The sequence below is a fragment of the Zonotrichia leucophrys genome, chromosome 1 (assembly GCF_028769735.1).
Source record: "Zonotrichia leucophrys gambelii isolate GWCS_2022_RI chromosome 1, RI_Zleu_2.0, whole genome shotgun sequence".
NCBI lineage: Eukaryota > Metazoa > Chordata > Aves > Passeriformes > Passerellidae > Zonotrichia > Zonotrichia leucophrys.
This window is the reverse complement of record NC_088169.1, coordinates 60,450,200-60,738,557: the sequence shown is the minus strand read 5'-3', so window position 1 is coordinate 60,738,557 and position 288,358 is coordinate 60,450,200. Positions and strand designations below refer to the sequence as shown.

The following is a 288,358-nucleotide window of genomic DNA, read 5'->3' as shown; positions in this document are numbered from 1 at the left end:
GAGGATATTGAACAAAGGAGACCTGGAAACATGAAGTACTGGATGATGACCCATGAGAAAAGACCAAGATGAAACACTTGGAGGTCAGCACAAAAAAACCCTCTTTCTTAAAATTTCACTAAATTATAGAAAGGCTTGGGTTGAAAAGGCCCTTTAAGATCATCTAGTACTAAGCACAAAGTGATATTGGAAAGGAAATTGATTGAGATAAATTAAGTAGCCACTTGATGTAGACAAAAGGGATATGCCATTCCAGGCCACATGGGAGGACGAAAGAGGATCTCCTTTTGGAAGAGGAAGGGCAATGCCTTTAGCCATCCCATTAAAGTTTTGACAGTGCTCTCATCAAATCCCATCAAATTTCACAAAGTGCTTTATTCCCACTCATCTCATTGGGGGTGGTCATGCCTGTAGGTGCTCTCTGGGCTTGGCACAGAACAGCCATTGAGGAGGAGATGCTGGGCGCTCCCACAGTCACTCCACAGGATGTGGGAGACTTGTCTTTACATTTCTTTTTTTCCAGTGGGATTCAAGCCCACAAATATTCCAGGATCCCTAGGAGGAAATCCTAACCACATATCTGTGTGCTGGCTGAAGGATTTGCTCTCCCAATTTGCACAGTTTTAGGGATTTCAAAGAGGAAGGAAATGGGAAAAAGAATAACATTGGGGAGGGAGGTGGTGTATAGGTGTGTTCCCACAGAAAGCAATGTTTGCCTTAAAGATAATATCTGTCTATCTGGAACATCTGTCTTTATCTCACACTTCCTTTTTTCTCCATGTATTTCAGTAGTTAAAGCATGGGCAAGAGCATCTGGTTTCAATTCTGTCTCCATGAGGGCACAGAAGCATATCCCACATCCCCAAAAAGAGGTACAATCATCTGCTCTTCTGACGTGGGAGCAAATGTATTTGCATAAGCCCACCTGCCAGAACTGTTCCACATTGCTTGGAATGATTAGAAGGAAAACAAATAGGGATTTTCCAACTTTGTAGGATGCTCAATGCAGAAAGGAGATGGCATGAACTGGAGAAAGATCGCATGTAAATTATGATGTTATGTTGAACATATATCCTGAAAGCAGGGACGCAGGTCTGAGGAGTTTGACACTCAGCACTGGGCCTTATGAGCTTCATTCCAAGTACTTGATGTGGAGAAACTGACTGCAGACCCAGCTCAGGACAGTGTCCCAGTGCTTTGTTAAGGACAACATGAAGTCTGGTGTCACAGTGCCCAAGATTCCAGCCCCAGTGCACTGCACATGATCAAAGCCTGCCCAGTAGCTGAAGTAACCTGCTGAAACACGCATTCACTAACTTTTTCCTCCTTTATCATCTTGTTTGATCCTGCAGCCAGTACCATTTAACAGTTCAAATAAAGAATGTGGTAAAAGCTGCCCAGGAGTATTATAAAGCAGAGGCAGATTTCACAGTCTGAGGCCACCTAACATAGCATAGCCACTGTAGCATAGTCAATAGCAACGAAATGCACTTGTACTTGCTGTCTTTTTTTGTATTGATCAGTTATCAGTAGGGCTGTAGTGCTAAAACTTGTATAAACCCTTCAATAAATGCATCAGAACTGCACAGAAACAGCAATGGTTTCAGGAAGTATTCAAGTAGAAAGCAGAATCTCCCTCAGCATCGCTTGGAGCCTGAAGAAATAGGATAGTTTCTTCATGAATAACTACTTGCAGACAATAACACCATATTCTGCTTCATCATACAAAAGCACAATAAAAGAATGAACTGAAACAGGGAACAATGCTGTTTATTCTGCCACATTTTTGAAGATCTCAGTCCTAATTACATATCATAAAATACTTTGATGCCTCATATAAAAGCAAAGTGGGAATATAATACTTTGCTTGTTGAGAACTTCCTGCTAATTATAGTTTGAAATGTTTGCATTTGCTTTATCTCCTCAAAGGCAATTACCAGCAAGCTGGTGAATTTAGGTGAGACTCCAGTGCTCTTGTTCCAAATCTATTTACACAGAAGGATAGGGTTAAAGCCCTGGTGAAAGCTCACTATCTGTCCCAATCTGGTACCCACACTGAAGAAAAATTTCAAACAGGAAGCAGAAAAAAGAAGTGCTATCAGAATATCAGAGGAGTGAAAAGCTTTCAGTCAAGGCTAACGCGGTATAATTACTTGTCACAAATACATTAGGTATATGAAAGTGGAAAAGGATCTTATTTAAAGTAAAGGTCTACAGACAAACAAATCAATATAAATTGTCAATGATTATTTAAGTAGGAAATTAGAGGAAGGCTTTCACAGAATCATAGAACACTTCTGGTTTAAAAAGACCACTAAGGTAATTGAGTCCAAGCATTAACCTAACACTGCCAATTCCACCTCTAAGCCTTATCCCTAAGCACTTACATGTAGTTGTCTTTTAATACCTATAGGAATGATGACTGAAGCACTCTCCTGGGCAGCCCATTCCAACACTTGACAATCCTTTTGCTGAAGAAATTTTTCCCAATAGCTAATCTAAACCTCTCCTCTTAATCTGAGGCCATTTCCTCTTGTCCTGTCGCTAGTTGCTTGAGAGAAGAGCCTGTCCCCCACCTCACTACACTCTCAGGGAGCTGTAGGGAGTCATGAGGTCCCCCTGAGGCCCCTCTTCTCTGGGTAAACCCCAGCTCCCTCAGCTGCTCCTCATAAAACACTGCTCCAGATCCTTCACCAGCTTCATAGCTCCTTTTTTACCCATTTAAGGAGTAATGTTAATGGAATAACCTGTCAGTTAGAATAAATGGAGCAAGGAGTTTCTCCAGAAACTTCACTAGATAGACTAGTAAAGGAAGGAGTAAAGAGTTTTATAGGTTTTGCAATGGCAGGTATTTGTCTTGAAAAGTCTTTTCCAGTCCTCCTCCTGTATGATTTCTGCTTCTGCATATCGAGAACTTTTAAATATAAAGCAGAAGATGATCCTATGCTTGTGCAAAGTCCATGTACTTTGAAGCACAGAGGAATTTAGTGGTTTCTACCTTAGATTAATAAAATAAGGCTGTTTCTCATGCAGTTTTAAAATTATATTAGTGAATATTTTATGGGATCAAGGCTTAATATCTAGATACTGTTATCAACATGAACAGAGAGGTTTAGAGAATGAAACTGCAATACAAGATTCAGTTTTAAGTGCAGCTTTCTCCTTTTGGAGACCAATACCTATTGTGCCTGTAATTAGTAGAAAACTGAATCCCATAAAGAAAAGGGAAAGTTTCAAACTCTTGCAATAAAATAGATGCCACTGGTAGAAAGACCTCCATGATAACAATTTTGCAAATTGGGAAGTGAATCTGGAAAGGAGATTCTGCTCCATATAAATGCTCTAGCATTGCAGCCAACATGTGCTACAATTCCTTGAACTGTTTATGCAGGTGATGATTTTACCTTCCTGTTTTATGGAGCAATGCCTCTCTCTGGCAACAAGTCAACAGATTTTACTTATTTTTGCTCTCCAAACATCTTGTAATTAAAAAAAAACAAAAAACAAACAACCAAATAAAACCCAAAAAACAACAACAGCCAAAAAAACAAACTAAAAAACAAACCAAAAAAGACCCCCACAACACTTGCCACAAGGTTCATTTCTACCTACAAGACTCTCGATTAATTACATGGCAGCTTTTCTATCCCATCACCTCACTTATGGACAGCAGAGTTCAAGAAGTTCATGAACTGGTTCCCCACAGTTATCTTGAACATGAACTCACTGTTTAGTCAATGGCTTAGAAAAACAAGGCTGGACAGCTGGTCTCTGTGCTACTTACCACAGTCTCAGGGCAGGGACAGAGGAAATTTAGAGAATATTTCCAAAGACAGACTGCCAGATTATTCAAATCTACAATGCATCCTCATAGATGTTAAGTATTATTTGCTCTGGAATTTAATGTGCACTGTAATATGCTCCCTGTTTTATGGAGTGTGAAGGCTGACATTTGAAATTGGTGCTGTTTCATAGCCTGGTATCTGGTTGCTACATCTGGCTGTGTCATGTAGTCTGGGGAAGTGCTCTACCACAAGGACTTGAGCCGCAGAGGATGGTGAGACAGATGAAGCTAGATAATCTTTTTTATGTCCATGAGGGTCAGTGTTTCAACACCAAGAAGAACTAAGACAAATAAACAGAAACAGGACTCACTGTAATTAATGGCTCCAGAACACAATACATCCAAACAGCTTCTTATTTTCTATCCGTGGCTTGCTTCAGACTAATAGGAAAATTTAAAGGGTAAAAAAAATCTTTCCTCTTAAGTGTTGAACTGGAACTTTCTTACAGAACCACTTTCAAACCAAATGTGCACACAGACAGAGCACTGCCCCCACCTAAGGTCTCTGTCTGTATGTATGCTTGTCAGTGCCAGTATGTCATTTGAGAGGGTTCTTCCTTTCCCAGTGTTTCCTAATCCTAAGAAAACACTATGTCCTCACGTTTTAACTGTGCAAGAGCATTTCAAAAATGTTGCCACGTGGACTTAGATATCAAATACAATTTTTTCCTTCTCATTTTTTCATGTATTCTCTGGTGATCCAAACCAATTTTCACTTTGAAGTCCTTAAATATTAGACTTGAAGCAGAGATGGCTGCAAAGATTGTTTTAAGCATAGATTACCAGGTTCACACACACTTCACTGTTGCTCTGTAATATGACAAGCTTTGCCTTATGAAAAGTAAAAGATTCATCCAATGGGTTGATAAACATGATTTATGAGTACTATCCTCAGCCCCAAACACACACACACACATATGAAAACTGCAGTCTGGACTCAGCAATCACTTTCATCTTCACACTGAAGCCAATGAAATATTTCCATTCACAGTCAGAGACTGCCTCCTTCTCTTTTACACCTCACCTCCAGCACCCCAAGGCATCATCTCTCCTCTTTGGCTTTGCCACTAGAGAAAGGAAGGAGGAAAAGCAGGGAAGGGGTAGGAGGGACAAAGGGAAATTCCTGAGAAAGGCTGTGTTTCTTGTGCAAGCTTCATGTTCTAATGCCTGTTCAATTCAAGCCTGCAATCCTGCACATTGTCTACTAAACACATACTGCATGATTTGAAGAAAAACCTCTGGTTAAAAATCATTCCTTGAGGCTGGTTCTTTGATTGTGCCTTATTTAAAACTGATTTTGAAGCAGTTTATCTCCTTTTATTATGGAAATTCAGGCAGTATCTCTTTATGAGATGTGTTAAATCCCCACACACACAAGTTTTGGGGTTTTTAAAATTTATTTTGAATAGCTGCACTCATGTGGATTGTCAGTGTGCCAGCCCTTGTTGCAAATAGCATGCTGTCCTTCTGTGCCCTGGGCCTCCTGGTTGGTCTGGGAAATGCAGTGTGCTAGGAGTTTCTGGCCTCCTTTGGGGTTAGGTATGATGGTCTCCGTTGTGCGTAAGCAAGTGGTTTCAATCCTTAATTGCAATGGGGAAGTGGTCAGACAACATACAGTCCTGGCAGGATAATGGCAAAATGTCTTGGAAGAAGACCAGAAAATAGCAAATACGTTACATATGAAGTGAATATGTGTTTCTAATGTAACCTGGAAAATGTGTAGCATATATAAAAGCAAAATGCAAATATGTTTTTCAAGGTTTTTCTTTGAAACTGGTGCATTATCTCATGCTATTCCCTTATTCCTCTTTACAGAAATTAAAGAAGTGGTCTAAACATTTTCTTCTTACATCACAATTACACAAATCCAAACACTTATTATGAAGAAATGGATGTGGGTTTTGACTATAATTATGAATTGAAAGTGAGCTGTCAGTCATCAGTAGTGAAGCACCAAATTACAGGATTTTGCCTTGTTTTATCTTGGAGAGAGATTGCTTCATCACAGATGAACACTAATACCTCGCACTAGACAGCTCACCTCTTCCAAAGAGACAGGAAATCTTTCACAATATCATTTTGGTAACTTACTGCATCCTTCTGAGATATGTTTTACTTTGCTCACTTTACAGGGGATTAAACAGAGACATAGAAAACTTAGCAGCTCTAAGTCTCTCTATAATTCAACATGACAGCTGGGAATTACTTCCACGAATTGTATTTCCAGTGCCTTCTTACAATCACTTTAGAGATTCTCTCAAATAATGCTCTAGCCAGGATGAAAATCCAGCTTATGCTCCCAATCTTGTCTGTGAAGCTGATTATCTGAATGAATACCAATTATCATGTACATCCTTGAAGGAAAAAAAAAAGGGCAAAAAAAACCCCCGCCAACCCAACCAAAATCAAAACAAAACCAAAAACCAAACCCAAACAGCAAATAAGGGACAACCTCTCATCTGAGAGATTGAAAGTGAGCTATTTGGCCTTCCAGCTCTCACTGCTGCTTTCAGACAAGGCTGAACATCACTTCCATTTGTGCTTTACCTATTTTTATTTACAGGTGTCGATGCAATCTCCTACCTGCCAACCTTACTTTGTATCCATGGTCTGTTTACACTACAGACATGAAGGTGGCAGGATATTATGTAGATAAAGTAGCAATAGTAATGAAGATGCTGGTGCCCGTTTCTCAGCTTCACCCTCTGAAGTGATATATAGAAGCTTTGTCCTCTTCCCTCTCCTTTGCAGCTGCTTTTTTGCTCTTTACAGAGTGAAGCTCTAACATATATGTGAAAAACCGTGCATCCATGAACAGCACCTCTGGTCCTAGGTCATAGACTTTCCTCTCTCTCTGTGTAATATCTTCCCTTTTGTTTGTTAGAGGTGGAAGCCTATCTCTGATTTTATGAGAGAAATACAGAAATAAGTAACTCCTACTTGGTCCCAGTTCAAAATAAAATATCACTTGGAAAATATTAATTTACCACTCTTTTTAACTGTAGAAATTACTCCTTTATTTACTTATTATACATGCACAAAAGCAAGCATAAGGGATATAGCTTAACTCAGCAGGAAATGTTTTAGCCTACAATACCTCAGAGGTAGAGAGAGCAGGTCATGGTCTCATCTTAAATCATTTCTATCTTCAAAGGTAGCAGAGTTGGCACCAGATGCTCATGGGACTGTGGAGCTATCTTGCTCTACCAGAAGAGGAGCATGTAAGCATTCAGCTTTTCCAGGGCGTGTTTTGCTCTAAATCCATCTTGATTCTAGGGGATGTGTGTGGATCTTTATAGCTAAAAATATTTATAGCACCCTGTGTTGCTAAAAATACTATACAGCACTACCTGTTGCCTGCTCAGCTGAGACAACGTGAGCAGCATACCTTGGTACAGCATTATTCCAGGTACTCCAAAGAAACTAAAACATGAAAATGACCTTTCCTTAGTCAGACTGGTGCTGGGTGAAACATTCTTCCACACAAGGCAGCACACAATAAAACCTGGCATGTGTGTAAATGATCCAGGGCTGGTTTGGATCTATTTCCCTGTTTCTATGTGCACCTTAAGGTTATAGTTCATCTGAAGTTCACTGGCTTGTTTGAAGCTCAGTCACCATCATGTGGAGAGAAAGGAAACATCCATTTAATTAGGCCTTTTGTCTCCTGGTCCAAATGCCTTTACTGATATGGAGGAGGTTGTACTCAGAGGCTCTGTTCATCTGACCAGAGAATGGCAAGTGAATGAATTGTAACTGCAATTGTTTTGTTTCCATAAAGGAGAAAAAAAAAAGAAATTAGGAGAGAAGGGTGCTGATTACTTCAGTTATATTTCTGAATTAAAAATGCAATACTTTTAGTACAGTATTTTTAATATTTTAAAATTATTCTTCTAGAAAAAAACCTGAAACAACATCTATATATTGTGGGGGAATAAAAGCTGTTCTGCTGCTGGACACTGTTTCTGTTGTTTATAACACTTCTCACTTAGGATTGACCAAGTACTGCACATAAAAATATCTTGGGGAAATGTCACTGCTGTTTTTCAATATATTAGAATGGTTTCAGATGGCTAGAGAAAACTGCTAAGACATTTTCAACCCAAGATGACATTCAGAGCTCTGAAGCATAAGTGAAACGTGCAAATTGGTTTATGCAGTTTCCATTTGCTCCTTTCATTTGCCTGCAATACACCATTTTCAGTATTAGACCTCAATACCTGGGGAGTTAGTTATCACAAAACAAGCATATCTCTCAATTCTGGTAAGAGTTTCCCAAAGGTTGAGAGTAGTTCACTCTAAAAATGTGTCCAAATTAAGGTTCATGTACAGTTTTTAGAAGTTGAATGATATGGTCTGTACGGGAGTCACCATTGGTTGAATTTGGGGGGGATAAGAGGTGGATTAAACTTGAAATTAACCTGAAAATAGTTCTGCAAGTACAGTCAATATACTAAAAAAAAAAAAAAAAAAAAAAACAAAACAACCAAAAAACCAGCAAACAAGATGTAATGGTGTAATGGGCAATTAATTTTCTCTGATATATTTAAAACTAGTGGCATTTGTTAAAGAAATTAACTAGATCTGTTTTTTACTAGCATAGAATATTTCCCTGGCAATATGAAGAATATCCATCTGCCAAAATGAGGAAATACTACTTTCCCAAGTAGTAACCAAATTCAAAATGCTCAGAAGGAACCAAGTAGAGACAGCAGTACCGCTGCTTTATTTTTGTAGTTCTTTGTAACTCAGTTTCCTGTTCTGCAATAAATTGCTTAACCTCTTACAAGGTTGAGCTTATTTTCATCATTAACCTTGTCCAGTAAAAGCGAAAGCGAATTGGCAGAGGCAGGTTAGTCAGTTCCCACAGTGGCAGGTAATCCACTTGCGGGCTGCATTTGCATAGTATCGATGAGCCTGCAGGCCAGCACGTACAGCTGCAGCACTCAGCTCACAGACAGCTCACAGCAGGGAGGAATTGCATGGAGAGCAGTTCCCATTCTCCAAGCACAAGCCAGGAGGCAAGGAAGGGGAGGTGGGAAGACAGCTGATAACCTAAAAGGCCCAAACATACCTTTCTTTCTAGATGTCACTCTGAGCTTGCTGGTTCAAAAAGCTGCAAGTAATCAGTTTTGTCTACAGCACCACAAAGATACAAATATTTGAAGTCTAGGCTGCAATTTTCTGGCTCTTAGTGTGAAGTCAGTGCCAAGTCAGGTATGTGCAGTAGGGGTCTGTTCATCCTTTACACCTTTCTGTTTCTTGAATGTGAAGTTGTATTTTGGCCATCTTAGGTAACAGCCTAAGTTGTACCTCTTGAGCTCATAAACCATCCTACACCAAAATAAGGCAGCTATAACAAGAAATCTGAATGTGAGCCAGACCCCCCAACACCAGCTTTGTAATCCTGTTTTAGATATGTTGCAATGATTATCAAAGAATTCAAGAGAGCAGAAGTGAGAGAGGTCAAGAGAGAAAAGGTAAACAGGATCATTGAGATTCTTGCACAAAACAGCATCCTTGTGACTTTACACCAAATTTAGAAGTGTGTTTGGGCTTGTTTCCTCATCCAGGTAGATGCCAAAGGTGCCAAAGCTGCCTCTGTCTAGTCTCACTCAATGCTCTAACATTCAGATCTAATTTAACTTTTTATCAGTCAGTAGATCTTGCATTGTCCAAGTTGAAATTGTTGATGCTGGATATCATCAGAGTAAGAGTAAGTTTAAAAAAAAAAAAAGTCAAAACCATTTATTTGGGATATGGTTAGTGAGATATCAGCTGGCAGACAGCAAGTAATTTTGCACTACTGATGTTTCAGTATCTGGCTTGAAAAGGTTTTTCCCTGCAATTATGTTACACTACCCACAAACACAGTTTTTTCCTTAGTTCAAATGGCAGAAGACCATGTACTAGATTGAAATGTTCCAGTCCTTCAAATGCACATTGCACAATGCTGCTGAGCACTGGGACTTGTATCCTTTCATTTTCTGTCTTTAAAGATCTAGGAGGGAGACACACAGATCTGTTAAGAGCACAAAAAAGAAAGCAAAGGAAGTCAGGAAACATGGTGGGCATATATTCACTATAGTATGTTTTGTGTATATCAGAATCATACACAGATTTCATCTCTAGTGTATTTTGGTTTTGTTTATTTTCTGGCAAGCCTTATTTGGAGATATTTTGGGCAAGGCATCAAAAGACAGAGTGTTGTACAGAACTGGCCAAACTCTCTCTCTAGAGTCCCAAGCAATTCCAGACCAGCTCCCACAATTAAAATGTGTTGTGTGACCCCAAGGAAGTGGGCAGAAATGTACCTCCACAATTTTTTCAGTCCTCTAGGCCTCAGCTGTGCACCCAGACTATTTCAGCCTGAGAGGGGAGACCTCTGAATATCTCCTAGCTATGGCTCCTAGAGGTCCTTTCCCTTTCCTTTTCCTTGTCTCCTCTTGCCTCCTCTTGCCACCAGACTCTCATTCTTTTAATGTTTTTCTACTACTTTTTACTTGAAACTAAATAGAAAGATAGGCTGTTTTCCTAATGTGAAATTTTTGTCTCAGTATATATTGTCCCCAAATGTTTTAAGATCTCAGGAAAAGGGATTAATGGCAAAAAAGAATATGTATCCCTGTGGCTAGAGGGATAGGGATAAAAGATGGAGCAGGGAAAGGAAGACAAGGTTGAGAATGAGAAACAGCGATGACATTTGTTTTCTCAGATGAAAAGCCGTTGTCCTTTGAGAATACTTCACATATTTATCTTTTAAGGGGGGGAAAAGAATTCCCACTAGATAGACTGAAAATTTGAGAAAGGTCTGAGAAATAGGATCTTCTCAGAAGATCTTTGTCTGTAGGTGGGTAAAGTCATCATAGCTCTGTTTTTCTTGGTTTTCTTTACATGAGAAAAACTGAGCAAGAATGCCTTACTATGCATAATTGTAAGGATATTCATTTCTTGGAGTTCTTTTTACACTGCATCTCTGTCAATTGAAAGGTCAATTTAGTTATTTTTCCCTCCCTCACATCCTATACTGAGGGGAAAAAACCAACACCAAAACATGTAGACAGGTCTTTCAGATTTCAATGAAAATAACAGCTGTTACCCATAAAAGCAGCTTCCACCCAGAGTGGAAGGATGACATTGCCACAGTGACTGAGATTTTCCTCCCAACAGGCAGAGCTTTATCTCAGGCAGAGCCCAGCACTGCTTTGGTTAGCAGAAGCAACTGTCCTGATTTCACTGTCAAACATCCTCTGCTTTTTCTGAAAGGAAACCTTTGGTCTGACTGCATCTCCCAAGTTATCCTGCAGATGATGGAGCATATTGACTGCAAAAATTGCTAGCTTCAGCATTTGTTTGTTTGGCGTGGTGCAAACAGAAACTTTGGTTTCATATTGTTTTGGTCAGATGTAGGTTTTACATTCCCTTCTTATTGCCTGATCAGTGCACTGGGAAGACCACCAATCTTTTGGGTGGGCTCTACAACAGTCTCTTATTTCCCAATTTATTTAAATTCAGGGTATGAAATCATTGCAACAAAACCACAAAAGCCATGGAGTTTACAGACAAACTAAAGCCTCTTCTCCAGTGATTTAGATGCAATTATAGTACAATACTAAGCAAGCAAATATTGTTTAGCAAGGAGTTAGTTTCTCCCCTAAACCAGTGAATAGCTAGGAGGGCAGCCACTTCACGTGTGTGCCTAATGGCAGGCCAAGCATGGATGCAGTACAACAGTGATTCAAATTCAGTAGATAAGCTGGAAACCATCATGAACTTCCATTCTGACATTAGTCCATCAATGTGTGTCCCATGGGCCAGATGTGAAGACCATAAAATGCTGTAGGGCAGAGAAGCAGACAACGTGCTCATCAGTAGTGTGGGACTGTGAGATAGGTGAGACTCAGGTGAGTATGCATGGAGCCTGGGGTACTTCTGACAGCTCTAGCACCCCTGCACTAAGCCACCCATGCTGGAAAATATATTTGATAAGAACATTTCAGCTAGAGGTTGGAAAGGACACATGCTGTGTTTCCCAATGACACATAGTAAAGGAGTCTGTAGGTTGAGAGTAATGAATTGTGTAAGAGCCACAAGAGATACAGAGTTTTAATAACTAACTGGGGTAGACCTCTCCATAAAAGAAATCTAGATCTAGTTGGAGGTGCATGACATACTTGAAACTGCATTCAGGATTGTTAGAACCAAAGTGTTGCTACATCAGGTGTGGTGGGTGGCAATAGAAAACCCAAGTAAGGACATGAGTAACATGAGTAGGACATGAGTATGTCCTTACTCATGTCATGACTAAGGACATTTGTGTAAAAAGGCAGCAGCACCATTATTTTTTTCTCCAGCTGCTGGCTTTCAGACAGCCCTCAGCAGTGTCCCAGCCTGGCAGTGCACATTTGGGTCCTGGGATGCAGAGTGCTGTTACTTTTGTTTGCAGGCAGGGCATCTCCCAGCAGAACTAACATTTCAGTTCCTGAACAGCTTTCACTAATTGAGCTCTGCACATTAAGTGTGTGGTATTAAGGGATAATGTTGTGGCTTTTTACATTGTCTGCAAGGATGCAGAGCTGCTGTGCATTACCAGGGCTTCTCAAGAGACCTGTTAACTGCTTTTTAATATTTCAACCTCTGACATGGGTGTTAATGTGGTGTTATAATTGGAAAAGTCTCTTTCCCTTACTCAGCAGTTTCACTCCATGTGTGTGTTCCAAGACCTACTTGCTGGCTTTATTGACACACATAATAAGTTTATTGCTTCTCCTCTTGCTCTATACTGTTATTGCCAAGTCCCAGGCATGCAATCTTCAGTCTTGATGGAAATACATAAGCTAGAAAAGCATAAAGTCTGACTTCTTTTATCCAGGCCTGGGGTTGCAAAGTTATTAGGTAACAAGAGGAGAGGGGGTGAATGCATCGTTTCAATACCAAAAAGAGTTGATCCAGCCCAGAAGTCCTGTCAATGCAGTTTGACAGAGTATTGTTTCTTGGGTTTTTTTCCCATCAGTATAATGTTGGGTAATTCTTTACTTATTTAAAACTAGATTTGTCTGGTATTTTATACTTTCCAGGTTTGTCCACAAAAGCCTGGAGCAGAGTTCATAGAAACAGAATCACAGAATATCTTGGCTTAGAAGGCACCCCTAAGGATCGTCAAGCCCAGCTCTCTGCTGGTAGTTAGGGCTACTTAAAACAAAACCATACAACTCAGAGCATCATCCAGACACACTTTGACAAGCTCAGTGTTGTGACCACTTCCCTGGAGAGCCTGTTCCAGGGACTGACCCCCTCCTTAGTGAAGAGTTATTCCTTGCCCCACAATTTGATTTCTGCGGAATCATGGTCAAAAGTAGCAAACTGGGAATTTGGCGGTGATGCTCTGAACATTTAGGTTTAGGAGGAACAGTGTTTTCTTGAATAAAATTACTTTTTAAGAAGGAAAAGAATAGAAGAGGGGTTGTGAATAGTTAGGATCAATGAGAGAAGTGGAGATTTCCTAGTACTATACAGAGAACAGTAATTTGAAAAGAATTGGTTCAGTAAAAAGAAACTCATTTGATATAAAATGTTAGCACATCCCTAGACAAGTAACTTACAACTGAATCACATTTCCCTGCATTCATTGAGATCTTCTTTATTTTCTTCCTTTTATGCTCCTTTTAGGGTTTCCACAGATTGGCTTCAATAGCAGCTTAGATCTTTCAGCAGAGGGAAAAATTATTTTGGGGATTTGGAAGCTGACAGTAAGGCTAAATCTGGGATCTGGGCTGTGTCATGACAGTTCAGCCACCCCAAGATAAAGAAGGACTGGTACAGAAGGGACAGAGGAGGGGGAAGCCTTGCAAAGCCATGTTTGTGGCTTGTGCTACTGCTTAAGAGAAACAAGCCATAAAATAATGACTTGTAGGGGGTTTCTTGCCACCAGAAATTTCCAACAACCATGTCAGGTCAGATTTTGGTTATATCAGCTTCCTGCACCAACTTGCCTGTTCTTGCTCAGTGGTAGCAGCACTGGAAATGAGTGGGAAAGGTTATTCAAGGGCAGGGGAAGGGGAGCTGAACTGCATCATCTTCACCTTACATGAGCTTCAGCTATTACACAAGCACAGTGTAAGAGCTGTGGCTGTGGGAGAGGGCTTATATCAAGGCACACACCTGAACCACCATCTCCAAGTACATAATCTGGCCATGGATCTAGTGAAGAAAGTCATCCCTGAATAACCACTCTTAGGGCAAGGTGCAGTTTTTAAACAATTAATTTTATGCCACAGCTGCCTACAATGGTAAGAACCACAAATTACTCTCTAGATTTCATCTCCTCTGTGTGGTCATGGATTTTCCAGACAAGCTCAGTACCTTTCTGTGCAGCCCAATCAAGCAGTACTGAAACCCCACAACAGAGATTGACATTGTGTCCTCCCCCTAATTCAGCTTCCATTTATCCCAGCAGTGATTTGCTTTGTTGTTTCTAAGCAGTGGGTGGTCCTCAGGTTCACTTTGTCCATGCAAAAAGGAGCCTCCTAATCACACCCTATGAGCAGAGCAGTCCTGCAGCACAAGCCACCATGCACAGCCTCTCATGTAAAACACTGCCAGCATCTCTGAGCAGCCTGTGGGACACAGCCTCATTCCCTTCCTGCTGCACAGTATTGACAAGGATAAAAGGAAATACTCAGATGTCCTGTGGCAATGTGGGTGATCTCAGATGTGAAGGAGTGAAGAGTTAATCAGTCATTGCATTTTCTTAATGAGGAACTGCATTATCGGTGTCATTTGGTATTATTGCTTGGAGGGCTGGGGAACTGTTACATTCATTCAGCTCTGATCCTGCACATGGTGAACATTCTGTGCAACTGCACACTTTGCCATAAGGAATAAATCTGCTGGAAAAATGCTGTGATTGATTAAGAGTGGTCTTGTTAACTAGAGACCTTCCCAAATGGCAACATCTGCTTCGACAAACCATGATAAATAGAAGTATCAGCAAAAACAATAATACCAAACTCACAGCAGCAGGTGCTGACTTTGGAACAGTTGTCTTTTCATTTTTAGAATCTGTTTTGCCAATGTTCTGTAGGTATGCCAGGTGACTCAATTTCCCCCTTTTTATGATTTCTTTTTGGCAAACTTAAATAACATGATAATTTTGAATAAATCCGAATGAAACAATAAATATGTTGTGAGAAAAATGTGTTTAATAGAACTTAAGAAAAAGTTGAAGGTCTGGTAGGAGTTTTAAACAATGTATTTTTATTTCAGAGTATTATTTCAATGTATTTTATTTTGACCATTTTTGTTAGCCCAGCACAAATAGAAAGGACAAATAAATATTTTCGTGTTATTCCAGATGCACCATTTGTCTACTCCAGCATAAAAAAGAATTATTTTAATCACTCAAAGATGCAAGGTTTTGGATCTTGATGCAGCTCTCATGGCATCTGTCTACTCCTGGTTCCAAACCATTGTGCAGCAATGGGGAGCAGCACATTCCTGGCCTCTTTCTGCACCTGTGAAGAGCTGGGATTTACTGCAAAGCCAGGTAGCACAGAAGTTAAATAATTTGGAGAAATCCTCTGCCAGGATGCTGGCTCAACATCTGCCCAAAGTCTGTTCTGGCACTGAGAAGAGGCTGCTACAGTCAGAGGGACCATTTGCACCCTGCAAGGATGGGGCTGAGGGCAGCAGACTCTGCCTGCAAGAAGGCCTGGCTACCACATCTGCCCGAAGATTGAAGGTGGTGGCTTGCTGCCAGGAGGAAAAGGCTGGGAAGAGCTGATAACTTTGGGAAGAGTAGCTCACTGTCCTGACAGCTGCAGCCCATTGCCAGGTGGGGACTGCAGTGAGGGGAGCAACTGAGCAAGGGCATTTTCTTGCTTCCCAGGACTGTGTTCCCAGTTAAGGGGCATCATCATTTGGTAGCTAGATGTTTCATGTCTCTGGAAGTATCTTGGAGGCTCAGGAATACCTTACCCTCTGTCCTTCCAGAAGGCAAGGATGCCCACACACACTTGGGCATGTTCCCTCAGGGAAATCCCATCCCTCTTGGGACTTTATCTTACCGTTTTGCCCCCTCTTTTCCCCTGTCACCAGGCATAAATCTCGGAGTACCTGTAGCCATTCTGTACTGGGTTTGTGGTTTGGGTTAGTTTTTTTCCCCAAAACCACAGTCCCGTTCTTTTCAGGAGACCCTGCTGCCGTCCCTTGATGGCTTCACACTGATGCTGATGAAAGTATCAGATGTGCCAGCTGCCTGACTCAGCTTGTGGCTGTGCCTACAAGAAAGGGACTGGCCTACCCTTCTTGGTCCTGGGCACACCACAGGCAGGGGATGGGGCACGGTGGCACAGTTTTATTGGGCAGCATTGTTTCAGCCAGGCAGGGTTGAACCTGTGTCCTTTCAGCACAGAGACAGGCAGGGGGTTTGCTGGCCCCTCTGTTCCTTTTCCTGCCTCTGAGTATAACCCAAAAAGTGGGAAACTAAACCTGAGCATTGATCTTTGGGTAGAAGCCTGGGTATCCAGGAGCCTGGACTGAGTTCTGTTTTCTCAGCAGTTGATTAGCTGCATCTATGAAATGATGCTCTGAACAAGGAGAAGTCATACTCTCTATTTTTAGATATGTAACTTGGCACGCTCTGAACGGCTCTCAAGCTAAATAATGAAGATGTTTTCAAGTAGAGATGTTGTTCACTCACTGGGAAAATTCATTAAGAAAAAAACAGCCTCTTTAAAAATGCCATAATACAATACTGCACTGCAATGATGCAGGAAATCCTTGCATTTGCTGTATTACCAAACAAGCAGAAATAGAACCTTAGAGGAGGCTAAGCCATCTATTTGTTATCTTACACACTGTTTGGAAACACTAAAAAAAAATCCTGCAGTTAGAGTATGTGTAATCTTGGAAGATCTGAGCCTCAGGCACAGATAGGAAATATATAGATATGTAAAATATATATTAAAAATTGGGATGAATTCAGGTGTCATTTTCATTTTCTCTCGCTGTATGGAAGATTAGCTTGCTAAGCAAAACACTTCTGTCTATCTGGGTAACAAAGCAAGATTTGGCTGTTCTTCAGGGTTGTGGATATTCGCTGTGGATTTTACGTGCACATTCTCGTGCTCTTTACAGGGAAACTGTCTTAGTGTGGGATGGGCAGAAAGGGTTAAGAGGCCACTGATCTTGTGTGTGATATTTTTTTCTATATTTCATTTTCGCTGTACAGCAGTTATTTTGCTTTCGCTTGTTAACGAACTGAGCACTGCCATCTTGTGGGAATTTTTAGCAAGTGAAAATATTCTTAAAAGCCTGCTAAGGGCAGGAATAAAAGTTATCCATTAAGATCTTGCCAATGGATTACTTTCCACCTCTATTATGACACCTCTGTTTACATCTGTAGACTTTGGCTGTATAAACCTAAAACTGCAATTAATAAATCTATATTAAAAGTGTATCATAATTTAAAAAACTGATCTGGATCTCTCCCTACATTTTGGGTCTTTTTTTTTTTGAATGGAGATTGGCCAGTATCACATGAACTTTGCAATCAGGAGCCTTGGTATTTCTCTGCACATTTCTGACACCACTTTCACAGACCATGAGCTCAAAATCCAGTAATTGTATTCAAAGTTTATTGACTCACAGACTCATGGTGGAGGGCTGATTCTGTGAAGATATCCTGGATCCAAGCCTATCAGCTCTTTCTGAGAGGTAATAATTGAAGGGCCATTCCTTGAATTCTCTTTTAGGCAGCAGCTGTAAGACAGTGTCATTTGAAACATGCTAAGGTGAAACAGGAGCCTGAGATATTTCAGTCTCAAGACTGCTTGGCATGGTTCTCCAGCACATGGAGAGATGCTAATGCAGCCTCCCTTTATGAAAATCATTGAATAGAGCATACATTTTAAGAGAGAATTTCTCCTGGTGTCTAATGAATTGTTTTTTATGCAGGCAGACAGTGATGGGACAAGGGAGAACCATTTTAAAAGAAGGGAGAAGTGATTTATATTATGTATTAGGAACAAAAAAATTATCCAGAGGGTGGTGAGGCACTGGCACAGGTTGCCCAGAGAAGCTGTGGATGCTGCATCCCTGGAAGTGTTCCAAGGGAGGTTGGATGGGACTCTGAGTAACCTGGTCTTGTGGAAGGTGTTCCTGCCTATGGCAGGGAAGTTGGAACCAGGTGATCTTTAAGGTCCCCTCCAACCCAAACCATTCTGTGATTCTATGAGTTTAGAGAAACACTTTAGGGAGAATTGTCAGTGTAAGAGGATCAAAGCATACCTAGACAGTGATGTTTGAGAAGTCAAAATACCTTACAGAGGGTCAAGAGAATGAACCATACACACTCATTAGAGTTTATTTTCTCCAAAAGGCATTGACAATCTATGTCAATGTAGGCAAAAGTATGGCAAGAATGGGTATTGGTGAGAACCTGCTTCTGCATATCTAATTTAGAAAAATATTGATAATTCAGTTACATATCACAGAGATTGCTGAGAGCAGTTCAAAATGGGAGGCAATGCCATCTTTGACTGTGCTTCAGGTGCTGTCTAGCCCACAACAGGGCACCAAAGACATTGGTTGAAAAACCTGGTCATTGCCAACAGCCTAGAATAACAATGATGTTGTTCAAGACAACAATATGTCTTGCCTCCTGCCAGGAATAAAGTCTGTGTCATTTGATGGTGAGGGACTTTTCCTCTGACTCAATGCCTGAGGTAAAATCTTCAGTGACCAAAGTCCCCTGCTTACAATCCCTCAGTCCAAGAACAGTGCCCCCACACCTGTCTTCTGTGGGATTTTTGGGCTGTGCTTGGGCTTGTGGTGAATGCTACAGATCCCAGACCAGCTCTATAGACCATCCCCAAAGGGAAGGCCCTCCAACTACAGCCAAAAGATGGAAAGTTGGAGGGAGCTTCCCATGTCCACCAAGCAATCCTACTTCCAAAGCCTTTGGAGAAAGAAGTACATGCATATATTCTTTCTCTAAGTATATATATATATATATGTGTGTGTGTGTGTGTGCATGCGTGTGTGTGTGTGTCTGTGCATGCGTGTGTGTGTGCGTGTACATACAGATATATATACAGATATATATATATATATACATATGTAGGTATATTTTGGAAGCAAATCAGCCCTGAAGAAATTGGTCCAAGGCTTTGTCAGTGCCAAAGGCCCTGTGGCACAAATGTGCAATGCACATGGGCTTTTGCTGCCATGAGAATGTGTGCAACAGCCCACCATGAGGACATACATTGGACTGGCTACTGTCTACTTTGGGATGTGCTCGCTGAACAAGCAGTGAAAGCAGCCTGAAAAAACTGCACTGATATAACCACAGGAGGGCTGCTTCTCCTCCACTGGCCCTCCAGTTCTTCCCAGTACCCCAGAAATCATCCCCCATGACCAGTGAAAACAATTTGCATGATGAACATGCTGCATGTACAAGGCATATATATCATTTATCATTGGTTATACATCCATCAGTCAGTCCTGGTTCTTTTGAAGCCTTATATCTTCATCTGTAAAACAGGCTTAATAAAAACAAGCTCTGGGGTTTGTTTGTTTTTTATTTTTCAGAGAACATGGAAAGCCACAGCTCAGAAGTCTTTCATGTAACAGATAAATGCTATTAGCGGTGTCTTCATAGCTCCGGCCAATAAAGCGGAAATAAATTGCTTAGCTAGAAAGGATTATGAATAGTTGTATTAACATTTGCAAAGTGCTTTGAGGCTCTAACATGGACAGTGGAAACAAATATTGTATAAACATGCTGTTATTAAATGACCGCTCATCTCTGGGAAATGGCATGGGAGCGGTTTTTCCATATTTGTCGTGACTCAGTAATTCCAGGTAAAAGACACGTGTTTCACAAGTTAAAAAAAGAGAGAAGTCTTAAGTGTCAGCTCTGTCAACACATCTGAGGAGTCAAAAACCAAGCCATGTTTTTCCTGGCTTGCTGATTAACACCACTAGCAGCAGTGTTACAGGGGAAATGCTCCTTGCTCCCATTCCACAGGATTTCACCTGAGGATGTGAATATTCTGCCTGTAGGTGAAGGGCTGAGACGCTGTCAGTCATTGCTTATCTAACAGTGCAAAAGCCTTCAGCTCTCCCTCCTCGTTCAGTTCTGGCTCAGCAGAGTTTCTACATGTAAAACTGTCAAACATTTATTTTGATTAATATAGGCAACAATGACTAAATTCACATCGCGGATAAATACATTGGATGAGGAACACCATTTTCACACAGTCACTCTGAAGAATGCAATTTGAGGTACTAAATCACACAATTATTTTTTGTCAAAATGCTGAAAATTATTCATCTTCTCCCTGCCTTAACAACCCATCAGAATGCCAGCTCTTTTTCAATGCAGCTTCTAACCAGTGATATTTAACACAGGTAATTATGCCTCTTGAAATGCAAAGCAGTCGAGTTCTGTAAAGCATCATGCATGAAGCTGTTTTACCAGCTGTTTTCCCAAGCCTGAACTCCTGAGCTAGGCTGATACATTGTGCTCCTGGTGCAGGACTTCTGGTGGTTTCATGAAAAGCGTCGGGAGGCGAAAACATTGTTGTATTGTATTTCTCCTGTGTTTGGATGCTGGCCCATGTGGGCTCCAACACCCCCAGAAGCAAGCTGAAGCTGGCCTTGTGGCCATTGACACTGCTCTGAATATGGCTTATGGAAAAGTTCCATTTAGTTTTACACTTGCAATAACATTGTGCCTTGTGTGTTGTTTTTGTGTTAGCTGAAAAGCATATGTTTTGGCTTTTCCCATCAACGTAGGAGAGAAGGCTTGTATTTTAAGTCATGGGACAGAAAAGGAATAACAAAGTCAAGGCTTTCTTTCCAAGCTGCTGCACCTACGCAACATTTTGACAAGCTCTTTTGCTAATTTGCATAATTGCTTTTTGCTATTTTTTACTCACTTCTGCTAATTATCATCACTCAATTTTTGCACAGAATTAACAGCTTGTGAGGACATTTTCACAGCGCAGAAGCAAATTTTCTCTATGAGAGTATGTAATTATTCAATTCTATCCAAAAAGTGCTGACATGCTTAAAATGCATCAAACATATTACCCTCTTCACTGGTCCATAGAAAATCTAATAAAATCAAGGGTCACAGAAAAATTTTTGCAAGGTGTTCTGACACTGGAAGACTGAGTTTCATAGTTTATATGGTTTTATTAAAGCAGTTGATTATCTATGAATTGATTACAACTAACTCATGTCTGATTTTACATTAGTATCATATAACAGCCATCACTCTTCAGACCTTGCCAGCTAATGCACAAAAAAGCAGAAATTTGTCTTGATGAGATCAGCTGTGAAGCAAAAACCTACTCAAAAACGTAAAGATACAAAGACCTGGCAGTGGGTGTAAATGGCATCTTGTTTCACGCTGGACTTAAGGTAATGTCCATTCAATAAACATTAAAAATATCAAAAATGTACCCTTTTTTTTCTAATACCAGCATCACAGTTTTTGAAAAAATAATCACTCTAAAATTGAATAGCTGTAGATTTTATTAGCAGACCCATCAGCTAATCATCTCCATTACACTGATTTATCCTACAATTGTAAAAGCAATCTCCTCCATGATGCTGAAAAATAAATAATTCTTGGCAAAATGATAACAAAACCCACAAGATGTCTAATAGATCTAGTTCTGGAAGTATATTCTTTGACAGTCAAGTAAACTGTTGATGTGAAAGGAAGGACTTTTAAGCATGAACTGACTAGCATGATTCCATGTTATTTAGTTAATGAGAATCAAAATTTTAAAAAAATTCCCAGTGCTGATGTATTAATACATGCTATGACCCAGCCTGCCTTTTTGAAATCCCTTTGGGTCATAGCTCAATCTTCTGAATGTCTCCAGAGCTACTTTCCTCTTCTTTGTGACTGTAGAGAGAATTTTAAAACTCTGTTAGGAAAGAATGTTTCATCAGTCAGGCCAAATTTAGGTTCCCTGCTAAGCTGGGCTGCATAGATCCAATGTAAATATACAAACTGAACATAAAAAAAGCGCTCATGTAAGTTTACTCTGAATGCTGTGCTGAGTGAACATGCCCACCCAAAAGCTGGCTCTGATGACTTTTGTAGCTTTGTGTGAGATCCTTGGTATTTCTTAGAGATTGAAGTCCCTGCCAGATGACACCCCAAGCTGGGGGACTGTCCCCATCTCAAGGCTGACAGTTTCAGCACATCCATTTTCATAGTGTGGATTTACACCTGAGGAGAAGAAGGTTGTATTTCAGAGTGGGAACACTGCATTGGTGAACTTTGCCTTTTGTTTTATAGGACGGGAGATTCACCCATGCCAGTTACTGCTGGCTCGTACAATTAAATAAGCCATGGGGACAGTCCAGCTCCCTGCAGGGCCCCTGGCTGGATCTGGCTGCCCCTGAGAGCACAGGAGCAAGGCTCACCATGCTCAGCCTCACAAGGGGGCTTGCTGCCCACTCTGCAGGCATATCAGCTCAGAAATCATGAGCTGGCCCTCTCCTAAGCTACCACTGAATTTGATTGATTGAAGGTGTTGATGGTTTCATCACATTCAACAGAGCAGGCACTGGAATACTAAAACTGGAGAAGATAGAGTGCTTGTTTTACAAGCAGCAAGGAACTCTTTTTGGAGAAACCATCCATTTGCAGAACAATTTGCACCTAAATTTTATCCCCAGTGAGTATTCTTGATTTTTGTTCACAGGCTGGATGTAGATAATACCTCTCTCTTAGTGACACACCATACTACATGCAGAGAAGTCAGACACATCGGTGATTATCTTGTGGACAATCCCTTGTTTCTCTTGGAAGCATTTCAGGGATGAAGTAACAGTAACCACATTGAAAAAAAGTCAAACAAACAGTACAGTATTATGGCAACTGATTACATCTTGTTCAAAAAAACATTAAGGGTCCTGCTCTATCTTCTTTTTTTTTTTTTTAATTTGAACATATATTTTTCCCCAATCCCTGTCCTTCCTCCAGCACCACTTCTCCCAAATCTTCCTGCTGGGATTCATGTACAAAGGAAAATAGCTAAATTAGCTGTTCAATACTGTTCCCAGAGGAGATCCAAAATGTAGGATGCACACTGGTTTCAAGGCTGCCAGTCAAGTAGAGCATTTGACTGTGAAATTAAAGATGGCCCTGGGGATTCCTTTTGTGGTCACACAGATGAGTAGGGTAAATTTCAGTATACAATACATAACATTCAGAGCAGGATAATCACAAAGGTGGTAGTTAAGGCAAATTAATGGTCAGCCAAGTAATAAAAAGATTGTCATGATCATGCAATGATCACTTATCACTCCTATAACTTCAAAGATTGTTCCAGTTCCTAAAAAAAAGCACTTTAGGGTATCCCAAAACTTAAATTGCATCAATAATGAAATCATTCTTGGACATAGCCACACAAATATTAAGTTCAAGCCTAGCTACCATGTTCTACCACAAATTATCTGACCTTAAGTACACATTTGCTTCTAAACTCCTGGAACTTATACGCAAATGTATAAATAAGCATTTGTCCTAAAACTATTTGGTCTGGGAAAGGAAAAGCTCCACTTTAGAATACAACATGAAGGATGCACTTCTGGAAGCTACATTTCTTTAAAGTCAGGATAGTCCTGGTTAAATGCTTCCTCTGGTTGCAAGGCAGTATGGCATGAATCAAGAATCCATTTTTAACAGAGCAAATCAAACCAGAATGGAAGTAGAGTTAGCTATGCTGGAAACCATAAACTCTGGGATGACTGACTGTGAAATGCCAGTGTCACGAGCTGGCACTAAATTACACCATGTGCTGACTGTGCTTTGCTTCGTTTTCTGGAAAGAGAGAAGGTACAGTTTTATGGCAGGGGTGCTGCCTAAACTCCAGCTGGTGTGTACACAGTTCTTGGTGTCTGAGTCTAGACTCACAAGCAGACACAGCCTCCTACCCAGACTGGCTGAAAAAAAGTCATTTATTTGAGCCACTGCCACAGGGATGAGCAGCCACCACCCACTTCTCCCCTTTTGGTAGTGCTCAGGCACCACCTGATCAAGCCACAGCTTGTGTTCTTGTTCCTATCATGAAGCACAATGAAAAGGAAGGGGAAGGGGAAAGGGAAAGGGAAAGGGAAAGGGAAAAAAGAAGAGGCAAGATAGAACAAGAAAGAGAAGATAAAAACTAGAAATAGCTGTACTTCTAGTTAACCCCTTTTGAATGTAGCCAACATTAAAAAAATTTATTTGAATACTTTCTGTCATCTATGTTTAAATCAAATTTCACTTAGAGCAGCAGATTTCTGTACTACTAATATTTTGCTACAGGGCTGCCCACTAAACCAAGGCTGCTTTCCAGTAGGCCCCTCACTCTGCCACAAATTGCACAACAACACAGGCAAACATAAATAATGCATCTGGCAATACATGACATATTTAAAACCTGCAATCAAAGAGAGCCCAATGGGGAGCAAAGAACACTGGTACAGGCTCTAAGGCACTCATATAGCATGGACCCTTTGCCCCTGAATACAATCTGCCTGATACATGCTGGAAAACCTCACCAGGCCAGCCCTTCATTCCTGATTGCCCTCGGCACAGAGCCAGGTTTAACCACGCTAGCTTCAGCCAGATAGATTGCTGAGGGAATGAGGGAAGATGGATAAATTCACCCACTGGTCTGAAGGCCAAAAACATCTGCTGGAGTCATGGAGTTGTTGGTTGGCTGAGTTCACATAAAGGAAGCCCTGCTGGGAGTCAGTACCTAGCTCTTTTGAGTTTTCAGGGTTGTCCTCAGAGACCACAGCGTTTCGCTACCTGGGGGCACCAGAATGTCAAACTGACCAAGAAACTTTGCAGCCTATTAGCACAGCATGACACAGCCAAAATGCTCTTTGTCAATATCAAATAGATATTAAAATCAGGAGGGATTTTTAAAAGAAATCCTTGAGTCTGCACACAGCCCAAAGGCTGAGCTCACTCCACTAAATTAAAGGTTTTAGATGTGCAAAGACTTGTAGTGCATCCATCTGGGGCGATGTGAATGTGGCACCAAGTGATGGGCAGCTGCACAAGAGCTGAAGACAGTTAAAATGTAGCGGCTTTTGGTTTTGAATAACAGAATTATTATCGTGATTAAACAGGAGGATTGTTTCTCTGTTGGGAAATTTTCAGAGGAAGTTTCTTATCCCTGATGCTCAGTAGGTATTTCATGTCTCTGGCAACAGTATTTGTCAGATTCATTCATGGGATTTGTTTCCCCTGCTTTTGGAATCAATGGGTGTTACTGAAATAACCTACTAATCCACAGCACTCTGGATTAAATAAATCTTAGAAACATCTTAATCTTCAATTCCTAGATAAGATTAATCTTAAAAATCCATATGCTAAATAAGTAAATCAATAATCCAAAAGCTGCATACTGTGACCCTGTACCAGACTTTACAACTGAATTTTGCCACTCTCTGATGACTAAGGAGTTGCAATAAGTGTTGTCCTTGTGGTATAAATACAATTTCCTAGCAGTCTGCTGTGTGTGAGTCATACCAAACACTAAAGGAATAAAAAGTCTCTCCCTCCAGTTTTTGCTTCTCATATCTGAGCAGGAGGCACAAAACATTTTAAAGACCATTCCCTGGTTCAAAGCCCATTGAAATCAGTAGGAGCCTTTCTGCTGAATTTGGATCAGAGCCACCACCCTTTAATACATTAAACAGTGAGGTTTAAAAGTCACCTGCCTTCATTACTCATCTCAAAGTATGGAGATGTTTTATAACAGTTATCTTTATAATTGGAGATTGCAAATCCCATTAACCAGGTCACTATGGGAAATCCATATATAGCAACAAGGTAAGGGCCTGATCCTCTACAAATACTAACCCATTTTCAGCTGAATGTTATGCCTTTGGCACTCATGGTGTTGCAGGTGGGAGTTTAGGCAGGAGTTAAATGTGCATTTTAGATGTGCATGCTAGAATCTTTTGAAGAGTAACACCACTGTAGCATGACAAATCTGCTCTATGCATTAAGACTGCTATTGCCTGCCAGTTACATCCTTTCCCAGTCAGTTTATTAGTTATAGATCACAAGCCCTAGAAATGCCAAACCTGTTTTTTCTGGGGTTTGTTCTTCACTGACTGTGAAGCACTGGGAAATCTGCAGCATATCTTGTGATTCAAACTCGATCCCCTTAGCAAAGAGACTGAAAAGTGGGAGCTCAGAGGTTTGGACTATCATCAAACTCACACTGTCTCTCTGCACCTGAATTTCTACTTCTGTAGAAATGTAACCTGAGTATGACAGAAATAAAAGTTGTGTTAAATATTCTGTGAGGTCCCTCAGTTCTTTACCAAAAAATAATTTCTGATTAAAAGATAGACCTTAATTTCTAAAGGTCAGACTGGATTAGAAGGGGGGCCTTTGTTCACAGACATGTTCTTATCAAAACTTCACTCTTATGCTGACATAGGCAGCAAGACTGATTTGCCCAGACTTTTAGAAGAATGGGAATGAATTCTTATTACACTTTCATTTAATGGGGAGGGAGATGATAAGAAATATGATCAGTCTTTCGTAAATTTACTGTGTGGTGAACAAATATGTGGAGAAACAATCCTATTTAAGTGAAGTGCTGGCTAAATATTTAAACACTGAAATACCAATTCCACAGCATTTTTTAAGTTACTATCCATCCTATTTCTGTAAAATGTCTCCTAAGAATTATAGTGTTGAATCCTGAAATATTTATTGAAGCAACACAATGTTTTCCCTGGGTAACAACTCAGTAATGACTTCAGCATATAATTCGTATTATTTAAGTCATATGCAGCATCCATATTTTAAGCAGTATGTCAGCTCCTTTAAATTGTATCAACACTGTGTTGTATAAGCTTGTGGCAGGAATAGAAGCAGCTTTTGTTTGAAGCTACTATTTAAATTTTCACCAGAGAAAGAGAAGGTAGTAATTTATCCATGGAAATAAGATGTTTCTGAATATTACAAAATAACCATTATTTATGGTTAACTGCATCCAGAACCTTTTCTAAACTTGATGTGAACTTCTACAGTCCTTCCAAAGAATGTTTTTAGTCAATCCTGCATGACATCTATAGCCATAATCTGAGGAAAGTAGAGTAACTGGATACCAGTATTTAGTACCAGTAGGATCTACTCTGTCTCTTGCTATTTATCTGTTATGTTTATATTGCCCAAGTAGCCAATGAGTACAATAAGGACACTGATTACCTTCTTGAGAAATGAGCCTTTTAAATTGTAATGCCGAACTGCTGAGCTTACAGGCAGACAGATAAAAAATCAAATTAATATTAAAGAAGAGCTTTATTATGTTGTGATTACAATGTAATGTAAGAAACTCTATGCAAGTCAAAAATGTGAAAAAGTTACTATCAATATTGCTTTTTCATTTATTGAAAGAAAATTGACTGGATTTTTTTATCAAAAGCAAAGTAAAAATCTTATTTTGTTCAGGATGAGTATCTGAGCACGAATTAACTGATTTTTAGGTCTGTGAAGATTTGTGGTGGCACTACTCATGACATTCCCATCTGTCAGTAGGAATGGACACTATTTTCACCGTGTGCATGTGTTTCATTTTCCTGGGCCTAGTTTAAAAAAAGTAAATAAATCAAGATGCTTTTGAGAGTTAAAAGTCAAAGATATGAAGAAAGATAATGTTCCTGAAAAAAAAAACCCAAACAACCCAGGGTGGTTACATCAGGCTTTCATTTTTAACATGACCATGATTTCATCACTCTGTGGTTGCCTAAACAGATCAGTAACATTTTTGGTAATTAACACCTTTTTTTGTCACTTTGTGGAATTGTTTGCAAATCTATATTTACATAATTGCTTCTCCACACTGCAACAGAATCTGGCACAGGCATGCGTCACAGAACGAGCTGGATTTAGACCCACTCATTGTCTGACCTCTCTGATTGTAACACATACAAGGTTTTTATCTTCATCATCCTAATTAGCTGGCCCATGTTTTGTTGAGGTCTTTCACAAGCTTGAAAAGAAGTAGCCTCTGTTTCCTGGTAACCAATCTTTAACTTTAGAACTGTCACAGACATTGCAAAAGAGATTTCATTTTGAGCTGCAAAATAACATTCAGACACATATTTATCTTATTTATCTGTTTTCTGTAGTCACTCATAAGAGTAAACCTGTGTGTAAACTATGTAATGTCAATGGACCAAGCCAGCATCTCCAGTACTGGTCCTACTGCAATCTGCCTGTGTGGCATTAAATCAAGGATCAAGGCATTACTGGGGTGCTCAGTTTCACTCTTATGCAAACAATGACTGCATTTTTATTCAAAGAGATACCCTCAGCAGTGAGGCACCACATATTTATGGCATTGAGCTTCAGCCCTCTCATGGCCTGGAGACAAGTGCTGTAAAGCTCTGGGCCCCATGGTGAGAGCACCAACACAGAAAATACATCCTCTGGAAAATCAGAGTTATCTTGTCTCAGAAATTGCCTGCAGAGTCTCCTATTATGGGCGTGAGCTTTTCATGTTTCCTTTCTAAAGTCTATTGTGAATGTCGAAATCCTGTCCTTCTTTCAGTCCTAATGCTTTCTGTAAGGCAGCTACAGAAAGGAAATTTCAGGTTGTGCCTACTCCTTTGTATGTGAACAGAATATTAAACTGTGAGAGAAAAAGAACAATGGGGAATAAAGGAATAAAAAAAAAAACACTGTAAGAAGGAAAAAAATAAACATGCTTTTATTCTTTCTGTTGGTAACAGTCATACAGCAGCAAATTTAACCCATCTTTTTGAGCTCTCATTGATGAGTCTGTTATGCTTCTTATCATGCCTCAGTCTGGCACTCTGTCCACTACACAAACAGAAGATGCATTAACCCCAATAGCAGACTGTTAAATTTTGGGTTCTGCTTCTTTCTATGGCTGCTTGCCATGGAACTACCTATACTTAAGGCACTTTCTAAAGCTTGGAAAGAAAAACTCCAAATTCTCAGGGCAAAGCAAGATGTTTACAGGTGTTCCTGTGCCTTAACACCTCATCACCCCTTCGACACCACTCTAGCACAACTCTTTATGGCACTTCTGGCACATCTGAAATGACCACAAATTATCAGACTGTTTGCTCTGCTCCCATCATGTGAAAAATCATATAGGATGCAACTGGCCATATGGCAGATCAGGAAGCATAGGAGTCGTTGCCACATCAACATTCAACATTTCCTCCATCCCCAGCTGCAGGGTCCTGGATGAAAGGCTGTTGAGGGGTGAAATTCCACATCTGTTTATTTGTTCAGTGTGTTCACTTATGTCAGATGTTCTGGGAGGTTTCTCAAACCACTTAAGCAAGGTTTATCCTGTTTCTCAATATCCGACCGGTATTGATGCGGATGTATCAGGAAAGTACTTTAAAACAACAAACTTAGTAAAGAGTTACAGTTCAGTGTATATTAAAGAGCAGCCTCTCTTTGGAGCCATATCATTCCTCTGCTGTGTTTTGCTCTCCTAATTTATCTGGGAGGGAAAGACAGTAAAGGTCAGGGAAAGAGACTTCTATTTTGAGGGACATGAATCAGCCATTCAAGGAGGCTCTAATAAATGTGCATCAGGTAAAATAAAGCTTTCTAAAATTCTAGCTTCCTCTTTGTAGTTGGTCACACTAAATTCCTGGCTTTACTGATGAATACATTGCCACTTCACATGGAAAACTGGGAATTAAAAAAAAAAAAGCCAGTGGAAGAATGGAAGACTAAACAGAAGAAACAGGATTAGAAGGTATCTGTAAATGTGAATTATCACTAAAGGCTCAGGTCTGTTGCCCACACACAGATATTTAGAGGCACTTGATCTTTGCTGTAGAGGCCTGCCTGGACTCCATCTCCTGGCCCACAGCTCCCTCAGAGTCTTTGTGTCCTACCCCTAAGTACACCTTGGATGTTTCAGACACCACGTAACATCTATGTTTAGGCAGCCTAATCCCTCAGCCACAAATGTTTGATATTCAGGTCCAGACTGTAGACACATAAATATACTTTCTAAATGTGGGTGTCTTCGTGTGATCCAGCTCCTATTATAGCAGGTGGAGACCAGTCCATAGGGGCAGAGGAGTCTGGAGAGCTGTTCTGCTCTCCCTAAAGCAGACACCTCTGTCTGGCTGGTTGAGCAGCCCCCTGGCTCTGAGGATGGGGCTGACTGGCTCACTGTACACAGCCAGCAGCTTGTGCATGGCTGGAAGATCAGTGCTTAGACCTAGGAAGTGTTCACAGCCAAGAACTAAACCCTGCCCTGAAAACCCAATCTGTGAGAAGCTCTTGGTGAGAAGGAAGGTTCCAGGCTGAAACCTTTGTTCCACACAGTCTCAGACTTCTCTGAATTTCAGTGACATCGGTGGGATGCGTTGAGCCCCTGAAGAGGTCTCTCCAAGTATTGCCTGACAGATTATACCTGGTGGGCTTTGCAAGATGCCACAGAAACAGAGGCAGAGGGGCTCTGAAGACACGAGGTGCCCATTAATACATCCTCCAGGGAATGACCCTCAAGTCAAACATGGCAAGGCCAGCAGAGAGGAGGCACCCTGGACAACCCCATGGCACAACAGCTCCAGGGTTGGCTTCAGCTGCTATTGACAGAGGATTGCAGGGGCTATTAAAAGTATTCTTTTAATCCACAACAGAGAGAAAAGCTGCTGAAACCTGTTTTCCACTCAATGAATCTGTTCTCCAGGGCTCTTCAAAGGCATCACTGCTTTTCTCAGCATTCCACTGATCTAGAGCAATGCACCACGCCTGCAGGGACCCTGTGAAAAAGTGCATTAGCTCTAGTAACACCACCAAGAAAACCCTTGGGCAAGATGCAATAAGTTACAAAAGCAAGTGATTACTGTGTTCTGCATATAACAGCCCTTCCACAGAACCAGATAATGAAGATTTCTCTTCATTAATCTCCTACTGCTCTATGCCTAAGAGAGTCATTTTTTAAAATTTGAGATACATTTAAAAACACCAGAAAATTAAGGGCTAACCCATGACCCAGAGTAAAAAATGTTTACCACTAACTGAAAGCTAATTCAAAACCATCACCCATGCTCCCATTTTCAGAATAAGGAGCAGCAAGAGACTTTGACAGCAGCACATCGGGACAAAAAATGGGGAAAGAGAAAGAAAACTCTTCTTGTTTCCATCTCTTGCTGTACAGAGCAAAGACTTGCAGTACTGGGTGTTAAAAGAGACAGTGCCTACCATTAAATGTGCAAAGAGAAAAAACATGGTAAGTACCTGGGGAAAATGGGGCTTTTTTCCTTCTTTTACTTACTAGTTCACATAATTTATATGTCTCTATAGCTACTTGAAACTAGTGTGAATACCAACATTCAACACCAGCACAGCAACAATAAAATAAACCATTTACGAAAAGCTTCTGAAAGTTCTCTGAAATTCAGCATGAAAATATCCAGGAAACAAACAAACAAGCAAACAAAAAATAGGGAGGAAATTGTTTCATTTTCTTCCTATCTACATATTTTATTGATTTCTTAGCTATTGTGGACTCTTTACTAAGACTTTTGTTTTGTGAATATCTTCCTCTATTTTGATAAATTCAATACAATTTTCACCTAGTCTGGCAATATTCCTAACATATATTTACTTAATCGTGTTTTCTTTCCTCTTTTAAATATTTTTTAATAAGGTAGGTTTAAATGGAAGGTTTATGAACATTTTTCAATGGGGAAAGGAAATTTTTGGTAGCTTCAACTGCATCTGAAAATGCCTTCAAAATATACCTCACATTGGAGAATACAGCACCCAAAGGAGAAAAAAGTGCAATTCTGGTCTTGCTCAGAGCCCAGGGGAGTGGCTCATATGCTTTAAGCTGATCAATATTCTGTGTTTGTCTGATTACTGAAGCATCCAATTTTCAGAATGAAGCCCCTACTGAAAATAAGTGGATGACAGTACATGATATTGAAACCATATTTATTAATTATTCTGATACTACATTTCTTTTAAAATAATGTTTCCAGAACTGGCTGTTTCAGTATTTATTCTGAATGCCACATGCAGTTTTCAGCCAGGCAGACAGTGAGGCATCAGTGTTAGACTGAAAGGATGAATGTCAGCTCCATATATTTCCTTTCCTCTCTTTCTCAACTCAGACACAGGCACATGCTTACTCAATGTTCACTGTGGATTTCTGACATATCTTTCAAAAAGTCCCAAAAAACTGCTTGGTGTGACTATGCTGTTGAGCACTGGCTTCCTTCCTATCAATAGAGGGGCCTCTAACTCTTCCCTGGAAATACCAGTAATTAAGCCAATTAAATAATTATTTTAGTAATGCTTAATTCTATGACAGAAAAGAGAGAGCATTCAGAGAAAACTTTTTAAGGATAGAGGATTTGAGTAGTTCCAGCAAAGTTTGCACATCGTTTAAATGTATATATTTTTATATTAAAAAAGTCATTCAAAGCACCTCAGCTAAGAGTTTGCTGCCTGGTTTGAGGCAGTTTAACCTTAAGGTGTGGCAAGCTCTGGAAACTTAGTGACTCACTGAGTAATAACCAGCTACAACATAAAACATCAGCCTACACACAATTTTCCAACCTCATTCTGTAAATCTTTTACTTGAAAAGAAAAATAAAACAATTATCTCATTTAGTCTGTTTTTAATCTTTATGGCAAAAAGTAATACACTCAAGAAATATTATTCTTTCTTGAAAACATACTAAGATACTAAAGAAAATAATAAACAAGGCCTTGTAACTTTTTGGAGGTTTTACTCTCCACTTCTTCATTTTAATTTTATTTTAAAGTGATATAATATGCAAGTATCTACAGCACAGAAAAATAAACTTGTAATATCTATGGCATTCTTATTATTGGCAAAAAAGCAAGAATGGGGGACACAGATTCTTATAATAATAATAAAACAAAAACCCAGAGAAAATACATATTTTCTTTATTCTTCCAGACAGGATAAGTGTTATGTTACCCCCCCAACCCCCATGTGAATGATATTTGTTTGCAGAAATATTCCAGATTACTCCAGACACAGGACCAAATTAAGAATGCTGTTAGCTCTCAAAGGCTTCACCTCACTAAATTTCCTTTTTCCAATGGGAAACCAACATTTCTGAGGAGTGAGAAGGAGGAAGAGACACAGGCAAGGCAGAAAATCTCACCCAAAACTGTAGTCAGGATGTGGCTGGATGCACATCTGGATCTGAGAACTGCACAGTGCTCCCAGGGTCTTGGTTGAGGATTTAGTGTTTACGTACATAGACACATAAATCCATAGAGCCTGGAGTGAGTATGGAGTAAGCCACCCCAGACACAAATACTCTCCATTTACTAGAATGCAGTCAGGCACCAGTGACATTAAGGACACGATCTTCTCTCCTGGAGCTGCTCCAAATGCCTTTGCCAAGAAAAATAAGGTTGTTCTGAGGTAAGAGGAGATGGATCTGGTGGGAAATATCTCCACAGCTGATGGACTGTGGTGGGTTGACCCTGGCTGGATGCCAGGTGCCCACTAAAAAGATGGTGCTCCCTTCTTCAGCTGGACAGGGGAGAGAAAACCTAACAAATATAACATTCATGGGTCATGGTAAGGGCAGGGAGAGATCAGTCACCAGTTACCATCATGGGCAAAACAGACTCAACTTGGGAAAATTGATTGAATTTATTACCAATCAAATCAGAGGAGGATAATGAGAAACAAAAACAAATAATAGAATACCTCTCTCCCACTCCTCCCTCCTTCCCAGGCTAACTTCACATGCAAATACTCTCCCTCCTCTTGCCCCACAGCACAGGGATATGGGGAATGGGAGTTATGGTCATTTCATCATGTTTTCTCTGCTACTCTTTCTTCCTCAAAGGGGTGGACTCCTCTGCCTCTCCTCCAGCATGGCTCCCTCCCACAGAAGACAGCACTCCAGAAACTTCTCCAATGTACATCCTTCTCCTGGGCCGTAGTTCTGCATGAACTGTTTCAGCACAGGCCCCTCCCATGGGTACAGAGAGGGTGCCCCATAGGATCACAAGTCCTCCCAGCAAACCTGCCCCAGTGTGGGGTCCTCTCTCCATAGGGCCATAGGGCCTTCCAGATTTCTCTTCCAGCATGGACTTCCCATGAGTTCACAGATTCCCTCTTGCATCCACCTGCAGGTGGATCTGTGCTCCCCCTGGAACCCCCATGGGCTGCAGGGGCACCGCTGCCTTCACCATGGGCTGCACCTGGGGCTGCAGGGGAATCTCTGCTCCAGTGCCCGGGGCACCTCCTCCTTCTGCTTCTTCACTGACCTGGGTGTATCTGCAGGGCTGTTTCTCTCACATACTCTCATTCCAGCTCCCAGGAATTTGTTCTTCTTTATAACTCTGCTGTCCCAGAGCCACTGCCACCATCACTGCTGGGCTGAGACTGGGCCAGGGGTAGGTCTGTCTGGGATCCCCTTGGCACAGACTCTGTTGGACACTGCAGGGGCTTCTGGCAGCTGCTCACAGAAGCCACCTCTGCAGCCCCCCACTACCGAAACCGTGTTATGCAAACCAAATACAGGCACATGCTTTGCAAACAGACTAGAGAAATGATTGAAGGGATGCCTTCCAAACAAGAAGCCTTTTATCAGTACTGAAGCAGCTCATCCTACTCAGAACTAAACTTAGAAACAAAACCGTGAAGCATCAGTTTTGCTTTTCTCTACAACCTTGGATACCACAAAATTTACTTATTTTGAAAGACTGGGATATAATTCACCATTGTATTCTGCATCCCCTTTCCAGATGCCAGGATGAATGCAGCCATTTCCAGTTTCTATTCCAGGATTTAGATGAACAGATTTGGGGAGGCAATTTCCTTTCAGGTAAGAGCCTCACCTCTCTTGGCTTGACTTCCTTTACTGACAAGCCTTTGGTTCCTGTCTTGGACAGCTTCTTCTACCAGATTATACCAAATGAAGGGATTAATCAGTGGCAGAAAAATAAATAAATGCAGAGCTGTCCACAGAGTTTAAATTCTTTTTAAAAAGGAGATTTTTGAGTCCAACATCAACTGCCTAATTTTGGTAGGAAGCATGAGGTTACTCCAGAGAGGGGAGGCAGCAAACCATGTATTTGTGGCATTCAGATTGGTGATACAATCATGTAGTTCCAAAACAGGAATAATCCACACTGCCAAAAACTACAGAATTAAGTGTGATGCAGATGATGGTCAGAGGTGCAGGAACACAGCAGACTGATCATTTCTAGTGTTCCTCCATTATGTCCCAAGTGTACAGGTGAGGTAATATTGGAACCCAGCACTTTCTAAAAAGAAACATAAAGGCAAAGTTTGCTAGTTTGCAGACAGGGAAGTATTAAATACATCAAATTGCCATGCTGATCCTTTTAGAGTCAATGTTTTTCTCACAAATCACCACAGCTTTTCCAGCCCTGTGTTTAAATACCAAGCGAAATTGCATGGCTAATTTAACGAAATTGCCTTGGCATGTGTGAACCAGGTGACTGCATGTGCAGAACCCCTAAAACAGCCAAAAGGCCACCAAGGCAGTCAGCCTATGCCTGTAATTACTTTAGCAGCACAGACACAGTCTGCACAAGCTGTATTTTGTCCTTTGGTATTTACTATGTGAATGTTATATGTTAAAAGAAGTGGAAAAAAAAAAAAGGCAGAAACCAGAAGTTTTCCAAGCCTATGGAATGACTTACATAAGGGTTTGGGGGATTTGGCCCCAAATGCAGGAAACAATGTTCTGTTCTGGTTTTGAATTCAAAAACTAAAACAAAAAAAAAAAAAAAAAAAAAAAGCAGTTCTAAATTTATAGATGGCACAGGGTATTACATGCTGCACCATCTCACACGAATTTTGCTTGTGGCCATCTTGAACGCCTACAGCTCCAGATAGGCTGTAATTACCCCAACCCATGTGATCAGCATGTGCTCCCCTCTGCCAAAGGACAGATGTCTTTTCCATAGAGCACTATCCTAGCAGTATAATCCACATGCCATAAAGCTCATTCTGAATAGAGCAGGAGCATGACAGGTCAATGCAAAAGGAAAGCAATTAATCTGGATAGTTTGCAGCCTTTGAATTTCCTGGACATGTTTAATAAGAAGCTTACATAAACACTGTTAGAAGAGCTAAGCCATTCCTACACGCTCATATAAAATCACTCATTTATGTGTGCTCAATGCAAGATCACCACAAAACCCACACATTCCATTAGAAAGGCATTAAAAAACAGATGTATCAATGCATTAAAAAGGAATTAAAATATAGTCCCCCAAGACTATAGGTAAATGCTTAAAAGAATCAAATCTGTAGTCGAAATTGAAATGAAAATTGCTTTGACAAAGCATGATAAGCTTCAAGGATTTAATGGTAATGATCATAAGAAATGAAAAGAAGTGCTCAATACTCCACTTTTCCTCAGCCAAAGAAAATACAGACAAAGGCAACAAGCTACAGCTACAACATGAAGTCAAGAGATGTAAAGAAGCCCATGCAAATATTTACTGCTGAGCTTGAAAGAAAGCCACTGAAAATTGCCATCAAATGCGGGAAAGTCTGCCCCAAAAATCCCTAGAGTCTGAATTCTCTAACTAAACAAGCAAGATTTCCATTTCCAAACCTGTAAATATTTTTAAGTGCTGTGAAAATACTGTAGAATGATAATATGTTTATTTTTTATAAATGCCAGGTCACTATGGTTTTCAAAATTAATAAATGTATGCCTAAAAAAAATGTCCATCATGCTTAAATTGAGCAGCATGGAATAGGTCTGTTGGCATGTACTATCTGTAATTAAATATGCACTCCTAGTGGGGCTTTGTTGCCTAAATGGATAAATTCCATTCAAGCATTTCTAGCTATTCATTGTCCAAATTTTAGCTTAATGAAATATTAAGGAGCAAGGCAGTGAGTAATTTTTTAGGTACATGTTTGCTTTACAAGCAATGGACAGTGGGACTAAAGTTTTATCATGGATGTTAAATACATCTATGCTATTCCAGTGAAGCTCTTTTTTGATTAACTATTTAAATCTCTGAGGTTTAAGCTGTAAGACTGCAAGCTTTACCATAACAACAGAACAATAGGAGCAAAAGAAAAATGCCTAAAGAAGATTTGCAAAATCTGAAAATAGTTACATCCCCTTCGTAAGTGCACACACAAATATGTAAGGACACAGAAAATGATCAGTTGAGGTACATGCATATTTAAACCTCTGCTTTTTTCAAATATGCAATTGCAGAGACATCAAATCTCTTCATTACTTAGAGCTGCAGTTGAAAAATCAGTGACCCTTGGGATACGTGACAAAAGAGCTGGCAGAAACTCCACCACTTTCAAAACATATTGGATATTTTTCCTTATTTTTAAATGGCATCTTTCTTTCAAAAGGTACAGAGACCCTTGTGGAGTTTTTAAGTAACTGAAAAGGGTGTATACATTATGAAACATTAACAGTGTATTGTATGAAACATTTAAATTGATGCCTAATTATTCATTTATTTAAAAGCTCAACTTTTCACCAGTAAACAAAAAGAAAGAAGAAAACCTAAGCCATCTTTGCCCAAGCTTCCTTTGGACGCACATTCATGTTTCGCCTGCTTGTTTTGAAAAGCTGTCCATAAATCCTGTCCAAGTGGCATTGTGGCTCCAGGGTTCCTAGAAGTAAGAGATAACAAAACACTCCTAGATCACTCAGTTCATCTCACTGCTAATGTCAGACAAAATAACAACAAAATAACAGCTCTTACTGCCAGGAAGGTTCTCTTACCAGCTACCAATGGCATTTTCTCTTGCTGTTTCACCCCCTTGTGTATGCCTTCTGGACAAGCTTGAGTTATTCCCTCATTTTCTGATATTCCACCCACCCAGGGACATGTGGCTGTAGTGTAAAGCTACCCTCCACTAGGCATCCATAGCATGTTAATCCCAGATATCTGAGAATCGTAAGAGGTGACCCTAAAATTACAGCAGCTTTAGAAGAAACCCAAAATTTTTAAAAGCAATCCAGTCGAATTCTCTTTATTCAACATTTCAGGCTCTTGGGGTTCACAGTTTAAAATAGCTTTTCATGCGGCTCTAAGGGCTTGGATTTCTCATTATGTTTTTAAGTGAAAGCTTTAATTTTACTCAATAGAAAGATTAGAGTTATAAAGCTAAAAAAGGGTATGAATTCTTGAGATTTGCAAAATATTTACAAGTTCTGGACAGATCTTACCCTTTTTTCTGCATTTTCCCCAATATTTCTGGATTTATCTAGAAATACTGCCCAGCCGTTCTGGCAGATACAACGACTGAGCTTATGATTGCTGCCATATAAACTTGGCACTTTACTCTGCATTTCCAAAACTCACGTTTACTGCAGAAACAATTTCCTGGGAGTTCCCTGCGTCTGTGGAGGGAGAGAGGAGGTGACAGCCAACGTCTTGTGGGAGGCACAGTCTAGTAGTTCCTTCTCCATACAGTTCTGATTTTACTAAAACAGATTAATCTCTTGAGCTTGTGCTCACCTTTTCCCAAGCTGTCTATCAGCTGCCAGTCTCTAGACCATATCCCACCACCTCCCATTTTTAATGAAGACTTGCATTTTCCTGTGAGCGCAGAATGGAAACAACAACTGAAACCTCAGGGGTTGCCACACAGCAAATTTTTCTGGCAGCTCTGTTCACATGGGAATTTTCAAAGAGCCTTTAATAGTCTTAAATCCAGAAATATTCCCATGAATTTGTGATTTTCATCCGCAATGGTCAACAGTTTCCATGAATTGCAGTGTAGGAGTAAGTCTGTCCAGAGGAAGATCACTGCCTGCTTTCCCAAAACTTTGAAGGAATAAATGAAAGAGCTGACTCTGAGGAGGGTTTCTGTCTCTGCTTGTTTCCAACGAGAAGAAATCCTATCCCACTGTCTTGGTTAGGACGACGCTTCCCCCTTTTCTATGTCCATTCCCGCCAAGGATGAAAAAGTCAGCAGAAAACCACAGCTGGATGCTGGCTTGATCCAGAAGTGTTGACTGGGTGGAAGGAAGGAGGAACCAAGAGGGGACAAGGAGACAGCTGGGGCAGGATTTAGGGACACGGGGATGTGTGGAGCAAGCGAACAGATTGCACAAGGGAAAGCGGATGGAGCTCAGCAAGAAGTGAGTAGAATGACTTGCTGGGGGCAGGACCAAGCTGCAAGAGCAGCTGAGAAGTGACAGCTGAGTGAAAGAGCAATGCGGGAAGAAATTACAGATTTACAGTCTTAATTACAAGCCCTGAACAGGATCTTCTTTCCTAGAGAGCGGGCGAAATGGCTGGACCTGCATGGACACATTTGCCTTGCAATCCCCGAGAGGCAGAACAGCAGGATGCGTTTTCTCATTTCCTTCTCACATCCTGGATTTTAAGGCTGAGCTCCAAGTATCTCAAGGCGGTAACAGCGTAATGACAAGACTGAGGACGCCCAAATGACAATTTCAGTTTATATTATTAAAACACCTGTGTGCCAGCTGCTGTTCAGACGAACCCTCAAGTGTTCCAGCTGGAAATGTTTCTGATCTAGAAAAGACTGAGGTGCTTGGAGAAAAAGGAATTTCTCTTAATAGGCAAAAAAACGTATTTCAAAGTTTTAGAACCATAAGCTGTCATTTTGGCCAGAATTTTATTGGATCCCGGGGTCCAGAAAAGATCCATTATAAAAGAAAAATTGGGGACATTTGATACAATGAAGTGGAAAGGGTCATATTTTTGTTGAATAAAAAAAAACTTACCTTCCTAAGCAAACATTGAGTTTTGATAAAATTTTGATGTGTACAGGAAAAGTCTACTGTATTCCACATGGGAATGTCCTTAAGTTGAGAGAGTGAACACTGAGACTTCTGAATGACTTTTTTACTATTCCCCGCTTTCTGTTAAAGCAGATTAACATCAAGCCAGGGAATTGCACTTACTTGCATCAGAAAACCTCTTTCACATACCAAGATGTCAGAGCACATCAGGAAACCCTGAATTGCGCAAAGCCACAAGTAGCCTACTGTGCATTATATTTTTACTATGATGAATTAATACACAGTGGTTTTCTCTATTTGTTTCCTGTTTGGTATTGTCTTCAAAAAAATTACTCACTTGTTTGCTTACATTAGTGACTACAGAATCTGAAGGGCAATAATAACACAGAGCATGAAGTCAGGCAGCATTGCCATTCCCTAGCAGCTCTACTTTTTCATTTGGCTGCACTTAGTAAGGAGGTCCTCAATGGGGAATTGTACCACTGTTTCTATGGTGATATGTCACAGACATTTCAGCTCTTTGTAGCATTTGCAACCTTCTGAGGATTCAGTTTAACCTAAGTTGGTAGGGGGAGATGACTGGAAATGCTCTTGGCAAAGGTGACTGGCTGTGACTGGCTGTGGTTAGATGCTGGTGTGCACAAAGCTTTTGCAAACAATGAAATGTGACTCATCACTAGATGTTGTGGGACTTTTCCTCCATTACTATATCAGCATTTGGTTTTATATTGCAATTTGATTTATGCTTTGCTATTTCTAACGTTAGAAATTACTTGAGCAAGGTGTTTCAAGGGAAGATGTCACTTCCACCACTGTCTTGTTCTAGAAGATAGTTACAGTAAGAAGAGGTGGCAAAATTTTCTGAGAAGAAGAATTCTGCTTATAGTGTCTCTAAGAATGACTTTGTGAGAGTGCATGCTTGTCCTTTCCTGTATTACATATAAAAGTGTTTGTCAAGGAGTGTGAATGACATTGAGTCAGAAAGACACTTTTAGCAAGGGACTGCACATCACTGGTTTTATAGCATCATTTGTCAAAGCCAAAGAACAATTTAAGCACAATGACTTCACATTAATTTGAGAATTCCGAGTCCCTTGAAATCTCTTTTTATCTCAGAATATTGAATAAAAAAATAGAAGTAGGAAAATAAGTAAAAGTATCCCCTAGTCATAGTAGTGTGAGGAGTACACTTTCACCTTCACATGCTGTAAAAAGTATTCCTAACATCTTTAGGTAGCCTGAGCTCATTTCCCAGCAACCAAGTTCATATTTATCAGGAAAGCCAATGGATTGTCTGGTTATGGCAGGGGGAGATGTGACATTTCTGAGAAATGTGGAAGAATTGTGATGTTTCCTAGTTGAGTGACAGATTCCCTGCCTCAGTGTCAGAAGTACAGGCTTGGAAAATAGAGTCGAGTCCCACAGCTCTTGATACCCTCTGATCAGCAAGGATACTTATGGAGACACCGCCAAAAGACACCAACCCAATCCTAAAATCCCTTCAATAAATTGTTTCCCCTTTAACACCAGGAGTTCAAAGGTCACTTCAAGCCAGTCCTCCATAGATGCAGGATAATAGAGCGCATCAGGCAAGGTTTTCAAAGCGTGGTGGAGTTTCCTGCCAGCCATGGCCAAATCACCCAGCCATGCAGGTGTTCTCCAACCAATGTCCACTCTGGCACCACCAGACCACTTAGCTGTTGGAAAGTGGATAAACAGCTGGACAACTGCTTTACACACGCAGTCAATATCCATAACAATACTTTCCTTGCTATTATTTCTGCTACATCTAATCCACAACAAAATATTTGGTCCATCCACTTACTGCATTTCACTTTTAGCAAAGGTTCTAGGCTAAGGGGAGCTTTTGTTTCTCATGTGTTCAATCCACACAGCAAAATGAGGTTCCTGTTTTGATAGCAGCTACTGATGGTTGCAAATAATAGCAAAAATAAACTGCTGCTACTATTTGACATGACCTATTTCCAGATAGGAAATGGTCTATCATAGCATAACTGAGAAGATAACCCATTATTAACTCCTGTCTCCAAAACTTCCAAGAAGACTGATTATATGGTTCACCCTGAAACACTGCAATTTCACTAACATATTTGTTGAAAGCAATTATAATCTATACAGTACTTCATAGATCTTGGAATACAATAACTTTAAATGGAGTAAATGGCTTACATGTTCTGATCTCAATTGAAATAGGACACTATTATATCTTCAGAGGTTACCAACAAATCTCTTTCTCCTGGGTAAACAAAGAAAATCATGAGGAGGAGAGAAAAAGAAAATATTTTGAAAACTTGTGAGTCCAATTGTTCTCTGCCAACAGCAATGCAGACACTGGGGCTGACTTGTTGCCAGAGTCAGCACACTAGTTAGAGCTCTCACATTCTGCAGGCAGCAGCTTGACGATAAAAAAGGAAAAATCTTTCCCTTTTTGCCGCCTTCAGCAGATGACTCCAGCCTAGAAGGGAGTCAGCCCAAGTGTTTGCAATGGCAATTTGTTGAGTTTTTGCTCATTATAACCTTGGCCAGAGCTTTACTCCATGACCCAAGTGGCTGGCTGACTGAATGCCTCTTCCCGGACTGAGGAGGCTGAGCCAGCGAGGCACTGCTCTCTCAGCCTCGTGTCCCACGTGGGCAAAAGGAGGAGTTTCCAGCTCTCAGCCAGGCAAGGCTGTGGCAGAGATCTGCTGCTGAGTGGCTCACTAGGGGCCACCTGGGGCACAACAAGAGGTGCTGTTTCACCAGCACGGCACGCAGGTCATCCCTTGGGCACAGGCAGCAAGAGTCCCAGTGCAGCACCCTGGTCTGTGTTCAGAGCACGCTGAAGGCAAAGCAATACCTTAGGGAGCTACAGAGGTAGATTTTTGCCCTCTGCTCTCTCCTGCACTAGGGCACTGCTGGCAGGGATCACAGAACCATGGAGTCAGAATGGTTTGAGTCGGTAGGGACTTTTAAAAACCATCTAATTCCAACACTCCCACGTGGGCAGGGACACCTTCCACTCAGTCTGGTTTGAAGTCCCATCTAACCTGACCTTGAACACTTACCTGGGGAGCAGCCCTGCAGAAAGGAATCTGGGGATGCTGGTTGGCAGCGGGTGCAGTGTGGGCCAGCTGTGTCCTGGCAGCCAAGAGGGCAAAACACATCCTGGAGTTCATCAAACGCAGCATCACCAGCCAGGCAAGAGAGGTGATTATCCCACTGCAGCCAGTGTTGGTGCAGCCCCGCCCTGGGGCACTGCACACAGTTCTGGGCCCCACAACTTAAGAAGTACATGAAGGTACTCAAATGCACCAAGAGAAGGGCAACAAAACTGATGAAAAGGATAGAAGGAATGTCCTGTGAGGAGCAGCTACAGAGTTTGGGCTTGTCTGGTTTGGAGAGAAGGATGCTGAGCTGCGACCTCACTGCTCTCTACAGCTTCCTGACCAGAGGAAAGGGAGAGGGAGGTCTGAGCTTTTCTGCCTGGGATCCAGTAATAGAATGTGTGGAAATGGTTGAAAGCTGCATCAGGGGAGGTTTAGACTGGACATTAGGAAGCATTTCTTTACCAAAAGAGTAATCAAACGCTGGAACAGGCTTCCTAAGGAGGTGGTCAATACCCCAAGCCTGTCTTAGTTTAAGAAGCATTTTGACAATGCCCTTAATTGTATGCTTTAACTTCTGGTCAGCCTTGAACTGGTCAGGCGGTTGACTAGATGATCGTTGTAGGTTTCTTCCAACTGAATAATCTATTTTATTCCTTTCTTTTCTATTTAATTCCTATCATTTCCAGTGATGGGGCATTCACAACTTCCCTGGGCAACATGTTCCAACATTTCTCCATCTTCATCATAAAACATTTCTTCCTTATATGCAGCCTAAATTGACCCTCTTTTTGATTAAAACCATTAACCCTTATCCCATCTCAACAGGCCTTGCTAAAAATTTATCTCTGTCTTTCTTATTAGTCCCCTTTAGGGACTAAAACACTACTGTAAGGTCTCCCTGGAGTCTTTTCTTCTCCTGGTTGAAGAAACACAATTGTCTCAGCCCTTCCTCATAAGCGAAGTGTTCTATCCCACAGATCATCTTAGTGACCCTCCTCTGCACTCACTCAAACAGGTCCATGTCCTTCCTGTGCCTGGAACACCAGAGCTGGACACAGTACTCAACACAGGACTCATGAGAGCAAAGCAGAGGGTCAGAATTGCCTCCCTCACCCTGCTGGCCTCTCTGCTTTTGATGCAGCCCATGACACTGTTGCTTTGCAGGCTGCAATCACATGCTGCTGGCTTATGTTCAGTTTTTCATTCAGCAATATCCCCAAGTCCCTCTCTCCAGGGCCCCTCCTAATCTCTTCATTCCACAGCCTGTATTATACTGGTACTGATGATTTCTCCAACCCACTGTTCAAAGATCATTATCTAGGTAGCTCCCTGCCACACCTGACTGAAGATCTGCTGCCTTAGCTATTGATCCCACAACTCTCTGGCTGTGTTATAGAAATAACATAGATTTGGAAAAAAAAAACTAGATTAAGATTACTATGAGAGGAGATTCTAACACACCCCTGCATCCCTAGTCCCTCTTCCTCACAGGGTGGAAGTAGCTTCCCAAGAGCATGTTTGATCCTTGATGAAAAGAGCAGGCCTGTAACTCCATAATAGAGAATGTCCAGAATGATCACTTTAGATTTTGGGCCCCTCTCCTAAGCACCAAAAGCTTACACCTGTATCCCTTTCCACTTCTGTTTTTTAATACCTCCCCAACATGGATGTCTCCTTTTTTGTCCAAGGCTCAATCTCCAGATAAGGTGAAATCAGGGGTTTCTGATGGTGAACCATGGATGTGAAGGAGGAACCTAAAGAGGCAATGGCTTGGTGAAATAGATGAGAAAAGATGAGGTTCTTCTTTGTTCATATGAAATGATTTTGTAGCCCATTTCCCAAAAGCATCAAGCAGAAGCTAAAGAAAGTAATTTTGTCATGCCTCTTCCTGCCTGCACACTGTGTGTGCATCATGGGGCAGACTTGCTAAGAGGAAACTTAGGGAGGATGTGATGTTCCAAAAAGAGTCTGGGGAATTTTTGGTGGTTAAAATCCACACCTCTCTCATCAGTTCTTAGCAGAAAATGACAGTCAAAAGACCAAAGTATCTGTGAGGTAATTTAGAGAAACTAAAAGATCCTCAAAATAACAGAGGTTTTGTCTCTGTAATCATACTGCACTGAGGAAGCCCATTATCTTATTTATGGTTTGTTTTTCAGGGTCAGAGCGGACATGGTGCTGCATATTGAGAAACACAGGTTCTAATGCTGTAACAGGTTGGGCCACCTCTGTGGGTCTGTCATACAGTCCTGTACAGTTTAACTAGGGTGTACTCACCGAGTATACAAAATCAGTTAGAACTTTACTGAAAGCCAGGCCAGGATCAGCTAACTTGCAGTGTTTTAATTCTGTAAGACAGTCCAAAAGAGGCTTTGCAAACCTATTCCAAGAAACAAGAACTCAAATTTAAGAGAGCAGCAGATAAAAATGTCAGGACACTTAGTGTGTTTCATTTGGCCAGGAGAAGAGCCAACCAATTTAACTGAAAACATCTGCAAGGGATCGGTAGTATCTGCAGGGCTCTTGAAACAACATCCAAGAATTCCATCAACAGCTATCAACCAGATATTGCCACTCAGAAGCTAAGTGGCATTTTGCAAGCAGACCACGTCTGCACAAGAGAAATGAACCCAAGAAACAATTCAGTGCTTATAACACCTCACAAAGTACCCTGTGCTTCCTCACCTGCTCTCAGTAATGGAAACACCAGCCCTGGCTGTGTCTTGCATCTCACGTAGCTTTACATCTCTTTCATGCAGTAGCCAGCTTTTGAGTAAGGCTCCAATGACTATCATCCACCCTCTTCTTCTGACCTATTTTAAGTGTCATGGAGTTTAACATCTCCATAGAAGTACTTCTTCGTTGAGCAGTCGGAGTGATGAAGATGACTGAGACCGGCTAACACAAAATCTACACAAAGAGATTAAAGTCTCTGTTCAAAAGTGCAATCGCATCAGTTCTTGGTTATCCAACTTGAGGATGGTGGAATCAGAGAAAGTTCAGGTATGTCTCACCCCAGACTTTCCTAATGGCTTTTCATGGCAACTTCTGAGGAGTCATTTGGACAGTGTTCTTTCCCAGAGGGCTTCAAGATCACTTTCTGACAACATGGAAACGAAAACCCAAACTCCTAAATTACTCTTGAAGTGTTGCCAGTATTTGTGGTTTAATGGTTGGGACTGAGCATGCCTGGGTGTTTTCTTAACGCCCTAGACCCTAGAATCAGGTTATTTATTACCTGAGAATTCCACCTCCTTTCATCTGAAAGCCCTTTAATCACAGGGAGATCACAGGAGAAAAGCCACAAGGGAACAGAGGGGAAACAATGTGAGTATAAAGGAAAAAAATAAGTACTTCAGTAGTAATGATACTGGGGGCTTGATGATTCTTAAGTAAGTGTCTTGATTTGCTGGAGTCTGACCCAGGTTTTGAGAAAATTGGGCTATTGCTTGTCACTATTAATTTGACTGGTTCTTCAAGTCCTGAGGACTTTTGTAATCTTCAGCTTTCAATCAGGCTTCAGATGATGAAGGCATGCACCTAAGAAACATGTTCTTCCATATTAGCCAACATTTCTTTAAAATCAATATCCACAGATAGTCTAAATTATTCATTTCATTGAGACCCGTTTGGAAGTTGTTTAACAAAAATGATTCTTGTGCTGACCCATCATCTCTTCTTGCGTGTCAATGTGTATCGCTACAAGCAAACCTCGTGCTGTCAAGGGGGTGACACAACAAGGACAGAAAGTTGCCAAGTTTCTTGCCATGAGAGATCCCACATTGCTATTGCCTTCAGGTGGTGGGCATATGCCATTTTTGGCATTTAGACACCCCCCTACTGCTTGCTTTCAATCTGAGTAAATCTGACCCATACTGTGACTAGGCTGGTTTCAAGCGAAGGAAGAGTGTGATGGGGTGGGCGGATAGGGTAGGAATTAAGATAGCTAGAAACTGAGCATGAGATGGTTGGTGTTTGTTCTTATCAAAAAAACCTTGTCCATCCCAGCTTCCAGATACAGCATCTTGATCCCCTGAACTGCTAGAGACTGCCTACAGTTGTTTTCACACCAAAATATCCTGGCACTGTCGGGACATGTCATAACATAAGAAGAGTGTGTCTTCCATCCATCTAGTTTACTGATAGCTGCCTCCAAGTGCTTTGAAAAGTGCTGACTGAAGATACAGAACAATAAATCCACAGCTTGCCATTCAAAGCCTCAAGAAAAATAATAACCTTGAATCCTGTCCTGAAATTTTATCACTTCATGCTCCAAAAGGACCTCAGTGTCTCAAATGGACTATCCATCTTGAGAGCCATGTTTTATTGGCAGCTCACTGTGACACAAAAGGGCTAAGAGTGCATGCCTGGCCTTAAAAACACCCACTTGAAAGTTTTCTGAAAAAAAGCTTTAAAGTTTGCCTGGCTGGTGGCTTGGTTTCTTGCTGCACTACCAGTAACTTTGCATTTGCTGTGTCACTCGACAAATCGATGGGTCAAAAAGTTTCTCTTTGGAAACTTCGTTTCCTCCCCAGCAGCTGATAGCCTTCCACCCTCCTGGTAGCACCCCCTGGCCAGCTCTGTGAGGGCACCAGGCCAGCATGAAAGAGTGCTCTGCCACAGCAAATCGGGTTCTTTCAAACTATGTTTGCTGAATTCATTTTCAAGCAGTGGAAGAGAGCGGCCACAGGGCAGCAAGGCCCAATGCCAGCATGACAAAGGGTGCAGGGAGGCCAAAGTGGGCCTGGCAGGGGGGCAGTGGTGGGCCTGGAGCAAACACTGGCATGTAATCCCAACTTTACAGCTTCCCTGGTCCAGCCAGCACATCCCACCTGAATGCACCCACTGTGCAAGCCCTTGAAGGCTCTCATTGCTTCTCATGCACGCTGTCACAGCCAACATTACTGCTGGCTTTGCCAAGGCTTGTGAACTAATTTTCTACTTACAGAAGACCAATACAGGACAAAACAAAGGCCACCTCATTCTTTTTTTTTTTTCTCTCAGGGTTCCCATGACTCATTGCAATCCCTTCTAGTGTCCTCACAGCTTTCTGTGCATGAGGGTCTGACCAAGTATCTCATTGTCTTACCTCTGAGGCATACAACTAGCTTTGCTTCTGCATTTGTTGCATTTGATATCAGCTGCTCCCATAGCCACACACCAACAATCATTCCTGGAGCTGAGAACATCTTTCTCTGTTTTTCTCTCTCCTCTGCTCCAGCCAGTTTTTCATTCCAGTTTCCACCTGAGAACTGCTCTCAAGGGCTCTCAACTGCTCTCAGCCCTCTCTTCCTATTGTACTTCTTGTCCTGGTAGCTTAGCCTTGTTTTGTGACCCACATCCCTTCAGTTCGGCCATCAGGCCATGCCCAGTGTGCTGATGGTGTCTATAGGTAAGTAAATGGCCTTTTCTCCATCTCATCCAAGCACTTTTTAATTCTCTTCTGTGGCACTAAACTCTGTGAAAGACTGCAGTTTAAGAAAACAATCATTTGTGTGCATGATTCATTTTGCTTGTGTTGAGAGTTTACTTCTTTCATCTTTGCAGATGAGTAAATGTGCTTTCTTTGAAATCTGGCACTTTAGGCTCATCTTTTGTCACAATATTTATCAGCAAGCAAATGGGATGGCTGGCCCCCACCAGGAACCAGCAATGCTAGTGTCAGGGAAGAGTATAAGGGTTTTCAGGGATGAACCAAGTTAACTGTTGTTACTGAAACACAGTCATAAGAGCAAGGCATGCAAGTATGCAATTCCCACAAAAGCACTTAGACAATCTGCAGGTCAGAACTGTGTCACTTCTCTAAACACTATCCTTAGAATAGGCTGCCTAAAACATTCCGGAATATTTTCTTTTTTCTTACAGGCAAGAGTACTTCCAGCATACCATCTGATTGGAGAAGTCTCTAAAATGTTCTGATGAAGGTAAAGCTGAAAGGCAAAATCTGAATGATGTGTAAGGGCTGTGATGGGAAACATTTGTTGTGCAGGATACTAAATATTTCTCTAAATTACTGTATGCCCAGGTACATCTCTACTACTTCTGTCAGCCTGAAGACAGGAAGAGCAGCACAATTAATCTCTGCACATGTGAACTTTTCCATCCCACAATGGCAATGCTTCCTTAATATCCTCCATTTGGGGGGTCCCTTGGCCACATCACCCTCCAGTGCCTGCACAGAATGTGCTGATAACTGGTACCAGCGTTGCTAGTTGGTAGAGCCCAGGTGGCATTTTTTAACCTTTCTCTTTTGATTTCTAAATTGCCAACAGCTAGTGATGAAAACAAGGCTCAACAAGGCTCAACAGAGTCCCATCCAAAAGAAATGCATCTTTCCCTATGGGTTTAACTCAAGTTACTAACTGCATGTGGGAATCACGGGCAATATACTGTGTAACACCACTACTCTTCTGTTCAGTAAAAGTACGAGACTCAAGGACAAAACCATTTGGTTGGCAATGGGAAAGAAGAGCAAATGTATCAAGGCTCAACTAAGTGCACAAACTCAGCCACAGTCTGTGAAATCAAAGCTTGAGGCAGAAGCAGGGTTTTCCATTCCTGGTGAGGGAGCCAGGTGCCCAGCTTTTTGATGACATAAAGTGTGCTCAGCTGCATAAAGGCTCCAGCTATCCGTGCCAGGTCAACAAGAGATGAGATAGGGCAAGATATGTTCTGACATCTGCTCACAGGAGGGAAGGTTTGGGACCCAAATGCTAGGGATCAGACAGTGAGCCTGTCATCATCACAATTTAGTGATACAACACACATTTGCAAATTTTGCCTTGGATTTCCTTAGTGAAAAACCCATATTTATGAATCTTCCTTGGATTGTCTGAGTGAAAAACAAACAAAAAAAAGAAATATGTATATAAAGGCTTTAACCTGATTTTCAGCTGCTGCTCTATGTGCCATATACATATGTCAGTGTGAGACCCAAAGGTGAATAGCAGACCCTAGTCAGGGCATTACTGTAATTATTTGGAGCATTTAAAGTCTATGGAGCAGTTTGTGGACCCCCATGATACACTGAGTAACTTGCTATAAAATGAATCTTGAAAGAAGCTGACTATCATTAAAACCTAGGAAATTATTAGAAAAGCTTTTGTTTTAATTTGTCTTAGCTAACTGAGGTCAATGTGTCCATCTCTTCCTGTATATACAAAGTCTAAAATGCCTCCTACCAATGGAATATGGAAGTATGGGAATGCATATGCACCAAGTCTTCCATAGCCAGCATCTTCTATCCAGGAAGCTGAGCAACCTCTTCATTATCTCCTTGTTTAGAAATCTTAAAAATCATACTTAATTTAGCCCTGGAATTAACAGGTGCCTGGTTGCATGGGAGGTTAAATTTGTCAGTCAAATACACTAATAGGTAACAGTGATTCCTCATGCCTCAAGGCAACGGGGTTTGCTCTTGTTTACAGAGCCCCCTTATGTAGCTGAAGCAGCCTGCCAGAGCAGAGAGGAGGCGATGTGCTGGTGACTGCCTGTCCCCCTGACAGAGAGCCGAGAGGGAATGTGCAGCGCAGGGCAGGAAGGCAGCAGGAGACATGGGGAGGATGTCCTGCACCGCAGACGGGGCACAGGGCTCTTAGTGGTTAAGATGACAACAAATGTGCACCTCTGTCATCAATCCCCAGCAGCAAGCCATATCCATAGAGAAACTTAGACAAACCAAAAGGTCCTCAAAAACAAGTGAGGTTTTGTTTTTTGAATAATGATAATGTACAGAGGAAAGCCATTATCCTATTTATGGTTTGTTGTTCAGACTCCCAGCCAACAGCACACCATACTCCGTGAATATATACATTCTAATGATATGATGGGGCAGGACAGATGTTATGGGTTTGTCACACAGTCCTGCCTGGTTTGGCTTAACCAGCATGAAATTGCCAAGCATAAAAAGCACTTGCAATTGATAACAACTGCCAGGCCAGTGTATTCTAATTGCTATACCATGATTGCACATGAACACATGAGAGAAGGGGGAATAAGAAGGAAGTGATAAACGCAAAGATTCAGGGGACCAGTCCAAAGAACAAAAAATTCAAAACAATTCAAGTTGAAACCATGTAGCAATTTTGTTATGTTGAAGCAGAATTGTGACTAATTTAATTGACTAAAGAATGAAAAGAGAGTCTGGTCTCAAATACTGTCAAAGACCACTTGCTGCTCTTCTCCAGGGATGGCCAGGCAATAGAAAACCTAGCAGATTAGGATTATGTATCACTTTGCCTCTTCCCACTAAGGTGGAAATGTGTTTCTGGATCATCATTCTCATCCTTCTTTGCTTGCGTGCTTTTGTAGCCAAAGTCTTACAAGATTTTAAAAATCTGGGTATTTTTGACACGCATGCCTTCCCCATCAGGCTCATCTAACATGCTACTTCCAAAGCAAAGTTTTAAAGGTAAGAACTATTTGCAATTCCCCTTGACTTTGATTATAGATTCCTTTAAATTCTTGGTCTCTAGTCAATCCTCTGAATAGCTGAGGCAATGAAAATGAGAGGCCATTGTTGTCAGATGAGTTTTTCATGAATAATCTATCCATCATGACAAATTCGACAAATGTGCAGAAAAGTTTGATTAGAAGAAAAGTGACTTGTTGATACAACACAAATAGGGGTTTACTTGTATGTGGGGCTGGATTTACAAAGAGCATTGATTTTTGCAACATTTCTGTGTTTTTATCTCTTCTGTACAATTCGGTGTTTTAAGATATAAATGAAAGAAGGTGAATGCCTGAACTGGGATCCAGATGGGCCTTTGTCCTCACTGCACAAATCTAACCTCCTCTTTATAGAAGGCTTACCCTGGAGACAACCTCCGTGGGAATTCTGAAACCATGATGGAGAGCAAACCAGCCCTTCAGCACTGTGGATAACTGGGGCTCGCTTCCCAGCCCTCTTTTATCTGGCAATGTAGACATACCCTTTGAATCCTTCCACTGTCTCTGCAATAGGACAAGTACATCCAGAAGCCAATTCAAACTTTGGGAGAGCTGCCTTATCTTCCTTAGGATATGCCTCTATCACTCCATTGCATATAGTGAAAGCCAAGGCAATTCAGTAACTAAATCTTCTTGTAAATCCTGCCACTTGAAAAAAAGAGAAACAAACTGAGGTTCTTGTGGGATATTTTTTTTTCTTTCCAAAATATTTGAAGATTGTTGAGGAACACATTTGGTCCAGGTAGCTCAGTGTGAAGATACAATGGGAGCTGCAGGTGGAGTTCTGGGTGTTGGGAGCCCGAGGCAAGAGGCCATGGACTGCAGGCCCCTTGCACAACAAAGGGCACAGGGACCTGTGGCACCAGCCAGGTGACCAATCACTCAGACACATGGCAGGAGCCCAGGATTCAATTGGAAGGATCCAGATTTTTGTGCACATCGAAGCTATGGGTGTAAAAACCTGGGATTTCTTTTGTTCAGGATCCCTCCTCGAAGGCACCAGCTCGAGTTATTGCTGCATCATGATAAATTTTTCTAAAGGAACCAGAGGATTGAGACTCTGCTCTGGGAAACCTGGGGTCAAACAGGTGAGGAAACCTGGTCTGACTGTGGAGTGGGTGTGTGGAGAGCCAAGGGGGACACATCAGTCACTGAAACCACCCCATTTTGTATAACAAAACTACATTGTGAAGAGACAGAATGAACCTTTTCTCAACAATCTATATGCAGAAGTGCTTTTTTTGCAAACAGATTCAATAATACCTATGAACACAGCTAATGAAAAAGAGGAATTGCTCTCTAATGAGAAATGGAGTAGATAGAAATCTTATCACACTTCCTAATACAGGAAGTGCGAATTCTGTATTTTAGGGAAGTTATAGCTCAGGCAGCTATCTAGGCTATCAGGTCAGACCATACCTCCATGCTGTATGACAGCCACAGACATCTGTGATGCATCTCAGAGAAAAGATGTATGTCAAAAGCCTGGAATTGCAACTGGAGAGCTCTATTCTTTGAATAAAAATGAGGCTCTAGAACCAAAGAATCCTCTAGAATTTCAGAGGATATGGGTTAATATTAATACTAAATTAATCTCTTTTTTTCATTTGGATTCCGTCAAGTGATTCACCAAGCACCCTGGGTCCTCCCAACCTGAGGCAACTAATGTTATGTGTTGATGGAAACATGTCAGAAAAAAAAAAATTAAACCATCTTCCTGTGGTAAATTTTGATTTTTATGAGAACCACATTTTCCATTTTTAAGATAAAATTTCCAAGCAACTCTTAAGTATGGCTAAAAAACATATCCACAACCGTCAGGAATCATTGGTTAGCAAATGGAAAGAAAGCTCAGGTTCAAAACAAACAATGTGGGTTTGCAACCTTTTGAGGTTTCACTGTAGGTATCACGATAACCAGCTCTTTTACCCCTAACACCCAACAGCAAGAATTTGTTCACTGTCTCAAATCTCACAAAGAAAACAAAAATTTGAGCCCTGAATGCTCAACCACCAGCAAGAAAATAAAAACAACACAGAACACATTCTTTGCACATCTTTCAGTTTTGACTGGTTGGGGTCCTGACTCATGAGTGTTGAAGGTTTGGGGTTGCCGAAACTGCTTTTGTTTGTCACTAATAATCACTCATCCCAGGGAACATGTGGTTTACTGTCTCCTGCCAGGCCTCCAATGCTAGGGGCTGAGGTTCCTTGGTGAGACAGCCTCTCCCAGCTCCAAGACATGTTCTTCCGCATTATCAGAATATTTTATTTTTTTAAGCATCAACTGTAAAACAAATGGGTCTTATCCCTTGATAGACGTTACGATTTTTATTTTTTTAAGATTAACTTTGTTAGCCACAGAACTTTTGCAATGCTTCAAGACCACTGATAACTGACCAGGATGGAAAAGAACACAAGCACATGCAGCCTGCTGTTTGTTTAGTTTTAATTACTTTCTCTGCCATGGCTAGAGACTTCTGGAATTATCCTCTTTGTGGAAATACAGTTAGGCAGTTGGGCTTTTCTATCAAAATACTTAGCTGAGTCATAAGGCTTGGGGGAAAAGTAACACAGGGTGAGTTTAGAGTTGTATTGAGTTGTCTGGTAAGCAAAGGAACCTTCTTCAGAAGTGCCCAGGTAAATTGCATTTTCTAATGTGTTTTCATTTGCTACACTCTCTCTCATAGAACAGTCTCAGGATTAGTCATTTGGTTTTCTATATTGCCTCTTACAGGCAGATTCAGGCAGCCCACAAATACCACCTGCCCCAGAGAAGGCAATGCAGAGTTCTTTTATAGCACCCATTCTAAGAAGAAACTCCCATAAGAAAATATTCCAGTCAATTTTCTGCCTGGCAGTATCTCTGCACAAACAAGCAATTCCACTTCAAGCACTGACTACAACTGACGTCTGTTTCCTGCTTCCAGTTTCTTCCAGGAACATGGTAATCTCATAACTACTCCAAAAAAAGTCCTTCAAGCACATCATTTACACAGAAGTTTAATGCAAATATCTTATGGGACTGAGCACTTTATCCAAAGGGTCAGATGCCCAGAGTGGAACTAGGCTCTGCTAACATCAAACAACTACTATATAATCGTTCCAGTACAAGAAATAAAAATTTTACAGTGAGTATCATCATTCATTGGAACAACATGCACAGGGGCATGCTGGTCTTCCCATCACTGGAGTTTTTCCAGTTATAACCAGACAGGGTGCTAGATAATTTCATTTAGGCTCCCTTTCCCCCAGAATATTGGACTAGATGATCTTTCAAGTTCTCTTTCAACCTGGACTATTCCATGATTCTGTGATATACATCAACACATTAACTAGGAATCCAGACTCTATGGTTTTAAGCTGGGAAAGGACTGAAAAACAAGTGGGGAGTGACCAAGGGAGTTGGGGCTGTTTAACTTGGAGAAGAGGAGGCTCAAGGAAGACCTTATCACTCTCTAAAACCACCTTAAAGGAGGATGTATGAAGGTGGGAGTTAGACTCTTCTCCCAGATAACAAGTGACAGGACAAGAGTAGATGGCCTGAGGTTGTGCCTGGAAAGGTTTAGATTGGATAATTCTCTTCACTGGAAGGATGGTCAAGCATTGGAAGAGGCTGCACAAGGGAAGTGGTGGAATCTCCATCCTTGGAAGCACTCAAAAATATGTGAATCTGGCACTTAGGGACTGGTTTAGTGCTGGACTTGACAGTACTGGATTAATGTTTGGACTCTGTGATGTTAGAGGTCTTTTTCAACCTTAACGATTTTATGATTCTCTGTTTCTGTGACTGTTAAAAGAAATATAGACATTTACTCTGTTTTCTTATGACTCCATGAAATGAGACAAATCATGTTCCAGAAGGAGGTTTTGTTTTCCCTGGGTCCTGCAGGGAACTTAGGGCAGCTGATACCAACATAAGTGCAAGGGGAATCACTTATGTGCATATATTTCTCATTAATGATATTTCAGCTCCGATAGAGACTTGGCTTGTGGAGCAGGAGTTTTTTATTACATGGCAGATTGTATAGTTGGAGTTTCAGCTAGACCCCAAATTTCTGCTGTAATTCCAGACTGGAATTACAACGAAGGGATTCAGAACCTTATTAAATTCACTGGGGAGGCTAGTACCATTCTGCTCAAGCAACATCTAAAGGATGTCTCACAGGAGATATGTACACAACAAGACTGTCTGATCTGTAGACAACACTTCTTGCTGTTCCCATACTCACTTCTTGGTAGGAACATTGTTCCCAGAAAGAATGCACTTTATTCTAAGCCTGTCTCTTCTAAGAGGGGTTTAAACCACCAAGGCACTTGCACTACCACAGCAAAATTTGACTTTACAGTTCTAACCAAGCCTTGCTGCAAAATACCTTGTGAATGTCAGAATAAGCAGCAGAAATAAGAGGAGTGTTCTGACTGTATCACTATAAATTACATTCTTCCCTGAAGGCAGAGAATGTCTTGGCCTCCCTTCTAGGCCTGCTTATGTATTTTACGCATCTCATTTAAGCTGCTTTGGAGAAAATGCATAAACAGTTGTGCTAGAGCTGCCAAAAGGGGGTCCCAGGCCCATTCCTGAAATGAAGCATTAAATGCTTTGGAAAATGTCTTTCCAGGACCACCTTAGCATATAGATCTTGGCCTGACTATTCATCGGCTGGAGCTTTATGCTGTCAGCCATGCTGAAAGGAGTGGAGGGGAGATGTTGTTAGCAAATAAAGATATCCAGCAGCAGATGAGGTATTCATCCTCGCAGCCATTCAGAAGGTTTGCACACAACAGGACTCGGGGCAGGTCCTCAGCCTGTCTATCAATGTCTCAGGCTGCCTGCATACCTGAGGACAGCCAAACCAAGAGAGGTAGTCAGCAGTGGGCTTTGGGCTGGGAGATGTCTGCATTCCTCTAATGGGCTGATAAGACCATTTTCAGCATGAAGCAGTACATGCTACTATATTGTCAAATACTGTTTTTTATACACAGGCCAAGGACATTGTCCTGCATGTTTCTGGGAAGTTAAAGTTAAGTGCTGTAAAATTAGCCCCTAACAGAAGAAATAGATTTTGTCTACATAAACACACTGATTTTAAATTCTGGTAGTAATTTTTTGGCCTCATAATAAACACACCACTGTGTGTTTATTTCTGATTCTGAAACCTAAAAGAAGCCAATAACCCAGTAAGGAGTCTTAGCTATTTATTTTCCTCTTGATTCATACCCATTAGTGTATGAAAGTGGCAATTTTCCAAACAGGCACTCATTTTGACAAATGCATTTTACTGACCCCTTTTACAGAGGGCAGACCTTGGAGGATATGTAGAAGTTTCTGTAGAAAATGACCTCACTGTTAAGTAGTAAGGATGCCAGATATCTCCATCTCAGCCATCCATAAGTCATCTTGATTTGTCAGATGCATTGGCTTTTAAAAAGCTCAAGGTAAGAACATCCATGGGAATAACAAGCCTTGTCAGCTTCATTTTATGTTTCTAGCAGCAGTCAATAGCAAAGTTGTCATCCTCCCACATGATTCTTCCAGAAATTTTCCTGTATTTACATAATGCCATCAGTCTTAAAAGGCTTTCCAATAACTATAAATTCCACTTTTAATAATTGCCTAATTGGAAATTAGGACCAGGATTTTCATCATTAAAATCCTTAGATCGCAGCCATCTGTGATGCCTACACAAATGCATCTCTCCAAAAGCTTTGTGAAACTGCAAACTTGAGAACACTGTTTATCTTCCTTCTCTCTCCACCTAAAAAATCCTGACAAAAGCTGGGATTGGTGACACTGCACACTTCCTCTAAAGAGCTAGCAACTGTGGACTGACAAGCTTCCAGTGTCAGAGTTCATATTCTAGAGCTAGATATGCAGAACACTGTTTATACCCTGTACACATCTTCAGCTGGGCTTAAACCTGTGTGTTTGTACATTCATAGCAGTTCAGGTGTTCAGCTAAATGTGAGCTCATGCTTACAGCCAATCTGAGGAACAAGCAGACAGGCACAAAGCAGACAATGCCAAATTTGATGACGTAAGTAGTCAGCACATCCATCTTTGAAAATCTGTTGCTGCTATTGGGCTTCACCAGGCCTGTAGTTTTACCTCTATCTAGACTTTTATTTGTGGTTGCAAAGTGTGAGGTTCTCTTCTTTGATTCAGGTGGAGAAAAGGAGACTCAGGGGTGACCTTATCACTCTCTTCAACTTCCTGAAGGGTGGCTGTGGTGAGCTGGGGGTTGGTCTCTTTCTCCAGGCAACAGCAGACAGAACAAGAGGACACAGTCTCAAGCTGCGCCAAGGGAGATACAGGCTAGAATTAAGGAGGAAGTATTTTACAGAAAGAGTGGTCAAATACTGCAATCATCTACCCAGGGAGGTGGTAGAGTCACCATCCCTCGAAGAGTTTAAAAAAAGACTGGACGTGGCACTTGGTGCCATGATCTAGTTGAGGTGTTAGAACATGGGTTGGACTCGATGATCTTAAAGGTCTCTTCCAACCTAGAATTTCTGTGATTCTGTGATTCTGTGATTGCACACTGGCTGGAGGTGCATGTGCACAAGCTAAGAGATCCATGCCTTTCTCCGAAGGGTTGTTACTGAGCACTCAAAGCAAAGTTGTCTGGTTTCATTTTTTGCATTAAAACTCTGACACATTATGTTGCCTATTTTTGCTGGTACTTAGAATTCCCCAGCTCCAACACCTCTTTGTTTTTCCAGTAATCTCTTCCTCTTCACTGACCCATATACCCACAGTTCAGCAGCTGAGCCATACTGGGTGCACCACTGGTGCCTGTGGGTAACCTCATTCACCTCTTGGCCAATGGCTCTTCTCACTCTCTTGCAACACTTATCAAATGGGAAAATTCCCTTTGCAGAAACCCACCTCTGTCATCTTCACAGCTGGGTAAAACTGCATTTTTTATAATTCTAACACTGAAATAAAAAAACCATTAAAAATTCCTACAATCTGGAATCGCCACTCCTACTGTGAGGAAGAGAAAGAAGACAGGGTTTTAAAGCAAAGCAAAGATTTTTCAAAGTAAATTCAGTTATGAGCCAGGTTTTACTGCAATTTCCGGAGCAAAGTTATTAAAAGAAGATGCAGAAAAATGTAAAGAACTAAAAATGGGCCAATATCCTCTAAATGGTCCCAGGACATTACTTATGGGACATTGCAGATCCTGAGTCTCCCTGACCGTGTTTTTGGTCAAGTGAAGGTGGGAGGCAGGAAGATGTGGGAGATCACTTCAGGCTGCTGAAAATGAAGACATATCTATCTTACAGATACAGTTCACAATAAGCATCTGATAGGAAAGATTTACTTCAGAAAATGTGAAAACTGACAAATTTACTTTCTGCATCCAGTGTTCTACGTTCATCCTTAATGTAAAAGACATGAATAATTAAAACTTCTTACCTAGTAGGAGAATATATCTCCAAAGAAAAAAGTAGATCTGAGTATAGACAATTTTCTTAGCATTTACAAGCCTTATTTTTGTGTCATTCTTTTCCTTAAAAGGCTGTTGAAATTTTTGGTGATTAGTACAAAGATTAAAGCTGAGCAGAAGAACTGGTGTAAAAGCTTTGTGTAAGCTAGAGAGATACAGAAAAAGGGAGTAAAATAAAACAGCAATAAAAACAGGACCGGATGTACTCACTCATCACTAGACATGTTACATGATTAATCGCTTGTCCTCATTGTAACAACGAAGCCAGGAAATCCACAAAACCTCAGCATGTATGTAATAGTGCATTTCTAGCTAACAAATTACAGCTATCAAGCTACAGAGAGAAGCATGCACTACATTTAGTATAATTTAACATACTGGCCTTGCCTGAAAACCTGGCAAAGTCTGCTACCATGCCAGCCTGTAGCATCATAGCTCTGTATTTCTATGAGGGTGAAAATTCAAGTATTTAGCATTTACATGAGATTCAGCCAGAAGGACGACGACCGGGGCTTTGTTCGCAAAGTAGTTCATTGTGAAGGTACTTGTGATGCTCCAGTCCGGCCAAAACATCCATCGCTGACCATAAACACAGCAAACATTCTAAACAGGTTGTGGTGGCATTACCTGGAGCCAAAGCACAAGCCTGGTTGCATTTTATGTCAAACCACTGACCAGCCCTGCTGCTGCTTGGAAAGTATGGCCGACATCCGATTGTGGGTCACCCCGTGAGGTTCACCAAACCACCAGCAGGAGAGTGGTTATGCTGCTTTCTTCAAAACATTTTTGTGGCTTTCTTGAGAGCACGGTACTTGTCAGGTGAGTAGTGCAGTCAGGATGGTTTTATCTCCTTGTTGCCATTATATGTGCTCCAGTACCATCCCAGAGGCCTCTCCTCTGCTCAGCTGTAAATAGAGCGCACGAAGAACCATTCTCTGGAGGGGCTGCAAGCATCAGAACACATTTTAAGGCTAACAAGGAGAATTTTCAGTCTGAACTCCCATACGCCAAGAAGAAATACCCAGTTATTTATGTAACTCTACCTAAAGTATTTTTCATATCTTTCAAACATAACAAAAAGAACATTTTTACCTTTTATGCTGCAATTTTTAATGTCAATCTCTGACCAATACATTCTCAGTGGGAGAGGACTGCAATTCTGAAATGGTTATTTCAGGTCTTCTCAAGGGGTGGTTAATTAGCTGTTAAATTATCTCTCTGCACCTAAATTAACACATGACCACCTAACATGCCTGTTAACATCCATCTGCCACACACCATCCTTTGCCAATGACCTCTTTCCCTGGAGCCTCATCAATCAAATTCAGCTTGGCAGGAGACTTCTTGTTCACGTAGAGGAGAGTGTGAGATAATTCCCACCACCTCCCTGAGCAAAGGGCAGAAGGCATCAGTCAGCTTCACAAAATGAGAAGCAAAGAAGAGTAAGACAGTAGACCTACTCAAAAGATCTTCCAGAAGCCCCATGTCAGCGCTGAGCAGAGAATTCCCTTATTCCAGGCAATCACGGTGTTATGAACCTCATACATCTTAATGCAGTCTTTGTGCAGACTGTTGTTGTTTTTATTAAAAAGTCATGCCCTTGGGAAAACAAAACCAAGAGAGATAATATCATGTGAAATGTTAGATTCTTTTATTTCTAGTGTTATCTTTGGGAATTCCTAGACTTTCATGTAAGCAGGGGTTTGCTATTGCCTTGAAGGTGAGTCATCATTTAGAACAGGGTGAGAATTTTTATCCTTTTGACTCCCCACAGAAAGGTAAAAAAACTCAGTCAGGTACTTAGGATAGGATGGTTTGGGTAGGGATGGTAGTGACCTTTAAACTCATCCAGTTTTGACCTCTCTGCTGCAGGTAGGAACACCTTCCACTAGACCATGTTGCTCAGCCTGGTCCTGAACAATTCCAGGGATAGGACATCCACAAATTCTCTGGGCAAGGTGTTCCAGCACCTCGCCACCCTCAGAGTGAAAAATTTCTTCCACATATCTGATTAAATCTCTCCTCTCTCAGTTTAAAGCCATTCCCTTTTTCTTCTCACTTCATGCCCTTGCAAAAAGCCCCCCGCACAGCTCTCTGGCAGACCCCTTTAAGTACTGGAAGATGCTGTAAAGGCCTCCCCAGAGCCTTCTCTTCTCTAGGCTGAACAGCCACGGGTCCCTGTCCTCACAGGAGAGGTGCTCCAGCCATCTGATCATGTTAGCAGCCTCTTCTGCACCTACTCCAGCAGGTCCATGTCCTTATGTTGGGGAGCCCAGAGCAGAACTTAAAAAGTTATTACCTTCCAAATCATGAGGATTTTTCTACACACAACCAGTTTGGGACAGTCCCTGAGTGATTTTCAGATTTGCCTGAAAAGGCCCACAGTTTGCAAGTGTTATTACAGAAAAGTATCTGAAATTATAAAATATTAGTTTGATCATATTTGGGAGAGCAATAAAAATGCTAACTATTGTGGGATTTGGTAAATACAAGAAGTCATTGTGAATGTCCAAAACTCTTCAGAAGAGCCCAGGATCATTGTTCCATTTTACAGACTGACTCCTTCCAACATATTTCACCTTCTTTGAGGGTATCAAACCTTCTTTGGGGTCAATGAAGTGTCTGCAGCATAGGACTTGAGATTGGAAGGAACAGAGAGCAGTATAAAAATCAAGTTAGGGAAGCAAAATGCAGAAATTTCATGGAATAGGTGCCAAGGCTGCTATGTGGGGTCAATGCAATCCACAACCCCCTGCTGAAAGGTACTAGTTAGACTGAGAAGGTGGAGTAGTTAAAAAGCCCCATCCAGCAAGAACACTATAACCAAAAAGAAAGAAAACCTTTGCAGCCTTTACTTTTCTCAACAACCCAAGACTGTAGAAACTGCACATTTAAAAACAGACTTGAATATAGAACACAACTGCGTTTGAACTTTTGACTTGCAAACAAACTTGCAAGCTGTCTTTTGACAGTTGATAGGAAATGAATTTAAGTTCAAATTAAGTGAGGTCCAGGGTCAAGATTGTGTTGTGACCACAGTTCATTCTCTTTCATTTTCTCCTTGTTAATTAGAGACAATTTCATGAGCTTTAGCTTTACTGCACTTACAATCTAATTACTGGAAAATGTTTACATTTTAAGAAAGAAAATTGAAAATTAAGGATGGAAACAACGAACCTTCTCATTGCTGCCATGTATTCAGATTAATGGTTATTTCCCAAATTAATCTAAATCATTCATCCAGTGTAATTTGGATGGCAGCAGGAAAGATGACTTTTTGTGTACCTAATTTTTTTCTTAACAGTTGTGGTAAGCTAATACATGAAGAAAAATAAATTAAGAGATATTTTTAAGACACAGACTACAAGACGGGCATATATCATAAGCAGTGCCATTCGAACAGTTGCAGAAGACAAAAAAAATCTCACAAGATAATTTTAAACAAAAATTACCAAATTCTCTAAAACCATGTCTCTAGCAGTCTCTCACAAGCACTTTGATCATTCTGATGAGGACTCCTTGGGGAATTTCCAACACTCACCTCCTTATTTTCTCAGGCAGGCACAAGAAAAGAGGTTTTGTTGAAGATGCCAGCATGTACTAAGCTTGTCAGGACGTTTCAGGCTTAACCCTTTGAAGACTCTGATTACCCTGAAGATAAAATATTCACAGAGTGGTTTACAGCAATAAATTAGGACACAAGCAAAGTTCTGAACCTTCTAAGCTAAAAGAATGAAAAATGTGTTGATCTGTTGCCACAGAAATATTAATTAAGCATCTCACAGTCCTGTAACAGCTTGGATGCTCTTCTCTTCCCAGTGCCTTTTAACTCCAATGGATTTAGCTGTGAACTCCAACTCTCTCATACATATTGCATAACATACTGTGAAGAGTTCAACAGGACACCCGAGTATTGCCTTTTCTCTTGACACAATTTCTCTGCTTTTACAACTTGGTTTCCATCGAGCCATTTTATAATTTCCCACAGAAACATCACGCGTCTCCTCTGAACTAAAACTTCCAGCAGAAGCAGATGGCTCTTTGTTATATTTCTGTCCATATTGATAGCACTTTCACAGCATCGTGTCTGATTTTGTGTGGTTATCAATCCAGTTGCAGCATCTGTTCACGGCACAATACTGTGGGGCAATAACCTGAAAATACGACCTTCTAAAGGTCTTGACTACTTGCTATTAAAGGTTACTGTTTATCTAAATTGAGACCTGATGCAGCTGGGTGAGACAACTGGGATTTTGCCAGCTTTCCAAAGGACTGAGTTTTGCCCTGTGTCTGGAAGCCAACCAGCAGCACACTGCACATACAGCAGCACGAATTATGGAGTATGTTTGAGTTACATTATACTTCAGTATCAACTTAAAAGTTGCTTTTAGATCAGCATAAAATCCAAGGGTTTTGCAAGCAGTAAATTGTGTTCCAAACCAAAGCAACCACAGATTACTTTCCTACAGGAGTTAAAAACTCAGCCAAAAGCAAGTTTAGCTCTTCTTCACTGCTTGATGATTTCTGGTAGGCAAGCCTTGTTCCATAGCCTCACAGCTAAGACTCCCCTTGCTGGTTTTTAACCACTTCCACCAGACAAGAATAAGAAGGCCAGAAGTCACATCAGGACAGCAGAAAAGGGTCAGAAGAGAAACTGAAGATGACATCTGCACTGCAAGACTTGACAAGGGACAGAAAAAAGGTAGAAACCAGCAATAGCCACAAGGAAAGTGTAGGAAGAGCCTCTGATTTAACTCAGAATGAGCTGAAGGTGGAGGCTGTAAAAAATAGGAGATTGGAATTGAGTGGGCTACAGGGGCAAATAGCAGAAAGAAGTACCACATTATCACACACTTTCTTTTCTCAATATTCATCTGATTTCTGGTTGAAGCACCAGAATTCCAAAAACCCAAGTCAAATGAGTTGCACAAGTGTTCTCTTTTGCCCTTTCTTAATTAAAAACAAACAAACCAACCCAAGTAAATGCACACAAAGCTCCCTCACGGTCCTACAAGCAGCAGCAATTTTCAGAGGGACAAAGACAATGCAGACTATATGTTCTGACTACATAAAGGTCCTAAGTTCAGTTTTTGCCATTTCTTTGGAAAGGTGCTGTGTGGTCACGGAATCGATAGCCAGTACCCTGACCACAGACATAGCCTCATGCTTGTCACTGTTGGTTCCCTTGCCCCTAGCAGTCACACGTTTCTTCATGGTTCGCCTCAACAGCAGGGGAAAGAGACAGGGTTTGATTAATATGGTGCTCAATAACCAGTAAGGTCAGTGATCTGGGTACATTTCTGCAGCCTTGGCATGACTCACTTTCCGTAGCCACCTTCCAATCGGAGCTCGGAGCAATCGCCAGCATGGAATTCAGTCACACCAGAAGCTCAGGCTAGGGACTGAGAGGAAGGTCTGACCAACAGCAGCAAGAGATGGAGTAGCACACATGTTGGGCGAAGACTATGGACTAGCTGGAGACTTAACTCTCAATTTAATACACCAAGGTTAAACAAAGTGCATGGATACTGTTCTGTGGTTGAATGAAACCAGCCAGAACCAGACTGCTGAATGAAAGAAAAATAAAGTCCAGGGCAGGAAGAAAAAAGCTCAGATTTATCTTCCACATGAATATCTTCTTTCCCTTTATGAAAATCTTTTCCTTGTTTCCAACTCACTACTTGCCTTTTTTTGAACATACAGTATTTGAAGACTAAGTTATTTACTTGCTTCAGTTAACATTTATTTTCCATGTGATTGACCATGAGGCATTACCCAAACAAAAAATCTTTGAAACAGATATGGCAATGAAACACAAGAATGCTCCTTTTGGAAGCAATCTCAAAATACTAAAGAAACCTCCTTTAAACAACCATTGCAAAAATAATCAAGGAGAGTTACTCACGCTTACTGGTTTTAATGTAACTTCAGCAAAAATATCCTAATTCTTGAAATGAAACCCAGCTGAGAATAGCAGACTCACAACTTATACATCAAAAGACAGCTACCTGCAACAGCCATACTTCTAAATCTTAGAAATGGCCCTATGCACATCACCTCTGCTCAGCATTACTATTTTAGGGTACTTGGCAACATGCTGTTTGGGGGATTTCACAAGATTCCAAAACACTTGAGGATAGTGAAGAAACTTGCAAAATGTCCTGCTTCATACATTTTCACTAGCAGAGTATTCTTGGATTTGTCCAGAAGACTAAAGCTGAGTTCTAAGCTAGTTTCCCAAATACTGGACAAAGCAACCTCAGTCCACACAGAAATACCAAGGCCACCTTACTAACCCAGCTTCCAGGCAAGATGGAGCTGACTGGTTCTTGCAGGCCCCTTGTGCTGCAAGTAGAGTCCATGTGACGCTTTACTGCATGCCAGTGGAACTGTGGGCTCACCTTTCAACACAAAGACAGTAAAGCAGGGTCCTCACCCCTTGCAGGACTCCAATTTAACTCTGTAAGAAGTATGCCATCTACTGATGCGCTTCTCACTACACCCTTCCTCACACAGCCACCGACCAAGACCGCTCTTAGCTGTGTTTGCTGAAAAGAAAAATAATATTCCATGAATTGACAAGAAACGACAGCACTCTCGAAGCCAGTGAAATGTGTTTTATTTTAAGCCACTGCTAAAACAAGGACAAATTTAGTGCAACCTGGAGTTCATAATCTGAAAACTGAATATAGTTAAGTTACTAAAGTGGTAAAACTTGTCACCATTATACAGTACAAGACCTTCATATTCATTGAGTACAGTTACATAAACATTTAGTTATTCAAACTGCTTTTGGTATACAATTGCATTACTAACTGGGCTGTGAATTACTGTAACACTGCACAAATAAGCAGCAGTTCCAGCAAATTATAATAAATTTTATTATTAAATACTGTTCAGACATTAGAACAAAGGCCCTCTAAAACTACAACACCAGCTATACAACAGGAATGTACAAAGATGATAGAAAATAAAGTGACTACAGTGGCTGGGCTCTGTACCTGCCTCTTCAGACTCAAGTACAGTAAATGCTTGACAGTAGTGGCTCTTGCTGAAAAGCCAAATGTCTTACAATAAAAATCATTCCTGAATCTTGTATTTTTCTTTGCAAATTGACTGTCTAGAACTACAGGGGTTTGCGCTGGTGTTTACTACTCACTGTGTTCCCATCTCCAACAATTTGTCTCTCTTCATAGAAAAGGTCCCAGACAAAGTTACATTAGAAAATGTAACACTAAAATCTGATACCATTTTTGAGAGACCTAATTAGTCTCGGAATGTGGGTTTCTGGGTTTTGGTTCGCTTTTTTCTAAAAAGCTTACACAATCTTCTAAAACTCAAGAACAAAGATACTACAGAAATTGCATTCACACACATTATCTGAGCTGCCTTTTCACATCCTTGTTTTGAGACAGCAAATCCTCTTTAATTTTCAAATATGGGCTTGAGTTTTGTTCAGTTTTTATTTTAAGGCTTTATGCATTCTTTGTATTATTTATGCACCCTGTTATGAATGCTTAAACTAGTTTTAAATATGGCCACTGCTAACTTGCTTTACAGAGGGACTGTTTCTCAAAGTGCTTTTTCTACAGAATCTTACAAAACATCAAAACACTTCCATTTTTTAAAACACCAAATGTATTTATGAAGTGTCTGGGTGATTTCTGAAACAGTAACATCCAAGGATATACTTTCCTCAACATAAAAATTAAATTACAAGGGTTACCATACAGCAAAAATGCAAGATGAATCAAACTCTACCTTATTATGTTTGTTTATAAAGCAGAGTTGTATGTTTTAAAGGGACCAGAATGTGGCCCTTCATGTTTTTAGAGTTTTCACTTACATTTCTGTATTTGTGGTCAGGAGTTTTAAACAAACTCAGTGAAAATGTAATTTAAGACTTGCATTAGCAAGGAACAACTTTCTCACTAATATGGCAGAGATCACCAGTTAGATACAGTCACAGTATGATTTTCAAGGATTATTAAAATTATTCCATTGTAATAATTTTGCCAGGCTAGAGTAATGCTTTTTAACTTTACACAGAAGGAGGAAAGTCAAGTCATTCTGAAGAAATTTAAAACAATTTGTGTAGAAAACTGGTTTGGGCTTTTTTGGCTTGTTTTCAGTAAAAATGAAGTATTTTATACTATTTTTCCCATGAAAATTTGGAAACTACGCTACTTTCCTCAGAGGATAATAAAACCATTTTTTCCTTAATGTAACACCAATCAATAGTTACACAACATATTTGATCCAGTCTGGAAACAGGATTCCATTTAAAAAAATATTTTTCAGTGCAACTGTTGTCCACTTAACTTTGTGAATAGTTGTAAGCTTTGTGAATGGCATGATCTTCTGCCTTTCTACAAGAAAGTAAATGAAATGAAAAAGCACTTCACTAAGTTTACAAAATCCACCATTTTGAATAAACGAGTTTAAGAAATGGCTGTTCCTGCAGCGTTTTTTGTTTGCTGTGTTTTGTGTTGTAGGTTTTTTAAATGTATGGTTTTGTATATTTGGAATACTTTCAATATCTTCCTCACTGTACAGAAACGCTTTACTATACTCTACTGTATCCTCATGTCCTGAAATTCCACTTGGTGAGAAAAATCTAGTCATGAGGCACTGCTTTTAACATTTTATTTCCTTGACATTTCAATTTTATAGGTAAATTTGTACAAGTATATTACTGCTGAGTTAAGGGGAAGGTGTTATAGCCAAGGAATTATTTCAAATTTTTGTCTAAAACAACATTGAAAATCAAACTTAAAAAAAGGGGGGGAAGGAATACAGGGGATTTGGGAGAGGAAGAAAAAATCCAGACAACCTTTGTACAATTCTTTAAAAATATTTGCTACTAGAACTACCTTCCAAATATAGGAATTAAATAACTTCCTCTGCCATGCTTTTGGCTCCAGAGAAAAGGAATTCCTGATGCCCGGATTGTATTACCTATAACAATACAAAAGACCTTGAAGTGGCTTTTGGTCTTTTTGCCACATACATTGACTTTACAATCAGTGAAATGATATATGAAGTGAGGAAATAAACTGAGCATAACAGAATTTTAATTTAGTGGTAGAAGTTTGCACCAGGAGTTCACAGCAGTGAGATCTCAAACACACACAGATAAACAAACCTGTGTCCATTCACATGCGTGAACACATGTATGTGCACATACAAAAACACGAAGAATCTTTGGCTCTGTGAGAAAGGTGAACTTCGTGAGATCCAAGGCAGAAACCCAGATGACAAAAGAGGACTAAAACCAACCATGCCTCTGCAAAGGGGCCAGTGGAATGCTCTCCTGAAACACCACGACACTGCAAGAACAGTGCTCTTGAATTTACCAGTGCAACACTTCGTAGCAATTCATGGGGTAGGGGTAATCAGAATTGTACATATGCCACTAAAAATCTGGAATAGATTTGGAGACCGTATCTCTCCTTGTTTGGGATCACAAAACTGTGTACTATAACAACAGTATATTTTTCTGCGAAAAAGCTATTAAGATTTTTTTGTTAATCCAAAATCAGTAATGCTCTATGATTATTTACCAAGTTTTAGGTGGCAACCTTGTAATCACCAGCATGTGCCTTTTTCTCTCAAAGGATATATAAAAAAACAAATCCCAAAAAACATTTTCAAACCACAGGATAAGTGAAGGTTCAGATTTCCCTTCGGACAGAAAGGCAGATCAGCAGCATTGGTGAGAAACCTGACAAGACTGCTAAAAATACTCAATTAAAAGTGCCTTTAAAAAAATTCAGTGAAGGTAGTTAACAAAAATGAAAAATCAATTTGCAAGAAATTTCCCCTTTACATTTTTACTAGCTTTCTTTGCTAAACACTTCCATGCTCACTGAGTAACAACATTGTCTTTATTCATAAAAAGGAAATTCATATGTGGCTCTTGGAAAGGAATTAAAACTATTCGAAAAGATGGCCAAAATCCTCAGAAATTTCTATCTTCTACTTTTAACACATCTGTGTGAGAGACTAATATACAAATTCTTTGACACAGAACTAGTGTCACAGAAGTATCTGCATACAAAAAGCCTCAGTAAAAAATTTAGCAATTTAAATCTGACTGGCAAGCTTCAGTAAACCTTGTTAAAGAATTACATATGAAATTATGCTCAACTTCAAACTCTGCCCTTCTACCAGAAGTTACCAGCTCTACAGCAGTCAACAAATTCATGCATCTGCACCTCAGCAATTTCAGAGCAGACTATCCCATCTTCACATAAATTTAAAACTGATAAGGGTGGCTATGAAGCCAGACTGTATTACAGGGCTGCTTGGGCAGGTCACAATTTTCTTCCTGGCAATGCTGGTCTTGGGCATGTAACACCTGGCCAAAATGAATATTACTTCCACTCTCTGCAGCAAGGTATTCCAGAGCAGCTTGTTGCTGAAATCAGTGCTCTTAGTCCTGCTGTGAATATAAAACACAAAGGAGTGGGAGAAAGCTATCCTGGCACAAGGGAATCCTGAATATCATGTCTGAGACTGTCTCCTGTGGACTATGATCATAGACAAGGGTTGTTCATAAATATCTCAGTGGTATGAACACAGCAGTAAATACAATTTATGCGTGGGTGGACAACACCGATTATGGACTGAATAAACATACCATGTGCACAGTATCACAAAGCACAGCACAGCTATTTTGACTTTCACCTCAAAGTCTTTTAACGCTGACTATTACTTAAACATTCACTAGCTGAATTTTACTTTACACATCTGTGTTCCTTCTATCTCCTTTCAGAAGAGGAATGAAGTGAAGAGTGTCGCATCTTTGGATTTTTCAGACATTTTCCAGAAGCCAACTGACCAGAGATTTACTCGGAGCTTGCTCTCCATCCGATGCCGTCTCTATCATTTCACAATATTTCAGCACTGCTTGCAAGAGATCTCCAACTTTCCAATCTCTTTCTCTCAGTCTTCTGGAAAGCTGAAGGGGAAACAGGGGAACACAAAATATTTTGACTAGGCCATGCTGATTAAGTTACAGAAGTTATTCTTGAAACATTAGGTCACAAGAGATCAGTTGTAATGAGTTAATCGTTATTCCCACATCTATAAAAACAAAAACTTCCGCAAGAATCGAGCACTTTTTTTTAGGGCAGTCTTCACAAAACTTTCTTCTGGAGGGAGCACCATTTTCAAATTATGTTGTGCCACAGGTATGAGGACTGTGGTTCATCAAGACTGCAGAAAACAGGAAATTCTGAACACAAGATTAAGACATTTGCCACCCCTCCCATGCCAATAATGCATGTATAAAAAGACAAAACTCTGTCTTAATAAAAGGATGTGGATTTTCCTTTCACAACATATAGTGTGGTTGGGGTGGCACAGACACTACCCTCAATGAAAACAGTTTCTTCAGTGTTGGGAAATTATAACATCTTGGGGAGGAGGAAAAGGTGATGATTAAGTTAAACTACCACTCAGGAGCAGAGATCAGTGTAGTTGAAAACATTTCTTTCCCCCCAGGACCCAAAGGAAAAAATCTTCCATTGCTGATGTGTCAAGCTCAGCTATATGTGCAAGAAAGCCTACCCTAAGGAAAGAATGAATTTGACAGCTTGCCCAGGAGTAAAAACCTAACAAGTTTTAGTTTAAATAAATAAACAAATACCCACACAAACTAAGTATTCTCTGTAGCTTTCTGGACACCTGTCAGTGCTGAATTTTTTAAACACAATTTAGACACCCTACTTATTCCCTGGAGCTGTAAATTTTTAACCCTTTTTATAGTCCCTACCAAGACATTCCATATATTAAGTTTAAAAAAAGTAATACACAGTGTTCAGGGAAATATTTTTCACAGCTACAAAATTAAAAATTCATATAGTTTCTACTGTGAGACCTGTCAGATTGCAATATAAAGTTCTAAAAAAAATAAAAAGGAAGACAATCTTTCCCTGCTTCTTTACCTAGCTGATGTTCCATCTGCAACAAGGCAGGTGACAGGACTGACAGAAAGAACATGGCTATAAAAACATGTATCAAACAATTAACTTCTTGAGAAAAACATTAACCTGAACATGCAAAAAATCCTCTCTAATCCTGAGCATAATTTATTCTGAACACTGGCAACTTTTCTCAGTAGAAATTAAGGACATCTTTTCTATATAAGAAGAGACTGAAATCTGTAGTTATTTCTGTGAATTTCAAAGCAGAGCACAGGAAGTAGGAGCTTTGTATTCTACAACATGCAATTTTGTAAATGATGTTTGTTGGCTTATAAAAGAATGGTCTTTTTTCTTTCCTCTGCCAGAGGAAAGTGTGGCTAATGTCCAAATACCTACTTCAGCAAATGAAATATAAAACTTTGGTCTAAATAAGTCTTCCACTACAGTAAAACTACAGAACTGGCACCTAAATTTTAATTTTATGTTTAATCTCACTATTTCTTTAGATGACCAATCTGTTTCTTCCTGCCAGACAAGTGAAATATTAGAGTTTACTCAAAATAAGACTCTTCAACAGGTAAGTAAGGTCTCATCAAAAATGGAATACATATGATTTTTTAATCCAGGCACTAGCATATCCACATTGTCAGGCATCTCACAGAAGTCAAGATCTATTCTAATTTACTGATTTCTTGTTATCCTCCTAACAAATATATTTTGTTACATACATAGGTACTTAAAGTCTTTCTGCCTTGCTGAGCACAACAAGCACCCTTAAGTAAAAGTTCATACCCAGCTGCTGCAAGCAACAGACACCCTGCCTGGTACACGCTAGGAGCCCGTCTGCCTTTTCTGCAGCCACATCACAGCGGCGGCTCAGCACCCTGCTGCGCTCAGCTAACACGAGCCTTTGCTCCCTTCCAGGGCTCACGCACTGCCGACGGAGCACACGGCTGTTTCCGAGGAGCTCTAAGGCCCGCCGGGCTGCCCAGAGGCCGGGCTGGGCGACGCCCGAGGGTCCCCGGGAGACGCCGCGGGACCAGCAGCGGCCACGGCTCCTGCTGGGCTGCAGCGCCCCCTGCAGGGCCGCGCTGCGCTCTGCAGCAGTCGGGAATGACCGCTTCCAATCGAATTCCGTCTGGAACGGAGAACAGTCCCATTGGGAAGTGGGATGGAATGAAAAACAGGCAATCATTCTCTGCCTCCGGGACGGGAAACAAAATTTCAATTTATTTTAACATTACTGCATCTGGACAACTAAAAATAATCTATAAAACTAACTGAGACAATTAACTACTTAGCATTTTCAGGAGTGCATGACTACTGCCTGCCAGAAGGTCTTACCTTCAGGTGTCAACTCAGAATCAATTTATAACTGAAGTGTCAAGTAGAAAAATATTATCATTTTTTAAGAGGGCACACATAACAGACACTGCTATTTTCCAAAGTGCTCTTCTCTTATTAATGTCATCTTATTAAAGCAGCTGGAGTCGTGGTCAGATACACAGCCAGCTAATATATATATATATATATATATATATATATCTTCCCTGTGTGTCCTGGAGCATTGGCTCAAATCTCAGCACCACAGCTCTGCAGTCTCTTTACTCAGAGCTGGCCAAAGAACAAGGGACTCACGGAAAAACTTTTAAAAGAGGCACCTGCCATCTCTTTTGTGTCTTTCACATTATATTGTTAGATAAATGTGTCTCAGGTACACAGAAAATAAATTATTATTAACACTTGTGGGTCCTACCACTATTCTACCCAAGTATTTGCAACAAGATTGATCAACTATTGAAACAGATGAACAGATCTTCAAGAGAAGGCAAAAGATTTCATGAGGTCAGAATGACTGTTTTCCCTAACCCAAACTCATTGAAAAAACCTTCAAAAACCTCCAGAGAATGCTCAGCCAAGCAAGTGAGAACAGAAAAAGTGATGTATTTTCTTCTTTGTGTTAAGGCACTTATAAATGGTAACAAAGAAGAAGCATTCATATAAGGAGTAAACCAAATAATTTCAAATAGCACAGAAATGGAGAAAAGTATTCTCAAACTGCCTTCCAGTTTACGGAAGCACCAAGTCCACTCTGTCAGAACTAATGTACAGCCAAATATATTCTTGAAATAATTCTAAAGCAAACATACCAAGCTCCAGAAAAGGAGCATAGGGCATATATTTCTATATGCCAAAACAATCTTTCCAAACTTTCTGAGTTATTTAAAATAAGAATGCAAAACTTCCTACTCTCAAAATCCAATATACACATTCCACACAGTTACATAGGCAGAAAAACACTCCAAAATTATCATTCTCTTTGTGTGTGAGGAAGGCAGGAGCCTCTCTTGGGAGAATGCAGACCAGGTACAATCTGGACTGGCCTCTAAGCACCTTTCACAAGTCTCCAGTAACTAAGCACCATCAGTGCACACATCCATCCAGCTCTGGGAGTCTGCTTTGTCATACTGACCTTTACCTCCCACTAACTCCACTTTTCTCCTGACACGATGATGTAAGCTTTGGAAAGCCCCAGGCTGAAGAGTCAATATTAAATTTCACAACCAAGAGCAAGCTTTTTCTTCCTTAATATCCTGGTAAGTACAGTAAGTCATTTTTGCCAAGATCTTAATTGTTAAAATGGTATTAATGGTATCATGCTAGCATTTTTTCACATTATCAGGTCACAAAATACAAATATTTTATAATTATTATTCCTATGAATCTCATCATTAGAGACAATTCCTATATATCTATTAAGTTAGCCTTTCCATTACAAGGTAATGTTAAAGTAATTTCTTGGTTGATTAAAAAATAAAAGTTTAACGTAAGAAAATCCACATTGTCATGTGTAGTTTGCTGTGCAGCCATGAAAGAAAAGGTTTTATGATTTTATTGGAATAGTAAGTTTCTCTCATGTGTTTCTGATGGAAATACTCAGGACAGCATGCATACCAAAATACTGAGCCTTTCCAAAGACACGCAAATTGCTAATACCCAGTTCTTTGAAAGTCTGATTAATCAAATGAAAGTAAAGGCACCAAAGAATAAAAGAATCTTATTGAGAGTTCTTTTTAGGAGTTTTGGTTTTAGTAGCTTACAGAATAAAGACATAACATTTACTTCAAAACTAAACTTCTTTCTCACAAGAAAATGCATCTGTGAAAAAACCCCAACAAAACATAAACAAACAAAAAAACCCCACAAACCAAAACAACCCTAAGCAGAACACATGAAGTTAGAAAAAAATTTGCATGACCAAGTTCTTGTAAAGATTCATTTTATAAACAATTAAATACTAAGTAAAAAATGCTTCAATTAATCTAATTTTCACCAAACAGAAATTATGTAATTGCATCCTTTTTGGAGTTAAACACTTGTAAGTGGAGAAGTGAAAAAATCAGCTTTGATGCATACTGATTTATGTATGGTATATACACAGGCGAAACATGCTGCCCCACTTTGACCTCTCAGGATTTAAATAATGATTTTCCTCAGCAGTGAACAGCAAATGAAGTAACAGCTGCTGGTAAATCACAGCAAACGGAAGCCAAGGAAATCCTTCCCCTTTCCCACCACCCATCGGGCCCGAGGACTTACAAAGACGAATTCCCTTGCAGTGGTGTCGCGGAAGTGAAGGTCAGACACCTCTGTTTCAGAAGCTGCCAGCCACTGGAGGGCTGCTCTGAGCTGTGGGTCCACTAGATTTGGTTCCAGATCAGTATTCATTATTGATAAAGTCTTTCGCACTTGCTCCAAACCTAACATTAAATATAAAACAAGCAAATCTATAGCTTCAAATTGTTTCAAAAAAAATCTCTGTAGTTCACTGTTTATAGACTGTATTATCTTAAAAACCCCTTAATTTAGTGTTCACAGATAATATGAAAGGAAAAAAATAGATTGGTCGCAAGTGTTTCAGAACTTTCCCATTAGGAAGTACTGTTTATCCCATTTACAACCACGTGCAAACATAGCTACATATTAAAAGATACATAAACTATAATTATATTCCAAATGACAAGAAATTTAGCATAGACTTTCATTGCTGTTCATTAAACAGCAATGGCTCTCACATGGTCCATCAGCTCCTTCCATTTCAAGCTGCTATTTTTTGCTATGCCTTCATTTAACTCATTTTAAGAAGTATGTATTTCTGAATTCTTTCCTGAACTGATCAGATGGCCTCTCGAACTTTTCCAAAATATACTGCTGGTTTACTGAGGCATATCCAGTTTGCAACATTTCTTTTACAGCAAAAGCTCCAAAAATTTGTACAGCATTGGAAGAGTAGTTGTATTAATAACACTTAGGAACTACAGTATTGTCAACCTCTGTTCCCAAGCTGAGTTTCTGTATCCAGCTACCACAGAGATCCTTTATCACAATCCCAGAAACAACTAGGCACATATGTAGTGCTCTCCAAGCTGGAGTCACTGCTTCCAGACTACTGAACTTGACTCTAGAAACATGGAATATATCAACAACAAAAACATTTATTCATGTTGACTTTAGCTCAATCTCAATACTCTTCCAACTAAGGTTATGAAAATTGAGGTACACAAGGTATTCATTCCCAAGCGGCAAAGTCAAGCAAGTTGAAACAGATTCCCCCAGAAGTAAAAGCAAGAGAAAATTAACTAGCAAAACTGTCAAACAGTCCTTTCAGTGGATAACAGATTATTTGTCTAGGAGCCCCAAAATTTAACTTCCTTATAGGAGAAAGAACACTTTCTTAAAAGATTATGACAGTGGGTGGAAAGCATTGTGGTAACATTGCTGGGAAATTTTGGTACATTTTTTAGTATTATAAAATAGATGTATCTTTGATAATAAGGCTTTGATTCAAATTCTTTGGTGACCAAGGCACAGTCAGCTTAGAAAAAGCCAGACATTTCCAGGTATGACATGAACAGAACTTCCAAATGTACAACACCAGGTACAAAGTGTTCTACCTAGCACGCTGTTTAAAGAGTCCTACAACTACACAATAGAAAGAGCCTTCTCAAAACAATAGTGAGAAGGTGAGGAACTTACACTGGAAAAATTTCACAAGAAAATACAGTATAAAGCAGGCTGTTGCACTAGAGACAGTAGGTGACACCCAAACCATGTAAAGAAAAAATCCCATCACTATCCTAACTGAGAAATTTGAATATTTGAGATGCCAGAACTTTTAAAGCTGAGACCAAAAAAAGCAAATTAAAACCTACATAGTAGAAAATATTTTAATAACAATTATTCTAAGGAAAAAATACTCATTAATATAGCTTATATAACTTTATTTTCTTATATCCTTAGAGTCACATCTCATTTAATACAATTAAGAGATGTTGGTTACTTAGATACATTTTCCAAGAGCTTTAAAAGAGAGAAAAAAAACCTCCAAACCAACCAACACATCTTTCTGCTTACACTAAGACTACTTGAAGATGTGCAACAACGCAGAGTATCATCTGTAAGGAAGTAGCAGACCTTCCTGGAAACACTTATTTTATCTTCAGAACACACCCAACATAAAGAAGACCTCTGTTACAACATCAGCTCATCTTAAAACCATCTTCACACACTGTGTATTGGCTGTTCTCATTTCAGTTAACAAACTCTGGTGCATCAATCACACTGGAACCAGACCACAGGGATCTTCTAACAAACCACAAAGTTGTAACAAGATTCTGGATAGACCTTATGTTATACTTCACTAAGAAGAGAGGGAAAGTAGCAAATGCATCAAATGCAAGATTTTTATTATTTTTATGACTCTCTTCCAAGATTAATGTGCCCAGTTTGAGTAACTTCTTCAGCATTTTGAAGGCAGCCATGCAGATGCATTGCCATGGCTCCTTAACAAATATTTTTCCTAAAAGTTAAGCTCTGCCTACAAATTCACACTTTCAACAAGCTGATCAAAGTTCCCTACCTTATGTTATTAAATTTATGTAAGCATCAGTAAGTAACTAGCACTTCCCAAAGGCTGCAAATTTCAGTGTATTAAGAGGATTATGTAGGGCTTTAATTGAAAATTCTGACGCTTGACTGTCATTGATCATGATGAATAGAGATGATAGAGTTGTCACCTGATTTTGCAGACTATAAAGGCAAAGAATTAACAAAAAAATTAATGTACAGTGCACAGGACAAGAACAGTAGCATATGCAGGAAGTGACATTACCTTCTACAGCATCCTTAGAATCTTCATCTTTATCTTCTGTTCCATCACTGTATTTTAATTAAGAAAACAAAAATATGAATACAATCCAATATATGCAGTAAATGTAGTAAATTCTAAAACTGTAATGGAGGTTGAACAACAACAAAATCATAAAAGAATTAAGGAGTGATCATGAAAAGCAGCTTTGCTTCTCACACCATTTCATGTTGTAAACAGACTTATCATCAACATCACAAGATTTTCTCTTAGGAAAAGAAGAGAGAAGAGAGAAATGAGAAAGGTGTTAAAGGTGCTCCTTATTGATTTTAATAGTTTTGCTTCATATGTGAAAAGGTTCAGCCACCTTATGTCACAGATATGAATAGCTGTAGATAAGCCTAAGTGGTCTATAAAAACCAATTACTATGCAATTCTGAAAGTTTACACAAGCTAAAGGGAAAAAAACCCCAGAAATCCTGTAGGAAGCAAGCTCTAGTCTGCATGAAAAAAAAAAGTAAATCTAAAGACTTATAAAACTGCAGGCAAGAACATGCAAAAAAGGGACCCTTTTGCAAGCAAAATACATTAATCAGTTTTAGCACAGAAAAATTTAATCATTCAGGGTGGATTAATTAATGAAAAAATCATATTGTGATTAGGTGAGAAGAGTGTGAATAATGTATCAGCATAAAAAATGTACTGTATTTTTATTTTCAAAAATGATGATTTCATGCATTAATTATGAGGAACCCATCTGGTTTATATTTCTCAACTCAACCAACCTGTCTGATGTTGGAAAGGATAAATTCTCCTCATACATATCCCCTTCTAAACCAAGACTGCTCCAGCTACTGCTGTTACCATTACTGCCAGGAGAAGAAGAGAAGACAGCTGAACTAGAAAAGAACAATAGCTCAAACTAGAACCTTCATTTTCCTTACAACTCTTTTGTCAAGACATTTAACGCAAGAGCACTGAAACTTTCTAGGTTTACTGGAACAAACATGGCTTTCAGTGCCATCCAGAGCAGCAATGTGCACAATAATGCAAAACTAGCAGGTTTCAGTACACTGGTGAAAGTATTAATTTGTACTCATTAATTTTTCAGATCAGTGCTAGCAGCAATTCTGTCCTCAGGTCTAAGCACAATGCTTTAATATTTCTAAAAGCTAACAATTTCAAAAGGATTACTCATCAGAAAATAGATTACATCTGTATTATTTGCTTAAGGAACAGCTAACAGTTAATAAAATTATGCATTGTGAAGACAACTTCACAATATAAAATCCTTCCATCTCACTCCAAAAACCCAGTAATGGTCTCCAACAACCTGATGAGAAGGAATTCCTAGAGTAAAGAATTGGTTTTTTTCATTTTTAATATTGTTCTCTAAGTTGATCTTTTAAAATAGTAGGTTTTTAAATCTATGAAAACAATACTGAAGAGATTACTTCATTTACAGTTCACAAAAACTCTGCACTTATTCTGTGACTACATTCAACCCAATGCATGGAACTGAAAAAACTGAGCATGTTCTTACACTCAATTATTTCAGTCATTATAAATAGCACAGTTTCAATATGTACAACACTGAGCAACTCATATGATTAAATCTCATTCCCCCACTTCATACCACCCCCAAAGGATGTCTGGAAGCCTTCCAAGAACAGGACTTCCAAATATCCAGCATTCTTCAAGAAAGCAGACTGCCTACTAGAGATGGCATGAGAAGCTGTGGAGTAACTGCAGAGAAGAATTGCTGCAGGAAGATGCTTTCTCCACCTAAGTTTTATGTGACTGTTGAAGGTGATTTCCACTCATGGCAAACAGCAGAATCGGGGAAGAAAACATTTCAAGAGACAGACATTGATCTCTTTCAAGTGTTTGCCAGTAACATTATCACCTATCAGTGTCTCTTGCTCTCCAGCATGCCTGCTTGGATCCCAATTTCCAAACAATGAACAGCAGGTTAGCAAGTCTACAAAATAAACACACTCAAGTAACATGAAAAAAGTTTAAGAAGTTGCAAGTGCAACTTGTACATTCAGTACATTACTGTTTATTTAGACTACATGTCCAAAGAAAATTCAAAGAGTTCTCTTGTTATGCTAACAAGAAAAAAGAAAAAAGGAAATTAAAGAGCAGAAGCTTCTGAAGAAACCAATTTGCAGAGAATGCAAACCTGGTCTAAAAAAACGCTTCTCGAGCTACTGTGTGAGACTATCACACTTTATATGAAATATTAAATTTGGCTTTAAATCGTTAAATTACAGGTATAAAAAAGTTAATATAGGCTATTGATATTAATACTTTACACTCACAGTGCCTCCTTCACTGGAAGTTACAAATGCAGAACAAAAATAGAAGTAAAAGCTGTGCTGGTCCACAAACTAAAGGATAAAGAACTTGTCATCTAACAGAGTAACCTCTGCACACTACTGTTCTGATTAGGTAAGAGACAATGCACTTTAAAGAGGTCAATCCTCGTCTGAAATAATCATATATATTGAGCCATATGATTGCAGTGAGGTATGAGAAAGAGATGAGACCTTTTCCTAATTAACAGCCAAATTGGCAGTCTATTAAATAAACTCTGTAACCACAAAACAAGCAATAAACAGACAAAGACATTATAATGCCTCTGTAATTGTTCATGCAGCTCTTCAACAAGAGCCAGCAGAAGAATAACAAAAAAAGCAAGAGGCTTCTGCTCTGAGTTATAACCCAACCTGGATGCTGGATGGAAAGCCTATATCTATGCCTATGCTTATACCTACAAACCAACTAGAGAGAAAGCTTAAGAACTTTCTAATTCTAAATTTAAGTCACCAGATTTAGGCATGAAAAGCAGAAGACACAAGCACTTCCTTGCATAACTAACTAGCAAGTTCTCTAAATACTTTTCATCTTAATGGAGCTGCCCACAGGATGCAGTGAATTAATTTCTTGTGTTGCTTTGCTTGTGCTTGGCTTTGCTTTACCTGTTAAACTGTCTTTATTTCAACCCATGAGTGTTCTCACCTACACTCTTCCAACTCTCACCCCCATCGCACCTTGGCAGGAGTGACTGAATGCTGGGTGGGGCTTAGTTGTCAGCAGGGGTTAAACCACAACAGGGTATTATCACTGAGTCTCTGCTTGTTACAGGTCTTCCCCTGGCTATCTTTTTTTACAAAAGGCAACAACCCCAGATTCTTGCTTCCACCTGATAAAGCTCAGCAACACAGACGAACACACGTGCTGTTACCAAGCCACAATTAGTTCTGTAAAACTAGCTGATCAATTTGCACATGCCTGTTTCCTCCATTAACACTTTACTATCCAAATTATGTCTCCCCTTCTATAACTAACATGTTAACTTCAGGTCTTTCCTCTTCTAATGAGCCACAGATTTTCTTTCAAATTATAAAAATTACCTTCTTTTCATTTACGTCTGTTTTGGGAATGATAAATCACAAATACAACACAGGCACTACTGGTCCAGAATTTTTTTATACATTTTCCCTTTATCATTAGCTATATTTTATTGTGTAACTGCCAAAATAGTGAATATTCTCCCTTATACTCAGATTTTCATAATCATTTTCACTTGCATCATCATTTTCATAAGAGATGATGTTTTACTAAAATAACTCAGTTATTTTAGAGTTAATGCATTCTTTTACAAATTTATTAAGGTGCATGAGTGATAAATTGTAGTAGTGGTTTGATTAAATTATTTAGTTATGCAAAACATGAAAAATACTGCAAACATTTAAATGAGCAGTTTCACATTGGTACCAAATAACCTAGTTGGATATTACATAAGCAAGCATGTCTCACATACTTTCTTTAATCGCAGCAATGATGGAAGTACTAACTAAAGAAAAAAATCTCTCTCCCATTTCTGCTACTCTTCAACAGAAATGCTGAACTTTTTCATATCAGTCACAAAAAACTAAGTTTATTCATTCCTCATACATTCCTTCTATAGAAGCTGGGGCCACAACTCTCAGTATAATTCTCCCTGGAAACAGGCAGAGACATTGCAAATTTTAGAACTGCCATTCTAATCTTTGTTAGCTATCAATCAGCCAGGAACAGTACAGTGAGAAGCTCTGTAGAAAACATAACTAACTTGAACAGGTAAGTTCCAATATTACACACCTGCAATTCTACAGTTGGCAGTATATAAATACTCCACCAATGTCAGTCAGAGCAGCTTAAAAATTCCAGTTCCAAAAAAGACAAAAATAGCTGTAAAAGCTCAGCATGCAAATTAAGCTATTACTTTTTTTCAAAAAGAAATGAATTTGTAGAAAACATTTTCTCAAGGATTAGGTTTTAATATTTTAGAGCACAACTTATAAACTTTATTCTCAAGCTTTATTTTGCACAAGGTAGTTGTTTTTAAAATGCTTCCATCTTTTGCTAATACTTAAATTTTGTATGTACAGTTTTACTTGATGTGATTCCCTGGCATCAATGACAATGCACTCTCCATATATTTTACAGAGTATGAACATTCATGGCCAACAACATTTTGTAAGAAAAAAAAATCATGATATTAGAGCCATCTTTAATAAAAAAGTCATTGTGTGTTAAAGACAAAAATAATCTCTTCTCCCCTAAACCCCAGGAGAAATATCACTTGATGACAAGTTATTTGATGTCAAGGTAACTGTTTAACTATACTAACATCTTTATAATTACCTGTCACTTAGGTGAAGAAAACTGCTGCTCTCATCAGGATGTTCATCTTCAAAACTTAGATTGGACCAACTCCCAGTGCTATCATCACCAATACTAAGACTCATCTGCTGGCTAACAACAGATTCAACAGAGTGAAATCCTTCTCTTCCAACAGAGCTAAACAAAAATTTAAGACAAAAACATCACTGCATTTCATGCTGATCTGTGTTTAGTTCATTCACAGCAATTTAACCCCATTCCAAAGACATTAAATTTCATAGGAAAAGAAAAGGTGGGGAATCCCCTAATTTGTGCCCTATTCTGAACACAAGAAATAGTGCAACCAAATTAATCTGAAACATCAACAGGCTTACATCAGGGATTGCTATGTGGAATTCTTTCATTAGAAATCAAAGAGAGTGGTACAAAGAATTCTCTCGTTTGGAATATTATTTGCTATGAAGCACAGAAGGCACTGTAGCCTTGCAGCCTGTGTATCAAGGTACACTTGCCAAGCAGAACACTTACCATTTCTGAACTTGTTCACCCTAGAACAGTTTGGCCATTTTCCCTGTCCTGCCTTCAGTAATAGCACTTAAGTAGTCTGCTACTGAGGGCAAAGTGCTTAAGTATAAACTGGTGACTAAAATATTAGGATTCCATTTTTTAGAAAGTTTTCTGCAAAAAAAAGATTTGTTTTTCTCCTTCAAGAAAGTGTAGCAATGCATGACTTGTAAAGAATTTTTCCCCTCAGGAAGTAAGTTTAATTTTTTTATCCAAAAACCAATCAAGCAACCATACCCCACAGAAGTTAATCTTTAGAAGACATTTAAAAAAATTCATTTTAAAAAGTCTGAATTCCTTATTAAAAAACCAACCAAACAAAAAACCTTACAAAATAAGAACATGCAGTTATGAACTAACTTTCATGTGCACACTGTGATTATCTATATATATGTATATATGAAGCAGTAGGAAGTTCAAGAAAAATGATCAGCCTACTCCCATATAGCAAGCAGCCACAGTAACAGTCACTATTTAGAAAGGCAACCTTAACCACATCATTCCTAACACTTTGCTCCAGTGAGCACGAATTTGCACAAATATGTTCCTGAACTGGAACTCATCAGGGTAATAAAAAAGGTAATTTTTCTCATTTTTATTTACAGTTATACCAGCACCAGTTGTCTACATCACACAAGGCAGTTTCTCAAGGATCATATGCATTACATACCGCATGCTAGATGACGACAGAAGAAATATTTATAAATTCTGTCACAGCAAAATTCTAATAACGCTTCCTTGCCCCAAACTTAATAACAAACAGTATATCTTTGAATCCTGCATTTTGTTGTTGGCATATTCTAATTAGAATTTTTAAATAAAAGTGTCATCTTTGATACCATAGGTACAGAAAAACATCACCACATGACTTTTTTCCTTAGTCACACATCAAGTAAAGACTCAACCCTGTTGTGCAAAGACCAACAATATACTCAAGACCACTTTTATGCTCTTAGTATTTATGTGTTTCATATCAAACCTTGAAAAATTTAGTTCAGTCCTACTGTAAAAATTACTTCAAAATGAAAAAAAAAAGGGTACGGATTGCTAAAGATTTCACAATGGTCACAGCACAATCAGTTTGAGGAAACAGTTGTTTGCAACAGATTTACTGTGGAACATATTTCCTATTTATAAGCCTAATAAAGGAAACAGTATGTTACTCTTTGCTAAATACACAAGAATTTCAAAGTCAATCCCCTCGTTATTGTATTACTATTTTATAAGCTAAAGTGTAGTTTAGTAAGTTGCTTTTTCTTAAAGTAACAGGTTATTTTTCTTTTGCTTTTTTTCCTAGTAGTAAAGACACTATCCCAACACAGCCATAATAAAAAATGAAGTCTTCATACAACAAAGCAATGGCTCATTTGACCAGCATCAGATGTTGAAGAGGAAGTATGAACGGGGAACACACTTGGATTCTGTCATGGCTCATAGATCAACAAAACCTGTAAGGACTAGTATGTACAACTGTAGGTACTGTTTTTGAAGTCGAAACAAAAAGTTCCACTTATTAGTCACCTACTAGAACATATGTGCTGACGTACATAGTATCCTTGGTTTCAACCTCATATAGGTGGAAAAAAGCTTTTTTTCCCTAGTTCTGAGTGATTTACCCAGAAGAACAAAAAGAAAGCATTCAGAACACAAAGTGTATCTTTCTAAGAAAATATATCTAACATTCCTTCTGAGCACATATTTGTATTAACAATCCTTTTTCTGGTAAAAAATGCAACAATAAGAGAAAATTAATATTACCTTATGGTAACTGTCTGACCAATGTTAGTCATAGCGGATGTCATTATTTCAGTAGTAAGGCTTTCAGCAAAACTGACTCCATCTTGTCCAATACCACTGTCAGCTGTCAGACTTGTGTAACTCAGCTCTCTTTCTGCTTTCTCTATGGCTGCAGTAGCCCCCTTGTCAGAACACACTGTCCTCTGCTCTACATCAACGTGAATTTTGGGAATATCAAGCTGAAACACTCTTGAATTTTGACAGGCACCACCCAATCCAGAATGAAGAAAATGCCTCACTGGAATGCAGGATCCTTGTGCAGGTAGATGATGGGACATACTTTCTGTACAGTACCGATGTTCCTTTATACTGCAGCATCTACAGACAGTTCCAGGAAAAGGAGACAGTTTCTCAGTGTGTAAGAGCTTATCCCCATTTTTTCTGCTTGCAGCCACATGGAGAACAGCTGACTCTAAACTCATTTCTAGAGTATCATCTGCTACTTTCCTAGCATATTGTTCTATAGCTTGAATTATACCTTCACTGTAGCCATTTTCATTTATATTACCTGTACTATGATAGAGTTTATGATCTGGGGAGAAAGGAAGAAAAGTTCTAGAAAACCTTGTTTTAATGAGATCCCCGGTGACTTCATCAAATTCAGTCTTTTTATACAGACAGGAATCTGTGAGAGACTTCGGCAAACATGTTCCCGACATTTTCAGTTTCTTCCTGACATCACAAGTGATACTGTGAGCAAGGGATTCAGAAAAATGTAACAACCCTGTACATTCCGTTCTCTGTGTGCAGACACTCCTCTCAAACATTTGACCTTCACAGCGATGAATGCTGCTTTTCACTTGCTGTACTGCATCTTTATTCCCTGCTTTGATCAGCTCCAGCTTACCATTTACCTGCGCATTTTGCCCAGGAAATGTCTTTCTGCTGTATCTGAATCTGGTTTTTCTAGCAGCTTGCTGCAAGCCTGATTTGATAGACCTGTAAGCAAGTCTGCTGGCATACTGATCCACCAAGAGCTCCGCGTTACCTCCTTCTCTTTTCAGAAGGCGGATAACGTGATCTGCGTACTCGTCAGTCACACTTTCACAGCTTGGGTACTTGGAAGTCAAACCTGTCGTGCCTGAACCTTGTGGTAAAGGAAGCCCAAATGAATCTCTCTCCCCCAGCCACTGGTCCTGTACTGAGCCACACCATTCTTTTGAATTACCATCTTTATCGCTTTTACTCACATAAAAGCAATCTTTAACCTGGCAGTTAACCCGCTTCAACCTCAACAGCTTGCAATGCCTTGATTTCACTACTTTCTTGGCCTCATTGATGACTTTTCCTGCCATATCACCTGCATAATTCCACAAGGAATTACATGTCTCTTCTGGGATATTTACAAATGCAGTATATCTACATCTTTTCTTTTGCATCCCTAACTGAGCCTGCCTGCCAGCTTCTCTTTCATTTGTTTTCCCATCTAAATGGGAAGCAGCCATTTCAGTCGCTACTGAAATTATGTGGCTAGCTAGGCTATCTGCATACTGAATTGTTTTGGCTGAATGCTCCCCTTTCTCAACAGGCACTTCAGAATGATCTTCATCTTCACTACTTTCCACTTCTTCAGAAAGCGACCACATGAGTTTCAGCATAAATTCCTCATTTTCCAAAGAGTCATGTTCAGTTTCAGATGAATCGGCAGTGGATGGATTGTAGGGTGTAGAAGGTGGTGTTGCAGGTGCAAATTCCTTTGCTAATTCTCCCTTGAGTTTCTTGGACAGTTTTCTTAGATTCCTGTCAGAACTATTTTGGCATGGTACTAGAGGAGTTGGTGGGGGTGTGTCGGGCATTAAACAGGTATTTCCATGTTTCAGGCTTGATTTTTCTTCCATCTGCAAAGCACCTTCACTGCCAAACATCTCCGAAGGCAAGCTATTTGCATGCAGAAAACAATCAGTCTGCCCATAATTCAAAGCTCCTGCTGATAGTTTCTGGGTATCACTTTTTTTGGAAGGCTTGTTTAAGCATGTTATTGAACAGCTTCCCGTGTCACTACAGTCCTCTAGAACATGCCTAGCAAAAGTCACAGTGGAACAAGGTGGTGGTGATTTTGAAGAAAAATTGTTTCCTTTTTGTTCTTGCCAACAATCTTTAGATTCTAAAATACACTGAACAGAATGAGTTGGAGTAAGAAATTTACATGGATTATTCAAAGGCAACTGTTGCTGTTCCACAATTATAGAAACATCACTTTGCTTCTCAGCCTCTTGCTTCTTTATCAAACATTGTTCTTTTTGACTGGTATCTCTGTAAGTCTGTGAGCTCACATTACATGTTAAATTCTCACTGGTGTTGCATAACACAGTTTTACTTTCTTCCACAGATTGTTTTATGACATATTTGGCCAAATGATCTGCAAACATGCTCTTGGGGGTGTCGTCACGAGTACCTTGCACATTAGTTTTTTTATCTATTACTTTTCTTGATAAAAAGTCTGAATACTCTTCTACTGCTTTTGTTACTCTAGATGAGGTTATGGTTTCATAAGCTTCATTTACTATCATATCTACCATAGTTCCAGAGAAAGTATTAATGCCTTTTGACCCACTTGTTAATTCTGAATTATTGTTCATCGCAGATCTGTTATTTGTTAGTTTGGTATCATTCTGGTTACAGAAGAGGGATGGAGTACTTTCCGTACTTTGACCATGATCCGAAGTTAGATAAATATTTCTGAAAGAAGCAACTTCCTCCTCTCTCGTTCTGCTTGAGAAAAATGGATGAGTGGAGTCTTTGAATATTTTTGTACTGTCATCAGCATTTGGAACAGTCGATACTTTCACTTTGTAAGCATCAGAGGAAACCTGCTGCTGACAAAGGGCTCTTCCAGCTAAGGGCACAGGTATTGAACTCACAACACCAGAGGTACAAAACAGAGCCTGCTGTACTGTATATTCCTTCTTGGAGTCTTGGATTGGCTTTTGTGCTACCCTATCATTAAAATTAGGAGAAACTGTGGAAGTCTGTGTTGACTCTAACATACTTTCTGCACTTACATATTTGATATTGTCCATGGAAACACTAATGGCTGCTTGTGTTGTGAAGGCCACATCAACCTGAGATAGTTCAATAAATGCCTCCTGAATGACAGATTCAGACAAATCTCGGGCATAGGACCTTACCACTTTGTTTTCATAATCAAATGCTGAGGACTGTGCAGTAGGTGTTGATGGATATGAAAACTGGCATACTTCCATAATTCCTTCAAACACAAGTTCTTCAGCAAGATCTGCTGCAAACCGTGCAACAGTGTTGTTAAATATTTGTTTCTTTACCTGACGCAACTCTTTCAAAGCACCAGTTATAGCTTCGCTCACCAAAAAGTTTGCTATGCCATTAATGGCACGCTCCTTCAGCGAGATTGCTCTACGTCTTCCAATCTCATAAAAAGCCATTTGAAAGACTGAAGAAGTCAACCTAGCAGCCAAATGGCAAAGTGCATTTGTGCATGAAGAAACACCTTTTTGGAGGTCCTTAAATGCACTGCCAAAACTTTTTTCAACCAATTCAGTTGCAAACTTTTGAATGCTGTCTCTTATCATTAGTGACTTATGTTTAGATTTTGTTTGCTTCTCTGGTTCCTTACTAGTTTTCATTTTGAGATCTGTAGCTTGCCGTCTCTTCTCTTTTACAGTCACCCTTTTGTGTTTTGAATAATTCTCTGCACACGTTTGCTCTGATGAGGACTCAGAAAAAAGAACAGAACCCAGTATTTCACATGAAACACTGTCAGCATATGCTGAGTAGCTGTCATAGCCTGCACCACGGTGACTTGGACCTGTCCCCTCTCCAGCAAGATTAACTCGACACAGGCATTCGGAGGAGCCGCAGCTCCCCAGGGGGCTGAAGGCCGATGTTCTAATGGGGCTGAAGAATCCTCCATTCTCCTCCCCTGATGTTCTCACGGGGCGAGGGGAATCCGGGACCTCCAAGATGCTGCTGTACGGTGACTCTGGCTTGCGAGGAGTTGGTTTCTTTACATTGGCTGGCAGAGTGGGACGATCAAACTTGAATTTCTGAGGGTTCATCGTAAGGCTTGCAGAAGACAATTTTTCATGTGCAGTCCTCCTTTTCTGGGCAGGATTCCCTAGGATGGGATCCCTAATAATTTTACAAGAGTTTTCCAAGGCTTGTTCCAGCTCATCAAACCGATCAAAACTATCAAAAAATTCACTCACTTCTGAGTCTGAATCCTCTATACCATCTTTTACTACTGGAATTTTTGGCAGCTGAAGTTTTGCCTTCAAGCTTTTTTGATACCCTTCTTCATCTAAGAAGATGATGGGGCTTGGGCTGGAGCAATCTGACTCAGAGGATTCAGCTGGAGAGGAAGAAAACAATGTTTTACGTAAAAAATTAACACCTTGATCAGAAGGATTATATGGCTTATAGAAACTCCTTTGTATCCAGGGATCAGAAATTGAGGTTGTAACTGAATTCTTTACTGAGGACCGCTCCTTAAGTCCCAAAATATCTATCAAAGTAGAACATCTGGCAGATGATTTTCGATGTGCAGAACCCACAACAATCTTTGAGTCAACAGCTTCTAAACATTGAGCAGGGACAGTCTGTGAAGCAGCATCTCGATGGTTTTGAGAAGAAAAGCTGCATGTACCTGAACAAAAACAAAAAAAAAGGTAAAATGAGATTGCTTCAAAACCAAGAATTTCCACAGAACTACAGCAAACTGAACAGATTATTTAATGGCAACTTCAGGGTTTACTATTGTTGCAAAATGCTAGCTCATCTTTCATGATTAAAGCAATCTTTCATTTTCTTTAAATCCTATTATACAAATCTAATTACTGAAAAATTAATGTATCTTTTAGCACATAAAGTAGAACAAGATATTATTTGATATCCATCTGACACTGACATTAAAATCTTTTGTCCATGAGTTGGAAAACTGCTGTGAAAAGAGCAAAACAAAAAATTTTCAATTGCATAATATCCCTTTACAAAGCATGATTAATGTAAAAATAAATTACAATTTATTTACATTTACTTTTTTATTAAATCCTAACAGCCTAAATTTCAAATACCAACTTCCACAAGTGTGCAAGAACTTACCAGCACTTAGTAGCTTTGAAGGTTCTTCTTCATCTAAGTGTTCGAAAGCAGTGACAAAATCATCCTCAATTGAAGAAACTGACTGATTGGTGTCGTCATCTTCTCCATGGGTGGTCTCTGTTTGATGTTTTTGTGAAGAGTTGATTTCCACTGCATACCTTATGCCTGCAGTATACTTGCTTAGCAAGGTGAATATATAATCAGCTTTGATCCTTGGGAATGAAGGAGACAGCCTCAACACACAAAAGACTTCAGGAAGCTGATTCTAGAAAAAGAAAGCAACAAGAAAACGGACACGGCAATCTTCAAGGGATTCATTCAATGCATTTTTATGAAGTGCAAATAATTTTAAAATATTTCAAATACAAGGAAATGAATTCAACAGTTTGTGTAGAGTGATAGCTAGAATGACTTCTTCAATTTTTGTAAGGTCTACATTCTGAATAAATCAATAGTGCAATAATGTAACACAACCATGATAACATGCACCCAAGAATCCATTAAAGAATTCATGATAAAAATTTGTGGAGGAACACGGTATTTCAGAGCATGTTTATGCCATATAATACTTCAGTTTATAGGATATCTGTTTCTTCGAGGTACCTTTAATCTTATATGCAATACTTGTAATTGGAATGAATTTAATTAGCATGGCAGTAATGGGAACAATATAGAAATAAAAATAATAGAAATTCTATCATTAACAGCATTTATAATTTTTTTAAGAAAAGTGATCACTGAGTTTTATGAACACCAAACATTCCCTTGATTTTGGGCACCTCTGTTTCAACAAAAAAGTCTGCTGAAGATGAAAGCTATCTGGGCAGAGCAGAGATAGGTAAGTTGACAAATTTCGTATTCTTTCTAAATTGCCAGCGAAAGGGACTATAGCCTAGCAGAAGCACAGGACCAGCACCATAATTAAATATTTGTTAAGTATTTTCTGTAAACAATACAACAGAGTTAATTTTCATGAAACACCAGAAATATAATATTAATACTACTGTGGCTAAGATGGCCCAAAACCGAAAGCAAGACAGGGTGTAATAAGGCTAAACTCTTTAGAAGGCAAAATGTAATGCTTCTGACATGCAAGAAGACACAAAAATTTTACCTGATGTTTCATGACATAAGGTTTTGCCAAGCTTTTCTTTATGTCTTTTAGAAACACAGCCTCATTTTCTTTTAGTTTGCGCAACTGGAAAGATTTCAGAACATCTGAAAGCTCTACAGAAACAGCTGATAACTCCTGAATTTAAATAAAAAACATTTAGAGAATACAAAGTCAAAAAAAGAGCAGGCAAATGACAATGGGGTTGATTTCATACCTCCCCTAAATCCTAACAGCTGCTAATTCTGGTAAAGTTTTCCTTTACTTCCCTATTTCTTACTCCCTCACTTACTCTCTCAAACCGTGATGTAAAGACTGTGTAAACAAGATTTAATTCAGGTCATACTAGGAGGATGCCTAAAAATCATAAAGCAGAATCTTGAAAGTGCTGAAAAGCATCTGCATATCCTACAAAATACCCAACTACACTGAGCTCAGCTAATGATGGTTCACAATGGATCTCTCTCTACATGGTCTTTGTGTCCTTCATTGGAACAGTATTCCAGCTCCCTATCACAAAAACATGAGCAAGGCACTTCTTTAACATGACTCTGGACAACCTTTAGATTTGTCTAATACAGAAGAGGCTTACAAAAGAGTTCCAATTTTTTTTCCAACAGTCCAAACACTACTGATCCCTATGGTTTCAAAGCAAATCTCCATAAACCTGTTCTGTCCAACTTTCCCTACATTTCATCTAACTCTAAACAATCCAACAGTTCTTACCCATACCTGAAATAATATCTAGTATTATAATTTGAAGAATTAGCAACATTGATCTAATATGGAACACAAATGGATTTGAAGTTTCTGTTTTACATTTTAAAACATCAGGAAACTATTACAAGCAATGTCTACTAAGATCTAGACAGAGTAGAAACATGGAATTTTACTGTGAACATGTATGTTATGAATTATACTGATATGTAAATTGCACAGGAAGGCTAAATCTGTAATTTATGAAAACGGCACATCATAACTCTCTTAGTTTGCTGTACTCCACCTTTTAAAATAATATTTCCTTTACATATATATCTATATATCTAAATCACCAGAATAACATCTTAAGGCATAACCATAATACTGACTTCTAAATCCCCATCAGCAATTCACAGCTAGAAGCCAGATCAGTAAAGTTCAGTTTAGTTTCACACACGCAACTGCACCATATCAATATGCACAACTCAACTAAGGAGAAGACAGCAAACCAAAATACTGATACACACAAGTTTTTAAACCAACAACAAAACCCAAACCAAAAAAAAAGCACCCACAAAAACCACAAGCAACTGAGGCCCTTCCCACCCAAACATCCCCCTGCGCTCTATTTAAGTTGTTCTAGAGCATCCTAATACAAAGAGTGACCCAGGTAACATTGTAAATATATATAAAACACTGATTATCATATTAAAATAATTATTTTCAAGCTTTCAATGACATTTGAATCTTAGGCTTTTAAATACCTAAGATACATCTATTCCATTAATTAAACACCAAATTTCCTCCATCTAAAAATCTAGGCGCTACTGAGAAGAAATTTTCCAATATAGATAGACAGATACTGTACCTGCAAGTGAGCATTTCCCATCCCTTCTGCAAAACCTATAAATGTAATCTGCAAAATAAATACAAGAGTACAGTGAAGTACAGTATTTTTTTTTTGTTTTCTACAGATATTTAAGAGTTTAAAATTCAGCAGACTTAAAGCTTCATTCCACTGCCACAAAAACCATACCTCAGGGCAGCACAGCTTACTCAAAGAGCAGCACACAGTCATACATAAAGAATGGTAATGCTATACTGTTTGACTGAGAAAGGTCAGATCAGACTGAAGAGCATACACAACATTTCAAACTCACTACACAGGAATTATTCTATTGGCTGGTATATACAGAGCAGCACATACATGCCTCATTACATCTGTTAAAATAAAGATGATTTTGCAAAGACCAGTGCTCATCCGTCCTTGCTTCAGGCTGGGCACGTATAAAACTGTTTCAGTCTGAAATCTGTCCAAGCTGATAAACTGTTATACATTTGGATATACTGAATAAAGCATAATGCCATTATGCAATTTACCATGTAAATTGATTAGCCTGAGGCCAAAACACAACAGATTACTTAAGCCACATGTTTGCATGTCATTGCCAAGTAAACAAACCCTAACATAAAAGAATTAAAATATTCAACCTATCAAAAAAAAAGGTCTTGTCAGGCTCAGGAACCTAAAGTATGCCAGAAATAACAGTTTTACCTCAGTTTTTTGTGCTTGTGGACAAGTGAGATATTTTATCACATCCTGTCCCTCTTTTCTGTATACAGGTGTTTTGTACCATTCAAAACAGACTGAAGAGAGTCAGTCATTGCTCAAACTCTGCTTCATACATCAGATCTCCTTAGTTCTCATTTATTATTTCCCTAACAACAAATCCAGAGGCCATCTGAATACTCAAAAAAAAAAAAAAAAAACCCAAGACATTTATTTTCAAAACAACGCTGTCAGAAAATAAGCTTTGCTTCCATTTTGTAGATACAGAATAAAGCACAGAGACTACTTTTTCCACTGATGTTTGAAATTTAGTTTTATATGCTTTCCATTTTTTCAGAGCACTATGCAATACACCAATTTTTAAACCATAACTCAGAAATTTGCAGCAGCTACTCCAGTTACTCCAAAGAACATCACTATGTTTATATTGATATATTATTAACTGGTTCAGCTACCTCCTTGTACATATACAGAAATTCTGTAAATGAGGAAAAAGAGCTCTGTAAGAGCTACAAAAAAGAAATGGCCAGAATCCTATTTTGAACTATTTTTGTGCTTTGAATTTGTCCTTTCAAAGTGTGAGGAAAAAAAAAAAAAACCCAAATTTTATTTCCAACTGAAATCATACTATGAAAAATTCTGTCTTGTTTATTTCATAGGATTTCATGCTGGAAAAAAGATCTTATTCTTCCAGTTAATATCTTCCTGCTTAAATCCACTTATCCTTATGTCAGGTATGACAAGATCATAAAGAAAATAATGCTTCACCACAGCATTCCAAATAGCTCCAGACAAATTACACATCTGCAGCACCGTATTCACTGTGTTAACTGTGAAACAATCCTGTTTGAGCAACGTTACTCTTCAACTCCTACACCTTCTCTTCAACTCCTACACAATTCATCTGTACAACATCTGCAAGACATTCTTCAACTTCTACATTTTTTATCTGTACAGTATGAACTTTTATCAGCACAATATGAACTGAATTACTCCACAGAAGGGGCAAGATATCAAACAATTTAAGCTACCTGGGAAAAAACTAGTTCTCTGAAGAACATTTTGAGAAGCTCTAGAGTTTGTTGCTGTTTGGGATTTTTTGGAGTTTTGCTTTGTTTTCTTTAATGGGTGTTTGTTTTTTGTCTTCTTACATGTCCCTTCCTCTTCCTCAAGATAATGATTCCAACCCTTATCTTCTCCTATGGGATAACTCACTGTGAGAGACAGGGCAGTGAGCAGGAGTCCTAGCTTCACACAAATGAAAAGCAATATTATACTGTGAAATGAGCAGACGGCTGTCAAAGAGACCACTACTGAATCTGTCGATTTTTGCCTTGGCTAATCTGGATCTCTTTATTGTGGCCAAACAACAGCTTTCACAGAAAAAAAAATCACCTTTTAATACCTTGAACATGTCAGAATATATCAGTTCAAAAGTTGTTGGGGAGCAGGCCAAGGAAACAAAAAAGTCATCAGTAACACAAGTCCTTTCTATAAATGAAAAACAAGTGTATGAGACACTGTATTCTAAGGCTATCTTAAGCCATGGCTACAAAGGAAATGGTACAGGAAAACCTAAATTCTGGTTTTCTCAAGTCTGAGTTCTTCTAACATCATCTTCCATATAAGTATCTTTTTCCTGTATTTTCATAGGAAAAAAATACCCATCCTGTGACAGGATATTGACCCTTCTTCCATTTCACCCAGAGGACCCTTAATTGCTTGATCTCATATGGTAACTAAATACAGTCAACTATCTTTTTCCACAGGGACCATCACTGCAGGCATATAAAACATGTTCCCAGCTATTTGTCAGGTATTTTCTACAAGACAAATACCTTCATCGATTGTAAAGCATGGTCTGCCTGATGAGACAAAGACAAGGTTTTGCTCACACCTCCACTGCACAGCTCTTCCTCCTTACCTTGATCTGCCACAGCTTTCATCCTTCACAAATCCAGGTTCTTGCCTGCTTCCCAAATGTCTAAACCCCTGACTGTATCCATTCAGTTACACAACCTCTGGTGCTCTCCAAGCAACCCTAACTCATCAATCTGCCTCCTGCTACTGCTTATGCAATTATCAGTCCCTTAACCACTTCCTCAGCTGCCTTTGCTTCAGCTCTCCCTATCTCTGCATGGCCTGTTCAGGTCAGCCTCTCACTCTCTAAGCTCCTTGTCAGACCTGTCCACTACTAATTAGAAGTCTTGTAAAACCCCAAACACAAGGTACATGGTATACATTGCTTTTATTTTTCTTTTCCCTTTGGGGAAGTAGCTGTTAGACTTTTAACTCAAACAGTTCTAGTAATTCCTCCTTACAGCTTCAGATTTACCTAGATAGTCCCACATTCCCTCAGGTCTACTTCATCCAGACTTTGTCCAGCTTTCAGATCATTCATAATCACATAAAATAAGTCTAGATCTGCAATTCTGAGGCTTCAGCATTAATCTTCAGACCTCAATCAAAGCGTTCTGCTACTTTGTTAGGATATCATCTATACAACCTAAACCACAGCAGTGCTCACAAATGCAGTACACCCAAGTCATCCATTTACACACCCTGGTTTTTCTAGTTTCACAAATCCTCCAAAGCAGAGAAATGTCACCTTGAAATGTTACAGCCTTTTTAAGACTTCAGTGACTGAATTCAAGAATGACAATAGGGGGAATAGATTTTAAGGCCAGTAACTTGCAGCATTGTTCCTATTTATTGTCCTGCAGCTTTCCATACTGCTTCAAGAGACATTGCTTTCCACCACAGCCACAAAATGTATACAAGTGGGAATATTATGGCAAACCTCAATTAAACGATCTTGCTCTTCCTGATTTAAGCATTCCTCTGCTGATACATTGCACAACTCTTTCCTGCTGTGTAGCAGTGACTTCATAGATTGCAGGATACTTTCACCAAAATTCTGGAAAAGAAAAGAAGAAAAAATTAAGAAAAAATACATGTTCAGTTTCAGATAAATGGTCCATCCACCTGTTCTCTGCTCCCCACAAGTTCTCCTATTCTGATTATTATTTCAAATTATTTTGTACATAAATCACCAGGTTTGAAGTTTGAATTTACTTCAGGACATGAAGCTGAAGCAGGTACATTTTCTTCAAGTAATACTTTTATTCCAAAATAGTTTGACATTCTGTATTTAAAAAAAAAAGGAAAGAAGTGAACAGACAGAAAAAAAGAACAGATGAATCCAAGAAGAAATTCAAATCCCATCTATTCCTTGCATTGTAGCCTCTCTATGGAACTTTTCCATCACCATTTGCTTAAATAGGATGAAAAGCAATTTTAGCCAGGAGAAGTAGTAGAGGTGGCTTCAGAAGTCAGAGGAGAAGAAAACAAACAAACAAACAAGAACTCCCAAGAAAATCCACATACACTCTTTCCCATTCCATGAAGAATATAAAACAACCGCAACTTAATCCCATGTAAATACTTCTTGTAACATTTCCTGTAATTACGTTTATGGTGACATGCAAGCACCCAGGGATGGCTGAAAAAGGCTGAAGAATCCAAGACTTTATTCCAGTGTAACAAAGCATAGCAGAACAAAAGAACCAACACTATGAGGGCAAATAACACTACAGAACAACAAAAACTAGTTCACTCAGCTTGTAAAAAAGACAATATCATCTGAATTGTTTTTAGGAAGTCAGCAATCTCTTCTTTTCTTAAAATTTTCATCTTCTCTAGCAAATTGGAAGGTTAAGAAGACAAATAAGAACATCAAATGGTTAAAAATTATTAACCCAATAATTATATTCTCTATAAGACTGCCCTGTTAAAAAATGACATGAGAAATCAGCATGTCCAACTTACAACAAAGTATTTCAAATTTGCCTAGCTTCTCAAACAACAGCAGAAGTGCTAGACAGCCAAATGTGGACAGAGAATTTCACATGTCTGGCACTCCCACAAGAAAAACAATCCCTTTATAGTAAAAAGTGATTTTACATATTACAGGTAAACCTCAATAAAGATTTTAATTTTTCTCTGTATAAAAAGCAGCATCAAATGCTACTATGTCAAAAGCCAAATGCTACTAGGTCAAAAGTCAAATTCAGGGGGCCAGTGTCATTGTGGTTATGCTCATGGCAACACAAAATTAGGAAAGCACTTCTAGAGTGAAGAGATAAAAGCAAAACAGAACTTCAGGATCTTTGAAACTGCCAAAATACCTTTCAGAATACTACTCAAAAAGGCTCACACTGCCACACTGACAGCCAAGGTCAAAACAGTAACTTTTATAGAAAAGTAACAGCTGAACTATTTCATAAAGTACCTTAGGCAGTTATTGGGTCATTTGAAATAAAATAATGGAGCACTCACCTAATTTCCACTTTTATCTATTCCCTTGCTCCTACATGTTTAGCTACAATTTGCTCCCACTTTGTACTTTCCTAAGAATGCTGTCAGTGCCTTTCTCTGATTCTCTGGATCTTCCAAATTTACAGGAGGCTGCAATACCAATTGTTGCTCAAAGACTGTTCCCTGGTAATTCCTTCATTCATCTTGTACAAAAGTAATTTGTGAAGCCAAACAAGCATGTTGAAATGTCTCATTTCCAGCTTTTATAATGATTTAATCAGTCACAACATTCAAAATAGTAATTAGGGAAAAAAAGAAATTCATATGACATGACTTGCTAATTTTCTGCAAGCCAACAGTGCTCCAGTTTGAGCACTGAAGGGATCATTGTTATTCCCTAGCTGGCTTTTCTAAAGCTGCAAACTATTACACACACCTCATTTATATACAAGTACCTTTCCCTAGTTCAACATCTGAAAGGCAGAATGGGTAACTAAAAACCAGAGCATGGTATGAGGAACTACTGAGGTGAAAGACAATTCAACATTTTGGAGAATATTAAGCTGAAGCGGAAGAAAGATGAAACAACTGGAAAAATCTCCCTAAGGTCTGGAAGGACCACCATCCAAGACTATATGCACTTCTGGTAGCCCATGGTGGCACTATACAACTGAGGAGATAAAATATCCATAGCTAAAATGAGGAGGAGTAAAGTGACATGTTTCTCAGATCATATTAATGAATAAAAAAACCCTCAGAAAGTGAAAATAATAACCATATGGAAATTAACAGGCACAGTACATGCACAGAGTAAAAAATCCCATCTATCTGGACTTCTATAGATCACCTAAATATATGAAGCATTAACAAAACCAGACAAAGACAGAACTACCTAAAAGAGCTGGTTTTGGAAATGAAGACTTTGCCTGGATGAAGACAATAAAAGGAGGGTTTTGAGAAGAGTTGATACAGATCAACTCAAAATTTATCTTGAGACTGATGTCAAGCATGATCATCACTAATAAACTTAATGAGGAAAAAAAAAGTAAATATAAAATAAAGACTGTTGATAATTTGAAATAAGCAGGTGTCATCAGGTAAGAAGAACAACAAATCATACAGAAAGAACTTGCTCAGCACAACTGTTTTAAAAAACAGCCATAAGAAACACAAAGTTATGTCCTTAAAAACTAAAAGCAAGCTTTAAAATTGAATTGCAAATTCACAACCTGGGAAATCAAGTACCTTAATTGATTTCTTGATCATGGCACAGCAATGAATGAATGGTCTATATGACATTGCACTGAAAATAGCAAACATGCATCCTTTAGTGAAAGAACTGACATCAGTGTCACTGAGAAGGACATCCTGTGTAATTGCACATACAGTATTATCCACATGTAAAAAGAAGATTAACTCATAACAAGCAGAGAAAGTAGGACTATAGAGGATAATCACTGGAATGCAGAGGCTTTCATACAGAAGCAGACTAAAACCTTAGTTTACACAGTTTCCAAAAACCAAGGCTAAAAGATCATCAATTGTAAAAAATTAAGAAAGGTAAACATCAGCAAAGGAATAGAAACTATTCAAGCAGAAAAATAAGGATATCCATAAGCAAACAGATAAAAATTTGCCGTGAGTAGCTTCAGCCTGAAATTTTAAAGTCTTAGTTATTACCGCAGTGTGGTTCACAAAGACAAAACCAGCACTAGGTTTGGGGGAGGTGTTTTAAAGCCCTCATTAACTGAGAGGTTATATTTAGTAAGCTTTTGATATTCCTATCATTTTCAAAATTGTGCTTGTGACAGCAGAGGACTGGACCCTAAATTTCAGAGAAATCCTTCTATCCAACAGATAGTGATGCAAGTTCTCTCACAATCCTGAACTAGAAGACACAACCACACTAAAAACTGAAAACTAGCAAGCTCCCAAGACTATCAGCTCAGTTTAGGTAAGGACAAGATGTCATCTTCAATGAAATAATTTTTTTTGTAACTACTACACTTCCAATGTACATCAAAATATGGGCAAAGAACACCCAAGCAATCTGTAAAGCTCTACTTGGTAGGCCTCTAGGACTTAGTATTCTTTCCTCACATAAATTCTTGCCAGAAATCCTATTTTATGCACAAGCACAGATTTCAAATTTACTAAGTTTTGCCAGGGGAAAACCAAAAATACTGTCAGGGTGCTCAGACATGAACAGTGAAAATTCTTGTCACACCTCTAGCTCAGCTAAGCAATTCAAAGATTTGCATTATTCCAGCAAATAGAGAAATCATTATCGACAAATCCATTACAGTACACTGGAGGAGATATTTGGTCTCATGAAATGTTTCATAAAACAACTGCTTTCTAATATTTCAAACAACCTTTACGATGCCACAATCTCCAGAGAAATGAAGTGCAGTGCTGGACAGTCACACTTCCCCTGCTCTTAAATAACAAAGCAGCTCTTCCTGATTTCATCTGCTCTAGGATTTAAAGGGACTGAATATTCTGAGGTAATTTTGTAAAAATAGAAACTAAGGCTTTAAATATGCACACCATAACTGTGCATTGACTTTTAAGAGCTACTACTGCAACAATTCCTGTAAGCTGTGACAAAGTATTACAAAGAGGACAGGAATCAGAGTGCAATCTTCTGTAAATCAGCAGAAGGTGAAATACAGGGCAGTTCTGACCACCCTTCTGCCTGGCTCTAAGAGAATGAAAGTTCCACACCATAATCTAAATAGACACCTCACAGGTAAACATCAAGAGGAGGCAGCCAGAGATCAAAACAATGGAGTCAGAACTCTGTAGGAAGGGTTGAATTAATGTTTCTAGAACCACACAGTCCAGAATGCCTAACAGCAATGGATGGAGCACTTCACAGCAGGAATATTTTAAGCAACTACTACAATCAGTGAGGAATCTCTGGTCACTGTCATTATTAGAGAGATGCTTCTGTAACCCACAGGTCCAAGAACCTGGTGGGGCAGGGAGGGTGGTATTTGTTTTCTTTAGTAAATTGAAACAGAAAAACAAATAAAGGGCAGACTTTAAAAGTCTTTTAAAAATAAGTTTATGTTAAGGTTAAGGATGCAAAATTACTTCTTGACTGTAGCTGAAGATCTCTATTTGAGCTGGAGAGTCCTCATAAACCAATAAAATTCAAGATTTTATACCACATGTCTTAAGTGAAAGATTATCACCCATAATTAGAAGTTGTTTAATATATGGCAGTTAACATTCCATGTCAGGACCTGGAACAACTGACTACCAGCCTTGCTGTCTCACAACACCTTCCCTCTGCCATCAACCATATACCACAGACACTGTTTCTTTAAAACAACAAAATCTGCTCCTGAAATAAAATAATGTAATTTTCATGTGATAGGATGCTTCCTTGCTCAATTTCTCCCCTTACTGTTGCAGCAACTTGCAAATAAGGAAGTTATTAATAGCCAAAGAAGACACAGAAAATTACTTATCTGTGTTCAACTACCTAGAGAAATACGGTTAGATAAATAAATTTGTTCCTTCAGGATAAACTGCAACTTTCATTTTTTTAAGTGCTTGCAGAAGTTGCAAGAAAATTTTAGGAACAGTATTTATGTTCTCCAAGTTGAAGTGACAAAATTTAAAACAATAAATAAACTTAATTCAATATTAGAAATCTCCCCTAATATTCTTTGTAAGTGCTAGATATATTTTCTTTTTCACCAAGGTATTTCCTAAACGTTCATGCAAAAACAAGGATAAACCAGACAAGAACCAAGATCTAAGGATATTACAAGTAAGCCCTAAAACAGGCTTCATAGAATTCAATAAGACTCTGTAGTTGTATTTTAAATTATTACATATAAACTCAAAAAATCTGCTCTAAAATAAAAGCTATATTCTAATAAACAAGGTGAATTCTAGGAAAATAATACATCACAATTTTATCACATCACCTTGAAAGACAAAAGCATTTCCTTAAATGATGCTATCTCTCAGTTCAATTACACTAAATACACCAGAATGCAGAGCAAAAGCAATTTGTCTCCTTGAAACATCAAACAACCAAAATTAAAACATATTAAAAAAAACCCACAGAAAAAACCCAAATAAACCAGTTCACTTGCTTCCTTATTATATTGAAAAGTTCAGAAATACTTTTTTTAATTTAAATACAGATAATTACCTTTTCAATAGATATTCTTGATTTCATGCGATTGCCCTGAGCCCTGGCGTACGTGTCCATGATCTCACCAGTCTTGGTATTCAATGACAGCACAAAAATGCCTGCAAAAAACATTTATATTTGATTACTTTATATATACATTTATATTTATACTAAATATTATTTATATTTAGCATAAACTTTATATATGAACTAATATTTATACTAAATATTATTATTTAAACTAAATTTATACTTTATATATATATCCATATACTAATGGATAAATATATCCATTTAGCTCACATCCACTCTAAAAATGCATATAGACAAAACAAGAACCAATAAAAACAATTAAAAAGCATTTAAAGATTAAACAGCACACCATCCATACTGACAGCTGCCTTTAAGAAAGTACTGCCTTAATGACCTTCAAAATCAGGTATGAAATGCAGAATACAGACACTTAGCAGTAGGGTTCATTGTTTTCCTTTAACTAGAATTTCAAGGCTGCACTGGGGGTGGGGAGGAACACTACATTAAATTTTGATTCACTGTCGCTCATATGCTGGAAGGTTTTTCAGAGGGTCCCTATACAATACAACACAATCTCAGGAGGCAAATGCACAGCTCACCCACCGTGGCAGCCAATGGGCCCAGCCATGTCTGTCACCCTGGGGTGCCACAGGCTAACATGGATGGATCATCACTCACCTTCCCTGGCTGTGCTCCGGGCAGCCCAGGCTCGGATGGCAAAACACAGCAGGCTAAATGCATTTATCAGCACTCTCAACTGAGTAGGTCACGAGAACTTCTGCTCTAATCAGCTGCCCTTATTTATCCTAAGTCTAATTCTAACAACAAGAAGATAAAAAAACAGCTATGAAGGTATTTTTTCAAGTTTCCCTCTTTAACCAGCAGCAATGGATCCAGTTTGTTTCATTCATCTTTGCATCCACCAAAATAGGCAATAAATATAGAGTGTTAAAGACAGAAAGCATGTGGTGAGCTTTTAAGTTCTATGGAAGTTTTAATGGTCACACACTTTAAACAGGAGAAAGAACTCCTACACTATATAAAATAAATGAGGCAAGGAGCAAGTGCATGTAAAAATTACTGCAAAGATAAAAAAAGTAAACACCATGACATCAGAGTATGGGTCTTCACACAACTGACCAGGCCGGTTTTGTCAAGCTCATCTCAAGCATGTATTTAACCTTTATATGGGAAATAAAGTTTTATATAGGTTTGGTCTTGAGCATAAGTCATTTAAATATGAAGATCAGTAGTGTCATCAAGTAACTACCTTTCTCCACGCCAGCAACTCTAAAAGTAAAATTTATTCAAGAATAAAATAGCAAGAGATTATTATTAGGTACATCTGTACCTACGAGATTATTATTAGGTACAATGTCAATACATTTCACTTTGATTTCTGCTTTCCTTTACAAAGATGAACTTGCTAGAATCTTAGAAAAGAAGTTACACTTAGGCAAATAAACTGAAACATTTTCATCTCTAGACACAGATTCTCTCCACTGGATATTTAAAGTTTGGAAAATTCAGACAATTACATGAAGCAATCAGGTGCATGATCCACAGATTATAGATATAATATGTAAGTATAATAAATACAAATAAAAATTAATTTCACAGTAAACTATGGATAGAAGACTAAACACAACAATGGTTCTGCTAAAAGTCACGTGTCTAAAATAAAAAAATCCACACAACAGTATCAGGCAATAAAAAAATACCCACTTCACCTGTCCCAACTGCTCTGTCTTAAGTGGCTAGTCCAGTAAAAATCCAAAGCATATTGGGGAAATACTCTTAAGACACTCCTTCATCTAAGAAAAAGCCATCTACAGAAAAAGATGGGTTTTCACACAGATACTTCAGCTCTACATTTTTGGATGGATCCCTCCTTGCAGCAATTTTAACAAAGCCCAACATAGCACGCCATGGAGATGACGTTTTAACCTTGCTGGGTGCTGCAGTGTTTACTCAGGTACGGCAGTTCAGTTACACTGCAAACTGCCTTCAGGTTAAGCATTTTCCTGTGCCAACTGCTACTAAACTCTGGAGACCTGAACACCAACCTGTAGGGTTCCCTACCTATGAAACAAACAGACTCGTAAATCACAGTATGAAGACTGAAAAATCCTGGGCAGAAACCACAGAGCTTTATCACCACAACACCACAATGTTTTATCTTCCCTGCATCCTGCCCTTCAGTACTTGAATAATACAGGTACTAATATATACAGCTAGAGTATACCACCTACAGCATTTCTGCTCTCTGTCATGCACTTCAGAGAAATCTGAAGTCTCACTTGTCCAACAATGCAGCAAAACCATATTCTTTTTAATATGTAAAATCATTATCCATTTTCAATACAACAATGGTTCAATCATGTGAGAAGTACACAAACATTAACTGAAAAGGAAGTGAAAGCACTGACAATAAAGCGGCCTGGAAGTAGCTCATTTGTATAAATAAAACCTACCGTTTCAAATTGCTTTTACTTCTGGATATTGAATTTGACTATTAAATTGAATTTCCTCCTATTGTTTACTCAAAAAAGGGGAATCAATGGCAAAAGCATCAGGAACAAGAGGAACAGGACTTTTCTGTTACTGAGTAACTATTGTCAGACACCCAAAAAAAAAGGGAAAAATTGATCACACAACTAATTCCATACCATCTTTCCCTTTTTAGCAAGTTGCATCACCTTAAATGCACACAGCATGGGCAATACACAAGAGGAGCTGGAAGCCTCTGTGCTGCTAGGAAGCTACAAATTAGTTGCCATTACTGAAACTTGGAGGGAAAAATCCCACAGCTGGAGTGTGGCTGTGGACGGCTACAGGCTGTTAATAAAGAAAGGACAGGCTAGGAAGGAGTGCCTGAATGTTGCTCTCTACAGTAAGAAATGGACAGAGTGTGAAGAGCGTATTGGAAAAGAAACAAAATTAAGTCAGCCTGGTGGTTGATCCAGGGAAGCCCACTGAGGAAGCCTTCCTGATCCAGCTACAGGAGGCATCATGCTCACAGGCTCTTCTCCTGCTAGAGGCCTTCAACCATCCCAAAATCTACTGAAAGAGTAGCACAGAAAGCTATTTTAGGAGAAGACTCTTGGAATGCATGGAGGATAGCTTCTTAAGACACATAATAAGACAATCCTCACCAGAAGGGATGCAACACTGGACCTGTTAGTCACCAACCTGAGTGATCTAATCCATGGCAACCAGATTGGTGAAAATCTGGGCCAGAGGACTCACACACTGGTGCTGCTTGCAGCCCTGAGGGACATGGAACAGGCAAAGAGTCCATTCAGGATCCTAAACTTTGGAACAGCACACTTCTGGCTGTTCAAGGAGCTAAATCCATAGGCTTCCCAGGAAACTGTCCTCAGGGATGTGGGAGCAGGACAGAGCTGGCAGACCTTTAAGAATACTTTCCATAAAGCTGAAGAGATACCAATCCCTGGGTGTAAGAAATCAGGAAAGGAAGGCATGGGACTGGCACTGCTGAGTTGAGACCAAACTAAGAGCAGCTGAGCTCAAACTAAAGGGCAAGAAGGAGATGAACAGGCAGCGGAAACAGGGACAGGTATTCTGGGAAGAGTAAAAGGACACTGCCTGGTTTTGCAGGGATGAGGTTAGAAGGCCAAGGTGAGGCTGAACTTGCAAGGGATGCAAAGAATAAAAAGGGCTTCTACAGGTATGTCAGAGAGAAATGGAAGGTCAAAGAAAATGCACTCCCACCGATGAACACAGCGGGCAAACTAGTAACAACAGATGAGATGACTGAGGTACTCCACAACTTTTTTGCTTCAGTCTTCACTGGCAACCTTTCTTCCTACACCTCTCCAGAGGATGGACTGGAGGAGCAAAGAGAAGATCAGGTTTGCAACCACCTGGGGAACCTGAACATACATAAGTCTATATGACCTGTGGAGAGGCATCCCAGAGTTCCGAGAGAACTGGCTGATCTAGTTACCAAGTCACTCCATTATATCTGAAAAGTCATGGCTGGAAAATGGGAAACATTGTATCCACCTTAACAAAGGGTAGAAAGGCAGATCCTGGGAACTACTGACCTGTTGGTGTCACCTCAGATCTCCTCTGTGCCTGAGAAGACCATGGAATGGGTGCTCCTAGAAGCTGTGCTAAGACACATGGAGACAGGGATGATTCAGGACAGCCAGCACAGTGTCACCAAGGGCAAGTCCTGCCTGACCAGCCTGGTGGCCTTCTATGATGGGGACAAGGAACAAGCTACAGATGTCCTCTCTCTGGACATCCATAAGGCTTTTGACACAATCCTCCATCCTCCTCTCCAAATAGGAGAGATATGGATTTGATGGGTGGAATGTTCAATGGATAAGAAGCTGGTTGGATGGACCCATCCAGAAGAGAGTAGTCAACAACTGAGTGTCCAGATGGACGCTGGTGCCAGGTGGTGTCCTGCAGCAGCTCACAGCAGGACCAGTGTTATTCAGTACCTTCACTAATGCCACAGACCAAGTGAATCAAGGGCACCCTCAGCAAACTTGCAGACGACACCAAGCTGAGTGGTGTGACTGACTTGCCTGGGGGATGGGATATTATCCAGAAGGACATGGATAAGCTCAACCAGTGGATCCATATGAAATTCATCAAGTTCAACAAGACAACACTCAAGGTCCTGTACCGGGCTGGGAAAATTCCCAGTGTCAATACAAGCTGTAGAATGAACTGATTAAGAACAGCCCTGGTAAGAATGACTTGGGAGTGGTGGTGGACAAGAAGATGGACATGACTCGGCAATGTGCGAGTGCAACCCAAAACGCCAGCCACATCCTGGGCTGCAGGAGGAGCCAGCAAGCAGGGGATGCTCTGCTCTGGTGAAACCCCACCTGCAGTGCTGCACCCAGCTCTGGGGTCCTCAGCACAGGAAATACACAGACCTGCTGGAGCAGGTCCAAAGCAGGGCCACAAAAACGATCACAGGGATGGAGCACCTCTGCTATGAAGACAGGATGGAAGAGTGGGAGTAGCTCAGCCTAGAGAAAGCTCTGGGAAGACCTTACAGAAGCCTTTCAATGTTTAACTGGGGCTTATAAGAATGACAGGGACGAACTTTTTAGCAGCACCTGTTGTAACAGAACAAGGAGGAATGGCTTTAAAGTAGAAGAGGGTGGGTTTAGATTAGATACAAGAAATCTACAGTGAAGGTGGTGAGCCACTGACACAAGCTGTCCAGAGGTTGTCGGTGCCCCATCCCTGGAAACATTCAAGGTCAGGCTGGGCAGAGCTCTGAGCAACCTGATCCAGCTGTAGATGTCCCTGCTCTCTGCAGGGTAATTGGACAAGACGGGCTTTAAAGGCCCCTTCTAGCCCAAAGAACTCTACAAATGTATAAACCCCGTTTTCCAGAGATGTGTTGAAGAACACTCTTCCCATCAGAGCATGTAATCAGCATTTAGCTAACTTTTCCATATGCATGTTTGAATATATGTAAGGAGCAAAATTAAATAATCAGCTTAAGAGAATCCAACAGGAAATCTGCCATGGATTTAATCTCTTTGTGTAAGTCTATCCCATGCCTAAATTTACTTTAAGTCAATGCATATTGACAAACCTTAGCTGGCAGAAAAGAAAAATGTTATCTTTTTTCTGTAAATGTGCTGAGTAAATCTCTTAAATTGCTACAGAGGCATATGTGGATGTGCACACCTATGTTAAACACACACAGGTTATGACAAATTTGAATAAATTTAAAATATATGTAATATGGCATTATTAAAATTAAATTTCAAATAAAAGGTTCTAGCCAATGACAATAGTAAATCTATATTATGATTTAAAACTGAGGTGTTTTTAGTAGTACCAGAGCAAAAACAGACATCTTTCTTTTGAAGAAAAAGTACTGGTTTTTTTTTTGTGTTCAGCATACAGACCTGAGTCAGCCTAGAGAACTCTGATGATGATTTGCAAAAGCCAGGTTTAGGGAAACACTAAGCTTTGAATGATTCATTCAAAATACGAAATTTAAAAATCCTGAGAGATTCAGAAAATCATCAAGGTTGGAAGAGGCCTGCATGGTTATCTAGTCCAACCACCCATTCCCTCTGGTCCTCTCACTGCAGGCACGGCAGAAGAGTCTGGCCCCCACCTCTCTACACCCTTGTTAAGGTGGTTACAGAGAGTGATGAGATTTCCCCCATGCCTCCTCTTTTCCAGGCTAGGCACCCTGAGACACTCCTCATAAGATGTGTTCTACACCTTCCACAAGCTGCCCTTCTCTGGATGTGCTCCAGCGCCTCAATGTCCTCTTGGAACCGAGGGGTCCAAAGCCGACACAGGTTGTGAGGTGTGGCTGCACCAGCGCTGGGTACAGGGGCACAATCCCCGCCCTGCTCCTGCTGGCCACACTGCTGCTGGCACAGGCCAGGTGCCACTGCCCTTCTTGGCCCCCTGGGCACACCCTGGCTCGTGTTCATCTACTGTCAACCAGAACCCAAGGCCCTTTCTACCAAACAGCTTTACAGCCACTCTTTCCCCAGCCTGCAGCACGGAGTGGGGTTGCTGTGAGCCAAGTGCAAACCCAGCACTCAGCCTTGCTGACCCTCATACACTGACCTCAGCCCACCGATCCAGCCTGCCCAGGTCTCCATGTGGAGCCCTCCTACTCTCAATCACATCAACACTCCCATCCAACTTGGTGCTGCCACCAAGTTTACTGAGGGTGCACCCAATCCCCACGTCCAGATCACCAGTGAAGATGCTGAACAGGACCTGCCCCAAAACAGACCCCTGGGGACACCACCAGTGTCCAGCCTCCAGCAGGGCTCAGCTCCATTCACCACCACTCCCTGGGCCCACACATCCAGCCAGCTTTTCATCCACAGCAGAGTGGATAAACTTTTTATCCAAGCCATGAGCAGCCAGGTTTCCTAGCAGGATGCTGTGGGAGATGGTGTCAAACTCTTTACTGAAGTCAAGACACACCATCCACAGCCTTTCCCTCATCTAAGTGGGTTACTTTGTCATAGAAGATCGGATTGGTCAAGCAGAACCTTCCTTTTTTAAATCCATATTGGTTGGGACTGATTCCCTGGTTTTCCTGCATGTGTATTTATAACCTTACCTTAACAATTACAACCTTAAACGATTGCTACTAAAAATCAAATTAAGCAAGACTACACTGACAACACAGGCAGAAGAGTCTAATGGATCATCCTCTATTTCTCATTTCTAATGATTTTTCAGTTTCACTGATCAGGTCAGCAGTCTTGAAAAAGTCCAGGTATGAAACACAAGTTGTCTTAACCACAGCCACCCACAGGAGCAAAACACATCAAAAGCAAAATACATCATTTATGGTAAACAGTAATGACAGGCTGGGTCCTCTTTTTCTTGCTTGGTTTTAATTCTCTTTCATTGTATTTCTGTCACACAGAAGCAGCAATTTCAAAAGACTCAATCATTTTCTTCTCCTAGATCACTACTAGCTAGTCATCACCCACAGCTTCCCCCCAGTCCCAGGTCTCGACAGTCAAACACTTCTTGGGAAAAAAATGTTACTTGATGTGCTAGGGGTATCCACTGGTCTGGATTCTGTGGCTCATGCAATCAACTTAAAGTTTCTGTACTTCAGCCTGTTGTGTATTTTGTACAGAACAGAACCACACCAAGTGGGGCCATTATTTTCTAAGCTACAGCACTTTCTCAAAAAAACTTATTCCCACCTAGAGAAAATTTCACCAGAGAATACCTTGTTTAGTTCTCAAGGATTAATTAAATGCAGGTGGTATCTACCACTAAATTCTAACTGTATGATTCTGAAATAATCTCACAAACATGAAGCCATGTAAGACTCCTCCAAGTGTAACCTGGATAAATTTCGAGCATTGTTACCATTTATTTCAGTATCACTGATCTTTTCCAGAGACAATGTAAGTGGGATTTTTTTCCTCCCTATCTCACGCTGGCAATACCTCAGAGAGGAGAAGGCTGTATCTTTAAATACAGTTCGGATCTACAGTTCACCCTTTTTTTTCCCTTTTGCATACTGGATTTCTTTTGGAAAGCAGAGAAAAGAACTTCGGTTGTAATAAGAGAGCCAAAGATAGCCACTCAAAAAAGCCAAGAAAGCAAAGGAGGAACGCTCCTTGTTCCTCCTCCCTTGAGGGAGAAGAGGAACTGGGAGGAGGACATGCGGCGGGAGAGAGGGAGGGAGAGGAGACACTTCTACAGCGAAATACTCACAACAGGCTGAACTCACTTAACCCGTGCGCACCGACCACAGCCCCAACAAGGCAGGAGGGAACGCAAACTCACGGAGCCGCCGTGCGACCCTCCGGCCGCACCCGCACGAGTCAGTCAGTCAGTCAGTCAGTCCCCACGGGAGATGCGGACGGACAGCCCCGGTCCAGGGGGGCACCGGGAGCGGTGCTATCGCGGACCCCGCGGGCTCGCTCCTGGACCGAGGCCCCGCGTTCCCCCCTGCGCCCCTCGCGTCACCCCGCGCTGCCGTCCAGGGGGCCCCGGCCTCGCCCCGGCCCGCTCCAGGCGACCGGCGGGGCCCGCGGGAGCTGCGCTGCCCCAGGGGATCCTTCCCCGGGAAGGGCGGCGCAGGATGCGCTTCCCCGGGAGCCCCGGGCGACCTGTGGCAGCGAGCCCCGAGTGACAGGCCGCCGGCGGCGCCCCGCCCTGCGCCCGCGCTCCCCAGCAGGGCGGCCCGCGGGCGAGCGGCTGCAGGGGGTGCGAAGAAGAGCGGGCGCTCCGTACCTGTGCCTGTGGCTGTGACCGCCGCCGCCTCCTCAGCGCCCGCCGCCCGCGGCCATGGCCCCGCAGCGCAGCGGCCCCACAGCGCCCGACCGGCGCCGCCGGCCCCGCCCCCTCCGGCCCCGCCCTGCTCGGCCCCGCCCCCGCTCTCGCGACGCTTCCCGCCCAGCCCCGCCCCCGCAGCCGCAGCCGCCGCCGCCGCGCGCTCCCATTGGCGGGAAAGCGGCGGCCGCCCCGGAAACAGCCGAGGCGGCGGTGGAGCGCGCGCGGAGCCCGTTCGGCCACGCCCCCAGGGAGTTCTGCGATCCCTGTCCCTGTCCCTGTCCGTGTCCCGGCTCCTGCCCTGTCCCAGCCCCTTCCCGCGGGAGTGCCCGGGCGCGGGCACGGCCGTTGCAAAGTCCCCGGGAGCCGTGCGCCTGCCAGGGGCCGGGCAGTTCCTGCCTACTCCGTCGGAGCTGGCGGCTGCCGCCCGCTTGCTCGGGGCCGCCTCTCACGGCCGGCCGGCGGCCTCAGCGCGGGGCCTGGGCTGGAGGCGGCCGCCTGGGTTTAGTCGAACGAGGCGCAGACAAAACTCCTGAGACCCTGTTTGATAATCCTGTGTCCTCCTTCCTTCCACACTTCCTTCCTAAATTCAGCGCTGCCGGATTCCTCAGGGCGTCAGGTGTGCATTTACCCAGCAGATAGGCAGTTCATTTTCACCTCCTCATGAGTTGTTCTGCTTTGTGTGTAGGTGTAGGCGTTGTTGGGGGATTTCCTTTCATTTGGATGGAAGCGGGAATCTGGTGTAATTTGCTAGCATAAAACGCCCTTTCAGCAGCAGCAGCAGCTTGTCCAGGCACAGACCTGGCAGCAGGGACACGGCGAGGAGCTGTGTTGGGCAGTGCACAATGGCTCGTCTGAGCAGTGTGGGCTGACAGCTCTGTTCCCCCTCAAAGGAGAGGCTCCGGCAATCCGGGAAGAATCCGGGACAGGCCTTCCTGAGAGCCGGCATGTGAGGGGGAAGCTCGGCGAGGAACCAGAGAGCCCGAGCTCCGCCGGTGGAGACGGGCCCGCGTCTGCCTGCAGCAGCTTCTGCAACGCAGGAAAGAAAGAGTCGCCAAAGCTACCTTCAGAAAATAAATAAATAAATAAATAAATAAATAAATAAATATCCAAAACTTCGTATACTAGGGAAGGGGTTAGGGAAGATAAAAAAACCAAAGAATGCTACCCTTGTAGCTTTTTCAGTGCTGGATGGTTTCAAGCTCTAACCTGCGCCATTTTACAGAGACAAAGACAAACAGAGGAAACTACCCTAGCCCCTTCATAAATTGCACTTTTCTTCCACCACCTAAGACCTATTAAAAATATATGAGAATTTTTTTGCTACTGGCTCTCCCTTACTCTTCAAGATAATTCCTGCTTCTGCCTACCTGCTGTTTTTACTTAAGCTGTGGCTTTTATTTCTCTTTAGTCTTTCCTGAAGGGTTGTTTGAGTTCTACAATCATTTTAGACACTTCAAAGTCAGGGGGTCCATATTCACGTTTGCCAACAATACCTTGTCACAGACATCTTTTCATTAAAATCCTTTCGTTAGGATTTTTCCTGTTGAAGCTGAGAAGCTTCAGCGACAAAGTGTAAACAATGGTTATCTGCTGCTATGGAATGTAACAGGTGGATCCGTGATTGGTCTCCTATGGATGTTTGGATTTACTGACCATTCGCGGCAGAGCTGTTCTCACTTTCTGCCGGGACACAGAACTTTGTCATTCATTCCTTTTCTATTCTTAGCTTAGCTAACCTTCTGAGAACTTTCCTTCTATTTCTTTTTAGTATAGTTATAATGTAATATATATCATAAAATATTAAATCAAGCCTTCTGAACATGAGGTCAACATTCTCGTCTCTCTCTTCATCCTGCGACCCTTGCAAGCCCTGTGACAGCACCTGAACTACATTTTCATTTACCCTAAAAACTACTAAGCTGTACAACAAAGCCATGCAAAGACTACACAGATATAAGAAACAGAAGATTTGTTCTAGACTGTGTCTCACTATGCCACCAGTAGGATATAATGTTCCTCGTACTCCCAGGGCCTGCAGGTCACTATGGAATGGAAAAAAATAAATGAATAATAGCCTCAAATATAACTCAAGATAGTCATCATTTCAGTCCCCATTGAGACCAGCCTGATTTGGAAATACAGAGTGTTTTGAATAAAGACATTTTAACAGTTCGTTCATCTTAAGCTTAACAACAAAATATCTCCTTTTGAGCAACTCCATCATTAAATACACGTTTATTTTTCAAGAAAAATAAAAATTCTGTAAGAGGGATTTGTTGTTTTTAATATTTCATTATTTTTTACTTATCAACATTAAGTAAAATATTACAAAACAAAATAGCTATGGAAGCAATGTAAACATGAAAAAACATGCTTTAAAAATAAATTCAGGCCTTTTATTCCCTTTGTTTTGGAATTCCCCTTAGACTGTTCAGAATAATGAGTTCCTATGGCTCCCTGCCAAAACCTTGAGAAAAATCAAAGTTTACCCTCATCAGGAAACTATGAAACATAATGCATGGCATGCCATTGTTGGTTACAAAAATAAGAATGTTCCTTTTTAATACAATAATAAAAATGGGTATAGCTTTGAAAAAATGATTTTTTAAACTATTTCTTTTTTACAATTGATTTAAATATTGCCTATGGTAAAGCACAGGAAACTTGCCTGGTCAGCCAACACTTCTTAAAATTTATACTAATTATGAAGAAATGCAATGTTGGTTTCTGAGCTCTGGTATTTTGTGTCCTGTGAATTTTGTATTTTTCAAGGAAGGGTCTGCCCAGTCAGAGCCCATCCCACTGAGCCCAGCCTGGGAGGAGGGCACGGTCAGGACAGCCCCAGCCCTGGGGCATCCGACACCTGCGGGGACAGGGATGGGTCTAGTCCAGGCTGGAGCACCATTCCACATGTGGGGGTCAGGATCAGACCCCATGCAGGGGATCAGCATCTCAGATGTTTTCTGCCTGCTCATTTGGTATGAGGAAGTGGCATCTTTAGAATATTTTTGTCGAAACTACTGTCATGGCCCTGGTGCTATCCTGACTCACTGGCTGCACCTGTCTATTACATTTGGTATTTCAGGATCACTGGCTTGGAACAACTTATTCAGAGGCTGTCTCAGAGTGAGTTATATGTCATGTCTCTCAGGTATTGAATGCCAGTTCTATAAAATGTGTGGAAGATCTATGGAAGATGTTGAAGAAATAGTCAGTGGCTTTGTTTGACTTTTGTCCATTTTTTACTAGTCACTATTTTCCCCCTCAGTACATGAAAACTACACAGTTGCATGATTGTGTCAGTGTTGTTTTGTTGGGGTTTTTTGATGATAATACCTCTGGAAAATGTTTCTCTATTACTAAAGCTTTATTAAGTTCAGGCCAGACCTGAAATTATATCCTTCAAGCTACACTTACTATAATAAGGATTGCCTTCACAAGGGCAGATGAGTAATTTATAGTATTATTCCTGCCTTTAACAGGAGGAGCATATTCTTCCAGTCTTAAAACCTGTGTAAGCCTTTTCCCTTGATGCCCTTGCAGCAAGCTGGGAAGGATCTGCCGTGCTTGAAAATATTCCACCCTCCTGCTTCCCTCCCCACCGCCTCCAAATAAAAATCTAAACCTCGCAGCTCACAATGTAATAATTTCATGAATGACTTCTAGAGGCTTATCTGTAACATACCCTTCAGCTCTGCTGCCCAGCTCCCTGCTCCTGTGTCTGCGCTGCTTCTGGCCTGTGCCAGCGTGAGCATTTGTGAAATCAAGCGATAAATGAGATTGAACTGAGAGGACCGGAGAACAACCTGCTTTCCTTCCGTTTTGCTGATCCAGTTCACCAGCATAATAAATGTGTCAGCGTGGCACTGAGGACAACACAGACACAGCTGAGAGCAGACACAGCTTAAATGGTCTTGTTGTGCTGCAAGTGCACACCCAGGCATTGACTTGCTTTGCCATTTAGTGCCTGTTCAGTGTCTCCTTGAAAACACTCCTGACACCCCTCCAAAACTGGAACTCTGCGTCTCAGTGGGTAATTCTCTGAGTCATCTTGTCATAAACCTGGGCTGGCCATGGTGTTTGTCTCCAGAAAGGGTTGGGTTTTTGGCATTATGGTATAATGTGACGGCATATTTTGGTTTCTCTTCACCAAATCCTTCTCAAATCCATTGTTTCCAGTGACATGTTTGAGGAGTCATTTTTATTTGCATGTTTGTGGGTATTTTAACTCATTATTTTTTCAACAGTGAAAACCCAATAAACTTAATATATGTAACTGTGTTGCAGTTATTAGTGGTTCCTCTTTCCCTGGAGTTTGTTCTGTGATGTATGTAAGTTTCCAAAACAATATGCATAAAGGATGCCATCCACAGTTCTGTAGTGATCTGGCCAGTCATGTCCTGCTGACAGAAGAGTTCTGAGAGCCAGCCTAGGAGGCCTTTTATTGCAGAATAGAAAGCATCACACACTAACCTTATCAAAAGATGCATTGTACTCCATAGAGATGCTTGCAGATGCTATGAGATTATTATCCAAAGCTTTGGAAAGGTCCCTGAATTCACATCCTTTCTGTGCATTGTGTTTATTAGAGGATGTGATAAACGCTGTCACTGTGTTACACAAGACCATACAATAATAATTGGAGCTGGCTGGGAAGTGAAATTTTTATTCTACAGGAAATTCCAGCTTGTCAATATTTTGTTTCATTGAGTGCTGGCACAAAACATGTTGGCTCTGCAGCCTTTCTGGCAAAAATGGAACAATCTATTTCTTTGCCAGCTGACAAGCCTGGGAAGCCAAGAAACCAACTGAGCAGTGGGCCTGATGCCAGGAAGCTGTATAGCCAGTCAGCTGAACTACGGTAAGGAGCCAGCCTGGCCAGCAGCCACAGCCAGATCATGGCTGCAGCTTCTGTAGAAAGTTTTGATGGAACCAGGGCAATCCAGAATTTCCAGTGCCAATCTGTTCAATTAGAAGATGGCCAAACACCCTCTCAATAATTGACTCCTGTCAGGAGAGGATGTAGCTCCACTCTAGTTCTTGTTGCTTATATGTTTCTTTCTTCAGCTTTTGCCTTGTGACTTAGGCACATATCTATTGCTTGTATGAGCAGATTAAAGGATTAATGATGATACCCAAGCCCATGAGGGGGTTTTCAGAGTGTCCTTCATTGCTAGTTTTATGATTGTCATTCAAATAACCTTGCATGCCAGCAATACCTCATGGCATCTGCCTGGGTATGCCCTGCTAACAAGAGTTATACAGTTACTGCAGGCAGTGCAGAGTGAGATTGAAATAAACACTTGTCTGCTATCAGATAACAAACTGTCTCCTTGTCTTCAGCCCATGTTTGCAAAGTTTTAAGATAAACTTGCCAAAATGCAATAATGAGGCAAACACATCTTCTGAACTAGGGAAGGGATACTGATCTTTATTGGGAAGTTGGTGATGTGGAGGTCAACACCGATATGGAGAGCACCCTTCTCTGTCAGAACTGAGCTCTTTGCTCAATGAAACCTAAACCTAAACATTATTGCAGGATTCTTGTAATGCTCCAGTTATTTTTCCCTTTTGATGTATTTCTGGAAAGGTATCAGATCAGTTTGTAAAAAAACCCCTACATCTTTGCCCTCCAGTAGTTCACGGTTATGGCATCATCATAAAAGGTTTTTTCCAAATGCTTTTTTCAAATGTTTAGATAATTTCTATTATAGGATAAATGTTATAATTCCTTAGATCTGCAGACACTGTACACACTATGCACATCCCTTGTTTCCTTACAGTTGCTGCCTATACTTCCTCTTTAAAGCCCAGAGATGTCCTGTACCATCCTTAGCACAAGTGTGGTAGCTCCAGGGAACAATGAATTTCCTTGTAAATGTTCAGTGGTAATTAAATTTTCTGCAACTTCGTCTATGTAAGTAGTCTCTAATATTCCTGCTGTGAAATTAGAGGAAAACCAGATGCTTTACTGAGACACATTTCAAATCTTGTGCCTTCCACATGTAAACAAGTGTGACTCATTTTCTCTCTCGAATTCAACTACTGTTGAGATGCTACAGCATCTGGATTCCAAATTAATTCAATGTCAGTTTTCAGTGACCTTTATATTTTCTAAGCATGGCCCAGTTTATTACTGGGTTTACAGAGTTTATTCTTGAACTGGAAATCATTTTATAGGGAATATTTTCCCACAATGAAAATAGTTCAGTGTCATGTTTATGATGTGCTTTCTCCTTCTTTCTGCTGGAGCTCTTACACAGTTTGCTGTGTGCTGCTGCAATATATCCTGAAATGTGCTCTTCATCTCAGATGAAATAACTTGAGCGTGTGTTTAAGGTTTAAGTCAGTCTCAATATGACCATTTGGCCTGTCTTGTTTATATTCCTCACATGAATAACTACTGCTGTGTGCCATTTAAGTCCTTCTGATTCTCAGTTTCCTCAGTGTTGCCACATACTCAAAGATTATTTAATTTCCCTTCTGATTCCATCTATAATAAAAATGCTCTTTAAACATGAGCACACTTTAATTATAGTGTTATTGTCTTTTCCCATCAAAATATTGACTGGAAACTACCAAGTTCTTACGTGTCTTGGATGAACCTTTCAGCAAAATAGGAGTATTGATAGCTTCTCCCAAACTTTGTTTTCAGTTCTCTCTCCCTCAAAATAAAAAATAAAAAAAAAAAAAGGAAAAACTAGGAGTGACAAGGAAACCATCACCTTAAACGAACTAGAAGTGCCTTATTCCTCCCTCCATCCACATGGTTGTATAACATATTGCTGTAATACAAAGGATCCTGAAAACCTCAAATCAGAGAGAGGGAATTTTTATAATGGGGGGGTTGCCATTATGCAAAAGTCACTGTACAATCCTTTCCAAGGACTTCTTTGTAAATTACTGTTTGAAGACACAAAATGTTGGCCAAAATGAAACACAGAACAGAAATATCTGAAAGAAATGCTGTGGGGTCTTCCCTCCCACTTTAAGATATCTGAGTTTCTGTTTCTGAGCTACCTTCACTGAAGCAATTTCATTTTCCCAATTAAAATTTTCCAGGTACATTTCTCAGCTCAGAAATGTTATATTTACACGCCCAACTGGGAACCATTTAAATTTAATTTTTAAACTGCTTTTAAATTGAAGCTCACTTGATTGTGACAGTAAATTGAGTTTTTCAAGTTGAAGTGTAGCTTAAAATTATGCATCCTGGTAACATTGTATTTTACTGGGTATTTTGGACCTACTAGCATTGAACCACAGTCCATGGTCCAACATTTTGGACACGTGCCATTGAAGTATTAGTTATTCTTCTAATAAAGGAAGTTAATTTTTAACTTCGTTGAAAGGAAAGTATCTTCTTTGTGGTCACTTATGCTTTAAAGCTGTGGATGTATATATATATATAAAAGCATAATATAAATATCTATTTTAGTATATAAAGTCAAAATCTTTTTCATCAGTCAAAAGGGGACTAATCCAGTGCCTCTGCTCAGTAGCAAGAAACTGCATTAGGAATATTTGAAAACACAATAAAAGTGTTTTAAAATCAAATTGTTTGATCCTCAACAATTGTCATCATTTACAGCTGATAAGACATTGTTCTGCCTATAAATTAATGGAAAACAAGAATTAATATTTGCTTTCAGATAACTGCCTGGGTCATGCATTACATAATAAAACAGATGTGCTATAGATAAATCAGAATTTGATCCTGAAAGCTGGGTTGTAAAAGTATTATTTTTTTTTCCTTGTCTGCCAAAAAGTTTCCAGAATTACCAGTAGCTTTAAATTTCATCAGCTTTGAATACATGGAAGTGTTGAGACTTGTCCTGCAAGTTGGTTATCTTGAGAGATTGCAGTCAAAAGGTTTATTGAAAAATTTCCTGCAACTAAAAGTTACACAAGGATTGATCAACTGTGATTTTCAGTTCCCAAGGGGCAATGAGTATGGGATACAGAAAAGAAGTTAGTGGGTGAAGCACTGAAAATATTTATATCTCTTTATGCTAAAAGGTCTGTGATAGTCATAAATGTTGAACCACCCAATTCTGTATGAGTATAATAAAGCCACTGAAGGGTAAGTTGCAGTAACATGATGATGGATTCTTTAGTAATATACCCTTTGAAACACATTATACCAAAGGAGAAAAGTGGAAATGGATTTCCATTCCCCTACAAGCCCAGCTTTGCTATTTTTGTACCAGAAAATGAAGTTACATTGATCTGATTTGCTTATTCACTGGCAAAATGTGTTCATTTTTCAGGCCATCAAAAGGAGTTTTTTGTGGCTGGGAGCTGATGGATATGAAGGATCTGTGTGGGGAAGAGCTCCAGGGTTTCAGAAGGATCGTGGAGGACTTTGCCTGTGGCTCCTGCTAGGAAGCAATCCAGTGTTTTGTTTTCCCATCTAGCTTCCCTCAGGCTCTGGCAAGACAGGTTTGCTCGAGGGCAGCCTTTCTCCTCCTGTCTCCTTCATGATCCAGGGAGGAGGAGCCTTTTGCAGCTTTGCAGCTTTAGGGCTCATTTTTCCCTATCACAAAAATAGAAGTTTGGGGTTTTTTATGAGGGACGGTTTTAGAACACACAAGGCCTCTCCTGATAGCTGGTATATGAAATGAGAAATGTGCCAGGATCCAGAGTACAAATTATAGCTTCCTGCCTTTTGGCTTGTTTTTAATTCAAGGCTGGTTTTTTTTGGTCCCCTTCTGTCTCAGGTGTGCCAGGGGAGGATAATTTTTTTTAATGTAAATTCATTTGGTGAGATTGCAGAAACCTGATAGATATTGATGATTGATTATCAGGCTGGATTTCCAAGTAAACTTAATTACAGCTTTATAGGTGATGAGTTTTAAGATATTTGAAAATTTGAAATTAATATTTATAATTAATATTAATAATAAATTGCAACAGCATAGCTGTATGGTGTATTTGAGTGTTTTATATGAAAAATACACATGATGCTAGAGAAAACACATTATATTCATGAAAATAAAGTGTTCTGCCAAGGCTTTTTAGTGTGAGTGCTCTCCAGTTCTTTTCAGGAAAGATAATGATGAACACACTGCAGGTGAAGGTTTGTCAGGATGATACAGAGCTAATGCGAAATGATCCTAAGTCAAAAGTGAAACTCTGCCAACAGGACAAACCACTGAGGAGCAAGACTGCAGCTTTTTTTTGTTTTGAAAGAAGTTTGTTTAGAACTCTTCTTCTATTAAACTTCCTAGCTCTATAGGACTGTCAGGATTTCCATCCCAGATCCAGCAGTCCAGCCTGTATTCTTGGCTGTAGTTAACAAAACATGTATGAAGGTGCCCACTATCCAATGCAGACCAAAAATAGAAAACATTTATTTATAACTTCTGTCATTTAATAATTTTCTCAAGCTTTACAGTCTAAGACATAGCTTTCCCAGAAATGTTCTTGTTAGTGATAAAGATTGATCCTCCAGCTAGTGTTACATTTCCTTTTTTCTTCATTTTTAATAAAAATAAGAGCTCTTTAAAAACAGATTAGAATGAAAAATTACTGATTTTTCATTTTAATTAAAAGGCTAAACCCCTACAATAAAAGGAGAATATTGCCAAATACATTGGCAGCCATGCAGGACTGAATTTAGCTGTGCTATACAATATCCAAGGCTGTGTAGCTCAGTATTTACACTTCTTACACATGCACAAAACGCCCCAAACTCACCTATCACAGAGAGATTTATCCAGTTTATCCAAAGCAAAATCCAGACAGGATTTACCTTCACCAGAATTGAGACATTCTATAAGAAGTGCAACAGGAAGGACCATTAATAACAGCAGGTGTCTGGGTCTTCTCCTTGTCTCACTGGGAGGAGGAAAGGAAGCTCCAGCAAAACGCTGGGATAAAGTATCTTCTGGGACACTGGCTACATGTCTATCATACAGCTACAGAATTAGTAACACCATTCCAGGCTGTGCCTTCCTGCTTTTTTGGAGATGTCACATTCCAGTATGGCTAACACTGGCTCATCATTTTTAATAGTCCATATAAAGGACCGGGGCACATTGTTTTCCTCTTACAGTGCCCTGGTGTCACTCTGGAGGATGAGAAGCTGTCAGTGTTTCTACCTTAATTCTCTTTTCCTCTGGTCAACCTGAGGATGCAGATTCTGCCAGCTTGCTGATGGTGGTGAAATATTGTTCTCTCTTTCTCTTTTGTCTTTCCTCTGTTCTCCCAGTTCTGCCTCCTCACTGGGCCACTCCTGGTGCTAGATCCTTCTACCCTTGGCTTACTCCATTAATCCAGCTGATCCCAACCACACTGTCACGTTCCTCGATGCTTCTTGGCCATATTAGGGCATTAATGCTGGTTGGCAGAGGGGTCTGACAAAACCCAGTGCTGGAGCAAAGCAAGCAGCAGAGAGCCAGACAGGAAGCAGGCCTGTGAAATCAAGAGCCCAAAGTTTCTGTTGTTTTAAGTTGCATGGCGGCACAGTGTGTTTGGAAAAGCAGGTGAGCAGCTCCATGGTTTGAAGGGAGTGCAAATGAGGGAGGGAGCAAAGCAACGTGCTGGCAGTGGGCATCTCTCTGTGCTGAACCTCTGCAAGCACTAGGTGGCCTGCTTTTAAAGGAAATGGGCAATCCCATCCCTTTCTGTGTGAAAGAGAGGATGAAAAGAACAATTTGCACAAGTTGTGCATCTATTTTATACATCGTGCTAGTCGTGCTAAAACTTCATCACCTCTGTAAAACACAAATCCTGTGCTGGAAGGGACACCATCAGTGCTGGTGTTGGTACCCTCAAGAACACTGAGGCCAGAGGAGAATGCAAGAGGGTGCAGCTGGCCTGCAAAGTGTGGAATTCAGACACAGAAACTGCATTTTGGCTGTGGTATTTAATGTCTTCTGGAAAAGTCCTTCAAACAGCTGTAATTTGTGTATCTCTCAAAGAATGACTTCTGTTCTGGGCCAGTAAAAAGAGTCAGTGCAAAAGGAAAACTTTGCTTTACCACAGGCCTTGGACCACTAAATAAACAAAAAGAAAAAATCAGTTAATATTGAAAGCAAACAAAGCTTTGGTGAAATAGTAAGTGATTTAACAAATTTCAACAGCATCATTACACATATCATGTGCTCACTGATACCTTACACATCAGAGTCACTCAGTGCCAAAAACTAAGATGCAACAGAATTTTAACATGGCATGCACCCTAAAAGCCTTATTTATCTTTGTTTAAGTTGGGAGGTGGGAAACTGATGGCAGCAACAAGTGAGCCTGGAAGCTAGGATGGGAGCATTAATGGATGGATAAAATGTCATGTAACATCTTTTCAGCACTGTGATTCCTCCAGGCAAGCCCCCTCTACCGACCCAAAGGCAACCTGATGGTCAGATTCCCACAAATAACAAAGCAAGTAGGTCTACAGAGGATAGTAGTCCTCTCTAAATTAAGAAAAAGTATTATTTCTTTCCAGTCCCCCAGGGATTAGCCTGGATATCAGAAGCATTTAAACTGGGTATTAGCTAAGCAGATGTAAAAGAACCACGAGGGTTTATGATTCAAGTTTTTCCCCATTTAATCCAGCAAGGGAAAAAGTCTTTAATAAAAGCCCAGATTGCCCAGCCAGCTAAGAAAACCAAGGACATTGAATCTTATTTTCAAAATATATATGTTTTGAGAGGTGATTTATATAGAAAAAATAAGCCATGATATATTTTTGATCCTGCTAGTAAATGATACAATAATTTATCTTCAGTTTAAAAACTAGTGCTTCCATCAAACCTTAATTGAGCTTAATCAGCCATTAACAGTAGTTTTTATTGACTGAGAAATAAATGGTGATTGATTGGCCTGACATAATTAATTGTTATTGTAGTTTTCAACAATTTAAGCTCATTTGCCCAGGCTACTCTTTCCACAATGTTTGAAAGATTTAATTAATACTGCTGTCAATAATTTAAATAGGCTTAAGATTCTGGGAATTACAGAGTGATCATTTTTATGGCCAGGTGGTCACAGAGAGATATATTGAAGTTTTAATTCGGATAACATTTGATTTGAAAAGCAGTATATACCTTCCTAAGACAACTCTGTGAAGGTTTCACACTACAGCTGTCAAATTTATGCTGTTCAATAGGTTTCAATGGAGCAGAGCTGCCACAGGTATTGTCCCCTCCATCTCTCCCTGTGTAGCTGCCCAGTTCCTTTATAAATTCTTTAAGGAACATACTTGATTTTTATTCATATATAAACTCATTCAATTATTTTCTTTTGATGAGGTAAGATAATAAATGAAAGATGTGAATTCAACTGGCATCTGGAAAAATATTTTACAAGGCAGTCAATGCTGTTTGATGCTCTCCCTTCTCTTGATCCGGAGCATCGCCCCTGTCCCTACATTTCCTCGGGTTTACGGTCTGTGGAGTACAGAAGATGTTCAAAACACAATGGCGTGGAAGGTGAAGGCCCAAAAGAGAGGAAGTGAGAGATGGAATGCCAGAGCAGAATTATGTGAGGCTCATCTTCGTAGAAAGTCAGTGCTTGAAAAAGAAAACTCACTTTATAACTTCCTGTTCTCTTCAAGCGCGTGGGTTTTAATTTCAGGCCCACACACTCCAGGTAAGGCGCTCTGCTCTAAACTGTTACTCTGCCTTGGATGAGGAGTTGGCCCCACCTGCTCCTCTCACAGTTTACAGAAGCTGGTGAAGGAGAAAGAATATGAAAACCTTACTATCAAGCTTTTAGTGCAGGTACTCTGAAGTGACCCCTGAACCTACCTTAAAAAAGCAGCTTCCCCTCACTCCAAAAAAAACATGTTTTGGGAACAGCTCCATGGCATCTTCAACTTCTTGAAATTTTATTCTTTTTATTCCCCTGAAAATAGCCCCCTAAGATTTCTGATTGACTGTATTAGTGCTTTGAAGCGGGTTAGCTGGAAAACAAGTCATCAGGCATAAATCAGAACAACAAACTCTTACACCACTTGCAGGCTCCTGTGCAACTTGACCTTCAGAGTACTGATGGCTTCAACAATGGGCTGGAAACGCTGTGCCCAGGAAGTCTGAGCAAAGCTGTGCTCCCTCAGAGGGAGGGAAAACACACCAGGCTGAATTGTGACACCATTAGCAGATGATTATTATTATTGTTACAAGGGCCATGTGTTAGGGATTCAGGGGTATTACATGTCTGATTCTAATTAATGAACTGCTCTACTCAGAGGATAGCCTGACTGCCAGGAGAACATGTATCTGCTGTTACATTAATGTCACTAGGCAGCAGATGGATGATTTTTTTTTTTTTTTAGTGAAATTGAAGAAAGGAAATTGAACTTGGCAAAGCGTAATTGGGAAATGACGGTAGGTACCTGAGAAGGGCTGAAGCCTTTGAGCCACGGGAGATGCAAATAGCAGCAAAAGGGCAGAGGGGAGGAATGAGTTCAGAGTGGCAAGTGCAGGCACAGCTGTGCACTGCTGTCAGGGAAAGGAAATGGAAACTAAAGCTGGAGAATAAATCCTGTTGCCTCAGTGAGGCATCTGCCACATCCCAGGATGTCCCATTTCATCCCCATGACATCTCTCCTCTCTCCCTCTATAAAAAGAAAGATGCACTTCCGTGTAGATCCCCTCCATTCTCATCTGAAGGAGGAGGGCATGGCCTGATGCTGCTTTCACTCATCTGCAAGCATTTGGCCAGGACAGAAACCATTGCACCTGCCTTGTGTTTTGTCATGCTTTCAAGATAGATTCAATCATGACATCTCCTTACCATTGGATGGCTGGGGATGATTGAGGTTGTGACAATATTTTATTTTGAAAAAGTGTAATTATAAATATGATCAGAATGGCATTAGTGTAATTAGGAAAAAGTCTGCAATAACTCCAAAGGAAATGGGGCAAACAACTAGTTAAATACAGGGCCAATTCAGGCTAATGCCATACTCCTCCATCTGCCTCTAGAATGGGCAGATTTTAATCTCAACACAAACTTTAGTGGCCTGAATGGCATAATTAAAAAAAATATTCCTCACTTTTTACCATGCTCATTGTTCCAATATTTTAATATTAACATGAAATGTTAATACTGCACCAGTTTAATTTTTGCCCTTGTAGTTTATCATGACATCCCCACTAAACCTCTTAAAATTATTTGCTACTATAGTTTGTTTTTGACAAGACATCCATGCCCTTTTTGATAAAATAACTCTGGGCAATAACTCTGTAAGATTTGCTTCAGCACTTCCAATTTCAATGCTTGCCTGTCTACAAGCTTCTTTTTTTTCAGATTTTCATTAATTTAGTGATAGGAATTAAAAGTTAACACAGTTTCAGACTTCATCATCAGCTATTTGGTGCCACTGAGATGAGCGGATTGATTATATGCCACAAGTATTAACTTGTATGAACAGTTCATTCATTTACCAAACTTTTCTCAAAATTATTTAAAACTTCTCGGTGCATCTTCTAGGTTAAGGGTTATAATCCAACTACTTTTTTGAAATTTTTTTACTTCTTATTCACAGAAAACTGATTTATGGTCGAGATGAACTGTGGGAAGCCTACCTTACTGTGCAGTCTAACTTCTAGAAGAAATTCTGGAGAGTTCCCAATGTCCAAACACCATCACACCCCATCTCCTCATGTACTGCAGAGTGCCATCCCTAGTGGTGCCACCTGCTTTCCCCCATGAGTTATTTCTCCTACTACAGTCTCTCCTTTATACCACAGCTTTGATTATAGAAACCAGCCTTTTCAGTTTGGTTAAAAAAATTGAATTCTCCCAAAACACACCTGAAATTAAAGTACAGCTTCAATCCTAAGAGAACTGTAAGCACCTGGAATTCATGGTGCATTGAACCCCCCAGCACTGACCTGTAAGCCTTTCTGGGTTATCCACAAAATTGCCTCTCCAATGTATGATCATTCAGGACAATGGGATCCCAACCACAAGACAACTTCATAGATCACAAGATTACAGCCTTCATGAACTGACTTAGCTTCTTACACACTGTAACTTCCCTTCTGTCTATGCCACTGACTGTGGTTACTGTCACATCACGTCGTGTGCTAGGTCCCAGCCTAGCAGCCCACTGACCTGCCCCACGGCAGAATGGCCCTCTGGAGGCACCCCCCGTGTTTGTCAGGGCTGCTGCCAGCGAGGACAGCCCTTACTGCTGAGGAAAACGTGTTTGCTTCACTGCCACTTACCCTGGAAAAACGTGTGCTGCTGAATGTTCTGTTTTAATGGCTGCTGTTACCATGGATGCAAGTGCAAATCTGTTTTTACACTTAATACGCTGTGTGGCAGCAAGATCCAGCGGAAGATCCCTGCAAATGTCAACATCTACATGCACAGTGACCTACTTACATCTGGGTTGGCACGTAGCTGTGTAGAGCATGGATAAAAGCTGTATTCAAAGCTCCTAATTTAAAACAATTTTCAGGCAGTCCCTGGCAGACTGAGTAGAAATGACGCTCGGTATTCATTCATCCAAATTCTATGTAGTTTTGAGTTTTCTTTTAAATTCCAAAGTCTTAGATTGTGCCAAGGAGTTGCCATTGCATTGATTTCAATGGGGAATTCTGGTTTAGATTTGATGACATTGGTAGCAGCCCACATTTTGAGTGGATAACATCTAAAATTCACGCCATGATGTTCAAACACTTCCAGTGATTTCTAGACACAAAATAAATTCAAGGACTTATATACATTGAATGCATTCTGTTTATTTGAGAAGGAAGATCTCAGATGAGTGCCTGTTATGGAAGGCATCTCTTATCATGTACAATAAAATCAACCATTGCTTCCAGCAGAATACAAAAATACACATCTCAGTGACTTCCATACAATAATAAATATGTAATCATGCATCCAACAATAAAAAGGCACAGAAAACTGGTCACTTAGTAGTCATAAAAATTACTAACTATATTAACAAAGCCACCCAAATTATCTGTACAAGGAAATGTAACAATATATTCCAAAGGTGAAAACACATAAAACATCTTTAAAATAGTATATGCAATAAATACCTCAATTGTTTTTATATATTAAAAATAAAACTGTGCCATTGTAAACAGTATGTAAACAAACAAAATTCACTGTTCCTTACCATTATTACAAGTAAATAAAGCCAAAAGTTACACCCCTGCTCTGTTAGATATACTTCATTGGCAAGTTTTGTCAGGCAGTTTGAAGTTTTACTCTTTTCTGCAGCAAACAGAGCCTGCTATGTGTGTAATTCTAAGTATTTGAGCAATTGCTAAGCTTTAAAACTGACTGCCCAGGACATGGTAGGTCATCAAAGAGAACTGGAACTAGGAAAAGCAATTCTTGCAGCGTTATGGACAGAAGTAATTTATTTTTACTACATGTAATAGTGTGGGTGAAACTCAGCAGTTTACATAACACTGCTCTCCTGCAGGACTCGAGGGGCTGTACAGAGATGTTGAGCATCCCTATTCCCTTGGGTGGAGAAAGTGAGGCACTCAAAGGTTACCTACGCTGCCCCCAGTCTTACACCAGCTCCACTGGCAGGAACCCAAAGGCAGAATCCAGACCTTCAGCCACTTCCTCCTCATTTCCTCAGCTATCACACGGCCTTGCAGACAAACAAAGGTGTGTGCCGAACTCCAGCCCTGATTAGAATTGCAGAAAGCCAACCAACACGCAAAAGGAAGGGTGTCTGCTCGCTTGGGCGCCCCTCTGCCCCCACTGACAACCACGGCGCCTTGCCACCAAGGGAGGCAGGAGCACCACAGGAGCTTTTCCCCCACCAATCTGTAGCCAGAGCCACATTAGCAGACAAACGAGCCCAGATAGAGCCTTGTGTGTCCTTCACAAGCCTACTGATTGCCTCAAATGTCTATTCTTTTGAGGTCCATTTCTACAGCCACCAAGCTCCTAGAAAGTTCAACCAAGGTGCAAACTTCCTGCCTTATCAGCAAGGGGAAGGATAGAAAGCTGAATATGATCCTTTCTTAAATGAAATTATATAAAAAGACTCCTGGAAGTGGTGAGCATTTGCACAGATGTCTTCAGAAACAGCCCTGTGAAGGAAGGTGTCTGCTATGTTATTTCCTCAGCTTTTGATAACCTTGACAAAACTACCTCATTTTACAAGTCTGACTATCCCTGGGATGACTATCTATGATAAATATAAACTTACCTGTTCCCAACATATGTATTTCAAAGTGCATGACAGCTCTTATTTGAAAATGGTATTTTAGCCTTAGATGAAGAAATTAGGATGCATCTACTTAGCTGTTTCACAGCCATATGGTTTTTTTACAGGAAGAATACACTTTGAGCATACGTAATTAAAAGATACCCTGGAAAGGGATTTAGGAAGCGCTGCATTATGGTATATTTCCTCCTTGTGCTATTAAAGTACTGTTCCTTCTGCCTCTAGATAAGTGATTTCTCTAATGTCAAGCAGTTGTCTGACTTGCCTTACCACTTAACATTTTCATAATTTTTAATTGATCCACAGAATATAAAAAGTCATTCAACACACTGGCTCTGAAGATACTTCCAAGTCTTGACGAGAAGCTTAAAGCCAAATACTTACTATGTAACATTTTTTCCCCAATAAAGTACTTTTGGATAAGGTACTTCAAGTGTCTCATACCAGATCTGCAGAGACAGGTGAGCTGCATGAGATCAGTAGGTATAGAAAACAGACAGGACTACTTTTTATTTATCAGTTAATACTTCTTCACATTCACCTGCCACATTGCATTCCCTCTTTGTGAGAGAGGCATGAAAGGAGATCTCTTTTTAGATGATTCTGTATTAAATCTTACAAAAGTTATTTTAGAAGGTATTTTCTTAGACATATTCAAGGACCAGATCAATGAAAAATTCTGAAAAAGTCTCTGAGGCATATACTCCCACCTGTGCTGTAGTTTGCAGGTTCTGTAGAAAAATCCAAATAGAAACTGCAGATTTCACATTGGGAAAAAAATAAATACATTTCACTCATTAAAAATATTATCACAGTAGGAAAATAGCCAGTAAACAATAGATTCAGAGGGGTTTAATCTTGGCCCCAGTGAGATCAATGGGAGTTTTGCCAAGGATTTCAAAAAAGCCAAAATTTCACCCAGAATCATGTACAATTCTTCAGCTGACAACAATCATAAACATCCTGCCACCCCATTGTATAAGTTAAATATTAATAAGCATCTGTAAACATCCTGCAATTTATCTGATATAAAAAATACTATAATAAAAACAATGCAGCATCTCAAGCACTGTATAGTTTTAAGTTTTTTTGGCTCTACACATATGTCGGCATTGTTATATTGGGCAAATCCAGGGTATGTATATACATCTCTATGTACAGGTGTGCTCTCACATAAACACTATGAACTAGGTACTACATATCTACACACATCCACACAAATACTGGCAAGAGAATGACATTCATAGGCATGGCATATAAAAGCCTACCCATGATCAATTTGAGGATCACTTTTATGTGAGGAGCATTTTCTCTCCAAGAAAATAATCTGTAGGCTTACATGTAAATGCTGTAAGTGAAATACAAGAATAATCTCCAAGGAGCCTGAAATACTGTTTAAAGCACAGCATATGCCTAACTCCCAAAAGATTTATATGACTGCAAAGATGATGGACTTTCTTGTGGAATGAAGAGGAAGAAGGGGAAACAAAGGGCAGAAACTACTGAGTACACATCAGAATTTACCTAAACCCATGCAAACCATGTTAGAGGTTTTCATTTTCAACTGAATATAGGTTTGGATTGAGTGGAAATCACGTGTTTCAGCTTTTTACTGCAAACTGCCATTTAGACAAAAATATCTGAGTTATGCAGAGAACAAGACAGTGTCCCATCTCTGCAATGCTTCCATGTGTAGTTCATGCATCCACTCATGCATGTAAGTGGATGTTACTACAGAATTAATGAACAGATGTACTTGACTGGAATACCACTGTAATTCACAAATCTGGCTAATGACAGAAACCACCCATGCTGGGCTGGGATCCTCTCAGAACCTTTGAAATACCTTTAGATGAAATTTACCTTTCTTAATTCCCAGAATACACCTTAAAAATACAATAATGCAATTCCATAGTGCTCAATATTTGAAGACACCTGCTCTAGACAGACAGATGTGACAGTGAGAAGTTTTGTTAGGTTTGCTATCACCATGAATTAAGACAAGAATCTGCTAATATTATATGACGTTAAATTATTTGTGTGTGATGACAGAACAAAGAAGAGCTAGAGGGAAGATGCAGAGATCAGGCTCCCTTCACTTTCCAGGAGCATCTCAACAGCTTGTACTCCTTATGTGCAAATCCCATCTATTGCATGTCTCATCTGCCACTGTGAATATCACCTTGCCTTTTGATGATCCCATTGACACAAGCATATTAAATTCCTAAGGTAACTGGCAGCTCTAGGGAGGTGCCTAAAACAGTTTCAGCTCTTTTAGGATTCAAAGGATATGATGTAAAAAAGTGGCTAATGAAACGAATTATTTCAGGATAGAGCCACAAGCTGTGCTCCTTGAGTGGGAAAAATGGTAATTTTTGTTGAATATGACCAAACACATTTTTCAAGGTACCTGATTTAAAGAGATATAAAACCAAGACAGAAAGTACAGACACCACAAGTGACAGATGCCTATAGAAAATCCTCTGGAATGTGGCTAGGCACAGAGAAATGCCTGTTTTGGCATGTATAGACATGGCATCTTGTGAGAGGACAGTGCTACTAGGAACCTTCACAGTGAGAATCTGCATGCCTGTGTGCTCCTTGTAAACCTTGCTAAACTATCCAACTAGAAAATCTTGTATCCTTGAAATTCTCATTAAAAGCCTCCAGGCCCTACTGTTCAGCACACGTGCTCTCTCCATCCCTGAAAAGCAAGACCAAGCAGCTCTGAATGGCTTTCCTCAATCTCCTCATTCACAAAATAATTGACCATGACTGCAAAGAGAATTAGTCCCAAACAGAGCTTACTTCAACTAACACCAGAAGAAAAACAGTGGTGTCTCTAACTCATTCCCTGTTAATGACACTGTCATCAGGTTATTAATTAAATTGTTTTTTATCCAATTAATGCTTTAGTTAAAAAAATGCTTAAAATGCTATTCCCTTTAAAAAGTCATAGAAGGGATTTGGGGCACTCTGGCGATTTTTTTTTTGGCTGTACACACAGTTTCCATAATGAAAACAAACCATCCAATTTTACTTTTAGTTCATTTCTTCCTGTTCCCACTTCCAGTTCACACGCTCCTGTCTACTGGGATCACCACAGCTCCCTAAAATAGTTGCTTCCAATGAATTTGGAAAAAGATAGTTGCAAATGACTTAAAATTTTATACCACACTGCATTTATATTCAGTAGCTTCTTCCTAACACTAGTCTTTGAATAATACTACAAACTATCGTTTTCCAAAGTATTTGTTCACAGACTAAAATATTCACTGGCCATTTGGATATTGTCCTACTAATAGCTACCATAATGTTCAGTATCTTCAATGTCTTACACAGCTGGTAGAGTTAGCCAAAACAGTTCTCTTTCCAAGGGCACTCTGGCAGGTCATGTTAACTGTTAGACAGAGCTTCCAGCAGGGACTGTAAAAATACAACTTAAAAGATTTTAGTCCACCATGGCTATGCTAGGCTTTGGAGCCTGAAGCCTTGGTGTATCTTTCTCTGCTCAAGCACCCTATAGCTTTTTCCTGGCCTGCCTGTCCAGCTCTTCTGAACAGAAACCATGGAGAGACATGCAAGGGTCTCTTCTTGCCAGAAGCTGGGAGCTCATCCAGACACAGGAGCAGGGAAGCAACGCAGAAACATTAATAAAGGCATGACTGGTGTTTAACATAAATGAGGCACCAACTTCTTCTGCCCCACTAATACAAGCAATAGGTTATAGAAACTCAAAATCCCATCAGAGAGCTCATCAAGTTTTTGTCAACTGGTAAACAAGCCTTTAATTATTTAAAACAGATGTTTGTAATTCTATCATGTGCACATATGAATTTTCTGTTGAGTGTTCTGAAGGTGATAAGTCTTTAACCACTACAGCTAAATTGATTAAAATTTGCCCAGGAACACTCTTGGGTATGTATTCATCAGCATGCTGCTTCTTTGCAAAAGTGTTAACAACACTAATATTTTCTAAATTACATATAACAAAGGGATGATGTTTTAAGATTAATTCTATGCACTGAAAAAATCCACAAACCTTTCAAAATTTTTTTTCAGGTAAAGTATTGAGGGTGATCATTATTAAGCCTAAAGAAGTTGCTATGAATTTTGGTATTAGCTCCAACTGGCTACAGAAATAGTCCTCTCAGGGTCTCCAGATGGCTTCCAAATGGATTATAATTTCTGAGAAACACACTGGTCTTCTGTATGGCAGAAACAATCATTTCAAGTATGTAAGCTAACACTTTACAGAGCTATGAAATGCAAGTTCTACTAATGCAACAGTAGTAGAAAACAACTAGAAAATTTTTTTTTCTTTTTGTATAAAAGATCCATTCCACATTATACTCTAGATATAAATACAGAAATTTATACAACCAGTAAAGAATTTATATTGATAATTACCAAATGATACTTTATCATTTCTGCTGATGCTACTATTCATCTCTGAAGAGAAAGCAGAGATATTTCAAGTCCTGACCAAAGCTTAAATCCTGTCCAAACTCCTCAGCTTCCTCAAGTCATCAAAAACTTGTTCCTTAAGACAGCAATACAGTCATGTACAGTTCTTGCAAACATTAAATCCTCGCAGTTAGAATAAGCAGCATCAAATCTTGATGATATGAAAATCATACCACAAAACATACAATCCATGAAAACAGAATAAAAAATACAGGACAGCCTGTGTTATAAATGTATACAGGATGCTGCAGTTGAGAGGTACATAAGTTATTGGGGTGAAAAAAATAAATTTAAAATTACTTCTTTAATTTTATTTTCTGTGGCTCTCACTCATACAAGTGACAAGATGATTTTCTGGTTGTAAGCTAAACAAATTGCTCCAGCTCAGTTATCCTCAGTGAGATACATTCCTTGTGACTTTACCTTTCACAAATACTTTTTGCACTGCTAATTATTAATTACCAGAACTGTTGAACTTATAGCCAAGAACTTAATATTTAGGGGGACACAGAGAACACTGCAGAAATAGCTGTAAGCACTACTAATGCAATCATTAGCAGGAAGCATCAAGAAAAATGGAATCACCATAGGGGGTTTTGTCTTGCAAATATATTATTACAACTGTTTTTAAAGTAGGACTATGGAATATCCTCTCATATTTGCTTTATATATTATTTTTCCATTACATGTGAAAAAGGTCTTCTGCCAGTGTTCCTGAAATGAAACCACATGCATTGAAAAACACTGAGAATTTTACCCTTGAAGTAATGTTCATTATCAAGGCTTCATGAAATTTTCATTAATAGCATGAGCAAGTTCAATTAAAAAGTAAAATTGGCGGGTTATCTATTTCTCTACAAAAAGCATGGGAAAATATAAAATGGACATTTATGAAAAAAAAATCAACACCTCTCCTTTGAATTACAGCAACGCAGCATTGCAGTATTAATTATTTTGGGCAGGGATAGAGAGATAATGATTTCTATTTATTATTTACAGGACCAAGCATGTTAATTCCAGTCCCAAAATAAGAAATACTGGAATGAAATAGTCTGGGAGGGTTTTTGATCATATGCTTTACACTTTACTGTTTTTCCAAGTTCAAAGCATTTTTCTTTGAAAGAAAGAGACACTCAGGAGAAAAGAATAGTGTTAAGGGGAGAGACATAAAAATGTACCAAAGAAAAATTTCCCTTGCCATCTTATAAAAAAAATTGATTTTTGAGTCTTCTTTTCTTTGAATTATTGCAAAACATCCCCAACACCTAAAACTATGAGCTGGCTTGATTTCATTCCATTTCTAAAAAGAAGTCATGAGGCTTTATAAAGGCAAAACTTGCATGATCTAAGTCAGAGGTTGCTACAGCAATCAAATACAGTGCACTGAGAAAATCCTACTTGAAAATGACAAAACAGCAACTTATATTTAGAAACCTGCTGCAATTTCAAAACGTGCAGCTCTTGTGTTCCTCTCTCTGAGGTGTAGAGCTTTTCAACTATATGAATACCAACCACTACAAAAAAATGCAGATTACTCTGCTCTCCCTTCAGGCTTTAATGGACACTGACCACAGAAATCGTATGTATTTGACTGGGGAGGAAAAAATTAATCCAGTAAACTTTGTATAGGGATTGTCTTGATAAACCTGGCATGTTGAATCAGGCTCCACAGGATCTTGTTTTCTAAAAAGCTAACTGCTTTTGGGGATGTGTTTACCTTGGTTTTGTTAAGATATTGGGATGTGTGCTTTGAAGCATTTTTTACAGCAGGATTAAATTAGGGAGAATACAGTACATTAAAAAAATGTATTTAGTTCTAGGAGCTGGGACTTTTACAGCACTAAGGAAAAAGCCTCAATATTTAGAATAACCATGAGAGAGTAACACTGTTCAGGTCTTCAAAAAAGCCACATCACTTAAACACAGCTACAATCCACAACCTCCAGAGAGAACCCCTGTAAAAATATTTTGAGCCTCCTTGTCAGATGCATTTGCACTTCATAGCCAACACTAGTCTAAGGCATAGAGTTGCATAAAATTTGCTCTCCTGGGCGTCTAATAAATACAGCATTAATGATACTTACAGTTTTGTTTTTTCCTATTCACATGTTTAAAAAAAACTGCTTAGGACAATCAAAGTTAAATTCTTTGGTGGTCATTTAGAAAAATGAACATTGATCAGTTGTCCTATACTGAGGTAATTTGAGGAGTGCCATAAGAAAGCTGTGTTACAAACAAAATTTTCCCATTTTCCCTGCCCAAAAGCAGCTCCCATTTTTTAATATACTCAGCATAGACCTCTACAGTGACTTGAAGAGATTTGGATCCATAGCTCATCTTAATGCATTACATACAGCAAGGCTGAGAGTTGCAAAGAGATTGTATCTTACAATCAGGAAAGCAAAGAAAGTTCTGCTATGTATTATGTCCTTGAATAGACCAGAAGATTACCTATGTTGTCTACTATAATGTCAATATGCTAAAATGCTGCCACACGTTAAAATACAGTGCAGCTTATGGAGAACCAAAGGGAAAAGGAAATAAAGCTTACAAAGACTTTGCAGATGTCACCTAAATGTCATTAAAGGGGTGAATGTCAAGTACTTTAAAATAAAACCAAAACCAACAAACTTTCCACTGTTTGCCTAACTTTCCATTTTTTTCATATGCTTTTCAAACAACAGCCTGAAAGTCATATCATTTGGCAAATGCATTTTGGTTTATTTTGTATGCAAAACCTAATAGAAAATAGTGTTTTACTTTTGTTTGTTTACCAGAATAATCATTATGTCCACAGAACTCCCAGAGTGGTGCCTGTTGAACCTACAGCAGCAAGAAGACAAGGAACTACAATAAGATAAAAATTAGGCCTGTTTTGATTATTTTGATTTTTTTTTTCTCCAATAAAACAACAAGTATAATAGATTTGACTTTCCAAGGGATGAGTCCCATCTACTTGCCATGGAACAACTCCGGTCATATGCATGAGAAATGGAGGGCAAAATCAGGATGCAGTACTTGACATTGTCCCCTCTATACAAGAAAATAAGTTTTGGTAAAAACCAAATTAAACCTAACTCTGGTGCTCATGAGGAAAACATACATAGATATTACGATACTCTGTAATGTTTAGGAAACATCAAAGCTACTTGATTAATGAAAGTCAAGTGTTCCTTGTGCTACAATGACACATTGCTAGAAACAGCAAGGAGAGAGCAATTCTGTGCCAGTTTTCTGGCAGGTGGTGCAAAGTTATCTCATCTCAAACAGGTAGGTAGGATTTTTTTGTAGATATCTAAAATTTATTTTCCGTCTAGATTAATAATTTTGTGAAAACTTAACCAGGAAGTTAAATAATGAACCTGTTTCATTTAAGTAAAGTGTAAATAACCTTACAAACTCTGGTCTAGAGCAATATCTAAACAAAGATGGTTTTAATTTTTTTAACCTGTTTACACTCATGGATTACTGTCTTGCATGTGATTCATCTTAGCATGCATAGCCTAAAACCTTATAGTCTGGGTTTTTTCATTTTTATAGTCTACTGATGGTGGAGTGCTGTCAAGAAACAAATTGATACCTTTGTAAAGAAATGCACACAGATGCATTTTTAAATTAATAGTTAATCAACAACAAGTAAAAGTTTACCCCACAAAAATCAAATCAGCTGCTACATTTTAAATATCTTCTTATGTATGATAAATAAAATTAAATTTTTCTTTAAGAAAATTTCATTAATATTTAAACCTGCTTTTGAACAATAGAATAAATAAAACCATTAGTGCCTACAAGTTCAAATATGCTACAGCTGTTTAAGATAACTGAATAACTACATTAAAATGCACCATTGAGAAGATTCTTTATAATTTTCCATGCAGGAAGCCAATTGATGTTTTTGTGAGGTACCGGTCTTTCAAAAATTCTCATAAGTTAGTTACCTGATAAACCTTCTGTACATGATATATTTAAAAATCTAACTGTACAGTGATTCAATCATATATAATCTGCTGAATATGGCACAAATGCTAAGTTTCCACACCCACACACCCTTTGCCATAGAACACATTTTAGGCATAACACAACACTGAAGAATAGAAAAGTGCCTGAAACTGGAGGAAAAAAAAAAAAAAAAGACACTCAAGTAGCAATAAATTAAATCTCATTCAAACCGATATAAAAGTTGTTCAAGTGTTTAAAGCATCAGATGTGTCATGCAACAGAACAACAGACAATTCAGGCAGGCACACCATGCATTATAGTCTGCATTCATGGTATCACGAGGTATCTCTCCCCTCTTCTGCATGGCCAGCGAGTGCTGGATACCTGCGGCACTGCCAGGCTCACGGGTCAAACCTTCCAGGCTTCCTGCTCTCCTGCACACGAGGGCTTACAGAGCTGCGCCTCGGAAGGAAAACCAGATGACCTCATGCTGTTCAGTGGCATCTTGCTGCAGCATAAAGAGAGGCATACTGAGCTGCATGTAAGCAAAGCAATCATTCCTTGATTATATTTTCCAGTCAGTGCAGTTCACCATCAACCGATCGATTTACCAAAGTGGGCTTATCCAAACTGGCCAATTTGCACACCAAGAAAACATCTTTGCAGAACATATCACCTTTTCCTTTTTGTTTTGGCACAAATCCTTTTGTACTCTTGCTGCAAGTTCTTCACCACACAAGAATTCAGAGATGCTAGCCTGTACAAACACCAGTGGTTATTCTTCCATAAACTACAAGGACAGCCAAGTGCCTGCAACAGCTTTGCTTCTCCAGCAACTTTCTCTTCTCTCTTTAAGAAAAGCACCAGCATAATTACACTTCAGACAAAGGGGTGTTCTTGCTGAGCTCTTTAATTCCCTGGAGAATTCGCTTCATATGACCCACTTTCGTTATCCCCAGGTCCTACAGAAAATTTAAAAATAGAAAAAGAAAAAAAGAGAAGAAAAAAAAGAAGGAAGTTTACTTTAAAATGGGAAAAAGAAACCCCATTGATTATGACCTATCCATGCAACAGATGTCTAGAAATGTGCTCACTGCAATCAACAGTAACCAGGAAGTGTTAGCAAGAGTTGCTTTACAAAAAGACTGCTTAGAGCATACAATAAATCCCTCTCTGTCTGGCAGACAAACCATTACTTACCTGCCACAGCAACAACTCAGGGCACTTCAATATACATCAAAACCATCTTTGGCTTGACTTATAAATACAAACACCTTTCACAATTTCTGGCAAAATGAAGAGAACAATCTCCCCCTCCTCTCTAACACAGCAACCAAATGCTTGGTAGAATGTGATGGATTGAAACTTCTGTCCAGCAATGTCACTTGATCTGACACCCTATGATGTCTGCTTTAATCAGCAAACACACATATCCCCAGTTTCTCAAGGGAAAGTGGGTGTAATGGCTACAGGCATGTAGGACAACTTCCCTTTAGAGAGCAATAGAAAGAGTAAGCTTTTGTTTTTAATTCCAAAAAGATTACATCTCCTAGCATGGATGTTCCTGATTAGAGAGCTGGAAGAAAAATTCTCAGAAACATGATAGTCATATCCCAAAGGAAATGTAAAAAGCACAAATCTCCTTGTAGCCACTAAATCATTCACATCAGCTGAAATGTTTCTATTATTGGTTGCCAGACCCATCTCTGCACACAACAACAGACAAGAATTTTCTGTAGCAAACTTCTTCCAGTATTAGTAATAGCTTTAGCAGCATCCTTTTTCAATTTTGGCTGGTCCAATGATCAGAGAAACAGAATGGGATGCCCAGCTGTGCTAATGATCTCCCACCACTCTAATGAATTTTCAGCTCAGTCTGGTGGAAATCTCCTTCCCTTATCTGTAAAACTCAGCTATGAAAAAGTCTTTAAAAACCACGTTTTAGGGGTGTTGAGCAATCAGCAGAGTCAAACACTAGTTATTTGTAGAATAAACCTTACATAAATAGATTATGGTTAAAAAACTAAAAAAAAAAAAAAATTAAAGTTTCGCCATTTTTCTGAAAGAGAAATAATTTCATTTTAAAAGAAAGATTTTTCCATTATAGAGACATTAAAAAGACGGGACTGTAATTAGGCATCTTGAAAAAATTTTTCTCATAAAGAGTGGAAAATGAAACAATATATATTATTCTGCCTGTACTCTACACAAAGACTGTATCTACATTTCTACAGCCACAGAGACCTCAGAAAAATCTGTATTCTATATTACTTTAAAATGTTAGCATGCATCTAATTTTGGAAGAAAGGGGTGGTAAAATGGGCATGAATGAATTATTTTATTATAAAGGTAATACAGCCAAGATTAAACAGATGTTTAATTTTCAGAGAGTCAAGACTGAATTCTGGTTATGTTAGAGAGAAAAAATACTTGGCTGTTTCTTCAGTTGAAAACTATCAGCACTATAAATAGATAGTCATCCTTTACAGGACTTTGGCACAAAGGTGTCAGCATTAAGGAGTTCAGTTTATTCATAAAAGTTCCCAAAGCAAGTGCTGTTCACAAACTAACTGTAAAAAACCTTATGATTTTCCATATCACATAAATTTATTTTATTTTCACTAATAGTCATCTTACTAATAAACAAATGTAGTACTAATTTTTAATTTAAGAATAGTTAATGTAGGTAGTAGTCAAATTCATCCTAAAATGACAGTAATATTTATAATTTTACATTTCTGTAATATTGTCCTTTTTATGTCAAACTTAATTCTGAAGTGAATCAAAAAAAGCCACACATGACTACTGAAACTAATGAAATAGCCGAGTTGCTATGTGGAAGAAACTCTACATAAGGGAAAACCCATAAGGATACTTTCCAAACCACAACAAACCACACAATTTAAAGGTTAAGAACTTACAAATTCTTCAGAACAAATATATTTTCATGAGTAGAACTTTTGTTGTATAAGCAATACAGTGAGGTGCTGCCAGAGTTCAAAATCAGAAGGAAGAAACATATTATGAAATTCCAAAAAAACTCAGCCACTCTTCCCATCAACCTTTGTAAAGCATTTCGCAACACCTTTGATTCAGAAGCAAGAGATTTTGGGTTTATTTCTTTTCCAGCTGAAGTTGCTGTAATGCTTATCACAACAGCAAGTCTCAAGTGCCTCATCAAAAATTTTGGGGACCCCTTTCTGCTACACTTCCAAGGGGAAAAAACCCCAACAAAACCCCTCATTTTTAATGCTTTTATAATAGTTTTCAGTTTGGTGGAAACTAGAATTTATACAGTCATGACACTAGATGCTATTTGGTATTCTCAGTTTACTGCTCATGCAGAAAAGTTTGCTGAGATTTTCTCATCTCAGACTAAAAGAATCTGCTACAGCAGCATATCATGCATCATTCAAAGAACAAGAGCCTCAAATATCTCTGCAATTGGTGCATGAGACAAAATCTGTTAATATCTAATTGATATCTAGTTAACAAAAATTCAATTTGACTACACTACAGTTTTGAAGAAGAAACTGTATCCAGAATTTGAAGAAAAAAAATAGACTTTCTTTTTTCCCAGATATGGCCTTAGAACTACAGTATCACCTCTCCTCCTGCTCTCCCTAACCACTGTGCCATTTCTTGGACAGTTTTTGGCCAAATGTACCACCACTAACAAACAATTTAAGTAAGAACTCCTTAATAATAACAACATCATCTAAATGTGAAATCTACCCTACTTGCATCCCCAGTGTTAAAAGCATATCTGAAATCTAACAAATCTTACAAAACTTTTTCTAACAAATCTTAACAAAAGCATGTCTGCAATCTAAAAAATCTAACAAAACTATTTCCATAAAAAAATTTTGCAAAACATGCTACTGCAAAACACAGGGATGAAGTGTCACAGTCCTTGTCACAGATTTTAGTTTGACTGGCACTGCTTAGCAAGGTGATCTGTGGCATGGAAAGCCTTTCTCCAAGGAAACCAACATTGCTTTGGAATGTTAAGGAGACATCATACTAAATGTGTTGCAGTTCTGATTATGACTAAGCTGCCTGAATAGGAACATGACTAAAAAAGTAAATAAGATTTTAAAAAGGTTAAAATAAAGGTTAAATAAGGTTTTTTTAAAAAAAGTCACAACTACACCTTCTTTCTACAGTTTCTGCAGAATAACACACAATTTACTGCCCAGCTATTCATCAAGCAAAAGAAAATCATATGACTGTAAATTTCTAAGATCCTCCTAAATGAAATCAGGCATAAGTGGCTGGAGAAAGATCATTACTGCAAGGACTGAGTAGAAAGAGGTATTCTGGTTTTTCATTTGCCAGTTGCCACACAGAGCTCCCTGAGAATGGGATCCACAAGCTATGCAGAAATACAATTAGAGGTACCCAATTCTTCTGTCAGCATATCAATCTGTTCCAGTGATGCATGCAAAGGAAGAATGTTTCATCAAATCCTTCTCCATACCACTTTTTATCTCTACTTTTGACCACAACAAGAAAGGTGGGCTCAGAGGATTAAATTAAAACAGGCAGCAATTTTTCCTGCTGCAGACATGAAAGGTAATAGAAGTAAATGTATTGCACATGAGTTAGGAGCTCATGAATCAATGGTGATCTTGTTTAGCTTGTCAGGAAGCACAGGCCTTGCAGTGGAAGAGAGGCTGCAGACAGATTGTAGCTAGCAAGAGCACTGAAGGCTCATTGCACACCCCGATAGCCAAAGGGAGGAAATATTCACAGGGCAGCTTGTGACGTGTTCCTCATTTCCCAAGTAGCACATTACACATCTTGACACCAGTTTAGGTCACTGGAGAAAACTGCAGGCTGTCTGAGACATCCTTAATTGGCTCCCTGCAGAGACCCTGCCCTGTAATCAGCAGGATGAGCACTAAACTCTGCTATTTAAGTTCAGTGCTGTTGGAGTGCAAGCCCTGCCTGGCCAAAAACCTGGCCTAGCTTATGAAGGGCACTGATTTGGAAGCTCTGGGCATCTGGCAACGAGCACATGGGGCTATTCTGGAGCGAGATTTTGGTTGGCTCAGGGCATGCTTCTGGCAACTTGTGTAGAGCAGCTCCTCATCCCACACATCTCTAGGCAGCACTGCATAGAGGAGTTGGCTCTCTGCAGTAAGACAAGCCTTTAGACTTTTCATGGCACAGACATTTGTGATGGGATTTTATATACACCGAAGCAACATGAGCCTTAGCAACAGGGATAACGGGTTGGTAATTACCCTGCTGCAGACATTTACTTGGTTTAAGTGCCAGTCCAAATTGGTACTCATGAGAAATAAGGCATGGCCAGAAGCCATGTCCAGTTTAACACTGATCTTACCCACCATAATTTATTCCAACAAGTAGGACTTTTTAAATTTTCTTAACATTTTAGCAAACCTATGCATTGTGTGATGCTGAGTTTCTCAGCTGAATTTTAAGTTTGTTCAGCACTCATTCAGAACAGAGAGTTGCAACATCCATCACTGGAACACTGTGGTGGATTGCTTGGACAGTCTTCTATTTCTAAAGTTTTGCAGGGAGGGACTGTCCTAAAACTGTCCCTCCCTGTCAGAAACTATCCTGAAAGAAAGGAATTTAACGTCCATGGAAAGAAGCTTAGGCAATCTAATACCAAAGAGTAAAATAATACACAACAGCCAAACATATTATCTCAAACACAGCTATTTTCAGTAGCTGCTTTCTATTGCAACAGTCGCACAACACAAGCACTACCCTTATAACATCAAGATTGCACATGATATAAAAAACTTCACATAAAATAACACATTTGTATGAAAATATTGTCTCTACCTGGAGACTACTGTACTGTGGCTAGAACAATGACTTGCACTCTAAATGTAAATGTTTGCAATTTCTACAATATCCTATTTCCTCTCTTATGTGCTAAAAGCAGTTGCAAAACCCATTACCAAGAACTCATTACTACCAAGTTCCTGGAAAAAGTCATTTAATGAATCCCCAAAGATATAACCACTACTACATATAATGGATGCACTTAAGTCATTCCTGAAAAGGACCAGCAAGCTCAAATAACAGCCTCAAACTGCTGGATAACATTTCTCCCTGCAAAATGTACCTATCTGACCTCAGAGGAAAAAGGTTTTACAATTTTGAAATAAAATACTCTTTTTAAAAAATCTATACAGCCAAAATCAGAGGTCTGTCACCAATGGGAAAACCTATTTTGACACACAAACACCAACACCATGTAAGTCAAATACTGCAATTTATTAAGCTGCTTATCTCTCTCATACCCACTATGTCCAATATATACACAATAAATCATGTGGAGCAGATCAGCCCCTGCAGAAGATAGATTCAAAATAATTATAACCACCATCAACTGATCCGTACTGATCGTGTTTAATGGAAACAGTGAACTCTTGAAGAAAACATTATATTACACAGATGCTAGTAAGATATCAAATGTGCTTCTCCTATGCCTTCTGACATAAACTGCATTGTATCATTCTGCATGAAGTGGGGGGGAAAAAATAAAGAAATTTTGGATAAAACAGATATTTTTAGTTGTGAGTTCAAGTCAACACTTCAGAAAGGCCCAAGGACAGCGCATATTAGTTTATTGCATATTTGCACAGTGTAAGCCAAGCTACAAGCAATGACAAGTGCAGGGAAAGAAGAAAAGTTGGTTGTTGTTTTGTCAAAGAAAATGGTCAATAGCAGAAAAGTAGCACAAAGGAAATACCTTAAGGTCTCGCCTTTCCAGATGTAAAAGCTCAGAGCCTCGGATGTCATGGCTGATGAAGATTTCTTTGTACTCTCCCAAACTGAGCAGATCCAGCCAAGCAGCAACTTCATCTGTGCCCCATTTTTGAACTACCAAAGTTAAGAGCAAAACCCCCTTAATTTCTACATGCTCAAATGCATCACAAGCAAAGGTTAGGCCAAAGAGAGTGGAAAACAGAGTAGAATTGCCGTGCTAGCAAAGGGAAAGGTTAGAGGTGTCTTTTCCACACAAACTGACAATTTCCTTTTTACATGCAGGTTACAGGTTAGCAGTTAACACAAGAAAGTATCTAAACAAAGTTGGGGTTCTTTGCTTTGCAGCCATGCTTTCAGCTTTACTCCAGTTTCTTCAGTAAAGCCTTTAAAACCTCATGTCCCAACAAATTCACATTAAACCAGCTTAGGATCAGTGATGCAAAGTCTAATGTTGTTCTGCTGTATGCCATTAATTTATTAGTAGTCATCCAAGGAGAGGAGAAGCCTTCAAAAACTAATTAACATGTAAAATTAAAATAGCAACCGTACCTCAAATATAGCAATGGCAGCAAGCAAGTCCAGTTTTAATTAACAGATTCTAGTATTCATAATTAAGACAAAAAGTATTCTTTAAGCTGTGTTACACAGGCCATTAAGAAGCTCTCTGTAAAACATTGTTCTCCAAGGTTAGTTGCCCACATTAGTCCCATTAAGACCACATATATTAAAAAAATAATTAGGCTACTTATTGCTATAATTTTGCAACTTCATTCAATGCTGATCGCTTCACTTTATAATGAAGAGAAATCTGATGTCTAATCTGAAACTTAGATCTGATCAACAACTGCAAGATTTTGTAGATTGTGATCAACTGTTCATTGAAAGAATAAAGACACAGAAACAGTTTTCGGACCATCTAATCACAGAATACGTCCTGGACATAATCTTAAGGAAGTGAGCTCTCGAATAAAAATGGGAAGAGAGGAGGGTGGAGTTTGTTCAACTTCTAATTAAAAAATCAGTATTGCCTATCATGATTTTTTGTTTGAGCTGTCTCACTTACTGAACCAATAACCCACCCAAAAATTAAGAATAACTGGTTAATTAAACCAGTGTGATAAAAGTTATGTCACACCTAAAACTAACCTGAAAAACCTGGAGTATCACAGGGAAACAATGTGTTTACCCATGGCTTGTACGGCTATGAGTGAACCAAATGTAACCACCAGCAAAGACACCGATCCTGTTGCATGATAAAACTTTTAAAGTATTTTCACAGTAGTTCTTTGGTTCACTTGGGAGTATTGGGGGTCCTATTGAATGCTTTCCAAATGCACTGAAAGAAATATTTATCCTAATGAAGATGCCAGTTAGCTCAGGTGCTTTCCACTTTGACTTTAGTCTTAGGTAAGTCTTGTCACCTCTTACCAAAAAAATCCCATAAAATCACATTTACTACAAATGCTACTACTTTTCTTGCAATTTCAAAACACATACCAGGCTGAGAGCTGGTCTTATGCTTCTGAATTTTTTCTTTTTTAAACTTTGGCACTATACGAAACACTGTACTTCTATTGTTTCTTTTAGCATAATCCAGAGGGGGATCCTGCATGAGAAAAGAGGCATAGTTACCTTTAATTAAGAGAAAACAACTGTTAAATTATATGCTTGTGATGGTAATTTATAGCTAATCTCAAAAAGTAAGACTCAAATTTACTTCTGTAAAGAATAATGTTAGGATTTAACTCTATACATGTTTGTATTAAAAATATAAATTAAAAAGATATGTTTCATGTATTTATTTATCAATCAAAACCTTTACATTCACAGATGGGAACAAAACACAAAAAAAAGGCACTAAGCTTAGAAGGTTGTTCACAGCAGACAGAAATGATCTAGCAACACTACTGAAAGTTCCTCAAGAGATCATGAAAAATTGTAATTTACTTTTCCCTATCAAAAGAAAATTAAGTTCAGTTAAGATCAGAATGTGTTACTCGAACTTACCTCATCATCATTTGGTTGAAAAACATAATAAAGCCAAGGAATCTCAGCAAGTTTTCTCAACTCTATTTCCACACTGTGCAAAGCATCAGACAACAGCTCTTCATGGGGAGCTTCTAACTGCTGTTTATAAACAGGCCAGAAAAACAGGACTTTCAGTTTCATGAGGTTTAACATTTAAGTCTAGATATCTTGTTGCCACACACAGACAGATGACTACTTCATGGTGAGTGTCAACAAATGGTGAAGACAAAAAATCTTCCAAAGTTAGACTTTCCTTGAGAAATGTGTGAGACCACCCTCATACTACATTTAGTGCGGCCCCAATCACAAAGGCATGACTGAGACAGCTGAGACTTTTGGTGCAGAGCAGTTGGGAACAGTTGTCAATCCCTGTCATCCTTCACTGCACTCCTGAGTCTACAGAGCAAGAGTTATCTGATAACACCACTGCAAGGACACACTAGAAATGGACACTACCAACAGAAGGAAGAGAAAACCTGATGAGAAGAGTAAGCAGCTGAAAAATCTTTGTATGAAATGTGGTCTACAAAAATTGAGTAGATGGTAATAAGCTGCTGTTACTTTTTGCAAATGTGTTCAGATGGTTGATCACTATCTCATGTTCAAGTATGATGAATGGATCATGCTGAAGATTTCCATTCCCAAAGGCCTTCCAGTGGTGATGTGATACCTGCACTGCCCATTCTAAATAGGTGAGACAGGGAGCAATAGGCACTGCTTCTGGCTAAGGGTGGAAAGAACTCCTTGGCAGGAGACAAAAAGACAAAAACATCAGTAAAGGCCAAAGGGAAAAAGAAAGTGGTGGCTGTGTAAAAACATTGGGACTTGATGATGCATGTGAATTTGGCTCAATTCAGACTTTGAGGACCTCACAGAGATGCCTGTTTCCTTTAAAACTCCAGACTGAAAACTGCTCTGAAGCTGTTGTGTGAGTGAACCCATGTGGAAGAGGTAAGGAAGGCAGCTGATCCCTTCAAAAGCTGTTTTGAGCTCATCTGGGATTGCTGAAACACCATTTTGAGGTAAAGAGTTGAATCCTAGACCAAGTTGCTTGGAATCATTAATAAAGCAATCTGAATATCTATTTCTCTCTTTAAAGTAAAAGTAGTCCAAAAGCAGTGCAGAATATCCTTCTGAAAAGATCTAATTCTGTTACATCCTAGGGAATGCATTTTTAAAATGGAATTATAAGAAAATCTTGGATCTCTAGTGCTGGAAAAATATTTTGACATTGTTGGAGTTTAGTGATAAATTACAAACCCCATTAATTTATCCTGCCTAACAAAAATGACTTTCCTTTGCTTCAGTAGTCTGCCTATGTTCCCATCTTTCAAAGGAGAGACCATCTATAGTAAGACCTTACTGTCTAGTATAGTGATACTGGAAATATAAGCTCCCTTTGTTATTATGTTATTTTCTCTGTGTGTCCATAAACAGATTTTGATCTTTATTTTGACCTTTTTTTTTTCCCCATTTGAACAGTTCAGTTAATTTGAAGCATGGGAAAGAAGCCACTTGTCTTTGAAGAAGTTACAACTTTTCTTGTGTTTTCATTTCTGAGAAATTAATCAAGTCATCTATTTTCTATAAAAGAATGAAGCGACGAATTCTGTCTTCCTCAACAAGTAATGATCTAATTGCTTGATTCTCAGAGGAAAACATTTTGCCTGGGGACAAAAAAATGCTCATCTGATGGTGCTCCTGAAATAAATCCAAAATAATAATTCTGGTATAGAAAGAATCAGCAATTCAGGGCAAATTCTCCTCCTACAACATCTTGGAATATCTTATTTCCAAGACAAAAATTCAGACTATGAATGAAGAAATAAAACTAAAGGATTTTTTTATTTTTTTTCTCTATTTAAATTTTTGATATAAAAATATTTTATTTCAGTGAGTTTAGATAACCTTATTCCATTGAAATGAAACAGTCCATCATACTTTTTCCTTAATGCATTTGAAAACTGAGCTAGGCTCCAGAGTGGAAATGCTTTTTAAAATTAAAAAATGGACACAGTGCCATTGGAAAGTATCTAGACAAAATATAGCATTTTTAATTTTTTCCAAACTGTATTCCTGTCATAAGCTTCTGAGAGATTCCACAAATCAGCTTCATTGTCCTATCTTGAGCAGCCTGGTCTCATAGAAGATGTCCCTGCTCATAGCAGAGGAGTTGGAACTGGAAAATCTTTAAGGTCACATCCACCTCAAAACATTCTGTGATCCTGTGTTATTATCGTCTCACTAAAGATTGTATTTTACCATTTGTTGTGATTTAATGTACCTACTGTTGTATGAATTTGTTAATCATAGTTCTTGCAGGAGGTGGAAGGAACCACAGACTTGTTTTATGTTAATTTACAGGTTTTTTTCTCTTTCTCAGGAGCTGTAAGAGCAAAAGCCAATAGCCAGCAAATAGCAACCAAAGAAGCAGCTTACCAAGCATCCCAGTTTAGTTGCTGGCTGGGGTTAAACCAAATTGTATAAGCACCAAAGATATGAGTTTACTGCTCTCAAGAGCTTTGACCACAGGAAGGAGGGATGTGGGAGAAGTGAATACAACAAAACTTTAGAGGAAGATATGAAAGAAAGAATGTCTGTTGTTGTCAGAGAAGAAAGATCCTTATTTATGATGGGAGTGCTGATGCATCAAGCAACATCTTAAATTTCACCTCTCTCTCTGTCAATAGAATGAGGGACCAACATAGAGGCAACGTCAGCATTTATAAAATACATGGCAATAAGGTTAACCAGAGTGCCTTGTTACTGTGACTGTGAAATACTCGTCTAAATGAGCACGATGTCAAATGAGCGTAATGGACACCTCTGGAATATTGTCTCGGTACCTTCCAAACAGCCTTTTTACTAAAAAAGGGCCTGATGTAGCCTCATGAAGACATTTGCACAACCATAATGAGAAGCAGAAGTACAACGTGTAAAAATTCAGAAACAGAAAAATGAATCAAATTAAGCTTTGGAGCCTGAACAAGGGCCCAGTCCAACAACACAATGAGATCATAACCTGCTGCAGAAAAGGTAATGTTTCAATGGGAAGGTTTCCATAATAACATTATTTCCAAACTGTCCTGATAAATTTCACCAGTCCTAGTATGGCATAACCAACTTAAATATTTTCTTCTAATTACTATTGTAAAAATATTAATTTTTTTTAAATCTCTATTTTAATTCCCAGCTAAATCTAAAATATATGAGATTAGCAATAGCAATTTGAAAAAAAAAATCAGCAGGTGTTTTTTCCCTTTTCTTGGACAAAAACATCTAATGAAAAAATTTTTCTTTCAAAAACGCTGCAAAATAAAACATGTGAACCTAATCTTTGACTATTTCTATAACTTAACAAATTATTAGCCTTTAGATTATGTTTACTTTTGGTTACTCTAAAACAGATTTATCACTTGTTTGTATGGTATGTGGACCTGCAATAAGTATTATATCCTAACTCAGCTAAATGAAAATATTCCTATTAATATCCATTTTTAATTACAACACTTATATAAAAGAGGTAGTAATGAATCTGCTTTTGAATCTAAAGAAAATGTAATTGCTCCTACTGAGTGTCTTCTTCATGAGAAAATGGAGCAGTATAGAAAACATGACATCTTTCTTTTCTTCATAATGTCAGTAGAGAAGTTTTCTAATTATACATCCAGATACAATTGTTGAGAAATCTTAATCATTTTAGCCACAAACACTTGTCAAAGAAGATGCCAAGTACCATTAAGGGTTTTACTGAATACTTACCAGTTAAAGATTATAAAAAAGCTCCTGACAAGTATTAGAACAAGAGTGATACTTCCTTGCCCAGATTAGGTCTGTAGAAGTTGACTAAGTCTAAACATCTCTCATCCCAGGCTCCCCTTAAACTCTGAAGATGGTCACATAATAGTTCTCCAGAGTTTCTCTTAAATGCTCTATCTTCAGAAAATAAATCATCTTTTTCTAACATAGGCCTCCAAGACAGCGGAGTGTGAATCAGCCTCCCAAGGATACCTATTTCTCTCCCCTGACTTTTCACAAAAAGAGCCCAAACAATGACTCAGCTATCTGAGGTGAGGCAAGATGGATGCCCGTCTAAGAGAAGATTTCAAAACTCATGCTGATCCAACCACAAATGCACAGTAATCTTCTCCTATCGACCTTGAAGAGCTTTTTGCAGTGTGTCCTCACTTTGGCACCAATTTACCAAAAATCAGCAAAGAATAAAACACAGATTATCTGAATGAAGAATAAAATCATGTGCTTTGTGACCTTACCAAAGGAACTCTTCCTACTAGCAGAGATTCTGTTTCATTGTGTAAGGCTTTCACATTGACAGCTATCTCCATGGCAGTGTTTCTGGTAAGGCTCTGGGGAATAAGAAGCATAAACATTCTTTGAAGTGATGCAAGTCAGACTGAGAATAAGTACTTTCACCTTACAGCACAGATCTTAAGTGCCGTCTCCTAGGAGAAATACATCAATACAAGTTCTAAATTGACAACCTGTTCAGCACTGAGAATAGAAACCAAAAATGTAGTATCTATTTGCTGTCTTTTCCTCAACTTCATTTAGTATGACATTAATGCAATCCTGAAGATCATCAGGTGATCAGCCACCATATCAATCCACGTATGACAAAGGCCAGTAGAAAAGTTGAGAATTTCATTTAACAATGACTATTGACTTTAATTTTTCTCCTTACCCTCAGCAGAAGCAAGCTCCTAACCACACTTCAGGAAGCAAGGTCAACTAACAAATTTACCCTGTGTCCATTTAGGTTAGATATGGACAGCCTCTACCTAATGAATCAGTCCTGGTTCCAATCCCAGAAAACACCCAGATTATCTGGTGTGAAGAGAGAAACCAGTAAACTCATTCCCCTCAGCCCCTTTGCCTTCTCTGTATAGCACTTGGATAGCAATTAAGCATGAACATTTCTGTGAAAGCATCCACAGAAAATGACCTCTATGTAGTAACAGATCTGGTTCAGCCTCTCTCATGCCTCCACCCTCTCTGAGGATATGCCTGCACAGTACCAGGTGGGGAGAACAGTGGGGAATGCACAAACTGCATCTTCTGCTTTCTCATCCAACTTGTTTTCAAATGGGGACAGGGGACAGTCCCCATGCCACAAGCTTGTGCACCCAGATGTTACAGCCTATTTATATAAATCTCTGTTCTTCTTTACCTCAGGAAACCTTGGGTTGGCTTTATTTAATGCATGTGAACATGCATTAACAGCATGAGCAAGCTCCTGCTCCAAGAGGCCATGTACTTTTGCTGCTTCACAGATCCTAAAAAAACATTTAAAAAGGAGAATAATGTTTCTTAATTTCTTTAAAGAATAATTCTTGAGTACACAACTTCATCAGATGAGAAAATGCACAAGAACGTGTTTCAAAAACCACTTAGAAAATTATAATCCTTTATAACAAAAATTGAAAAGCAAGTATTTCTCCAAGCAATATAGCACCTTGTAGAAATTATATCCATCACACAGATTATTTATGATGCTACAAAGTACTGAGATACATATATTTGTCTTAGAACACTAATGCTATACAAAAAAACGGACCAAAAAATATTGGTCCTATTAATTCAAGTAAACTACAGAGGAAAACTCTAGCACATTGCAATAACTTACTTGAAATTATCTTAAAAACCCTTACACCTATTTCACAAGGCATATCCTTCAGATGTGACATGCAAATTGGCTGCAGTCATTTAAGATTATGGGAGGTCCAACTGTAACTACAACCTCCAGACCATCTCTAGAACAGTGAAGTTTTTAAGACGTCTTGGCTAAACTTCACTTTCAGTAATTGATAAACTAAATTATTTGTCTATGACTGCAGTATAAAGAGAGTATGTAGCCCTTCCTTTCTTATATTACTGGTGATTTTGATGTTAAATATAATTAGTTGCTATGATAAAATTAATAGCAGCTTTATAAAATGTTCTGATTTAAAAAAAAAAAGCTTTTATTTATCTTAGCCTATATAAATGACTGAAGTGTCCATCCTGCTGACTTCTAGAGTTGACTTCTAAAGGGTTTTTCCAATAATTCCCAATTATAATTTTGCTTTGTCATAAAAAGAGAAGCTCTAATTTTTGCAAAGAAGCTTTACAGTTTTCCATTTCAGTTGCTACTTCAGAATGTTGGTTTACAAGGAAAAAAAACAACACAAAAACAAATAAATAAAATTTTAAAAAATACATAGGAAAAGGACACAAAAAAAAGTTGAGCCTCAAAAATAAAATAAAAAATTTAAATTAGAAAAAAACAACTGATATAGTGGCAACAAAACTTTAAACCGGGGAAAATGTACATGTCTAAGTCTCTGGATGAATTTGCATTAATAATTCACTCTTAGTGTCTAGGTTGCCAATCCAACTTATTAATTTTACTTTACCTGGTAATAAGTTCTTCTGCGGCTTGTGAGCACAACTGGATCTGTGCAACTTCTTCTTCTGTAGCCAACTCAACAGCTTGCTGAGGGTACAAGGGAGATCGAATGACAGGTTTGCAGGAATCATACTTCTGCTTGTCCTCCCAAGACTTCAGGGTGTTTTCAAAGGCCTAATCAAAATGAATTATACATTCAATTGACAGCACTTGGGAGTATTCTTTCTCATTAAAAATTTTAATTTTACATCTTACATAAATTGAAATTATATATTATTTTAGTTAAAATTAACTTAACAAATAAACAGGTGCTTAATTTAATTTTATGTAAATGATACTATCTGATTAAATAATAGTTTTACAGCTAAAGTTTTTAAAACTTGGTATAGAGAGTAAGTCACTTCTGAAAGCTTGTTCTCTGTCTCCTCCCCATAATCTTAAAAATGTGTCTTCCAAATCAATAAGAACACAAAGACAGTGATAACTGTTGGACTCAATGATCTTAGAGGTATTTTCCAACCTAAATAATTCTAGAATTTTGCAATTCTCTAACATAAGCACACTTTTTGTGGATAGCAAGATTGAAATTCAAAATTGATACAGAATTCAAACATTAAAAATGGTGGAGAAATAACAAAATTTACTAAAATAGAGTTCAAATTCCACCTAAACTTTGCCCTAAATTCAGGATCCAGCTTGTGGATGGAGAACTGAGGGGCAGTTGTACCTTTCACACAATAACCCCAGACAAGCATGAACTCTCCAGTGGCTTTGTGACTAGGTTGTATACTTGTGTCTCTTCTGTCTGAGACTGGTTCATGGGGGAGAGGGAGGATTGGTAGGACAGAGAGAGAAATCTGCAGAGAGCTATTCTGGAAAATGGACAGCATAGAACTTTGCTATTTATGCAACTGTGCTAGAATTTCCAGTGTGTGACTGGTATAACACACCTAGAGAAAAAGAAAGAAGCAGTAGAAGGGGAGGGAGGGAGGAATAGATAAAATGTTGACCATTCTTACTATATATTAATAAGAATATAGGATTAGCACTAATGAAACAAATAAAAGCTAACAAAATTTTGCCACTTATACAAAATAATAATTCTCTATCCAGCTCATTATAGAAATTATATCACTGTAAGTAACCGTATGAATTATATAAATAGTTATAAAACACTTTTATAAGCACTGTTTTGTTCACATTATAACTGAAACAAATTATTACAGAAACCAATGTTAGCAATGGTAGCTCTTTCTGCAACATACTCTGTCTCGTGTTAGCATCTGAGCTCTGTTTTTATGTATGATCTTAATAACTCCTGGGGGCTGGATCCATGCCTCTCCATCGACTTGTACTGGAACCCCTTCATCACCAAGTATGGTGATCTTTACTGACCGACACTGGAAAAGAACAAACACATTATTTTACAGGGCAATAAATACTGCTGAGACTGACAGGCCACCTGTAATCTGTTGATTACGAGGAGCTGTGGCATCTCTCCAGAACTGTCTCAGGAATTAAGCTCTCCTATACTTCATTCATCATTGAAGACAATGTGTTAGCCGCTAAAAGCAAAACAATGTCAGTGCTTTATTAATGTATAGTGTGGTGGTCATCAAGAATCCCGCTATTGCCAGAATCCCAAACTGCTGCCAACCATCCTGCATGCTTGTAAGAAAGCAACAAACCTGAGCTATCCTGTGGTGCTGCAGTTTGATGACTCTGGACACTGCCATCTGCATGCTGCCAAATACAGCAACAACTTCTAAGATTTTATCATCAAATGATGGAGCTCCAAATATCTGTGAGGAAAAGAAAGTATTCCATTTTTGATTGCAAATCCAGTGCTTAGATTCCTATGAAACACAGATTCATTTACAGATTTGTTTTCAACATTTAAATGCTCTAAATTCTTTACTGTAGAATAACTACACTGTTTCTCCAAAGTCATAGGAATAAGATACCACAGACAACAGGCAAATATCATTTAAAAAAGCAATGCTGATACCATTTGAAATATCTGGATGACAAGGCATATCCTTATATAGAAAAGATGGCATGTTTCAGAATGCAGATAAAAAATGTTTTTCGAGGCAAGAAGAAAGGCCAATTAAAATCTCTGCTTGGGTAATGCACTCAATATCTAAGAGGTTCTTGAAGGTAGGAGAAGGTAAGAGAAATAAATGCTTTCCTTTTCTTCTCAGAAGTGCTGATCTGTTTATATTCTGAATTCTCTGGAAACCAACATCCGAGTCCGTGCTCTGCTCAGCTTAACAGAGCTTTGATACTGAAGACAATCTTGTTTGTGCTGTCTATAATTATCCACTGCAAACAAGAAAACCACTTCTGTATGGAACAGATGTCCTTCTGTGCAGCCGAGGTGCAGAATTTCCACAGGCTCACACAAAGCCAGGAACTCTCGCCACCTGGTGTGCTGCCGGGGAATTCAGCCTCAGCACAGATCTCAGGCCACACTTTGGCTGGGTCTGGTGGGTGATACCATGCTAAGGTCACTTGGAGCTTGGCCATTTCATCTTGATATGCAATAGGGAGCAATGAGGGAGAAAAATCAGCAGGAGACATCACTCCAGTAAGAGTTTAGTGGGTAGGGAGATCACCTCTCTGAGCAGTACTTGGACTCCCTCAGTTGGCACCTCAGGCAGAGTACACTAAATCAGTAACACCTGAGACGAGACTGGAGAAAAACAGTTTCTCCATCTCATTTTTTTTTCCAGTTTCCATGGAATTTTTTCCATTTTTCACAGGAATGTATTAACATCTTGAAATGAACCAAGATCATGATACTGCAGTTCCACGAGAAGAAGTGCGGAGAGTTCTTGATCCAGTAAATGATGTTTACAGGGCTAGCTCTGGCATGTGTTAAGAAAAAACAGCTGTAAAATTTCATTTATTTTGTGCTGCCATTTCAGCAAAAGGACAGGAAACACTCAACCAAGTCTTCTGCTGTGTCTCTCCACCAGCAATATCTGTACCGATAACCAATCTCTTTTTTCTTTTAGAGGCAAACCAATCTCTGTGTATCAACATTCAAATTGACTCCTTTCCTGTTGCAGCTCAAGTTTCCAGCCTGTCTTCTGGACACCAAAATTACATGCTGTGCTCAAGCCAGTCAGGGTGCAGATGCCCTGCTTTGCTCACTGCTAATGTTTCAGCAATCATCAGAGCTGTCAAGGTAACATCTTTCACTTGTCCAGACAAGCAGAACCAGCAGCACTTCAGACCACCATCACCTCTTGATGTAGAGTCATTCAAGACTGCACTAAAGCAGTGAATTATGCTCCTAACTTTGGCCAGAACAAACATGTCACTCTGCTGGCACATCTGCTCACTAGAAGACTAATAATATCAGTAAAACTGCTCCAGGACACACACATTTACTGTATACTAGTATGAAAGCTGAGGCAAATCTTTTCTCTCACTGAAGCAGTCCAGGGAGAAAAAAACCCCCCTGAACAGGGACTGAGCAGATGTTAGAGCAGCTTTCAAGTTCTGACTATGAACATAGACTATATATAAAGGCTTTAGATATCCATTGCCAAATATAAACAGAATTTACATCCTCTGACATATACCAAAAATAAGAAAAGGAACTAAAACATGTCTAAATTTCTTTTTTCACTTTTACATATGTGTATATATATACACATATATATATACATATGCAATTCTATATGTATTATATAATATAAACATGCAATTACATACAATAGATATGATATTCAATAACATATGTTATATGTAGCTATGTATGCATTAAAAAATGAAAGGATGAAACCTCACAAGAAACATAAAATGTTTTGGCAAAAGAGTCCTGGATTGTCTACATCAAAATCACAAGCCAGCTTGCAACTACAATTTTAGGTGATTCAGACATCACACATTAAATCAGGACATGCAGATTAGGATAATCTACTAGTAATTACAGTTGGTGAGCTGTGAGTGAAGTGGGTAGGGGCAGTAACACTGTTCCAGGTTGTAAGGCATATAGGGATCCATGTGATGAAATGTTTCTTAGGAGTTGAAAGAAATTAGGGAAAAAAGGTACCTTAACGTATTTTAAAGGTTCATTTAAAATAATATTCAAAAACCAGTTTACTACCCCAACTAAATTATCAGACACTAAATTCATCAGTCTTCATTTTCCGGATCACCATCCCTCACAGCAAAGCTGTTTGAAAACAGGAGAAAATTAAGGTATAAACTTTGACTGATTATCCTGTCTACCCTGCTTGTTGTTAGACTATATCAAAGAGAAAAATCTATGCTTTGAGAAACCTTATTTACAGGCATCTGTAAAACAATATAGAGAAAAATTACTTGTGCCTCTGTTTATAAAATTAATTTCTAAAAATACTCAAAGAGCCATTTAAAAAACAAAATCATTATGCTTTATTATGAACATTTTGCTGGAATAGATATGACAGAAGAAAATGGACAGTAAAAAATCATGGAACATATTTTCAGTTTAAAAAACCAGCAAGACCATACAAGAACTGAAACATCCTCCTGAAATAAGAGTTGCTATCCAAACTATATGCTACTACTTTTAAAATCAAGTGAGAAGAGCCATTCATTATATTTATTGCTGATTTTGCCCAGAAGGTTAAGTCTCTTTAATGCTACTTACATCATCTTCTTTGGTTCCACCCCAGAAATTAGTCCCACCAGCATAGCTGGGAATGTTTAGCACAGCTATGCCCTGCAGGCTTGGAAGGGGGATGTACTGTCCATCACACTGTAAGGGATAAATGCTCCTTCAGTACATAAATAATATGATAAAAGTAATCAGTAAAGAGTAATTTTTAGCACATGAAGTTTCAACAGAGCTGGCAGGGGACAACAGAGTCTTTAAGAGGTCTGGTACAAGACTAGTCCCTCCATGCAATGCAGCACCTCTAAAACAAACCTCTTCTTTCCAGTCTTACAGAGGTGAAAAACATGTAGCTCTACATGCTGTACTATCTACAGCAGTGGTGCTCCATGAGTCTTGAAAGAAACATTTTCACATCCCTTGTTATGAAATTTCTCATGCACTTTGACCATGGTCTGTCCATCAAGGATTAAAAATCTTTTTGCAGTAAGAAAATCAATCTCCCTGAGTGCACACAGCAAGATTGCCAAGGACTTTACAAAAAGATTCATTTATACATTTAGGAACTAGTATTCCATCCTATACCAGCATTCCCAAAATTGCAATTGCAACTTGTTATTTAGTCAAATCCATTTAAACCAGGGGCTGTGGGGTGGGTGTCAAGAATATCCAGTAATATTTCTGGCATGGCCACAAACATGTGCTTAGCTGTCAGTATTTACATGTATTGTTGACTTCCTGCAAAAATAATTTTACTCTCCTCCCAGAAGTGCAAAGACAAATCTAGGACTGACCCCACAGGTGTCACCCTGGCTGTAGATGGGAGTTGTTGATTTTGCAGGTAAGAGGTCGCCCTTATTTCCAACCATCTAGTCCTTCCTTCTTACTGCTTTATCTTCCAAAACACATAAGCAACTCCATGTCCTCATGATCCTGGCTCAACAGGATCATGGGATGGCATCAACCTCCCTTTTGGCCAAGAATAAGTTTACAGACACCAGTGAAACCACTGCTGACTTACAGCAGTACAACTGCCTGCAGGGGGAAGCCCAAAGATCTCAAACCATTCCACTGGGAGTCAAAAGTGCAGTCCTGCAGCAGTGCCACAGGCATGGAATTGAAGCACGTTATAAGTGACAAGCAAGGTGTCACTTTATGGACTATGAAATTGCCAGTCAAGCTGCCTTTAATGAAGATTGCTAGATGACTGCATGTTACCAGTCCACAGAAGGATCTTAAAATTATACAAATGAAAGAGAAAATCTAAAGAAATGAGGACAAAATTTGTAGCATCTTTATCAGGAGGAGAAAGAGATGCAAATTATTTCCAGAATGTGCTTAGTGCTCTCTTTTTGTGACTTATCTTAGCAGCAAGACAGAATGTAACATTTTAATCAAGATGTGTCAGTATCCAAAATATGGTGTGATATTAATAGATGCTGCATAGCCATTTGTATTACAGTAGAAGTCTGCTTCTAGTGCCTGAATATGCAGGCATAATATATCCAATAATATGCAAGACAACATTAAAAGTGCAATTTTTTCTTGCTGACTTACTTACAGGAATATTAGGGAAAAAAATATGGAAAGGTCAACGGTATTATTGAATCTTATTTGAATCCAACTCAAAAGATCCTTAATTTCGAATTCTATCTCCTGGCATTATATTTGCTAACTACTGCATAATTCCTTGATAATTACTCAATCCTTAGCTAACTGCAATCTGCTGCTACCAGACAAGATCCTCCTAAATCTCAGAGTGAGAAAGAGCTCCAGTAACCTAAAATTATTCCTTCAAGTTAAAAAGTTAACCTCATATAAATATCATAAACTTCCATATGAAATAGTTAGTATGAAATACAAAGAGAAATTATATGTGTTATACATAGTTTCTGTCAAAGTCCATCTTAGATATTCTTTGGTGAAAACAGTAACCATCCTGTAGTCTTTTTCTGCATTTGGGAATCATTTATTTCTCCTTTAAGTTCCCAGTACCATGTGGAAGACTTCAATTTTATGTTAGAACTTAAAAGCCAAATAAGAACTATGTTTAGACATGTAATTTGTTGTTGCTGTGATAATATCTTGCATTTTCGTGTGAATATTAGAGAAAGTCTCTACTGCTGTAGCTGGGCTTCTTGCAATGCATATTCAGAATCTCCTCCCTTTTGTCAGGAATTTTTTACTATTTAGATGCTCTTCCTATACATGTAGCTTTCATATACTTTCAATTGAACCTGAAGGATTAAGACTCCTGATCTCTTTTCTTCTCTTAATTTTATGGTCATTTCTGTGGTTGCCATTAAAACGTGGTCTGTCTTTTTATACAGTGAACATTAAGAAATATATCCTACCTACACAATTTATTCTCTTTTTTCAACCCAGTAATTACAAGAAACTGGGTAGTTTTTGATCTTAAATAATACTGGGTATTTTTTGATCTTAAAATACCAACATTTTACTCAAAAACATAACTTGGAGGACCAACTTTTACATAGCACATGTTTACACAGTGCCTTTGAGGTCAGCTTGGATTGATGTAAGAACGATAACAGGTTTCAAAAATAAGCATTAATTCTTCACTACACATTGTGCCAGCAACTTTCTCCATAAATAAAATTTACCTCAAGTTGAACTTTTTGTTCTAAGTTCTTGTAAGTTCTCTGCAATAGCTCTTTTGTGCCAAGAACTCCATACCACATCATGTTTTTCGTCCGACTTCTGAAAGCAGGCAAAACAAGATTCACATATTGACATACACACATTATTGTGTCTTGCATTTGTAAAATTAAGAAATTCCTATAAAGAGATAAGGAAAAGAAAAGAATGGAAACATCTTGGCTCTCTTATTGACAGAGTAATTATATTACCTGCATTTTTCAGGGTGCTCTTCTCGCTTGTTATTAAATTCTAGGGAAATTTTTGCATCTAACCCAATTCCAAAGTAGTTGTTCATGACACATTTTTCTGAATATCCCTCCCTGTTAGAGGAAAAGAGAAAATCAGGTGTACATTTGTACAGAACCTGGACACGCAAACATCTTTGACTAAAACTGTGGTTGGTCACAGAACAGAATATGAACTAAAATACTTCAAGAGATCTTTCCTCTGAATCTTCCTAAGTAAACTGGTTTGGGCTGAAAAACCCAGCTCTGAAACATTACTGTCCTCCTCCTCCACCTGAGCAAGAGATAAGTGAGCAAATGTCTCCCCTTATTTTCAGCTGCTGCAAAAAAATTTGCAATGCTCATAACTAACCCAGTACAATCCAGCTTGTTTTCAGACATTGTGGTCTACTGCGAAATGATGGCAAACAAGAACTTCATAATGCAAAAAATAAGAGACTACAAAAATGTGAGAAGGATACCCTCAGGGAAAGCAAAATAGTACATTTAGAAAAAAAGTATTTCTTACAAGGAATCTGGATCCGGGTCAATAAACGGCGTAGCACCAAATGGATCGATGTTTGCTAGCAACATTTTGCTAATAATTGAACTTCCTGCAATGGAAGCAGCTAGACCAGCCCTTAAACCTGATTAAAAAAGAAAAAAATAAAAAAACAACAGAACAAAACAGAAAGAAAATAATAAAAAAAAATTGTATTTGATAAATAGACAAACATATAATATAAGCCACATACTGAGAAATAAAATTCATTAAATCTGTACAGGGAAATATTGTGATTCTATCTCAATTTTTACCAAAACTGGTTATCTTTTCAGGTCTCTGGCTCTCTTAAGCAGAAAGGCAGCTATGCTGCACTGGGGTGGCTCTCACAGCTACTACCATGGAGAAAAAAAACACAAAGAAAATTTAGGGTTTCAGGCCAACACTCACTGCCTGGTGTACTAACCAGATGGGTGACCTAACATCCAAAAAGACTGTTAGACCTTTTTATTCAGTTTACTCTTCATCTCCTAAATGTCCATGATTTTTCTTTTGTCGTATCCTTTGGAAGCATGCATAAGGAATATTCTCACCAGTTTTACAACTGGCAGAGCCATCATTTAACTTAATTTGTGAAAGCTCATGGGTTTAACATGCCTACTTTGACTAATATCAATTTCATTCCACAAAATACTCTGTAATGCATGTAAACAAAGCAAAATACTAACAGCTTTCGTTTAAATTTGCCAAAAGAAAAAAATGTAAGCTTGGTTCCACTGTGTTTTAGCTATACTATTAATTAAGTTAATTAAAACTAGAGTTTTACTAGTGCTCTCTAGTATTAATTCCATTTGGAGCAGAACAGACAGTTTTTCATTTATCAATTGAATTTAGGTAAGAACAGACTTTTTTTTCCCAACTATTTTACAGAGCAGCTTTGTGTGGTTTCAGTTATCCACTTCCAGAGAGATATCCACAGACAGTTCTTACTCAGAGGGTTGAACTTTACATAGCTTTGTCCCTCAGCCTCTTCATCCTAATCCATTGATTAGGATAAATGATAGGATTTGGGGGTACCTGTGGATGAAAAATTGCATATGACCTGGTAATGTGAGCTTGTGGCCCAGGAAGCCAAACCTGCCCTGGGCTGCATTCAAAGCAGTGGGAGCAGCAGGGTGAGCGAGGGGATTCTGCCCCTCTGCTCTGCTCTGTGAGACCCCACCTGCAGCGCTGCATCAGCTCTGGGCTCCCCAGTATAAGAAGGACATGGACCTGCTGGAACAAGTCCACAGAGGGCCCTAAAGATGATCAGAGGGCTAGAGCACCTCTCCTGTGAAGACAGGCTGAGAAAGGTGGGGTTTTTCAGCCTGGAGAGGAGAAGGCTCCAGGGAGAATTTGTTGTGCCCTTTCAAAATACAGAGCAGATTTATAAGAAAGATTGAGAGACTTTTCACCAGGGCCTGCAGTGACAGGAGAAAGGGCAGAGGTTTTAAATTCAAATAGGGTAGGTTTAGATGGGACAAAAGGAGGAAAATGTTTGGGATGAGGGTAGTGAGACATGGGTAGAGGTTTCCCTGCAAAGAGAAGCTGTACAAGCCCCACCACTGAAGTGACCAAGGTCAGGCTGGATGGTTTTCTGAGAAACTTGATCTAGTGAAAGATGTCAATGCCCATGACAGAGGGCTGTACTAGATCATCTTTAGAGGTGTCTTCCAACCCAAACCATTCAGCACTTCTATGATCCTGAATTTTACTTTTCATCCTCCAGGATCAAATGAGGCACTTCTGCTACTTCTGGTGTTGTGCCAAAGGATCAGAAATATTCCACATTATTATGCATTTTCTCCTATACAGTACCACACAAAGATGTGTATGTTGGATGAAACTAATCCATGCATGAAGTAAAAGTCATTATTTGACAGCAAGCTTACCTGGACATATAATCCTTGTGTTAAGTACTGGGAGGTTTTCTTTGCTTGCTGCCAAAGCTGGGGCAGAGAAAGAACCTGTCTGAGAATGGATACCTCGGCTTGTACGTCTATCAGGAGATCTTGGTGCAGTTTTAGCTGTGCAGAAAAAACAGAAGTAAGAACACTAATTAGACCTATTATGACATTATCAATACATAATTTTTACAGCCCTGAAAATATATCAGAAGCATTAATTTATTCTGTGACCACTCCATGACAAAACTCCTCCCCCTCACACCACAGTTTTTCTTCTAAATACGGTAAGAAAACTCAGAAATATAACAAGAGACAAACACAAATTAGAATGAGCAAGTGTTCATGGCACTCCACATAACGAGTTCCCAACTTATACTTGAAGCTACCAGCAAAAGTATTATATGCATTAAATGGAAATATGTTCATAAAATATATTATATCCACCTTAAAATGCAACAGTATTTAACACTGCAGTAAGCTTCTGATAAACATACTACTGAAATAATTAAATTTAAACTTAAATTTCATCTATGCTTATTTATAAATATACACATATTATACAGTATATTGTAATTTATAACAATTTTAATGTAGGTAGTTCCATGGCCTGTAGGTTAGAATATGTATCTTATCAACACCTACATTATTTTCTTCAAGCAGCTAAAATGGGCCCATGCCTGCATCAGATGCTGAAAAAATCAGAGAAAGCATCTTTATTTACAGCCAAACTGAAAACTGCAAGGGAAGAGAAAAAGCCATGTCCATCTTTGCCTTCTGCATTTAGAGAGATTGTGGGAGACATCAGTTTTCCATCATCTTTTTTCCACAGAAAAACTCAGAAAACAAACAAACCAGCAATTTCCCAAATAATAAACTTATTTACTAAAATTCTTTGGAAGATGGATCAGTGAAGCCTTGACAGATATCAATGTTTCGTAGCTGTTATTGACAAAGGTTCAGGAAAAGGAAAGGGAAGAAAATCAAGGGGAAAGAGAAGATATTCACAAAGAGTAACTGGAAGCTCAGTGAGGCCAGTTATCCTCTGGCTGCCTCTGGAGGCAACGAAGAAGGATCGGCTTTGCAGAGGGCTGACCTTGGGTGCTGTAATTTACTTTCCTGGCAGAACTGGTTTCATGCAGCCTCAGAGAATATGCCAGTGCCTGCTTCAGCCTGGGAAAGTCAGTCTTTGTGCAATTCAGCCCTGTCAGACATACCCAGAAGCCAGTGCCCCAAGAAAAAAAGTTTGGTATTACCAAATGCTTTGTTATAGCATTTCCATATGCATGTAGAAAACTCTCACACAACAGATGGTCACAGACAGACACTTCTTGGCTATCTCTGCTCCAAATTATCTCACATCTTAAAACTTCAGCTTAGGACAACACCAAACTTTACCATCTGAATAAGCTCAGAACAAAAAAATGAAATAATTTCAAGATAATGTGACTTTTCCTCTCAAAAGATGAAAACTAATCTGGCAAAAACAGAATTTTTTTCTATTAGTAGGACTAGCACAAAGACAACAGCAGGGAAACAACACCAGGAATGAGGTGGGAAGCATACAATGCATCCTTTTCAATGTCAGGAGTGAGACAAATCAGGTCATGTCAATCATAACTTAGCCTGAGAGTAATGAGTGTGCTGTATGAAGACACCTATGGAAAGAAAATGTTGAGTGGGAAAATCTAAAGCCAAAAGGATTAACTAGAACAAGGGTTTAGACATTATGTTCACATCACTTCAGTCCAGGACTTGCCCATTCATGGGGATTTTTTAAAGTGATGATAATCTACATAGAACTGTAAGTGGAATGGCAAACTCTTCACTTTCTGGTATCCATGAGTAAGATGACATACCTTTCTGAATTACTTGCTGAAGTCAAACAGAAATTATTATACACAGGACAAGGAAAAGTGGGTAAATTTTTCTGGATTGTTTTATATGAAAGGACTGACCAAGTGGACTAAAAGTCATCTCCTTCTGACTTTAACACCTGCATAACAGCCATAGCAGTTATCACAAAATGCTACAACATTGCATGGTAGCAATACAACATATTGATTAGTATTGATGCACAACAAAACACTGTAATAATGCCAAAAAATAAAAAGGAATAAAAATAGCAAGCAATAGCTAACAAAAGTCATTAAATATTTAATGAAGTTATTAACATACGGAAAAATATTATCTTCATCAAATGACCAGGAAGATCCTTGGAGGGTAAAATATAATACTCAGAACAAATTAGCATTCATTTTTCATAATACTACTGAAAAATTCACAACACTGTTCACACAGTCTGTTCTCTCTGTACTTGCAAACAAGGCAGTTGTATTAAATAGGAAAATCAGCAGAGCAGCTGCTCTTTATTTGACAGATGAGACTCACGGGAATAACTGCAATAAAGATAAACTTTTGCTGTGAATGCTCTGATAAAAACAACAGAGTCCTAATGAGTAAAACTGATGTTTCAGTGCAGATAATTGAATTCATGTTCCATGCTTTGTCCCTAAACATCGATCGTCCAGTGACAGCATTAATATGCACTCTATTCCACACACAGAAGAATAATACAGCTCCCCATTAGATGCAGAAATTATACCATCAAGAAACAAGGAGTTCAGTAAATTTCTAGACCTGAATATCTTTATTATACAGTTATGGCAGTAGGACTGGGTCATCTGTAGGGCCAGCATCCTCTCTCAGCTACTATTGAAAAGGGGCAACCAACAGGCACTGATTTCCATAACCAAGAGAAAATAAAGGGACCAGTGAAAAGACAATCACTGGAGAAAGCCTGACATGTTTCTGGAGAAAATGTGAGATCCTGGATCAAGAGAAGCCCCAACAGCCCTACAGTGTCTCATTTCCAAAGTAGAAGCTACAGACACAGGCACCAGCTTCAGAGCAGAGCCTTGTGAGGACAACTTTTGAGGATTTTAGTGTGGGTTAGGGTGAAAAAGGGAGACACAAATCACAAAATACTTTTCTCATTTTGCCTCAAAAAGTTGCTCACCAAGTATCTAGAGGATGGGCTTTGATGCCTACCAGCTACCACTGTTTCTCTATGACTCACAGATCATCTTGTAGCTTCACCAGCAGGACATCACTGTCCATTTTGATAACATGGAAAAGACTGAAATTTCCACTGCTAAGATGCAGCATTCCTAAAATTTCTATGTAGCTTGAGAATCTCAGTCTACAACTGAGACATGCTATTGCCACCATCACCTAGGCTCCAGGCTTTGCTCAGGTTCATGTAGAAAGATGAGTGTAAACACTGATTAAACAGAGATTAAATTCAGGCACTCCTCTCCCCAACAAGTGCCTCCTCAGCTTTGTAAATACATTCCAAAAGACTGTTCATCTATTATTTCCCACACTTTTCACTTACCTTCTATTTATTCAAATCCATTAGAATTTGTGAGTAGCTTCCAGTTAAACAGAATGCTAGTATTTTTAATTGTGGAACCAATCATGCTCCAAATACAACTATAAGGAGATGGAATATTTTATTCCTAATGTACTCACTTGATGGAGACTCAAGTTCCTTTGTATCTTCCTCTTTTTCCTCTTCTTTGGATTCATCCAATTCTTTGCTGTATTCTACTGGAGACTGGTTCACTTGTTCTTCACTATGAGCATTCTGCTCATCCACAACTGTTATGAAGAGAAAAGACAAAGTCTGAAGGATTCTAAAGAAAAACTGCATATATCAAAATAAGCACGTTCTTTGGTAGCTTTTAGTTTTAAAATATCAGCCAAGGAGTTCCATCACCAATTCAGTGAAAGAGTCAGTCAATTCTTCACCAGCTGATAAAGATTTGCAGTCAGAAATTTTCATTTAGTGGAGGTTAGTAGTTAAAAGAAATGCACTTTTATATGTGCATGCATGCACATACATAAGTAGTCACACCTGCAGAGTCATCAACATTCAAACAAGCTGCATTTCTTTTCCTTGCAGCTTACACAATAAAATTATGCAGCACATAATTTTATCTGTCTAAGAATATAGAAATCAAATTTTAAAATGAAAACTTATTCCAGTTAGACAAATAAACAAGCAAACAAACACCATTATCTATTGGAGTTAAATACTAATATTGCTGGGAGCATGGGAGAGGAAGGGAGAGGTTATTGGCACACCTGGGGAAAGGACTGGGATACTGAGACAGGCTATTACATCACACCACAACAATTATCCTATCCTATTCTACCAGTCTGGATCAAAATATTGCTCATGTGCACCTTTTTCTGCTTGTTCAATGATCTGCCTCACCGCCTTCTTCAAGCTGTTTGCTCGGAGCATCAACTGTTGCCTTGGTTTGAAGAGCTTCTGGGAAGACTTTGAGACACACTCTGCTAACTGCTCTTTACTTTCAGACAAGGAATCTTCACTTGAGAACTCCTCTGGTTCTTCTTCCACGATGGGGGGAGCAATGCCTGGGAGAATGGGAGCAGCCTGGGCTTCTGTGTGAAGAGCCTGGAGCAATAGGTCCAGCTTTTCATTTAACTCTGAGCACTAAGACAGAGTGGAAAAGACACACGTTAAAAAAAATTCAACAGTGAACATGTGAATATTTTCGGAAACATGGTGCCAGATTAGCTATGAAACTGCAGGTGTCTTTAATGTCTATGTAATTTCTAAGGTAAAATCCAAAAAGGGGTTCAGTGTTTCAGAATATCAGATTATGAGTAGGCCTGCAAGGGCTTTTTGCAGACCCTGTGACAGTCAACCAGATTAGATCAATTATAATGCAAAACCCCTACACTTAGATTCAAATAGTACTCCATGCTAAACTCAGCCTGCCCCATAACTGTATGGATTGCATCCTACCCCTTTCCCAATGACTTGCAGCACAGAAAACCACCAGAGGTTTGCCCATACATGGTTTTCAGTACCTCAATTTTGAGAGGCATCTATCAGCTGTTGGACTGAGACACATGGGGGTTTTTCTGCAATACAGCTGTATATTTAAGCAAGTGAGTTGTCACAGAGCAAGTGGCTCAAGCCAGATCAGACACTGTCAAATGCCAGAATCAGACACAGTCAAATGCCCCTCCCCAACACTAAGTAATTGTCCTCTCTAGGTACACAGGAAAAGAAAGGATTTTCTGCACCTAAGACAAAGAAAACACTCTCTGGCCTTGGAACAGTTAAAAAGAAAAACTAATGTTCTAAAACGTGCACCGGATGGAAATGTGAACCACAAATTGCCACTTAGCAAGTACATTTTCTGACTCTGGGATTGCCAAGGATTTTGTTTTCTTCTTTTCTTTTCAGCTCATGTAAATTTTGTGTCTCATACCAAATCCTTCTGTTGTTTTCTTTCCCAATGTTTTTGCAATGTGATCTCTGTATTTTGCAGCTTAAACCACTATTTTTAACATTGTGGTCTGTCTCCCCTTCATTCTCGCAGCACACTCTTCATTACTCCATTGTTTTCCTGTAGCTAACTTAATCCCTAGAATTATAACTAATGCAAAAATAAATCCTTTTATCTCTATGTATGCTACCATCAACTTTATCCTTTGAAGAAAGAAAGTGTAAACAGTTTAACAAGATCTCAGACTTTAAAGACAGTTTGGAAATAATTAACTCTATGCAATAGGAAGAGAAGAATTTTGAACTCACTGGTTGAAATGAAAGCCAAGTTGGGCATTGTAGAGCAATGTGAAAATTAAATATCCATGAGCTATAAACTTTAAGAACCCAATGACTTTAAACCTGAATGTAGTCATAATCTTACTTTAATGGCCATGGCATCCGCTTCCTCTGCATTTTCCATTGGTTTTTCGTAGGTCTTCCCTATTTTGGCAACAAAGTCCTTTACAGTTTCACATAATATTCTTCAGGTAAAAAAAGGAGAGGGAAGAAATCAAATGAAATTAAATAGATATGTTTTGAATATTACATTCTTATGGCAATTTATTTACATGTACACTGCTATGAATCATTCTTACTGGAAACTGAACTCCATGATCATGCTTGCAAATCAGATGGCACTCTTTTCCATAGCTTCCAAAACTGAACTGATAAGTTTTAAAATAAAAACTGTTTCACTTAAGCCTTGGCATACTTTATATCTCAGATTCTTATTTGAAATAAACATTACTGATTTTATCCACTCCTTGCTTGTACACCTTCCCTAGGAGAGGACTTTGCAAACTTGCGTTCCCTTTGGTAACTTCAAACACAGTCATGTAAATTCACATGCAAAGTTGGAGCTTAAAAACCATGGAGAAAATCTACTGACTTTAAGGAAGCACTTCTTAGATGAAAGCATATGGCCACACATATCCCAATGCACAGCTCCTGCTTTTGAAGCATATCTGTGCAAACTACAGTGGCTGCAATGAATTTTCAGTGTGTAAATCAGAAAATGACTCGGTTCTTGTTACCTGCACTGCAGAGAGACAGCAAACTTACTAATGAAGTGGGGATAATTGCTTAGTACTGTTCATTTGGTTGACATTTTTCTGACAAATTAAACAAATTTAACAAGGTACAGAACCAATTTAGAATCTGGAGTTAATAATATCCTGCAGTTTAATCTTCTATGTGTGCTATGTATAGTTTAAAAATGAAATTTTGTTCATTTGCTTTTACGAGGTAAAAAAAGATGTGATGATATTCAGATGCATTTTAAAAAATTCTATGACTGGTCTTTTGCATATTGCAAATCATAAGATTTTTTTCATAGAGAAGGTATACACAGAACAGTTCTGATTTCAGATATGCCCATGATTATCCAAATTTCTCTCATTTCAAAATGTTTCAGTTTGGGGAAAAAAATCCCATTAATGTCCTAGATCAGTATTGATTGAACTGATATAGACAGGGCTACAACAAAGCTACCTAAGCTAAAGCTCTGCTTCACACTGGTGAAATTGTTTCTCCTCTAAACATGCACATTACAAAAAATAGCCAGAAGAAATGCAGTGTGAAGGAGATCACATCTATGCATTAGTAACAGCAAGTTTTGTATGTAAGCCATGCACTGATTTGGAATGATTTAACGTCATTTTAGATAGATAATGTGTGATTATTTTTTAAATTTAGTATTAAGCCATCCATTACAACTGTACCATCTAAAAATTTCACAGAAAAGAACATCCACTCTAAAATATATAAATCAAGATATATTAAGCCAAGCCATTTGGCCATCCATAAGAAAATCAGGCTTAGACAGAATGCTATTATGGTGATAATGTTACACAAGAAATTTATCTCCCACATCGTACATAAAACTGAATGACTCACTTGGCAGATGATATGACAACTGAATGCTGATCAGAATTGAGAATTTTTGCAAGATGAGCAGCAACTGAATCCTCATAAGCAGATATCTGAAAATAGAGAGAAAAGAGACTTCAATTTCCACACATTCCAGCAGTTTAACACCAAGTAGTGAGTTAAACACCACAATATAGCAGGATTTCCATTTCAGATCTAATACAAGGCCAAGTGTCTGGTAACGAAGATTCTACATGCATACTGTATTTTATGGATCAGATGTTTAGTATGCAAAATTAAACTGCATCTGAGAACTTGATCCACAGTTCTTTTCCTCTTGTAGAGGAAACAGCAAGTTATTTCTAGGCTAAAATCAGCCTGTGAGGCAGAAAAGAATCTACCTTCTCAGATTTATAAAAACCTACATTATTATGATCTAATATCTTTTAGTTCTAAAATAAACAAAGCTTTCCTCAAACAAATTGCTCAAGAAGAACAAGTCTAAAATTTGCAGCTGTAATCTGGAATTTTCACCTTACTGTCAGGTGGGTTCTCACTTCCCAAGAGCCACAACTGACAGACTACCAAAATGGTATAAAGTTATCAAAACCAATCTTCAAGGAGCAAACCATTGAGGGCTTAGTCTTTACAAGAACATTAAAAATTACAAATTACAAAATACTCAGTAAAATATCTGGACAGGATCAAAACTGTATCCTCAAACACTGTATGCTATCTCAAAATGGCTCTGGATCCACACTTCAATTTTAAAAGAAAATTTTAAAAGCTAAAGCTAAAAGTAAATGCAGTTCTGACAGCTCCATTTAAGAATCCAAATCCAAAGCTAAAACTAAATACAGTTCTGACAGCTCCATTTAAGAATCTCTTGAAATCCCTCAGCATGCTTTTGTCTTTGATTTTGAGCAGGCAGGTATACCACTTGAGTTTTTTCTCCTAAAACCCACCCTTCATCATAGGACTCCTCTGACATTGAATCAGTTTTCATTTCAAAGGAGAAAACAAAACATAAACATCTAATCCGTAAGAATGAACTACTGCTTTTCAAACATCAGTACAAGATTTCTTGAAAAGAAGTGGAATTAGTCTCCTGAAACTGCAGGAAGAATGAAAGGGATAGAGAAAATAATCAAATATATACTTCCATTTGCTTTCAAACGGTGTCATAATCCAACACCCTACTATAAGGGTAATTATTATTTTTTGTGAAATAGCCTAACTCAGTAAGCAATGTAAAAAAATCCCATTAAAACAGAGATTGAACAGGGTACTCAAAAGCAAATGATTTTGTCCAAGTCAAGTAATGACAGGTAATATAGCCTACAGAATACATTTGCTAAAAAAGAAGTTTTATATGAGCAAGCAGTTCCTTCCATTTTCAGAAGGGGCTAAAAAAAAAGTTTCAAAGCCAGAAATAACTAGAACAAAATGATGATGAAGACACACTTGAAAATTTTAGCTCTCCTGAAAAATTAGAGGCGATAAAGCCTTGATCTGCATTGCTGACACCAAAAGCAGAGCTGTGTGCAAAGCAACCCCCTTGAAATTCCAGCCTTTTTGCATCTCTATATCCAGCAATCCATCAAAGGTTATAACCTCCTTGCCAATTAAAAGAGCCTGAATTATTAAATTGTTCAAGAGACTGCTGATTAATTATGGCTTCTCAAGTACTTTTGAGCTACAGTTGATATGCATTAACTTTCCTGGGAATATATTATTTTCTCATTTTCAGTCAGAATTTTCATGCCAATTAATTTGATTAAAGCATCTCCCTCTCTCAAAAGTGAAACCTCATCAGCTAGTACAAGCACAAATCTAGTCTGGAAGACAGGCTGAGTTTTTCTTTGATGATACTTAGGATTTTGAGCTCTCCCAATGAACAAAGAGAAAGTTGTGATATCACCTGATCAAACTCGAGCTGCAAAATGCTTCTGTCTCCTTTAGAAATACAACCCTTGCCTCCAAAATGCTGGGGGCTTTTTGTCAATGCTTAATCCAAACTCACAGACATTTGTTGTTATATATAAAAAAAATGTATTTTAAATATTTATGTATATTATCATAATATATGGAATGTTATACAGTAACATAGCACTAAATTATACTACTATATACAAAATTATATAAAAATTATCCTAATTTGTAAGAGTTATCTAAAATACATAGTTATATTATGTTACATAATAATATGACACTAGATTACATTCTTGTTTAACATGCTATATAAATACATTTTCTAAAACATATTAAAATATACATATATATTCAGGAAGAAATTTTTCAGACAGCTTTGCTGGAAACTCCTTACTTTCATACTTTCTAGGTAAATAATATAGAACTGGAAACCTTACTTGAGATACACAGCAAGGAAAAGCCTTAATTCAGTTCAGTTAGCAGATCACAAAACATCTATTTTTCACACAAATGCTTCAGTTATGGCTATTGTCACCCCAGAAGCTCCAAGTTAAGTACACGAAACAACAAAACAAAAGTTAAAGTGCACCTGGCACTCCTCTGACTCTTCTGCAGTCACAGGAAGAATAGAAGGCTTTGTTGGTAATTTCAGTTCATATGACATTATACTCCACCTGAAAGAAACATAAGTTTCCAGACTGTTAGTTTTGCACCCTCTCAACTATATTAACAGAAAGTTCACTGTCACACCACAGAATATCTATGTATAAAAAAACAGCTTAATTTGTAGTTGTAAACTATATGGGTAAAATAATTAGAGAGATTAAAGAGAGATTAAATTAGAGATTAAAGGTAATAATTTGTTTTATTACTCAGATTATTTTGCAGTGATTTGATTATCAGTCTCATCTGTGAAAAACTAATGGGACATTCGATATAGGGCATAAAGATTTTCTGGAAGAAAACATTCAGATTATAAAAGAATTTGTGCAAACATACTGCAGAAGTCAAAGGAAACTAGACATCTTCCTAAAGAAAAATCTTTAAGGTGACATTAGCTTTCCATCCCAACTAGAGAAGCAGGCATGACAGCAAAGCAAATGATGAAGTGTCTTCTTTGATGTGTATATATTTTTTGTGTGGTACAGGACAGCACTTGACAGCACAGATAGTATGAAAGCACTGATAGCAACAACATCCTTCAAAGCCTGCTGAAAAGAGCAAGTAATCATTGCAGATGGGTCTTGGGAGCAAGTCTACTGAAATTAGACCAAAAATGAAAGAGAGTATGTTTTCACGACAGAAAAGGGAAAATATGATTTAATCTACAAGTTTTTCAGAATCTGAGGATCAGTCACAAGCTTTTCTCTACATACTTTGCTCTAAAGCAATCAAGTAGTCTGCAGAAAAGCTTAAAATAAAAAAAGGCTTTTTTCTCTATTTCATAAAAATAACCTAAAGTATAATCCCTTATGATGACATTCAAGTGTTTCTAACTCGAGCAAGAAAAGAAACACTCATGAGAGATAGGAATAACATAGGAAATACTCCTCTCAAAAGCAGTGCTAGACTTCCATTGGAACAACATAATCACCATCATCTCTGATTTTTTTTTTTTAATGGGGTTGCTGCCTTCCTTTATGGATGAAAACTACATGAAACAAGGAGTGGGGTGGGAAGATCTCATTTTTTTTACTAAGAAACTGCCTCGAACAGAAATATTAGTCATGGATCCAATTAGCCCAGCATCTTGTCAACAGCTGATGCCTCAGGAAAGGGTGAAATCTCACAAGGTGAGTTTTCCCCGCATCCAAGGACAGGGAGCTCAGGTGTTTTCTAAATAAAGAAGCTACCATTAAATGGTGTTTAATGAGCGTGTATGGAGTCCATAAAATTGCTCAAATCAGTTTTGAATCTATACAATTTCTTAATGCTCACAACTTCTTGTAACACGCAGTTATGCAGCTCCTTCAGCCAGGCAATAAGCTGTCAACTTTTGAACATGTTTGGACAGCACACTTCCCAGTTCCATCAACCACTCATCCCTCTGACTCTTTAGTTTAAATTAAAGCAGGCCAAAGAGCTGTCCCCATCACAACTGCAGCTTCCTTCATGATTAAGACCTGCACTCAAAAAACAAATCCATTGAACACCAAGTCTCTAAGAAGGATTTTAGGCCATCAGAAACCCAAAAAAATACAATTTCAATCTCACAGTAAGTGATGCATATGCACATTTAGGTTTACCTGTCTAACATTTTCGTGCTGGCTCGTTCTAGCTTTTCCAAAATCTGAGGAAGTTGCGTATCATCATCACAGGATCCTCCCCAGCCAAGGACACGAGCAAGGTCATTTCCAGTACCGAGGGGTAACACTCCTAACTGACACTGAAACACAACACAGGAACAAATCTACTACTGAAAACTAGAAAGAAAATACAAGTGGTTATAAATGCATGTCATTTCAATGAACACATGTTAATTTCATAGCTGATGCCTAAAGCCTGTAAGTCAAGTTGTGCTACTCTGCTACAACTCATCCTGTTTTTAACAGTGAAAACTTTCATAAAACAGTAACTATTGAGTTTGCTCCATACACAGAGATACAACAAAGAACCAAGTCAAGAAAAAGGTAAACACGCAAAATTAAGCCTAGTCAGTCTAGGCAAGGAAAGTGAATATGCACACTTGCCTGCTTGTGCAAGCTGAGCTTATCAATTTCTGACAAGACCCAACCCACGCTTCCATCGCCACCACACACAAGAATCCTGAAGTTGTCAAACTTCTGAAATAACCGCAAACTGTAGAGAAAATACAGAGCTAGTTATATCCATTAGCAAGACAGCAGTGACACTCATTAGCAATTGTTACAAGAAAATATTGTGTACAGCATCTTTATAATCCTTTTATTGTGGTGGGGCATGGGGATACAACCATCTATTTAATTAACCTATTTGCAGCCCATCTGTCACTGTATATTCCCCTTATACTGACATTTCTGTTAAATAACATGCCAAGTTATTCTTTTAAAAAATCCCTTCATATTGTTTTCAGGATTTTATAAGTCTGATTTTATTGATTTTATAAATATTTTTTAAAAAACAAATTTAAGTGATAAAATTGCAATTGCTCCATGCTTCTCACTTCAGCCAGAAGCATAATGCACCACTGGGGATTTTTCACGAGAAGAGGGTAAGACACAATGACAGGATATGCTCCACAATATGAGTGGGCTTTTGTGGGCACAGGGCTAACTAAATGTAAGGAACATTTAAACAGTTCTTAAACAAAACGTAATCACAACATAAGACAAATAATACAAGTATTTAATGTTATATCCTTAAAGCCATATATTCTTTCACTTCCTATTGCTCTTCCTCCTGTTCTCTGACTTTTAACAACTACATGATACAACACTTGGACAGTACAGAAAAGGAGGCCAAAAGGGACAGAAAATGCAGAAAGGTAAGACAAAGAAAAAGGAAATGAGATGTGAAGAAGCAGGCAAAAGGTAAAAAATAACAGGGACTTAAACTGAAAAAAAAAAGAAAAAGAGAAAAAAAATTGGAAAGTATAAACTCTTAAAATACTAACAACAAAGATATTTGTTTTAAATGCATGTTATTTTCCAGAACATGTATAATTTCTGAACCATTTTTTAAAAGTAACATATCAAGATCACAAATTTTTGAAACATTTATATTTTTTCTACAGAAAATAATGTCACTTGAATACCATGGGCACATACCTAGTCAGAACAAAAGAAGCAGGTATTTATGGGGAAAAAATGTTGATACCAGAGCAATTTATCCTATCCTGAGAAAAAGGAGAAAACCCCTAGCAATACACTGTCTCATAACATGCACCTCTGCTTTTTAGATCAACTAGAAAAAAGAAGACATCAGTGCAACCTGATGAAATACCTGCTAAGGATCTCTCCTTGGAAACTGGGAGAAGTACTTAAAAGCACCTGACAATTGCACAGAACAGTAATTTCTGTGCAAAATCAAAGTGAGCCACCTCAGCCATGGCAGAACTATATGAAGGAAGAGAACTTGCAAACACATTTTTCATACTGCCTCCTTTCAAACACTGTCTAATCAATTAAGACCAATGTTATATGCCATTATAATCACATGTACAAAATTCTAGCTAAAAGTCACTTGGATTCACCTCAGATTATCAGGGTTATAATGAAAAGAATATTACAACTCAGAGTTATGATGTGTCCATAACACAGTACTAATTATTATAATGCACAGGTGTAATCAATTGTATTATTTACACACTGCTTGAACTGAATTTTTGTGGATTTGCTCCATCTACCTTTTATCATTAAGTATAGTTCTGCATATTTAAGAGTACAAAAATTAGTGCTTCTAGTTGCTATAACTGATAGTATTAGGCCATTTAACCATATCACTACATCTGAGTGGAACTGAGTTAGGCAACAGAAATATGGGCACGAATTTAATCTGCATTAATGTGCAAAGATGATTGAGTTGTGGTCACCACTATGCAAATTTCATCACTACCTCTCCAATAATCAACCCTTAGATTCTGGCGAGAAATTCCTGGTGGTTTTAATTGTGTTCTTGCTCCAAATTCTTTGGGATGGTCATTTTCTTGACTATTTCCATATGTTCCATAAACCATATTTTGGACATACTTTTCAGGTGAAAAATTTTTCATGTACTTGTCCATTAACCACTGCAGACCCCCCACTGACATTTGTGTTCAGAATTTTAAAAGGTACAGAGCATATTTAGACAACAGTCTTATTCATAGCTACACACAAAAAGGTCAAAGGAATATCAGAATTATGCACGTGAAATGGAAGATAAGCACCTGGGCAACTGTGCATAAAGGCAAAATCAAAGTTCCTGTGATACAGGAAAACATCTGTACATTTATATCAGTTTTGAGCCTTACCAGTTAACAGAAGCCAAAGCTAGCCAAGAGCTTTTGGGTCTGAATTTTCAAGCTTTTCTAGAAAGAAAATGTTATCCTATAAACACAGTGGAATTTATCTACTTATCTTGAAATTCTGTTGCCTCATAGATTTTAATTAGGAAGTCAGAGTAGATATTGGTGATGGAATTACACCAACAAGGGGATATAACACTATAAAGCAAGGGGAACACACCACTATACTTTGCACCTATTTCCCTTGTGGAAAGGCTTGCTCAAGGTTTCCAAGGTCATTACCCTAAGTGAGGTCCTCCATTCATTAAATCGAAGACCTGAGCTGGATTTAACGACTGTTTGAATCGACGAAGAAACTTTACTCCCTGATTGTCTCCACTCTTTGAGTTAACAAAAACTAAAAGAGGACTGGCACAGGATGGCGGGCATGTGGCTTTCCAGAAACCTGTAAACATAGTCAGAAAGAATGAAATAAATAAGGTTTCCTAATATGAACAACACAAAAAGAAATCATGGGAAAGAGGAAGATAGGGATGAAGGACACAAGGAGTACATTTTTTCATGCACAATGTAAATGCTAAACTGAGTATTAGTCCTGCAAGGAAAACATAATTACACAAGATTTACCAGTTCTTTTTTTGTTTATTTGTTTCTGGTATTTTCAGTGACTAGATTTAGTAAAATCCTGAAGACAATAGCTTTACTGTTTTTCAACTGCTATTAACCTTTTAGAATACTTCTTAAGTCTCATCTTCACAGATTATTATCACATAATTGAATATATATTTCAGTTACAAGTGTTTGGTTTTCAATCTTATTTTGCTTTAACTTTGCTGGGTTGAACAGGGTCATTCATGTCTGTTTGAGCTTTTTAAGAGTACTCACAGATTTTAAAAGTCACTTGTACTCGGTTCCTCCCAGGTGAGACTTCACCTAAGAGCCTTTATTTCAGACTGCGGTTATACTATTCAGTATAACAGAATCACTGAACAACAGAAGATCTTCAGCTGTGATTCAAAGCTTATTATAGCCAGTGCAGATCTTAACTAATTACAGCAGGCTCTCTACAAGGTCCTTAGTCAGAAGGACTAATGGACACTGTTGTCACTAACATGACCAGTCCATGGAGGTAATGGTTTCCCAGCAACGCTCCAAAATCAGACATCACATGTATAGGTTTTGACATTTGTCTCCAGCATTATTAAAATTATTATGTTGTTTTCAATTACTAAAAGAATACTAAAGCTACAAATTAAAAAATTTCATTAAGGGATGCTAATTTAATTCCACATTATCATAATGTCTAATTTCAAATAAGGTTTGATTAATTAATTTAAATGCCAAGAAAATTAATTTCACATATTGAAAGATCTTCCTAGCATGAGCAATAAATGACAGCATGATGTCTAAGACACCAATAAGCAAATAAACAGAGTGAATATATACAGAATACACAATCACTTTTACTAACTTCATGTAGCAAAATTCATTTAATTGCATTCATGGGATTGGTCTACTTTACCATTGACACAAACTATAAAATAAAAGTAGTTAAGATTTTGTGATACTTTTTTTTAAAATCCACTCTCGCCTTGAAGCGCAGTCTCCCACTGTTGATGTGTTTGTATCCTGGACCACTAAAAAGCAGCTCTGAGTTTTGAGCATTTACTAGATTTTATCTGTGTGTTGCAGGATTTTTACACTGCTTATCTTTAAAAAAAAATAAATCAGAGAAGCTGTGGAAGCAGTTCCTCTCTTAAGCCTGGTAAAGTAGTTGTTGAGCTGTTCAGCTAACGTATCTCTGCATAATACAAAATTATCCAAAATTTGAGAGCTCACAGAAGGAGTGGTGTATGCTAGACTGGCATCAGCCCACTTCATCTGAGGATTCTGATCATTCACTTGAAATGTTTCTAAGGGTCATAAGTAAAATGGAAGAAACTTTCTGCTGGGGCAGCTTTAAAAACATGCCAGTTGAATAACTCTCTAAAAACCTACACAGAAAATTATACTTCTCTCTAAATTTGCAGACTGCATTCACCTGCTCAGCAGAAGGATTTTAGCCTTGAATATTTGCATGGATCTCAACAGGCACTGGAATTCCAGAGGTACCACTGAACACACCACAGTACTACGTACCATCGGAGTCTATACTGTTTAGTGCTGTTGGAGGGATGATCGATACCTTACATTGGCCAAGTGGACATTTACGAGGGTACAGATCTTTACAGGCCGTGTGAACCTACAAAAGAAACAAAAAAATTATTTTCCTGCAGTGTAATTTTGATACTAACTGATATTATGTTATCTATGTAACAAAAATGGACTCAAATTTAACATTTAGGTGTAGAGGGAAAAGAAGTGAGACTAGGGAAAAAACCCAAATGTTCAACCACAGAGCCTTGTTACTAATTCAACAAAACATTATTTTGGAGAATTTCATCTTCAGCTACCCCTATAGGAGGTAAGAATCATCCTTTCTAGGGATGGACTTGCCCCATCCACAAGGAAGGAAGAAGCAAGCTCCCAGCATCTGTGCTGATGGAAGCAGGCTAAACAATAGCTCTGAACCTGCCTGGTCCATTGGGGCCATTCTGGAAGACAAATCTGCATTAAAGCTAGCACAACTACCAAGCCACACCCATCTCCCAAAGTTGGGTTGCATCAACTCCATATTGCAAAGGTCTTTTCCATATTGGAAAGAAGGCACATGCAGAGGTGGCTGCATTTCACCTAAATATCAAGTCAACTCTGGAGATGCCAATCATTTTCTATGGCTCATTCACAGAGCCTTGGATACCTATATGCCAGAAGCCTCAACAATAAATAAACTGTTAACTTGTATAAGAAACCTATCTTTTTAGACAAGTTGATACAATTAAGAGAAAACTATATATTAGGGAAACAGCAGTAGTGAGAGAGTTTCAATCAGCAACATACAGATTGCCCTGAAGAAGAACAAGTAAAGATTTTGCACTAATAAACACGTTACTACATTAATAAATATGACTATAATATATTATTAAAATACAAACAGAGCAACATCTACAATAAAAATACATGGAAGTAACATTAGATTATTAAGCATAAGGAACAGGCTCCTGAACATTGAGTTAACAGCTAGAAGAAAGCAGAGAAAACACATTGGAGATGACAACACCTATTAAAGAAAAGCTGCATCTGTGGGTGTATTTAAAATTGATTGTGCAAGTAGGACAGTCATCAAAAATTCTGAATGCTACAGAGATCTGAGTTTGCAGAAGCTTCCTGCTACTACTTAATCCAAAAGCAGGTTGTGGAACAACAGAGCAAAAATAATGGCAAGCAGTAAAGCTGTCAGATGGTGAGATGCTTGGATGTGGCTCAGCACACCTACCATAGCTTTACACCAAAGGCACTTCCAATCCTGCAGGCGCAGAACACTGCCACAAGTCTTGTCACAGACAGCGCATTTGGCACTGACGGGCAGGTTTCCTTCTAACCACTGGTGAGGCATCGCTATCTGTGGAGAAGGAGGCATTAGAGTTAAGGACCCAGAAAGAGAAATTAAAGGCTTTTGTCTCTCAAATACAGGTGGATTTAAACTATTTCTCAGAGCTGTATCCTTTCATCAAAGAAGCAGGTATGCTGGTCAGCCAGGATAAGGGACACTGATGCTCAGAAGGCAACTGCAATGAATGGACCACTCTGGTGTTCCACATGCTAGGTGGAAAACATGACACCTGAAGAAGGGAGACCTGTCTCACTCATGGTAGCAATAAACCATAACACAATGGGGCAGTTAAATCCAGAGACTCTGTCACACAAACAAGTTCCCACTGTGTTATGTTGACTACATGACACAAACCAATTAAAAATACCTAAAATTCATAAAAATAGGCAGGACAGCAGAATTCTTCTGTCGCTTCACTTACCCACTCACCATGGCTGGTAAGTCACGGCTCTCTAAAGCAGTCCCAAATGCAGTGCAAAGCTTTACTCAGTGCACTCTTTGTCCCACTAATACCATGGGCAACTCGGGACACTCAGGTGTTCAACTTAGTATCAGCCTTCTAAGAAGAAGCTTCACACCAGTGGTCCATACACAGCTGTGTTTGTAAAAATAGTCCATTTATCACAATCAACCTCTCAAAGGCTTTTGTTGTTTCTCCTGCTAATTTTAAAATTCCTGCTTTCATCACCAAAATCCCCTCCCAATTCAGTGAATTCCAAATGGGTCTCCTGGGAAACTGCTCCAGGGAAAGAGGACAAAAAATACATTGCCATAACAGCATGGTAACAGTGCAAAATACCACCTTTGCTTAAGAGCAGTAGGAACTTCTGGGAGCAATTCTCCAGCTGCAGATTTGCTCCACATGTGGCCTTTAAAACCTTGTCATACATCTGCAATCTAGGGCCCATAGTTGCTAGACTTGTCTTGTGAGATAGGAATGCAACTTTTGCTCTAAATACCACGTTAATCTTTGAACAGTGTTCAGGAAAATAGCCACCTACCATTTACTTCAATGGGTCACATGGGAATATTTCCATGGTTGGGCTTTTTTTGTTTTCCTAAAGAAGAAACAGCTTTGGAAAATACTATAAATATGAATAGTACTTACACCATCTTCATCTTCAATGATGTCTTTTCCAATTGAGGCTAATGTAGTCCATTTGCAGTTATTTGTTGCTCGGACAGCACATCTTTTATGTGCTTTAAACTTACACACTGCAAGACACAGATAAAAACATATATCCTGTGTTATTTGCTGTATTTCAGTGATACACACCTTTTAAAAAATTAAATATGGATATCCCATATAATAGCCAAGTACATATCACTTAGCATTGCACACATGACAGAAAACAACTAAAAGAAAATTCAGTTCATAATCACTCCAGCTTTAACTCTCTAAACCAGGTTTAACTACTTAGCTGTTGCCCATGCTAAATGTGCCCTGAAACCCACACTGGTCCCCATTTTTTCAGGTACAAGGTACAATATATCTTTAACTATGGGTTTGCCTTTTCCATTTCTCCAGTAACATGACTCAGATATCTGACTTGAATTTGCAGGAAGTCATGGGAGACTGTTGTACAAAAGTATTTTGAATCAGGAGCTCTGTTTCTTTGCTCAAAAGATGCATTTGGGGCACCATGCTGGGCCTATTTTTCTCAGAACATGAGAAAATGAAGGGTTTATGTGGTGATATTTTTATTCAGGATACTGGAGATTACAAAATTTTCCAAGAGCCTATATCGCATCAGGAAGAATCTTACTTTTTACTACATTCTTTATTAAAAGTCTGCTAATTGGAATATCCAGCACAAGTGTGTAGTTAGGCAGACATTCTGACACCCTAACAACTATTTGAAGTTTGTTCAACTCAATTAATATGCCCAGCTAATGATACCATATTAGACCAAACAGACTGACGCACCCAAACCATGGGTATTTCTTCTACTGGAAGTGCATGATGTAATTCTATTTAGAGTGCATTATATAAATTATTTTGGCAAAGACCATTAAAGGTTTATGAGAACTAGCCAGGAGATCAGAAGTAGTAGTCTCTTTTCAAACAAATATTTGACAGGAAATTATCAAGGCTTTGGCCCATCGCTTATCTACCATTAAAAAACATTAAGCCATGGTACAAAATGTCTTGTGAATAATAAATTTTCCATTTTAATTCCACAGATCCATTGCCAGATCAATTTAAAAAAGTGAATTGAGACTATGTAAGCAACATCTGAGTTTGAGAGCAATCCTCACTGTTCTGGGAGATGTGTGAAAGTAAGTGCTCAGCTCTCACTTTCTTACTTTCTAGAAAGAAAGAGAAGGAAAGAAAACAAGTTTTATTGCTTGTATAGTAACTCTCCCAGTCATTTCAAAAAGCAGCATTCATATAATCATAGAAATATTTTGGTTGAAAGAGACATTTAAAGATCAGTTAGTTCCTGCTGTAGACTGTGACATCTTTTTCTAGAACAGGTTGCTCAGAGCTCCATCCAGCCTGGTCTTGAACACTTCCAGGGATGAAGTGCTCATGACTTCTCTGGACAATCAGTGTCTCACCATCATCACAGTAAAGAATTTTTCCTACTATCTAATCTCAACCTACTCTCAGTTTGAAGCCATCTTCCCTTGTCCTGTCCCTATATGTCATTGTAAAAAGTCTCTCTCCATCTTTCTTGCAGGCTCCCTCCAGGTACTGGAAGGCTGCAATTACATCACTCTGAAGCCTTCTTTTTTCCAGGCTGAACAATCCCAATTCTCTCATCTTTTCCTCACTGGAGAGGTGCTCCAGCCCTCTGATCATCTCCACGGTACTCCTATGGACTCACTCAAATAGTTCAATGGTCCCCAACCTAAGAAAGGTATAGATTTGTTGGAGCGAGACCAACACAGACTCAAAGCATGCAAATACCCCATAACTGTCAACTAGCAGGGTTGAATCACTTTTCCTAAACAGCTCAGTATCACATTGTGTGTTTGCCAACCTGAGCTGGTTCCAAACATCTAATTAAGCCAGCTCCCACAGAAGCACAGAAATAAAGGCTGTATTTTCAAGTGATGGACCATGATCAGTTTTCACCATTTGCATGTTTCAGAGAAGGTATGCCACTGAATTCAGCCCCCTACTCATAAATGATAAGCACTTGCTGTGTCACACAGATCAAAATACAACAAATCAGGGATGAGGGGGAATAGAAAATTGCAAATTACAAAGTAATAGAATGTTCAAACCCTACTGAGCTATGATTGAATTTGATCTTAGGAATTCAGCTTCTTTCTCAACAAGGCAAGGACAAAATCAATCCCAGGCTCTGACAAGCTGCAGCAAGCCACCCTATACATGGCAAATGACAAGTAATGCTTGCTTTGTAAAGTACTACAAATAACCTACCAACCAAATTTCAGATCAGACTCTTTGGGTCACACCCCCTGCAACCTCAGTATCATGAAACAAAAGTTTATGTTAGTCTAAACATTAAATGTTACCAACAACAATAAACTTAAGACACAGATGCAACTTGCAAGCAAAGAAAGGAAAACTTTGAATCCCACCTCAATATTAGTTACCACTATGACCTAACTTCTTTTGTCTCAGTTTACACTCAATCCCATTCATGAATCAGTCTGATACCTGAAATCTTTTGGAAAATATGCAGACATATGGCTAGACATCAACTGCCACTATTTTGTCAATGAAAGCTAAAATACAAGAAAAATTAAGTTACTCAGGAGGCTTAACATTGCAATATAGTTTCTGAATGCAGCTGTGCAGTTGTTGGTTGTACGACCCTGCACTTTTAGAGAACAGGACCTTCAGTCACTGCATGGTTCTCAATATGTATAGAGTTGTGCCATACTCTGCTTCATAATAATTTTCAACAGGTACTTGCCTTACTGACCGAAAGCTAATGTAATACTGCTTTTCAGCCATCAATATTAATTTCTTCCTGGCCTTTTAAAATAATAATAATAATAATAATAATAATAATAATAATAATAATAATAATAATAGAAGAAGTTGTTGTTGTTTTCGTTGTGCCCAGTACTACTACTACTACAATTAACACTTTTTTTTCAATATTGTATATCTTCAAACCATCAGGGACTTCAGAACAGCTTCAACTGATTTTTGCAGCGATAGAAAACAGCATTTCCCTGACACAGGTTGCTAGTTATAAAGAACGCACAACTACTGATTTGATCAAAAATATTATTTAAATGTTTTCCCCGGTATCACAGAAGGGTACATGTGGTATAAAGTCACAGAACTGTTTTCTATTACTCCTTCATTCTTTAACAAAAAACATCCCTTCCCTTTCTTGCCACTTCATTCACTATTCACTCTCCAGACTGCAGAAAATATGGCAAAAGTATCATAGGCAATGACTGTGCAAGTAGTGCCCATACAATTCCCTGGGCAATGGGTAAGAACAACAGGGTTTTGTGGGTAAAACCCCACAATCATAATGGAAAGAGACAAAGTGCACAAAGTGCATTTGCAGAGGTAATTTAATCCCAGTATTTTCTTACTGATTGACTTCATCATCCAAAAGTGTTCTTACAACATAGTGCAATTCATCACAGGAGAATGCAGTTTAAGAGAGAGGTTTCTCCCACTTATTAGCTATGCTTGATATTCAACAATCAGGATCCTGTCACGATAAACAAAATGCTACAAGAAAAAATAAATTTCTGAGAACAATCATAAATGCAGTATTCCATGGCAATGACTTAGATAGAAATGCAGTACTGATGCAGAGTAACTGAGGTTATAGAGCTCTGGAAGAGTTTCTGTAGATAATGATATATCATCCTTTAAGCTTCTTTGCCTAAACATTCCATATTGAAGCTAAACTCTGAGGAGTATAAAAACCAAAAGCCTTTCTTGATTCAGCTGATTTGAAATAATTCCTAAAGCAAGGCACAGAGACCATAATTACTGTGTCCTAGTAAAGACTGGATGAGCATTGCAGAGATCAATCATATAGCTAGAGCAACACAACACAGAGACAACATTGGAAAAGTAGATTATCTTTTGAGAAGACAAAAGAAAGAACCTGTTGGAAGAACAGCATTGCATCTCAAAGGAGAGTCTAATTAATTTTTTTAGAAGTCAAGATAATAAAGACAATAAAGACAATAAAGATAATAAAGATAATAAAGATAATAAAGATAATATAATAAGATAATAAAATATTACAGGACAAATAAACTATCAAAAGCTGCAAGATAACAGCAATGGGGTTTATTTTTACCTATAGTTAAGAATCAGACTTCAAGAATCAGACCCCAAAGACTCTAAGCTACTTTCAAGACAACTTGGTGTGCCAGTAACCCAACCCACTAACAGGAGGAAGAGCTCAATTATCTCTTGAAAGACCTCTCATGCTTTTCAATACAAGGCATTATAGAGTAGCTTGGGATCAATGATCACACAAATAATTGAATTTTGTATACATATAAATGGATTCCCAGTATAAAGCAGTACTGAAAGTTTGAAAAGCCAGGCATAAATATTTAAACAGGTTTTTTAAATTATGTATTGGGGAAAAGCAGCACAGAACAAGTCTGGGGAATGTTAAGAATCCAAACTTTCCAGATTGTCCTCTCAAAGTATAGACTGCTAATACAGGTAAGATACAGAAAAAAGTAGATGATTAAATGCATTAGAAGCGCACACAGCAGAAGCAAGTATCAAACAAAAATACATTTTTAGATGAAGAAATTAAGGATGATTGGTTTTAACATGTATACATAATTGCAGAGAAAGTATAAAGTATTACATAAAAGACTCAAATGTCAAATTATTTAGATTAGATATATAACTAAAGATCTTATTTTATTTAAAAAAGAAGAAAATAGATATAAAATAGAAGCTAAGAAGTTAGAGGAGGTAGACTTATTAATAGACAAAAGAATATCACAGTATCTACATATAAAACATTCCAGATCATACTTGATTATGAAACTGTGGAACAGAGAAAGGAAATCCAAGTCACTTTCACAAGCTACTTTTAAAAACTGGCATCATAAATGTGGATAAATGTAGCATTAGTTTGTCATTAGTTATACAGAAAGGTGGCAAGCTCCAAATCTGGAAATTATGGGAACTTCCCTAATGTAAAGTTAATGCCAACACCCTGTATATTAAAAACATATTTAGGTGCAAAATTAGACACTGAAAAAACATAAAACGGCAAGCTACATACATTAACATTGACAATTTTCAATTAATTACAATTTTAAAGTAGCTATAATATTAACTTAGGAATGGATAAATTCTTTATGAAAGTCATTCCTTTCCTTTGCCTGAGCAAACATAACAGTATTTGTACACAGAGGCAACACAACTGCATTTTAGTCAAGCACATGATACTTCCATCTGTCAATATCGAACATTGAGAATACCATAATTGCCTTTAAACTGTCCAAAGGACTTATTCACAGTGGGAAACATACACCAGAGAGGCTGGAAGTAAACATGATACTTCTAATTTCTACAAAACAGGTTTGTCCTGTTCCTTGGCAACTGCACCATTAGTTACATTAAAAGCATGGACAATTTAGGACAATGGGTTAATGTTCCTTTTGCAAGATTTCCTTAATACATATTATTATCCTCAAGTATTATAACAGCATCAATAACAGAAATGCACTTGCTGTTGGGTTACATACATCCAAAGAAATCAAATTATCAATGGTGTAACTGTAACTCTTCTGGGTAGTCAGCTATTTTAGTAATTAATTATCTCTACATCTCATATATCTCATAGGGTCACACAGATGCTTTATTTTCTCCTGTCTCCTAACACAAGCAGACTCGTTACACTTTTCCACAGAACTTGCAGGAATTAAAAAATAAGCTGTTTCAGGCTTATTGTAATCATTTGTTAATTAAATATAATTTCTAGCTAAATGCTTAAGTTTTAGCCACACTTCCTTTTTCTTTGTGCTGGATTTCCCCTGTTGAACCATCAAATGCAGTCATCTACATCTCCATCCCCTCACAGCATGAGAGAATTTTTAAAGCAGTAAATCAGTGCGTATTGCAGGATCAGGCAGCAGCAATAGAGAAAACGAGAACTGGAGGGCAAAGGGTCATAACACTTTGTTCAGTGTTAAGAATGCTTTTGGACTTGGGGCAGAAAATACCGTCACAATTTTTTTTTTCAGAGAAATGCTGATTCTGCAAACCAGTAAGACTATTTGGTTCCACATTTTTGATGTGCAAATCAAATAAATCCGTTTCTTGTGAACCCTCCACCCTGTACACTCCAGCTGCTGCAACAGAGAGAAGTGTTCTATTCTGAACACTGAAAAAGGCACCTGGAGCAACAGGAAGGTGAGGCAGATCATTAGCAGTCCCTCTGCCCGGAAGAGGGTCACTCTCATGTAGAGTTTTCTCCCTTCAGACTCTTTTGTTACTCATTTTCAGGATCATTACTCATGCTGAACTTGCAGCCATCTGTCTACACACATAGCATGATAACCAAGGGAAGCAATCATTATTTTACCTTCACAAGACAGGCCGTGAGAAGTGACTCCAGAGAGGCTCTCTCTGCACACGTTACAGAAGGTGGGTCTGGCGTGGGAGCAGGCGTACCAGTTATGCATCCCTGAGAAATGTTCCACATTAAACTGTGCGGTCTAGTAAAGGAGAAGTTAAGACAAATTTGCAAGTACAGAACACAGCTACAGTGACTGACATTACGCACGGTTCCATATCACAGGGGATGACAGCGAAATGCTCCCCAAAAGGATTTTCCAAAGGGTATTTAGCCTTCTCTCCCTCCAAAATTCTAAATCCAAGTGTGATAATAAGCTCTCATTTTGTGAAATTCTTAAGGTAAAGCTTCACTCTGACATTAGCCACGCTTTTCACACTACTCCAGTTCCATATCCTGCTTGATCTGTTGAGCCAGAACCGGTTGCACCAAGAGGGATGTCAGCTTACCTCATAGTGTTCTCTGGACTGAACGGACTTCAGAGAGCTTATCCAGTCCTCCATTTCTTTTCTGTTCTCAGCACACAATATTAGCCTCCTAAATGGAGTTATTATCTGCAAAAGATAACACATCCTGATTAATCCAGACAGTAAATATCATGACAGGCTATGATATCTAAAGTACTCTTCCCTGTGAGATGATGCAAAAGGATGACACGCCCTACAAGGCAAGACCCTAAACACTTAAAAATATTTTCTTTAATGCACTACCAGAAACAAAAGAGTTTGCTTTTCCTTGTACAGTTCCCAAGTTTCAAATCAGGCTTTGGTACAGGTCTCTGTAGTCTACATTGATCATTACCCATTCTCAGCTCTTTGTCTATGCACCGAGTTTCAAATGCCCAAATGGCAGGCACTGAAATGCTAAAACAGCCATTCTGTAAATTACTATTTGACTAAGACTGCAATCCTATTTCATAACTGCATCATAGCAACTGCAAGGTCCATTCCAATTGCTAGAGACAAAAACATATCAAAATCAAATGCCTGGAAGTCTTAAACAACCACAAAAGCTGTCATCATATTTCCCTATCTTGTATATTGACAATATATTTACACAAATTTATACACACAAAAATTTAAAACAGCACTTTTTATATCCAACTATATCAACTCAGTATAAGAACACATACAAATCTTTATAAAAAGGCACAAAGAACAAAAGCAAACAGTTGAAATCATATCCTACTAGGACAAATGAATGAATTCCTGGAACAAGTTGATGCTGGGAATTTTTCAGAGTTGGATTCTGGAAATCTGAAAATACTGTACCAAGGAGGTTCAGAGTACAAGCTGCTCTCCCCTCTCCCTAAACATTAGAAAAAATAATCAAAATAACAGGAAGGCAGTAGAAACTATCAGCTAACTCCCACTGAAATTATTTTGAGCACTGCATTAAAATAGACAAAGCAGTTACTTACATGGCAAAGAATTTAAAACAAGTACAAGAAAATAAGGAAAGTTATTTGTTTTGTTGTAGAAAGTCTGAAAAATAAAATTAAATTCTTTATCAGTATTATGCATTAATCTATTTCATACTATGTACCACCAACACTTGCAAATTAAATAAAACAGAGAAGGAACCAAACAAATGGGAATTCTGAGTATTCTTTCAAATGCTACAAGCTAGACATTACAACATTTGCACAATATCAGTAAGCATTTACCTGCAGCTGCAGTTACTTACCCAGTCCCTGCCGTAAATTGTCTCTAGCCTTGATTTGTCCTCTCCACTCCTTCATTAAACTGAGCTGCACTTTAACATCGCTCAGAGGCGACGTAACTGAAGTGCAGCAGGCTGCAAGTCACATGGAGGGGAGGCTTGCCTTTTTTTTTTTTTTTAATGTACTCACTTCACATGGAAGGGAATAGTTTCTTTGTTTTCTGTTTCCTTCAATCTTGCTTAAGCTATTTAATAAGGTTTATTAGTAGGTCTCCATGGCTTTTCCTAAAGAACAGTTTATGCAAAGAGCAATGCTTCTCTCATTAGTTTGGAGCCAAACAGACGCTTTATTACTTCAAAATGTTTTTCTAGGCCAGGTCATCCAATGAAGCCAAAAAAAGTCATTAAATCATAATATAACCCTGGCTCCAACAACAATCAGCATTCTGCTGAAATTTTCAGGTTTCAGTGGACACAGAAATCTTATTTGGGCAAATACAAGCCACAGATTATTTCCTATTATATGGCATGAGATTATAACACAGATTAAATAATGACAAATCCACCCAAGACTCGGCACATTATGTCCACCCTGCTGCCACAGTTGTTACTGATTCTAGCCAGTAACCAGACATTGTGAAATACCATCAAGCGACAACAGCTGCATTTATTGCTGAAAACTCCTGACTAATCTTGATCTTTTCAAACAATACTTAGATATATATTACTCCTATCTTCAATAGTACAGGTCACAATCCACTGTGCATCCTTCCACCCTTCCCCCACTCTGAAATTAAGACCCCAGTTCAGTTGTCCACACTTAGGTACCCAGTGCCAATGAAGACACCCTTTGGTACCAAAGGTTTTGGCAGAGGAGGGGTAAGTATGATAGAGGACCAGAACAGTAGCTATAAATAACTGAGGTGGGACGCCAAACTTCCTCTCAAAATGCCCTGCACACTCATTTATTGGCAATCGAACCACATCACCAAACACTGCTAACCAATGCATGTAAACACATCAGAAATTCATATATTCCAGCTTCTTACTAAAATCAGAGTGCAAAAAACTTAATGAAGTTCACAGCATTGCAGCAGTCTAACAGCTCAATAGGATACTGTCAATCACATGAAGATAGCATCAATTATTATTGCTACAAAAATAAAGTGGGAAGTTTACATATTTGTGGGAAGATGTACATATTTTTAAATACAATTAAACTACATATTCTCTTTGATTTACATATTTGCAACAAACAACAAACTCTAGGAAGGCAGTAACATGAAAAAAGACGAAATGCACTATATGCAAGAAGTATCAACAATGCTTGCAATTTTTTTGAATAAAATAAAATAAAATAGGAACTAAGAAGCCTGTTTAGCCTCTCATCTATTTCAGTCTACAAAGTCATGGAGAAAATGTACTCTCATTATTTTTTAGATATTTCATGTAACATAGGAACTCAGGGAGCCAAGGAAACTGTTAGCAAACAAGTGTTTTTCCCTAAATGCAAAGCATTCTTTAGACTTGGAAAGTATTTCTAAAGGATGCTGACGAGACAAAAAGTAAAAATGCCCAAAAAGGCATTTGAAAAATTCATCACAAATAAATGCATCATATACAATAAAGGACAATATCTGAAATCTTCAGCTTATCAGGTCTTCAAAAGTCCAGCCATGAGTCAATGTTGGGAAGTGACTCAAGGGTAAGAATCACTGTATGGTTACCAGTTATGCATCTCTGTTCTGCCGTTTCTACTTCATTCTTTAGTATCTGCTACTGTTATTATTATACTTTAATTCCACTTGGTTCCATGAGCTTTACACTAACTCAATATAGCTTTTCTTGTTTATCCTAAATTGAGATTGACTTCCTAAATCTTCTTATTTGCATTTATACAGATGGCATGCTTTCTTCTGAATGCTTACACAATGTTATGATTAACTAAGTGGGATGTTTGAAGTTCATTCACTAAAAACAACTGAATCTGTATAAAGACAAACAAAATTAAATGAATGTAACTAAACTCAAAACAATTTTCCTGCCATGTAAATTTGAATTTAACTAGTAATTTTATGTCATTGCATGTATTCATATTGAGAGTCCTGTATATGGTCTTCTACTGACCTAAATCAGCACCTTTTCTTCAATTACATATCATGATTTTGATCTTCACTGCACCAAATATTACTATTTGTATATTGCTCTGAATATGCTGAACTCTCAACAGAAAGAAAGAGAGAAAGAGAGAGGAAGGAAAAGGAAAAGGAAAAGGAAAAGGAAAAGGAAAAGGAAAAGGAAAAGGAAAAGGAAAAGGAAAAGGAAAAGGAAAAGGAAAAGGAAAAGGAAAAGGAAAAGGAAAAGGAAAAGAAGGAAAAGGAAAAAAGGAAAAGGAAAAGGAAAAAAGGAAAAGGAAAGAGCTCTATAACACAATGCAAAGGAAGTGTTACAGGAACCACTGGGAGACCACTGAGGTAACATAAGACTAAGGTGCCAACTGTTCACCTGCTGACAAAGCAGGAGACAAATCTCAAAAGATGAAGACAGTCAAAAGGTCTTAAAAATAAATAAGATTACCTTCCTTTGAAACTTTTCCCCATTGTCAAGTAGCCAAGAAGTCACTGCTGATTTTGGAAAAGACAATTACGAAGAGCAGATACTGCAGTATATTGGAAAGTAATAAAATAGAGGTAGTTGGAATAAAAAACACTTTTAATGCTATAGGCATTGGGAAGAGTGAGCATATACAGTCTTAAAAGTTGAAGACAATCAACACAAACCCTAAAAAATCCCAGGAAATCAACAATGTCTGAATGGGAAGTAAAACTATCCATTACTGCAATAATGTTCTTGTTCTGTTCAGAAAAGTAGGGGGATTTTTTTGAATGGGAAATGAGGGAGAGAACAAGAGATCACTGTTCACTCTGCTACTGCAGAAGTCTTGCCTTAAGTTGGGATTTTCACACCAACACTACTATAATTTGTCTTCTAAAAATATACATATACTTATATATATGTACATACACATCTTGAAATTACTTGGATGACATTTCTACAATCAAGTTTGGGACCACTTCTACAACTTTTCTTTCAGACAACACTTATTAGGAAGAAGCTTAACATCTTGAAAGGAAATAAAATTGTCATCAAATTTAGAGTAAATTTGAAAGTCCTTTCTTCTTTCAGTAGGCCTAACCTAACCAGTAACATTGTACATGCCTTCAGCCCAGTGGGTTTAGACTTACAATCTATAAAATAAAATCACAGAGAGTTTAATTAAAGCCTATTGCCTAATTTTTATTCTTTTTTTTTTTTTTTTTTTTTTTTTTTTTTTTTTTACTATCAGCAATATATAAGAAAATAGAGTTCCCAAAGCTTGTTGGCTCCAGTTCTGGCTTCTTTTACTAATTCAAAATGAAGACACAGTGTTTGCTAATCAAGAGAACAGTGCTCTATACCTAAGTAGCTACAAAGCAGCTCCTGTAAAGCATTCTGCTTCCTGCAACATGATATTTGCATTAAGGCACCTTCTGCCACTCTGAACTATTATCAGACATTACACTAAGAGCACTTTGTATGGCTGATCTTGAATTAAATTACTAATGTAGAAATGTCACATTGAATCTGAAAGGGGTGGGGAAATGGTTTTCCTGTTTTCTGGACAGATACTTTTAAAATCTCTTTTGGAAATAATGAAGACTGGATGATACAGAGAAAGCACCCCAACTCTCTTCTTAGGGACTATATTCAATGCCTGGGGCAGAAGTGTAACATTAAATGCTTCTAACTTCTCTGTGCTTATAGATGTTGGTGGGTCAGTACAGGCAAATACTAGGGCAACATGCTCTGCCTCTCTTGCTTTTCCATTCCCCTTTTCTCCATTCCCCCGTTCTTGTGCAGGTGGGTCTGTACGAGTGTGGCAGGTGAAGGCACTTCTACCAATGGTAGAAGTTGACTGCTGGGGTCATTGATGCTCCCACACCTTCCACAACTTGTCTGCAAAAATCACAGTGATAACAGTTGCATGTCTTTCTAGAGTATTCATAATGTCTTGGCTTCTGGATACTAAATAAATTAGAACAGTACTGTCCCTGTCAAAGATGTAGTTAGTTGGTTTATGGTGAATTGTCACTGTTATTTTTCAGGATGAGTCAGGCCAGGCAAAAGTATAAATTACAAAGACAGGGGAGGAGTTAAAAGCAAGGTGGGTGATAAATGGTTATTACATTTGCCTGACTACAATACAGAATTTATAATCAGAACAATTAGCTCTGTCTTCTGCACTAAAATGTTGCTTCCCTCTTTTTCCTGGCCTTCTCCTATTTCACTGTTCCCAAGCTCACAAATATTGATGTAATGTGTGGTTTTGGCTCCCACAGTAAAAACTCTTAGGAGGAAAAAGAAAAGGCTTAGTCCCACGCAGCATCTCTTACACCAACACAACACCAGAACAAGCAAGCTTAGCTAAAAGACAAGACAAAAAAATGGTTACATCATTGAAAAAGGTAAAGGGACTTCATTTTGCAATAGAATCCAGCCTGGGTAATTTAGGTGGCTTATCTTACACCACTCTGAGCCAAAATGAAGGAGTATCACCCAGAATACAATCAGGCACATGGACAAGAAAGCAATTGGGAATAGTCAGCATGGATTCATTCACCAAGGGGAAGTCATGTTTTTGTAACCTGTGATGAAACAACTGGCCTGGTAGATAAGGAGACAAAGGTGGATACTGTTCACCTTGCCTTCAGTAAAGCTTTCAGCACAATCCCCTAAGACCCTCCTAGAGAAGCTGATGAAGGACAGGGTGGATGAGCAGACTGAGGTGTGTTGAAAACTGGCTGCACGGCCAGGCCCAAAGGGTGGTGATCAGCAGCACAGAGCATGGCTGGAGGGAGGCCAGTAATGAGCAGTGTACCTCATGGGACAATACTGGGTCCAGGCCTGTTTAACATCTTCATTAAGGATCTGGATGATGTGGTAGACTGTATCCTCTGCAGGTTTACTGATGCCAGAAAACTGGGAAGGAGTAGCTGATACACCCAAGGGTCACACTGCCGTCCACAGGGGCTTCAACAGGCTAGAGAAATGAGCTGGCACTAACTCATTAGGTTCAATGAGATGTCCCAAGTCCTGCACCTGGGAAGGAACAACCCCAGGCATCAATGTACCCTGGGGGCCCCCCAGCTGGAAAGCAACTTGGCAGAAAAGGACCTGGGGTACTCTTGCACAACAAATGGAGCATAAAGCAGCTACATGCCCTTGCTGCAAAATAGGCCAGGGGTATGCTAAGATGCTGGTCCAGGGAGTGAACCTGCCCCTCTCCTCAGCCCTGGTGAGGCCTCACCTGGGGCACTGTGTCCAGTTCTGGGCTGCACAGCACAAGAGAGACTTGGACATACTGCAGACATTCCAGTGAAGGGGCTGGAGCACGGCATGTGTGAGGAGAGCCTGAGGGACCTACAACTGTTCAGCCTGGAGAAGGTTCAGGGGCATCTTATATATGTAAATCCCGAAAAGGAAGATGCAAAGAGGACAGAGCCAGGCTCGTTCCAGTGATGCCCAGTGAAAAGATAGGGATTATAGGCACAAACTGAGTCATGAGAGGCTCTCTGTAAATATCAGGAAACAATGTTTTACAGTGAGGGTGACTGAGCACTGGCACTGGTTGCTCAAGGTAGTTGTGAAGTCTCCACCCTTGGAGATACTAAAAAGCCACCTAGACACAGCCCGGACTAGGCAGCCCTGCTTCAGCAAAGGGGGTGGACCAGATGGCCTTCAGTGGCCACTTCCAACCCACAAATCACTCCATGACTCTGTGAAAACGGAATCCAGGTAAATCAAGTCATCCAGTTACGTGTCCAGCCATGAACTGCAAAAGTATCCAGCAAAGATCACTTTGTCAGAAATCCAGTTCCCCAAATCAACCTCATGTATTCAACTTCAAACAACTGCAAACAGAAAAACCTTTTCCCGCAGAAGTATAACTTTATAAAGAGACAATCACAAGAAGCAGGATAGGAAAGTTCCATGGATTTGGACCAAAGAATTAGAAATTTATTTTAAATCAGCATTTAAATACAGCAAAACCAATAAACCATTCTTGTAAATGTAAACTGGAAACTGCTATATATAGTTAGTTCAAGGCCTGCATGTTTCTTTAAAGTCCTTACATAAAGATTTGTTCAGCAGATTAGTTGCACACTGCTGTGCCCTTAGCTTTGGTTTCACCAGCTCACTAAACATCTATCAGATGAGATGGCTTCTCAGCTTTAGGGAAACATGTACTTATATATTTAATAGCACTAGGTGCAAATTTATATAAAATAAACCAGCAAAGGACTACTTTTTTCCTGTCTGTAATAACAGATTCCTGTTTAAACATCATTCAGCTGCCTAAAGCCAGGGATCCTCGTTCACAAGAAACAGGAAATTTTTTTCAAAGTTTACACCAGTGACTTTATTTATAAAATTATCTGGTAAACAGGAACTGCAGTGAGGGATACTTTCTAAAGTTTATCCAGGTATTTTAAAATATACTTTTAAAGCATGAATAGAAAGAAACATCAGAGAATAGGTTATGTGTAAAAGTGCAGGAAGAATGAAATCTGGCTCATTCTTCACACATACCAAATGCTTCACCAGTAAAAAAAAGGAAATAGGGAAATTTTCTGCAAGCTATTTTTGAAAAATTTCTGTCAAGCATGAAATGTTTGGAAAACAGACTCCAGACAAATGCAACTTAAATCAAAATGTACAATACAGACCAGAATGGTCACATTTTTAAGTATCTCCTTTTTTCTCTCTGAAAAGTGCTCAGCTTCCTTGTAACAGATCAATTGCAAGCAACTTATCTATGGATTTTTAGCATCACAGCTGAAATGCTTTATTGCTTTTTCATAATGAAACTTAAAGCTTCAACATCACCAGACACTCTAGGGAAAGGGACAGTGCATCAAGCAGGAGATAAGGAGCTTAGAACTTGAAAGAGCTCTCAGCTTCATTACATTTTTTTGTCACTGTCAGAGGATGGGAGGGGAGGTGGAGGGGAAATGAGCAAGTGCTAAATGGAAGAAAAAACCCTTAATGCATCACAAGTGTACACTAATGGCTTTTGTCTAATTTTTCTTTTCCTAAGCATATTAATTTGCTATTTCAGTTTTTGTCTTACTTCTAAACTGCCTGAATATAGAAAAGAAAAATCCCAACCCTGAGTAGAAAATTGAACAAAATGGAATCCAAAGCACTTTCTCTCTCTTTCTGTGGTTTGGGTGTTGCTCAGGCTGGGAGCATCAAAAAGCCTTCATCACTTAAAAGCTAATCACCATCTGTATGAAACAGCAGATAGTTCACAACCAGGGAAAAGCTAAATCCATTCCAAGAGTCAGCTACTGGCACAAAGCTGAGTCATGCTGGTGAAACCAGCAGAGGAACTTGAGCCATTTCCAGCCACGTTCCACCTCCTGGAGACAAGAAGAGGCCCCAGCACCTTTGCAGATGTCACTGCAGGGCATGGGGAACATCTGGATATGCCACTACCCCCCTATACACAGTGCCATGCACTGACCCTTCTGATAATCCCAGGGGCAAAATTTAAAATGCAGTGCCTCTGAGACTAGGATTCAGCTCACCAGAGGACAGTACTTAAAGCAGAGTTCTGCAAATGTGTCTGAACTCCCAGCATCCTCAGTATATACTGCTAACATCAACACACAACTGGAATGCACAGGAAATTTCAAAACATACCCAAATCCAGGAGATTATTGCTGATCTAAAGGATAAAAACCAGAAACATGTTTCCAAACACAAATCCATTCCTTGCATGTCCCTGTGGTTTATTAAAGGGAGAAGTCAAGCAAGAGTGTCTCCCTTCAAGGGAACATCAACACAGACTATATATAGACATTTACTCAAAATAGATTTTTACCAAGAAAAAAAGAATACGGATAGCTGTGCTTCAGCATATTATTACAGAGCATTCTTACAGAGCAAACCAGAAAGATTAATCAATCCAGGATACAAACAAGGCAATGTTTGCTTAGCAATAGCTGAAATCAAGGGAGTCCACATCACGTTTGGAACTTCAAGGATAGTTGCTGACCCCAGGATCTCAGGAGCCTGCCAACACAGGAGTAGCAAGATGATTTCACCAAATTAAAGAAGTAAGAAAGACAATGAAAGAAAAACAGCAGAAAGGCCAGAGAAGAGAAAGACCTGTGTAACCTTCAGGTGAGCAGCCCTTTGAAAAAAACCAAACTAGACTGAGATGGAAGAGCATCTGAAATAGGCTTGAGGCTATCAGTAAAGAAAGCATCTCCTGATGTTACTGAGATACAGCTGCAGTAAATTGGATTTTGTAAACATGCAGAACAGTGGCAGAGGAACACCTCCACTAGAATCCATGAGCTTTCTGCACTTAAATAAAGCTTAAGAACCTGAACTCTAGGCAAATCAAGAGAGAGTATAAAATTGAACTGATGTCAGCTTATTTAAATTTTTAAAAAAGAAAAAAAAAAAGTTTTAGGATAATTTTTCCTAGCTTTAGGAGTATCTCTGTCTCTTAATATTTGAAAAGTCAGAAGGAGTGCCCAAACCCAAAGATGAAAGGTTTTAAACTTCTTGGGAAAAGGCTTGTCTTCTTTCTTTCTGATGTGGTCGGGGGAGGTTAAGCAATTCTCACATTCCCTGAAGTTTTTGTAGTCCCTGAAGGAAAATCTCAACAACAACTCTGAAAAGATATCAGTGGCAAGAAAGAAGCAAAATATGTCCAAGTCCAGAGAAATTAACACTATCTCTGAAACATACTGCAAAACTCTGGCAACACATTCTGTCTCCCAAGCCCAGAGTGAATATTACAAGTTACTTCTCTAAAAATCAATTAGAAGTAGCGAATCTCCATGATGCAAACAGAGCTGACTGATGTCAGAAGCAAAAGGATAGAAATAAATAAAGTGCTAAAAGCAATCTGCCTTTCGGGACTGGTTGCAATATTCAACTTGAAATCTTGACAAATCCCAAGAATTGGGATCCCAGTACAACTGGGTCACCTCCCATTGAAAACAGCAGCTGCACAAAGATGAAAAGAATTACTTCATCCTTTAAGCTGGTTCCACAAAAGTCATATGCCAATAAACTTTACATCCCAAACCAAGACAGAGGATATGCTACATTCAGAAATATGGATAGGAAATAAGGTAATCAGAGGTCTGTAAGAAAACAATAGAAACTAGAAGAAGACAATATAAATTTTAACCACACTTGAAGTGCAGTTGCTCCAAAAGTTTCACTAACCTATAGAAAAACTCTAATCTTCTAAAAATAATATATCCAAGGATAATCAGCTTATATAAATGTTTCATTTTTTCAAAATCTATCCAAATTTACAGAATATCAAGAAAACCATAGACGGCTGCAAAAAGATTTTTTGTTGTTGTTTAAAACATATTAAGCTGCATTTCCTACTTTTCAGTCTAAGTGAATTCAGATATCTGACCAAAAAAAGTGGAAATTGGAGAAAAAAAATTTTTTGTAACAAAGTTATATTCAGGGACTAAGTTTAATGAAATGCCATTCATGTTTTGCTTGGGTCTTTTTAAATATAATAAGAAAAAATTCATTTTAAAAATTAACCCATAAAGGAATTAATTATTAAAGTAATTAAATTGAAAAACATAAACTTTTCTGTTCAGAAAAGTTAAATCAGGCTGATCCATAATCATGTTTAATCAATCACTGAACTGAAAAGACCAATTATAAAACTAAAAAGACCATCATGCAATGAGATGAAAAGCTAGGGGATAAAAAAAAGTAAGAAGGAATAAAAAGAATTTTTAATATGAAAAAAGATTAATAGATAATAAGCAGCTTGTTATTCTGCAACAAAATTTTGTGGCATGATTCTTAAACTGGAAGAGAAGTGTAAAGTAGCAATACAGGAATATTTGCAGACAGCACAAAATTTTGATTACTTAGTTCCCCCTCTTGATCTCCAAAGCACTTCAAAGTGAGCCAAGCAATGTATTAAGTAGAGAGTACAGTGACTTGAAAAATTTCAGCATTAGTAAAAACAAAGAAATACACACCACAGAAGCACAGATTAAATATTTATGAGTTACAGACAGCTCTAAATTAACAGATGAAGGATGTTAGTACCAAAATAGGGGACACAAAAATTCACACTATGCCACTGCAGAAAACAGACAAAACTTGGGATCCATAACGAATGCAAATTAATTTATAAAATAATCCCAGATGTCTGTGACTTGGGCTTCCTTGAATGTCAAGCATGTAACATCACTTACAAGATGATGCTGCAGAGTAACAATCAGGAGAACAGCAAGAATAAGTAAGAGTATAGAAGAATGTTGACAAATATTATTTATCTTGGAAAATAGTTAAATCAAATAGAGGTAATATAAAAATTTAAAATATAAAACTGAAATAGTTTATAAGTTTCTACTGCCTTTGCATCATAACACCAGGTGAGAAAATTTATTAAAGCCCAGCACTTTAAAAGTTCTCCAAACAAGAATTTTTTTTCACAGAATAAATAATCAGGACTCTATGGTCTATATGGTCTAAAGCATTGCTAAAACCAATACATCAGCAAAAATATACTATGCTATACATTTCTGCAAGCATATCCAGAATCCTAGTAATCAGCGTTATTAGCTGGAATACAAAGTCTCCTTTCCTGCCAGTCTCTAATTACTAAAAATCACAGTAGGCTTCCCAGGATAGCAGATCTGCCTACTGCAGCTTCCTCCTGCTGAAGATGACAACTTTCAGAAGATGCATATTCAACTAAAAGCACTTGATTAAGCACCTACATTTTAGGTGCCCTGGATGACAAAGCTGCTATTGTAGCTAAGGGAGAGTCGGGTAATAAATCACTGGAGTCTAAACTGAACTGAGCAATTACAGAAATTGCTTTAAAGACCTATTTATTTTATTTTAGACACCTAAATTTAGGGGCCTATAAACCCATCATCAAGTCCCACCCAGAAGTTAGGACAAGCTGAATCCCCATCCTGAGTATCACATTGTTTGTTAACTCTCATATTCCTGGAGGGAACCTTCCAGAATGACAGTGAAATTATTTCCTCTGTCACTCTTAGATGCAATTAGATTAAGCCAGCTATACAAAGTAGTGCCTCAAAACTAGTATTTTACGATATTATTATTTTCCATCACATTTGCATCAAAAAACCCATAACTGAATTAAGAGTTGCAAATAAAAGTTTGGATGGATTAAAATACAGGTGCTGCCACATGAAGCCTGTGCATTTAACATGAGACTCTAACACAGATTTAGAGTACCCAGAGTATTTTATACAACCATGTGGCTCAGCTACTGAGGGGCAGCATGCTTAACATCTACAGATTTTTTTCCCCAGCAAAGTACATCAGTTCTTCAGCATCAAAAGCAAGGCAAAGGTAGAAACTTAGGCCCAAATTTCAGCTAAGATAATTTCCTTTTAAATTACAATCCATAGTCACCTTTGTTGCCTTGAGGAACTTTATTGTCTGAATATGCCTGTTCAATAATCCTTTTAGCATTTTAAAATCTCATCCCTTATACCTGTTAGAACAAAAGCACACCACCACTGCTCCACAAGCCCACACTTACACACCAGAGAACATTCCTCAGCCCCATTTGGTCTCGAATCTCATTTTGAGAACAATAAAGAGGGTTTTTCTAAATGCACTCAAGGTGCCAACAAGCCAAATTCCATCCCTGCAAACCAAAATGCAGAAGGAATTACAGCTCTCAGCAGAATTGGTCACTGCCCCATCTGCTTCTGTTCAATAAGGGTGGCAGACTGATTCATGCCAGGAGCCTCCCCAGAGGGGCAACATGCTGAGCAACTACACTCCTCTGGCTGTGCTGAGACAACACCAACCAGCCCCCGAGGCAGAAGCAGAGTTCTGGGGAAAAACACATTCTGCAGAGTGCCAAATATCACTGTGAGGACTCAGCACTCACCCATGCCACTGAACTGGCCATGGGCTGAGCAAAATCCTCCCTGGGTTTCTGATGAGGCTGATGGAGAGGGTGATCCAAATTTCTCACTGGATGCTGGAACCTCTTCACCCTCTTCCCATAGACCTGGGACACTGGTACCTAACAAGGCCGTAAGAAGAATCCAGCCTTGAATGTCTTATGTAAAGGTTCGGAAGTCAAGGGACACCCTTCCTTCTAGGTTACCTATTAACCTCTAGGTAAGGATGCTCAGAACTACAAAATACCTATAAACTCTTAAAAAAGCAAGGTTGTACACTAGAAACTTATTGCAGGAAGTGAGTTGATCATTCACTGAATGGTAATATCGTAAGCAGTAAGAAAAATAATGAAACAAATGAGCTGATTAAAGTTTATCAGCTCTGTATTTTAATTAGCAGATATTATGTACCTCAAATTTCCCTTTAACCTCAACTTGTTTGCAGAGAGATAGCAAAAGTAATTCTGGTGAACAAACACTGGTATTTAGTTACATAAAATATTCTGCAAGCTTCTGCATTACAAATAAACTCAGCCTTAAATCTGTGTGTTATGACTAATTTTAGGACTTGAGTTTTATCCAAAAAAAGAGCATGGAAAAACTTGACACACACCTCTGCCTTCAAACAGACAAACTAGACAAGGCAAAAGAAGGCAAAACAGTAATTTCTACAAGCTGGAGGTGGGAAATTGAGGGGAGAGGGGGGAAACTCAGTGAAATGACAAAATCTTTTTTAAACAAAAATTTAAAATCTTTTTTCTAATATAAATTTGTAAAGGTGTGTTTTCCTGGAAAATCTGTCCCTTGTTGTATATTCCACCTACATCAGTTTGTGTTAAAAATATTATCTACTGGGACAAAGAAACAAGAGTGCATTAACTAGAGAATGCTAATGCTCATGATTTAATTTTTGGGTTTTTTTTAACATATAGAATGCTAACAAATCCCTTAGAACATAAATAAAAAGACCCATAATTTTAAGAAAGGCAGAATTACCTTTTTAAATTCCTTTAATAAAAGGAATTTTAAAATTCCTTTTATTTTAAGGAAGAAAATAGAAAGGCAAAAAAGTTTTTATTTATAAGGAGTATTGCTGGATAGCTAACCACCCACTCCACCCCCAGCCCCTGAGTCCAGCCCAGTGCAGGCGAGGTCAGAGATGTCTCACTCACAGAGCTGAGTTGCTGGGAGACTGGGTTAGGCAAACACAAAGAAAGAAGCCAAAAGATTAAGCAAGATGACGACTATTACCATATTTCACAGTCAAATCAGACAGCTCTTCAATCCAGGAGAGCCTTTCATCCAAATAATTTTTCAAAATTCATTTGAGGACTCCTTAGAGAAAACACTGTTTGCCTTAAAGTTCCCAGGACATGAAAATAAACAGTGTCTCCGAAGCTGTTAAAGCTGTAGCCAGAGATTTCTTTTTTCACTACTGTCTTCCCCAAAAGTCATGATACTAGAAGGAAAACATGCTTTTGGTGAAGAATGAGATGCTGAATGGGCCTAATAGATTACAAAGGATACCAAAACACCAAGTAAAAAGCCCAAGCATCCCACTTTTCTGAAGAAGTAGAACTTTTAGGCAACAGAAAGAACCTTTCCAAAAGACAGGCTAGTACCTTACACAGCCACCACCTCACCTGAGACCTTCTGTCAAAGTAGTCTTTTTAACTGCATTCTTAGTCAGTAAAGCAGCTTAGACTGACACAACACACGGGGCTGTCAAGGCCAACATGAGCATGTCTTTGACGTGCTCTGACTGCTTCAGCAGCTGCCTGGGAGATCCCACATCAAGAAGAAACTATGAACCTCTCATGAGGCTTGCATTTGCTTTCGAGAATAAAAATCAAGACTGGTAATATGAACTAATACGGGTCACCTGGGGAATTAAAAATGTCAGGAAAATTAAAAATTAACCTTTTAATAGAGACATGTAGTTAAGGAAAATGAAGCCATTACAGTCAGTGGGACATCTCAAAATATCCTTCAAAAGGACAACTTCACCAATGGTATTCCTCATAAGTAGCTCACGTTCAAAATCTTTTTCTCCAGAGGTTAAGAATCAGCAGAGGAATTGTGTCAGACATTAGCACTTAGTTCTAACAGACAGTTGAACAATAAATGAAGAATCATTTGTGTAAATAATACCTGTGAACTTACAGAAATAGGGATTTATCAATACTATATGTTCTTATATAGTAAGATACTCTATGTTCTTATATAGTATTGTTCTTATAGCAGTATCAGAATCAAGGTGAGACTGTAGGGACAGCTTTTCCATGTGACAGAAACATATAAGGCTATGATTGGCAATAAAAAAAATAAAATACATTTCAATATAGGAAGAAAACAAAAATGTTAAGAAAATTAAAACAAAAACACAATTACATTTGATTTAATTCAGCATGTCACCTCTAAGAGAAATTATAGCACAAGCCCATAATAAGCACTAAGTACTGAATCTTGTATGTTTAAGGCCTTCTATTATCATCTTTTGAAACAGTCATCTCACATTTCTGCTCACTGAAATAAAATGCTCTATAGCTGACGTGATATTGTTCTCATACCTTAAACCATTTCCAAAAAAAGAAATTTTATTTCCGAACAGAGGAAAATAAGCAATTGAGAGGATCCTCAATTTTCTTAGCAACAGTCTATCCACAGCTTTCAAAAACAGTGTTAAAAATGTTCCATACCGTGAAGCTGTTGTTGACATTTTTTGTGCTTGATTCAGCTACACTGGCATCTGACAGGTCAACTTCATCAAATATTAGAGACTGTGAAGGGAAAAAACATAGAAGCATTAAATTAAGTCTGAGTACATTTTCAGCTATGCTTACAAAATGTGCTTTAATTTTATTGCGTCTATTCAAATTAGAAAATAAAAATAGAAAATAAAAGTAGTGAAAAAAATAAACACACTGAGGATGCGACAAAATTTCATAACTGGCCCTAAACACAGTCCTACTTGCTATTCTAAATGGTACATGAGAGCATAAAAAAAGGGCTCAGTAATTATATTGCTTTAAAATCTCTTTTAAAAGAAGGGGGGTTTCTTACATAGATGATGCTTTAGAGTATCTACTGTGCCGCATAAACGTGGTGTCAGAGGAAAGAGATTCCCACACAGTAAAATGCATTTAGTTTTAGGATGGAACCCTAAAGTCATGTAGGAAGCTATGATATAGTATCCATATGAGAAGATGCATCTCAAAGTGCTGAACTGATCCCCTTCACTCCTTTGCCTGATGTTCAAACAAGAGAAATTTATGTCTACCCTAAACACTCCAGCCTCTAGCAAAGAATCAATTAGGTTCTATTATGCTCATGATGGGTTTTGTAGCACAGAAGAGCAGACCAACAAAAATATCTATTTTTTAGGCCCTAGCATGTTTTTCCTCTTCCATGCCACAGGGAGGAGAATCAATATTGGGGGAATTTCAGCATGTCAGGATTCAGCATGCCTTTGAGTACTGGCACAACTGCCTACTTGTAAGACCTTCTTTTCTCATCTTCATCACAGAATCACAGAATCGCAGAATGGTTTTAGTTGGAAGGGACCTTAAAGATCAAACCCCCTGCCATGGTCCAGGTTGCTCAAAGTCCCATTCAGCCTGGCCTTGAACACTTCCAGGGACGGGGCATCCACAGCTTCTCTGAGCAGCCTGAGCCAATGTCTCACCACCCCAACAGTAAAAAGCATCTTCCTACCCAATATCCACATATGGATATTATGGATCCCCTTTCAGTTTAAAGTCATTCCCCCTTGTCCTATGACCACACGTCCTTGTAAAAAGCTCCTCTCCAGCTCCCTTGTGCCCCTCCTAGGTACTAGAAGGCTGCTACAAGGCCCCACATCTGTCAGCCTGTCTTCATAAGAGAGGTGCTCCAGCCTTCTGCTCATCTTTGGGTCTCTCCTCTGGACACGCTACAACAGTTCCATGGTTCCCAAGGTAGAAGGGCACAGACCTCTTGGAGTGAGACCAACAGAGACCCAAAATATTCCATATTCTTCATCTAACATGGCAGGCTCACATTTTCAAAATATCTCAGCATTGTACTGTGATTTGAGGTTGCCCTTCTCAGAGCTCTTATCTGCCATGCTTATGTTTTATATAAACTGCTCGTGGTCTCACCAATTGCTGAGAGGTTTGCCAACAGAGGTCCTGCAGTGCTCGGCTCCCTGAAGCAATGGTGCTTTCCTTGACTCATTATAGCCACACAACAGTGCACCATGCAGCTGCAGTCCTACAGTCCCACAAGGAGAAATCTCTGCGCCTTCACTAAGAGTTTTGTGGAGAAAACAAGGCCACAGAAGATGATGGAGACCTGAAGAACCTCACCTACAGCTCCTATGAGATGCTGCAACCCCACAGGGTAAAGAAGAGTAACATCCACAGCTATAAAACAGCACAATCTGAGTCAGCCAAAATGCTCTTGGCCCCAGCCTTGGGAGGGAGGAAGGAAATGCCTTTCAAAGAGAAGATAAGTATTCCCTTCTGCCCACCCCCAAGTGTCCCACCAAAAAAATTCAATAGATGGGAAACAGCTTTTTCCCTTATATATCAGTTTTGGCAGAAAATCAGCGTATCTTGATTTCACATAACTATTTCTATGGGCATCAGAGCAGAAGAGTTTTAATTGAATGCAGCCTTAGTGATAACTTTTAAGCATTATCCAGTTATTACTTTTTTTGACTGTCTGAGAGCCACAGAAAAGCCGACAACCCCTTAAAATGACTTTATTATTTATCTGAATAGACAAAAAGGTTAAAATAACTGTGATAAACTCCATATGAAAAAAATCAAGAGAAATTACCAATCTTTCTTTAAGCTAATTTAAATTACATCCTATATACAGCAGTTTTTACATAATACAACTGTGAACAAATCATTAAATAATTATTATTAAATGTATTAAACTTATAAAACTAAACAAAACTGAAGTCACAAGTAAAAGGCATTAGACACTAATAGCACAGAATTACCTTTGAATCCTTAGCATAGTAAAGGGTACGACCTCGAAGTTTGAAATAACGCTTTTTCCACCTCTGAAAAGAGCTGGTTTGCTTCAGTAGTAATCCTTCTTTTATACTTGTCTGAAAAATATTAAAATATAGAAACATGTAGAAACAGCTGCACATATCAATTAAAGTTACACTTTTAAAAATTTATGTTATACCTCAATATAACTGTAAATTGAAAAGTTATTTATTCGCATTAAATAGAGACTAATTCTTTGGACTACCAGATTTTGCATTGCTACTTTTTAAAGAATGACAATGTTGGCAAAATGCTAATTTTACATGTAAACTGCAAATAATTCAATTGTCTGGATAGCTGCAAAGCCTATTTATATTAAACCGAACAACAACTGATGGTGGCACAACGTGGGAAAAAAAATACTTAAACCATCAACAGAAGGTAATTTCCAGTTCCAAAATTGATTAGGTTGAGGAGAAAAACAATTTCCACACAGATACTAATTCAACAGGGTACTTAAATGTATCTGATTCAAACACAAGAATTACTTTAAAATAAGGGGGAATAATCCAGTTTGATGCATGTCACGCAAGACTTTGAGTCTGCTGCTGAACTGAAGCCTTCAGCATGAAATCAGCTAACCATTAGAGATAATTATTATCTAGAAAGTGTGAGAACAGTAACAGATAAGGATATTTTTACCATTCAAATCCTTTTAGGCAAAATATGACTCACTGATCCAAACCTTTCCACTGCATGCTGAATCCTGTCTATATAACTCCCATTTTTTGAAATGAGTAAGAGGTAAACTAGTATATTTTAAAGGTGCATGCTGTTTGCACCAGTGTGTATGGGATTCATCCAATTAGAGAAATTCTCCACTTAATCAGACAAAACGACATGAACACTGAATAATAATTGCACGAATCTCAAATTTTCTTCAGTGGTGAGGCACACAAGAGGTAGGAGAAAAAGCGAGTATGTCTGGATATTATATTGCAAAATTATTACTATTTCTAAATTACTTCCCATTAGTAACATAATAACGTGATAAGAATCTTATAATACAATTTCTAGATAATGTGGGACAAACATTATTTGAAGTTATTCTAGAGCTTCTGGAAAATTAATCAAGACCAGACCTAAAGTTTATAAACATCTTCTATTATCAGATGTGAAATTCTCTTGAACTTTAATGCAAGTAATAAAAACACAGAAAAAGCAGAAAGCACTTTACAGTTCCTACCATTTCCTCGAAATGAGAACCATTGCTGTTATGTACAGAGATCTCACCCTTCATTTAGATAGTCCTAACGTCACAAACCAAAAATGCGGTCCAACGATCACAAAGCAATTGAATTAATGCTCTCAGAAAAGCAACCTTCTCCAATCAAACGTTGTAGTTGAAAGTTTAGATTTGTCAAAGTTTGCTTCACATGCCAACAGCCTGGATGAGTGGATTCAGTCTCAGCCCTCCAGTTCTAGCAAAGGGATAGCAATTTCCACTGGAAAGGGTCTGCTCACCACACACTATTTTAAGACACTTTGCAATTTTCTGATCAGACCCCAAGATAGGATAGCTTTCCACGATATAAATAGATTTAATCTGTTAGCAAATATAAGCACTTCTTCAAAGCTGTCTGTTGTAGTCATGCAGCACCTGCGCTTCATATCACGCTCTGAGATTTTGGAAGCTCATCACAAGGACGGGAGCAGATGACTTATGTGTTTCTCAAAGGTCAGAGGATGTTAAGATTAGAGAACTTCCAAGGTACTCCACATTAATGACAGGCACTGACTAATTGGGAAAATTTCCAAAATGGAAGGAAATCCACACTTCCTAAAGAGCGCTAGTTTTACTAGGAGACACAGAACATACATTATGCTTAATACTTTTGGGACTTTTAAACTGTGTTAAAAAAACATAGCAAAATTTGAGATGTATTACTCACTAAAGAATTAGTTAACTCTATCTTGTCATTTTTATCCCTACTAAACCATTGTCTCCTATTTCTACTTACTCCTTAAACACCAATAACTAATAACAAACCTTCAAGATTAAATTTATTTTGCAAGTCAGCCATTTGAAATTAGCTTCCAAAAGCTGGCAGTAAATAACCTTGCAAGGTCTACATAATTTATTTTTGCATACAATTTTTTAAAAAATCTGTAAACATTTACCCAAGAAGTAGAAGTACTTAATGAAGTACACACATGAAATTTACATTTTACCACAAAAACTATATTGAGCTGAGGTCTGACCATCTTAAATAGAAAAATTCATGGCTGCAGGCATCAAAACTGAGCACAAAGCTTTAGCCCAATACCCTTAATTAACTTTATTTAGACTCTAAAATGTTTAAAATTCCATCTGCCAATGAGTCATTAAGTAATCTGCTAATAATGCTTTCCTGAGTCTATACCAAGTAAGAGCATTTCCAGTAATTTCAGATTGGAAGGGACCTCCCAGGTTGTTGAATTCGGGTCCTCATTATTTCCTATGCACAGGTCATGTTAAGTTTTTCAAAAGCAATGATCAGGCTATAATTACACCTTAAGAAAGTAGTTCTTTTTCTTCTCCCCATGGCAATTAGGACAGTGGTCCAAGATCTCACTGTTCTAAGAAGCCTTTTTTTAATTAATCCCAGCTGGACATTAAATCTGAAGCATAAGCAATAATCATTCCAATTACATTAACTTCTTTCCTACTGTAATTTAGGAGAAACAAGAAGTACAGGTCCCACAATCCCACACTACTTCTCCCTTTTACAGAACTAGATCCCATCAGCTTGCCAAAACCTCTGAACTTCCCCATCCTGTATCTCATGTCATCTAGTAATACAATGTCCCTCTAGAAGTATAGGACTATAATTAGAACAGAATATAATACCTAACAATCTTTACTATTTTAGCCATTAGTAAAGAAAATTATTGACAATATTACAATTACAACATAACAGTGTTCCCACTGTGGCATATCTTCCAGAAGAAATCTAATTATAAAAATCACAGCTGTTTTTCGCAAAATTAAGGAATACATATGTCCAATTATCCAAGAATGTCAAATGCAACTCTGCATCTCCAAAATCTCCAAAACAATGACAAAAAGCAAATTGTATTTGTGGGTATTCAGGTCACTAAAAATGAGGAACATCCTGTTTTGTATCAGCAGACTTTTAAATGTCCAGTATATAGCACCTGAAAAGGCGAACCAACAGTTTTTATTTAAAAGAAAACCAACCACATTGCCTTACTCCTCACTCACTCATGTTTGTAACACCCCACATTTCTGCAAAGGTAAATATTTTACTTCCACTTCCGCCAGAAAGACAGAAAGAAAGGAGAAAATATTCTGAATTTAGAAAATAATAAACTAATTGTGGACACCCATTATTGACAACTACAAACAAAACCACTAAATGATTAAAGTCTACCCTCTACTTCTTTTCAGGTAAATAAGTGGACATGCTGTTCAAAATGTGTCAGGAGAGTGAATGAGAGAACATGAGGAAATTTCTGAAAGTGAGGAGGATGAAAATGAGAACATGAAAGGCCATAGAACAGGGCAGTGAGATGCAAACAGGAAATTAGGAGTGTGAAGAAGAATTTTGAGATAACCTTGCAACAGATGCTCATGCTGAGACTAAAATGTTCATAAAACTTTGAAAGATGAAACACAGCTAGCAGGTTGGCAGGATCATTTTCCAACAGAAGTGTGAAAAGGATACCCAAGGATAAAAAGGCCACAGGAAAGAAGCTCACCAAATCCTCAGCATCTGTCTTTACCAATGAAGGTGATGAGGTGGTATGTCACACACCATGTTCTCCAAATATTAGAACAGCTGCATCGATGTGGAGGGCACGTAGGGAAGTACAAGACCAGAAAAATCTCTAAGTCATGTGGGCCAGGGGCATTGACCTGGGAGCCTCGAAGGTCCCAAGAGGGCCACTGATACTAACATTCACTCCTGGCAGGACAGTAGAGTCCATACAAAAGAATATTGCTGAGCACATACATATCCAATTGGAAACAGTCAACAGAGCTTTTGTGAAGGAAAATACTGCCCTGCTACCTACCATGTGTTTAGGAGGTGTAGAGGAAAGCAAGTAGGTAAATTAGGACCACGTAGACCTGGATTTTTAGAAAGCCTTCGACAAGGCTTCCCACCAAAGAATATGGAAGAAATATTATTAGAGCCAAAAATTGGGAAAAGGGGCAGGATGTGAACTGAAAGCTGTTTCAAGGAAAAAGCTAAACCTCATTAAATTCTCACATCAACTTTGAGTAAAGAAGAGATCTGTGAGTCACAGTTCACAGTTCTGTAAGCTAAACCACAGCCAGAAATGCCATGCAATTTTGCCTATCACTAAGAAAAGCAACAAACCCAAGACAGAATATAATTTTGCTGCTCTATAACACTGTTGTGTCAGACAGTTCTGCTCTCTCTAACTCATGAAATGGGGTTAAGAGAAGGTACAGAGAAGGACAACACAAATGATTCACAGAACAGTAGCTGCCCCACAAGAGACTGAAGAGCAGAAGACCAAGGGGGTGATACAAAGAATGTTTTAAAAAGCATTAAGGAAAAGTAAGGTGACCGCAGAACTATAGATCACCAAAGCCCACAACATTATAACAAGGAGGAATGTGACAAAACTACATTGAGATCAGCTTAGCAAAGATAAAAAGTAGCACATCTTTACATAGCAGGTAGTGATTTTATGAAGCTGTCACATGAGATTGTACAGGCAGACAGCATCAGAAGCACAAAAAAGAAGAGAATAGACAAATTCTAGGACAGTGTAGCTGTAAGTGGTCCCTTTAATTTGCCATGAGGAAGTACCATGGGAATGCACAGCCACCACACTCACATGCTGCTCCTGAACTGCCTTTTCTATTCCACTGTGGAAAGCGGATCATTGTGCAGCCAAGAAAAAATGTCACAGGTTGCGTTTCTACTGCTATGTAGACAGCATCTCTTTTGCTTTCAAGTCTGATGTTTGTATTTGCAACCGGGCCTAGGCCTTCATTCACCATAACAATGAGTACTTGGATTCTTGACAGACAGGCAATTAAAGGAAAAAAAAAAAAAAAGAGAAAGAGATAAAATGATGATACTCTTTGATATTAACTCTCTGCTGTTATACTTCCTATTCCTATGACTTTGCCAAGTTGAGTACCAGGATAAAACCAACCCCCTTCTTTTCAGTATTGGAACATTTTTACCACCTGCACAGGTAAGGCTTTAGGCAGACAGTGCCTTCATTACTTTACAAGGTAAAATTCTCATAGCTCATAGTAACTCAGAGCCCCTTAAAATATTCCATGTGTTCAGTGGATTGAAAATTATTTTTATTATTAAAAATCTGGCAATCAAACACTTGATTTATATTAAAATTATGACTCGGGAACTCCAAGCCTGTGATTTTCCTGACAATCTCTGTACAGCAGCTTCCATTACTGTCACTTAGGCTGGCAGGTTTTTCATTAGTTATGTCAAAATAAAAATAGATTTTATCTACCAAGAATAAAAACTTCATCAGCAGCTTACTGCAAGGTTACATTTTATTGCAGATTCCTATTCACAGTGAAAAAAGCCTAACATTCGAAAATTAAAACCAAACAATGAATCTATGAATTTATACAGCTAAAAAGCATCAAAATAAATTTGAAAATCAGTATGCTTATGAACTAACATTGTTTTAATATCAAGAAAATCTTAATAAAACAAGTACCACCAAGAACTGGTAGCTCAGTGGAGCAAATGGAGCTGTACCATGGGGTGCCTAAAGCACAACACCTGCCTCAGCTGAGATGCCCCAGGCTGTTGCTGCTCATCCTCCAGGTTACACCAGTGACAGAAATCACAAAATGCAGCAAGTTGCACGTGCTCAGCCTGTCACTGTTGATGACAGTTAACCCTGTCCTATAAAGGAAAAAACCAGACCAGCTAGCTGTGAGAAAACAGCTTTCCAAAATCTCAGAATGAAAGCCAGCCACACACCCCACCAAAACCACTAACTTGTGATTAAGCACCACCATTTCTGTGTAACAATAAATACTGTTTCTTCAAAGTTATTCTTATACTCCATATTTTGGGGTCATTTATGTGGATGGATTCTAGCCTATGTAAAACTCCAATACAAATAAATGCCATTATACAGCTGTGCAGTGTCCTTCTTCCTCAACCTTCTTTTCCCTTCATGATCCCTTCCAGCCTATGCTAAGGAAATAGATTTTTGCACTACTATTGTTAAAATAAATAATAATTTTAAATGGCTTTCAACTTCCTCTAATTGGAACACATGGTAATGCAATAAGACATGAAGTAAATATGACATTACAGAGAAATTGCCATAATAAAAATATCTTAGTAGCAATGTGAAATGCAAATAGCAGACTAATTTAAAAATAGAGGTTGTAGCACGTAACAAATATGAGTAAGATACTGACATATTAGGATAAAACATTACACTTGGAATTTAAAAAAAATAAAAAAGAAACAAATACCCTATTGTAGATATTAAGTTGATACTAGATTGAGAATGGAGAAGAAACTTTATCTGCAGCTCAAGTATTTAAACTCCTAATTTCAACTCATGTACAGCATGTTGCTGTCACTCTCTGTTCTCATTAATCAGGGCATGAAACAGCTGCAATCCACTGAAAAAGGATAAAACACTTCATAGGACTGCAACTTGGTGCCAAAGATTTAAGAGTTTTGGTGTTGAAACACAACTCAGTTAACTTTGAGCAGTATTTCACAGCTACCATTTGGAGCTTCAGTAGTTGTTCCTTTTAAATTGCACATGCTCTGAGCAGAGAGATTTAAACCAACTAAGTCTAACTAGTTTTGAGACAGAAGAATTTATATTGTACATATTTTAGGAATAAAAAATATAAAAAATAAAACTCAAAGAGTCAAAGCATTCAGCTGAAGATATTTTCTTTCCTGACAGAATAATCTAGACTCTCTCTCAACTGCAGAGGTGGCATTTCATTCTAATCAAAAATCTTCATAAATGGCTTTTTTAAAGATTGGGACTACAGAAGTAATAAAAGTGAAACTATAAAGTCATTAACAATTCCTATTCTTACAGATGAGAATTATAGGAAAGAATGTTGAATAACACAGACTTGTAAACAGAGCTGCAGGACAAAAACCTGCATTTTGAGACATGATGTAGCACAGAACTTTCTAATTACTTGTTCTCTAATTCTGGTAGTTAGGTTCAGGTACAATATATTTACAATTAAGGAGCACGGCTGTTGCAGAAACACAGAACAGTTGAGGTTGGAGAGGATCTTTGGAAATCTGTATAGTCCAGCCCACCTCACAAAGCAGTCACCTGGAGCAGTTCACCCAAGGATATGTATGTATCTCCATGCATGTATCTGAGTCTCTTCAAGGACAGAGATTCCACAACTTTCCCAGGCAAATGCTTAACCGGTCTTAGTGTTCAATTAAGTGTCCCTCAAAAGAGGGAGGGTAAAAATAAATGTCAAAAATAGGTTTTTTCTTCTGTTTAAATGTTGTTGTTTCTGTATTTCAATCTGTGCGCATTGCCTCGTATCCTGCCACTGGGTACCACTGAGCCTGACTGTTTTCCTTACACTCCTCAGATATTTGTATTTATTCATTTGATCCCTTTCAGCCTTCTCTTCTTCAAGATAAGTGGTCACAGATCTCTTGTCATATCAAAGATGCTCCAGCCTCTTAACCATTGTTGTGGCCTGCCACTGGACTCTCTCCAGCATGGCCATGTCTGACCTGCACTGAGCAGCCCAGAACTGGGCACAGCACTCTGGATGTGTTCTCACCAGGGACAAGTACAAGATCATCTTCCTTGACCTGCTGGCAATTCTCCCAAACACAGCCTAGCATCCTGCTGGTCTTCATTGTCCCATGACCCTCCTCTGCCACTCTGCTTTCCAATCAGTGAGCCCCTAGCCTGTCCACTGCTACAGTGGGATACGATTCATCCTCCTCATATGTAAGACATTGCCTCTGTTGAACTTCGTGGGGTTTCTGTTGGCCCATTCCTGCAGCCTGTCCCTCTCTGAATAGGAGCACAGCCATCCGGCACATCAAACATTTCTCCTCATTTTGTATTGTCCACACACTCTGCAGATACACCCTGCATTATCATCCAGGCCTTAATGGAGAAGTTGCACAGCACTGACCCCAGTAACAGCCTAAGGGGTAAACCAGTAGTGACTGATCTCTAAATGGACTTTGTGCCACTAATCACCACACATTTGCTCCATCACCTTCCAAGGAATAGAGATGGCGCAGCTAGTCTGTACTTCCCCAGATCCTCCTTCTTCCTTTTCTTGAGTATGAGTGACATTTGCTTTTTTCCAGTGCTCAGGAACTTCCCTTAGAGGCTACGAGCTTGGAAAGGTAATGGAGAATGGCCTTGCAATGTCCTCAAGCAGCTCCCTCAGCACTGAGCTGTGTATCCCAGAAGGACCACTGGACTTGTGTTCATGCAGTTTAAGTGTTTCCAAACTTGATGTTCCTTCCCCTTCCACCACTTTCCAACTGGTCATGGGCACCTGGGATTACAGAGGGCAGCTGTGAACAGTAAAGACCAAGGTAAAGTAGGCATTGAGTAACTTGGCTTCTTTCATATCTTTGTTACCTGGTCCCATGCCTCCTTTAGCAGCAGTCATGAGTTTGCCTCACTCTTCCTCCTTCTCCTGATGTGCGAGTAGAAGACCTGCTTGTTGGCCTTCACATCCCTTGCTAGACTCTAGTGCAGATGGGCTTTGGCATTCCTAATCCCACCCATGTATGACTGCTTCTCTTTCCTTCTGGATCACTTGTCATTGCTTCCAGTTTTTGTACACTTCCTTTTAATGTAAGTTTTTTCATAAGTGTCCTGTTCACCCATGCAGTACATGGCTCTTAGTACTGGGATTATGACAAACTCATTCTCTCTGTCTTTAATTTCTGGCAGTTCTAAATGTGAAAGCCCTTGGAGCAAAACTGCACCTTTTTTCTAAGGCTTCTTTTCCTAGCATTTCTTACAAATATTACTGAGGAACCTACATCTTGCACAATTTTTTCCCAATGCAGATTTTCTTCTATGAAAATCTACGAGTTCTAGACAATGTCTGGAGGCCAAATTGGCACCAGAAATTCCAGTCCCAGTTGCTGTATTTTAATTATTTCGGAGTTATTAAATTTAGTAGGTGAGTATTTTATAGCTTGGTATATTCTGGAGAAAATTAAAGTTCGTGATTTAGTACTGAGTAAGTGCCAAACAGATCTGAAGTTTACTTCCAGGCCACTAACAGCCTTCTGTAACCAGAGACATCATGCTGGTACATTCATTTGTTTATGCAGCTACATATAAATATTACACGTGTACCTACTGAACCATTATAAATTTAGGAAACAGCTTATTACCTGTGCTGATGAGTTTCAGTCATTAAAGAGAGCTTATGAAAGAGGGATCTTTTACAAGGGCATGTAGTGTCAGGACACGGCAGACAAAGGGAATGAAAATGAAACAGGGTAGATTTAGATTAGATACAAGGAAGAAATTCTTTACTGCGAGGGTCCTGAGACACTGGAACAGGTTGCCAAAAGAAGTTGTAGATTCCAATCCCTGGCAGTGTTCAAGGCCAGGCTGGATGGGGCTTTGAGCAACCTGGTCTAGTGAAAGGTGTCCCTGCCCATGGCAGGGGGGTTGGAACCAGGAGACTTTAAGGTTCCTTTGAATACACCCCACCATTCCATGATTCCATGCAACAGGAATTAGAGAGCGCAGAAGTGACACAGGTGGACACAGCATCTCATAAGCCTGCATTCACTGTTTCTGTAAAAATAATCTTCACATGTTCAGTCTCCAACCATAGAATCCCTAGACAGAATAAGGGGGAGGGGTCTAAAATCTGAGTTTTCACATGATCTGTCATTACAAAAAACCACATCACCCTTCTTGTCTATCCTTGAACTATTCCCAGAAGACCTTTTCCTAAGATGATCATAAAGCCCTCGGTTACAGCAATTCTTTACCACTAAAACTGATTCCCTTGTGTAAACTTTTCTTGTTGCCCTTTAAACTCATAAAGTGCTTTGGTAGGACAATGATGCAGATGTAAAACATCACCAAAATAACTCAAAGGTTGTTACTAACTTCCAGTACTTTTTAATGACAAAACACTCGACAGGACAACGGTTACAGTTCTTTACTTGGTGCACTCCAACTTTCTTTTGTTAAATCACACTAACTTTTCAGCAGGAGAAAATAATACGAACACACGGCTTTTAAATGAGTAATAAGGTTATTACTTTTTGACCAAAGTAATTCACAATCAACCCATCAATGCCCAAATCAAATTTATATCTACAAGTATTTTTAAACAGAACAAAGATGGAAAATTGTTTTCCACAGTGGATATATGTTATGGAAGTCTTCTATCCTATTATGTACTAAGATTAAGCTTAATATACAGCTCTAGAGGTAAACATGATTATGCTCTGAAACTTCTCAGTGAAGTTTCTCACACCATCTTCAACAGCATTTATAAGTGAGAAGGTCTACTCTCCTCTGATATGCAGATCAAGTGTCCTATTTATTATAAATGTGAAAGGCATGGAAAATATTTTTTTAAAATACATATGGTTAATCAGATTTCCTCTAAGATTTTCTCATCATGTTTCTTTGGTATCTATTCTTCTTAAAATACTTTCATCCTCATAATTGCTTACTTGTGTTTAATACAGGTACAAAAAAGTTCTGATTCATCCCATTTCTAAGCATTAAGTCTTAAGGGACATCTGGGATTGCTATCATTTCCCTTCAACAAGAGCTGAAGGGCTTTGCAAGATACACCCTAGAAATTTTTTTTCTCCTATGCTGTTACAGTCATGGAAGGGAGGGTGCAGCCACTGTGAAGTGTTTCAGGTCAAGCAGCCAATAGTGAAGTCTGAGCTGTGACAATACCCTTAGATGCTGCAATGACTGATGCACAGCATGCATGCCTTGGGACCAGTAATTTGGAGCAGAAAGGCAGGCCAGGTCTCCTGAGCACTAAACCCACCAAAACTTCTGAGCCAGAGCATCCCATTATCTTTGCACTGGAGGTTGAGATACATTAGAACTTTCTCCACATGCAGAGAAAGCCAAAGAAAACCAGATAAAAAAATAATCAAAAATACATTAATCAGATGGAAGCTGTATGATAAAAATTTTAAAACTGCAGGATGATCCTCACTCTCCTGTAAATTAGACAGGTTCCAAAGACGAGGCTAGGTAATTGTGGTCTTATACTATCTTAATTCCAAGAAAAGTAATTCAAGCTACTTTTTATAGCACTTTTCTTGTAAGAAAACCCCTTGAAGTGGAATATTTTAAGAAAAAAAGGCTAGTTGAAAATGCCCTTGACAGAGGTACTGTGAGTTTATTAATTGGTTTCAGACAGTAGACAGAGGTGTTGATCACAGAGACCTGGATGAAAGAGACATGACAACAAAGTCAAAGCACCCATATCAAGAATCAATTTCTGAGTCATCTGAGTAATCACCTGAACTTGTTACTCAATTCTTCCAACCAGATTTCTGATATGATCTTTTACCAGCAAGAAGTCTGGGAATAAATGTGATTAATACTCCTTTTTTTTTCCTTTCCCCCTTTTTTTATTCATCTCACCAGAGATGCTTCTCAAACAATGAAGCCATCTGTACACTTTGTAACTTTCTAGGCTGGTTATTGTTGCAATTTTTACAGTTCCAATATAGATAATTTTTAAATGGTTATTACTTATAATTCTCTATTAAAGACTCAACTTTAATAGGTTAATGAAAAACGTAACTAAAACTTAATATTGTGATACATAAAGCACAGTGACTGAAGGCAGGGAACTGTTTTCTTTGCATGCTAGTAGGTTTTTTTAAAGAACATAGTAGTTTTACTTTCTGCTGCCTTAAACACCAAAGATGAAGGCAAGATGCTCCTGCTGTGACTTAGAGCATCCTTTTGATGACATTTATATTTAGCCCAAAAATGGGCTGACTCTTGTCCAGGGCACGAAACAAGGAATAACCATCCCAAAGAGCAGCTTTAAATAATCCAGATATGAAAAAGATTTAGAAAAACACCCTGAAGCAGAAATTTTTCAGTTTTAAACTAGGGCCCAAAGAAAGTTATATTACAATTTGTATGCCAAAAGTAGACATAGACAGTTAAGAGGAGACGGAAAGGTGGTGTGATATGAATGAAATGAGAAAGAGGATTGTTGAGGCAGAACTGGTACAAAAGAAGGGCAAGTGATAAAAAGATTATTAAGTTGAATATCATTGATAATGATGGGAAAAGTCACACACAGATCAACAAGGGTCTCTTGCAATGTGAGACTACATCCTCCAATTTACAGCAGCCATTCAGATGTGCTATGAACAATCAACAGCTATTCATGGGAACAACAGTGTTCATTATGAATAATCAATGATCGAGTAAAACTATACTTTGGAGTCTCTGCATGAATTTATTATTGGACACATGGTGTCCCTGATACCATACAATCCAGTTGAGCTGTTTAAATTCAGCAACCTAGAAACATTTTCAATAAGCAAACAGGACCAATATTGAACCACAGACAGAATGTGCACTATCAAGAGTAGGGACACCTTTCTGGATAAGCAAACCTCACCAGTATTAAACAAGAGACTGCTTGCCAGTAGTGAGGAGATATAATTTATATCAAAGTAGAACATTCCAGTTCTAAGGATAGCTGGAAGCTGGTTCTAAGCAGCTGTCTGAAGAAATTCCACAAAAAAGTAAAAATACAACCAATTTTAAAATTCCACTAACATTCCTCTAGTATGAAAAATACAAATGTGAGAACTGTGACCAATTAGAGTATAAATGGGATACATGAACAGTAAAACCTGGGGAAAAAATGAAAAAGCAAAATGCACTGTTTATTTCAGAACAATTGCTGGATAATATTAGTACAGATTTTTTTTCATACCTCTTACGAATTATTCATGCATTCTTATCTAAAAATCAGGATTTAAATAAAAAATTATGACCACTAACCACCTTTTTGTATTTAATGAAGATTGAGACAGGTTTTTGAAACTGACAGAAGAAAAATCCCTCTTCACAAACTGCCCTGGCATAGTACACAATGCTAATTTCTACATGAAAAATGCATCAGGTTCAGTCCAGGTCTCAATGGTTGGCAAATACTACAATTAATCTTAGAAAGTACCTTCTATTATTGCACTAACAATGAACATTTTTGAAGTTTCTTTCTTGAGTACTCTTGTTTTTTACTCCACTCTCTTTCATAGCAAAATGTCATGGACACTTCCAATGCATATACTGTTTCTGCACATAAAAACTACTTTGGGAATAAATATTGTGTCTAGTATTATAGGAATAGTATAATACAGAATAGCTGATACCAATGAAAATCTCATGTATATGTTATTTGTATACATTCTGGTTTATATTTTACAACTTATTAAAATTGCTTTAGAATCTATGCCTGAAATTTCTAGGTGTTGTTTCTCTAATGAAGCCATAAAACCTGTTGTAAAAGGCAGTTCTAGCAACTTCCTAAACAATATTTTGTCACACTATTATGTGAAAAGGAGAACGCATGCTAAGTTTTGCGGTTTCCCAACACTCTCCATCTAATGTATTAAACAAATATTAAGATAAAACACAAACACAGTGTTCCTCTAAAAATTATTCCCACCTTTTAAGTTAAAGTAATTGACAAGAACTTTTATTTCTTTACATAAAAATTGTTCTATAGCAAACGACCACGCGGGGGTAGTAGTGTGATGCAATGCTCAAATGCAGCCCAGCAGCACAGCAGTGCAAGCACTCAGGCTCTGAGAACTAAGTGCATTTCTGCAGTAGGTTTGTGAGTCTTTATAGCATAAATGCTTTAACTATAGAACATACATACACGTGGACAACTGTAGTATCAAAATCTGAAATTTTTGAGGCTCAAGGAAGTGTGATAACTTATCCTTTCATTCTACACAGATTTTGTTATAGAAATCAGAACAGCCTCAAATTAATGTTTAGTGAGAACATACATAGAAGAGCTTTGGCAGTCATTTACTGAAAGTTGACATTTTCAATTGCTAAATTACAGAAGTGTAAAGATTTTTGCTCACGCAAGTTGCTAAGTTATATATGATTAATAGCTTCTGCTCATACTTACATTTTTGAATTTTCTCTGCATGAAAGAGGATGCTCAGGCTTTACTGTTATTAAAGGACAAGATAATTCCTTTTTTTTTGAGTGTAAATTATGGTAAATCTTTTTTTCCCTTAGTTACATCAGCCAGTATCATAACTTAAAAAAGTTGGTCTTATGAAAGTCACTTGCCTTTTTTAGCATAAGTATATAAATATTTATTAGATTTGTACTGTACACAACGTAATAGAGGAGAAAAAAAGGTGAAAGTAGTTCCTTGCTGTATAAATAGCTCTAAGTACATAGAAGATACAGCTCAGCTAAGCATTATAACAAACTGATTGTGCCATATCTTTTGTTGCTATTCAGCTACATGGATTCACAGACTTTCTATTGTTTTACTCTGATGTATTCTCTTTTTAATATATAATAGAATACATTGCAAATATGAATTATTTTTACACATATAGTGGTCCCAAATGTATTTGATAGCACTGTTATGCAGTCACAGCTTGCCAAGAGAATACTGCCAGGAAAAGAAAGGAGTCTTGATGTTGCCAAGCCAAGCTGAACTCTAACCCACTGACTTGTTCCTCTCCAACCATTTTTCCCCTCAGTGCTTTCGCAAGTAATGCCTTACCAAGTCAAACTCCTGCCTTCCTACAATCTGGGAACAGTACTAAAACCAAAAGAAGTATTGTTAAGGGCTTGCCCAGGCTTGAAAGTTGGTGCACCTGATAAGAGTGTTTGACACAAAAGCGTAACAGCCAAGCAGTAACCCAATGTGCAGTCACTCTTACCCTCAAGCAAAAGCATCACCTTCCTGTTTGCCTTAATCCCCAGCTAAAAAACTTTTTTGCTGTCAGGATGACTCATTAAATCAACATTGGAAGAAATAAAAAAGCTCAGAACGAGGCAAGGTATCTCATGACAAAAAATGATGGAGCAGACAAGTGGCGGTAGCAGCAGTTACCAACAAAATTCAACAGCACAAAACTTATTTGCCACATTAACCTCTCTGAAAAAGAAGAGGTTTTTAATCAAGAATTTTAACTGCCTGGTTAATCAATACAATATTATCTCACTTTATCTGAATGGCTTTACCTTTTTAATAATAAAATATTAATTAATATTAAATAATATAATATTATCACTTATAAACTAATTTGTTGTTAATAACCTCCCCTTAAGCCAGTTGAGGCTGAGCAGTTTGTTCTGGCACAAATAACATAGTAACTAAAATGCCACTTTAAACATTGTCAAAGGGGATTAGAAAAGCTATTAATGTTTTTAGTCTGTGTGTTTGCTAATTATTTTACAAAACAGTTGTTTTAATTCCAAAATAAGGCAAAGAGAAAATTCCTTCCCTAAGAAAACTCTCCACAGTGCAGCACAGAAAGATATTGCAAACAGTAATAAAATAGGAAAACGCAGCTTAGAGAAACTAGAGAATGTTTTAAGAACAAGATTCGAAATTTTCTTATATTTTTTTAGGTATTTCTGCCCTTTTATTTGCAACAGTGAAAGCCTGCAGGCAAAGGTGAGAGGAATAGCATATTTTTAGGCTGAGTTGCTGATATGTAGAAAACTTCACTGACTTGTGTAAGGTCACAGTGAGTCAGCACCAACAGAACAGTCGATCAAAATCCAAATCCCATTCTCAAACTACTGAATTGACTCACTTCCCACAAGCAGTAACTCTGCTTGTGTTTTATGCAATAATCCACTCAAATCATGAAGCTGCTTTTGTAAGTGGAATTTTTCATGTTACAGCCTACTCTTGAAATCAACCAAGGAGATATTTCATTACTTTTTAATGAACTTCTGTGATCTCACTTCCCATGTCATATTGGATATCCTTGCTTAATGCTAGATAAATGAGTCAGGTTGGGCATTCCTGATGACTAATATGAAATAGTTTTAATGCATCTTCTTAGGAATCTATTTCTACATAAAAGATCCAGATCACAAAACACATAAGCTAAAACAGAGGTATCATTACATCTGTAAATCAATACACGATATTGTTCAGGAATCATCTTTTCTGGCTCAGGGAAATAAATAAGGTATCTTGTTTTCTTCATGCAAAATGATCATTTCAAATCCCAAAATATCCCAATAAATCATGCCACAGATCCTGTTCATTCTCCCACCTTCATGAGAGGTTTCTTGCAAAAAAAAAAACCAAACCAAAAACAAACACTTAAGAAGTTTGGAAAGTTCCAGTGTTATCTGCTGAAAGCAGGATAGTGTCTTACTATGCCTCCAACTGTTATAGACAACTCAGATCAAGAGATTACATGAATGCCAAGGGCTCCCCTTCTACACTATCTCTAAATCTGTCAATCTTCACTCTTCAAAGCTCACTGAGAGTGGTGAGAGTTGCTTCCCTGCATAAATGCAGCAAAGCCATCTCTGTGCAGCAGAAGCCACCAGGCTGGGAGAAGGCAATTCTGTTTGGTTGGTAGGTAACCAAGGACATGCCCAGCCAGATCAAGAAGGAACTCAATTTGACTCTTAAGGGCACCAAGGAGTCACATAGCCTTTTCTGGCATTGCCTTAAATGCAGGTGTTTACCAGCCTTGCTCCAATTACAAAATTCTCTTTCATGTCTTCATTCCCAAATGAACCAAATGGAAGGGACAACATACTCCCTTGTTAATATATTTAACTGCTGCATGTGGGGGACAGTTGAATTTCTTATCTTTCTGTTGCAATTTCCTTGTACCTCCAAGGCTACAGCAGCAGAGACTACCAGCCACATTATGAGAAGTAGGAAAGATGTGAAATTCTGCCTGGACATATTCATCACACAAAGATGACTTCTTAAGCTGTATGTTACATTGCTAGAGCAAAAATCAGAGGCAGGATACAACTGGTTGTGCTAAGCACTCTGGAGACTATTAAATGGTTACTGTACTGTTCAAACAACATCCTCATGAATTTGAAGCTCTCTTAAAGTACCTGAAAAACTACAATAAAATAATTAATAGATATATTTACATATTTTAAAATATTTTTTAAAACCCTAGTGTGTGAGGAAATTAAAATTTATAAAACCAAGGAAAGATAGAGATAACAAAATTCAGAACAGAGGAAAACAGGCAGTGGTTATGGGGCCACATCACCTCTTCACTATTTTAAAGATACCAGTGTGAAACTTTGTGTTACCAATTGCTCAAGAGCTGCAAATTAGTTGCCAGTCGGGAGCACATGAGGGCTGTGAACTCCTAGGTGCTACAGCACGGAACATTCCAAACCCAGAAAAAAGAAAAGAGACAGAAGAAATTTCTACTGACAGCTTCCCCCAAGGTTTTTAAAATAGCACTTTTAAAACCACTCAATTTTAGTTGCACTGGAAAGAGGTAGAGCTGTAATGACACGTGTCTGTATGACAACAGACTTTCACAGATGTTGTGAAATTCACACATATACTAGCAAACTGAATTTTTGCCAGTGTAAGCTACATCAGTTGTCTGAAGAATTATAAACCGTACTAGGAAGAAATTTTAACAAACAATACTAGAAAGCTTTTGGTGATAGTTGATAGTTTGTTTAGGTTCCTGATGAAAACATTAATCACACTCTGACTCCTTCCTCACAAACAAGAATTTTCTCATGGGTTTCACAGATCCCAAACCCCTATGCAGATGTACAGGCACTAGCTGAAGATTTCCCTAAGAGCACTTGTCTAATTCTAATCCTTCCCTTGAAGCAATCAAGTCCAAAATGGCTTTTTGAACAGTCAAATTTGACAAATTAAAGTCAAATCAATGGTAAAGAATTATGAGACTGTATACTCCATTGACTTGATAATTATAAATAGCCAGAATGGTTTCAGTTATAAATAGCCTGAAATGGTTTCAATTAGTTTGAGCCAGTATCCAATTTAAAGACCTTCACGTTCCATTTCCGGGAGAACAACTCCAATATCAACTGTCCACAAATCTTTAAGAAAAGCAATGGATTGAATGTGAGAACACTGAAATAAGCCCCATAAAATGCTAGTGCAGACTGTACGCTTCCAAAAAATATACTTATTAAATATAGCAGTAAAAGCAATCCTTGTGCTCAGAAATAATATATCTGTTTTAAAAAATAAACTGACTCAGAGCACAGAGTAACCTAGACCAGCAAACTGAGCACTGATGGATAACCTAGGAATATATTCTTTCAGCTGTGAAAGGTAGATCTGTCTCTCTTGTGGATCAAACAGAAATGGAGGAAGTGATTTAGCAAAGCAGCTATCAAACCTCTAATTTCACTGTGTAGATAGAAATGCAAATTTCTAATGGCAGTAAATAGAATATACTGGGTTTTATTTCACACTTAGACATATGACACATCAGTGGAAAAAAAAATCCTGTTCTCTACATGTTTGATACTATTCACTGGTTGGGCAGTCGTGATTTTGAAACAAGTCTAAAAAACTTAGGCATTTGCAATTATGCATCTCAGTGTACAGAAATGTTGGAGTTTTTCTTTAGAAAACAGCTACTGGGATCAACTTTCCAAAATCAAAAACCCTCCCAGCAGATTCATTTAGGAATCTTGGAATGCCTTTAACATCTTCCAGCACCCCTGTTTCCCATGACTTGTACTGTAGACGCTGAGGAGAAGACAATGCCTGCACCATCAGAGAAGGCAAGGAAGTCATTATTTAGCCTTTGTATGCAGCCTTTGATCTCCTTGTGCTTTACAGTGTGCCAGGTTATTTTCAATGCATCCTGTAATGGATATAAACCAAATTATCACAACTCATAGAGAAAGCACTACTTTTTGCTTATTAGAAGACACAGCTTCATAGTCATGATCTCCAGCAGATGTATTATTCTTACACCTCCCTCTGTGTTTTCTAACACAGAACACCACCGTGTATTTAAAAAGGAAAGTTAAAAGACCCACAGTTTACCAAAATAAATTATTTTTCATTGCTGGTTCAAAATATTTTATGATCAATTGTTCTAAAAAAGGGACTACTCACATCACAAGACAATTGTGTTTGACAAACTCTAATGGAAGAAAAATTTTGTTACCAAAAAATATCTGAAAACATTATGAGAAGTGTGTGAAGTTTGTAACAGAAACATCATAATTTCAAAAGGAAGTACAGGGGTGATAAAGCCATCAATGTGTAATTTTAGTTCTTGTTTGTGTATAGTTCCATATTCTGGGGCATCTAACGAAACAGGGGTTTGTGCAATTTTTCTGCTCTTTCTTCTTAGTTACCCCAAAAACGTAGACTCCTGCAGTAGTTAATAAAAGCCTTCAAACATGTAGAGAACAGGGGTTTTTTACCACTGATTTGTCATGTGCCTAACTGTGGAATAAAAAAATCAGTATATTCTATTTACTGTCATCAGAAATTTGCATCTCTATCTACACAGTAAAATTAGGGGTTTGACAGCTGCTTTGCTAAATCGCTTCCTCCATTTCTGTTTGATCCACAAGAGAGCTAGATCCACCTTTCACAGCTGAAAGAATATATAGGTTATCCATCTTCCCACTCTTCAAAAGGAATGCTGATTCAAAGGGAAAGGCAGAAGACAACTCGAGGTACATCCCCTCTTGCAGAGGACTTGCATGAAGTTTGCTGAAAGTATTACAGCAAAGACAAGAATAGGATTTAACTACATTTGAAGAATTATCACTTCCTCAAATTGCTACATTACTTGTAACAAAATATGTAGAACAGCAGGTGCCTAAAACTGCTTCTGCAAATTTCATAAAACTCTGTGCCTATGGGACTACAGGAACCTAAAGACTGATATAAGACGTTCCTATACATGAAAGTAATATTGCAATGCAAAAGGCACTAAATAACCTGATCCACTAAGCCTTCTCTCATTGCCTTAGAAAAGAGAAATATAGATGCAAGTAGTTCCTCTCCTCATGCAAAAACTAACACAGAACCACTCCCTGCTTTACAAACATTTTTTTTCTGATTAGTTCAGCCAGAGCACACCCAAACTGCAGCCACGCTCTCCCCAGCAGTATGACCTCTTACAACCTTCCTGGTAGGCTTATGCAACCAGGAAACCAATAGCAATTCTGTGTAACTTGGCTAATTTCAACCCATCAGGCCATTTTAAATTAAAAACAAATAACCGACCCCTAATTTAGAATCAGCAAGAAAAAATTATTTAGAAAATGAGTACTGAAAAACACACTGAAAATTCCGAAGGCTCTCACACTTCTTCCTGTTTTTTATTCAAAAACACAAAAGTGTTTCAATTCAGTTAATTGCTCCTTTCCAATTGTGAGTTAGGGCATATTAGAACCTTTGCTTTGGATTAGAGCATATTATAACCTTTTAAAAAACGGAAAAGTTTGGATGTAATGTGTGCATTTCTGTCACAATTTCAAATTAAACTTTCACCTCATGCTTGCAGTAAGTGGATGCTTTATGACAGAATATTACTTCAATAGATCTTCAGAAATTGTATTTAATTATTTTTACTTCAACTCAACTATATCCTTCATCAGAAGACCATTTAAAAATTCATGTAATAATAGCTTCCTAAGGAAATAGAGACTTTTTGAACATTTACATCCAGATTTAAAGTAAAATTCATACATGGTAAACATGGCAAGTCATTTACAGTCTTGCTGTTCTATGGAAAAAGAAGTTTTCATATGGACACGTGAGTGTGAGCTGGTGATCACAGGTGATAATGTTTAATTCTTACAGAAATCCTCTATGCTTCAAGTGTTTATCTGCACACAGTGAAATCACATCTCGTCTGTAAGTGACACTGGGAGACAAGACAGGGTTTTTTCCCACAACAAAGGAATATCTTCCCCTTGTGGCACCTGTCTTCGTCTGGAATCAGTAGGTTCAAACCACTCAAGAAAAAATCCTAACTGGCAACTGGCACAAAAATCACCACCTGTAGACAACTTCAAGGGAAGCTTGAGGAACCTCCCAGAAATTTGAAAAGTCATGGACAATTTCATGGCAAGGTTAAGGAACTGCACACCACATACATCCTACTGCTGTAAAAAGCAAGGAAACACTGGTTTTGGGAGGGGGTGAGAGGAAAAAATCAGAGAAAGAACATTTCTCATTGTATATTATACATATTGATCTCTCTTCAAAAGAGGCAGATGAACAGGAGGGGACAGGGAATTTTCTGCACAGCATAAGACAGGGAACATGAAAAAGAAAGACATTGTCTCATTGATTCCACCTAAGTGGTCTTGCACAGGAAGAGATAGGATCTCTGGCAAACAGCTAAATTTTACTACATTTTGCTAAAAATAGCAGCTGATCTGAAGCACTGAACAACCGAAAATAAAAATATACTGTTCTTTTAAGTGGAGGTGGCTGCAGTCTGGTTTACTTTCTGTCTCCATCTACTGGTAAATCATGCTGACAAGTTACACAATTCAGTATTTCAAAACACTGATAAAATGTCTTTAGAATATAATAAGGTGGTATAACTTACATTAAAATCAGCACAATTAGAGCTGAAAGTTTAGGGGGGGAAAAGCCCATTAAAAGTTTTGTGTCTTCAACTTCACCCAACATCGCTTCAAATAGAACAGTCAATGGTGGATGCCTGGAGCTGAAACAAATACACAGTCTCCAAATGGCTCATTTTTATCACATTCAAGTAATGATTTACTTTAGGGAGAGTAATTAACTTTTTTTTTTTGGCCTTAAGAAAAGCTTTCACTTTTGCCATCATCTTTAGTCTGCTCTTATTTTCTCATACAGCTAAAAATGATTCAGAGAAAATCCTCAAGTTTATACACTGAATTATCAAATAATAACAAAACTGAAACTTCTATACACACATACAAAATAATTGTTTGAAGAATGACTATGAAGCACTACTGCTCACTGCTTTACTGTTACTTTAGTACTCAAGAGACAAATAGAAATCCCTGGCTGGTCCCCAAATTGCTCTTTACTCCCACTCAAGCTTTCTAAGATAAAACCTCTGACATAAACCTGTTCATAAGCAAGCTCCTGATAATGTCAAACTGACCTTAGATTCATTGCATCTGAATTTATCAAGCACCTATTTTTATCATGACTACATTTATAAGAGGCATAGCAGGTTATGGGAGGATAATATAGGAGGGGAAAAAGGAAAAATAAATCAATACACTAAACAGATAGACATTACTATAGGTAGGCACTGGAAGAGAGGCCAGCGTGCTCAGAGCTTTCAAGTGAAGGCGCAACTTCAAAGTTACAAAAAATAATATTTTCCTTTGGAAAAATTGATTTTCATTTACAAGCCAGTCATTGAGCTTTGCATCAATCCAATTATTTCTCTTCAAAGTACTGAAAACCAGTAATTATTTGGAAATAGATAGGAAGCTAGGCAATTTTTGTCTAATATAGTAAAATAATTGCAAATAAAAAAATGTAATTTATCAAAATTTATATGATCTATATTCAGCTTCTTGTCAGTTTGTAAGGTGTGGTTCAAACCAAAGAAAATTTCCAAGTAATTTCCAAAGATTTGCACAAGTATACCCTGGCAAATAAAGCCTTATTCAGGACTATGCGCATTGACTTAGCAAAATTAATTACTTTCCTTTTTAACCCATTAATCATCTGGTTTTCATTCTGAAGAAAGCCCAGAGTTTCATCTTCCTTTGTACTGCAACATTAAACCAAGAGAATTGCTAGTGGCAAAATAAACATCATAATGCTTCGTGTAAGGTTTCCAAGATTCTGGTGGGAGCTCTGTACAGAAGTATTTCTGTACTCCGGGTTACGACATTGTGTTATTTAAATATTAATAAAACAGTGATGCAAACCACATTAGAAAAGAAAACAAATCTTTTCAATTAAGTTTATTTTTAGAACAAGTCCTAGGATTCCGAATACAGCAGCATTTTCTGAACACAGTGTTTTTCCCTTAAGATTTCCCACTGGCAAGATTCCATAACCTACTTGGTTCGGTGGTGGGAGGTGAACTTTTGTAGAGAGAACAGGCACCTCAGAACACTTCTAATTGGCCAGCCAACACATTGAATAGCTGCTATAAATGTTGAACACAATTAAAATTGCAATCAAAAGTAAAATTCCAATTTCTTTCATGGCATAAAACACCAAGTTAGAAGGAGTACTTTCAAGAGCGTTTAGTAAGTGAACCTCTGACACATACAACAAAAAATACTAGCTCACTGTATAAGAAAAATGGGACTAAGCAGTGCTATACCAAACCTAATTTATTCAGGCGACACGCAATCTGGCCTCAACCAGATTGTATTATCACATCTCTGCATGGAAAAAAAAAAATTAAAATATAAAAAACTGTTATTTTTAGGGGAAAAAATATTTCTTTAAGGTTTCTGGATAATAGCCAGCAGCACAGGGCTATGTCAAGATGATGGAATAACTCAACCTTACATCTCTAAGCATCATGGTCACAGGAAACAGAGGCCAAGGCTAAAATGTGACCCGTTGTGGGAGGATTTAGTTAAGCTCTGAGTTTAAGTGGAGCAATTTCTTTCTCAAAAAAACCCCAAAACAAAACAAAACAAAACACCAGTAGTGAAGTGCACAGGTCATACTACATTTGTTTAGTATCCATAAAATATCCACTCCTTATCTCTGTCACATTTCCACAAGGGGGACAATGTGCATGTCTCATGCATATATTCCCTCAAGTGATCAGTCGGAAGTGAGACAAAGCCTTAAACTTCATTACTCAAGAGGAGCAAACATCACCAAGAAAACACAGTCAAATTGTAAAGACTCAACCGTTCATCTCTTAGAAGCAGAATTTTTTCATTCCCATGAAAACACCCACTGCTGATGGACAGCTGGCATTTTAACAGCTGCATTAGTAATGCTTAAAGCTTAACAGCAAGCTTTTCAACAGAGGACCTGGAAGTGTTGTTTGCTTATGCGCATTTACAAATTCAATTAACACAGGATACAGAGAGTAAGAACCCCCCTGCACAGACAGGAGAAAGCGCAGAGTTCATGCCTAGCGTAGGGTTAAAGATGAAGGCTGACAGGCAAGAACCAAGGCAGCTGCCAAAACCTCCACTTCTCCACTTTACAAAAACCATTCCCTCTCTGCAGCTGTGCCACTCCCACTGCCCCGTTAACCGAAGGTGCACACGCGGGTAAGCACGAACAGAACGCGGCTCCGGAAAGGGAATCATAAATACTGTGCTCCCAAAGAATGCACAGCATGTGTAAATACTCCAAAACAAAACCTATCTGTCACTAGTGTTATAGAGAGGTTTCCTAGTGGGCAAAATTCTGACACTGCTAAGAGTCAAACAGGCAAAATGCCCAAGGTAAAGTGAAAAAAGGAAAAATTAAAAAAAAATTTATCTCCCTCTCAAATGCCTAAGCACATCTCAAGTCTATTTAATGCTCATGATTCACATGGTCACGTTTCTGATTACACTGATGTGCTACAGTTTCCATTCTCAAGTGATAAACTAGAGAAGTTATTGGTCCTTCTTACACTGTCCTGGAAAATCCAAGCATGAAAAAAGGTACAACAGGACCTATTGTAAACATTTCAGTGTTTAATATGAACTTTTCATTTTTTAATAAAAATGAAAGCAGCAAAAAAGGAGTTGAATTTTTTACACAAATTTCTTCAATAAAAACATATACAGATAAAAGTAATATTTAACAAAACAGAGCATAACAATCAGGCACATCACTGAGGACACTTCTTCCAGACATTCTAGCTGTCCCATACAGACACATCTGGAAACATTAATGCAGTGAATTGCCACAGCATTTTGCAAGAAGCAAAATCCCATTCAGCAAAGATTGAAGATGGGGATAAATGTCAAAAATAATCATAAGAAAAGCGAGCTTTTGTTCATTAGAAACTACATATTAGCAGCAGTATTCAGGCTACATACCTTACATGCATAAATCTCTCTAAGGGGGAGGAAAATAGCAACAGGCATGATACTGGATTTCATCATAGGTCTGGAAGGTAAGTGAACAACTAAAAAACATGGGGACATAGAGAAAGAAGGAAAATTAATAACCTCTCCAAAAAAGTCTCTAAAGCAATGTTCATATAATAACACTACTGACAGTCCAAGGCTAGAACACACAGTAAGACAAACCTCATGTACATATGCTTCCTAAATATGAAACATTTGAATAAAACTGCTGACTTTCAGCCATTAACATAACTTTAAGACATCCGTGTAATAATTTTCCATGTAGTAAAACCACAGAAAATATAACCAAGAGAACCTGAATTTTATACAAGTTTTCATCCTACACATGAGTAACAGCCTCAAATATGTTACCAAAATTAAAATAAATAATACAGAAGGATGCAAATGTTTGCACTGCCAGCCATCCCAATGATGTCTGATTGTTCATCACAGCACAATAGCAATTAATAGGGACAAGTGAAATTGAGGGCTTTCTGACAAATCAGGGAATCACACTGGAGGCTATGTTCCAAAGTTATTTGTTTATTGTGCTTTTCTACAATGCTTTATGCACCTATAGAAGCAAAAGAGGTAAAAAGAATAGACTTCTACAGTAATTGAAATTACTGTAGTATATATATATATATATATATATATACACTACAGTAGTAGCATATATATACTATAATATATAGTAGTATACCTGCTACTTTAAAATATCTCTAAGTACCACAACTGATGCAGGTACTGGTTTTGCACTTTTGAAAGTACAACCACACCAATCAGCACTGAAGATAAATAAGGAGCACATCCTTAAAGCTTTCAAATCCTCTAATCCTGTGTACCAAACACTTCTAAAATCTATGCTCATTAAAACACATCGTCCAACACAAGTTTTAAGAAGTTTAAGAGTCTGCTCTCCTTATGTCCACCAAGCATGAAGGGGGACATAGAGAAGCAAACTTTCTTACATACACTGTGCCTTTGGGTGAAAAAGTACTCAAAAAGTGAAAGATTTTCTCTCAAGAAAACCAAAACCAAACAAGAGCATGATCCTGATAGCTGACAAATGTTCTCCATAGACATTTCACCTGGTGGAATAAAAAGTCAATTTTTCTAGCTTGGGACAAAATAGGTTCTATTTAAGGTCCCAAAACATGACTGAATAAAACTCCTCACCACCTGGTTCTTCAGACTCCTCAGCTTCCAAATAGTAAAGTACTATATAGGAGGCTAAAGCTCTGATTCTACAAGTGCCCACATTGGGCCACATCTGCCTGGTCCACATACACACATAAAAACAGGCACGGGATTTCCAAAATATCCCAGAAGTGTCAGATCTGGTAGGTGTTGTCAGCATGAACATGCACAAAACCTACAACCATACCCCCAGGAAAGCACAGAAGAGCCATCACAATCACTTACATTGAGGGACATACAGAAGCACTGTCGGTTTAGTAGGTCACAGTTTAATGTGTCCCATGATGCAAGAAACCCATGATTGCACTCCATTCTTCAGCTGCATGTCCCTTTTGAAGGGAGGAACTTCACTAGAAACTGTTTAGTCATGAAGCAGCTGCCTACAGCAAAGCTGAAGGTGCGCCACTTAGTAAAAAATACTTAGCAATGTCCAAAGGGCTTGTGAAAAATCAGCATGACTCCATGAATCAACAGACACTTTCCCAGAAAGCATTCTATCAAAAAAAAAAAAAACCCCAAACCCCACATTTTTACTTCCAGAATTAAATAAAAAATACAGTTTTATAGATGTATTGAAACCACAAAACCTTGTGAATTACCATACCAGCTTTACATCTGCACATTTTGAGTTTCCTGTCGCTAAGTTGTTCTTACACTGTCAACATGCCACTTACCTTAAAATAACCACCAGTACGCAAAAATAACTTAGTTTTGAATGTGTAATGCTATATTTGACACTCATTCGTCAATTAATAATCTGGTTTTAGCAAATGAGTTTATGACTCCTCAAGTCTCTTTTAATCTCTACTTTGGGAGCTGAAATCTTTCTTTATTTAAAATGAACTATGGCAAAAAAAAAACTCCATAACCCCCTTTTACCAGTTTAACACTCTATTGTCTAGGCTGCAGACAATCCCAAATAGATGCTGCCCTGAGTAACTGAGCTATTTAATCCCAATGAGAAGATTACATCTGCTTAAGGCACAACAAAAGCACATGACACCCTGTGTTATGCATCCGGATACTGCTGTCATGAACAGGGAAGCAATTCTAAGTATAGCTGCCAAATTCCTCTTTTTTCCAGCAGGAACTCCTAAATGGAAACACAGCTTCTTCCTTTTCTGCATTGACACAGCACTCCCAAAGGCAGACACAGCAATCTGTTATGCCCAGATTGTATTCAAGGTCCTCTCCAAGTTAACAGCAAAAATTCCTTTGTTTTTAATGGGAGGAGGAAGGCTGGGTTCCCCAAGAATTCACAGTTCAGCTTCCCTTTCAAGTGCCTTTTTATCCCAGGACATACACAACATCCTATTTCATCTTCCCACATTCCTATTCTGAGCTCAAGTGTATGAACAGAAAAATCTCCATTTCTGCATTACCCACTTAGATGCAAATCTGGGAGCACTCCAGAACCTCATGTTAACTCAGACACGCATGAAGAATTAACCATCTGTGTTACTCCATCTGTTGCCTACTGTACTTTAGACTAGTCCAGAACAGCTTATCACATCTCACTTTCTTGTGACCTAAACTCAGAATGTTGGGGGTTTTACTTACAAAAAACAATGCAACAGACTAAATTCATATGGTTTTCTGTGTTAGGAACAGCTGTTTCAGACAATGCTGCAAACAGATTATCTTTGGCAAGTTACTGGTTGGCAAATTGTGTTTGTTAAATTGTTTGTAGTCTGAAAGAATCAAATAAAAAGGAAGTTTCACGCACTAGACAAATAAAGAAACATAAAAGTAACTGTATTTCAAAAAATCCCTTCTTTTTTATTTATTTCTTTAAATAGAGATGGAGACAATAGACCTAATATACTGCATATTTAAAAGCAGCTTATATGTATAAACTCTTAAAAATTAAAATATCTATCTTCTGAAATATATTTCTCAAACTTTCTTCTAAATGACAAGCAATCAATGCCAAAATGTCAATCATAAATAATTAGGAAACAAAATTACTGTTATATTTTTATTTCATTAACATTTCTGTCAGTGATACCGTTTAGGACTGTGACATCTTGGCTTTCACTTGTGTTGTAGATAATAAAATGCTCACATATTTATTAAAAGCTATTCTCAGTAGAATCAGATCTGATCCAAGAAAATAAGAATGTCAAAAGTTGTTATTCTGTGGCATTTGGTCCTAAGAAAAAAAAATTTCAAAAAGAGACTGCAAATAATGTCTATATTCTGCACCTGTTTTTCTTAGCTTGCCTTTGTCACAGTATTTCTAAAAATAACACCTCACATCTCTTCTGAATGCTCACATGTACAACTGTGTTTGAGTCAATTTAGCGGCTTCACTGGCTCTTTGATAATGTCACCTCACAAATGAGGAACCTGAAACAAAGAGTGGATGGAAACCATTTATACATTGCCCAATTTTATGTCAAAACTGAAAGTAAATTAATGGCTACAGCCTTCTTATGTAGTATAAATAGTACTGAAAAATTACGAATTTTACAAAACTTTGTAAGGAGCCTGTAAAGACCAGGGTGGCAAAGGCATGACTTGTGATTCAAGAACAGGAACTCAGGCCCCATCTGCAACAGGCTTCTTGATGATTGCCTTAAGTAACTTCTCACTTCTCTTTTATACCTTCATTTCAGAGTTAAAAATAGCAAAAATACTTTTTTATTCATAGAACAGGGGAAAGATAAATTTAGTTATTTTGATGATTCATTCAGATACAGTAGCCATGGAAGACATTCTAATATCCAGAATTTAAGACAGGCAGCTGTTATTGGCAGAAGCTTCAAATAATTTTTATGCAATATAAATATATACTGCAGTCTATTGCACATTTAGAAGGGAACCATCTATTTTTTTAAGAACATTCACACCAGCTGAGAAGTGAAAAGACTGCATAGCATGATGAATTTAACACAGCATTAAATAGTATCTTGTCCTATTAAATGTTTTTAATATATCTTCCTAAATCATTTAAGAAGGTTGTTTTATACTTCTGTGTTCTGGAAATCAGTTCAGCCTGCACATATGACAACAGCTTCTTAATTTACTACATAGCCTACCCATGTGGGAGCATTGCTTTTCTTCACACAAGGGAGAAAGTATAATTGTAATCAGAGACTTTCAAGAGTACAATACACAGTTTCTTTCTAAATACAGAACCTTTCTGTTTGTGTTTAAAAAATTTTACACAAAGCAGACAATTTTCACCTGAACTGTTTAGATGAAGAGCACAATTTTAGCTGCAGGACCTCCAGAAAGAATGTTTTAAGACTGTTTAGATTAATACCTGCAAAGTTGTTCAAATCTAAACAGAAATTAAAAATTATAACAAGGATAGACAATGTAACAGAGGTAATATATGGAACAAAGCTCAGATACACAGAATCTCAGAGTTTTAATCCAAAGCAAAGCATTAAATAAAGTACCTGATTTAGGGATGTTCCCTGTAGTATCTACATCTTAAATTAAAGGGCTACCTACACTTCAAAAGTGCAATCACTCAAGTTAACTTACAATGCAGTCATCTGAATTTACAGGGGGTTTACTATTAAACACTTGTATTTTTACATGTTGTTATAATGATTTTAAAAGTGGATTTTTGCACAGAAGCACCTTCACCAACAACTTCAGTAAAGCAAGTATTTATGTCTACCTGTCCTCAAGAAATGATTGGCTATTTGTCATGTCCTCCAACTATTAGCTTTGATGTTTGTCTCACTAGCGGGACAGCCCCAGCTTTTTACCTGAATATGAATATTATAAAAGCTAGAGAGTTTGTGCACTGTATTAGGTCACCATGAACCCAACATCAGCTAGAATTTTCCAGAAGAGAGGAGAGGACTGAGAATGTGGGGGAAACAGCCCTGCAAACACACCCAGGTCAGTGAAGAAGCAGAAGGAGGAGGTGCCCGAGGCACTGGAGCAGAGATTCCCCTTGTGCAGCCCATGCTGAGGCAGCGCTGCCCCTGCAGCCCATGGGGGTCCCAGGGGGAGCACAGATCCACCTGCAGCCCGCAGAGGAGCCCACCAGAGCGGGTGGATTCAGTGAGAAACCCACACTGGTGCAGGCTCCAGGCAGGACCTGTGGCCTCATGGAGAGAGGAGCCCATGGTGGAGCAGGTTTCCTGGCAACACCTGCGACCCCATGGAAGACCTATGCTGGAGCACTCTCTTCCTAAAGGACTGTCTCCTGTGCAAGCAGGAGCAGTTCTGAAGAACTCTATAAATTCACATCGAGCTTTCTAACACTGCACAATGCACACACCAGTGTAGGCAGTGTTGCCATAAGGCTTCACACACAAGCAAAGTAAGATATTTCCTGGCAAAGGATCTAAGAAAGAGTCCCTTTCACTCTCAAAATGTTCATTAAACAGCTTATTATGCTACCCATCTTTCAGCCTTGGATTCCTTGCTCTCAGAAAAATCTTAAAAAAAGAACAAAAGATAAAAAACCAGAATGCATACAGGAAAAGGCAGATTAGAGTGTGGCCATCAAATACCTTAATTCACTTTTCAGTTTTGCAGATGCACATTGCATTCTAATTCCTCAACGAAGCTGCAGCACCTTTCTCTCACCCATGTGTCCTCACCAAAAGGCTACAGAAGTACAACTTTGTCGCTTCAAAGGAAATCCAAACCATTCAAAAATTTCACCTTGAGATTCCTTCCCAGGAAGACATGCTGATGGTGCTAACAGAATTGGAATGCTCAGCTTTAATATCCTAACAGTTAAACTTTCCATGTTGTACTCCAGCTTGTGACCAGGAAAGAAAAGTATCCTTTGATAACAGTGCAGACTTCCTCAATACAGTAGCTCTGAATTTCCACCTATCAACATTAGGTGGAAATTCAGGTCAGCTATTCATCAGAAGCACACGAAAAGTAAATTAGACATGTCAAGGTGAAAAGTTTCATGCTCCTTGTCTGCCTCAAAGCTCTAATGGGTAGCCTGTTCCTGTATTTCTAAGGCATGATCAGGTTTCTGGGAAAGTGTTTCTTGTATCTGAGAAAGTCATCTCACATTTTCAGGACTACCTACTCACTAAGAGTAAAAGAACTCCAAGGCAGCATCCAATGATGAACTGCAAATTCTCTGCCAGTCCCCTGCTGCTCTGGTTCTGACTGCACAAATCTCACAGCAGCCCAGTTAAAGTCAGCACTGAGGAGACTTCTGGCAACTTTTCAGCCCTGATGGCTTTTTACCCACTCTAGGGTTTTCTCTACCAGCCAACCTATGATGTCTTGAGCATAGATCAAAATTTTCAAAAGGTGATGTCTCATTTAAAGTGCAAAGTAAACCCTAATCTGGATCTTGCCAAGGATGCATACTAGTTTAAAATGCAGATATTCTGTTCATATCAGTATTTTTACGAAGATAAAATAAAATTAACCAAATTTAAACTTAATTGAGCACAGGATTACTCAAGTTCAACTATACTGTTTTGAAATGCTGCTTTGTATTAATCTGTACAAGTTGTCTACAAGTCCAGACATTGGGACTTTAGACTTTTGTGATTTTGTGATTTTTTCTTTTTTTTTTTAATTTGAGCCCAAAAGCTAAAAGAAATTGGGTATCAGATTTAGCTTTACTGAAGTTGTATTGAAAAAAAATTATGAGTCATGGGATAATGATTTTAAATTACAAAAGGATAGATTTAGATTAGACATAAAGAAGGTATTTTTTACAGTGAGGGTGATGAGACACTGCTACATGTTTCCCATAGGAGCTGTGGATGCCCCATCCCTGTAAGCACTTGATGTCAGGTTGGATGGGATTTTGAGCAACCTGCTCTAGTGAGAGGTGTCCCTGCTTTTTGCAGGGGGGTTGGAATTAGGTGATCTTTAGATGGTCCCTTCCAATTCAAACCAAACTCTGTGGCTATACAATTCTCCTAAAACTGGTTCAAGACCTAACTAACTTGACACATACAATGGAAGGTACAGACTACAGAGAGAGATGAAGACATCAATCAGAGTGAGAAAGAAGAGGTAAAATGATTGCATTTGAAAACCCATTCCAAAGGTCCCCAAGAAATTTTTTGTAAAATGTTTCTGCATTCACTGGTTATTTCAAAGACTGAGGAAAAGAGGGGTAAGTCCAAAATTGATGTTTTCCTCTTAAAAGCATTGTCAAATTTTCTTCAAATTCAAGTAGAAAGTTGAACTACTTTTCAACAAAATAAATGGTTCCATAGAATAAAACATTAATGCAAACAACATAAGAACATTTACCATTAGCTGACCAATCTGTAAAATATCATATTAAAAAACCTATCAATTCAAGGAGTGACAAAACTTCTTTCCATACTACATTTTAATCAAAACACAAGGCTTATTTGCATTTGGAACATGGAGTATGGACTGGACATCACCACATTTCTTACATACTACAGACTGTCACATGACATGTTTCAAGCATTGTACAATCACCGCATTAATGCTGAATACAAAATAGGATGTGGCTATGTGGTGAAGCTTTCATATTGTAGTCCAGGCATAGTCATCCCAGGTCTATGAAAAAGGCATAACAACCTTCCAGAAGAATTCACATAGCACCCAGGGACAGGGATCAATTCTGTGTTGTGGCCATTGCTGGTCACCACTCTTAATACGGGAAGGGCTTTTACAGCCTTTCAGCAGTTCTTTCCCATCGCACGAGCTGTGATACAAAGACACTAGCACAAGATGGTCACAAAACCATCCCAGATTCTGAATGCCCAAAGACCGCCATCACAGAGACTGATGTCTCAGAAGAAATCAAGCTCCTATGAAGTGCAGCAAGTTGAGTACTGACCCACAAAAGGGGAAAACAAAGAAGAAACAGGCATTACTAGTTAAACATAAAATCTAATCCAGTATAATATAAGAAATTAACAGGGGCCCCTTTGTATATGTCATTTGTCAAAACTTTAAAATCTCAAGACTTTGTTAGAATCCACCAGCATCCCTGATATAACAAACCTTCATTCCCAAACCTGCACCTAGTAAGGCAGCTATGACAAAGTCAGGCTTAAACTTTACTACTAATAGCTCCAGCTTGCCATGCAAGGGTGGACAACTGAAAAGGCCTATTGAGTATCCACACATTGATGCAATCAAGAAAATCATGTTGAACTGTGATAATTTCTGTGGTCAGCACTATCAAGGTGAAATCAATTAAGACCTTACATACATATATACACACTATGAGCTTGAAGTCCGTTGTTTCAAACTCAATTAAGCTACCAGTATCTCCCTTTTCAAATATTTGTCTGACATTGCCCTTTACTCATATTATTCTGAGGAAAAATTTCTTTTAGTTAATATTTATCCTGGCTAAAAATAAACGAGCACTTAATTCTCAGCTGTTTCAAGCTCTAATTAAAACCAGTTCCACAGCCAGACACAGACACTATTCTGAGAAGAAACAGCCTCAAGTAACACAATGTTCATTGTTAAAGAAAGTGGTTCATAAGCAATTATATCTTGTCAGCTCTAACAGTTAATCTAACCTCTTCAATGACACCCAGTTATTTTCACACTCAACATCCTGCCACGAACCAGTAATTACGGCCTGTACTTGCTATCTCCGCTGACACTGACTTGCAGACTACAGAGACATAGGCAAATGAGCTTATAACCTTAACATAACCAAAGAACACTAAAGAGGTTATTTTTTGCAGCATGACATTTATTCCTGAAATTGTTTGGCCATTAAACAACAATCATTTCATCATTTAATCTAATTCTAACCAAGACTCTGCTTCAAATGGAAAGCTTTTCCACCGGATTTTTTTTTCCTATTTGCAGCAAGTCATTAAAACAAAATTAATACATGGTAAAAACACTGCAGTGAAGGAAAAAAAAAAAAAGCCCCAACCCCGTAGATCTTATTTTGCTTCAGGGAGATAAAGATTTCTCATGCTGGAGAAGGGAGAGAAGGGAAAATTAAAGCTGCCAAGCAGTGGCTGCAGAAGACTCCAAACTCTTTCACTCACCTTCCCAAAAATAAGTGGCAAAAGACATCAGTTCTTCATGTTTGCTTGCAATATGACACAATTCATGACAGAACATCAGCAATAACCTTGAAAAGTCAGGGAAATGCTTCTAAGGGAGACCAAGGAGAAAAACATCATCCTTGTTGGTAAAAAGAGGGGTAAAGAAAGAGCCAAAGAATAATGGTCAAATTGTTTTTCTTACTAAAATACAGAAAAATATAATACCCATGAGTACAGAAAAGCAACATGTTCTAAAACATTTTGACAATCTCTCATGACATGCTCATCACAAGACGTTAGTCTTATATGGTTGTAAAAGTGTCTGGGAAACTTTGCTTGGGAAAAATATAAATGGAAACATGACTTTTTAAAAAGCAATATGGGCTACTTACAGATTCTAAGAATTTGAAGGTCATAACTGAAAAATGGGCTCTCACAATAGCCAGTACCAGCAGGTATCTGAACAGATATTTCAATTAAATTTTGAAATTTCAACAGCACATATAAGCGAAATACACTATAGGGTGTTTGCCTGAGAACACAAGGTATAAGCTGTGCCTGCAGAGACTGCAAAAAATTTTAAGGATTTTAAGCACTAAATGAAGGAACTGAAGAGCTGGCATCATCCTCTTTACCTACTATGTACAACTGATTGTTAAGAGGCAGAAACTTACTGCATCACATCAGCAAAATTTGGTATCTCCCCTGTGATCTTATTTTCTTTGGAGTCTTCTCCTATTGGCAGATAACAAGCAAAGCCACAATGCAGCAAGATTTTTAAATGAATGATAGTTTGAGTAGTTACTCAAGTCAGAAATAGAAGGAGTGCTACTCTGCACTTAACACCTGGTCCTACAATTTTGCCAGAGTAGGGTACATCTTTGGAAAGCTGTGCTTTAGTTTCTGGACAAAGTTTCACGTATGTACGTCATGTATAACCAGTTTAACACACGTGACTGAGATCTAAAGAAGTCTAAAGCCTGTACCCTAGATCACATTAAGTACCAAAAGAATTTTCTGTTCTCATGAAGCAGATCTTCCTGACCTCTTTGGTCAGAAAACCAAATAATTTTCTTCTAAAAGACCTGAGAAATTAGAATACAGTCTACCCACTAGATTACAGTACTTAAATTTTGCTGATGAAGACATCTGCACAAGGGGGTCAAGTGTTTAAGGAAAGGAAGAAAATGCACAATATTGCTAAACAAAATTAAGCTTTAAGACATCATCCTAATCACAAACATGTATCATTAATACACTTGTAGGTTTTTTTCTGTGGCTCAGTGATTCTATCAAAGGTTTCATTCAAAAGGGCCATTTCTCTTGATTACCAAACAACAAAATTAAAACTTTTCTATCCCATCTTTCATTTTCCTTTCCCATATCCACACTCTGCAGTTTATCAACTACCCTACTACCCTTCAGTGCCCAAATTTCTACTGAAAGGAAATTCTAACTCAGCCAAAAACTGAAAGAATTTGAATGCTTCACAGGTCATTGTATGACAACCATTAAAGGGAGAGACATTAATTGCTCTCTCACTTCCTTTTATAATGAACATGTCTTCTAATGTTCAGTTAGAGTGCCACAGACAAGGCCATATCCAAAGAATCAAAATCTGTTTTAATTCAGATTCAAATTTATTTACCCTTTCCGAAAAAGAAAAAGAAAAAGAAAAAGAAAAAGAAAAAGAAAAAGAAAAAGAAAAAGAAAAAGAAAAAGAAAAAGAAAAAGAAAAAGAAAAAGAAAAAGAAAAAGAAAAAGAAAAAAGAAAATTCACCAAGGAAATTAAGAGGCATGAAATAATTGTTCTCTCCCCTCTGCATCTTCAGGCATACGGTAATTCTTATTATACAGTAAGTAACCAAATTCCAAGAGGTTTATAAACAAATTTAGTCTAGTCAAACAATAAATGGTGGTTCAGCAACTGAACAGGTTTGGATATCCACGTGCAGCTTGGAGAACTGCCTCACAAAACAATTCTTCAATTCTTCAGAGGGCATTGTCCCAAGCACAGACATTTCACTGGGAGACGAGAAAGTGATTGAATCAAATAATTTATTATCTTCTCTCTTCCACGGAAATTTTCTTTCACTAAGCAAAACACTTCTTTTCTAAGAATTAACTAAATACAGAGAAGAGGAGGATCAATTCTACAATACAGTGTACACTCTGGAAAATCCTGATTACCAGCCCCATTCTCCATGAAACAGAGTGAGGTCATGAGTTTATAACAGGAAGCTGCTTATCCCTATTAGGAGAAGACTGCCTAAAACAGGTAATGTGCTCTTTGCAGAATAAGCAGAAGCTAAAAAGTCTGTTTAAGGAAGACTTTGGTAGATGTACTTTCCCTTCATTCCTAGAGCTCTCTAGGAACTTAACAACAACAACAACAAAAAAAAAACACCAAAACATGTGAGTGGAGAGAGTTGATCTATAAATAGAATTTTTTCCTACCAAAACCATTACTAGAATTTCTTGGTAGAGAGCTTTAGCTCAAAGAATCGTGAGAGAAATTTTGATACAATCCCTTTGCAGCCTGCAAAATATCTACTTCTATCCACAACACCAAAAACAAATAGAGAAGCTATCTCCTAAAGTAAGACAGGCCAGCAGAGACATTTAATTATACTCTGTAGTACTTTACTATTTACACAAAACAATTTTAAAAAAATCCACTCCCACTTTTCTTACAGGAAATTAAAAGCCCCGATTATACAATCAGCAGTAGCAACACAAATGTTACTATTTGGACCATGAGAAGCATTTTACAATTATAAGGGAAAGAGAAGCAAAGAAACAAGTATCTATACTGGCTCTATCTTTATTTCAAAAGTATTATCACATTACATTCACTGAACAATTTTTTAAGTGACAAAGTCAAGCACAAAGAACTTAACTAAATCAGAAGAGTTTTGCTGAGCAGTTGTTACTTAGCTCTGTAAATGCCAAAAGTATTTTTACAGATCTATAATTACAAAATGATACACTATTTCTTTCCACTGAAGCCTCAGGTCCTGGCAGGTGAGACAGTGAGAAGAATATAAGTTGCTCAAAGAGCAAGAAAATTATTTATTTTTTTTTTATTCTGATCATTTGGGGATGCCACACTACCCAGTCTTCCTGTTAGCTTCAGAACTGCTAATTTCCTTTTAAGAAGACACTTTTCATCATCACATCATTCAAGCATCAGTGCATGTTATCTTCTTATCTGCCCTGTGCAATAAGAACATAATTTCCCCCTCGTATAAGTAAGGGCAGTGAATCACTGATGGAGCTGGGGACAGAACTTCAAAACTTGTCTCCAGTCAGAATTTTACAGACTACTCATTCCTGTAGTTCACAGATGGACTTATCATGTAAAGTTCCCATGTACCTCAGGAGAAATGGTGAGAGTCCAATTTTGCCATAAATAACTTCCAAAATGCAGACAACTTGCAATTTTAGTGGCCATCCATGCTGAAGTTGTTTAAATCAATCCTCTAAAGAGGAAGCGAGGCTCATACACAGCTTCCTTTGTATATCACTCATCTCATTCACAAGATCAGCTTTCCTATCTTTGTAATCTCTGGCTTCCCTACAGACATGGTGAGACATGGCATTTTCAGACTACAGCCCCAGCACCTTGCTTTCACTCTTATCAAACGTTTGGTGTCCTGTCCATCTGTTAACCATGTATTGTAAAATAAAATAAATAAAAAGCCCTGCCCTTCTTGAAGAAGTGATACAACTTTCTTCTTACAAGTGATACCATTTCCTCCCCCCTTCCCAGTAAAGCACTGTACACTGCTGACAGAAGGTGTGGGACCAGATTTTGATAAGAATATTTGTGCTCAGGCAGTGTTTTGACAAGCTGCCAAAATTCTGCAGACAACAAAAGCAACAAGAGAAAAAGAGTATCTATTTTCAATCTTTTGTAACTTACCTAAAAAAAAAAACACTCTAGGATTTCAAGCAACAAAGAAAAAGCACTTTTTTTTGGCTTTGCAATTATCTCTGCTGATTTCCAAAGGCTTGCAGTAAATAATAGACTTAATAGAGATACAAAAATCTTCCGTAATGAAAAGTGTTAGACAACCTACACAAGAAAAAAAGGACATCAACTGCAGACTCTTGATGCCCTTAAAAATAATTAAAAGTGTATTTCATCAGACAGTAGCAGTCTGAATTCAAGCAGTAGCTGTGGGCCACATAATGTACAAATCCCAAATTCACCTCAGTGAAATGATACTTCCACATCTGAGCAATGTTGACCTCATTTCTTCCCTTCCCATCTCATACTGTTCCTGGTCTATCAACCACATGATATTAAAATAAAGTCGTCTGAGGCTGTATAATTTCTTGTACATGGTTGACTTTTCCTGTGTGCTCAAAGATAAGGCAGGGAAAGCAGAGGGAGCCAGCTATGAGAGAGAGACATCTCGGCATTGGTAGCTACTGAAAGTGCACCCGCTGCCACCAAGAATCAGCAAAATGTTGATCCCAAGTGTTGAACTACAAAGAAAACTGCACAAAGACATCTCCATGGAGGTTTCTATGGAAAATATTCTACAATGCAGCTTCAAACAGCTTGGCAGGGGGAGCGGAGGGAGGGAGAGGGGGAAGGCAGGGAGGTGTCACACAGTCCAAGACTCCAAACTTTATGCAACATGTGACACTGAAATCTTCTTGTTCTTGTGCCCAAAATATTAAACACAGTGAGAAAGCAGCACCCTTTCTTCACCAGAAAATGTGGACTATAGAAGATGATGATTAATTGTTTCAAAAATGCATATGACTGACTTTTCAGTAATCCTATCAAATCATCCTCTTAACATTACAAAACATCCACACGGAACCATTTTTCTTCAAAACTTTCATTATTTAAATGTTTTCAACAGATTTGATTTGGCTCTGAATCGCAGGGAATTCATGACTCTGAAATGTCAATATACCATTAGACTGTCCTAAGAGACAGCACTGTTGCTAATAACTCAAGAGGGATTTGTGTTCCTCTGCACATCCAGTCATATCATGGGGCAGGGACAAAATGCACATCTTTAGCCTAGAAACTACTCTTGAAATTCAATCATTTTCCCCCCATGTCTGATCAGCTACTAGAATTAAACTTATTTTGCTAAGCATAGACAGAAAGCAGTCTCTGATATAGCCATGATTTGGTCTATTAAAGTCTTTGAGAACTACAATCCAAAGTCTCAGCTGTCCCTAAAATTAAGTTTGGGATCTTGACTATCCAATTGAATAGGACAAGGGAGAAATGGCTTTAAACAGGAAGAGAATAGGTTGAGATTAGATATGAGGAAAATATTCTTTACTGGGATGGTGGTGAGGCACTGGAACAGGTTGCTCAGAGAAGCTGCTGATATGCCATTCCTGGAAGTGTTGAAGGCCAGGTTGGAAGGGGCCTTAGACAATCTGGTCTAGTGAAAGAGGTCCCTGCCCATGACAGGAGGGCTGGAATCAGATGATCTCTAAGGTCCCTTTGAGCACACACCATTCTATGATTCCATGCAACAGGAATTGGAGAGCACAGAAGCGACACAGCTGGACACAGACACAATGTGGATATGGAGAAATGCTACACAGCTATTCCCCCTATGGCAATCAGTGGCCCACATGTAATGACAGGGACAATAAAAGGGGACTAGTATGTCCATTATCTCTCTCATAAATATTCTCCAGCAGTGGTATGGGAAAGAAAATCTATCAAATACTATGCAAGAGGAAATCACCTCTCATTTTTCACATCAAGCACAGAAATAATTTAGTCAATATAATAGTCAGTCACAAAAGAGACACGGTCTCTTTCTCTAGACTAACACACCCAAGAAAAAAAGGTAGCTGATGTTTAAGTGTGCTTTCAACATATACTGAAGAGTACATCTGAATCCTCTTTTGGAAGGATGGATGAACTCTACTAGCATGACAAAGATGGAAAATGTTATTTCACCCACTGTCATCACTTCATTAGATTTCTCCCTATTGTTGAAAGATATGAAACTTTTTCCTCTAATGAGTTTTATTTTGTGAGTCATTAGGCTGCTTCCTTTGCAACTCAGAATTCTACCTGCAGTTGTACCACAGGCCTGCCTTGAAAGAATATGATAAAGATCATAGACTGGAGTGGGTTGGTGTCCCGTCTCGGCTGTTCTAATGGCCCGGTAAGGCTCTGGATGGCCTTGAAGTAGCCTGCGCTCCAAAGGACGAAAGGAGTCTTCAGGTTTTTCAATTCTTCAGAGTTGTTTATTAATTCTTATCTACAATATTTTCTCCCGGCCCGACAGAGGCACAGCAAGCCAGCCATGAGCACACTGACTGCCCTTGGGGCGGTCGCTTATTTTTATACCAAAAACTACGTGTAAAATATTTACCTTTTCTCCCCAATACCTTTCACCCTTATTGACAAGTGCACATTCAGTAAGAACCAATCTCAAAGTGCCACCATCACCATCAAAGATGGATGACAAGAAGAAGAAGAAGAAGAAGAAGAAGAAGAAGGACAGGACACGCCCTAATTCCTCCATCTTGTCTCCTAGAACCCCCCTGTACCGAGATTCCAAAACCTGTGTTTCCACACTATAATCTATCCCTTCACCACTTATCCCCGTGTGATCCTCCCATCCTCATACAGGTGTTGCGTCCTGTGCAGGATCAAAGTCTAGCCACCAAACACTTCTGGCAACGTTCCAGGGCTTCTGAGCCCCCCAGGGGTTGTCTCGGTGACTCTGCACATCAGGAATGATGTGTTGAGTTCCCACAGGTTGGAGGGGACTTGAAAGACCATTTAAAGTTATAATCCCACTGCTATGGGCAGGAACACCTTCCACTAGATCAAGTTGCTCTAAATCCCATTCAATCTGGCCTTGAATACTTACAGTGATGGGGCATCCACAATTTTTCTGGACAACCGGCACCAGTGCTTCCCCATCCACTTTTCTTTCTAACATCTAATCCAAACCCGCCCTCTTACCATTTAAAACCATTGCCTCTTGTCCTGTCACTCTCTGCCTCTATAAAAAGTCCCTCTCTCTCCATTTTATAAGCCCCCTTAAGGTACTGTAAAGCTGCAATAAAGTCTCCCTGGAGTCTTCTCCATGCTGAACAACCTCAGCTCTCACAGCCTGCTCTGTTGTAGGGAAGGTTTTCCATCTTCATGGCCCTCTTCTGGACCCACTCTACAAAGTGCACAACTTTGTGCTGAGGACCCCAGAGGTGGATGCAGCTCTCCAGGTACGGTCTCACGAGGGCAGAAGAGGAGAAGCACCTCTCTCAACCTGCTGGCCACACTGCTTTTGATGCTGGCCAGGATGTGGTTGGCCTTCTGGGCTGCAAGACACACTGTTAGCTCATGTCCAGCACCTCATGTCCAGCTTTTTACCCACAGGAATCTCCAAGTCCTCCCCTGCAGGGCCACCCCAGTGGCCTCTTCTCCCAGTCTTAACTCATATCTGGGGTTGCCCCAACACAGGTGCAGGACCTTGCACTTGGACTGTGTGGACAAAGCACCTTTCTTCATATCCTTTTGTTCTCCCTGCAAAAGCTGATGCAGGTAGGAGGCAGCACCGTGGGATCTGTCCCAACCACTCCCCCTAGCCTGCCTCAGCAGACAGTGGAGAAAAGGTTAGAAAGCCCTTTTTCTTTTAATATGTTTATATATCTTACATATATATATATAAAAAATACATCTATTCTTTGATATATTTATATCATAGAAATACTTGATGTGCTTTATCCTGAGGTGCCTAAACCAGACCAGACATCACCCTAATGATGCCCATTTCTCTCTGCTGATTATAAAGTGGAAGTGACTGGCTCAATACTAGGAAAGATTAATATTAGCTGTGACTATCATTTTTGCTGGTCTAAACTCCTTTCTGCTTTGCCTTTTTTATTGTTTGCTTTACTTCGCCAATTCTCTCTCTGAGTTACAAACTCCAATATCTGATATTCATGCTTAAATGTCAGTTGGATTCTCTACATGAAAAATACCACATCTTAGTTAAATTAAATAAAACAAGCAAACAATAAACAACCAAACACAAGCCACCCTCACCAACACCTCCAAAGCAACTCACAAAGCTAATTATAAATGTAACATTTAGATCAAGAGGTTAGGTTACAGTAAACTTCAAGATTTATTTTGATCAAGGCAAGTGAAAGTCGGTCCTGACAGTGAAAATCCAAGCAGATCACTTGTTTTTGCAGAATTCTGTCTGCATACAAATTGCCAGAAAGATTGATGATGCACCCAGTGCAGGGATTAGAGTCACTGCAAAACAGTGATAAATAAAAATATCTAGGCTTTACTTATTACTCCCACTGTAGGTATTCATCATTATATTTCCAACTCCTGGGATTTTTGCATGTACATTTTACGTGTTCATTTCTCCTTTTATCCTACATTGCCTGGCTACTTCCTCCCTCTGAAGATGAATAAGGGAAATGGTCCATAGGAAAGATCAGACTCAAACCACTTATTTCTTACATTCTTCCTCTTTAATAAAGTGTTTTAAGACTGGGATTGAAGCAGCTGAAAATAGCATTTGTAGGTATCTTAGTGGTCACGCCTCAGCAGATTGCTAACAACCACTGTAAGTTGTTTTTATCTGATGTCTCTACACTTTGAGAAGGGAGTGACTTTACCAATTCCCACATTTGATGGTTAAAGTGAAAACAGGAAGGGGAGAATATAATGGTTGTCCACAAAAATACATACACAGAATTAACAGAACTACATTAGACCTCCATGAAGAAAAAGTTACTTTATGGTGTTTTATATATGCTTCATTGATTAACTGCTTCAGTGATTAAATCAAATTGTCTTGGTTTGAAAGACAGGTGTCTGCTAAGGAAGGCAGGAGCCTCCCTTGGAATGGAAAATGTAAATCCCTTCCCTTCAAGTTATCATAATTTTGAAATTAAGGGGCTCTCAGGCAAAGATATAAGAATAGGAATAACAGTTCTTTACAAATATGTTTTAAAAAAAGGACAATCTCTAAAACCCCAACACAAATGGATCTGAATTATTTTTCAGGAAAAAAAAAACTGCTCTAAGAATCTCAATAACAATAATTCTGAAGAGCTGGAAATCTAAGATTAACTTGGTCAATGGCTGAAAATACATTCCCTGATTTTTTGCACTCTCTCATCATTAGAAAGATTACCTGGACCAAGCAAATGCACTGATCGATTGACTATTTAAATCTATGTGATTTTAAACTCTTTTCAAAACATACAGTCGTATGTCTAACGAAGCCAAGAATGTCAAGTACTCCTTCTGCTGGGGACAGCCAACCTTTAATCTCATGCTCCAGATCACTGCAGGCAAGCTTAAGAAATCTGTCAGGCTTCACACACCCTCACGGGCTGGAAATACAGTTGTATGCCCAAAAGGGAAGGTATGAGGACATCCAGCATGAGAGCAATGAAGAGACACATGTAAAAAAAATCCCAGTTGCATGTAGCAGGATGTTTAAAATTGAACTGTTTGTTCCTTAAAGTAAACCACTGGAACATTAAAGCAGAGTTTTAAAAATAGCTTTTTCTAACATTCAAGAATTTACATTTTTATGTCATTCTGTATTTACAAGCAGCTTTTCTACCAAAACATCAATTTGACATAAAAAAACCATTCAGATCAAAGGAATGATGTACAGAAGGATCACTGAGCAGCAGTGAGCAGAAATCAATTTTAAAAATAAGTCTGTTTGAATATTCTAGCTATTTAAACAGGCATTTTTTCTTAGGAAAAAAAAAAAGAAACATTAATATTACATGGATGACTCCTCCAGATGCTACCAATTGCTAGGTGAAAGTGTCTACTGCTGTATACGTACAAATGTAACACAGAAGACAAAATTAATAAAGCAGGTAACAGAGAAAGAGATCACTTATGAAACTTGTGTTTAATATCTCTGACCAATGCTTGAAGTGTACATACCGCCTTACAGTTCTTAACTCAGCAAACTAAAACAGGCAAAGATAAAACCAAGTTTTTAAAGGCTTGAGGTTTTTTTCCCCATAATAGTTATCAAAGTAGATTGAGCAAAATAAAGAAGCAAAGTCAAAGTAGAATATGAATAGCATCATTCAGTAGACTATGAGCACAATAAAATGGAGACGATCAACAATATGCTAAACCTCTTCTCACTGCCCAGAATACACCGCACAACGAATTTAAGATTAAATCTGAAACAGAGATCAGACCATGGTTTATATATATATCTTTTAACTCAGCATACAACTGGCTTTGAAAAGGATTGTGGGCTAGAGGTAAAGGTTCTTTAGATGGAAAGCAGGCACAATGCTAAACTACAAAGATTAGTATGGACTGCGAGGAACATTGCACTAATGACCTCACAAAAATACTACAGTAAATACTTGTCTCTAAAACATATGTCTTAAAATTATTTGAGCTAACATTTGATACATGAAAAGGAAATTTCCATTTATCAGTCTGATTATCCTACTTAGCTGACTCCATCACTGGATCTCATAACAGTATTCATCAGCAGTTTGTTTAAGAAAATGCATTTGCCCTCAGACCCACTTTAATGGTCTTAATATTTTCTTACAATGAACTGACAGGATCCCAGTTAATGCAGTAAGATCACTTAAAGCCATGACTGTTTACTCTCTCCCTTCCAGACTCAAAGGAAAAGTTAGCCTCAGTTCTCATTTCTAACTAGCTATTCAGCATCCAAAACAGATGGAAAATTGGTTATTACTGAATCGTAGCTAAGCAGATTCTTATGTATATATATAGATACACACACATACATCCATACACACACACAAACATCTACAAGGAAAATTCAGTAACTAAGGGGACAGTTATACCTCTAATAACTCAGTCTTAACCATACATACACATACCAAAAAAAAAGGCTAATGAAATTAAAGGCAAGACACTGGAAATGGATAATTAGAAAACAACCATGATCCAGAAGATGCCGTCAACTTTCATCAGTAGTGACTCACAGAATACTGACAGAAAGCAGTCAACCCCATCTACCAATTACACATCTGTTTAAAAGCTGTAATGAAGACATGGCCTATCTAAACAACAATCATGTCCAAACAATCTTCTCCTCTTTGAGATAAAGCAGGGATGCCACTACATGTTGATTCATCTCAATGACTTTTTTTGGGGTGAAAACAGAGAACAAAAAAATCCTCACATGCTCCTCTGCTGCCAAAATATGTCCAAAACCCCTAACACACCTAAATTCCCTAAAAATTTCCATGCATGCCTAATGTACACATTTAGTATGCACAGATATATACACACACAGACACATGTATGTATGTTGGTGTACAGTCTACATGTGTATAGAAGGCTCCATGTACACATATAATACCAAAAAAAATCTCAAAATATAAATATCTATAAAAACTAATGCGCTGGCTTGGGCTGAGATAAAGTTTATGTTCTTCACAGTAGCTAGGAAGGTGCTAAGCCTTAGATTTTTGCTGAAAAGAGTATTACCACAGGTATGTTTTTGTTACAGTTGAGCAGCGCTGACACGGCATAAAGGCCTTTTCTGCTGATCATGCCACACCAAGAATGAGTGAGCTGAGGGCACACGAGGAGCTGGGAGGGAATACAGCTGGACAGCTGACCCCTGTCAGCCAAAGGAATATCCCATAACATGTAACAAAATCACAGAAATATGCTGAGCTGGAAGAGACCCTCAAGGATCATCGAGTCCAACTCCCAGCCCTGCACAGGACCATCTCCAAGAATCACACCATGTGCCTAAGAGCAGTGTTCAAACACTTGAGCTCTCTCAATCTTGGGGCTATGACCACTTCCCCGGGGAGGCTGTTCCAGTGCCTGCCCCTCCTGAGGAAGTTGTAACTGCAATGAGGTCTCCCCTCAGTCTCCTCTTCCCCAGGCTGAACAGACCAAGTGACCTGAGCCACTCCTCAAGGCCCTCCACCATCTTTGTTGCCATCCTTTGGATGCTCTCTACAGTGTCACAATCAGCACAGAAATCTGGGGAAGAAGGAGGAAGGGACAGAAATTCAGAATGATGGTGTTAAGTGACCATTACATGTCATGGAACACCACTTTCCTGGAGATGGCTGAAAATCTGCCTGCCCATGGGAAGCGGTGAATGAATTCCTTGTTCTGTTTTGTGTGCGCCTTTTGCTTTACCTATTAAACTGCTTTTGTCTCAACCCATGAGTTTTCTCACAGAATCACTAGGTTGGAAGAGACCTTCAAGATCAGAGTCCAACCCATGCCCTAACACCTCAACTAGACCATGGCACCGAGTGCCACATGCAGTCTTTTTTTAAACACTGGAGAGGAGTGAGCTGGCGGCTGCATGGTGCTCAGTTGTTGGCTGGGGGCAAACCATGACAGTCCCTGCAAAAAGCAGCCCCTAAGGAGCACCAGACTCTAACAGGCCAGAAAGCCTCATGGCAAACATAGAAGCCAATTAATAGCTCAAGAGCAAAAACAGCTACAAATTCAATCTAGCACTCTCCTATCAAATCTGTAGTCATCTCAAACCCTTCAAGCTCCACACAGCACCAAAAAACACTCTATCCCAGCCAAAAGCAGCACAGCTATGCTTGTTTGGTATATACTTCTGTATATGTGAGTATGCATATAAATGCACTTACATACATGCACACACAAACAAAATCTCAGTTACATCTCTTTCTCAAAATTTGCATCCCAAGAATAAGGCAAATTTTGGATGAAGAGAACCAGATAAAAAATAAATAAATAACTGCAAACATATATAGATAAACAAAATGTGATTAATTTAATTTGGACTGTGGCCTGCTTCCACAGAAAAGCACAATAACCACTCTTATTTCTAGTCCTCTTTTTCACACTGCTGCTCAATCCTGACAAGCATGGAAATAAGGAGAGCTACTACACTGTATTCCTGTCTCCAAAGTCCCCAAAAGCACTAATTAATTCATAGGCCATAACTTAGAAATTTATGAAAGTGAATATCTGAAAGTCAATTGAAGCAAAGAAAAAACTCTACCCTTTTTTACTTACAGGGATTACTCACTGGCCTCTTTACATCTCTAACTCAATTGCTTTATTATTTGATTCAATGCTTAAATTTTTTAAAGCTATCAAAACATATAACAAAAAATGTCAAAAATGAAAGTGCTTTCAAAATAAGGAACATCAGTTTTAACTGTTACTTACACCTCAAATAATTAAGCTCTCAGATTCTACCCTTACATGTCACTCCTTACCCCATATTTCTAAATTTCCTTTTTCTTGACAACACAGGCTTTTTATTCCATATGTCAGGCGCTGACCCCCTACTTTTCATCATCCACTACTGACAGCAGGTGAAGCAGATGAGTCAAAGAACAGTATAAATAAACAATTTTTAAAAATTTAAAACAAGCAGTAGATTTGGGAGCAGTATCAATTTATCTCCAATTCACTGGACCATCCTCTCTGATGTACTTGAGCTATGCTCCCATTCTGTGGGGACCTGGAAGGGTTAACACCACCATTTCACTGATGCAGAGTTTCATCCAGCTGTGTAACACACAAAGGGAGGTTGAGCAGAGTCTGGGGGCTTCATTTGACTCTTACCTCAGGGTTTCCACTAACTGCACTAGGACTTTATCTACTGAAGTTGAACTAAAAATTCACAACAAAACTGGCAAAACACAACAATGGATTTGTTCTCATCAGCTTAACAGCTGTTTTCTGAATTAACATGAGTTATAATTATTAAACCAGAGTATTCACAACAAATAGCAAGAGCTGCCTGTCTCCAGAGTGATCGACTCTATTTCCTACAAGTTAATTCTTTTTGCTTGCATTCATCACTTTCTTTTCTACAAATTGTAAACACTCAATTATTTCTCAAGCAATTCATGTTTCATCTTTTTATTGATCAGCACAGTCAACTGGCTCAGCTCTGCACATCAGAATTTCATACACCATAAAAAGTCTCAGTGCAATACAAAAGTACAGTTACTTCATATATAATCCCATGCATGCAGTTGATCTCCTTTGGATGAATAAGGAAACATTGCTTGGTAATTGGTTAGGACAGGCTTTAAATTAAAAAAAAAATCTTATAGGAAATAACACATCCCAGTCCCCAAACATCATCTACTCAATGCGTAACAGTCATCTAATCTGCCTTTTTTTCTCAGTTAGAGAATTTATTTTCTCTGTTTTATGTTCCATGCAAGCTAAAATTGTTCCCTTGAATATCCTATAAAAATGTATAAATGAAAGCTTCTTCAAAAGTAGTTTTCTGGAAAAAAAATTCTTCCCTTTGTTCATACTGCATCCAGCTCTGGGCTCCCCAATACAGGACACACATCAACCTGCTGGCCCTCCTCTGGACCCATACCTCTGCCCAGAGCAGCTGTGGATGCCCCACCCCTGGAAGTGCCAAGGCCAGGCTGGATGGAGCTCTGGCCAACCTGGTCTAGTGGATCCAGTGGGGAGTTGGAACTGTATGATCTTTAACGTGCCTTTGATTCAAACCATTCTGTGGTTCTGTGCTTCTTGTCTCGCAGAAAGTGTTCATATTCCTAAAAGCAGAGCTGACCCTAGTGATGGAGACACATTACACTATCAAGAGGCCCAAAATAAGGAGGTATGCTTTCAACTGCAATTTAAATTAACACAATCCAAGAGACTGGAACCTACTCTATTGCCAAAATACTACCTTATTTTGATGGAAATTTTAACCTCATCCTTATTCTAGTGACAGGCAAAAATGGAAGTGTAACCAGACCTTTGTACAAATTTCAGCACTTGGGTTAAATGAAGCTGAAAGATTGGACTTTTTTCTCCTTCCCACATAATTCATGCTCTAGAAATAATTGGTCTTCACTTCCTGGTACACTGCAGGTCTGTTCCAACTTGCTCGGTTATAGCAACCAACACTGGTAGCAGAGATCATGCCTTTCTCTCTTACTCATTCCTTCTAATCTTCCGCCTTTTCAACAAAATGTATTTACTTTTTGTGCTAATATCTTTTTTCCCCATCTCATTTCAAAACAGATTGTTCTCCTTTATCTGACCTTTTTAATTAGACTTAATAATCCAATAAAATACTTAACACCAGTGGGTAGAAAATGCTCTACCTAAATGAAAACATTTGCTTTGACAGGAAAAAAAAATGATTAAAAAATGTGTGCGCCAAAAATATAAAAATCAGTCAATAAAAATATTAAAGTATTTGTTCTGTAAGTGCAGTTGAAGGCATTATGAAATCTCTAATTTATTTCCCAAATTCCAATCACTCAACTGGAAATACTCTAAGTTCACCACTGTGCTGTCTAAGTTCACCACTGTGCTGATATGACATGAAAACAACAGATATACAGACACACCCTAAGAGAACATCCCAGCTTTCCTCTCACTTGGTTCTGCTTCCCAATTTTTTTCCCTAACTATTTTTGAGCCAGACCAAGTTCACCACACAGGCTGCATAAACCTCTCTCTTCCTTTGTCCATTTCCTTGCTAGTTTTAAACTAATAGACTGGTATAGCTCCCCTCCTCTGTTAAAAGGCTTTGTTTATCCCCAGTTTAACACAATTTTTTTTGGTAAAATTAATCTCCACCATGCTCAATGGAAGTTTTCCACATGTTCTAGTTGGATGAGTGTGTATTAGTTAGTGGGTCCTATTTTTAGCTGTTTTGCCTTACTTTACAGTGTATCTCCTTAAATAGCAATCTGGATATCAACATAGAGCACAGATGAAAAATAAAGCATATTCCCTGTTTCACATATATTTAGGGAGGGACATGCAGTTTTATGTTTATAAATAGGAATATATGAATATAAGGAGTAAAATTTAGCATCATAAAGTTAAAATAAAAATTATTTTAACTTGGAAATTTAAATATATTTTTTTCATGGGAAATGAATCCACTTAATTTTAGACATTTTTAATGATAGAGCTGCAACAGCTGGTATGGAATTTATTGGTAATCTTAATTATACTATAAGCTTTACTCTGAATCCCCTTTAAATTTGAGGCACTTCAGCTGAGGTGGACAGGATCTCCCTCTGGAGGCCTTCAGAGGCATCTCCCTCTCTCTCGGGACAAGGTAGGAAACTTAGTTGCACAACAGGTGGGCTCCTGCACGCAAACTCAGCCTAAAGATGTTCACCCTCTCCTTCCTATTTTCCATCACCCATACACTGACCTGTATTCCACCCCTCTGTCAGCTATGGCGATTCAATGAAATAACTGAGTTTTTAAAAAAATAATAATTTTTAAGTTATTTTCATTCCAGATCATATCAAAGATCTCATTTACAAAGAAGAGCATAAAACTGCACCAGCATAATTAAGAGAAGCAAGTGGCAACACCAAAATAAAACAGAATTTAAAGAAAACAAACCAAAAAACATCAAATCAAAGCACCATGGGAGGCATTAATTTGTAAGTCCCTTCCCACTCAGAATATTGTATGATTCTATGATTCATCTCTAAATGCAGATACCAATAATTAGTACAATCAGTATGGTTTCACCACCCCAGTTATTTGAGTGAAAACATTGCAATGAAGGCACAAAAGAAAAAGAACTTGCAAAACCTCACTTGAAGTCAGAGGAAAGTGCAATTCCTAATGGTTTTGCAAAACTCTGCCCAAGCCATGGAAAAATGGTAAGCTGCCTGATAAAATATGCTCTTCAGTGAAGCTGAGATGAGGAAAAAACAGATGGAATTTTCAAACATATTAGCAAGTCATGCAACCTCATTAGTTAAGTAGACTGGAGTAACTTCTTTAGCAAGGCAGACATATCAAACACAGGACCAGGAAAAGCTCCATTGTATAATGGACTAATTAGTCTTCATGGCTTTGATACAAGTTTGAACTAACCAAAAGCTCCTGCAAACAATGCAATGCGTTTATTTGTGCACTTTTTTGATGGATTTATTTCAGGTTTTCCCTTTGTTTCCTTATCCAGCATTTTCACTCTACATCCTAGCAAGCGGATCTTCCATAACCACATAAGCATCACAGAGACAACCCATGTGCTTAATCTGCCTTAATCTTTGGGAAGTCTGTCTCTTCATCTATATGATAGTACATAAGATATGATAATATAAACCTTCCCCTCCTCCTGTGGGGATACTTCATTGATTCCAAATGGGTTTCCCATTTTTACAGTATTTCTTATAGTACTCATATGGCAAACTTAGTCAAGACTGAGATGGGAATTTTTTTTCTTTGATTTAATTTTATGTTTAGTATTTTACAGTTTTTTACTAGAAATCTTTAATGAAATTAACAATTTAAAGATGTTTTTGATGATGATATTGAGAGGACATGCCTGCTTCATAGCAATGCAGACAGAATCTGCATAATAATAGACATCAATAAACCAAACCTATTTGTTTAATACTATACAATGCTAAGAGTTGACATTTGATAGTCACATTTAAGAGTAACGAAGGTAAAAGAAGAATGCAGCTGTGTGTTCAACAAGCAACTTATCTTGCTTCTTTGTGCTTTGAAAATAAAGTATTTTAAACTACCAATTTATCTACTAGCACACATCAGTAAGTATTCAGCAAAATAGCATAATATTCTCCTTGACAAGTTCTAAATACCTGTTCCAACAACGTCAAGTACATAGTTATTTCAGTAACATAAGATTTAAAGTATCTGACTTTTGTGTAAAAAGATTCAAGAGAAAGCTGATGATCTAGCTGTTGCCAAAACGTATTTTTTAATTGACACAATAATTAAGCAAATTAGTATGAAGGCAGCCACAAACCATGCATTTCTCTTGTAATAACTCATTATGCAATGTTTTACACTAAACATGCATCACTAATCATTTTCATCGTCATAAAAATTGGGATCAAAATAAAACTAGGATAATATTTTTGTACCTCCAGCAGCAACACAAAGATGTAAGTTTGATTTCTGCACAGCAATATTCTGGATCTTTGCTATTATTGGTGAGTATGAAAATTTTGAGAAGAAAACAGTATGAGCAAGAGGTTAAAATAGTTTCAGGTAAGTGACATTTATATACCTCCAATAAAAGAAAATATAAGAAGACATGTTCTACACAAATAACAAAATATCCATTTCACATTACTAAGGTAAATAAGGTACAGATAATGACATACATTACACAGAGAAAGACAGACAGATTAATACAAAAATATAATAAAAATGACAATTAAACAAAACATAAAGCATTAATAGACATAAAACCAGAAGAGCTGAGAAATACTGAAACCAGTGTGATTCCAACATATAAAATACATGTGATTATAAACCACATCTGTTTTAGAATAAATTATGCTCACTGCACAAGTTTACTGAATTTATTTTACTGCTCATATTAGCTCAGTCAAAATCCATCATTCTACGACACATTTGCCTTTATAGAGAAGTCTGATTTTACAGATACACACCTAAGAGTTAACAAGCTAAATATTCTTACGATACTTACTGCTTCACTGATTCTCTAGAGCTATGTCTTCGACAAAAACAAAAGTCTAGTCTAACTCTTATTTCCCAGGAGTTTTCCCACAAATCTGCAAAACGGAAGATTTCACGTATGTACTGTGGCTATTCTGCCTCTCAAGGTTTTTATATGCCACTGCCCTCAGTCAGCTCTATTACTCGCCACATAATCTAATATAGAAAGAATTCACCCGATTGGTTAAACTGCAGAGCAAAATGCTGCTATATAAAGCAATATTTTGAGTTTCCAGTTTGGGATGTTCCATGAGCACAACACTTTGAAGGAAAAAAGTATTTCCATCTACAAGTAAATAAAAAGCTACACTCCAAATATTTTCAGCTATTTGAGATATTTTTAAACATCTGCATTTCTTATCAGCATTGGCATGGTTCAGACTGGAGGGAAACATGAGATAGAGCCATCCAGGAGTCTGAAGGGGGGAGCAGCCACTCCTGCTCATCCTCACTGCCTGCCCAGGGGGTCAGGTTAAGAGATGGGGAGGTCATGAAGAAAATAAATGAAACACAGAAAATAAAGCATTTCTGCTCATCTCCCAGCAGCTTTCAAGTTCCCACAAAAACCTCCTTGCAATGACCTCTATCCCATGGGTAATTTAAGGACTGAAATATGAAAAGCACAAGTGATACAGGTAGGAATCCAAAATATAGAAAAAGGAGGATAATGACACATAGGAAGAAAAAAGGAGGGTGGATGCAATGACACAAGTGACTGAAGTCCAAATGCACTGGAGTGAAGGATGGGTATGAAGAAGCATAGAAGCAATATGAAGAAGTGAAAATACTGTAATATTTACTGAACAAAAGCCCTCTGCTTTCCCAGGTCACCTCAACCACTTGACACAACACCTTAACTTGTCTACACATCCTAAGAGCTTCTGTTAACATCTTTAACTAGTGCCTGTATTAAGAAAAAAAATTATCTTTTCTTGTCTAAACCAGGAGTTGATTAAAGCAACCTTCTAATAAAGAAAAAACAATTATTAATATTCCAGCACCAAGGAATAGCACTTGCCTTTGTTCTCATTAAATGTGCTTCTTCTACACATATTACCTATTTACTTATAGACAAGGAAAGTAAAATTGCTCAGGTGTTCCTTACAAGATATATTTTCCCTGTTTTGCAAACAACAATTTTAAAGCCTAATATACAGTGCTTGCCTCTGCAGAAGTCCTCTGAGCTCCTAACTCTTGTGTAAATTCAATTCATTGATGTACTTATGAAATGAAAATGCAATTCAGTTTCCCATGTTATTTTGATTCACACCTTCCATGAAGATATTAACAAAATAAATCACAAAACACTTGACACTGTACTTCTACACATCAGTCTTAAACTGGTAGAACTACCCTATTAGAAGTCATTTTCATGTAGCGGGAAAGGGCATGAGAAAGATTAGATCTGTGAGATTTGCCTTGAACAGAGAGTGAAAACCTGACTGTGAGCATTCAGAAAGTTACTTGTAATTGAATTGCTCTTGCTATCCAAATACACAACTACCTTGTTTAGGTTCTTATTTAACCAGCTCTTCTAAGGTAATTAATGCAGCGTTCTAGGAGGTGACCTAAATGCTAGGTAGGATTTGGTAACATCCTTCCTACTGAGCACCAAACCCATCACCCTTTTGGAAGTGGAATAGATATCTCCAACTACTTGGAGTAGATATGTACATTACAGCAGAAGAGAATGAATGGCTACTGCGCACCCAAACTAGTGACTGTGAAGAAGGATGAGGGAAGGAGCAATATCCTACAGAAATCCCCAACATCCATCAGGCTCCATGTTAGCAAGACGCATTGCTGACTAAAAAAAAGTAAAATCTGGCCAGGCAATAGGAAGTGATGAAAAATAAAAGGGAAGCCCAAAATATGGGGTCTACAAATGAGAGTAATTGCTTTGGAGAAGCACCTTTTTTTTCCACTAGATATAGAGGGAGTGTTAATATAGAGGGAACAAGTTAGAAGACTAACCTGGTATCAGTGAAATGAGGAGACATGAATCCCATCTTAACTACTCCTTCTAGAGATTAAAGAAGAGATAATCCCATTCGCCACACAAAAGCTGCATTTGCCTGTATTACTTTATGTTAGCTGTATGTATTGCACAACTTTTATGTAAAACTATTTGGTTTAGCAAAATAGCTTTTTAATTAATCTTTCATATAGCTTTCCTGACAATCTATTTTCACCTCAAAAAGCACTATGGTTTTATATTCAGACAGATGGTTAAAAGCATTTCAGATGACAGATATTATCTATATTTATTTGCATCATAAAGCAATTTCTTGAAGGCAAAGCATTATAAAAGATAATGAAAAATGTATTAATATTTGCATTTATGAAGCAATTATTAAAAAAACCTTCTTAATAAATGTTCCATGGACATGATATGTGGACAATGTGAACAGAAGTGGCAGAAGGTTTAGCTGGAAAATTATATATATCAAAAAACAGACTCCTGTGTCTCAAAGAAAACCCCCCAAAAATCCATAATTTAGACTCTTTTCCACTGTTACACTGTTTGTTATCTGTAACAAAACAGATGACGATCTGTTTTGTTTAGTATCACCATTATTACCAGACACCTTTCCAGATACATCTGCTGTACCTCAACTCTGAAGGTTATTAGTTCATTACTCTATTAGAGAAGCCTAGGAGTAACCAGGTAAAGAGAATGTAGTTCATTAGCAGCTCTGAACAGAATATATACTAATTCAGTGTTACAACATGTAAAGTGAATGGAATTAAGGAAAGCAATTTTAGATAATGAAATTTTAAATACTTTATATTCTATTAAGTTGCTTCCAGACTCCATTGGACAAAAGACAGACAGACAGAACCAGCTATAGAGTTAATTATCCCTCTTTCAGATCTTTCTAGTGAAATAGCCTGTTCTCTTGATAAATTGATTCACTGAAGTAATATTAAGGTTTGAAACTAAGAAGTCCATTGAACTGCCGAATTATGGCTCCATACAGCTTTTTCTCAGAAAACTTATGGTTCTGGTTTTGATAAATTTGTTGAACAAAAAGCTACAAAGTGAAAAAGAAAATCCCAATGAAGTGGAGCGATTATTAAAAATACACCTATTTCAAAGTCATCCGTGAGTTTTTACTGCTATCCAGTCCCTGAAGCCATTGACACGTTCACTGGATAAAAATGCTGGGTGCTGCCAAGGTATATTGTTTATTGGCACAGAGACCAAGAACTCAAATGAGTAGTTCCATCAGGTATGCATTCAGCATAAACCAAACATCATTCGCAATGAAATGATGTAACAAATGCAGAAGCTAAAAGAAAACCAAGCTGTGGAACAGAAGCAAGCACAGCGTTCCCAATAACAGGGATGGGAGGAGATTCCTAGGGCACCAACTCAGGACACAGCAGTAAAATACTGAGTGCAGAGTGCGCCACTGTTCTTGAATCATTACTTCCTCTGACACTGTCAAAGGTTGGCTGGCACCCGCTCCCGACAGGTGCGGGAATGCCACAGCCAATGCCAGTCCAGCCCTGCTGACTCACTGTGACAGGTGCTGCCCATCAGTTCCCCCAGAAAAGGGAAGCTGACCTCTCCAACCATGCCACTCATAGCTGAGAAACAGAGAGGAACCTTAAATGCCTGGCAGATGTCCAGCCAACGTGCTGCATCCAAAGGTCATTCTCTGGAGTCATCTTATTGAAAACTCATGGACACTTACATACATTTCTCCTGGTTAAACACTTCCAATAGAAGGTGTCTGTGGACACAAAACCAGAACTAAGGACATTTCACAAGTCCCTCAAGAAACTGAGATTTCAAAAAGGGCAGCCAGTTCTTACCCTGCCACTTTTGTTTGCAAAATCAAAATCAAAGTTCTCTTAAAGCAACTATGCTAATGCAACAGAAGTGCTTTTTAATTGTTTTTCCAATTAATTGGTTTTCTTCATTTCCTGCGAGGATAAGAGGGTCATACTCTCTATCATACCCATGAATTCGCCAAGATTAAGAACTTCCATTTACTTCAGTCACTAAAATTCACAAGAAGCTGTTCACAAGGAAAGATTAAAGGTTTGGGGACTGAATCACTGGGACAGATCTACAGCGGTCTTTTGCTGGTAGTCTGGAAGCTCAAAACAAAACAGACATCATCCCAACATCCTTTCCAGCAAGAAGTCTTTTGATCTTCCTGTCATGGAACAGTTCAGAAGCTTCATAATGATGTAGAAAAGACCTCTCTTTATTCCACTCCAAAACCCATATAAATCTGGCTCTCTCTCCCCTTCCCAAGGGCTTCTATCTTGCCTCCAACTTCTCTCACAAATCATCAGAATAAGCCAGAGTTGTGTATGCCCTGATGGGTAAACAGACAGATTTTCCATGTGATGACATTGTAACAGACTCTCCAGACATGCTGTTCTCTTTTGGGGAATGATTTCTCTCAAGAGGAGGATCCAGGTTGTCCTTTGGGATTCCTAAGTTTGTCATAGCTGCCTCTCCTTCTTCTTGCCTGGGAATGGAAAAGCTTTTGATCTTAGCCTAAACAGTCACGAACTGATGTTTGGTAGCATAACAGAACCATTAGCCAGCCAGCCTCCACCTCCTTTTCCTCCAGGTGAGCATAGCAAAAGCCACAAAACAACTCTGAACCCTGGAAATAATACTTCATTATAATGTATAAAAAAAACTTTAAATAGTGAAAATTCAGAACTACCAAGTGAAACATTTAAAAGCTTTGTATGCAAACCTCTCCCTGGTCACCTAAAAAGAGGTAAGGGTAAATCTCTTTGTAGTTTGGCAATGCTTAGGGCATTCCTCGACTGAACATGTTCTTCAGAAGCCCTTCTATCTGCTTCCATCATTTCTGTGGCCTCCTTGTTCTCCTGCAATTTAACAAAAACTAAAGGTACCAATTGCCCTTCCCCTCCGCACTCCTCATCAGGAAACAAGACACAGAAAACGGTAAGCAAACTGTATCCTCTCCTGTTTCCCACATTCTCATTCATCTGAGGAAAAAATAGGCAGTATTTGTACAGGTAACTATGAATAAATCAATTTAAATACTTCTACCATCTGCCACAGTGTTTCTAGTTTCCTAAAGCAATAACTGATCTGAAAATTGGATATAAGTTGGCTCTTCTTGGAGGTCCAGAAACTACTTGTGAGAACTTGTGAGAAGTATGCTGTTCTTTGACACCATGAAGAGGTGTCAAAATGGATGTTAAGTCTCCCAAAGCAATAAGTCTCATACCTTCATTTTCATAGCAATCAAAATCTCATCTCTGAAGAAATTACTGCTTTCAGGCAGCCCATATATTAGCAGGATGTGAATATTAGCCTTGTCCTTGAACTCAAATTTCTGTTAAAGGCAAAATAAAGTTACTTGTTTTATTCTCCATCTTCTGCTCCATTCATGATAACAAACTGCTTTAAACACTCAAATTTTCAAGAGCATTCAGCACCAACAAGACCCATTAAGGCATGCAAATAAGTCACTTTGGATGTGCTGGATGCTGAGAGATCTTGAAGAGCTGACCCAACTACTGCTTCTGTACTACTTGACATACTGTTCACTGGAGTTACAGATGACATTGGCAGACAGACAGTGCACTATTTAGGAGCAACTTTGATTGTTAGGCACACAGGGAGAGTGGTTCTGTTGTGGTACAAAAATGCCTTTTGAAATTATCCACTCTTCCACATATCTCTGATCATAGGTGTTTAAGTCACATACCTTGTGCAGACTTCCATACTGAAAATAAAATAAACTTCCTGAGTACCCTCATTTTTCAAATACTTCCACAATTCTTCCTTGGTTATAGCAGGTCACGAAACAGACACTTGTTCTTCTCTCTGTACTTCTGATACTAAAACACTTGGGAGTGGTCGTTATTGAACAACTGAAGAGAATATGCCACAATTAAAACAGCACATCTTTTGCTTCTGGGCCTTTCATTAGGAAGGTAAGAATTCACTTTCTTCTGAAAACTAAAGGGGAGACATGGACCTTCCCAGTTGTTGTCATGGATACAGCTGCTGAGAAAAATGTCATTGTACCCCTGCAGATAAATGTATGTGACAACTGCTTGGAATATTTGGTGGTAAAGCACCACAGATGTTAAGCATTCTCAGATGGCCACCAGACTCCTCTTGAAATGCAAACTAATTTTTTTTTTAATTAAAGAAAAAAGGAGGAAAAGTTTATTTTTAAACATAAAGGTTATAGCATGAAGGAAAAAAAAAGGCTAAGCAGTTAAAAAAAATGTTGGCACTTTCATAGTTCATGATGTCATGGAGGAAAAAATATTATGGAACAATAGTGTGAGTAAAGGATCAAGTGTCAGCCCAATTTCGGGTTATCTGGATTTTGTCACTGTGTGTTATAACAGTGTTGTTAGCGACAATAACTGTATTTCTTAGGTCAAGGGACAATTAAAAACAAAACAAAACAAATAAAAAAGGCAACAAACACACATTGGAAAACTCTGTACCAAGGAAGTTCTTATCCTGATTAGATCACCTCAAAGTGTCAACATTTCTACTTGGACCAGGGCACTTTGAATCTACTTCTGCTTGAGCTTTACACTAAATCTTTATGGGGACACAGGTTACAAGAACATGAAGAGTCCTAAAACAGGAGTTCTGAATTCAGGAGAATTGTAGAGTCCTAGAACAGCTTGGGTTAGAAGAGACCTTACGGATTATCTAGGTCCAACCCCCCGGCTATTTTCCATTTCCAGTGATCTCAGATCCTGAATGGAGGAAAGAGATTACCAGGATGCTTCTGGAGTGCTGCTGCACAATGCTTAGTGGTATTTCATTGTACCATGCAGGCAGTAAAAGGCAAATACTGTTCCTACACAGAACACGTTAAGCTTTGGATTCTTCTCTCCTGGTAAAGTGGAGGTACACAAATCCCTCCTCATGTAATCTTTCAGTTAACACACTTCTAAAAAAACACAGAGAGAAGGGAAGGCAGGGTACTCTTCCAGCAATCATTACTTTGAGTGAGAGAGCAAAACACCAAGGGCTGGTTAAGGATGAACAAAGGCGAGTTTGGTTGTGACACAAACAAAGACAAGCAAAAGAAAAAAGAGGAGGAGTAGAAAACAGGACTGCAAGCAGTGTAGAAGAAGTCCCCTCAAAATGAGGAGCTAATTCAGCACTGTGCAAAGACCAAAGAAATAAGGAAGCAGAACTGACCACCCTGTTATAAATCTCTCCTCCTAAGTATTTTGGGACTGGCCTAAACAATACAATGCTGTATTTTGAAGAGATATGTGAGCTATTGCTAAATGAAGCATGTTGGAACTGGAAGCAAGATAACTACTCTAGCATGACGTAATACCCCAACTAATTAGCTCTGTTAGGAACAAAGCCCAGGAGGGCTGCGCTGGATCCAGAAGGCAAGCAGTTCATTTAGGGCTACCAGGGGCACCTCACTGTGGCACTGCTCTCCTCAGAGACACCTACTAGACATTATCAGCTGAAGTGGTAAAGCATGATGCAATAAAAATCCTCATCATCATCCCCACCACCACATGCAGACGTACAGTTTTACTGGAAAAGTAGTTGTGAAGTACATGCTGTAAAAAGAAAGGTGAGAGTGTCCACTTACACCCCAAAAAGGCTGGTTGTTTCACCAAAGCTGGAAGAGTGCCTCCTTTTGATGAGCAGGCAGAGCACAGATCCTGCCCAAGCACAGATTCTTACACTGCCACTTTCACCAGAGGTCATGACATTCATCCCAGCCAAGAAAGTAGCTGTTGATCAGTGTTCTGCCATATCTGACAGTCATCACTGTGGCCCAGCATCCTACCCTGGTGTTCACTGCAACACAGGCCCTTTGAAGCTATCCAGTTGTTTCAGAAAAGAAAAGTCACAAGAACAGAAAGCAACTTCAAACAGCCCACTCATGGCAGGTCCCACGAGACTACTACACCTTCCCTGTTTGTGTAGCAAATGATTAGGGTAATAAATGTTTTAAAATCAAAACATGTTCTTATCCTCAAAAACATATAAAGCTTAGGACATCATCATTTCACTCCTGAAAGATGGAAAGGGGTAGCTGGATTTTTAAGATAAGCAGTCATGTTTTTCTATTTGGCCTCCAACAGTAGTAATTAGAAATACACTAAATTAATGGAAGAGCCCTACCTGAAGAAAACAAGGAAAACAAACAAGGAGTGTCTCAGAAGCTACAGATTGCAGAAAAAGAATGAAAAATTTCAGAGAAGAAACACTGCCCTCAAGGCAATAATGTCCCTTTTAAGATCCACCTACAGAATAAAGCCTTTTCTGTAAACACCTCTCTTCCTGGAGAAAAGCTGTCCCAAAGCCATTACAACAAGCAATACCTGATATGGAGCTGGACATGGAACTCCCACAGGTCATTTTCCTGAGCAAGCTGCCCCATGGTATTTCTGGGTACACATGTGCAGTGGCCAGAAAAATCTACAGGCACATAAATCCTGCTGCTATTTGCCATAAAATTTTGCAGTGTGATCTGTTTACTATGAGCGCAGGTAAGGTGCATACTAAGAACTCTGTACAAAGCACTAGAATCACACTTCCCACCCCTTATTTCTGCTCCAGAGATACTTTTTATTTCTGTGTGTCTGGTTGTCTGTCTGAAGCAGGGGCTTACATACGAGTGATTTAAGAACTACATCCCTCCTTGCTGACGCACTGAACACCCTCTCTTTCACTAAGCCTTCACCTAAGCTTCTGTTGGCTGTGATGACACATGAAGACACCCTTAGAAGCTGTAAGAGCAGTCCTGTTCATTGGCAACATTATGCCCATGTCGAGGCCCAAAAGACTTAGAGGTTGCTGAGACAGACAGTTAAGCATTCATAGGGATGTGTACTTCCAGGACTCCAAGACATTGCCCCAAAAAATCTGTTCTTAAATTACTTTCTTGTTTGCAAACAATCCTCTGCCTCTGCTTTGATCTAACTTCAAAATGAAGCTGTTCCACACATTAAATTCCATTTCACCTGCACTGATGAAATGTGCAGAGTGCCCTTCGCATCCTGCACTCTTTTACATTGAAGCTTTTAGGAACGTTAAGCAGATCTATCCCCATTGTTCAAGCCCAGGATGCTGACATATCAAATCAAACTCCCCTCTATGCAACTTGTGAAGGTAACAAAGATAACCTCCCACCAATGCTCAGGCAGCTGCTTGCCTATATGCAATGAACCCAGCACAGGTTGCCAAGAGACTGCAATGATGAGCAGTGTTTTTTCCTGAATACTCTCAACTGAGCTTTCACTATATATTATCTCTGAGCAATAAAACATGCAAGACGACATTCTTGTTTCAGTTTAGAATTAATTTTATTACTAATATATAAAAAAACAATTTTATTTTTATCAATTAAGAACATCATAGTATCTCTGTTAAAACTGAGAATAAGCAATTTTCAGATAGCATGTATAGAAATTCCCCCTGAAAGCTCCATTCCCTACAGTAAAAATTAAGTGCAGATTCAATGAAATTTAGGAGGCTCTAAAGAACAGAAAAAACTAAGTCTATTATAAGATACTGCTAGTCATTGTCAACCTTTCCATCAAAGAATAGGGCAATTAGAAATTAAAACAAAGGCCACCATTAAACCTTAGGTGTCAGAACATTTTTACTTATTTGCAACTATCAAGACGAATAATAATTTTATACACTGTGTACTACTTAAAGTACAAAAGCTCTTTTAGATGTGTTTCTAATACAACATTGCATAAATTCTTAGGCCCTAATCATTAATCAAAATTTTCAAGGAAAATTCAGTGCCACCAGCTACCTTTTTGTCCCTGTGGATACTGCATATTTTTTGTCATATTACTATAAATTTATTTTTGTTTAAATTACACTACTTATCTCTCCAATGAAACAAAAACACAGAAGAGCTTTTCCATACATGACAAAATTCTGCACACACCAAGAATCAGAGGTTTAGTATTGCTTAACTCCTTGGGGAGAAGAGCTGAAATCACTATTTCTCCACCATCATATGCTGTGGTAAAACTGATGAGTGGTGTTAGCAACAACCGACAAAGTTTATGCTGTGAAGGTCAAATAAAATGAAAGATGAAGCTTGGGGTCAAGCAAAAGACATAGTCTATCAACTAAACTGCATGGCTTGAAAACCTTGATAACCATTTCCATGATAAAAAACTTACCAGAGGGAAAGCATTAAAGTATAACCAGAACATGAATGACCAAGAAGTCAAAAGTCTACATTTTATCAAGTCCTAGTGCCATGCATTTTGTTGCTGCATTTATTTGGGTCTTTTTCTGTGCCATACTCATGACTTCTGAGTCATTTGTCACCGCCTCTAAGAGGTGAATATCAACCTCCATGGCCAGACCCAGTGACGCTGGAAGAATGGTGAAAATTATGTAGCACTATCCTCAACTGTACCTTTGTCAAATCCTAGGTCATCAAATGTGATACAGAATTAAACCAGAAACAACAACAACAACAAAAAAAAAAATAAAAGGGGGCAATTATTTAAATTCTTACAATTTCCTTTTACAGCACATCGCAGCTTTCCCAAGCCCTGAGTCCCTCTTCAAAATCTAGCTTTCAAATATTAACTAAATCAGCATACAAACAGTCTCACAGCAAATAAATCACAGCCATAGTAGGGAGACATTTCAAAAAAAGCAATCAGGACCGGGAGGTTTAATGTCGAGAGAGGAGAAAGACTTTAGACCTTGATAAGGCAAGACATAATTCCATGCCATTGATCTGCAATCATATAGCTGTATCTGTAATGCAAACAACAAGTAATTTAGAATGCTCTTAATTAGGTGTAATAAGTGTACACTGGCACATTACTGAATCTATAAATAGAGAGCAGCCACATCATCTCACTCCTGCCACATGTTATGAGGTATAGGAGGGAAAAAGAAAGGCACTTTCCTTTTAGAAGACCTTTCTTAAATTTGTTTTAGTGGTGGGTTTTTTTGGCGGTAGGGGGGTGTTTGCTGGGTTTGGGGGTTTTTTTGCTCCTGAAGGTATTTAATCAGGCCTTTAAATACTGACAAATCTTCCCCAGCAGACACAGGTTATCCTCATCAATTCTGTAAAAGGAAGAAAGAATATCTAATTTGTAATAAATCAGGAACCACAGAATATCGATCTGTAAGACATTCAGAGAGACATAGCTCTGGGCAACCAAATGTTGCCTTGAACACCTTCCTGCTCTGAGCGTGGGGGTGGGACAGATGACCTCTCCAAGTGTCCTCCAACCCAGATTACCTTTGTGATCCTGCAACATTCATAAACTTTTTTTTCTATAAGAAGTCCCTCTCTATAACCTCTCACACTACACACAGTAATTTAAACTGTAGATCAGCTACAAATAACCTTGGGATATATTTCAAAGAAAAGGTATAACCCTTTTTAAGAAAATTCAGCAGAAGCTCATATGCCTCTTGCCCTGGCTATGATTTATGTTTATTTCTTTTTACTCAAATAGAAAAATACAAGATTTCCCTATCACTTCCAACACCTCACTGTGAGACAACCTCTCAGGGACACAGATTTATCAAAATTTCAAAGGGTAATATGAAATACAAGCCCTTTGTAAACCTGTTGGCAGCAGATCCCTGGTTGATGAAGGAGTAGAACCCATGATGTTAACTCTTTTTATCTCCTCCTCAATGGAGCACACACTAACCAAATATTTCAAATATGGTAAAAAAAAGAAATTTTTTTAAACAGTGTAAGCAAAAAAAAAATATAAAGAATTGGTTTGCATGCACACACACACAGAACTACTGGGCTCTAAATACAGTTCCCTATGCAAGAAGTAAGATCATCTGAAGCACACACATGATCACAACTGCGGAAAAATGCAAAGCTTAAGGAAGCTAGAATAAAAATTATGTTTTGGTTTTTTTTACAAAAAAGCTATTCACGGCAGTTGCATTTACCTGGCAAGAGCAGGTAACATGAGATAATACACAAAAGCACTTTTAAAGACAGGTCTTTAAATATATAGCTTGACATTGCCAGCACATTTAATAGCTTGCTTTTGACAGGAGCTCGTCACAAGTTCTGTACTTTAGTAGTATCTTCAGTTCCTTTCAAATGCTGCAGAAGAAGCAGAACAGAGTCTTGCAATGCAGCATGAGCAGCACAGATAGAAAGCTGACAACCCTCTGAAGCCTGAAGGATTTTTTTTAATGCCTTTTATAGAATTACCAAGTCGGGCAAGGGAAAAACTTGTCATCTAGTAGACAGGATACATACACAGACCCTAACTTGCGCAACCTGCTTTTAAATTTCTGAAAGATTATTTGCCAGTGGATCGGGGAGGGTTGGAGACCACCAGCCTAAGCAGCAAACCATCTCAGGTATAAATTTTATCTTAACTGCACATAGTTTTGAGGCCCATTTTGGTCAATGTTCTCTCTACAAAATGCTAATCAGTGGACTCTGTACAGGTAAAAGTTCTTTCTTTGCTTCCAGAAGCACCACAGAATCATGTTTATTAGACCAACATTGTTTTATAACCAAATTTTAAAAAACAAACAAACCTACAAAAAAATCCAAGAGTCCACTGAACCACACAAAGAGGTTTTCCTAAATTCTGGTTTCCCCCTGTAAAACCCTCATAATGCAAACTTCTAGGTTATATGAAGGTTTGCTTGAACAAATTCACTCAGGGGAAAGAAAATCAAGTTTAATATCAGATTAGATGGTTCTGAATGTTATTCCTGGTTTTGTCTGTAATGAGAAGCTGTGCAAATGGGTAAAATATTTTTTAATTCCTTGAAAGTTCAGATTTAATCAGAAACATTGGTTCTTCATCTCACACCCAAGTAAATCACACTAGCTCCCCATTACAGATCTGTATCCCCTCTGCATTCATCCCAGGCAGAATCCACATATTATAAATGCGTCATTATATACAATAATAAAAAAGTACTGTTTACACCAAGAACACCACTATATTCTTTCAAATTCTTGACTCACAAGCACCCTTTTACCCTTTGTGCTCTCTTTTATTCCCTTTAATAGATCTGTGAGACTGAGGCCAATCAATGTTTGTCTAGAGAGTAACTCATGTGAAGCTCCCTGACACTTCAGGCAAAAAATGACAATAGCTGAAAAATCAGCAAAAAGGGTGCATTAATTTTCAAGTCAATAGCTCCACAGTGAACCATCTGCTCCCAGGATTGATCAGTGCCACTGAAGGAGGAGGCAGTGAAGGGTGAAACCATTAAAAGAAGCAAACTCATATATCTGCACCCTCTCCAAGACTCCACACCCAACAAACTTCATGGTCTTTGGCAGTTACTCCCCTTATGGGAACTACTGGGAGAAATCTTGCAGAGGCATAGACTAAAAGGAAAAGGGATGTCACCCCTTCTGTGTTCAAATTCCTGAAGAAACCATGACAGCAGCAGGTAGGAAAGGAGGGAGAGAACACAAAGCAAGATGTCTCTATGGGAGCGTTAAAACAAACACAGAAGTATGTGCCCGTCCTCATGGTCAACAGAGAGCATGCACAGGGAGGAAAGAAGTCTCTGCCTGATGGGCAGCTGGGCCAGCTGGATAGCCATGCTGGTCCTCTCCAACATGCTCAGCTGAACCAGAGCACGCCACCCTTCTTACAAGCAGAGACACCACTGACCTTCCTCTCACTCCAGAGGATCACAGCAGCAGTAAGGACTACCAGCAGTCAAACTGAAGTCATTCAAGCTCAGTTACTAAATTTAAGCAACCACACAACAGGATATAACTGACCAGAGCAGCATGACAGTCCTTTAGAACCACTTAAATCTCTGCAGGCATGAAAAACCTCAGCAGATCTTCCCAGCAAGGAACTATGCCAGAAGTGCAAAATGACACTGAGGGCACAGCCGGCTCTCCTCGGCGAGCACATCTAGGAAGACCCTGGCAAGAGCAGGACACACATCCTCCTGCTGCCCACAGAGGGGCTCCTGTTGCTTCCCACCCGGGAAATATATAGGGAGACTTGCCACCCACAAGCTACTACTCACGTTCAAAACCCTATTCAGGTTGCTAAGTGACAATAAAGTAGTGCAGTCTCACACAATTTGCAAACCCCAAGCGCTTAAAGGCAAGGAAATGAATTGCCCAGATCATCATAAATCTCATGCTGCCCATCTAATAAACAAATAAATTCTCATCAAATGTAAAAGCTTGCCGAATTCATTACAATAATGTTAACTCTCCCAAGAGTACAAGCTCAGGTTTTGTTAATGTGCTTTCAGTATCTAAGTGGTGAAATATTCCTAAACAGGGATACTATTCGAACAAAAAACTTAGCTAGAAAAATATTTTTTTACTTTCTTCTTAATTGTGCAATATATCATGATAATTCCTACATGGTAAAAGTTTCTAAAGTTAACTGTGATCTGACTTTTATATACAAAATTTTTATGACCCACATCTGATGAGCACTTAAGCACCAGATTAACTTTAAGAAGTAATTAGTCACATAGAACTGTACAGGGTGACTGAAGTGTTTCAGTATGTGCACAAATGCTGTACTAGAATAAATCTCTTAATTAATTTTATTTAGCATCTAATGTGGTGGTCTTATTTTTAGCATATCAATGCAGTATTTATTTTGAGTCAGCATTAAGCTTGTTTGCAGTGATAAATGCAGTGTTTACATTAAGAAAGAATGAAGCTTCTTTTCAGTATGATATAAAGAATATAATTCATGGATGTCCCCAAGCCAGATTTTTTTTTTTTTTGGTGCCACTGCTAACAAATTGAGAATCATATCTTGAATTTAGTATTGTACAGCTATGGTCACTGCATATATTTAGTACCCTGTTCTTAGGTTTTTAAAAGAAGATTTTGAAAAATGTAACTGATTTTTTCAAGGCCAGAGGGGAAATGAGAGAACAGCAATGTAAAAAGGTAGCAAATGCAAAGGTGAAAGAAAGAGTTCTCTCTCTTAATAAAGGCAAAGTTCAGATACCAAAGTATCAGACCAAACAAAAACACCAAACAAAACTAGCCATGCTGTCAACAACTTCAAGCAATTGTTGACATCATTTCCCCCTACTTTACAAATAATAAAAAAATCTCAAAAATGTAATGGCAAACCAGAACAAAATACTGGTCTTGTGGTTCCCTTGCAAGCAAGCTACTGAAGTGCTCTCACAAGACATCAAACTATGTCTTAATTATCCCTATCAGAGAAAAACAGCCAAAACAGCATGACTACAGAGCATTCTTTTATACCCAAAACTCCATATTCTAAGCATCAATGAATCCACACATTACCTTCTTGCTTTGCTAAGATTTTGAGTTCTACAAAATATATATATATATCCCTTACCAGAAGCATGGCTGGTCAGAATTCAAAGAAAATGAAAAGAACATTGTTTTAAAAGAAATATATATATAGCCTTTTGGAGTGTTCCAGAGCAGGAACATTAGTCTAAGCTGCCTTTTATTGTCTTCAGCTAGTCAAGAGAATTTCAACAGTTCCCTCCAGAAAAAGGCTTTGTGATAGCCAAACAGACTTCTCTTTTAATCACTACTTCAAATACAAAACCACTGTAATTCTAGGTATTCTGCTTTAGATATCCAAAGTAATTTGGCTAGTCCAGCTAGTCATCCAGTAGTCATACAGCAGTCATACAACAGTGTTGCATCCTGCATTCTGACGTAGCTGCTGGAAACAATTCAAGATGTTTGCAAACGATCTATATAGCCTTACATGGATAAGGACCCAGCTATAGAATAGTCCTTTCTTGAGCTCTGGCATGGCTGCTCTGTGTCTCCAGGACTCTGCACATGAAGTCCACAAGATAAGGCATCTCTGAAAGGGATTTCCAGTTATCATTTATTCTTCAATAAGTCTCTTTTTTTGCTTCTTAAAAAAACAGAAATTCTGCTTAAAGTACAAAATAAACTCAAAGTGTTTCACCCAATCTTTTTCACAGAAAAGCATTCTTCAGCTCCTTAGAACAAAGTAGAAAATAATCAAAATCTTGTATTAAAGATAAAAGTGTGATTATCTTTTTTCCACCTTCACAGCTCACCCAGCGGGTGGGAGGAAAAAAAAGGTAATTCATGTTATCTCACAGTACAAAATAACATTAATACTTTAAAGATTCCAGAGGAAAAAAAAAAAAAAAACACCAAATAATATCACACCACAGAAACAAACACCAAAAAACCCCACAAAAGCAACATTCTTTGAAGACCTGCTTGCAAATACCTACTGTAAAATGTTACAAGCTCCTCCTTTCTTGTACTTGGCTAGCAATTTAAGCTTTGCCAATGCATGCATCACTAAAATGCCTTAGCAGATTTCATTTCAGTTTTATACAAACATATGTCAGAATCTGGAGTGGTAATGACCACTGTGCCTTAAATAGTGTAACTCTTTCCATTCTAACCCTGCCTACTTCTACATAGTATGTTCAGTCATTTTTAACTTCCCCAAACTATCATGTCTTTGCCTGAAAATTTCCTTTAATGGAACTCTATTTTGAAAGCTTATGTAGACACATAGCAATTATGAGAAGCAACAAATATTGCACAGCATTCAATGATAGAAACTAGTTTGCTTTGTCCATGCATATTCTAGAACAGAATAATATATTTATATATATATCCATATCAAAACTTAAATATATTGACCTGTGCATACATATGTGTGTTGCACATATCAGGAATATACATTAATGAATAGTTCACTTTAAAAATAGGTTTAAGTCCCCAGGATCTCGTGAGAGAAACAAATTTGCCAGATTTTACAACAGTTGTGGGGAAAAAAAATTGCTGAGATGTTTTACTAAAGATGGATATACAGTACATAAATTTAATTGCAGAATGAAAATAATGGAAAATACGAATACTGAAGACAGATACCCTGTAGCACCCTTCAGTCTGTTCTGTGAACACTACCAGGTGCCCAGACCTTGAGGACGATAGCTGTGCACTTCCTCGCTAGTGACACTTTTCATATCACTGCAGTTGCAGAGTACATTACAAACTACAGTGCATTTTGAAGCTGTGCAGAGTCACACAATCCTAATGTATATAAAGGATCTCCACTGGGGTAAACTTTGCTACCATGGCATTTTCCTGAGAACTTCTGGAGCATTAAAAAAATTGTGTTTCCTTAACCAGAAAGGAATGAACCACTACTTAGCTGAGTAAATTGGGAACCATTACAAGGAAAAACAGATCACATTGCAAAGAATGATGCTTGTGCATTTGAACACTGGTATCACTCACAGCACTTTACATTTAGGTGAATTAACAAGCTAGGGTAAACTGAGAGAAATGCACACCAGAAACAAACAGGAAGTGACTGCTGGGACTTGGCACTGTCAAATGTCACCATATGGAAAAGGTTAGAAACTTTTTGAAGGCTCAGTTCCTAAATGGATGGTGTGAAGGCAAATAAAACCACGTTGGGGAATTTAATTAGTTTACTTTTATTACTCCATAATGATTTAAGATCTCAAAAAAATACATGTTAATAACTCAGATAAGAAAATTCAAGTAACAACTCTTGCCATTTAACTAAACAACACTGTACCATCTCCACTAATTATAACACAGTCTTGCTTCACAGTATCTGCCATGTTACAGCAATTTCATTACTAACAAAAACCACTGGGGGTGAAGGAGAGGAAGAAAGCTTTATCCCACACACCTTACAAGTGTATTTATCTTACTCAATACACCACATTTTCTTGCATTTCCTGAATTGTACTTTCTGCTCCAGAATGTCTGCTTCATGCAAAAATAAACACAGGCCAGAAACTTAATGCAGATTTGAGAGCAAACCACATATCCAACAGAGGTTTTGCATTAACTGGATGTGGAGCCATTAAAATAGAAAGCTAGGTCAGTGATAAAAGTGCTACTCTTCATATGCAGTTTTTTATAGAGTACTCAAGACAAGAGTGGGAGCTGTAACTGTGCTCATCTAACAACTATACTTCCAAGTATCCAGGGATCTTTTCATTTATTAATCTTCTGCTGATCCTCAAGGTGAGGAGAATTCAAAGAGAAAAAGTGTGAGCTCTAATTTGAACTTCCCCTTCTCGACACATTTCTGCTATAAAGAACAGAAGAAAGGCCATCTTTTTAAGGAATGTGCTTTGCACTACAGCAATTAGCTTTAAAGCAACTAGAAGCCAGCTGATGACAGGCAGTTTTCAGGCTGTAGCCCCAAGAACTGAAGTCATCTGTTTAAGGAAGGCACTGACTCTGCCTGTCTTAACCAACATCTTAAAAATGAAGAAGCCAAATTTAACACACACATGGAGAACTTTCCATTACTTCAATCTCCAATGTAACCCTGCTTGTAACCCAGCATCATCATATATACTACTTCCAAACTGTCTGACTACAGTTTTCCAAAGTTATCGAAAATCCAAAATGTATATTCTTAAAATGTTTGTTGGTTTTGTTGTTTTTTTTTTTACCAAGCCATGTTTTATGAGATAAATATTCAGGTGATTCAAAATGGGGAGGAAGAATAAGTAGACATTACAAAACCAAAAGCTGTTTCCATTAGGGATTTTGGCTTAAACATGCTCAAACTTCACAAGGTACTTGTCACCTATTTATTGACTAGTGTTTCCTCCATGGAACAGAAACTCCCCAGATGCAAAAGCTTCCAGGATGACATTTAAAGATACTGGCTTTAATCTCACAGAAATCCTAATCAGTTTTGGTCCTGATTTCCCCTAAAGGTACCTACTGCTACAGTGCAACTCTACAGCCAAGTATGCGGCTTTAGCAATCAGCTCCTAGTGACAAACAACATGCTGGCCTAAAGAATAGTCCTTCAGTCCTTTACACCACTACTTGTTCCCTCCTCCTCAAGTTGGCAGACACAAACACATGTTGATCTTCAAGTTTTCTGTTTGGGGTAATTAATAATGGCCACATTTTGACAAAGATATGCTTTAAAGTATTGTAAAAATTTAAGATATAGATATGCATAAACTAAAATTGCACCCGTAACAGAAGTTACAATGATGTTCAGCCGCATCACCAATCTGTTTTTCTTAGCAACTGACTGTAAAAGTAGTTTGAAATCAAGCTAACAGCTTGCCAAGGAAGTTGCTATCCAGTGAGGGTAAGCTATGGCAAAACTGGACAATAATCTTCTAAATAGAACTGTGAATCAATCATTAGCATATCACAAACAAGCAATAAACTTTGGTGTAATTACATCTGCCAATACATTACTCTTGCTTTTCATCTTCTCATTCTCTTATTCACCCCCTGCCCTCAGTTAAATAATTAATTGGTTTTATTTAGGAAGAAAAGAGCAAAGAGTAAAAACTGCCTTTGAGAGCTACAGATGTTAGAAGTTTTTAGGCTTCTGTTTGTGAAAGGGGTTTGTTCTTGTACGTATATTTCCTAAATCTTGTTATACACACATTAAAAAAAATCCACTCCTGAGTGATTCTGTCTGCAAAGTATCACCATATGGTAGCTTTCACAAATGATCAACTGTACCAAAACATCTAAAAATAACATCTTCCTTAAGTAAAACAAAAACAATTACCAGCGGAGACTTTTGGGTATAGTTCTGAGCTAAGGAATCGATACCACGAGCTGAAATGCTTCAAGTAAGTAAATAAGCAACCTCTGGAGAAAAACAGCACAGTCCTAAATGGCCCACAAGCATCAATGATAAATGTAATATACATGCTTTGGGTTCTTTCAAAAGTCTATTCTTAGATGTAAGACAAGCCCAATCCATTTAATTAAAACCTTAGCTTACAAACACATCCACCAAGTAAGTGAAGCTTAACAAATCTAATTTGAATGAAAGGGACTAGCTGGGTAAAAGAGCAGCTCCCTGATGTTCCTTGCTCTAGTGGTTTCATGTAACCACTGATCACCAACTACTACAACAGCAAACATACAACACCCTTAAACTAAATGGGAGTTGTCTGTCTAAATATAGCTACTTTTAAATAATGCATTGTGAGTTATAAAATAAAGTGCTACTGAATTATTTAACATGGGTCTCATCTTTAACAATGATATATCACTTTTAATTAAATTGAAAAGAAGATGTTTATATGTGGAGTTGCATATTATTGTAAGTTGCAACCAGTAAAGCAACATTTTAACTCCAATTATGTCAGCAGTCAGTTTTTCCTATATATATCTGATTCACAGAAATAGAACTGGGACTCAAGCTAAGATAAGCAAAGCAAGACTTGCAGAGCTGTCTTAGATCTTCAGGCAATCCCAGTTCAGCATTCATTCACAACCTTCAGACACGGAATATCCCACCCATCTGTAACAGTTGGCAAGGGACCTCAATCTCACCAACCTGTATCGATAACATTCATAATAGGCACGTTTTCCTTATGCAAGTATCAACCTCTTTGAGAGCAAACACTCAAATGCACTTAATACCACTACAGCTAATAAAGGCATCGTGCTCTTTTAAAACGTCCAGAAAACACAAAAGGGTGTTAAAGGTGAAAGTTTGTGTAGAACTACGTTTCCAACACAATGCAACAGTTGTATATTATTTACTATAGTAACCTTTCAGCCCGGCCTAACATGTGTAAATGCAAAATTAACATTTAGCAACAAAATGGAATGACACATCTTGTTTAGAAGCTTTCAGGAAAAAACTGCTTTCCACCTCACATAACAGAGTAACACTACTGTTTAACAATCACTGTTTAAAGGTGGCTGCCTTTTGCACGTAGTGCATGGAGCAAAAGCCCAAGGGAAGAAAGCACCAACCAGACAGGACTTCACTAACTACTAACTTTAATGGGTGCTCTGTAGAGGAAACACCACCACATGACCTATTGTGTAGAAATCAAACCCTAAGTGTGATCAGTTCAGGCCTGCATGGAGTCACTTTGCCCCTCAAAACACACTCTTCCAAGAAAAGCCCTGATCTTCATGCCACTGCATCAATAAGCTCTCCCCAAGGTGGGTTTGTGCAGACTGTGGACCACGCTTTGTAGAAAGTTCTACACAGCAAGTCTGTTTCATTATGTTTATGCTTTCAAATGCCTGCCTGTTGATTTTACAAGGGGGGAAAAAACTAAACAAACACACCATCCATGAAAAAAGTTAATTCCACCGGGACAACTTCGGCAGACCGAGGCAGCCAAAAAAATTGCATTAACCTAAAATTTTGACAGCTGCTTTACGCATCCAGTGGCACGAGCGAGGATGTATAGAAGTTTACTTCTCTTTCCGCGAGGTGCCTTTCAAAGTGGAAGCCGCCTTTCCCTCCTTGGCGGCACTCCCGAAGAGGAGCCCGACGTGCCACCGCGGGCTCGGTGCCTGCCGCTCTGGCGGGGCGCACGGCAGCGGTGCCCGGGACCGGCGGAGAACTAAAACGGGTGGGCGGCGGGTATGGAAAGTGGCGAGGAAGGGCTCGCTGAGCCGGCCCACCCGCGCCGCAGGGTGGCAGGGCGGGATCCCCGCGGCAGCGGTGCCCGCCGCCGAGGAAGAGGAGCCGGAGGGAAGGAGGGAGGGAGGGAGGCAGCCCGCCGCTTCCCCCACACCCAGGACGCCCGGCAGGGCAGGGCGGCTGCCGGGGCAGGCAGCTTCCCCTCCGGCCAAGCGGAGCGCCGCAGCCCCGGGGGGCTCTTCCTGCCAGCCGGGGACAGATGTGGACGCAACAGCTGGACGGGGAGGAGGGGAGAGGAAAGGAAGGAAGAGGCACGGTTGTCTCACAAACCTCCCCCCCCAACCCCCCGCCGCCGCTCCCGGGGATGCGGGCGGGATGCAGCGGCCGTCCCCAGCTTCGGGTTAGCCCCGCTTGGGGATGGGGATGGAGGAACCGGCCGTGAAGGCGGCGGGGCTGGCCGGCTCCTGCCCGCCTTACCTTGCTGCGGATCTGGCCCGAGGTGGACACTTTCCGGATGAGTTTCTGGGGGCCCTCGTGCTCCCCTTCGCTGTCCGACGACTCGTCCGCCGGCCCTGCCGCCGCCGCCGGGGCTTGGGGCTGGGGCTGCAGCGGGATCCCGGCGCCGCTCATCCCCGACTCGGCCCCGGCCATCTTCCCGGACTCCTACCGAGAGAAAGCACACGAGCCCGGCTCAGCCAGGGCAGCCGCTGCCGCTCCCCTCCCCGGGGAGGAGGAGGAGGAGGAGGCGGCGCGGGAGGGTGGGGAAAGAGGCGGCGCGGGGGGGCGGGACGGGGGCGGTGGCGGCCGCGGCTCTGGCGGAGCGGAGCGGGGCCGCCCGCCCGGCCGCCATCTTCCGCCGCCCCCTCCCACAGACAGCGGCCGCGGGCCATGCCACCCGCCCCCGCCCGCTCCTAGCGACCGGGGCACGGCCACCCGCCGGCGGGCGGAGCTGGGCGGACGGGCTCGGCCTCCTGCGCCCCGGCCGACCGGGAGCGGCCCGGGGCGGCCGCCGGCTGCAGGGGGCGCCGGTGCCCGGCGGGCCGCCCCCGGCAGGAGGGTGCCTGCCCGCAGGTGAGCGCCGGGGCCAGTCCGGCCGGAGAAACAAGCGACGGGCAGCGGGGAGGGCGCCCGGCGCCCCCGCACCTGTGAGTGTCCTGCAGTGTCCCGGCTGGCCGGGAGGTGGGCCCGGCACCGAAGCGAGCACCGCCCGCCCCGCCGGGCACCGCCGTGCGCGCTGTGCCGCCCGGGGACACTCGGAGGGCGGCGATGCCGAGTTCCCAGCGCAAGCAGGGCGAAAGCGGGCGGGTGCCGTGCCAAGCCCTTGCCCCGTCCCGGCCGAGGGCTGTGCCGCTCTCCCCTGGGAGCGCAGGATGTCTCTTCGGCACTTGGACGGACGGCATGTGATGCGGTGGGCTCCTTATCTGTACGCTATTCCTCCAGCCAGTCAACCCCGTGGTAACTATCCCTCAGCGCCAAAGCCTTGGACAGCTTTAGTAAATGCATCTATTGCTTTCCAGTGATTCTCTCATAATAGCTTAATTTTCTTGTTATTCTGTTCATTTTTGTCTTTGTGAAAGAGCAGCCCTTACTTCTGGGGAAAGAAAGGGTCAGTTTTCCTTTTTCATCTCAGATCTGGCAGCTCACACAATCTCGAAATGTCACCACATGTTCTGAATTGTGGGACTTTGAAATTATTGTGGCTTGTATGTAGTCAGTGTTCAAAATAAGTGTTTAAATCACAGCAATACTAAATAAAACACACAAATCCTAGCCGCATGGGCCGGATTAAGCATAAGAAAGCAATCAATGCTTGTGGCTTCTATATTCCCACAATTCTATTTATATTTCCAGAAAGGGAACTAACATCTCTTAACATGCTAATATAATGCCGCAGTACCTAAATACGAAGCATTTAATGAGGAAAAGTAAACAACTGTACAACCTATTCTACACTCCTGACACCTTGCCCCAGTCTGAATTTCAAATAGTCCAGAGTTGTTATAGTCCAGCCCATTTCTTTTATTGGGGTTTTTATTTCTAGTAGTGTAGGGGAAAGCAATATTTTCATGAAGCCTTGGAGTTCTTGTGGCTTAGTTCTGTGTTACTGCAGCAGGTATTTCAAATACACTTCTAGTACCCACCTCCACACAGGACCAATTGTGGAGGTTATATTTTAAAAAATCACAAAAGTAACATTTAAAAATTCAAAATATCTATTTTGAGGATTCAGAAGTTCTATTTTAAAGGCATTTTGATCAATTTACCTACACGCTCTATCAAAATATTAATAAGGCCTAAATCCTATCATTAATACTTCATCTCAAAATGATTGTGAAAATAAGGACTAATTCTGTCTTATCTCACTCTTCACCTGAGAAGGAGTTCTCCATTTTTTCGAAACATGGGATCAAACTTGACCAGGTGCAAGTATGCATTGCTCTTAGTAGGTAAGTTTAGGGCACTGTGTCTTTCCACCCTCCTTTCTTCCTCTTCACTAAATGAATTTTGGGAATAGCAGATTATGCCAGAACATGTCTCACTGCAATTCCTTAATTCTTAGGAAGGTAAATGTCACTTGAATATTGCAAGGGGACAACAAGATATATTTTCCCAACATATTGCACATAATAGTAACTGTGATTTGAGAAACACTTGGTGCTGACAGAACACAAGCAAGACTGGCTACATTTAATTCAACTGAATTAAATAGTGCTGGCTGAACAATAGTAGTTAATGTAAGAATAAATACAAGTCTTCAACTTCTGTTCATTTTCAGAGCTTAACTATGAGCACTAGTAGCTGCACCATGCAGAGGGCACCATGCATCTTCACCTGGGCTACCTCAGTGTGCCCTTCCTCACTCCTGACTATCCAAACACAGAAGTGTGGTTACCAGGAAAGAAAGCATTAGCCTTTCACTTCCAAGCAAGTCTCTTTCATCATGTCTTGGTAAACTTCAGAGTGCTATGAAAGAAACAAAACGTACTAGGAATGTTCTCTCAGGTTACTTAATGTGAAGATTTTAGTAGCAATAACCTAAGTCTGCAAATGATAGGAAATGTCCCATGAGAACACTTCAACAAGAATATGAGAACATGGTTTCTGTGAAGCACATAGTGGACTCTGTGAAGTTACAGGCTCTAACGTCTCCGGTTGTTTAATGCGTACAGAGTTCTCCAAAATGAGAAACCAAGTGTCAAGCATTGTTGAAAATACAAAAGTTGCTCATGTTAGCATAGAAATTTTTTCTACAAGTATATACGTTGCCGAGGCACAAAGACAGTTTTAAAGATATCACTATTTCCACTTGTTCTTCTTTTCAAAGGTATTAATAGATAATCAGGGTCCAGTTCCAGCCATTACCCAGATAAAGCTGCCTAAGGTGGCAATGAAGTTCATCTCAAAAAGGATTTGCAACTTGACTTCTATCCCTTCATGTCACAGCTGGCTTTCTCCCAGGTGGTCCATGTCAGACTCAATATGTGAAATATTGGATAGCACCTTTCAGCCCAGTGACCACAGCTACAAATACTCTGGCACAAGTGGTACCACTGCACTTCTGCAAGTTGGGCTCTTGAACAATGTGGGACTCTATGCAGCTATTAAAAACGCATACAGTATTTGCACATGCTCTGTCTTTCACTTAACAGTTTCACACTTCTTAGCAATAACCTTAAATTTCCTAACTGAAGCAAGGGAGTAAAAAGCATAAAGGTTGGCATTTAAAGAAAGATACTCAAACAACAAAAAACAGCTCTGCTAACATAATTTGTGCTACGGCAATTAATATCAGCTGATAAACTGCCCTTTATGCAATACAGACATATTTACACTGTGATATTGTATACATTTAATATACACATATACACTGTGAGAACATTTTGACTCAACCACATTGAGTCCCAATAGGACATGTGTCACTAAAATGCATATGCAGTATAGAAAAAAATCTAAATACACTTTGCACTCTAGCTGCACTGAAGATTATAGTTTACAATACAGATTACTGCACTATTTGATTTCAGCTCTAAAACTCATTCTCTTTGTAACAAGCATTTTCACATTTTGGTGGTTAGTGATAGCTATGGTTTTTGACTGGGCTTCCCACTCTGAACAAGTTTATTTCAGACCTGCCTGTCTGAACTCCCTCTGCAGATCAAATTAGTGATACTATTCTTTCTTGACTTCCTTACTTAGCAAAGAGGAAGCCAAAATATATCAACATGTGTCCATACCACTGTTAAAGAAAGTAATTGCATCACTTGTGGCTAGTTTGGGGTTAGCCAAGGGAATTCTGTAACCTGTAGGCTACAAAATTAAGGAAACTACTAAACTGTGTTGTATGCTTCAAAATAAAAAGGTCCAAACCACAGCAGGTAATAAAAGTAAACAGATGCTTTGTGAATGTGTTAGAACTTATATATGCATTTCAAAAGTAAGGTGAAGCCAAGACTCAGGTCTCATATAAAATATGAAAATTGTGTCCAGAGCTTTGTGAGTCATGTGTTATGCACATTTTTACTACAATGCCACCAAAGCCCCCTTGCAAGAATGCAGGGTGTGCCTTACATTTTAAGTCACGTTTGCTTAGTTCCATCATGGGATCTTACACAACTCTTACTGGGTTCAGGAAGAGCTTTTCCATTAAAAAGTGTGGTGTGAGTAAAGAAAAGGTCTTTATAGAAATTTGAAGTAGTACACAAACAAGTCCAACCCTGACTGGCAGAAGGACTTCTTGCTTCATTTAAAGTCCATAACTTATTTCTCAGAATAGCTATAGGAACAGCATTTCCCAATAATCAGAAATTTGCATAGGTTATTAACTTGCACAGATTCAAAACCTCCAAAAATAGTTTTCCCTATCTTACTACTCTTTGTTTCAAGTTTTAAGAGCAGGGGAGAGAGTATACTATGTTTTCCCTTTCATCATTCAGGTCTTCACCTGAATCTCCCTTTGCCCCCATTATCATAAAAAGCCTGCTTATGAGCAGATGGAAAGAACAATGTGGCTCTTGCCACAAAGACCATGTATTTTACCAGCAGGTTACCAGGTAAAGGATTGAGTGGATTAGCTGAAATTAGAGTCTTGTAAAGGAAATCGGTGCAGTGGTTAACCTTAAAACTGCATTCATGGATGTACTCTTTAACAAATGCAGCAATGAAATGATAAACATGACCCAAATCCTGGCCCTTACTGGGGGAGGGGGAAATGGAGAAAAAAAAAGAGATGTGCTCCTTGTTTATCTAAGCCATGCACACAGAAGGAAACGGGTTTCGATGCTTCAGCCAGGACTCTGCATTTCTAAGCGGAGAGGGGCTGCAATCCATCTGCCTCCCGAGTTTCAGCTGAGTTTTGGATGACGGCAGCAATTTAAATGTCACTGTTTAATAGGATAACGCATTCGCAGGAATTGACTTCGCTGCCTTCCTCCCACGATGTCTTCATCTCTCCGGGCAAAAATCTCGGGTTTCCCTTGCCTGATCCTTTCAATGTCAGCTCCATGTTACCGGAACACACATACAACTGTTTTCCCTATCACAGCTGCATCTCCGGCAACAGTTTCGGGGCTTGAGGACTGCAGAGGGCAGCGAAGGGGGATGTTCAACTTAACAACAAATATTAGGACAGTAAAAATATATTTGTGAGGGCTGCAAATCCTAACAAGGAAGGGAGTGAACTTAGTTCATTGTGGGTATCTCCAGGGCTCCGCTGCTGCTTTCCTGAGGGTGCGCACACCAAGCCACGCAGAGAATGGGTCTCCCCCGTTTTCTCTTTAAAACTGGGTTTACAAGTAAAACCTGGACCAACACAACGAGTTAGCAAAACATGGTACAGCCATCTAAAGGGGAGCTTGGCAGTGGCACAGGTCCATGCTTCATGTTGCCTCACCAAGTTCAGGGCCAGAGGCAGCCTAGCCTTGACCTCTTAGATAGCCTGAAATCTCCCAAGCAGCTACCCAAAGCCTATTTTTAGCCCTCGCTGCCTGATGTGTGTGTGTGTTTGCACAATGGAGAAAAGCCCAGGAGCGGGACCAGACTGCCCTGAAAAGGGAAATCTGATTTTATCGCCTGCTGAGGATGCCGGTGACATGATTTCCTTTGGCTGGAAGGAGGGTCTTCCAGTTCCTTAAACAAACCGCAAAGGCACCTCACCGCAGCTTTCCTCCTGGCCAGTTTCAGCGCTCCCCTCCCTTCCTAGCTGCCCAAAGGCACGCACTTTCCCCACACGGCGGGGTGACAGCAGAGCACCCCCAGCCCCGTCCCGCTTTGCCGCTGCGATGGGAACAATTCCCAGCCCTGCTCCAGTAGAAGAAAGGGGGGAAAGTGTGCGTCTCTTTCTGAAAGCTGCCTCCCAACGCTGCTTTCGCTGTGCTAAGAGGAGTTTAACGGTGTCAACATCCAACCCACCCCCCCTCGGCAAAGTTGAAGGCAAGGCTCTCGGTGCTAATCCCAGGCTTTCCACCCGGGCAGTGAAACTCAGAAAGGGCAATGAACTCCCCGTCTCCCAGAGGGACGAGCTCGTCAGCAAATGGCCAGACACGGCGGGGGCGAAAGGCTCCCACCCCGCCGCTCCCCGCGGGGAGGGGACGAGCGCCGGCGGTAGGGCTCTGGCGTGGAGCGGGGTCGGAAGAAGGGAAGGGGGGGCTGGAGGGCACAGATAAGGATGATAGCCCGACCCCCCGGCTGAACAATACAGGCAGGAAAAAGGGTAGGAAATGCCTGTGCAACGGCAAGGCACGCATGTACCTACCAGCTCCTCCCAGGCGGGGCTGCGGGCGCTATAGGAAGGGTACCCATGCTCCTCCATCACCCCGCAGCAGGTCCCCAACCTCCGCGGGGAGAGCGCCGACGGGCAGCGGAGCTGGGTCCGCCGGGCTGCGCCTCCCTCCCGCCGCTGCCGCTGCTCCGGCTGGCAGCGCTTCCCCGGCGCCGCTCGTCCTCCCCCCACCCCGGCCCCGCTCCTCCCTTTTCTCCCCCGGCTATGTCCAGGCCCCCTCCTCCCTCCCCGCCCGGCTCCTTTCCCTCCCACGGCCACCGGGCTCAGCCCCGGCTCCCGGGGGAGCCGGCCTGCAGCTGCCGCGCCGCTCACATCATCGCTGCCCCCCGCCCGCCGCGCTGTCCCGGCCGCCCGCACGCCCGGCCCCCTCCCGCCCGGCAAGCCCGGCGGATCACGGGCAAATCGCCTTGGGCGTAAGCCGGTTTAGGGCCGCTCCTGCTGCCGGCGTCGCGGCGGGGCCGGCGGGTGAGGCTGCGCCCCGCGGCGAGGGGAGAAAGCCCCTCGGTGCGCCGCGGGACACGCCGCCTCCCCGGCCCGGGCCGGCCCCGCTCGCCTCGGAGCGGGCCCGGGGCGCGGGGTCTGCGGCCCCGACGGGCCCGGCTGGGTGTTGGGCGGCGCCCCGGAGGGAGCATCGCCGCTCCCGCATCCCCCTGCCCCGAGCCGAGCAGGAGGGGACCAGGGGCAAGGCCCGGGTGCCGGGACAGCCCTCTGGCCCCACTCCTCCGCAAGGGCTCCGAGAGCGCAGTACTGGGCTTTTGACACCCTTTGGATGTTCAATTGAGGGTGAAACGGCACCTCGTTCCTCCTCAGTGGCTCCGGGTGGTCCCACGGGCACGTTAAGACAAACTCCCAGGAGCTGGGACACGGCATAGCCTCTGTGGAACAGGCAGCACTGATGTGTAGGCCATGTCTGACACAGTGGGGTGCTTATTTCCAGGGCCACCACGCCAACCTGATGGAGCACCAGGATTTCTCTGCTCTCCATTACACCTTTTATTGATACACAGTGTGTTTACTTCAGCCTTCTTGGTTTACTAGATACCAGCATCCCCTTGAACACCAGCCAAAGCATTACAACCCTTCAAGTGGATGTTGTATCTCCTTTGAACTCAACACTTTCACTCTTTTTTTTTTCTCCCTGTTGTTGTGGAATAGCGGGATATGTGAAAAAGTAGAACTGGAGAAGAGAGAAAAAAATTGAAGCTTTGTCACCATCCAAAATAATGGTGTTCTTCACTCTGCTTTCACCCTGCTCTTTTGAATTTGCAGCTACCATGTTTGATTACTTGATTAGAACAAATTATTTTCAGATCATCTACTTCGTAAATGTAAACATGGATAAGAAATTGTATTTCACCAAAAAAAAAAGGGATTTGTATTTGTAATAGGTTTTTTATCTATTTACATTTTCTTTGTGTTTTAAAGCATTTTCATACAAAAAAAAGCACACTGACATCTGAGCTTTAGCTTTTGCAAAATCCATTTATTTACAAAGATGTCGGAGTACTATTCATGCAAAAAAATGAATCTACTCATCTACTTATCTACTTATGTAATTAAGTATTAATAAAATACTCCCCTGAAGTTGAGATGGCGCCACTAAGCCAGGCCCAAAGAATTGCCACAGCAGCTCACCTCATTTGAGGAACTGAAACTGCTGCACTTCTTCCAGATGCAGAAAAAGGAACTATTTTTGTTGATAATAAGTTTATCAGCAGTGAGTTGATGAACTGCCTTGATGGTAAGAGTGTAACCTCAAAAGGAAGAAAACAAGATGACTTAGAGCATTTTGGTTTTTGGAAGGCATCTTTCTGAAGCTAATGATGAGCAACAGTTGCCCAAGGATGTCTGGTCTCCTTCCCTTTGTTCCCTGAGTGTGAGAGACTGCTGAGGAATGTCATGTTCTAAAGGGCTTTGCACTAAGAAGGAGTGTCAGAGTAAGATTGGTCAGCTCCCCTCCTTTCCTCATGATGCACCGGAGGATCTCACATGATGATTGTTTATACCTCTCCACATCTGGCCTCTTCGGCCTTGGTCATGCTGGAGCTTTGTGGCCAAAGTCACCTGCCATGAAATATATGTCATATATAGTCTCTCACATTCCCTTGCTTGCTGAACCACAAAAATTGAGTCTCTGAAAACTCTATGAGTCTTGAAGTTACTTCTTCAGTTCACACACTGTACGACCCATTTTGCCCTGAAATTCAGATTCTCACTTTGCCTCCAGTCCCCTTTTCTGTTTCTTCTGCCCTGAATCTTATACCTGTGACTAGATATGCAATTGTGCTCACCTCATCTCATTCCCTGGAGTTCAAACCTTGGTTTCCATAAGTGGAAAGCTAGTATAAGCCCCAGAAGATTATAACAACCTACTTAGGTTGGAGGTGTATTTCAAGGTCTTGTTGAATACAGACAGGCATCAGTTGCTGCACAGATCTTGCAGGGTCTAAGTGCAACCTATGCAATGCAATTCAGCTCAACCCTGCCCTTTTGGGCTCCTGAATGCCAAATCTGATTTTTCAGTTCTTTCTGTCAGGGTGACAGATTTCTGTCTTTGCTAAGCAGCCCTGCCCTGTGTGATTTCCCTCTGCTCACTGAGTCGAAGAGCACAGTTCCTGATGAGACCGAGGTCTCTCTGCTGCTTGACTGAACTGGTTGAAAATCACAGGCCAAGGATTTTGCTGGAAAATGTAATTCTGTCAAAGCCAGCAAAGAATTTAAAGACAGATCTCAGAATCACAGGATTATTGGGGTGTTTTTGTTTGGGGACACACAGCTACATTTACAGAGGGCCAAGGGAACCGAAGTCAGGCCCAAGGCAAGGATGTGACCACTAATCCTTTTGGGGAAGAAAACACCTAAGATATGTTAGTGAGGGGTAGAGGAGCTGCCTGCTAGAACAAGGAGTGACCAACTATTTCCTTTCCTTCTCCTTGGACTGGGAGGAGGACTGGGAGGCAGTTGGAGCAGGAGCAATGGCTCTCCTATCAGGTCTACCAAACTGCATCAAAACATCTCCAGCATAGCCTGGGGTTCAATTTAGTTTCATTCTGATTTTTTTATTTTGTTCCAAGTCATGTTGTTTATTTGGATTATTTTGGGGTTTTTTAAAAATCTTTTCCAATTTTTTCAACTCAGTCTAGACATTAGAGGTTTCTTGGTAGTAGTCTACTCTATCTACCATGTTCGAAGTTGCCTCATCTCCCTCCCTGCCCTCAATGACTCAGTGAAAATTTGAACAACAAATCAGATGTTTCATGATTGACTTTTTTTTTACATTAAGTGAATTGAAAATAGCCTGCATTTTCCAAGCAAAATATTTTGGATATACTGGACACACCTAAATATAAGAACTTTGATTCCGGTGCTGTGGTTGGACATTCACAAGAAAATCCCAACCACTTCAAGTATTTTCTTTCTCTGGGGGTGGAAAAAAGGGCTTTCAAATTTTTTTCCTAAGCTGAGGTAGAAAGACACTAAAAGAATGAGCAACATAGCAAATATACACTAAATCTCATCAATTTACGCTAACGTGAAACTTTCATCTTAACTTGACATATAGTATCAAACCTAGTTTGAGTAAATTCTTCA

The 288,358-nt window shown here is 38.9% G+C and overlaps 2 protein-coding genes across 9 annotated transcripts; both read right to left on the bottom strand.

Annotated features, from left to right (window-relative positions):
• Positions 1 to 65,244: 65,244 nt before the first annotated feature.
• Positions 65,245 to 109,565, bottom strand: AKAP11 (A-kinase anchoring protein 11). Of its 7 annotated transcripts, none has more exons than XM_064714229.1 (12): positions 109,463 to 109,565; positions 100,703 to 100,803; positions 95,012 to 95,128; positions 91,510 to 91,557; positions 89,946 to 90,080; positions 88,832 to 89,096; positions 83,717 to 88,376; positions 81,416 to 81,571; positions 77,506 to 77,619; positions 76,745 to 76,791; positions 74,173 to 74,333; positions 65,245 to 69,605 (listed from the first exon to the last, which is right to left on the bottom strand). In XM_064714229.1, exons 2-12 carry the CDS (start codon positions 100,760 to 100,762, stop codon positions 69,459 to 69,461), a joined length of 5,910 nt encoding a protein of 1,969 aa, XP_064570299.1. In that variant the 5' UTR covers positions 100,763 to 100,803; positions 109,463 to 109,565; the 3' UTR covers positions 65,245 to 69,458. The 7 variants fall into 7 exon arrangements, with proteins under 7 accessions (XP_064570299.1, XP_064570319.1, XP_064570330.1 ...); XM_064714249.1 differs by having other exon boundaries at positions 77,506 to 77,589; XM_064714260.1 differs by having other exon boundaries at positions 81,416 to 81,526.
• Positions 109,566 to 128,010: 18,445 nt separating this feature from the next.
• Positions 128,011 to 284,898, bottom strand: DGKH (diacylglycerol kinase eta). Of its 2 annotated transcripts, XM_064714207.1 has the most exons (31): positions 284,741 to 284,898; positions 278,467 to 278,652; positions 203,952 to 204,062; positions 201,661 to 201,741; positions 185,747 to 185,851; positions 185,307 to 185,439; positions 178,898 to 179,004; positions 177,673 to 177,798; positions 176,436 to 176,538; positions 174,579 to 174,741; positions 172,063 to 172,171; positions 171,619 to 171,758; positions 169,962 to 170,046; positions 167,468 to 167,553; positions 165,954 to 166,053; positions 164,452 to 164,725; positions 163,735 to 163,863; positions 160,189 to 160,323; positions 158,285 to 158,402; positions 157,741 to 157,851; positions 157,495 to 157,591; positions 154,907 to 155,014; positions 151,947 to 152,060; positions 151,524 to 151,658; positions 150,266 to 150,432; positions 149,041 to 149,146; positions 148,127 to 148,219; positions 143,832 to 143,951; positions 143,322 to 143,430; positions 141,808 to 141,938; positions 128,011 to 136,030 (listed from the first exon to the last, which is right to left on the bottom strand). In XM_064714207.1, exons 1-31 carry the CDS (start codon positions 284,795 to 284,797, stop codon positions 135,941 to 135,943), a joined length of 3,729 nt encoding a protein of 1,242 aa, XP_064570277.1. In that variant the 5' UTR covers positions 284,798 to 284,898; the 3' UTR covers positions 128,011 to 135,940. The 2 variants fall into 2 exon arrangements, with proteins under 2 accessions (XP_064570277.1, XP_064570286.1); XM_064714216.1 differs by lacking the exons at positions 201,661 to 201,741; positions 203,952 to 204,062; positions 278,467 to 278,652; positions 284,741 to 284,898 and having other exon boundaries at positions 185,307 to 185,408; positions 185,747 to 185,788.
• Between the last annotated feature and the right edge of the window lie 3,460 nt (positions 284,899 to 288,358).

Coding starts and splice junctions, on each gene's coding strand:
- AKAP11 (XM_064714229.1), bottom strand. CDS start 100,762: ATGGACACGTACGCCAGGGCTCAGGGCAATCGCATGAAATCAAGAATA. Junction 95,129..100,702: donor CAAGAATATCTATTGAAAAG/GTAATTATCTGT, acceptor TTTCTTTTCCAG/AATTTTGGTGAAAGTATCCT. Junction 91,558..95,011: donor AGCAAGATCGTTTAATTGAG/GTTTGCCATAAT, acceptor TTTATTTTGCAG/ATTACATTTATAGGTTTTGC.
- DGKH (XM_064714207.1), bottom strand. CDS start 284,797: ATGGAGGAGCATGGGTACCCTTCCTATAGCGCCCGCAGCCCCGCCTGG. Junction 185,852..201,660: donor ATGTCAACAACAGCTTCACG/GTATGGAACATT, acceptor TATCTTTTGCAG/ATAATAACTCCATTTAGGAG. Junction 164,726..165,953: donor CGGATGCCATGGCCATTAAA/GTAAGATTATGA, acceptor ACTCTGTCTTAG/TGCTCAGAGTTAAATGAAAA.